Source organism: Pan troglodytes, chromosome 9 (genome assembly GCF_028858775.2).
Source record: "Pan troglodytes isolate AG18354 chromosome 9, NHGRI_mPanTro3-v2.0_pri, whole genome shotgun sequence".
In the NCBI taxonomy this organism is placed as follows: Eukaryota; Metazoa; Chordata; class Mammalia; order Primates; family Hominidae; genus Pan; species Pan troglodytes.
The window spans coordinates 66,905,423-67,146,322 of record NC_072407.2 but is presented as its reverse complement, the minus strand read 5'-3'; the positions used below and the strand labels follow the sequence as shown (position 1 = coordinate 67,146,322).

General features: G+C 54.5%; 7 protein-coding genes and 1 long non-coding RNA gene across 97 annotated transcripts; 6 read left to right on the top strand and 2 right to left on the bottom strand.

Annotated features, from left to right (window-relative positions):
- The first annotated feature begins 16,128 nt into the window (after positions 1–16,128).
- MEN1 (menin 1) lies at positions 16,129–22,949 on the top strand. Of its 8 annotated transcripts, none has more exons than XM_009423433.5 (10): positions 16,129–16,332; positions 16,725–17,192; positions 18,755–18,963; positions 19,173–19,301; positions 19,634–19,674; positions 19,755–19,842; positions 20,483–20,619; positions 21,080–21,215; positions 21,652–21,816; positions 22,034–22,949. In XM_009423433.5, the coding sequence occupies exons 2-10, from the start codon at positions 16,748–16,750 to the stop codon at positions 22,514–22,516; spliced, it is 1,833 nt and encodes a 610-aa protein (XP_009421708.1). In that variant the 5' UTR covers positions 16,129–16,332; positions 16,725–16,747; the 3' UTR covers positions 22,517–22,949. The 8 variants fall into 8 exon arrangements, with proteins under 8 accessions (XP_009421708.1, XP_009421706.1, XP_063640251.1 ...); XM_009423431.5 differs by having other exon boundaries at positions 16,152–16,590; XM_063784181.1 differs by having other exon boundaries at positions 16,171–16,228.
- A 660-nt stretch (positions 22,950–23,609) lies between these two features.
- Positions 23,610–37,681, top strand: MAP4K2 (mitogen-activated protein kinase kinase kinase kinase 2). 8 transcript variants are annotated; one of them, XM_001166072.7, is made up of 32 exons: positions 23,610–23,796; positions 23,906–23,963; positions 24,195–24,285; positions 24,365–24,429; positions 24,727–24,782; positions 25,091–25,138; positions 25,227–25,269; positions 25,665–25,737; positions 25,817–25,948; positions 26,022–26,084; positions 26,455–26,536; positions 26,631–26,738; positions 27,163–27,241; positions 27,367–27,425; positions 28,005–28,048; positions 29,180–29,218; positions 29,310–29,343; positions 29,464–29,569; positions 29,652–29,740; positions 29,821–29,862; positions 29,951–30,035; positions 30,131–30,210; positions 30,291–30,351; positions 30,454–30,571; positions 34,396–34,454; positions 34,543–34,646; positions 34,732–34,909; positions 36,356–36,424; positions 36,544–36,630; positions 36,859–36,929; positions 37,033–37,088; positions 37,194–37,681. In XM_001166072.7, exons 1-32 carry the CDS (start codon positions 23,701–23,703, stop codon positions 37,279–37,281), a joined length of 2,463 nt encoding a protein of 820 aa, XP_001166072.1. In that variant the 5' UTR covers positions 23,610–23,700; the 3' UTR covers positions 37,282–37,681. The 8 variants fall into 8 exon arrangements, with proteins under 8 accessions (XP_001166072.1, XP_001166036.1, XP_063640225.1 ...); XM_001166036.7 differs by having other exon boundaries at positions 23,616–23,796; positions 29,676–29,740; XM_063784155.1 differs by lacking the exon at positions 25,817–25,948 and having other exon boundaries at positions 23,616–23,796; positions 29,676–29,740.
- Positions 37,682–47,693: 10,012 nt separating this feature from the next.
- On the top strand, positions 47,694–62,222 carry SF1 (splicing factor 1). Of its 28 annotated transcripts, none has more exons than XM_063784162.1 (15): positions 48,038–48,454; positions 48,676–48,835; positions 50,189–50,317; positions 53,322–53,397; positions 56,420–56,572; positions 56,775–56,864; positions 57,221–57,404; positions 57,492–57,607; positions 57,701–57,808; positions 58,543–58,723; positions 58,985–59,258; positions 59,578–59,637; positions 59,750–59,929; positions 60,674–60,878; positions 61,311–62,222. In XM_063784162.1, exons 3-15 carry the CDS (start codon positions 50,236–50,238, stop codon positions 61,438–61,440), a joined length of 1,839 nt encoding a protein of 612 aa, XP_063640232.1. In that variant the 5' UTR covers positions 48,038–48,454; positions 48,676–48,835; positions 50,189–50,235; the 3' UTR covers positions 61,441–62,222. The 28 variants fall into 28 exon arrangements, with proteins under 28 accessions (XP_024203014.1, XP_001166699.2, XP_024203015.1 ...); XM_063784161.1 differs by having other exon boundaries at positions 48,061–48,454; positions 48,673–48,835; XM_001166699.7 differs by lacking the exon at positions 48,676–48,835 and having other exon boundaries at positions 47,709–48,454.
- Positions 62,223–66,844: 4,622 nt separating this feature from the next.
- On the top strand, positions 66,845–80,521 carry PYGM (glycogen phosphorylase, muscle associated). The gene is made up of 20 exons (XM_009423415.5): positions 66,845–67,172; positions 68,203–68,304; positions 68,392–68,470; positions 68,558–68,661; positions 68,998–69,129; positions 71,350–71,461; positions 71,553–71,635; positions 72,071–72,214; positions 72,562–72,654; positions 72,882–73,028; positions 73,224–73,387; positions 73,719–73,833; positions 74,402–74,503; positions 74,839–74,986; positions 75,255–75,313; positions 75,444–75,585; positions 76,325–76,532; positions 79,552–79,686; positions 79,923–79,989; positions 80,102–80,521. The coding sequence occupies exons 1-20, from the start codon at positions 66,930–66,932 to the stop codon at positions 80,249–80,251; spliced, it is 2,529 nt and encodes an 842-aa protein (XP_009421690.2). The 5' UTR covers positions 66,845–66,929; the 3' UTR covers positions 80,252–80,521.
- Positions 80,522–81,199: 678 nt separating this feature from the next.
- Positions 81,200–100,542, top strand: RASGRP2 (RAS guanyl releasing protein 2). 9 transcript variants are annotated; one of them, XM_063784185.1, is made up of 18 exons: positions 82,076–82,168; positions 82,429–82,578; positions 83,975–84,118; positions 84,800–84,902; positions 85,411–85,473; positions 85,833–85,964; positions 86,749–86,899; positions 87,103–87,276; positions 87,436–87,552; positions 89,872–90,153; positions 90,926–91,003; positions 91,242–91,364; positions 91,679–91,794; positions 97,258–97,399; positions 97,655–97,691; positions 98,413–98,592; positions 100,093–100,157; positions 100,322–100,542. In XM_063784185.1, the coding sequence occupies exons 3-17, from the start codon at positions 84,046–84,048 to the stop codon at positions 100,149–100,151; spliced, it is 1,830 nt and encodes a 609-aa protein (XP_063640255.1). In that variant the 5' UTR covers positions 82,076–82,168; positions 82,429–82,578; positions 83,975–84,045; the 3' UTR covers positions 100,152–100,157; positions 100,322–100,542. The 9 variants fall into 9 exon arrangements, 8 of the variants coding, with proteins under 8 accessions (XP_016776653.1, XP_003339252.1, XP_063640254.1 ...); XM_016921164.4 differs by lacking the exons at positions 82,076–82,168; positions 82,429–82,578 and adding an exon at positions 81,200–81,446; XM_003339204.3 differs by lacking the exons at positions 82,076–82,168; positions 82,429–82,578 and adding an exon at positions 81,454–81,635.
- Positions 100,543–104,246: 3,704 nt separating this feature from the next.
- On the top strand, positions 104,247–220,296 carry NRXN2 (neurexin 2). 33 transcript variants are annotated; one of them, XM_054662426.2, is made up of 23 exons: positions 104,247–104,473; positions 113,526–114,511; positions 128,660–128,677; positions 133,570–133,599; positions 135,978–136,046; positions 140,504–140,805; positions 149,383–149,406; positions 157,832–157,993; positions 158,746–159,184; positions 165,280–165,666; positions 165,885–166,088; positions 172,705–172,731; positions 174,274–174,393; positions 174,792–175,173; positions 175,797–175,987; positions 177,528–177,701; positions 178,097–178,216; positions 190,976–191,157; positions 195,865–196,036; positions 199,868–199,957; positions 203,335–203,660; positions 206,041–206,119; positions 218,970–220,296. In XM_054662426.2, the coding sequence occupies exons 2-23, from the start codon at positions 113,782–113,784 to the stop codon at positions 219,272–219,274; spliced, it is 4,533 nt and encodes a 1,510-aa protein (XP_054518401.1). In that variant the 5' UTR covers positions 104,247–104,473; positions 113,526–113,781; the 3' UTR covers positions 219,275–220,296. The 33 variants fall into 33 exon arrangements, with proteins under 33 accessions (XP_054518401.1, XP_009421684.1, XP_054518400.1 ...); XM_009423409.4 differs by having other exon boundaries at positions 135,975–136,046; XM_054662425.2 differs by having other exon boundaries at positions 135,975–136,046; positions 149,383–149,427.
- On the bottom strand, positions 178,538–181,970 carry LOC107967113 (uncharacterized). 2 transcript variants are annotated; one of them, XR_008538077.2, is made up of 4 exons: positions 181,847–181,970; positions 180,703–180,789; positions 179,860–180,061; positions 178,538–179,131 (listed from the first exon to the last, which is right to left on the bottom strand). It is a non-coding gene; the product is annotated as an uncharacterized LOC107967113 (long non-coding RNA). The 2 variants fall into 2 exon arrangements; XR_008538078.2 differs by having other exon boundaries at positions 178,538–179,128.
- A 4,498-nt stretch (positions 220,297–224,794) lies between the features above and the next one.
- On the bottom strand, positions 224,795–234,703 carry SLC22A12 (solute carrier family 22 member 12). Of its 8 annotated transcripts, none has more exons than XM_016921170.4 (10): positions 234,215–234,703; positions 233,291–233,394; positions 232,614–232,768; positions 232,370–232,538; positions 227,953–228,076; positions 227,669–227,784; positions 226,703–226,917; positions 226,117–226,225; positions 225,655–225,858; positions 224,956–225,108 (listed from the first exon to the last, which is right to left on the bottom strand). In XM_016921170.4, the coding sequence occupies exons 1-10, from the start codon at positions 234,614–234,616 to the stop codon at positions 225,045–225,047; spliced, it is 1,662 nt and encodes a 553-aa protein (XP_016776659.1). In that variant the 5' UTR covers positions 234,617–234,703; the 3' UTR covers positions 224,956–225,044. The 8 variants fall into 8 exon arrangements, with proteins under 8 accessions (XP_054518412.2, XP_054518413.2, XP_054518409.2 ...); XM_016921171.4 differs by having other exon boundaries at positions 232,716–232,768; XM_054662437.2 differs by lacking the exon at positions 227,669–227,784 and having other exon boundaries at positions 224,795–225,108.
- Positions 234,704–240,900: the final 6,197 nt, after the last annotated feature.

Here is a 240,900-nt window from a genome sequence, read left to right as displayed (position 1 = left end):
AATGGGGTAAATGAAGGGACTTAACTAACGAAGGGCAGTTTACAGAAGCATGCACAGTGCTAAGGGAACACACCAATGAATGGCAGTGCCTCAGGGCCCGGGCAGCAGAGAGGAGCTCTTAGGACCCCCAGGCCACCCAGGCAGGAAGAGGCAGTGGTGCTACCCGACAGGAGCTCTAGCTTTTGGTAAAACTTGACCATGGCTGAGCTGAAAGGCAGCCTAGGAAATAAATTCCTCCGCCTCACTCCCTCCCATTTTCTGCCTCCCTTTGTCCAAATTCAACCAGCAGCCAGAGGCTCCAAGAATTCAGTGAACTGGCTGGGCACGGTGGCTCAAGCCTGTAATCCCAGCACTTTGGAAGGCCAAAGCGGGCGGATTGCGCCACCGCACTCCAGCCTGAGTGACAGAGCAAGACTCTGTCTCAAAAAAAAAGGAAAAAAAAAGTCCTGGCTTGGTGGCTCACACCTGTAATCCCAGTACTTTGGGAGGCCTAGGCAGGTGGATCACCTGAGGTCGGGAGTTTGACATCAGCCTGGCCAACATGGTGAAACCCCATCTCTACTAAAAATACAAAAATTAGCCGGGCATCGTGGCGGACACCTGTAATCCCAGCTACTTGGAAGGCTGAGGCAGGAGAGTCGCTTGAACCCAGGAGGCGGAGGTTGCAGTGAGCCGAGATCGCGCCATTGCACTCCAGCCTGGGCAACAAGAGTGAAACTCTGTCTCAAGAAAAAAAAAGAACTCAGTAACTGTAGGTTGTAGTGGGCAGTCTTGGCACAGAGCAGGGTGGAGAAGGGGGAAGTGGATCCGAAGGGCACACCATGGGTATCCAGTGCCCTGCTGCCCACCCAGGTGAGGCTGATGAAGAGGGAGCAGGGGAAGGTCTGGGAGGGGTTTCACTTATTCTTGGCTGGGGTGTCCAAGACTTAGCAGGACCCAGGCCTCAAGGCTGGGCTGAATGGGGAAGGAGGGGAAGGAGTGTGCCCTAGCGTCAGGGCACACCTGGGGCAGCCGATGGCTATGCTCTGAGGCTTATGGCAGGCCCTAAAGCTAGGGGAAAGTACTGAAAAGAGACGGGGCCACTACGTGGTTGGGAATGGGGATTGGAGGGTGTCTGGAATTCTAGGGCCTGGTTAGGGGCCCAGGCATGAGAGTCAGGCAGCCTGGATTCTGGTCTAGCTATGCAGCCACAGGCAAGTTACCTGGCCTTAGTTTCCGCATCTGTAAATGGGGATCGTAAAACCTATCTCAGGGCTGGCACGGTGGCTCACGCCTATAATCCCAGCACTTTGGGAGGCCGAGGTGGGCGGATGAGTTCAAAACTAGCCTGGCCAACATGGTGAAACCCCGTCTCTACTAAAAATACAGAAATTAGCCGGGTGTGGTGGTGTGCACCTGTAATCCCAGCTACTCAGGAGGCTGAGGCAGGAGAATGGCCTAAACCCAGGAGGCAGAGGTTGTGGTGAGCTGAGATCGCGCCACTGCACTCCAGCCTGGGTGGTAGAGCAAGACTCTGTCTCAAAATAAAATAAAATAAAACTTATCACAGGCTGGCTGAAGTGGCTCACACCTATAATCTTAGCACTTTGGGAGGCTGAGGTGGGAGGATCTCTTGAGACCAGGAGTTTGAGGCTGCAGTGAGCTATGTTTGCACCACTGCACTCCAGCCTGGGCAACAGAGAAAGACCCTGCCTCAAACAAACAAACAACAAAAACAAAACAAAACAAAAAAACTATCTCATGGGAGGTTCTGGTGAGACGAGTAAGATCATGGTGGAAAATATGGACTTCGGCCCACTCAGGAAATATTCTTCGGCCTACTGAGGTGCAGAGACTCAAAGAGAGAGCCCTGTATGGAGATACTCAGGCCTGTGGCAAGCTGAGACCTGGAGCTGTCCCTCACTAAACTGGAGAAACGGCTGCTTCCCAGTGCCCAGCAATAATTCAGCCAAAAGACTTTCAGATGTACAAATTTTTACACTTCTAAAAAATTAATTTTCTCCCAATATTTTATGTTAACTTACTTTCTTTTTTTTTTTTTTTTTTGAGACAGAGTCTCACTCTGTTGCCCAGGCTGGAGTGCAGTGGCGTGATCTCGGCTCACTGCAAGCTCCGCCCCCTGGGTTCATGCCATTCTACTGCCTCAGCCTCCCAAGTAGCTGGGACTACAGGCACCTGCCACCGTGCCCGGCTATTTTTTTGTATTTTTAGTAGAGATGGGGTTTCACCGTGTTAGCCCGAATGGTCTGGATATCCTGACCTCGTGATCCGCCCGCCTCGGCCTCCCAAAGTGCTGGGATTACAGGCGTGAGCCACCGCACCCGGCCTATGTTAAATTTCAAACCTGCAGAAAGATGGAAAGAATATGAACTCCGGCCAGGCACTGGCTCACGCCTGTAATCCCAGCACTTCGGGAGGCTGAGGCAGGCAGATCACCTGAGGCTGGGAGTTCAACATCGGCCTGGCCAACATTGTGAAACCTCATCTCTGCTAAAAATACAAAAACTAGCTGAGCATGGTGGTGCGCACCTGTAATCCCAGCTACTCAGGAAGCTGAGGCAGGATAATCACTTGAACCAGGGAGGTGGAGGCTGCAGTGAGCTGAGATCGTGCCACTGCACTCCAGCCTGGGCGACAGAGCAAGAATCCATCTCTAAATAAATAAATAAATAAAAATTTAAAAAGGCCGGACGTGGTGGCTTACACCTGTAATCCTAGCACTTTGGGAGGCTGAGATGGGTGGATCACCTGAGGTCAGGAGTTCAAGACTAGCCTAGCCAGCATGGTGAAACCCTGTCTCTACTAAAAATATATAAAAAAAAAAAAATTAGCCAGGGCGGGTGGTGGGCGCCTGTAATCCCAGCTACTTGGGAGGCTGAGACAGGGGAATCACTTGAACCTGGGAGGCGGAGGTTGCAGTGAGCTGAAATCCGACTACTGCACTCCAGTCTGGGCAACAGAGTGAGACTCCATCTTAAAAAAAAAAAAAAAAGGCCGGGTGCGGTGGCTCACGCCTGTAATCCCAGCACTTTGGGAGGCCAAGGCGGGTGAATCATGAGGTCAGGAGATGGAGACCATCCTGGCTAACACAGTGAAACCCCGTCTCTACTAAAAATACAAAAAATTAACCGGGCGTGGTGGCGGGCACCTGTAGTCCCAGCTACTCGGGAGGCTGAGGCAGGGGAATGGCGTGAATCTGGGAGGTGGAGCCTGCAGTGAGCCGAGATCGTGCAACTGCACTCCAGCCTGGGCGATAGAGTGAGACTCCATCTCAAAAAAAAAAAAAAAAAAAAAAAAAATCCATATACTCTTCCCCTAGATCCACCAATAAACATTTTGCTGCTTCTGCTTCCTATCTATATAGCATGTATTTTGCTAAACCATTGAAAGTATGTTGCAGACATCTTGAATCTCACATCTAAATATTTCAGCAATTATGTCTTAAGAATAAGAAGCCAGGCCTGGTACAGTGACTCACACCTGTAATCACAACACTTTGAGAGGCTGAGGCAGGAGGATTGCTTGAGCCCAGAGTTCGAGACCAGCCTAGGCAATATAGCGAGACTCTGTCTCTACAAAAAGTAAAAAATTGGCCACGACAATTAATTTATGTTGTTTAAGTCACCTACTTTGTGGTACAGTTGTGTCAAAAATGTTATTTGGCAAGGTACCGTAGCTCATGCCTGTAATCTCAGCGCTTTGGGAGGCCAAGGTGGGAGGATCACTTAAGGCCAGGAATTTGAGATCAGCCTGCACAACATGGCACGACCCTGTTGCCTAACATGGCCCTGTCACCCAGGCTGGAGTGCAGTGGTACAATCATAGTTCATTGTAGTCTTGAATTACTGGGCTCAAGTGATCCTCCTGCCTCAGCCTCCCAACTAGCTGGGATTACAGGCCCATGCCTGGTGGATTTTTTTCTTTTTTTTTTTTTTTGTAGAGACAAGGTCTTATTATGTTGCCCAGGTTGGTCTTGAGCTCCTGACCTCAAGTGACTCTCCAGCCTCGGCCTCCCAAAAGTGCTGGGACTACAGGAGTGGGCCATTGCACCTGATCTAGATTAAACTTTGTTTTTATTTATTTATTTTTCCATTGCCCCCTAGATTAAACTTTTTAAATCAAGAATATTACCTAGCTGGGTGCGGTGGCTCACGCCTGTAATCCCAGCACTTTGGGAGGCTAAGGCGGGCAGATCACAAGGTCAGGAAATTGAGACCATTTTGGCCAACATGGTGAAACCCAATCTCTACTAAAAATACAAAAATTAGCTGGGCATGGTGGCGCGTGCCTGTAGTCCCAGCTACTCGGGAGGCTGAGTCAGGAGAATCGCTTGAACCCAGGAGGCGGAGCTTGCAGTGAGCCGAGATCGTGCCATTTCACTCCAGCCTGGTGAACAGAGTGAGACTCTATCTCAAAAAAAAACAAAAAACAAAACAAAACAAAAAGAATATACCTAGCTGGTGTTATTTTAAATTAATTTTAATTACAACAATACACAAAATTTTTTGGAAAAGAAATTAGGGGCCGAATTCCCCTTTGACTCCCTCCCCTCCACCCATGAGATGACTTTCTCTTAGCTTGTTCAATGCATACCCATATTGGCGATGTCCAGAGGGACCACCCTCCCAGGGCCTCCTTGTCTTTAGCAGCAGAAATCCCACTGGAGCTTCAGACCCTTCCATCCCCTGTCCTCACACTCACAGCTGGGCCCCCCAACCCCCAGCCAACCTCAAGACCCTCAGAAGTGGTCTTGCCCTTTATTGCTGTGTGTCATTTCACCACAGGAGGCTCAGACGTTCCAGGGACAACTCCGGCCATCCCCTTTTCTGACTCCATCTCCACCCCTCCCCAGCTCCTGGCAGATGTCCTCTGTTCCCTCTGGGGGTGATGGTCCATCGTTAGCAAAATCTCCTGGTCTTCACTACCTTCTCCAGACAGTTCCTATCCCTCCTGCTCTAGCAGAAACCTTGGACTCCTGAGGTCACCACCACTCCTGTCTCCCCCGCAACCCCCCTCAGGCTTTCCTGCACCCCTCCTGCGATGGGCCTGGAAGAGTTGGGGTAGGCATCCTCCATAATCCCTCATCACTTATAGACATTCTGCTCCCTCCTCTTTTGCTTTCCTTTTTATTTTTTTTCTGCCCAAGATAGTACTTCACCTCCTCCTTTCAAACACTCAGGTTTGAACTCCAATTATCAGCTGACACCACCCACTTGGTTTCTGACATCTCCCAACCCATGACGGCCCAGTTCTAGATCATTTTAGTTCCTGGCTTGCCATCACTCCAACCTACTTCTGTCTTAATTCTTAGACATGTTGATATCTATGCTGGGCCTCCCAGTTCCTTGAAGCCCTCTTCCCACTGGATCTTGTCATCTATCCTACCTCAGCCACTCACTCCCACAATCATCCTGGAGAGCCGCACTGTCCTATACAGGAGCCCAGCCACACATGGCCACGGAGCACTGCATCTCTCCCGAATTGAGATATGCTGTGAGTGCAAAACACATACTAGATTTCAAACAGTCTGTGTGAAAGAATTGTAAATTATCATTAATAATTTTTATTATTTTATTTATTTATATATTTTGAGATGGGGTCTGGCTCTGTCACCTAGGCTGGAGTGCAGTGGCATGATCTTGGCTCACTGCAACCTCCGCCTCCTGGGTTCAAGCGATTCTCATGCCTCAGCCTCCCGAGTAGCTGGGATTACAGGCGCATGCCACCATACCTGGCTAATTTTTTTGTATTTTTAGTAGAGATGGGGTTTCACCATGTTGGTGAGGCTGGTCTTGAACTCCTGACCTCAGGTGATCCACCAGCCTCACCCTCCCAAAGTGTTGGGATTACAGGCATGAGCCACTGCGCCCGACAATAATTTTTTTTTTTTTAGATGGAGTCTGGCTCTGTAGCCCAGGCTGGAGTGTAGTGGCGTGATCTCGGCTCACTGCAAGCTCCACCTCCCGGGTTTAAGCAATTCTTCTGCCTCAGCCTCCTGAGTAGCTGGGACTACAGGAGCCCACCACCACACCCAGCTAATTTTTTATATTTTTAGTAGAGATGGGGTTTCACCATGCTAGCCAGGATGGTCTCGATCTCCTGACCTCGTGATCCGCCCACCTCGGCCTCCCAAAGTGCTGGGATTACAGGCATGAGCCACTGCGCCTGCCCCAATAATTTTTATATTTATTACAAATTGAAATCGCATTTTTGGATATATTGGGTTAAACAAGATATAGGATTAAAATTAATTCCACCTCTGTCTTCTTTTATTTTTATTTTTATCTTTTTGAAGACAGGGTCTCACTCTGTTGCCCAGGCTTCAGTGCAGTGGCGTGATCATGGCTCACTGCATCACTGCAGCCTCCAGCTCCTGGGCTCAAGTGGTCCTCCAGTCTCAGCCTCCTGACCTGAGTAATTGGGACCACAGGTGTGAGCACTTGGCTAACTTTTGGGGTTGTTAGAGACAGGGTTTCACTATATTGCCCAGCCTGGTCTTGAACTCCAGGACTCAAGCGATCCTCTTGCCTCAGCTTCCCAAAGTGCTGGGATTACAGGCATGAGCCACTGTGCCCGGCTTCTTACTTTTAAAAATGTAGCTACTTAAATTAGCTGGGCATGGTGGCACACACCTATAATCCCAGCTACTCAGGAGGCTGAGGCAGGAGAATTGCTTGAACCCAGGAGGCGGAGGTTGTAGTGAGCCAAGATTGTGCCAATGCACTCCAGCCTGGGCGACAGAGTGAGACTGTGTCTCAAAAAAAAAAAAAAAAAAAGTAGCTGCTAGAAATGCCAAAATCGTATTGTGGCTCATGTTATATTTCTGTTGAAAGCTCTGCCCTAGATCTTTTCTTTGCCAATAATGACAACCCCCTCCCCATAATTTCAATCTCAAGCATCCTACTCTCTCTCTCTCTCTTTTTTTTTTTTTTTTTTTTTTTTTTGAGACAGAGTCTCGTTCTGTCACCCAGGCTGGAGTGCAGTGGAACGATCTCAGCTCACTGCAACCTCCGCCTCCCGGGTTCAAGCGATTCTCCTGCCTCAGCTTCCCGAGTAGCTGGGATTACAGGCGCCCACCACCACCCCCGGCTAATTTTTCAACCGCCTCGGTTAAGTGCTGGGATTACAGGTGTGAGCCACTGCCCCTGGCCAAGCATCCTACTCTCTAACCAACACCACTCTCTTTCCAGCCCACTCTAGCACCCCAACTCGAATTGACGGTTGACCCCACAGAAACCTGCAATCCATTGATATTACTACACATTTGCTGTCTGTCACCCTTCTCTTGTCCTTACATGCCTCCTCACACAGCCTACATTCCAGGTCAATCATTAATCATGACTGCTTTGGCCAGGTGCAATGGCTCATGCCTGTAATCCCAACACTTTGGGAGGCCGAGGCAGATGGATCACCTGAAGTCAGGAGTTTGAGACCACCCTGGCCAACATGGCAAAGCCCTGTCTCTACTAAAAATACAAAAATTAGCCGGGCATGGTGGCGGGCACCTGTAATTCCAGATACTCGGGAGGCTGAGGCAGGAGAATCACATGAATCCGGGAGGTGGAGGTTGCAGTGAGCTGAGATTGTGCCACTGCACTGCAGCCTGGGAGACAGAGGGAGACTCCATCTCAAAAAAAAAATAAAAATAAAAATAAAAAAATAGAAAAATAAAAACAAACAAAAACCCTACTGCTTTGCATGCATGCGTGTATTCTTTAGCAAATATTTGTTGAACACCTATTATGTGCCAGACACTATTCTAGGCCCAGGGGACACATCAGTGAACACGGCAGACACATTTCCTGTCCTGTAGAGCTTATCTTCTGGTGGTAGGGGACAAACAATAAATAAATCAGGCCAGGCATGGTGACTCATTCCTGTAATCCCAGCACTTCAGAGGCTGAAGTGGAAGGACCACCTTGAGCCCAGGAGGTCAAAGCTGCAGTGAGCCATGGTTTCACTACTGCACACCAGCCTGGGCAACAGAGCGAGACCTGTCTCAAAACAGAGAAACAAAGTGGTCATATCATATGTTAGAATAGTGGTTCTCAAGCTGGGGCTATTTTGGCATCCCAGGGGACATTTGGCAACATCTGGAGACATCTTTAGTTGTCCCCACTGCGGGAGCTGAACTGGTGGCATCCAGTGGGTAGAAACCACAGATGCTGCTCGTCATCCTACAATGCACAGGACAGCCCCAGTCACAGAATTACCCGACCTCAAGCGTCAACAGTGCCTCCTTCCAGAGCCCCTGTCTAGAAGGTGTTAATGCTAACAAAACAAACAAACAAACAAACAACAACAACAAAAAACGTAGAGTGGGCTGGCCGCGGTGGCTCATGCCTGTAATCCCAGCACTTAGGGAGGCTGAAGTGGGCGGATCACCTGAGGTCAGGAGTTTGAGACCAGCCTGGCCAACATGGCAAAACCCCATCTCTCCAAAAAAACACAAAAATTAGCCAGGTGTGGTGGCGTGCACCTGAAGTGCACCTGAAGAGGCCGAGGCAGGAGAATTGCTTGAACCTGGGAGGCAGAGGTTGCGGTGAGCCAAGGTCGAGCCACTGCTCTCCAGCCTGTGCGACAGGGTGAGACTCCGTTTCAGAAAAACAAAACAAAAAGAAAAAAAAAAAAATGTAAAGCAGGGTTGAGGGATGGATAGAGGAATTTCGAGTGGAGGGTGTGATTTGAAGTAGAATGGTCAGATCTGTGTCAGCCTTTTTGAGGTGACGTTTGAGCAATATTGTGAAGGTGGGGAACCCAGTAGACATCTGGAGAGAAGATGGTAACCCACTGGGCTTCCTATTTCACTGAGAAAATCTAATTACCCACCACATATGCCCAGGTAGTAGGCCTTCTTTCCAGTCCTTGCGAATAAACTGCCTGTGCTCCTAGCCAAGGCCAAACCTGCCACTCAAGAATGCATTCCCACTCTCTGTCCAAGGCCATCGCTCCCGCAATTCTCTTATTAACCAGCAATAATCTATTTGACCCCCCTCTTCTCTAGCTATTTAATGCGCTCTCATTTTCCTCCTTCCCTTTGCTGCAAAGATCCCAAAAGACTTCTGTATTATCACTGTCTCCAATTTCTTTCCTCCCATTGGTCCTGAGCCCAAGCCTGCAAGACTTTTGCTCCCAAAGTGCCTTTTATTTTTTATTTTTATTTTTTTTATTTGAGACAGAGTCTCGCTCTGTCACCCAGGCTAGAGTGCAGTGGCGCGATCTTGGCTCACTCCAACCTCCACTTCCCGGGTTCAAGTGATTCTCCTGCCTCAGCCTCCTGAATAGCTGGGATTACAGGCACGTGCCACCACACCTGGCTAATTTTTGTATTTTTAGTAGAGACGGGGTTTTGCCATGTTGGTCAGTCTGGTCTCAAACTCCTGACCTCGTGATCCGCCCACCTCAGCCTCCCAAAGTGCTGGGATTACAGGCATGAGCCACCACGCCTGGCCACTTCCTCAGCACTCCTATCCCTTTTCTTTGCTTTTTTTTTTTTTTTTTTTTTTTTTTTTTTTTTTTTTTCCCAAGGCAGAAGAATTTTTCTTAGTACAGAACAAAATGAAAAGTCTCCCATGTCTACCTCTTTCTACACAGACACGGCAACCATCCGATTTCTCAATCTTTTCCCCACCTTTCCCCCCTTTCTATTCCACAAAACCGCCATTGTCTTCATGGCCCGTTCTCAATGAGCTGTTGAGTACACCTCCCAGATGGGGTGGTGGCCGGGCAGAGGAGCTCCTCACTTCCCAGTAGGGGCGGCCGGGCAGAAGCACCCCTCACCTCCCGGACAGGGCAGCTGGCCGGGCGGGGGGCTGATCCCCCCACCTCCCTCCCGGACAGGGCGGCTGGCCGGGCGGGGTGCTGACCCCCCACCTCCCTCCCAGACAGGGCGGCTGGCCGGGCAGAGGGGCTCCTCACTTCCCAGTAGGGGCGGCCGGGCAGAGGCGCCCCTCACTTCCCCGACAGGGCGGCTGGCCCGGCGGGGGGCTGACCCCCCCCACCTCCCTCCCGGACGGGGCGGCTGGCCGGGCAGAGGGGCTCCTCACTTCCCGGTAGGGGCGGCCGGGCAGAGGCACCCCTCACCTCCCGGACAGGGCAGCTGGCCGGGTGGGGGGCTGATCCCCCCACCTCCCTCCCGGACGGGGCGGCTGGCCGGGCGGGGGGCTGACCCCCCCACCTCCCTCCCGGACGGGGCGGCTGGACGGGCGGGGGGCTGACCCCCCCACCTCCCTCCCGGACAGAGCGGCTGGCCGGGCAGAGGGGCTCCTCACTTCCCAGTAGGGGCGGCTGGGCAGAGGCGCCCCTCACATCCTGGACAGGGCGGCTGGCCGGGCGGGGGGCTGATCCCCCCACCTCCCTCCCGGACGGGGCGGCTGGCCGGGCGGGGGGCTGACCCCCCCACCTCCCTCCCGGACGGGGCGGCTGGCCGGGCAGAGGGGCTCCTCACTTCCCAGTAGGGGCGGCCGGGCAGAGGCACCCCTCGCCTCCCGGACGGGGCGGCTGGCCAGGCGGGGGGCTGACCCCCCCACCTCCCTCCCGGAGGAGGCGGCTGGCCGGGCAGAGGGGCTCCTCACTTCCCGGTAGGGGCGGCCGGGCAGAGGCGCCCCTCACCTCCCGGACGGGGCGGCTGGCCGGGCGGGGGGCTGACCCCCCCACCTCCGTCCCGGACGAGGCGGCTGGCCGGGCAGAGGGGCTCCTCACTTCCCGGTAGGGGCGGCCGGGCAGAGGCGCCCCTCACCTCCCGGACGGGGCGGCTGGCCGGGCGGGGGGCTGACCCCCCCCACCTCCGTCCCGGACGAGGCGGCTGGCCGGGCAGAGGGGCTCCTCACTTCCCGGTAGGGGCGGCCGGGCAGAGGCGCCCCTCACCTCCCGGACGGGGCGGCTGGCCGGGCGGGGGGCTGACCCCCCCCACCTCCGTCCCGGACGAGGCGGCTGGCCGGGCAGAGGGGCTCCTCACTTCCCGGTAGGGGCGGCCGGGCAGAGGCGCCCCTCACCTCCCGGACGGGGCGGCTGGCCGGGCGGGGGGCTGACCCCCCCCACCTCCGTCCCGGACGAGGCGGCTGGCCGGGCAGAGGGGCTCCTCACTTCCCGGTAGGGGCGGCCGGGCAGAGGCGCCCCTCACCTCCCGGACGGGGCGGCTGGCCGGGCGGGGGGCTGACCCCCCCCACCTCCGTCCCGGACGAGGCGGCTGGCCGGGCAGAGGGGCTCCTCACTTCCCGGTAGGGGCGGCCGGGCAGAGGCGCCCCTCACCTCCCGGACGGGGCGGCTGGCCGGGCGGGGGGCTGACCCCCCCCACCTCCGTCCCGGACGAGGCGGCTGGCCGGGCAGAGGGGCTCCTCACTTCCCGGTAGGGGCGGCCGGGCAGAGGCGCCCCTCACCTCCCGGACGGGGCGGCTGGCCGGGCGGGGGGCTGACCCCCCCCACCTCCGTCCCGGACGAGGCGGCTGGCCGGGCAGAGGGGCTCCTCACTTCCCGGTAGGGGCGGCCGGGCAGAGGCGCCCCTCACCTCCCGGACGGGGCGGCTGGCCGGGCGGGGGGCTGACCCCCCCCACCTCCGTCCCGGACGAGGCGGCTGGCCGGGCAGAGGGGCTCCTCACTTCCCGGTAGGGGCGGCCGGGCAGAGGCGCCCCTCGCCTCCCGGACGGGGCGGCTGGCCGGGCGGGGGGCTGACCCCCCCACCTCCCTCCCGGACGAGGCGGCTGGCCGGGCAGAGGGGCTCCTCACTTCCCGGTAGGGGCGGCCGGGCAGAGGCGCCCCTCACCTCCCGGACGGGGCGGCTGGCCGGGCGGGGGGCTGACCCCCCCACCTCCCTCCCGGACGAGGAGGGAGGACGCTCCTCACTTCTCAGACGGGGTGGCTGTCGGGCGGAGGGGCTCCTCACTTCTCAGACGGGGCGGTTGCCAGGCAGAGGGTCTCCTCACTTCTCAGACAGGGCGGCCAGGCAGAGACGCTCCTCACATCCCGGACGGGGCGGCAGGGCAGAGGTGCTCCCCACATCTCAGACAATGGGCGGCCGGGCAGAGACGCTCCTCACTTCCCAGATGTGATGGCGGCCGGGAAGAGGCGCTCCTCACTTCCTAGATGGGATGGCGGCCGGGCTGAGACGCTCCTCACTTTCCAGACTGGGCAGCCAGGCAGAGGGGCTCCTCACATCCCAGACGATGGGTGGTCAGGCGGAGACGCTCCTCACTTCCCAGACGGGGTGGCTGCCAGGCAGAGGCTGCAATCTCGGCACTTAGGGAGGCCAAGGCAGGCGGCTGGGAGGTGGTTGTAGCGAGCCGAGATCACGCCACTGCACTCCAGCCTGGGCGCCATTGAGCACTCAGTGAACGAGACTCCGTCTGCAATCCCGGCGCCTCGGGAGGCCGAGGCTGGCGGATCACTCACGGTTAGGAGCTGGAGACCAGCCCGGCCAACACAGCGAAACCCCGTCTCCACCAAAAAAATACGAAAACCAGTCAGGCGTGGCGGCGCGCGCCTGCAATCGCAGGCACTCGGCAGGCTGAGGCAGGAGAATCGGGCAGGGAGGTTGCAGTGAGCTGAGATGGCAGCAGTACCGTCCAGCTTCGGCTCGGCATCAGAGGGAGACCGTGGAAAGAGGGGAGAGGGGAGAGGGGGGAGGGGGGAGGGGAGAGGGGAGAGGGGACAGGGGACAGGGGACCTTTTTTTTCTTATCAATGATTATTTTCACGCTGGGCATGGTGGCTCATGCCTGTAATCCCAACACTTTGGGAGCCTGGGACAGGAGGATCACTTGAGGCCAGGAGCTCCAGACTAGCCTGGGCAATATAGCAAGATAGCCCTCTCTACAAAAATTTAAAAAATAAAACAATAAAACAATGACTATTTCCTAATATATTACACATTACATTTATTTCATGTACATCTTGTCTGTCTGTCTACTCCATTAAATATAACTTTGCTCTCAATTCAGGCAGTGGCCTTTAAAAAAAAACCTTAAATATTATTTATTTTGAGACAGGGTCTTGCTTTGTCACCCAGCCTGGTGTGCAGTGGCATGATGTTGGCTCACTGCAAACTCTGCCTCTCAGGCTCAATCGATCCTCTCACCTCAGCCTCCTGAGTAGCTGGAACTACAGGCACACACCACCACACCCAGCTAAAATACTTTTTTTTTTCTTGCTCTGTCACCTAGGCTGAAGTGCAGTGGCATAATCTCGGTTCACTGCAACCTCCACCTCCCAGGTTCAAGCAATTCTCCTGCCTCAGCCTCCCGAATAACTGGGATTACAGGTGCCTGCCACCACATCCAGCTAATTTTTGTATTTTTTAGTAGACATGGGGTTTCACCATGTTGGCCAGGCTGGTCTCAAACTCCTGACCTCAAGTGATCCGCCCACCTCGGCCTCCCAAAGTGCTGGGATTACAGGCGTGAGCCACCGCGCCCAGTCTGGTTTTTGTTTTTGTTGTTGTTGTTTTTAGGGACAGGATCTCACTGTGTTACTCAGGCTGGAATGCAGTGGTGCGATCACAGCTCACTGCAGCCTCCAACTCCTGCCTGAGCTTCCTGAGTAGCTGGGACTACATGGTGCACGCCACTGTGCCTGGCTAATTTAAAATAATTTTTTTTTTTTTTTTTTTTTTTTTTTTTGTAGAGGCAGGGTCTTGCTTTGTTGCTCAGGCTGGTCTGGAACTTTTGGCCTTAAGCAGTCTTCCTGCCTTGGCATGTCAAAGCCCTGGGATTACAGGTGTGAGCCACTGAGCTTAGCTTTGACTGTTTTTGAAACACAAAGTGGCTAAAGCCTGTAATGCCACCACTTCTGGAAGGCTGAGGTAGGTAGATCACCTAAGGCCAGGTGTTCAAGACCAGCCTGGCCAACATGGTGAAACCCCATCTCTACTAAAAATACAAAAACTAGCCGTGTGTGGTGGCGGGTGCCTGTAATCCCAGCTACTCGGGAGGCTGAGACAAGAGAATCACTTAAACCTGGGAGGCAGAGGTTGCAGTGAGCCAAGATCGTGCCATTGCTCTCCAGCCTGGGCGACAGAGCAACTCTGTCTCAAAAATAAATAAATTAATTAATTAATTAAATTAAATAAAACTCAAAGTCGCATACTCCCGAGTTGCCTCAGTTCTGGGCCAGCTTGGAAGGCTGGTTACCCTGTTTACTAGTTTTTCTACTGATGTCCTTTTTCTGTTCCAGGATTTGATCCAGAACACCACATTGCATTTAGTTGTTCTGTCTCCTTGGTCTCTCATCTGCAATGATTTGTGGGTCTTTCCTTATCTTTCATGACCTTGGCTCTTTTGATTTCTTTTGTTTTTTGTTTCTGAGGCGGGGTCTCACTGTGTTGCCCACGCTGGAGTGCACTGGCGTGACAGCTCACTGCAGTCTTGACCTCCTGGGCTCACATAATCCTCCTGCCTCAGCCTTCTGAGTAGCTGGGACTACAGGTGAGCACCACCACACCTGGTCAATTTTTTGTTTTTGTAGAGTCTGGGTCTCCCTATGTTGCCCGGGCTGGTCTTGAACTCCTGGCCTCAAGCAATCCTCCTGCTTCAGCTTCCCAAAGTGTTGTAATTACAGGCATGAGCCTGGCATGAACTTGACACTATTGAGATATACTGGTCAGGTATTTTGTAGAATGTCCCTCAACTCTGTTTTGCCAGATGTTTTCTCATGATTAGAGGAGGGTTATAAATTTTGAGGAAAATCCAGAGAGGTGAAGAGGTGAAGTAGGGCAGGAATTTAATCTGTTTTATTTACTGCTATATACCCAGTGTCTGGAACTTGGCCCATGGTAAGTACCAAAAATCTGTTTTTTTTGAATGAATAAGCAAATAAATGAGTGACCGTGGAAATTTAGTATTATTTCAAAGTTTCAAATCGTTGTTGATACAGGCCAGGCACAGTGGTTCACACCTGTAATCCCAGCACTTTTGGAGGCCGAGTAGGAGGATCACTTGAGGTCAGGAGTTCGAGACCAGCCTGACCAACATGGTGACACCCCTGTCTCTACTAAGTAAAATACAAAAATTAGCCAAGTGTGGTGGCAGGCACCTGTAATCCCGGCTACTTGGGAAGCTGAGGCAGAAGAATCACTTGAACCTGGGAGGCAGAGGTTGCAGTGAGCCGAGATCACCCCACTGCACTCCAGCCTGAGTGACAGAGCGAGACTCTGTCTCAAAACAAATAAACAAATAACTACTCTTTGGCCGGGTAAGGTGGTTCACGCCTGTAATTTTAGCACTTTTGGGAGGCTGAGGCGGGCAGATCACTTGAGGTTAGGGGTTCGAGACCAGTCTGGCCAACATGGTGAAACCCCATCTCTACTTAAAATACAAAAAATTTTCTGGGTGTGGTGGCGGACGCCTGTAATCCCAGCTACTTGGGACTTTTTTTTAAGACGGAATCTCACTCTGTTGCCCAGGCTGGAGTGCAGGGGCAAGATTCTGGCTCACTGAAGCCTCCGCCTCCCAGGTTCAAGGGATTCCCCGCGCCTCAGCCTCCCAAGTAGCTGGGAATCCCTGTCTCTGCAAAAAAATAAAAAATAAAAATAAAAAAATATATATATGTGTGTGTGTGTGTGTTATATGTATATATATTTATGTATATGCACATACACACAAAATTAGGCGGGAGTGGTGGCGCACGCCTGTGATCCCAGCTACTCGGGAGGCTGAGGCACGAGAATCGCTTGAGCCCGTGAAGTCGAGGCTGCAGTGAGCCCAGATCGAGCCACTGCACTCCAGCCTGGGCGAAAGAGAAAGACCGTGTCTCAAAACAAACAAACAAAAGCTACTCTTAGCACGTGTTAGAGTATCTCGCGGGCGGAAGTGGGAAACGAGTGCTGCACACAGAGTAGGTATCTTTATATGTTAACAGACACTGATACCCAGCTAAAGCGGCTGAACACATTTACTCTCTGGCAGTGTTTAAAAGTATCTGTTTTTCTCATATTGTTTTATTTTAATTTTTTCTGGATCAAGCAACCTGATCTTTTTCCTCATAACTTGCCGACCGACCCGTGACAGCAAAACCGGCAGAAGCTCGGCGACCTCCCACCCCGAGTCTGCAGGTAATGCCCCCGGACTACATTTTCCAGAAGGCACTGCGCACACGCTTCCTGCCTGGTCGGCCTGAAGGGAAGGGCCAATCCCTGAGTACCTCGGGAAGGAGGCGCCCGGAGCCGCGGACCTAGAGATCCCAGAAGCCACAGCGCAGCGGCCCGGCCCGCCACTATTTCCAGGCTCAGCGGGGCAGGGGTGGGCCCAGACTCCACTTCCCGGCGGGTAGTGCGACCCTAGGGGCGGGACTTCATGTCCCAGCAGGCTCCGGGCGGCGTGCGCCGCGGTGCCTAGTGTGGGATGTAAGCGCGGAGGTGGGCGAGGGGGACCGGGGCCAGGACTCTCCTTGGGGTTTGGGGGCTTGACCTGGGTGCGCTTTCTGGACAGACTTTACAGCCCCGGGGGCACAGTCGTAGAGAGGGGGCGGGGCGGCCATTGGGGCTCCTCATTGGGGTCCTTGGGGCGCACCCCATCGGGTACCGGGCGTCCCGGAATTGTGGGGGACAAAAAGGCTCTGCAGTCTCGGCTGAGGGGTCTCACCGACAAAAGAGGGGAAGCCGGTGAGCAGAGGCTGAAGAGGGTGGGGAAGCAGGGGAGCTGTGCGTGTGTCGGGGCGGGTGGAACCTTAGCGGACCCTGGGAGGGGTCTCCCCGGCCGAACCTGCCCGACCCTCCCTCCCCCGGCTTGCCTGCAGGCCGCCGCCCACCGCCCGCCGCCATGGGGCTGAAGGCCGCCCAGAAGACGCTGTTCCCGCTGCGCTCCATCGACGACGTGGTGCGCCTGTTTGCTGCCGAGCTGGGCCGAGAGGAGCCGGACCTGGTGCTCCTTTCCTTGGTGCTGGGCTTCGTGGAGCATTTTCTGGCTGTCAACCGCGTCATCCCTACCAACGTTCCCGAGCTCACCTTCCAGCCCAGCCCCGCCCCCGACCCGCCTGGCGGCCTCACCTACTTTCCCGTGGCCGACCTGTCTATCATCGCCGCCCTCTATGCCCGCTTCACCGCGCAGATCCGAGGCGCCGTCGACCTGTCCCTCTATCCTCGAGAAGGGGGTGTCTCCAGCCGTGAGCTGGTGAAGAAGGTCTCCGATGTCATATGGAACAGCCTCAGCCGCTCCTACTTCAAGGATCGGGCCCACATCCAGTCCCTCTTCAGCTTCATCACAGGTTGGAGCCCAGTAGGTGGGAATCTTATCCATGACCCACTTCTTCAAAACCCTCCATGGTTTACAGAACCCTTTTAAGAACTGTAAGCCTTGTGAGGTTCGGCAGGTGTTATTTTCCTCTTTGCAGTTGGGAAACTGAAGCCCAGAGAGGGGAAATGATATGCCAAAGTCACACACGGCATGGCAGGGCTGGAAGTGAAGCCTGATCATTTGGCTCCAAATCATCAACCTCACCTCTGCCCCCTCAGCACCCCCGCCCTTGCCACTGAACAGCTACAGGAGTTCTAAGCATGAGACACAGAGGGCGGCAGCAGATTTAGGGGGCAAGAAGATGAAATTGGGCTGCATTTGAGGCAGTTAAACAAAATAATGGCTATGAAGATTTTTTTTTTTTTTTTTGAGACAGGGTCTCACTCTGTCCCCCAGGCTGGAGTGCAGTGGTGTGATCATGGCTCACTGCGGCCTCAGTCTCCCTGGGCTCAGAGATCCTCCAACCTCAGCCTCCTGAGTAGCTGAGAGTACAGGCATGCACTGTGGTGCTGGTTAATTTTTTGTATTTTTTTTGTAGAGATGGTGTCTCACTATGTGGCCCAGACTGGTCTTGAACTCTTGGGCTCAAGTGATCTGCCCGCTTCAGCCTCCCAAATGCTGGGATTACAGGTGTGAGCCACCGCAACTGGTGGCCTATGAAATTTTTTTTTTTTTTTTCAGACGGCGTCTCACTCTGTCGCCCAGGCTGGAGTGCAGTGGTGCAATCTCGGCTCACTGCAAGCTCTGCCTCCTGCTTTCACGCCATTCTCCTGCCTCCTGCCTCAGCCTCCTGAGTAGCTGGGACTACAGGAGCCTGCCACCATGCCTGGCTAATTTTTTTTTGGATTTTTAGTAGAGACGAGGTTTCACCATGTTAGCCAGGATGGTCTCGATCTCCTGACCTCGTGATCCGCCCGCCTTGGCCTCCCAAAGTGCTGGGATTACAGGCGTGAGCCACCGCACCTGGTCAAAAATGTTTGAGACAGAGAAGGGGCTTGACCTCAAAAGGCTTAAGAGTCAGGGCTTGCAAAGAGCTTTGCACCAAGCCCGGTTGACTGGCAATCCCATCCTGGTGTGCCATATTGAAAAGGAATCAGAGGCTGCTTCTCAGCTTAGCAGGAAAAGAGTGCAGAGATAAATGAGGGTTATTTGTTGGTGGGTGTATAGCCAGAGAGTGTTGGCCAGCGTCCTGTTTTTGCCATTCCTGTTTTAACCTAGTAAGTGCAGTAAAATGGAATCCTTAAATCCATAGAATATATAATAGAGTTGCAGAGAAAGACGAGGTAGGGCCAAAGGCTGGGTCAGCTACAGGATATCCAGAAAGGTATCTTGTTGGACATAGAGGGTGTAAACAGGGAGAGAGTCTTTGAACACGTGGGAGGGAAGGGATGGAGGGATAGTGGGCAGGAGAATCTGAGGTTGGGTCACAGGCTTGGAAAGGGAGTGGGAGGGAGTGTGGCCCATCACTACCTGGCCCCCTTTCCCCATGTTAAAGCACAGAGGACCCTCTTTCATTACCTCCCCCTTCCACAGGCACCAAATTGGACAGCTCCGGTGTGGCCTTTGCTGTGGTTGGGGCCTGCCAGGCCCTGGGTCTCCGGGATGTCCACCTCGCCCTGTCTGAGGATCATGCCTGGGTAGTGTTTGGGCCCAATGGGGAGCAGACAGCTGAGGTCACCTGGCACGGCAAGGGCAACGAGGACCGCAGGGGCCAGACAGTCAACGCTGGTGTGGCTGAGCGGGTATTGTTCCCTCCCCCCAGCCTTGTCCCCTTCATACTGTAGTAGCCCAAGCCACCCAAGGGACTCCATTTTCTTGGGCCACACCCCTTTCTTCCCATCACCACCCACATAGGAAGGGAAGACAGAAGAGCCCCTTTTCCTGGCTGTCATTCCCTGAAGCAGGCACAGGGTGGGCCATCATGAGACATAATGATCTTATCCCCCCCAAGAGCTGGCTGTACCTGAAAGGATCATACATGCGCTGTGACCGCAAGATGGAGGTGGCGTTCATGGTGTGTGCCATCAACCCTTCCATTGACCTGCACACCGACTCGCTGGAGCTTCTGCAGCTGCAGCAGGTGAGGGCTGAGCCAATGGGGCAGGACTGGGCTAGGCCAGACTTGACTTGCTGTGGGACCCTGGGCAGGGGCACTTTCCCTTCCTGAGCTTCAGCTTCCCCTGCTGGAAAAATGGGTTAGTAATTCCTGGCCTGGCCTTTCCCAGGGCTCTTGGGAGAGTAGAATTGAGATGTGAAATTGCTTTGACTCCATTAAAGGGCTGGTCCCAGAATTTTGGCCCTTCCACATGGTGGGTGGTCCCTGTTGGTTCTGACCCCCACCTCTGCCCGATAGGCTAAGGACCCGTTCTCCTCCCTGTTCCGTGGCTCATAACTCTCTCCTTCGGCTCCTAGAAGCTGCTCTGGCTGCTCTATGACCTGGGACATCTGGAAAGGTCAGTAGAGGGAAGTGGCCAGGCTGGGCCTGGTGAGGCCGGGGGGCTGGGTGGCAGCCTGAATTATGATCCTTTCCTAGGTACCCCATGGCCTTAGGGAACCTGGCAGATCTGGAGGAGCTGGAGCCCACCCCTGGCCGGCCAGACCCACTCACCCTCTACCACAAGGTGGGGGCATCTAAGGAGGGTGCAGAAGGGAGACCCTAACAGTGGCTGAGGCAGGGGCCCTCATCTGGGCAGATGAGAAGAGAACTTTGTGTGTTGGGGGGGTATCGCCCATCCAGTCTCACTTTGTGTCAACTGTGTGCAGAATCAGTTCAGTCAGGGCTGTCTGAGGAGTGTCCAGGGTTTCCCAGCCTGGGAGTGGCAGGGGCTGCATTTGTCCCCTCAGCCCTGCCTTTTCTGCCACTGCTTACTGTCCTTCATGGAGTATAACAGAGGTCAAATGTGGTAGGAGCACTGAAGAGGGGGTGTTCACTTGGTGGGTGTAGGTGGGGAGGAGGGCCATTGGGCTGGGCTTGGAAGTCTTTGGTGATGTGTAGAAGAGTGTCTGAGAAAGAGAAGGGCCCTGAGCTCGGAGGGCAGGCCCCATCCCTGCAGTCTGCCCCAGGCCTCAGCCAGCAGTCCTGTAGACCCAGGGAGGAGACCAGGTAGAAGGGCTGGCAGCGAGTGGAGGCGGGAGTGGAGATGGAGAGGACTCCCTGGGATCTTCCTGTGGCCCCTTCTGGGTGTGCCCTGGTGGGGCATTTGTGCCAGCAGGGCAGCTGGGGCTGCCTCCCTGAGGATCCTCTGCCTCACCTCCATCCAGGGCATTGCCTCAGCCAAGACCTACTATCGGGATGAACACATCTACCCCTACATGTACCTGGCTGGCTACCACTGTCGCAACCGCAATGTGCGGGAAGCCCTGCAGGCCTGGGCGGACACGGCCACTGTCATCCAGGAGTGAGGATCCCCCTACTAGGGCCTGCAGCCTGTCCTTTCTTCCCCTCCATCAGTTTCCAACCACCCTCGTCCAGGACTGAGGCCTGGCTCCCACGCCCCATCCCCTTTCCATCCAGTCCCTAGGCAGCAAGGCCACCATTACCCAGGAGGTAGGGACCCTGATTAAGGTGTCACATCTTTCCCTCCCTCCCCTCTCCTCCTAATTTTTTTTTTCTCAGAACAGTCTCAAATCTCCAATGTTTAACCACCATCATCCAGCAGTGGGACTTCCACCCTCGGCCCCATGCCCCCTCCTCATTCTTGCTTTCTTGCTCTGGGCTGACCCAGACAGCATCATTTTGCAGTGAGGACCCCACCTACTCCCCCAGCCCCTGGGGGCTCCATCCCCCGCCAGGTCCCTGGGGCTACCCCCGATGGTGAGACCCCTTCAGACCCTACAGAGACCCCACTGCTCTCACAGCTACAACTACTGCCGGGAAGACGAGGAGATCTACAAGGAGTTCTTTGAAGTAGCCAATGATGTCATCCCCAACCTGCTGAAGGAGGCAGCCAGCTTGCTGGAGGCGGGCGAGGAGCGGCCGGGGGAGCAAAGCCAGGTGAAAGGCTGGAGCTCCAGCCTGTGTCCAGCCTCCCACCTGGACAGGGCTCCCTTCCACAGGCCACGGGGGCTGCATGTACGGGATTAGGGATGGCAGGAGGAAGGTGGCCCTGAGCAGACAGCTATGTTCCCTTTTGCTATAACTGAGGTCCTGGGCCCACGTTGGACGGGACTGAAGGTATTTTAGAGGTTTCTACCCTGTGCCTTCAGTTTCATGGCCAGACTCCCTCCCTCAGCTGAGGGGTGGAGGTAGGGATGGTACGTCCTGGCTATGGATTGGCTTTATAAAAGGAAAGAGGTTCTAAGAATGTTCCCAACCTATGCTTACCTTTTCTGGAGCCAGGGGTCTTTGCCTAGGTGGGGGGCCTGGCCTGTGCCCTCTGCTAAGGGGTGAGTAAGAGACTGATCTGTGCCCTCCCTTCCCCCTCGTCCAGGGCATCCAGAGCCAAGGTTCCGCCCTCCAGGACCCTGAGTGCTTCGCCCACCTGCTGCGATTCTACGACGGCATCTGCAAATGGGAGGAGGGCAGTCCCACGCCTGTGCTGCACGTGGGCTGGGCCACCTTTCTTGTGCAGTCCCTAGGCCGTTTTGAGGGACAGGTGAGGGACAGCTGCACAGAGGTCTGGGCACTACAGGTGGTGACAGCAGCCACGGGCTTGTCAGACTTTTCTGGCCCAGGGGCAGCATCTGCCCATCCCCTTGGGTGCCGATGGGACTGAGACCCCCTGGGTGGGATGGGATGGCCAGAGCAGGATCCTGGGGTTCCAGCCACTGGCCGGCAACCTTGCTCTCACCTTGCTGTCCCCACTGGCCCAGGTGCGGCAGAAGGTGCGCATAGTGAGCCGAGAGGCCGAGGCGGCCGAGGCCGAGGAGCCGTGGGGCGAGGACGCCCGGGAAGGCCGGCGGCGGGGCCCACGGCGGGAGTCCAAGCCAGAGGAGCCCCCGCCGCCCAAGAAGCCAGCACTGGACAAGGGCCTGGGCACCGGCCAGGGTGCAGTGTCAGGACCCCCCCGGAAGCCTCCTGGGACGGTCGCTGGCACAGCCCGAGGCCCTGAAGGTGGCAGCACGGCTCAGGTGCCAGCGCCCGCAGCATCACCACCACCGGAGGGTCCAGTGCTCACTTTCCAGAGTGAGAAGATGAAGGGCATGAAGGAGCTGCTGGTGGCCACCAAGATCAACTCGAGCGCCATCAAGCTGCAACTCACGGCACAGTCGCAAGTGCAGATGAAGAAGCAGAAAGTGTCCACCCCTAGTGACTACACTCTGTCTTTCCTCAAGCGGCAGCGCAAAGGCCTCTGAACTACTGGGGACTTCGGACCGCTTGTGGGGACCCAGGCTCCGCCCTTAGTCCCCCAACTCTGAGCCCATGTTCTGCCCCCAGCCCAAAGGGGACGGGCCTCACCCCTACCCAAACCCTAGGTTCCCGGTCCCGAGTTGCAGTCTGTATCAAACCCACGATTTTCTCCAGTTCAGAACCCAGGGCTCTGCCCCAGTCGTTAGAATATAGGTCTCTTCTCCCAGAATCCCAGCCGGCAATGGAAACCTCACGCTGGGTCCTAATTACCAGTCTTTAAAGGCCCAGCCCCTAGACACCCAAGCTCCTCCTCGGAACCGCTCACCTAGAGCCAGACCAACGTTACTCAGGGCTCCTCCCAGCTTGTAGGAGCTGAGGTTTCACCCTTAACCCAAGGAGCACAGGTCCCACCTCCAGCCCGGGAGCCTAGGACCACTCAGCCCCTAGGAGTATATTTCCGCACTTCAGAATTCCATATCTTGCGAATCCAAGCTCCCTGCCCCAAATAACTTCAGTCCTGCTCCAGAATTTGGAAATCCTAGTTTCCTCTCCTTCGTATCCCGAGTCTGGGACACAAAACTCCGCCCCCAGCCTATGAGCATCCTGAGCCCCGCCCTCTTCCTGACGAAACTGGCCCCGGATGAGAGCAGGACCTCCCTTCCGACCCTCTGGGAACCTCCCAGAGGTCCAGCCCATCTCGGAGCATCCCGGAGGAAATCTGCAGAGGGTTAGGAGTGGGTGACAGGAGCCTGATCTCTTCCTGTTTTGTACATAGATTTATTTTTCAGTTCCAAGAAAGATGAATACATTTTGTTAAAAAAAATATAAAGCGCAAGTCCATGTTTATCTGGGAAATTGGGGATGGGGCGGGGAGTGGAGCGCCCCCTCTTCCCTCTGTCTTCTGGCTCCCGGGACTTTGCGCTCCCTACCTGTGGAGCGCGAGCGACAGTGGCGGCGGAAGGACGTAGGCTCCGCCCCGGCCTCGGGGCTTCCCCGCGCCGCCGAGGGCCCGTCCCGCGGGCGCCTCCTCCCGGACTGGCGGTGGGGCATCCCCGGCGCGGCCCCGCCCCCGGGCCTCAGCCCCGCCCCCGCGGCCTCAGAGCCACGGGCGCCCGCCCCGCCCCGCGCCGCCCCGCGCCGGCTCCGCAGCTCGCGCCCGCCCGCCTGCCGGCCCGCCCGGCGCCGGGCCATGGCGCTGCTGCGGGATGTGTCGCTGCAGGACCCGCGGGACCGCTTCGAGCTGCTGCAGCGCGTGGGGGCCGGGACCTATGGCGACGTCTACAAGGTGCGACGGGACGGGCGGGAGAGCCGGGAGGAGGGTGCCAGCCCCGCACCCCGCGGCAGGATCTAGCCCCCGGCCCCGCCCCACACCGCTTCACCCTCCGCCCCTGCAGGCCCGCGACACGGTCACGTCCGAACTGGCCGCCGTGAAGATAGTCAAGCTAGACCCAGGTGAGGGCCCGGGTCGGGCCTCTGCGCCAGAGGAAGGGCAGAGCGCCCGCGGGCGCGGGGTGCGGGCGGAGGGTTGACGTTTCCGAGACCCCTGAGAGGCGTGCCCCGGGAGGTGCTGTCACCTGCACCTGCCTGGCCCGGAGGGAGGCACTCTGTGCCCATTTTGCAGATGGGGGCACTGAGTCAGGGCAACCCCAGCGCGCCTTCCCCATGATGCTTTGTGCTTCCCAGGGGACGACATCAGCTCCCTCCAGCAGGAAATCACCATCCTGCGTGAGTGCCGCCACCCCAATGTGGTGGCCTACATTGGCAGCTACCTCAGGTGAGGCTGCCTTATCCTCCTGGCCCCAGGCAGCCCCCATGTGACCTGCTTTGTGCCCACCCCAGCTCTTTGTCCCTAGGAATGACCGCTTGTGGATCTGCATGGAGTTCTGCGGAGGGGGCTCCCTGCAGGAGATTTACCATGGTGAGGCCAGGGCTCCAGGCCCCAGCAGGCCCCAGCGTTCCCCCACCCCCACCCCACTGGGGTACCGGAGGGGACTCTGGGCCCTGGACTTGGGCTCCTCTCCACTCCTGCCTGGCTGTGTGACCTTGAGAGAAATACTGTCCATCTCTGGGTTCAGTATCCTAGACTAAACTGGGAGGGGACGTGGCCAACACCGCTTTCATTTAACAGTGCCTGCTGCTTTTCCCACACACGGTAGCCTGGGAGGGTGGGCATGACCCCCGGGCCCCCAAGCCAGCCTCTCCCTTTTCCTTTCAGCCACTGGGCCCCTGGAGGAGCGGCAGATTGCCTACGTCTGCCGAGAGGCACTGAAGGTAGCTGGGCCTGTGAGGTGCCCACACCTCTGGTCTCCAGAAGCTGTGGGCCAGGAGCCCAGATGACCAGCAGGGAGGCGGGTGGAGTGCCTCGGGTGGGGCTGGCCCGAGGGGCTGTAGGTCCTGGGGAAAAGGGGCCCCAGCCCTGTTGCCGGAAGCAGTCCATTTCCCTCTTGGCTCAGTCACTTCCTGTTTGGGGAGAGGGGAGGAAGAAGCAGCCTGAGTGGGGGGCCCCAGTCCTGAGAGGGGGTTCGGGGAGGTGGGACAGTGCTGGGTGGCTGCTCTCAGGGACTCCTCTTTGTCCCCAGGGGCTCCACCACCTGCATTCTCAGGGGAAGATCCACAGAGACATCAAGGTAGGCACCTAGCTGGGGGCACTCCTGGGGAGGGAGGAGGAGGCCCTCGGGGGCACCAGATGGGATTGTCTCTCCTCCATTCCCACAGGGAGCCAACCTTCTCCTCACTCTCCAGGGAGATGTCAAACTGGGTCAGTACCCTGGGGACACCATCAGGGTGAGGGCTCTGTGGACCCTCCCTGGCTACCCTGGACTCAAGGGTTGGGTGTCACTGGGCAAGTCACTTTGCCACTTGAGTCTCAGTTTCCCTGCTTAGAAGATGGAACGGTACTCCCTCCCTGCTGGAAAATGGAGGAGGTTGGGTCTGCACAGAGTTGACATGGGACCAGGCACTCCGTCAGGGATAGAGGGTGGTTGACTCCTCTCAGGAGAGGGACCTGGCCTTGCCTAGGGCCTGCGGCAGCTGTGACCAAGCGGGGCCACCTGCCCGTCTGAGCCCTGCCAGGTGCAGCCGAGCCAGAGCCCTGGGCGTGGGAGGGTGAGTGGCAGCCAGAGGGCTGGTGAGAGTGGCTGTTTCTCCCCACAGCTGACTTTGGGGTGTCAGGCGAGCTGACAGCGTCTGTGGCCAAGAGGAGGTCTTTCATTGGGACTCCCTACTGGTGAGGCTGCGCCTGGGGCGGAGGGGTAGGGGCCACAGAGCGGGGCACCCGGCCATCCCATCTGTGACTCCACCTCTAGGATGGCTCCCGAGGTGGCTGCTGTGGAGCGCAAAGGTGGCTACAATGAGCTATGTGACGTCTGGGCCCTGGGCATCACTGCCATTGAGCTGGGCGAGCTGCAGCCCCCTCTGTTCCACCTGCACCCCATGAGGTCAGCCCAACACTTGCCCCTCACCTGACCCTTGATCTGCGGCCTGTGGCCCCTGACCTCGCGCCCTCCACAGGGCCCTGATGCTCATGTCGAAGAGCAGCTTCCAGCCGCCCAAACTGAGAGATAAGACTCGCTGGTAAGGGCCACACCCTGCTGCCGGGACCCCCTTTTCTGTCAGCCCCATAGTGGACAAACAGCCTCTGCCAACTCCCGGGGGGAACCCCAAGAGCCCTGTCCTTTCTGGGCTACTACAGACCATCTGAGTCAGGGGCCTGGTCCTTCTGTGGGTTGAAGACCCAGCGTGGTCAGAAAAGAAGGGCAGAGGGTTGGTGGAGGAGCCGCTGTGTCGCAAGGCAGCGTTGCTCGGCCAGTGGCCCTTGGCCTCGGCTGGCTCCTTCTTGGGTGGGCCCAGCAGACGCCTCTGTAGGGGTGGTAGGGCAGCTGGCAGGACACCCTGCACGAGGGCTAACCTGGATCTGGCGCTGGGGGGCTCTTGTGCCTTCTAGGACCCAGAATTTCCACCACTTTCTCAAACTGGCCCTGACCAAGAATCCTAAGAAGAGGCCGACAGCAGAGAAGCTCCTGCAGGTGGGAGGCAGGGGGCCGGGAGAGAGGCCCAGTACTCAAAAGCAGGGCCCTGGATCAGGGGCCAACCTGATCACCCCCCTCCCCCACTTTCCAGCACCCGTTCACGACTCAGCAGCTCCCTCGGGCCCTCCTCACACAGCTGCTGGACAAAGCCAGTGACCCTCATCTGGGGACCCCCTCCCCTGAGGACTGTGAGCTGGAGGTAGGTGAGCGGGGCTGGAAAGTGAGTCTTGGGCTGGTCTGCTTAGAAAGAGCCCAAGGGTGATGTTGGTGGAGGTCCTTTAACTGGCACCATTCCAGCTCAGGGAGCTGGCCTCAGCTGAGCCCTCCCATTAGGAGTCTCTGTCATGCTGACTTTGTTTCCTGTACCACCCCCTTGATAGGTCCCTGCCCTTGAGTCCAAGCTGACCATGACCACGACTGTGCCATTTTCTTGCTTTCTGTGTGATCTTTGGCACCGCTCTGTGTGGGTTCTCTCATCTGTGAAGTGGGGTTCCATTTTATTTTACAGTAGTCCCAGAGGGCTGTCATGAAAGCAAAACGCACTGGTGCGTGTGAAGCTCCTAGAGCAGCCCCGGCATGAGGCGCGTGCCAGGTGTGTCCACACTGTTTCTGTTTTTCCTTAGACCTATGACATGTTTCCAGACACCATTCACTCCCGGGGGCAGCACGGCCCAGCCGAGAGGACCCCCTCGGAGATCCAGTGTGAGTCTGCAGCAGGGGCTGTGTGTGTGCAGATTTTGGGGGGCCTGTGTGCACATGGATTTGGTGTGAGTAGAGGTCCATCCTGAGACTCCAGCTCCTTCACCCTTGTACTCTGGGCCCCCCAGTTCACCAGGTGAAATTTGGCGCCCCACGCAGGAAGGAAACTGACCCACTGAATGAGCCGGTGAGCGGGCAGGCCTTGAGGGGAAGGTGGTGCCCAGAGGTGGGGCAGGGAGGTCGGATGGAGGCCGAGCAGCTCAAATCAAGGGAGATTTGAAGCTGGGTGGCCTCGGGCCTTGGGCCTTGGACTGTCCAAGCAAGCCTGTCCTACCCAGGGACCTGGAGGGTTAGGGGCTCCTTCCTGGGCCAAGTTCTTTTAGGTGGGTGTCTGGAAGGTAGCACAGAGACCGTGCCTTTCCCAAAAGGAGGCCGTCATGTGCCTGAGCCCTCACCCTACCCTGCTCAGCCTCGTTTTCCCACCTGTGTGTCCCCAGTGGTCTGACTCTCTGTCTCTGCCCTCATCGGCTCTGTCACTGGTCTCTCCTCACCCCCCAGCCTGTCTCTTCCTCCCTCGCTGTCTGTTGCCCTTTCTTTCACAGTCTTCAGCTCTGCCTCCCACTGTCTGTCTCTCTCATCTTCTGTGTGTTTCCATCTCACCTTTCCCGTCTGTCTGTCTGTCTTTCCTTTCCTGAATCTCTTGAGCGCCCTCTCACGTTGCATCTGTCTCTGCTTCTTCCCCGGTCTCTACCTTGGTTTCTCCCAGTGGGAGGAAGAGTGGACACTACTGGGAAAGGAAGAGTTGAGTGGGTAAGTGAGGTATGGGGAAGCTGCAGGGGGTGGCAGGGGCGGCAGAAAGGCTGACCTCTGACCGGGCACGGTGGCTCATGCCTGTAATCCCAGCACTTTAGGAGGCTGAGGTGGGTGGATCACCTGAGGTCAGGAGTTCAAGACCAGCTTTGCCAACATGGTGAAACCCCATCTCTACTTAAAATACAAAAATTAGGCTGGGCGGGTGGCTCATGCCTGTAATCCCAGCACTTTGGGAGGCTAAGGTGGGTGGATCACCTGAGGTCAGGAGTTCGAAACCAGCTTTGCCAACATGGTGAAACCCCATCTCTACTTAAAATACAAAAATTAGGCTGGCTGCGGTGGCTTACGCCTATAATCCCAGCACTTTGGGAGGCCGAGGTGGGTGGATCCCAAGGTCAGGAGTTTGAGACCAGCCTGGCCAACATGGTGAAAGCCCGTCTCTAGTAAAAATACAAAAAATTAGCCGGTGTGGTGGCAGGCGCCTGTAATCCCAGCTACTCAGGAGGCTAAGACAAGAGAATTGCTTGAACTCGGGAGGCGGAGGTTGCAGTGAGCTGAGACTGCACCACTGCACTCCAGCCTGGGCAACAGAGCGGGACTCCATCTCAGATAAATAAATAAACAAACAAAAGTTAGCTGGGCATGGTGGCCCACGCCTGTAATCCCAGCTACTCGGGAGGCTGAGGTAGGAGAATCTGGGAGGCAGAGGTTGCAGTGAGCCGAGATCTTGCCATTGCACTCCAGCCTGGGTGACAAGAATGAAACTCTGTCTTAAAAAAAAAAAAAAAAAAGGCCGGGTGTGGCTCACGCCTGTAATCTGAGCACTTTGGGAGGCCGAGGTGGGCGGATCACAAGGGCAGGAGATCGAAACCATCCTGGCTAACACGGTGAAACCCCCTCTGTACTAAAAATACAAAAAATTAGCCGGGTGCGGTGGCGGGCGCCTGTAGTCCCAGCTACTTGGGAGGCTGAGGCAGGAGAATGGCGTGAACTTGGGGGGCGGAGCTTGCAGTGAGCCGCGATTGCGCCACTGCACTCCGGCCTGGGTGACAGAGCGAGACTCCGTCTCAAAAAAAAAAAAAAAAAAAAGGAAAGGCTGACCTCTGACCCCTTTTCCCCACTGCCCAGGAGCCTGCTGCAGTCGGTCCAGGAGGCCCTGGAGGAAAGGTGAGGGATGTGGGCCTGGGGGAGGGGCAAGGGGCAGGTGGCCTTGGTGCCAGTCACACCTCATGCCTCACGCCTCATCTCCCTCCCACAGGAGTCTGACTATTCGGTCAGCCTCAGAATTCCAGGTGCCACACAGAGGGAGGCTGGAGCTGGGATCCAGGCCACTGCAGAGGGTACGATTGGAGTGGGATGTGGTTACAGGGCAACCTGGTAACGGCCGGGCTGGGCCCTGCCCCTCCTACCAGGAGCTGGACTCCCCAGACGATACCATGGGAACCATCAAGCGGGCCCCGTTCCTAGGGCCACTCCCCCCTGACCCTCCAGCAGAGGAGCCTCTGTCCAGTCCCCCAGGTGAGTCTCAGGCTTGGGAGGCCAGGAGGCAGCCCCAGGGTGGGGGCTGCAGCAGGAAATTACAGCACGCCTGTGCCTGCAGGAACCCTGCCCCCACCTCCTTCAGGCCCCGACAGCTCCCCACTGCTGCCCACGGCCTGGGCCACCATGAAGCAGCGGGAGGATCCTGAGGTAAGAGGGTGCTACAGGGGGGTGGGGAGACGGGCGGCTACAGCTGTCATATCAGCCCTGACTCCTTTCCTCCCTCCCAGAGGTCATCCTGCCACGGGCTCCCCCCAACTCCCAAGGTGCATGTAAGTGTTTGCCCCAAGCCCTGCAGTCCCACAGCCCTGCCACCCACCACCCCTGCACTCCCTCGCCAGCCCCTTGCCTCCTCTGCAGATGGGCGCCTGCTTCTCCAAGGTCTTCAATGGCTGCCCCCTGCGGATCCACGCTGCTGTCACCTGGATTCACCCTGTTACTCGGGGTAGGTGGGGGCAGGGAGGAAGCGGGAGCCCAAGGAATCCCTCAGCTTGGGCCAGGGGCCATGTCTGACCTCTGACCCCATGCCCAAACTGGCAGACCAGTTCCTGGTGGTAGGGGCCGAGGAAGGCATCTACACACTCAACCTGCATGAACTGCATGAGGATACGCTGGAGAAGGTGAGGCCCGGCTGGCTGTGGGGGGCAGAGGCCTTGGGGGGGCCTGGGGTGCTGACCATCTGTCCCTCTGTGGCCTCCAGCTGATTTCACATCGCTGCTCCTGGCTCTACTGCGTGAACAACGTGCTGCTGTCACTCTCAGGTACAAGGTGGGATGGGCAGGGAGGCAGGGCCCGCAGGGGCTCCAGCGCCTCAGCATCCTGCCCACCAACACCCCAGGCCTGGCCTCTTCCTGTTTCTGCAGGGAAATCCACGCACATCTGGGCCCATGACCTCCCAGGCCTGTTTGAGCAGCGGAGGCTACAGCAACAGGTTCCCCTCTCCATCCCCACCAACCGCCTCACCCAGCGCATCATCCCCAGGTCAGGGATCTTGGGCTTGCAGGGAGCGGGAGGCAGAGGGGCAGGGAGGGGCTGGAACATGGCCTTGCCAGTTCCTGGGATTGCAGCAATCTTAGACGTGTTACTTTGTCTCTCTGAGCGCCCGTTTCCTCCTCTGTCAATACAATTGATGGCCTTCCCACCCCCTCCCGCCGGCTTGTTGGGAGGCAAGAAGGAGACAGTGGATGTGAAAGTGCTTTCCAAGTTGTAGGAGCTGTGGTTGTTCGGATGTGGGGCTTGACAGTTAAGCAAACGTTTACTGAGCACTTATGCTATATTGGCCCCTATGCTGGGCTTCAGGACATGGAGAATCCCATGAGTCCTCGCTTTCAAGAAATGGGGGAGATGGGCAAGTCCTTGCTTTCAAGGATTCCCATGAGTCCTTGCTTTCAAGAAACAGCGGGGCTGGGTGTGGTGGTTCATGCCTGTAATCCCAATCCTGTAATCCGAGGCAGAAGGATTGTGTGAGGCCATGTGTTTGAAATCAGCCTGAAAACACAGGGAGACCTTGTCTCTACAAAAAATCAAAAAAGTCTGGGCGGGGTGGCTCACGCCTGTAATCCCAGCACTTTGGGAGGCCAAGGCGGATGGATCATGAGGTCAGGAGATGGAGACTATCCTGGCTAACATAGTGAAACCCCGTCTGTACTAAAAATACCAAAAAAATTAGCCGGGCGTGGTGGCACATGCCTGTAGTCCCAGCTACTCGGGAGGCTGAGACAGGAGAATCGCTTGAACCTGAGAGGCAGAGGTTGCAGTGAGCCGGGATCATGCCACTGCACTCCAGCCTGGCCGACAGCAAGAGTCTGTCTCAAAAAAGAAAGAAAAAAACCCCAAAAAATCAAAAAATGGGGCCAGGCGCAGTGGCTCACGCCTATAATCCTAGCACTTTGAGAGGCCGAGGTTGGCGGATCATGAGGTCAGGAGTTTACGACCAGCCTGGCTAATATGGTGAAACCCCGTCTCTACTGAAAATACAAAAATTAGCTGGGCGTAGTGGTGCGCACCTGTAGTCCCAGCTACTCGGGAGGCTGAGGCAGAAGAATCACTTGAACCCTAGAGGCAGAGGTTGCAGTGAGTGGAGATTGCACCACTGCACTCCAGCCAGGGCAACAGAGTGAGACTGCATCTCAAAAAAAAAAAAAAAAATCAAAAACTTAGCTGAGCATGGTGATGTAGGCATGGCGTTGTGTGTTGGTGGTCTCAGCCACTCAGGAGGCTGAGGTGGGAGGATTGCTTGAACCCAGGAGGTTGAGGTTGAAGTGAACTGTGATCGCGATCATACCACTGCATTGAAGCCTGGGCAACAGAGCAAGACCTTGTCTCAAAAAAAAGAAAAAGGGAAATGTGGACAGTTAGCAGCCGGTACTGAGGTCCAGTTAGAGGGAGAGCTGGGAGGTGTGGAGAGGCCTCAGAGACCGGGCAAGCTTGGGAGGTTCGAAAGTGTGTCAGGGTTTCTAGGCAGATGAGGTAGGGAATGGCACTCCAGGCAGGGGGAAGAGCAAGTATATGTTAGTATGTGTTGGGGCGGAGCAGCCTGGTGAGCTGGGGAGCTGTAAGAGTTTGCCTGGGGGCCAGGCACAGTGGCTCACGCCTGTAATCCCGCACTTTGGGAGGCTTTGGCGAGTGGATCAACTGAGTCAGGAGTTCGAGACCAGCCTGGTCAACATGGCGAAACCCCGTCCCTAGTAAAAATACAAAAATTAGCCGGGCATGGTGGCGGGCGCCTGTAATCCCAGCTACTCGGGAGGCTGAGGCAGGAGAATCGCTTGAACCTGGGAGGCGGAGGTTGCAATGAGCCGAGATCGCACCATTGCACTCCAGCCTGGGCAACAGAGCAAGACTCCGTCTCAAAAAAAAAGAAAAACAGAAGAGAAAAACAGTCAGATTCTGATTCTCTTTTGAAAGTTGAGCCAGTAGGATTTCCTGATGAAAGAGAAAGAGGAGTCAAGGATGGCTCCAAGGTTTTTGGCCTGGGTGTCAGGAAGAATGCAGCTGTCATCAGCTGAAGGTGGAGCAGTTTCAGGGGGAGCTGAATTCAATTTTGTTGCATGAACATGCTTATTAGATGTGCAAGTGGGACCTGCGTCAGTCCATGGCTTGGTGGGGCTGGGCTCTGAAGGGAGGGGCCCTGGGCTATGGGCCCCCGACATTGTCATGACCAGGTGGGTGGTGTGGGAAGCAGTGGACTGAGTGCAGAGGGTAGGGGAGGCCAGGCCAGTGGCTGCAACAGCTGGGGAGCTCGGGAGCCCCCTTCCTGCAACGTGCTCACTCCAGGACCACATCTGGAGCCCGGTGGCCTTGGGGCTTCCTGAGCTCAGTCCCCAAGTGAGTCTGCTTTGGCGCAGGACCTACAGGAAACAGGCCCATCAGAGCCCCAACAGGTCACAGGCAGCTTTGAGCTTGTGTTCGGGAAATGGCAGAGGCACAGTGAGCACTTTGAATGCAAAGAACAGAGAACTGGAGTTGTTTGGAGAAAAAACAAATACAAAATATATGCCTTTGTCCCATCCAAAGACCAGATGGGGAGGAGAGTGGGAGGAATGTGGGGAGAGGGAGGGATGAGGACCAGGGACAGTGAGAGACAGACATTGGCTTCCTCCATGTCCTGGCAGAAGGTACAAACAGGACACGGGCCACTGGGTGGAGGTGGCAGGGCTGCTGACAGGAAGCCCCATTCCCCAGAGGAAGAAACAGGCTGAGAGGGTCCCCTGGAGGGTTAGGGGACACTCAGTGGCCAAGGCAACGGCCCCTCTGATAACTGTCCCTCACTACTTCTACCCCGACAGCAAGGCAAGCCACCCCCTGGCCCCACAGGGCTGTTGCCTCTGCTGGAAAAGCAGAGGGCAGGCCATTTGCCTTTTGAAGTTCATTCACTGCCCCGGGCCTGTTTTCCCATCTGTGAAATGGGCTGTGCGCACTCTGTGCAACCTGGTGGGGCTGGAGCCTGCATCCTCCCCAACCCCTCCATGCTCTCATTTCTTCATTCCTTTTTTCTTTTTCTTTTTTTTTGAGACCGAGTTTCACTCTCATTGCCCGGGCTGGAGTCCAATGGCACAATCTCGGCTCACTGCAACCTCCGCCTCCTGGGTTCAAGCAATTCTCCTGCCTCAGCCTCCCAAGTAGCTGGGATTACAGGCATGCGCCACCACGCCTGGCTAATTTTGTATTTTTAGTAGAGACAGGGTTTCTCTATGTTGGTCAGGCTGGTCTCGAACTCCCGACCTCGGGTGATCTGCCTACCTCGACCTCCCAGAGTGCTGGGATTACAGGCGTGAGCCATTGCACCTGGCATCATTTCTTTCTTTATACCCTGCCTTTACCTGACAAGGACTTTCAGTGACTCAAAATAGGTGGAAAGTCCTAATATGGGATGATAGGAGCTGGCCCTCTGTGAGCACACACGATTCCCAGCACTGCCGAGAGCACCTCCCCTGTATTAACTCATGAAGCCTTCACTGTGACTCTCTGGGGTGGGGCCCGCCATTAGCCCCAATCTACAGATGACGAAACTGAGGTATGGAGAGATTAAGTGGCTTGCTTGGAGTCACACAGAGCTAGAAGCAATCCTGAGACCCAAACCCCTGGCCTGGATGGAGACACTCCCTCCTGGCTTCAGGGCTGGGAGACTGGCTTCAGATCCTCCACCTTTCCCAGCTGTTCTTGGGGCAGGTTACTTTGTGTCTCTGAGTCTCAGTCCCTTACTTGTAAAGAGGGAAGCTGATAGTGCCCACCTCATAGGGCTCTGCAGGGGCCTTGCCCATGGATGGCATCCCGGACACAGGCCCTGGTTGTCACCCCTACAGGCGCTTTGCTCTGTCCACCAAGATTCCTGACACCAAAGGCTGCTTGCAGTGTCGTGTGGGTAAGAAATGGGCTGGGCGGGGTGGGGCGGGGCCTGGTGGGGGGCAGCGCAGGCCCAGCCCGGTGCCCACTGCCTGCTCCCCTGCCAGTGCGGAACCCCTACACGGGTGCCACCTTCCTGCTGGCCGCCCTGCCCACCAGCCTGCTCCTGCTGCAGTGGTATGAGCCGCTGCAGAAGTTTCTGCTGCTGAAGGTGAGGGGCGGTGGGGGAAGACCCAGGGCACCCTCAGAGCTCTGGGGGGAGAAATGGAGACCTGAGCATCCCTGCTGCCCCCTAGAACTTCTCCAGCCCTCTGCCCAGCCCAGCTGGGATGCTGGAGCCGCTGGTGCTGGATGGGAAGGAGCTGCCGCAGGTGTGTGTGGGGGCCGAGGGGCCTGAGGGGCCCGGCTGCCGCGTCCTGTTCCATGTCCTGCCCCTGGAGGCTGGCCTGACGCCCGACATCCTCATCCCACCTGGTGAGCAGAAGGGCCAGGCTGCTGGGGGTGTGTATGTGTGCATGAGAGACCGAGGGAGGGAGGCAGGGAGGGCCGAGGCTCCCAAACTAGGCTCCCCACAGCCAGTGGCTCCACAGAGACCTTGAGGGCTGCCATGTGGGGTCTGGGGCCCACAGCCTCCCTTCAACAAGCTTCACCTGGGCTTCCATAAAAGGGTTCATTAGACGGAAGGGCTTGGCAGCTAAGAAAACCCTGGCCAGGCCGGGCACAGTGGCTCACGCCTGTAATCCCAGCATTTTGGGAGGCCAAGGAGAGAGAGGGGCTTGAGCTCATGAGTTTGAGACCAGCCTGGACAACATGGCGAGACCCTGACTCTACAAAAAATTAGCTGGGCATGTTGATGCACGTGTGTAGTCCCAGCTACTTGGGCTGAGGTGGGAGGATCACTTGAGCCTGGGAGACAGAGGCAGTTGTGAGCCATGTTCGTGCCACTGCACTCCAGCCTGGGTGACAGAGTGAGACCCTATCTCAAAACAAAAAACAAAAACAAAAACAAAAACTGGTCAACATTGCTCCGGGCTGCAGGGAAGAGGCAGATCTGGCAAGGCAGGGCCTAGAGGCCCCATTCTCAGCCAGGAAGCAGGACTCCAGGTGTTGTGGCAGCTTGGGGTGATAATGAGCAGTGATGGGTAAGGGAGAAGGGAGGGCGCACGTAGTTAAGGCACCTGGTGCCAGGCCCTGAGCCAGGGGTCTCACACACAAGATTTTATTCTTTATTTATTTTTTTATTTTTTGAGACGGAGTCTTGCTCTGTCGCCCAGGCTGGAGTGCAACGGCACGATCTCGGCTCACTGCAACCTCTGCCTCGTGGGTTCAAGCTATGCTCTTGCCTCAGCCTCCCGCGTAGCTGGGATTACAAGCATGTGCCACCACGTCCGGCTACTTTTTGTATTATTAGTAGAAATGGGGTTTCGCCATGTTGGCCAGGCTGGTCTCCAACACCTGATCTCAGGTGATCCGCCCGCTTCGGCCTCCCACAGTGCTGGGATTACAGGTGTGAGCCACTGCGCCCAGCCCAGGATTTTATTCCTGGTCCTCATGATAGCCTCTCAAGGCAGTGCCATCTTGTCTGTGTTATGAGGAAACAGAGGCTCCGAGAGGTAAAGTGATTTGTACCAGGTCACACAGTGACTGGGTCACGAGGCCTGGTCCCCTTAAACCTGGAGCCCTCCCGTGGCTCCCCGTGACTCCTTCTCCACTCCCCATGAGCCCTAGGACGGGTCACTCATCCTCTCAGAGCCTCAGTTCCCAGCCCTGGAGGGAGATGAGGTTTCCCAGCCCCACAGGGCTGTTGTGAGGCTGACGTGCCCTCATGGCCAAGGGCTGTCTGTAGCCTGGCCCCCGTATCCTCTTGGGGTTGGGGGACTGGTGGCTCAGCCAGGCCATGTCTCTCTTCTCTGCCTGCAGAGGGGATCCCAGGCTCGGCCCAGCAGGTGATCCAGGTGGACAGGGACACAATCCTAGTCAGCTTTGAACGTGAGTGCCCTGGGGGCAGGGCTTAGGGCAGGGGAGTATGGAGGTGAGGCGACCACGTGGGTCTGCCTTCCCAGAAGGGAGCCTCCCCGTCCCCACTCACCAATTCCTTCCCTGTGCAGGCTGTGTGAGGATTGTCAACATGCAGGGCGAGCCCACGGCCACACTGGCACCTGAGCTGACCTTTGATTTCCCCATCGAGACTGTGGGTGAGTGAGCCAGAGGTGGGGTGCAGGCCTTTCCCTGGCCTGGAGCACGTCGTTGCTCAGGGGCCTGGGGCTGGCGGTAGGATGAGGAGGCAGATCCCCCAGCCCCTCTCCTGAGCCATCCTGGTCACCTGAGGTCAGTGAGGACCCCTGTGGCCCAGACCCAGGCTCAGGCGTGGCTGAGGGGGTGCCAAGATGGGTGCAGGGCTGATGGTGGCCTGGCCCCCATAGTGTGCCTGCAGGACAGTGTGCTGGCCTTCTGGAGCCATGGGATGCAAGGCCGAAGCCTGGATACCAATGAGGTGAGTGGGGCCCAGGGACCTTGCTGTCCCCTGCCTTGTGGTCCCTACCTCTTTGGAAAGGACCTACTGGAGTGGCCTCAGTGCTTCCCACCTGTCTTCCCAGGTGACCCAGGAGATCACAGATGAAACAAGGATCTTCCGAGTGCTTGGGGCCCACAGGTAGGCGGTGGTACCCTAGTGTCCCCTTCAGATGCCCCTGAGGCCAGAGAAGGGGCTGATGTACCAAGTGTCTCCCGCCCTGCCCCCTACTCCTCTCTCCTCCAGAGACATCATCCTGGAGAGCATTCCTACTGACAACCCAGAGGCGCATAGCAACCTCTACATCCTCACGGGCCACCAGAGCACCTACTAAGAGCAGCGGGCCTGTCCAGGGGCTCCCCACCCCACCCCATGCCTTAGCTGCAGGCCCTTTTGGGCAAAGGGGCCCATCCTAGACCAGAGGAGCCCAGGCCCTGGCCCTGCTGGGGCTGAAGGTCAGAAGTAATCCTGAGAAATGTTTCAGGCCTGGGGAGGGAGGGGAGCCCCCGACGCCTCTGCAATAACTGGACCAGGGGGAGCTGCTGTCACTCCCCCATCCCCGAGGCAGCCCAGTCCCTAGTGCCCAAGGCAGGGACCCTAGGCCTGGGCCATCCATTCCATTTTGTTCCACATTTCCTTTCTACTCTTTCTGCCAAGAGCCTGCCCCTGCATTTGTCCTGGGAAACACGGTATTTAAGAGAGAACTATATTGGTATTAAAGCTGGTTTGTTTTAGTCCTCTGGTCCCTCTGGGTAGGGGGAGTGAACCCACCTCATCTCCCGCCTCCTTCCCTCCAACACACATTTCTGTGGGCACCACAGAAGGGCAGGGCCCCCAGGGTTTTGGAGAAGCCAGGTAGAGGTGACAGGAGGCCATGGCCCCCAGCAGCCTTCTAGGGGCACTGTGCCTTCCCCTGCATCCTTGCTCAGAACTGACCCTCAGCTTTGCAGTTTGAGGGCTCTGCTGTAGTTTAGCACCCCAAGGACTCATGCAGATGGGGGGACCTCAACAAAGGGACTCTCATCCAGGGCACCCTTGCCCCACGTAGGATCTCACTGGGTGACCCCTGGAAGGGCCCAGGAGGAGCCCCCAGAGGGCTGTTCCCTCCATTCCCATGGAGGCTGCTGCCCATGGAGGTAGCCTGTGTGACCTGTATCCCCTGCCTCCACCTACTGCCTAGGTGTTAGACCAGGAACATCAGATGACAGCACGGTCATCAGATTGGATGGGAAGGCTAGCCTGTGTCCGTCTACCAGACTCCCAAGGGCTGCCTCAGTGCCAGGCCCTGGGGTCACTACCAGAAACAGACCAGCCCCCAGGGAGGGCGTCCTCCTTGCTGGAGCCTGCATCTTGAGGGCATGGCCATTCTCCTGTAGCTTGTGCTTACGCTGTCATTCTCCAAGGGTCTGTCTGCTCAGCTCTGAATGCCAGGGCCCCCAGGGCTGGGCATCCCCTTTTGCCCAAGGCACTGATCAGCCGCTCTTGACTAGAGCCTTTGGGCAGCTGCAGCCCAGGAGGCAGGATGGGAGCTGCCTTGAGGGCCCACAGCTGGGGGGCTGGGAAGGTGGGGGCAGGGTGGGGGGAACAGCTGGAGCAAAGGCCCCATGGTCACCCCTACATTCAAGGCAGGTGTTGGAGGAAGACCTTTGCACCTGGTGGGTGGCAATAAAGACTTGCGGAGTGACGTGGTAGGTGGATGGCAGCCATGCGAGTAGGCTCAGTGGTTCCCACGGTGTCACACTGTCCCCTCAGCCACCCTCCAGCAGAGTTTCAACTGTTGTGACTCTGTCCAGTGACTGGGAGGGTTTCTTGGCTGGAATGGGGAGCCAGCCCAGGGGAGGGAACACATCTCTTCACACCAGGCATTCACACCCATGTTCCCGTGAGCCCCAAGGAGGGTGAGGGGCACCTTCCAAATTGGGGTCGGTGGTAACAGGGATACAAAGTGAATTCCTAACTAACTTCCAATTTTCCAGATTTCTTGGAGGAATGTTGGGACCAGGGTGGGGTAAGTGGGGACAGGGAGGTGAGCTCCTGCTCAGCAAAGGCCCTGACCAAAGGCGCCCTGGGGAGGACTGGCTTTCCGTCCACCAACCGGCCAGCAGCAGACAGTGCCTCCTTGTGGCGGATCTTCCCGGACCTCAGATTCAGTCTGGAAACGGGGTTTGGACTGCAGAGTGTAAACTGCCAAAGTGGGGGCCTCCCATAAAACGCTTGCTGCCAGCAAAGGCAGGCCAAGAGCAAAGAAAGGCCGAGAAACCAGGGAATATGCACTGAGAGACTAACACTTTAAATTTTATTTATGTATTTTTAAATGCGTAACCTTTGCCCATGGTACATATTTTTTTAAATACAGCAGAGATATAATGAAGAGTCTCCCTCTTACCCCGTCCCCAGCCACCCTGGTCTCAGTTACTTATGAACCCTTCTAGAAGTATTTTGCGTATTTAAGCAATTTGGTATATTTTATTCTTGGCGATTTTTTATATACGTATTAACATATTCCACATACTGTACTGACCTTGCCCTTTAAAAATATATCCTGGGGGGCCAGGTGTGGTGGCTCACACCTGTAATCCAAGCACTTTGGGAGGCCGAGGCGGGCGAATCACGAGGTCAGGGGTTCGAGACCAGCCTGGCCAACATGGTGAAACCCCGTCTCTACTAAAAATACAAAAAATTAGCTGGGCATGGTGGCGAGTGCCTGTAATCCCAGCTACTCGGGAGGCTGAGGCAGGAGAATCGCTTGAACCTGGGAGGCGGAGGTTGCAGTGAGCCTAGAACATGCCACTGCACTCCAGCCTGGGCAACAGTGCAAGACTCCGTCTCAAAAAAAAAAAAAAAAAAAAAGAGAAAAAATATATATATATCCTGGAGAATATGAATGTATTAAATTATCACATGCACCCTGAAAAGATATGTATATATCCTGGAGAGTTTTGCGTTAAAGATCTCCCTTTTAAAAAAAAAAAATTTTTTTTTACAGCTAGTGGTATTCCATTGTGTATGTTTCCCATAACAAATGTTAATGACCTGCAGTGAGATCCCTATTGGTGGAAATTTGAGTTGTTTTTACTACTTTTATATTACAAACAATGCTGCAATAAATATTATTAGGCTAGTGCCCCTCTGTACATATTCAAGCACTTCTAGAAGATAAGTTCCTGGAAGCAGCATTAATGAGTTAGCGGTGGCTACATATGTCGTGGTGATAGCTGCTGTCCAGTTGCCCCTCCATGGGCAGAAACCTGTGGGAGGGTCAGACCAGACTCTTTAAGTCATTCTTGAGGACAAGTAGAAGGGACGTGGGCCCCCCCAGGATGTTCAGGTAACTGGCCCATACCCGGAGTCATCCTGGTGAAAGTCAAGGGGAGCACCATGATGTGTGCTTCGGGACGGCGGAGGATCTGCCGTGTTCCCTGTGGCATGTCCAGCACCTGCTCACTACCAGTGCTCAGGAGACCCTCACGAGTAAGGGAATGGACAAGATGTGGTGAAGAGGAGTCCCTGCAATCTGCCCTTGGACTGGGTGAGCCACCCCAGCTCACTGAGCTTTACTTTCCTTAGGTTTACCATATCCAAAGCCAACTGCAGGGCTGTCAGGAGGATCAGAAATACTGTAACAGACATAATGCAATAACATAGATGACTTTTAGAGGTAAATTAAAACAGCACTTTATGCACAGTACGATAGCATATTATAAAGCTCAAAAACAAAATGAAACCATCTATTATTTAGCAATACATGCCCAAGATACAACCCTATTAAAAAATCAAGGGAAGGAAAAGCACAAAATCTGAGATGGTCGTCCCTGAGAGGAGTGTGGGATGGGATAAGGAAGGAGCCCAGGAATTTTTAAAGGTATTGGTAATATCTTAGCTCTCAGGTTTGGTGGTAGGTTCATGGGTATTTAAGTTATAACTCAGTTCCTAACTCACATAAGGTGCCACACATCCTTTTGTATGTATCAAATATTATGTCATAAAATTTTAGTTTGGGCATGGTGGTTCATGTCTGTAATCCCAGCACTTTGGGAAACTGAGGCAGGCAGATCACTTGAGCCCAGGAGTTCTAGACCAGCCTGGTCAACATGACAAAACCCTGTCTCTACAAAAGATACAAAAATTAGCTGGACATGGTGGCACTCGCCTGCAGTCCCAGCTACTCTGGAGGCTAAGGTGGGAGGATTGCTTGAGCCTAGGAGTTCAAGGCTGCAGTGAGCTATGAATTTGCCACTGCACTCCAGCCTGGGTGACAGAGTGAGACCCTGTCTGAAAAAGAAAAAAAAAAAGGAAAAAAATTTTAAAAAAATATTTAAAAGTAATCACCGAAAAAATAGAACTCGCTTGAAAGACAAGACCAAAAACGAAGAGGACGTTTCCCTAGATGGTGAAAACAAGTGGGGCGGAATCACTGCAGTGTCCTGCACAGAACTCTGGAATTGCCACTTTGCAGTTGCTGCCTTCTAGTGTGTATTGTTGAAAGACAGTTTTATTGAGGCATAATTGGCATACAATAAGCTACATATAAAAATGTGTACGTGATGACTTTTGACATACGTGTACACCCGTGAAGCTATTTCCACAATCAAGATAATCACCATCCCCTTCACTCTGGAAAGTTTCCCATGCCCTTGGTAAGCCCACCCTCCTGCTTCTTGCCTCCCATCCCCAAGTAACAACTGTGCTGCTTTCTGTCACTACAGGTTAATCGGCACTTTCTAGAATGTATGTAAATAGAATCACACAGTATGTACTTGTGTTTTGTCTGGCTTCTTGCTTAGCTGAGCATAAGGATTTGCGAGTCATCCCTGTTGCATGCATTAATATTCTATTCCTTTTTATTGCCAAGTAATATTCCATTGTTTGGATGCACCAGTTTGTTTAGCTGTTCACCTGTTGATGGACATTTGGACCATGTTCCGTTGTGAACTATTACAAATAAAGCTGCTATAAACATTCATGTACCTGTCTTTGTTGGATATATTCTATCATTTCTTGTGGGTAAATACTTTGGAGTGGAAGGGCTGAGTCACAGTTAAGTGTCATTTAATTTTTTTTTTTTTTTTTTGAGACGGAGTCTCACTCTGTCACCTAGGCTGGAGTGCAGTGGCCTGATCTTGGCTCACTACAACCTCCGCCTCCTGGGTTCAAGTGATTTTCCTGCCTCAGCCGCCTGAGTAGCTGGGATTACAGGCATGCCCGGCTAATTTTTGTATTTTGAGTAGAGATGGGGTTTTGCCATGTTGGGCAGACTGGTCTTGAACTCCTGACCTCAGGTGATCTGCCTGCCTTGGCCTCCCAAAGTGCTGGGATTACAGGTGTGAGCCACTGCGCCCGGCCGCATCTTTTTCTGTTTTTCTTTTTCTTTTGAGATTGGAGTCTTGCTCTGTTGCCCTGACTGGAGTGCAGTGATGCGATCTCGGCTCACTGCAACCTCTGCCTCACGGGTTCAGGTGATTCTCCTGCCTCAGCCTCCTGAGTAGCTAGGACTTCAGGTGTGCACCAGTACACCCGGCTAATTTTTGTCTTTTTAGTAGAGATGGGGTTTCTCCATGTTGGACAGGCTGGTTTTGAACTCCTGGTCTCAAGTGATCTGCCTGCCTTGGCCTCCAAAAGTGTTGCGATTACAGGTGTGAGCTACTGTGCCCAGCCTTTTTTTGTTTTTTGAGATGGGTTCTCATTCTGTCACCCAGGCTGGAGTGCAGTGGTGTCACCTCCACTCACTGCCACCCCTGCCTCTGGGGCTCAAGCCATCCTCCCACCTCAGTCCTCATGAGAAGCTGAGACTACAGGCTCACACTACCATACCCAACTAATTTTTTATTTTTTGTAGAGACAGAGGTCTACCCATGTTGCCCAGGCTGGTCTTGAATTCCTGGCCTTGAGTGATCCCACTTCAGCCTTCTAAGTAGGTGGGATTACAGATGTGAGCCACCTCAATGTATTTTTTATTTTTTATTTTTTGAGACGGAGTCTCGCTCTGTTGCCCAGGCTGGAGTACAGTGGCGCGATCTCAGCTCACTGCAAGCTCTGCCTCCCGGGTTCACGCCATTCTCCTGCCTCAGCCTCCTGAGTAGCTGGGACTACAGGCACCTGCCACCACACTCAGCTATTTTTTTTTGTATTTTTAGTAGAGATGGGGTTTCACCGTGTTAGCCAGGATGGTCTCAATCTCCTGACCTCATGATCTGCCTGCCTCGGCCTCCCAAAGTGCTGGGATTACAGGCGTGAGCCACCGCACCCAGCCTTTTTTTTTTTTTTTTTTTTTTTTTGAGACAGGGTCTCCCTCTGTCACTCAGGCTTCAGTGCAGTGGTGTGATCACAGCTTATTGCAGCCTCAAACTCTTTGGGGTCAAACAATCCTCCTGCCTCAGCCTCCCAAGTAGCTGGAACTACAGGCACACATCACGCTCAGCTGATTATTATTATTTTTGTTTCTGTAGAGACATTCTCCCTATGTTGCCCAGGCTGGTTTCGAACTCCTGGCCTCAAGCAATCCTCCTGCCTTGCCTTCCCAAAGTGCTGAGATTACAAGTGTGAGCCACTGCACCCAGCCATTGGTGCATTTCTCAATGCCTATAGTTATATAATGTTGCAAAAATGGAATCATGTAATACATTTGTTAAGCATATGAAGCATTTTTTTTTTAACGTTGGATTTTTAGGCTGGGTTTGGTGGCTCACGCCTGTAATCCCAGCACTTTGGGAGGCTGAGGCGGGCGAATCACTTGAGATCAGGAGTTTGAGACCAGCCTGGCCAACATGGTGAAACCCCGTCTCTACTAAAAATACAAAAATTAGCCCAGCATGGTGGCGCATGCCTGTAATCCCAGCTACTCTGGAGGCTGAGTCACGAGAATCGCTTGAACCCAGGAGGAGGAGGTTGCAGTGAGCCAAGATCATGCCACTGCACTCTGGTCTGGGTGACAGAGCAAGACTCCATCTCATAAGAAAAAAAAAAAAAAGTTGGATGTTTAAGATGTGTTGGGCAACTTCCAGCCGCCCATTTCACTCTGCAATAGGGCATGTGCTGTGTATCCTTCTGTAGCCTTTGTTATGCTCAGATAATCATATGCAAACATGCACACATCTGTATGGGGTTTGTGTTGCAAAAACAAAGCCATGTCATATGTATTTCTTTGTTAACACAGAACAGTAGTTACTTTAGGTCGGTTAGTATGAATTAACAGCTTTTCAAAGCTGCCTAATATTCTAGGTTATGGGTTTTCCAATTCAGTCGTTCATATATTGATGGAAATTCACTCTGTTTGCCCATTTTTACCACTACAAAACAATGCTGCAGTAAATGCAGAAGACTTTGAAAACATTATATAATCACATGGCTTGTTTGGGGGCAGATTCCCAGGAGTGGGATATTGGATCGAAAGGGTTTATGTTTTCTTTCTTTTGAGACAGAGTCTCACTCTGTCGCCCAATCACAGCTCACTTCTGCCTCTACCTCCTGGGCTCAAGGGATCCTCCCACCTCAGCTTCACAAGTAACTGTGAGTACAGGTGCATATTTTTTTATTTTTTGAAAGGGGGAACAATTTTAATAGACAACAGAATGCTTTCTAAAAGATTAACGATAGTAGGTGTTAGCACATTTATGTTCTGCTATTTTCATTTATTTTGAGATTCCTCATTATCACCTTAATTTGTATTTCCCTTATAGGCAGTGTCTAAATACTGGTAAATAAATTAGCTAGTCTCAGTCGCACAAACTCAGCACAGTCTAAGGTGGTACTGCTATAACAGAATCCCTGAGACTGGGTAATTTATTTATTTGAGACAGGGTCTTGCTCTGTTGCTCAGGCTGGATTGCAGTGGCGTGATCATAGCTCATTGCAGCCTTGATCTCCTGGGCTCAAGTAATCCTCCTGCTTCAGCCTCTTGTGTAGCTGGGACTATAGACATGGACCACCATGACCAGCATTTTTTTTTATTTTTTATTTTTTTAGTAGATGTTGCCCAGGCTGGTCACAAACTTCTGAGCTCAAGAGATCCTCCCACCTCAGACCCTCAAAGTGCTGGGATTACAGGCATTAGCCACCACACCCAGTCTGGGTAATTTATAAAGAATAGAGATTTCTGGCTGGGCGCAGTGGCTCACGCCTGTAATCCCAGCAGTTTGGGAGGCCAAGGTGGGTGGATCACCTGAGGTTAGGAGTTCGAGACCAGCCTGGCCAACATGGTGAAACCCTGTCTCTATTAAAAATACAAAAAATTAGCCAGGCATAGTGGCGGCACCTGTAATCCCAACTACTTGGGAGGCTGAGGCAGGAGAATCATGTTGGCCAGGCTGGTCTCGAACTCCTGACCTCAGGTGATCCACCCACCTCGGCCTCCCAAAGTGTTGGAGCCACCGTGCCTGGCTGGAGATTAAGTTTCTAACACATGAGCTTTGGGGGACACATTCAAACCTGTCCACCTAAAGTAATCAAAAGGGTCAGAATCTAATTTCAATAGTTTATTCAAGCACAAAACATGAGGGTGGACTACCTGGAAACACCGACTCCAAATGAATGGAGTCAGTGTTTCGAAGTAGAGAAGTTAAGGTTTCATTTACACACACAGAGGCAGAGGAGTTTTAGGATTACATTCTTCATATATGGTCAGTGCGTACTTACAGTAATTTGGTTATAGGCCGAGTGCAGTGGCCCACTCCTGTAATCCCAGCACTTTGGGAGGCCGAGGCGGGCAGATCACCTGAGGTCAGGAGTTCAAGACCAGCCTGGCCAACATGGGTGAAATTCCATCTCTACAAAAATATAACAATTAGCTGGGCATGATGGCAGGTGGCTGTAATCCTGGCTACTCAGGAGGCTGAGCTGGGAGAATCGCTTGAACCTGGGAGGCAGAGGGTGCAGTGAGCCGAGATTGTGCCATTGCACTCCAGCCTGGGCGACAGAGCCAGACTCTGTCTCAAATTGAAATAATAATAATAAATAATTTGGTTGTAAGCAGTGTTTCTTTTTGGGAGGCATACATTTAACATTTTTTACAGAGGGTGTAATAGTCATGGGTTTGCTGTCATCTGGTCTAAGTAAAGCAGGACAACAAAAGGGAAGTTATCTATAAGAAGGGTCATTAAGAAGGCAGCAGGTTTTTGTCCCATGTTTAATTCTCTCCAATAATTGTACAGAACAAGAAAAACAAGCAGGTCTAATTTATTATCTCAGAAAAAATTATAACCATACATGGCTGAGATCACAGTCACCTCTCTCTCCAGGTTTCAAGTGTTGTGGGGGTTCCAACATCTTTTCTATTTATTTTAAAAAACCACAGCAGAGGGGTTGTGCACCCTTTCATATTTCTTGGCTATTTGGATTTGTTCTTCTGAGACATGTCCATTCCTATTTTTTGCTCATTTTCTATTGTTTTTGCCTTTTTTCTAATTAGTTTTTAAGATGTATTTGTATATTACAGGTATTGGCTCTTTATCATGTATGGCAAATATTTTTTCCTCATCTATCATTGTCTCTTGACTTTTATCAGTGTTAATTTTCGGGGTAATCAAGTATATCTTTTTACAGTTTGAGGTTCCTGTCTTTGCAGTTCTCAACCCCTAGAATACCCTTATAGTCTCCTAAATTATATTCTAAATGTTTTGTTGTTTAAATTTAAGATTCTACGCCATTTATCAACGAAATCATCTTTTCCTGATTGAAATAAAATACTACCTTTGTGGTATTTCCGGATTCTGTTGCACTAATGTGTCTTTCCTACCAACAATATCATATTGTTTTATTATTGTGGTTTTTTGTTTTTGAGACGGAGTCTCATGCTGTTGCCCAGGCTGGAGTACAGTGGTGCGATCTCAGCTCACTACACCTCCGCCTCCTGGGTTCAAGCAATTCTCCTGCCTCAGCCTCCTGAGAAGCTGGGATTATAGGCGTCCGCCACCATGCTCGGCTAATTTTTGTACTTTTAGTAGAGACGGGGGTTTCACCGTGTTGGTCAGGTTGGTCTCGAACTCCTGACCTCAGGTGATCCCCCCCGCCTTGGCCTCCCAGTGCCTTGGCACTGGCCTATTGTGTTTTATATACTATGTTTGTCATCTGGAAAGGCAAGCTCCTGCTCCGTCTTGTAAAGTTTTCCCAGTACTGTAGTAGTTATTTTTATTTTTATTTTTGACAATCTCGCTCTGTCACCCAGGCTGAAGTGCAGTGGCCCGATCTCGGCTCACTGCAACCTCCGCCTCCCGGGTTCAAGCGATTCTCCTGCCTCATCCTCCTGGGAAGCTGGGATTGCAGGAGTGCACCACTATGCCCAACTAATTTTTGTATTTTTCGTAGAGACGGGGTTTCGCCATGTTGGTCAGGCTGGTCTCGACCTTCTGACCTTGTGATTCGCCCGCCTCGGCCTGTCAAAGTACTGGGATTACAGGCGTGAGCCACCGCGCCCGGCCGTAGTTATTGTTTTATACGATTTTAAGATCATTTAATTAAATCCTCTGAACTCCGTGGAGATTCCAATATAAGTGTGTATTTGTAATTTTTGAACTGACAACCTTCTGTTACCTTTCATCTAATATGTTGTTGCATCAGTTCAAATACTGTTTTAAATCCTTCGATAAGTCTTCTCTATTCGTAGCTTTTTGGGTCACTTTTTTTTTTTTTCAAAAAAACAGGAAGTCTCTTTTTACCTGCAGCGTCAACTGAGCCGGTTTTCCGGCGCGCGCCAGCCCCTCCCCTGCTCCCGCCCCAAGGTTCTGCGTTACCATGGGAACAAAGGTTGACGTCACTTAGGGCTTCCTTGCTGGACCCAAGGGTCGATGGTGAAGGGAGACGGGTGGCGAGGCAGTTTTGCTCCATCTACGCATGCGCACTTCCTGCTCCAGGACTCCCCCGCCGTAAATCTCGTTCCGGCTGGGCCTTTTCCGCCGCGACTTCTCGCTTAATCCCGGAGAAACTGCCCCCTGGGGGAGGGGAGTAAAAAAAGGCTGGAACCAGCGACAGCCAATCCCGCGACACTACAACGCAGGCGAGATTGATTGAGTCCACCACCGCAGCCAATGAGAGAGCTCGCCGCCGCTCCGTCATAGAGTTCGCCCCACCCCATCCCCTCCTTTCTGGACTCGGAGCTCAGTTCACGCAGTAACAAATGAAGTGCGCGCTGCGACACCTCCCAGCCCACCGAACTCCGCCGCCATTTCCTCGCCTGGCCTAACGGTTCGGCCAATCCCAGCGCGCATCAAGAAGGACTGAGGCTCCGCCAATCGGAGGCCGCCGATTTCGACCCTTCGCCTCGGCCCGGCCCAATCCAGGCCCCGGCCCCGCCGCCCCCGGCCCGCCCCCGCGGCGCCCTCTCTCCTCCCTCTTTGTGCGTCTCGCGCCGCCGCCGCCCGCCGCGTGAGAGGACGGGCTCCGCGCGCTCCGGCAGCGCATTCGGGTCCCCTCCCCCCGGGAGGCTTGCGAAGGAGAAGCCGCCGCAGAGGAAAAGCAGGTGCCGGTGCCTGTCCCCGGTGGCGCCATGGCGACCGGAGCGAACGCCACGCCGTTGGGTAAGCTGGGCCCCCCCGGGCTGCCCCCGCTCCCCGGGCCCAAAGGAGGCTTCGAGCCGGGCCCTCCGCCTGCACCTGGGCCTGGGGCGGGGCTGCTGGCTCCCGGGCCGCCGCCGCCCCCGCCCCCGCCCGTGGGCTCGATGGGGGCCCTGACCGCGGCCTTCCCCTTCGCGGCGCTGCCTCCGCCGCCTCCGCCGCCGCCCCCTCCGCCTCCCCAGCAGCCGCCGCCGCCTCCACCGCCACCGTCCCCCGGCGCCTCGTACCCGCCGCCGCAGCCGCTCCCTCCGCCGCCGCTCTACCAGCGCGTGTCGCCGCCGCAGCCGCTGCCACCCCAGCCGCCGCGTAAGGACCAGCAGCCGGGCCCGGCCGGTGGCGGAGGAGGTGAGTCGGGCCGAGAGAGCGCGAGAGGCGTCGCGCGGACGGGCCCGGCCGCCTGAGGGGCGCGCGGCGGCGGCGACGGCGGCTGCACGCGGCAGGGGCGCGCGTGCGCGCACGGGGAGGCCCGGGCGGAGGCGCCCCAGGGCGCGCGCGGCCTGGTTCTGGGGCCTCGAGTGCGCACGCGCGCTGTGGGGGGAGGGCTGGGCGGGCGGGAGGCGCTCTGTGCGCAGACGCAGTGAGGTGGCCGGGCTGTGCGGCGCAACTGTATAGACTGGGGGTCCCCTATTGCTGTCCAGTCCGCTGGTGTCGGGAACAGGGGTGGCGGGTGTTCAGCGCTGGACGGGGTGCTAGCTGTGAATGCCAGCAGGGCGTGAAAGCCTCACCTGATGACGTGCAGCGACTCCCTTCTGGTCTTGAGGAACCAGAATGGGAACCGTACCAAGGATAGCTCCTCTGCTTCTACAGCAAGGCAGGGTTTTCATCCGGGAGAGGTTGGCATGCTTCAGATGATGGTTGGGTCTGATCTTTCTTGGTCTCTTTTGGGGAGAGAACTTTAGTTTGTTTGTTTTTTTAAATCTCCGTTCAGTATGTTTAGATCTCAGTGTGATCCGCTGCCCTGTCGCTTTGTTTTAAAAAGCTTTTCCCTCTGATCCTGTACCCCTTGGGAAATAGAAGGACTCTTTTGTGGCAAATGTAGGGAGTTTTTGCCTGTGTACGGGGAAAGGAGAACTTGGCTGCTATTGTATAGGTTGTTGAATTTTTGATAGATACTTTTAAGAGTTCAGACCCTCAGTGTCCAACTGGCCAGGAAAACTGAATGCTGATCTTGGCTAAACTTATGAAGACAAAGGTGATCTTGTTGAAGAATTGGGCTTTTCCCACTTGGTAGGGTGTAACTAGGTTTAGTTGTGGTCCGGCCTCTCGTACAAAAGTGACTGGTGAGGGGAGTGGAGGTGGGTGGAGCCCCAGTCCCATCAGGACTGCTTTACAAATCTATGATTCTTCAGTGTATTCTTGTCTCCCCTGGGGATTTCAGAGCACTCATGGTTGATGTAGTATCTATCTAACACCCTCTGCAGCCGTATGCATTAAGATTACCACGTTTATATATTTGACAGTTTCTCTAGACAAAAGAAGGTGAAATGTTAACTTGCCTGACCAAGGACCACATACCCTTGTAGTGGCCATAAGCTTTAGATCTCTGAGGTTTGTTTTCTGTTTTTTTAATGTTTAAGTTTTAGGTTAAGCTCTTAGTTTCACAGTCTGCTGAGTTTCTGTGTAGTACCTTAAATACCCTTAGCTGTCTGTTGATAACTACTTATATTTACATCGGATGGATTTTGTCTCTGCCTTTAGACTTCCCAAGTAAGAAGCGGAAGAGGAGCCGCTGGAACCAAGACACAATGGAACAGAAGACAGTGATTCCGGGAATGCCTACAGTTATTCCCCCTGGACTTACTCGAGAACAAGAAAGAGCTTATATAGGTAAATATACGTTCTGCATCCAAATGCACTTTGAGATTGTTACGATTTATTCTGAGCAAGATCTGCATTTTTTGAAAGTTTGAGATTGTAGTTATCTTTTTTGAGATGAGATACTTTCACGACTTTGGTATCATCTGTCAGTTTTTGCCCAGTGAGTTCTGCATTTGCAGCTCCTTGTTTTGGTCTGTTCGTAACTGCAGTGTTCTCCATGAGTATCAGGAAGGTAGGGTTTCACTTAGGAGTAAGAACAGTCCCCAATCCAGCAGCCACCCTTTTCAGCTGCTGTTCATTGCCAGTTGATGAGGTGAGTGTCATCTGCCTCTCTGGACAGGCCCCAGTGGAGAACACCGCAGGTACTGGAAACCAAGTACTTTTCACAGCATGGCCTTTCACCATAATTTTATATTTCTCCCCCTAAAATGTGGTCTTTTATTTTTTATAGGTACTTTCTGAAAGAAAAAAAAATGACAAAAAGTGGTTCTGAAAGTGTGTTTACAATTTACCCCTTTTTATTTTCTTGAATTTAAGAGTTTAACCTTCCCTTCAACATCTTTTCTGGTTTGGTCTATGGAGAGCTGTCTTAAAATGAAGGCTCTTGTATTTACTCTTAAAGAACTCTGCTGGGAAAGGGATATTGCATGGATATGGAATGAAGTGCTAGGATAAAAAGGTTTTATCTGCTGGGAGGTTTTGAGAATTAAGTATGACTATCCACAGTGGAATTGAAATTAACCTCAAAATTGCTTTTTTGGAAAAAAAAGTTTTTAATGCAAGTTTTATCTTTATATACCTGTGCAGCTGTCTCAAAAAAGTTCACTTTATAAACATTTTCTACTAACCAAATAAACATCCCCTTTGGAGGAAATTCGGGCAAAGACCTAAGCCTACGAGGCTGTGGCCTTCACAACCAAAAAGCTTCAAGGCCAGCATGTTACTACTTTTGAGGGTCTTAATTTCCTGTTTTTTAGACTGCTGAGAATTTTGAGGCGTTGGAATTGTCTGTCTCCTTTCACAGTACTACTAATACTTGTTCTTTCCCCTACTGTTCCTGTCTACTCCCACCCATTCCGTTGTGTCTCATATTAGACTAGTCTGGGTCTTTACATCCTTGTGAAATGCCCCTAGTGGAGTGATATCCCAAGAACACAAGCATACTTAGAAGATGGGAAGAGCACAAATTCTTTATATCTCTCCATTTCTGTTTCTGTGGAGGGCTAGTTAGTTCACTGGGCCCTAAGGGCTATTTATAGCTATAATCAAAATAGAATCAAAGGAGAGGTGTAGTTCTCCACAGAAGAGAATGACCCTTTTTATTTAGATCAGGCCCCACATCTCCATAGTCAGCTAGGAAGACTCACCTTCTCCCCTCAGTGAAGGTGACTTTCACCTCGAGTTGTTGAGCTTAATACTCAACTGCAAAGTCAGAACTTTTTAGGCATAAAGGAGCTTGGGGGGGAACCATGTGTCTTACTACTTTTCTGTCTCCCACGGTACATACTGCTTTGTCCAGGATGCCCTCAATATCTTTTTTTTTTTTTTTTTTTCTTTGAGAGACTGAGTCTTGCTGTGTCGCCAGGCTGGAGTGTAGTGGTGCGATCTCGGCTCACTGCAACCTGCGTCTCCTGGGTTCAAGTGATTCTCCCACCTCAGCCTCCCAAGTAGCTGGGACTACAGGCGCACGCCACCATGCCCAGCTAATTTTTTTTGTATTTTTAGTAGAGACGGGGTTTCACCATGTTGGCCAGGATGGTCTCCATCTCTTGTCCTCATGATCTGCCTGCCTTGGCCTCCCAAAGTACTGGGATTACAGGTGTGAGCCACTGTGCCCGGCCAGTATCTTCTTTCGATAATAATGGGTTTTCATTTCTTCGGGGTTTCAGTGTGTGGGTGTGGTATAGCCCTGTGGATGTATTTAAAGTTAGAAGGAATCTTTGGTTAGACACGCATTAATCCTATCTTGGAGCCAGCTCAGTTTTAACCCAACCTAGTAACATTTGCCCTTATTGGAGATGCCTGCTGAAAATTCTCAGATGCTGCGAAGGTAAGGAACAGGTGGTTATTCTGCATGTTGAAGAAAGCTGCTCTGGCTCTGCAGTTCCCATTATCTTGGAAAATCAGCTGTGTAACATTTCCCTGGCGTCACTGGCAACTTTTGTGAAACCCTCATCTCTCTTTTTCATGCACAGCCTCATTGGTCAAGGCCCGAGGGCCAAGTACATTGTCCTTGAACACACATTCCATTCTTCTACATGCCTGCTCCCCATATGAACAGTGAGCCTGAAAACAAATTCTTAGCACTTTATGGTTACTGGTTTATTAAGATATGTGGTTTGTCATTTAATATTTGAATAAATATTTCATATAATTGAATAAAAGCTGCAGGTATTGGGAGACCCTTACTAGTACAGGTCTGGTTGTACAGAAAGAGTATGTACAAATTTCTATAAGGTGTTGAATTTTGTTATTAAATGTCTTATTTAAGGAATTTTAAATGTATTAATGAAAGTGATCTTTGTTCAATTGGTATTTTTCCTTGTCCCATGTTAATTGGGTCTCATTTTGGGCTATGTTTAACATTTAATGAAGAAAAAACTCAATTCTTGCCCTCAAGTAATTTGATGGGAGTCGGGTATTGGTGACGTAACACGGTTTATGGTTCTGGGTACCAATGGTAAGCAAGCCTTGGTGGGGAGGAAGAGGTGAAACACCTCCTAATAATTGCTTGGATGTTAGCCTTAGTGAACAGTCTTTATTGCTAACCCCTCTTCCAACAAACTGTTTGCTTCCTTAAGTGATAACCATTTTGAAGTGAAAAAAACCTATAGATGTAAAAGGACTCCTGCCGATAGGTGGTTGGGGGTTTTTGCTTCAATGTGTTCACTGATCAGTCGTCCCTTTCAAAGTCTCCGAGTTCTTCATGCTTGTTGTTGAGATTTGAGATGTTTATTGGTAACATTGTCTTTTTTCCATCCTTTTTTTTCTTTCCTAACCTGGTTTCTTCCAGTGCAACTGCAGATAGAAGACCTGACTCGTAAACTGCGCACAGGAGACCTGGGCATCCCCCCTAACCCTGAGGACAGGTTGGGAAACAGTTTTAACCAGCTGACAGTAACGCTTTTACCTTTTTCTCAATACGTTTTACTGGTGGCAACATATTGTGTCAGTTCAATAAAATCCTAGTATGACGACTGTACCCTGACCACTCTGGGGATTAAGGTTTAATTAGAAATATGTATGGTCAGTCAACAGTTAGAAAATTGGAATAAAACTTAAAAATGTTGGGAGAATAAAAAGTTACAGGAAAATGGACAACTGGTTTCCAATTGGTAAGCATGTAGATCTTAACCTGATTTACACACCCTTAGGGGACAGTGAGGTGGCCCGTTAACCTGCCTTTTCAGTACCTGCTTTGGCCAAAAGCCCAGGGCATAGAGTTTTTCTCACAGGTACACGGTGCAGGGACTAAAAATATTTTTGAGCATCACTGAACTTGAGCAAGCCAGGAGCTCTGGTCAGCTCATTGCTGCAGTCTTCCTGCTCATGGTTTTGAGATGGTTTCAAAATCAGATGAGATTTCTAACCAACTTCCTTCACTGCCAGTTAACTTTCAGCCTTGGCCATTGCCTTGGGGGTGTTGGGAGGGGCCAGAATATTCTCACCTATTTTGGGAAGGCATGCAACCAACCCTAAATTACTTTTTTTTTTCCTTAAAGGGAGCGTGGGCCTCAAACAGCTGTGGTCATGTCATTTCAGTTTGCAGTTTCTCTCACCTCAGAAAAATAAATTGTGTGGGGGAGATGAACTTTTTTAAACTGGAATTTTATTAGCTGATTGAACAGCTAAAATTGGTCATTTAATTAGAAGGGCAGTAAGTCTCTCCCTCTCACTGAATTTTCTCTTAGTACATACAGCATAGTTGAAAAGACTTTGCTTTAAAAAGTAGTGTTTTTGGTTTTTGTTACCCAGTTAATAGCTTATTAAATCAGGAAGATGATGTAATGGCTTTAGAAGTCACTCACTCATGCATCTTTCTTCCGCCCTTTGCCAGGAAACATTAACTTCCTCGTTTCTCCATATTGACTCTTTAATTTGACTTACTACATTTGCTATATTTTACCTATAGATAGATTTTGGTTGTAGGGTTGTGTTGTGTTTCGTTTCTTTTTGAAGATTTTTTTTTTTTTTTTTTAATTTACATTGTAGGTCACAGACCACAACTGTTTAGTGCCTTTTTGGCCTTTTTCCCTTTAATAATATGTCTACAGGTCACCAGTCAATTCCTCCAAAGGTTGAATTTTTAACAAACCTTCTTTGCTTCCTGGATAACTGGGATTAGAATTTAGTTGATCTAGCCGATGCCTATTGGAGGTGAAGAAGTCGGGCCAGTCTAACCTCTAGAATACTAGCTTTTGCCTTTCACTTCTGCAATTTGGGAGGAGGTTAAACTGTTGTGAGGCCTTCACATGGCCAATTGGGTGCTGGTAAGACTTGTTTTTGTAACTAGCTAAGAATGCTTAATTCCAGACAGCTGTGGGGTGGGAATTAGAAATGTCAAGCATGTTAGAAATAAAACCAGAGCAGGGTTTCTCCTCCCTTGTATTCAGTTTTGAAAGAGGCCCTAATGCCTGATTGGTTTTGCTTTTGAGCCCAGGTTGGAGGGAAATGCATGGGTTTTCTTAATTAAGATAATTTCTTAAAAAGGTGTTATATCACTTAAGCCACTTTATTGTTATTTTGATACTGCTTAACTTGCACAGTAAAAACATGTTTAAAACTTTTCTTGTAGACTTAAATGTATAAGATGGTAGTCTAATGAGCTGGGGTATGTTTGCTTTTGTTCACTCTTAATGGATTGTGCTAACAGTTTATACAAATGCTAGAAACGGAGGTGTCATTTAGCCGTCATTAGCCATGAACAAACCTGACCTTTTATTCCATCGTGTGTGTAACGTGGTGTGACATGGTTCCCTTTAGGCTGAAGACAGTGGGAGCAGCCGAGTTCAGTCCTTGCTCTCCAACTAGGCAAGGTTCTCTCAACTAAACCAAGGGTATAGGAGTCTTGATTACTTTCAGTATGTTTTTTTAATAACCTGATCCACATGGTCTCTTCCCTTCTTGCAGCTGCTACTAAATTTTCATTCAGAATATCAAGCTATGGTCCTTTTTGTAATCTTAACTCAAAATTCTAGGAGTGTAACCTCTCTTTTTTATTACCGCAAAATCCAGCTGTGGTAAACTGACCATTTTATCATTATATTTTTTTACTTGTAGCAACAGCATTTTACTCCTTAAAAAAATGAGAGAGAGAAAATCTGCTTTCTGGACTTGTAAACTCTGGTGGAGAATCATAGGTTTTCCCCTTGCTGTTTGCAGGTTCAGACCCTAGACAAGTATGACCAAATCTGCATTTGCAGCCTCTCGCAGAAGCTGCTTTAGCACTTTAACGTTTTTCTCTACCCAGACTCCCCAACCTCGAACAGCCAGAAAACAGGTTGTCTCCTGGGCCTTGGACACAGCCAGCCAGGCCATTGAAGGAAAAGCAAAGACGAAGCGAACCATCTCTCTCCATTGTGGGGGCCAAGTAGCTGCAGTAGCCTTCAGTCCCAGTTGCATTGGGTTAAAGAGCTCATACATACTATGTGTTAGGGGTACAGAAGCTTTTCCTCATAGGGCATGAGCTCTCCAAGAGTTAACCTTTTGCCTAAACTTGGGGTTTCTGTGGTTCATAAAGTTGGGATATGTAATTTTTTTTCAAATGGAAGAAAATCCATATTTGGCAAGAAGACTCCAGGGGATGATACTGTCCTTGCCACTTACAGTCCAAAGATTTTCCCCAAAGAATAGACATTTTTTCCTCTCATCACTTCTAGATGCAAAATCTTTTATTTTTTTCCTTTCTCACACACCCCAGACCCCTAACGTTAAGCCAGCTTCCATCTCCCCATTCCACACGATCTTGAGTAGCACACGTTATGGTCGGTTCCTCCGAAGAGTGTTGTATTAGGGTCTGAGAGGCAGAGGGGCTGGGAAAGACTTGTTATAGTCCGTGTGGGAATGAGAGAAGTCGGGGCAGAATAGTAAACGGGAGTCTGTTTCCCACAGGTCCCCTTCCCCTGAGCCCATCTACAATAGCGAGGGGAAGCGGCTTAACACCCGAGAGTTCCGCACCCGCAAAAAGCTGGAAGAGGAGCGGCACAACCTCATCACAGAGATGGTTGCACTCAATCCGGATTTCAAGCCACCTGCAGATTACAAGTAAGCGGAGGGGCTCGGTCATCTGGGATGAAGACACATGCAGATCATGGGTGACCTGCTGGGATGGGACAGTATTGGTACTACTCACCTCTTGCCTCAAGTCACCCATAATTAGCACTTGGTACCAATATTTGGTTTTAGAAAAGCCGCTGGCTGTGTCATTCTCCAGAAATGTGCGGTGACACAGGCTTTTCTTTCTTAGACCTCCAGCAACACGTGTGAGTGATAAAGTCATGATTCCACAAGATGAATACCCAGAAATCAACTTTGTGGGGCTGCTCATCGGGCCCAGGTGAGTAACTGCTGGTCTATAGGATATAGAATTCCTTTAGAGCCTGCGAGATGTGTCCGTTTTGTGCCTACTTGGGTACTGTTGGCTTACTTTTCCCGTTTTTGGTAGGACATTTCATTTTGGCTGAATTAATGCCTTTCTGTGAGAAGGTGTCTTAACTTCCCCACTAGTGCGGAGAAGTCAGATCCTCAGGTTTACTGTGGCTGACCATAATATAGAGTTCATGGAGCTCTTGGTGGGAAAATCCAATTCTCTGCGCTTGTGGTTTCCCACCAATGCCAAATTGGTCCAGCCTCTCTTCCCTCTTGAGTGTGAATTTGTCAGGTATAAACTTAGTCATTTCTGCCTCTCTCTAGAGGGAACACCCTGAAGAACATAGAGAAGGAGTGCAATGCCAAGATTATGATCCGGGGGAAAGGGTCTGTGAAAGAAGGGAAGGTTGGGCGCAAAGATGGCCAGATGTTGCCAGGAGAAGATGAGCCACTTCATGCCCTGGTTACTGCCAATACAATGGAGAACGTCAAAAAGGCAGTGGAACAGGTGAGCGATGAGCCCAGAAAGGAAGCCTCCTGGCAGAAACCTAGGTGGAGGCCCTAAGCACTTAACTGTCCATTGCATTTTCACTAGATAAGAAACATCCTGAAGCAGGGTATCGAGACCCCAGAGGACCAGAATGATCTACGGAAGATGCAGCTTCGGGAGTTGGCTCGCTTAAATGGGACCCTTCGGGAAGACGATAACAGGTATGTGATCAGTTTAAAGGAGAGTGTAGAGACCTGAAGAACCTATGGAAGTAGAGATTGTTCCCTTGCATTGACCTCTTTTTCCTTTAATAGGATCTTAAGACCCTGGCAGAGCTCAGAGACCCGCAGCATTACCAACACCACAGTGTGTACCAAGTGTGGAGGGGCTGGCCACATTGCTTCAGACTGTAAATTCCAAAGGTGAGGGGCTGGCTCTTGCGGTTTCCTGGTAGCCTGCGATGTGCAGGACAACTTTTCTGGCACATTCATTGGTTGCTGTTAATCTTACCAAGAGAAACATCCTTTCTGTTAGTGTGGTCTGTAATGGTGTGATTTAAAGCCCAGGATGATTAGAAATAGGCTGTACAGATACCCCTGTTTGTTTGTCTTGAGCCCAAGAAAACTGGAAGTTTCCATTTTGGGTATGTTTTCACTGGGACTCAATAGGAAATTCACTGCTTTTGCTGTTCAGAATTGGTTCAAGAAGACTAAGCAATCTCTACAGATTTCTGACCAGTTGCAAGTCAGCACTCGATATCAACACTTTCTGACTGGCTGGCGAATATGTAAGGTTTTGTTTAGGAAGTTCGTTCTGGCAGTTGTGCCAGTCTTGCATAGATTTTCCTTTTCTCAAACTGGGAATGAAGTTTGATGAAATTGACTTGAGAGAACCTGTGCTTCATCGGTGCTCAGGGTCTCCTGTGCTCTTCGCCCAGGGCCCCTCTACTCTGGTGATCCCAGATGCAGAACTGGGCACGAAACTGAAGATCTGATGAGACTGTTGAGAGCCATGCCCAGTAAGGGGTTAGAAAGATGTGTGATGATCTGGTGATTGAATTCTTCAAAACTTTCCATATGTTGGTTCCTCAGGATAAAAGCTTCCTTCTTAACAAGTTTTTCCCCTTTCTCTGTTTGTGTCCCCCACCCCACTTCAGGCCTGGTGATCCTCAGTCAGCTCAGGATAAAGCACGGATGGATAAAGAATATTTGTCCCTCATGGCTGAACTGGGTGAAGCACCTGTCCCAGCATCTGTGGGCTCCACCTCTGGGCCTGCCACCACACCCCTGGCCAGCGCACCTCGTCCTGCTGCTCCTGCCAACAACCCACCTCCACCGGTGAGCCTGGGGGCTGGCTCTCTTGGTCTGGCTTCCCCATTCTCTACTGCAGAGACTGGGAGCTATGGCCACGTGGTTTGGGTAGAGCAGACAATGGATGTGGATGGCAACATTGTTCTTCCGGGATCTCAGGCCAGTTTGGGGACTTCTCACTTTGGGAAGACCTTGTTCTTGTGTTCTGGTCCTGTGTCATAACCCGAAGAACAATGTTGCCACTAGGGGGCGCAGGCAGGGACGTTGGCAGGAAATGCTCTCACGTAGTCTCTCATGTCTACCACCCAGAGCCGCCCACCCTGGATGAATTCTGGCCCTTCAGAGAGTCGGCCCTACCATGGCATGCACGGAGGTGGTCCTGGTGGGCCCGGAGGTGGCCCCCACAGCTTCCCACACCCATTACCCAGCCTGACAGGTGGGCATGGTGGACATCCCATGCAGCACAACCCCAATGGACCCCCACCCCCTTGGATGCAGCCACCACCACCACCGATGAACCAGGGCCCCCACCCTCCTGGGCACCATGGCCCTCCTCCAATGGGTAAGTAAGTGTCAGACCAGAAACCTTGGGGGCTTTGGGATAAGCAAGGGGTTACGTCAGGTCGCTGTTGGCTAGAAGCAGCTCTCAAGTGGCTGGGCAATGTGCTGGGTCTGCCTGGCTTGCCAGGGTTATGGCTCTGGAAGGAGCAAGACTCCATTCTGGTTCAGGGAGTGATTCTGTGTTGGGTAAGCACAGACCTGCCTTTTACAGGCATGGTTTTCAGAACTCGCGTAAGGATAGCAACTGAGGTTATCACAGGGGTGGCTTCCCTGGCCAGTTCCAATGTCCTGCTAAGTCCCTGCTCTTTCCTTCCATCAAGATCAGTACCTGGGAAGTACGCCTGTGGGCTCTGGGGTCTATCGCCTGCATCAAGGAAAAGGTAATGGCTGTCTGCTGGCTGTGGGTCTTCACCTAGGCTTGGGTGAGTGGGGGTTCTGGCCCAAGTCCCCCCCTTTCCCTGAGGCCTCATCTTTGCCTCCACCTGTCCACAGGTATGATGCCGCCACCACCTATGGGCATGATGCCGCCGCCGCCGCCGCCTCCCAGTGGGCAGCCCCCACCCCCTCCCTCTGGTCCTCTTCCCCCATGGCAACAACAGCAGCAGCAGCCTCCGCCACCCCCTCCGCCCAGCAGCAGTATGGCTTCCAGTACCCCCTTGCCATGGCAGCAAAGTGAGTAGAATATTTTGGGCTTGTGGGGGTGGGTGGGATGGGGGTGGGGCTGACAGGAACCATAGAGCCTCACACAAGCAGGCAGGTGTCTTGGGATGAGCCCCTGGGCTCTGCTGGGGTTGTAAACAGAAAGGGCCTCCTGGTCCAGGGGGTGGAGGGGCATCTTGAAGAGGAGAGCTGATGTTTGGTGTGGTTGTGTCTGGGGAGAGGTTCGTGGGGGCCTGGAGGGGAGCCTGCTATTGTAGGTAGGGGGCCAGAAGTCCAGACCCTCGCAGGCTGAGTGAGCGGCTGGCTGGACTGAGCCTGGTGCATATGGGTCGAGTGGGATGGTGCATGCTTGCTCTGGCAAGGGCTGCGATTGGGGTGAGAGACTGCAGAGGTGGGACTGGGCAGTGGGGAGACAGCAGCTGTGGCCTTGAGGTTGAATGTGCCGTTCGGTGGTGGCGGCGGCTGGGCGGAGGGACATCAGAGCTGTTCTTGTGTCTGGTACCTTCCCCTCAGCCCTTCCAGGGGCATTGGTGACAAAGGGCTTACTCTGTTAAGCCCAGAGACCTCGAGGCTGACCCCAGGGTAGTCCTGCCCACCCCTCCACTCCCCATCACCAGCCCCGCCCACCCGCCCCCCACCACCGTACCGCATGCCAAGCAAGGAGCAGGCGCCCCTCGCCCCCATCCCAAGGCAGCAGCCGCAGACAGCCGCGGTGTGCCCCCGCGCGTGTGACCTTGGGCTTCTTTACCACCCCAGATACGACGACTACCACCACGAGCGCTGGCACAGGGTCCATCCCGCCATGGCAACAGCAGCAGGCGGCTGCCGCAGCTTCTCCAGGAGCCCCTCAGATGCAAGGCAACCCCACTATGGTGCCCCTGCCCCCCGGGGTCCAGCCGCCTCTGCCGCCTGGGGCCCCTCCCCCTCCGCCGCCTCCACCGCCTGGTTCCGCCGGCATGATGTATGCCCCGCCCCCTCCTCCTCCGCCTCCCATGGACCCTTCTAACTTTGTCACCATGATGGGCATGGGGGTGGCGGGCATGCCGCCCTTCGGGATGCCTCCAGCTCCCCCACCGCCTCCACCACAGAACTAGACTTGTTTTTTAAGAAAATATATATTATATATAGAGAGAATTGGTCTCGTTTAAACACGCCGAACCTCACCATATGGAGCCAGACATTGGGACGCACGCATGTGATTGTGTGTGCACGCATGTGTGTGTGTGCACGCACTGGGCTGGGCCAAGCGACTGAGGATTCGCTTGGGAACGGGCAGGTGGTAGTAGGGGCGCCAGCTTGGGCTCTCCTGGCGCCCCGTAGCATCGAGTGTCTTCTTTGTCTTCTTTCTCTCCTCACCCAACTCCCTTTGCCTCTCCCCAAACCGGGCCGCCAGGATCCCTCCCCGCGGCGGCGATGGCCCGAGCCATGAGAGTGAGGACTTTCCGCGCCCATTGGTGACCCTTCCAGGCAGACAGCCTCAGCAACGCCCCTGGTGGACAGGATGGTTCGGCAAAGCAGCCTGAGTTATTTTTGTGGACGGAATCGGAACACGCTGGCTCCATATCGTGAAATTTTTATTAATTTTTTTCTTTTTCCTTTGTTACTTCTTTATCTTTTCCTTTCTTCAGACTCCGTCCAAGGAGATGCTCTCCCCGGTCTTCTGCTGCAATTAGATTCCTTTCCCTTCTCTCCAGTTCTCCTTCCCTTACCAAGGAGAGGGGAGCAAATGGTTTTGGGCAAGGGCTTTGGCTATTCATGTCAAGCTGGTTGTGGGTTTTTCAAGGTGCCATAGCCACCCCCAAAGATGTTTGTTTAAAGCGTGGGGTTTTTTAATCTCTGCCACCCTTGTCAAGGGAGTCTTGTAAAGTTGCCGAGGGTAGGTTCATCTCCAGGTTCCGGGATTCCCATCCGTCCTGGCGCTCCTGCCAGCAGTGGGTGGGCAGCCTGAGCTCCCTCGGGCTCGCCTGCCAGCCTGGAGTTCTTCCTGTGCTCCTTGATCACCTGAGCTGCCTCAGATTCCATTTGGTCCTCTCCTTCCTGGAAGGCTTCCTTTTATGTTTTATTTTAATCCCAAATGTCTGAATGTTTTGCAGTGTGTAGGGGTTTGAGCCCCTTGTTCATTCTCCTTCCTTTTTCCTCCCGCTTCTCTCTCCATGGAGTGATTCTGTTGACAATAATGTATACTGCGCGTTCTCTTCACTGGTTTATCTGCAGAAATTTCTCTGGGCTTTTTTCGGTGTTAGATTCAACACTGCGCTAAAGCGGGGATGTTCCATTGAATAAAAGAGCAGTGTGGTTTTCTGGGTCTGCTTCTTTATTTTCTTTTTAATGCCTGCCCCGCCCAGTTTTTCTTTTCACATAAACTTCCTCTACCACCAGCAGCAGCAGCAGCACCAAAGGTGCCTTAACTTTCGTTCAGCACCAGGTCCCGGGGGGTGAGACTGGGTGGTTAATTAGGGAAGCCCACCACCTGCCTCCTGTGTGTGGCTTTGGTGGTGGGAGCTCAGTGTGTGGGTGGCTCCACAGTCTCCCCTTTGGTGACTAGTTAACATCGCTGAGAACCAGTTTTGCCCCTCCTTGTTCACTGCTCATCTTTCTAGTCTCTGTCCTTTGAAGGCTTTTTCCTGGGGCTCAGACCTCCACGTTTGATGAGCTCCAGTGGTGATTTGTGCCTGGAAGCTGCCACCTAAGGCCCTGGGCCTGGGGAGGCATCAACACTAAAGGTCAAGCCAACTAATCCTGCCTGTCAGGCACAGAGCAGCTAAAATTAAAACCGCCAAGTGGCTTTTTTCCTTCTCTGCTGGTGACTTGCAGCCTGCCAGCGCTTTAGGCTTTGGCGGGGGTGGGGGGGACAGGATAAAGTGCCCCATCTTGTGCTTTGCAAGCACTTTTCAAAGGGTCTTCTGCTTTTTTTCCATGTCTTGGGCGGTGAGTGGGTAGTTACTGTTAGGGTTCCAGAAAAATCCATGTGGAGTCTCCACCAGGTAGTGAGGTCCTCTCCTGGGCAGAGGTGCCTTAGAGCTGCCCTGGTTCCACCTGCCTCTCCTTCCTTCAGGGCGGCTGAGGGACAGTAGGCTCCCCCAGCGCCTGGCTGCTGGGGCCAGCAACTGGCCTGGGCTGCTTTCCAGCTGTGAGCTAGGGCTGGCTACTGCTGTTTTACTGGGGTGTCTGGTCCCCGACCAGAGAGGCCTGTGCTTTGCTATGGGTCTGCCAGGCTTGAGGAGCCCTCAGAAGCAAGGCAGGCTCAGTGCGTTTCCCCAGCCAAGCCCTAAACTTCGGCTCACCAAAAGGAGGACATCTTTTTTGCCTTTGTCCTTAAGTGACAGAATGGGGGCAGGGCCTGGGGCCTGGCTACCCTCTTTGACCTTGGCTTCACCTCATTGCTTCTCCCACAAGCTTGGTTTCCCTGGTGGGCTCATTGGGTGGTTAATTAGCTCTTTGAAGCTCTGGAAGCAGCAAAGTGGCGCTATGTGGGTTTTAGAAATAAAATCAATAAATGACTTAACCACAGCTTAGCTATCTCCTCCGCTTCTCTCCCCCAGGCCAGCTCCATTCCTGTGCTCCCTCCCTTTCTGCTCCCTGCCGTCAGCTTTTGTTAAGGTTTTGGAGAGGAAGTGGCTGACTAAGGCATCAGTCTCCAAGGTGCTAGAGGCCCTGAAATGGAAGAGACAGCAGGAAGGCTTGGTCCTCTGAACCATGGCAAGCACTTGCCTCTGTGGCAGAATCGGAGAGAGAAAGGCCTGCCCACCTGTCTTAAGACACCTGGGGTGGGAAAGCAAGCCATTTACTCCATCACATTGTGACAGGGCTGTGCTTGCCCCACCCCCTCTCACGTTCATTTCTGCTGCTGTAGCAGCACTGTCCCCGTCCCTCAAGGCCTGGCAAGAGGAATGCCAGTGGGGAAAGGTCAGCCTCAGGGCTCTGTTACTGAGGTTCAGCCAAGGGCTCTGGAGAAACCCAGGATTGGTCCAAGGAAGGAGGCCGGGTTTCTACTTAGAAACTTAGACATAAACAACCTTGAGTGAGTTCAGGTTGTAAAAGTGCTTCAGGGTTCATTAAACCTGCACACACAACACCAAGGAGGGGCGGAGGAAGCAGGGAAACAGATGAGATCGTGCTGCCCAGGTGTGATCATGCTGGGCTGGGGCATGCAGTGTCACCCCGGGACAAAGCCTGGAAACAGTGGGGAGTGATGGCATGACAAAGACGGAAAGAAGCCACAGAAAAGGTAGTTGGAGAAAGTTAAAAATTTCCCAGTAAAAATGTTCCTGAGAGCAAGCGCCCTGGGTGCAAGAGGGGAGAGTAGCTGGGAAAGGATGGAATGAACTTGGCCTGCCCTGCCTGTAAGATGTGGATGGTCTATGGGGATCGGGTCCTCAGTGGCAGGAACGTAAAGTCTTGCAGGAAATAGGGGTCAATGGGTCAATGCAAAGAAGGTGTGTGTGGCCAAAGCAGGCTGCCACGATTGGGCTGTGAGGTGACGGCATGGTTAACAAGCTACTGCCTGCCTGGCAGTGGACTGCCAAGAAGTCTCAGCTCTACTCACAGCAACCCTCCAAGGGACAAGTGCGGGCTGTGAAGAACCTTGGATGCCAGGCCAAGCTGGAGTCCAAGCTGTGCTTAGTGGAGGATGGGGATGAGGCCCAGGAGCTGAGGCTGGGGTGCAAACTGTGAAAGGGGCAGAGACCAGACAGCTGCCAGCATTGTTTTTTTGTTTGTTTTTGAGACAGAGTCTCGCTGTGTCGCCCAGGCTGGTGTGCAGTGGCGTGATCTCGGCTCACTGCAACCTCTGCCTCCCGGGCTCAAGTGATTCTCCTGCCTCAGCCTCCCGAGTAGCTAGGATTACAGGCATGTGCCACCATGCCTGGCTAATATTTGTATTTTTAGTAGAGACGGGGTTTCGCCATGTTGATCAGGCTGGTCTCGAACTCCTGACCTCAGGTGATCCACCCGCCTCGGCCTCAAAGTGCTAGGATTACAGGCGTGAGCCACCGCGCCCGGCCAGCATTGTTTTTTAATGGTTTATGAAACACTTCTTAAGAGAAATTGAAAATTAACAGAAAAATGTAAGGAAAAGTTGTTTGCATCCCCGTGTCTGTGGAGGTGTATTTTGGTGTTTTTTTCCCGATCTTTTTTCTCTACTTGGAAATGTGGCAGGCACCACAGAAGACAGTGTGCCCGTGCCTTTTGGGGGCAGGGGTAGAGCAGGGCTTGGGAGCCTGGAGACCTCTGTAGGACTTGAAGTTTGGCCCACATACTAAGCCGGTGATTCCAGGGCTGGGTCTGCCATGGCTCAGAAAGTGATCGGAGGCCGGGCGCTGTGGCTCACGCCTGTAATCCCAGCACTTTGGGAGGCCAAGGTGGGCGGATCACCTCAGGTCAGGAGTTCCAGACCAGCCTGGTCCAACATGGTGAAACCCCGTCTCTACTAAAAATACAAAACTTAGCTGGGCATGGTGGTGGGTGCCTGTAATCCCAGCTACTCAGGAGGCTGAGGCAGAATTGCTTGAGCCCAGGAGGCGGAGGTTGCAGTGAGCTGAGATCATGCCATTGCACTCTAGCCTGAGCGACAAGAATGAAACTCTATCTCAAAAAAAAAAAAAAAAAAAAAAGTTCTCAGAAACAGCTTGGCCTTCTCCGAACCAGGCTCTCAATAGTATCCTGCAGCTGTCCAGGCTTTTGACCTGCTTCCTTGGCCTTCAGAACAGAACACCCAGCTCTTCCCCTCCACCGGCCCACCACCCGGGAGGCCCAAACAGCCTTTGAACTAGCACAAGGTCCTGGTTCCTTTCTCTTAAAGAACAGCAGGATCCGAAGCCTGCCCTCACAAGATGAGGAGGCAGCAGCTGAGAGGCAGGGATTTTTTTTTTCTCATTGGAGAGTCTAAATTTGGTGAAGGAATCCAAAGCTCAGAAAGGTAAAGCAACCAGCTTGAGGTCACACAGCAAATCAGTGCTGGGGCCAGAACACAGCAGTGAATGGGAGGATAGCCAAAGCCTCCAGGGAAGGGCTCAAAGCTGTGGGGCTATGCACACAAATGGGGTGAGGTCCTCGAGGTACAGATTAGGCACCCATTTTATAGGCCAGGTCACAGAGCTGGTTTACAAAATCCCTGCTCAGAGTGTGGCCCCAGGTGGCAGGAAGAAGTGAGAGAAGGCCTCTAATCACTTCCTAAGCAGTGGAATCACAGGGAGAACTTACTGTCATTAAACCAGTATGATGATGGAGTGGGGAATGCCTCAGTTTCTCCCACTGCCGAGGGCCTATAGGACTACAGTTCCCAGGGCTCCGTGCTGCAGGCTAGCGGCCTCCCGCCAATGCTGGCCAGTAACCTGAGCATCCCTCTCCAAAAGGTCACTTCAGGGCTCCTTGAGGGACAGCAACAGGGGGAGCCTAGAGCTGCTCAGCTTCGGTGGGGGTGGAGTGAGGGCTGTGGCCCTGCCTCACACAACCTCCCTCACACCACCCCTGCAATGCAGGGTCGTGGGCCCCTTTCTCAAAGACATCCAGTGGCCTCTGCTAGTTGCACCTCTTCCGTCAGGGGACACTGACTTGGCTCCTGCACCACAGCCTGCAGGGGGTCCTGGTTCCTTTTGCCACAACACATGGCCTCCCATCCTGGTTCAGCCACCGACAGACAGCTCCCCAGTCCAGCACTCTGCCTGCTCCTTCTTGTATCCAACCCTCCAAAAGGCAGGGACAAGGGACAGAAGACCATGTGCAAGGTCTGGAGGAAGTGGGTCAGCACAGGCCTGTGAACAAGCCAGGCCAGTCTTGGCGGCCCAAGTGGAGCTCACCTCTCCCTCCCCTCTCCTCTCCTCCCCTTGCCCTCAAAATAGCTCCCTGAGCTGCCAGGCCAAGACCCTCCCATTGCAGGGGAGGCGGGGCGTGCTGCCCAGAGCCAGGCTTTAAATCCCCTTGAGGCTGGGGAGCTCCACTCCTTGGCTGGAGGCAGTGCTGAGGCCGCCGTCCCCTCCACCGTCAGTCCAGTCCGGCCCGCCCTCCTGCAGCCATGTCCCGGCCCCTGTCAGACCAAGAGAAAAGAAAGCAAATCAGTGTGCGTGGCCTGGCCGGTGTGGAGAACGTGACTGAGCTGAAAAAGAACTTCAACCGGCACCTGCATTTCACACTCGTAAAGGACCGCAATGTGGCCACCCCACGAGACTACTACTTTGCTCTGGCCCATACCGTGCGCGACCACCTCGTGGGGCGCTGGATCCGCACGCAGCAGCACTACTATGAGAAGGACCCCAAGGTGCTGCTGGGGAGCCTGGGGTGGGGGTATGGGCTGAAGGCGCTGCCGGGGAGCTGGCGATCTTGACTTAAGTGGCTGCCCCTCGTCACTCTAGGTTCTTGGGGGTGGAGAATCCAGGGGTGCCAGGCACAAGGGGTGCTGGGACAATCTGAGGGAGAAACCTGGGGCAGGAGTGGGGGTCAGGGAGCTCAGAGCAGGTGGGCTGGCTGCAAAGGGTCAGTGCCCACTCGGAGAAGGTTGGAGGGGGTGCTGGTGGGCAGGACGGCGCCTGTGGCCTGGCTGGGCCCAGGTGGAAGGACACATCAGTTGCTGCATGTATGCGCGGTGTGCCTGTGCAGCAGGCGGGGCTGGGGCAGCTGGGGCGGCAGAGATCAAGTGTCCGGTGGGGTCACTGGTAAATGTCAGCAACCTGACACGCCTCGGTGGGGAGTGGGGGAGGGGCGGGCAGACAGGGCCCGGGAGGGGACCCAGGAAACCGGGAGACCAGGCACTGGCAGCATCCTAGTTTCTGGTGCCTCTGGGTCTCCTTGGGATTGAGGCTTGAGGGCCAAGGGGAACTGGACAGTGCAAGGATGGGAGGTGACAGTCTCTAGCCCAGTCTCTAGCCACTGTGTGACCTTGAGCAAATGACTTTTTTTTCTCTGGGCCTTGGCCTTGCCCTCCTGGGGAGCTCTTGGAGGCGCTTCCGCATGTCCTGGCATCCTGCTGGGCTGTGCGGGGGCGTGTGTGCAGGGGGAAGGGGTGCCCACTCTCCCGAGTACCTCAGTCCCTGAAGTGGGTATGGCCAGCGCTATTTCCCAGATGAGGAGACTGAGGCCAAAGAGAGTGATTTGTCCAAAGTCAGAGGAATGCTGGGACCAGAACCTTACCCGTTGGGCCCCAAAGCCTGAGACAGGGAGAAACAAATTGGGGACAGGGATGGGACTGCTGAGCAGGGCAGGCGGGCCAGAGGTCCAGGCGTGGCTGGGCCTGGCTGAGTGTTGGTGTGTGGCCCTGACCCCATTCCCTGCCCATCCGTCTCTCTGGGCAGAGGATCTACTACCTGTCTTTAGAGTTCTATATGGGACGGACGCTACAGAACACCATGGTGAACCTGGCCTTAGAGAATGCCTGTGACGAGGCCACCTACCAGGTGTGTGTGGGGTGGGGCAAGCCGTGGGGACTGGGGGATTCCACTGCTGACACTTGACCCTGACCACTGTCACCCTCACCCCTCCAGCTGGGCCTGGACATGGAGGAGCTGGAGGAAATTGAGGAGGATGCGGGGCTGGGCAACGGGGGCCTGGGCCGGCTGGCAGGTAAGAAGACAGGGCCGTGAGGGTGGAGTGGGCCGATGGGGTCCTCCTTGCTGGGTCCCTGACAGCCACCTCCCTGCACACCCCCAGCGTGCTTTCTCGACTCCATGGCAACACTGGGCCTGGCCGCCTACGGCTACGGGATTCGCTATGAGTTTGGGATTTTTAACCAGAAGATCTCCGGGGGCTGGCAGGTGAGCAGCCTTGGCTCTAACCTTGTGGGGTCTAGTCAGGATGGGGAAGACCCCCACTTGTTTATCATCTCTGGAAAGGTCCGAAACAGCCCCGCAAGCTCTGTGGAAAGCATCCTTGCTGCTCCCCACCCCCCGACCCAAAGCCAGCTGGTGCCCCTGAAACAGGTGGTCCATGTCCCACTCGATAGCCCAGCAGACCAGGGGCCCACCTCAGAGCTCCTAACTTATACTTGGTGTAGGGTACACCGGCCCACGGCCCCCGCCCTGCCCCACCGTGCACTGTGAGTGCCTGCACTGATACTGCTGGCCTTTCTCCCTGACCTGCCTTGGGTGCAGATGGAGGAGGCTGATGACTGGCTTCGCTACGGCAACCCCTGGGAGAAGGCCCGGCCCGAGTTCACGCTACCTGTGCACTTCTACGGCCATGTGGAGCACACCAGCCAGGGTGCCAAGTGGGTGGACACACAGGTGAGGATGAAGCTGGGGGTCAGGGGAGCCCAGAGAAGGGGAGGGAAGAGAAGGAAGCCCAGAGAGGAAGCAGGACCCAGTGTATTTTACACCTGAGGATGCTGAGGCTCAGAGAGGATAAGTGACTTACTCAAAGTCACACAGCTGAAGCCAGGAGAGACTGGAGACAGGGACACAGGGGAGCCAGCCTAAGTGCAGAGTCTGGAAGGGGAGAGAGGCTGCCCTGCTCCCCCAGTGTCTCCCCATGACCTGGCTCCACTCCACACCATGAGATTTATCAAAGGACCATCTTGGCGACTTGAGTCTGCCCTGAACATCTCGACAGCAGCAGCCCAGAAAGGGGGACAGGAGAAAACTGGGGCCTTCTGAAAGGAATTCACTCATCACACAGCAAGTTAGAGGGATCCTAAAACCAAACCAAATCTAGACACAGTGGCTCATGCCCATAATCCCAGCACTTTAGAAGGCCGAGGCGACAGTATGGCTTGAGTTCAGGATTTCAAGACCAGCCTGGGCAACAGAGAGAGACCCTGTCTCTACAAAAAATAAAAAAAATAGACTGGGGCAGTGGGTCATACCTGTAATCCCAGCATTTTGGGAGGCCAAGGTGAGCAGATTGCTTGAGCTCAGGAGTTCGAGACCAGCCTGGACAAGAGGGCGAAACCCCGTCTACAAAAAATACAAAAATTAGCCAGGCGTGATGGTGTGCGCCTGTAGTCCCAGCTACTCGGGTGGCCGAAGTGGGAGAATTGCTTGAGCCCAGGAGCCTGGGTGACAGAGCCAGACCTCGTCTCAAAAAAAGAATTAAAAAATTAGCCAGGGTGCTGGTGCATGCCTGTAGTCCCAGCTACTCTGAGGCTTCAGTGGGAGGATCACTTGAGTCCAGGATTTAAAGGCTGCAGTGAGCTATGATTGTACAACTGCACTCCAGCCAGCCTGTGTGACAGAGTGAGACTGTTTCAAAAAGCAAAAAGACCAAAAACTGAAAACCTTAAAACCAAACCAGGTGTACAAATCCCAGTTTAGGCCGGGCGTGGTGGCTTACACCTGTAATCTCAGCACTTTGGGAGGCCAAGGCAGGTGGATCACCTGAGGTCAGGAGTTCAAGACTAGCCTGACCAATATGGTGAAACCCAGTCTCTACTAAAAACACAAAAACATTAGCCGGGCATGGTGGCATGTGCCTGTAATCCCAGCCACTCAGGAGGCTGAAGCCAGAGAATCGCTTGAATCCGGGAGGTGGAGGTTACAGTGAGCCAAGATAGTGCCACTGCACTCCAGCCTGGGTAACAGAGTGAGGCCCCATCTCAAAAACAAACAAACAAAAAACAAATCCCAGTTCAGGCAATCTTCCTGCTGAAGCTTCAGGTCATCAGCCCCCAGATGGGCTGCAGATAAACCACTAGGCTTTCAGAACTGAGCATTTGTTTGTTGTCCTCCAGGTTAAGATGCAGTGGGGGCTGCTGGCAGTCCATGCCAGGTGCACGTGGCAACTGGCACAAGTGGCTGTGGCTGGAAGGCAGGAGACCTGGCTCCCTCTGGTGCTGCCAGCCTGGCTCTGTGCTCAGGGATGGGTCCCTTCCCTCTCTCTGTGTCAACTCCCACCCTGCACCAATCAGGGTGACTGAATGTGGGGAGGGAGGGCGATGCCCCTTAAAAGGGCTCGCTTGGAGGAGTGAATGTACCCCTGGCACCGTGGTAGCAGACAATTATTGATGTTTGCTAGTTATGGAAGGCGGGGCAGAATTAGTCACCGTGAGTTAGCCCTGTGGTCAACCAGAGATGAGACCTTTGGATGGACTTGACCTCTGTGACCCCCTCAGCCTGGCCCTGGGTTCCCCCAGCCCTCTCATGAGTCCACAGTGTCCTCTAGCTTTTGCTCAGGCCAGGCTGGCCAGCCCAGCCCCCATTGCTGCAGAGTGGTCGCCAACAGAGCCCCTCCTGGGTTCCGGGCTTATCACCTGCCTCCTTCCATTTTCCTCACCACCGTCTGCCCAGGCAGGGCTTATGGGTGTCGGGGAGGTGTTGAGGGTGTCTTTGCTCTAGATGCGGTCCAGAGAGACTATGGGGTTTGCTCATGGTTACCCAGCTCATCGATGCTAGACAAGGACAAGAGCCTGGGTCTGCAGAGTGCAGGGATAAAGCCTTGAGTCCCAGCCCTGAGGGGAGGGAGGCAATTGCCAGGGCTGGCCAGCTCCTGACAGGATTGCCCCCCAACAGGTGGTACTGGCCATGCCTTACGATACGCCCGTGCCTGGCTATCGCAACAATGTTGTCAACACCATGCGCCTCTGGTCTGCCAAGGCTCCCAATGACTTCAACCTCAAGGACTGTGAGTTCATCCACTGGTAGCCAGCAACCCCAGCTTGCCCGCCGGCCACGCCCAGCGCAGGCCTTACCCTGTCCCCACTTTCGTCCCTCAGTCAATGTCGGTGGCTACATCCAGGCTGTGTTGGACCGAAACCTGGCGGAGAACATCTCTCGTGTCCTGTACCCCAATGATAATGTGCGTCACCCCCTGGGCTGGGGGCTGGAAGCCTGAGTCCTTGGCAGCAGGGGTCAGGGAGAGCTGGGGAAGGACACTTGCTGGTGCCCTAGTCACACCCAGGGCATATTGCTGGCCTTGTGCATCCTGTGCCCCCACCTCAAGTCTTTTGAGTGCAAGGACACCTGAGTCCTGAGGAAACTGGGTTAGCGAGGGCACTTTGGAGGGGCTGTTCCCTGGCGACACCCACAACACACTCGGTTCTTGTACCCCTCTTCCTGACACTGTCTCTCGCCACTAGTTCTTGGTGGAGGAAAGGCCCCTGGGTCCCAGAGAGGGGGCCGGCTCAGGGCTCAGGGGTCCCGGTATGGGTGGGAGTCCCTCCTGGCCACACCCACCGCAGCTTTAGGCCATGCCCCCACCGCCCTGACTCACGCTGCCTCATGCTGTCCCCAGTTCTTCGAAGGGAAGGAGCTGCGGCTGAAGCAGGAGTATTTCGTGGTGGCTGCCACCCTCCAGGACATCATCCGTCGCTTCAAGTCTTCCAAGTTCGGCTGCCGTGATCCCGTGCGCACGAACTTCGATGCCTTCCCAGATAAGGTACCATGCGTGTGGAGGGCGACTCTGTGACCAGACAGTGTGTGCCAGGCCTCTCCCTCCAGCCTCGGCCTGCCTGACCCATGTAATAGATAAGGGAGTGGAGACTGGGAGTGTGGGAGGGTCAGTTGTTCAGGATCCACAATCCACAGGCTCAGAACCTGGGCTTCCCTCCTCCTCCCGCCCCACTCCCCCCATTCCTCCCACCCCCATGAGCACCGGCCTGCCTCTGCCCACAGCCCAGTCACAGAACCGTGCTGGGCTCTCTGGGGGCCTCCAAATGGCATAGGGCAGTGACCATAGCATGGAATGTGGTTTGGAGCCCAGACTGACCCCTCCCCCTACCCCAGGTGGCCATCCAGCTCAATGACACCCACCCCTCCCTGGCCATCCCCGAGCTGATGAGGATCCTGGTGGACCTGGAACGGATGGACTGGGACAAGGTGGGCTTCAGGGCCCCTCTGCCCCATCTGATGCTCTCTGCCTCAGGGTTCCCTTCCCAGTTTGGGAGCATGGGAGGATATGAATGGAGTGAAGGGATTGGAGCCTGAGGCCAGAGGGACCGTCCTGGAACCTGGCACTGCAGTGGGGGGGCCCACTGGGGTGCGTAGTGTGTGAGGAGACCCACTGGGCTGAGGTCAGCATCCTGACTGCCCACCCCGTGTGCCAGGCGTGGGATGTGACAGTGAAGACCTGTGCCTACACCAACCACACGGTGCTGCCCGAGGCCCTGGAGCGCTGGCCGGTGCACCTCTTGGAGACGCTGCTGCCGCGGCACCTCCAGATCATCTACGAGATCAACCAGCGCTTCCTCAACGTGAGTCCGGAGGCTTGGGGGATGGTGTGGGGGTGAGGGGGGACACCCAGTCTGGGCCTGGGAGTCAGGGCGTCCAGCCAGGGCCCTGAGACTCTGGGGCAGTGGGGGCACTGGGCAGAGCTCTGGGGTGTGGGGCTGGGGACTGGGGATGGGGGTTCCTGGGTCTGGTTCTAGCTCTGGGCTCTCTGGGCACAGCGGGTGGCGGCCGCATTCCCAGGGGACGTAGACCGGCTGCGGCGCATGTCGCTGGTGGAGGAGGGCGCGGTGAAGCGCATCAACATGGCACACCTGTGCATCGCGGGGTCGCACGCCGTCAACGGCGTGGCGCGCATCCACTCCGAGATCCTCAAGAAGACCATGTGAGCCCCGCTTTCCAGATCCCGCCCCTCTCTAGGCCCCACCCACTCCACGCCTCTGTCACACAGAAGCCCCGCCCTTCACCGACCACTCTCTGGTCTCTGGGCCCTGGCGCCTTTCACAGGTGGCGTCATTCTTACAAGCACAGCAGCCCCTTCCAGTGCCACCCTGTCCTGAGATGACCTCCTCTTACACACAGTACCCCCAACCTTCCCCAGGTCTGCATTCCCTGCCCCAGGCCCCTTTCAGCAAGACACCAGGGTAGGGGCCCCAGGGCAGAGGCCTTCATTGTACAGGGGTGAGTGGTGACCCTCGTCCAACTTCATCCTGCAGCTTCAAAGACTTCTATGAGCTGGAGCCTCATAAGTTCCAGAATAAGACCAACGGCATCACCCCTCGGCGCTGGCTGGTTCTGTGTAACCCCGGGCTGGCAGAGGTCATTGCTGAGGTGAGAGGCCACCGTAGGGCCAGTAGAGTCAACATGGGTCCCTGCAGGGATCAGCTGGATATGGTCGTGTAGGTGGTTCACTGCATCGGGGCTCCCAGCCGAAGGCTGAAATCCCTCCTGCACTGTGTTCCCCAAGCCTCGCATCCGCCTGGAGGAGGGACACCATCTTATTTGCATGAGGGTGCTCTGTGTGCTAATGGAGGCCCTGGCTGTGGAGGTGAACACAGCAGAGGGAGTCATCCATGGGTCACATCTGAAGTGAGCCTGGAAGGGGGCAGATATCTGGTAGGGAAGGCGCAAGGTCATGCTGGCGTTAGGAAAAGGCCAGGAAGCCAGGAAGGCCTGCTGGGGTCAGGTGGGGTCAGCCATCAGAGCTCAAGGACGGGAGGGGAGGAAGGTGCATGGATGCCCCGTGCCCCATCTGGGCGGCTGGAGGAGGAGGGGCTGGGAGGGCCCCCAGAGCAGCCTGCTGGGTGAAGGGGGCTTGGCTGACCTGGAAACGGCCCCTTCTGTGTTGGGAGGAGGGAGGACATGGGGATGGGCTTGGCTGAGAGCCGTCTTCCCATAGCGCATCGGGGAGGACTTCATCTCCGACCTGGACCAGCTGCGCAAACTGCTCTCCTTTGTGGATGATGAAGCTTTCATTCGGGATGTGGCCAAAGTGAAGCAGGTGGGGAGAGCTGCAATGTGGGACAGCTGTGCTGTGTGGAGAGCGCTGGAGGGGCCAGATGTCTGGGTCAGGCGTGGCAAATAGAGCTCATCTCTCCTGCCAGCCCAGGCCGTTGGTGGAAGTTGCCTGGAGTCTGTGGTGGGAAGGCATCATCTGACCTCACATGAACAGTGCTGACATTGATTAGCAATGTCTGCCCTGGTACAGGAGTGGACAGAAGTAGCCAGTGAGCCTCCTGGTAGCCATCCTCCTGGGGCTGACTGAATGGAGTGTGGACTGTAGGATTTCCTGAGGCTGTGGCCTGTTGGTGAGCCCTTCCCCATCTCTGCCTCCAGGAAAACAAGTTGAAGTTTGCTGCCTACCTAGAGAGGGAATACAAAGTCCACATCAACCCCAACTCACTCTTCGACATCCAGGTGAAGCGGATTCACGAATATAAACGACAGCTCCTCAACTGCCTCCATGTCATCACCCTGTACAACCGTGAGTGGCAGCCACTCTACCCTGTCTCTCAGTGCTCCCCCGTGTTCCTGCGGCATAGTACATATTGCCCAACCAACATCTCCTTTGGACTTGGGACTACTCTTGGGACATGGAATTATCCCCATTTCACAGATGGGGAAACTGAGGCTAAGAGAGCATAGCAAGTGATTGTTCGAGTCAGGCCTATGGTGTCCCAGCCCAGCCTCTGTCAGGAGCTACTACCCAGAGGGAAAGGTAGGCCCACTGGATCCCTCTCGTTTCTCCACAGGCATCAAGAGGGAGCCCAATAAGTTTTTTGTGCCTCGGACTGTGATGATTGGAGGGAAGGTGAGAAGCCAGGCTCCAGCCCTGGGCTCCCGTCCTTTGATATATCCAGGTTGAGGTCAGCCCAGCTGAGTTGCAGGATAGGGGGTGGGGGGCCAGGCAGTAGAGCTGACCCCAGACTTTGTCCCCTCAGGCTGCACCTGGGTACCACATGGCCAAGATGATCATCAGACTCGTCACAGCCATTGGGGATGTGGTCAACCATGACCCGGCAGTGGGTGACCGCCTCCGTGTCATCTTCCTGGAGAACTACCGAGTCTCACTGGCCGAGAAAGGTGGGTGCTGCCAACAGGGACCCTAGGGAGGCTCTGACTAGTTCAGTCTCAGGAAGAGGTATCAGTCGTCTCTTCCTGGGATACTTGTACTTGAAAGAAGAATCTGGAGAGGGCAATGCTTAAACCATGAGGAGGCCAGGCGCAGTGGCCCATGCCTGTAATCCCAGCACTTTGGGAGGCCAAGGTGGGTGGATCGCCTGAGGTCAGGAGTTCGAGACCAGCCTGGCCAACATGGTGAAACCCCGTCTCTACTAAAAATACAAAAATTAGCTGGGCGTGATGGCAGGTGCCTATAATCCCAGCTACTTGGGAGGCTGAAGCAGGAGAATCACTTGAACCTGGGAGGCGGAGGTTGCAGTGAGCCGAGATCACGCCATTGCACTTCAGCCTGGGCAACAAAAGCAAAACTCCATCTCAAAAAACGAGGAAACAAAACAAAGCAAAAACCCCATGAGGATGCCCTCTAATGGTGGAATTTCAGGCAGTACAGGGTGAAATTACCTTCAAATCTGCAACAGAGGTGGGGAAATCCAGGTTGGACCTAGATGGTCAAGAATCAACAAGAGGTAGAGGGCAGTGGGGGTGCAGTGTGAGAGGGAGGCTTGGCTGGTGAAGACTGGGAGTTTGGGGTGGGGCGACTCTGAGTCCAGCTATGCCTGGGGCCAGCCTAATCTGAGAGTCCCCAGCTGGTGTGAGGGTCTTCCCTGAGTTGACTTGTCCCCCTGCTGCCACCCCACAGTGATCCCAGCTGCAGACCTCTCTGAGCAGATCTCCACTGCGGGCACTGAAGCCTCAGGCACCGGCAACATGAAGTTCATGCTCAACGGGGCTCTGACCATTGGCACCATGGACGGGGCCAATGTGGAGATGGCAGAAGAGGCGGGAGAGGAAAACTTCTTCATCTTTGGCATGCGGGTGGAGGATGTGGATAAGCTTGACCAAAGAGGGTATGGGGGTCAGGGTTCACGGGCAAAAGACACCCAGGTGTGGCTGCTGGAGAGTGGTGCTGGGAGCAAGCGGCACGTCTGGAAAGACTGGTCCAGGCCCAGCAAGGTCTTGGTCATGGCCAGCAGGATTCTGGGAAACTTTAGAGGGCGCTTACAGCAAATAAGGTTAATGAAATTGGAAAAGAAAGAAGTAATATAGAACTGAAGGAAAAGGAAGAGAATATTATATCAACCCTAAGAGATAATATTGTTTGGGAAATGGAAGTAAAAAAATCCTTGCTCTACGCCGGGTGCGGTGGCTCACACCTGTAATCCCAGCACTTTGGGAGGCCAAGGCGGGCGGATCACAAGGTCAAGAGATCGAGACCATCCTGGCTAACACGGTGAAACCCCATCTCTACTAAAAATACAAAAAATTAGCCGGGCGTGTTGGCAGGCGCCTGTAGTCCCAGCTGATCAGGAGGCTGAGGCAGGAGAATGGTGTGAATCCAGGAGGCGGAGCTTGCAGTGAGCTGAGATCGCGCCACTGCGCTCCAGCCTGGGTAATAGAGTGAGACTCTGCCTCAAAAAAAAAAAAAAAAAAATCCTTGCTCCCTGGAAGCCATGGGCAAAAGGGAAATATGGGCACAGTAGTTACAAGGGGCCTATGGTCAGAAACAGTTCTTCAGAGAAGACATTATCCTGGCATTACATTAAAAAATTTTATTTTATTTTATTTTAATGTATTTTTTTTTTTGAGACGGAGTCTCGCTCTGTCACCCAGGCTGGAGTGCAGTGGCGCGATCTTGGCTCACTGCAAGCTCCGCCTCCCGGGTTCACACCATTCTCCTGCCTCTACCTCCTGAGTAGCTGGGACTACAGGCACCTGCTGCCACGCCCGGCTAATTTTTTGCATTTTTAGTAGAGACGGGGTTTCACCATGTTAGCCAGGATGGTCTCGATCTGCTGACCTCGTGATCTGCCTGCCTCGGCCTCCCAAAGTGCTGGGATTACAGGCGTGAGCCACCATGTCCGGCCTATTTATTTTTTTTGAGATGGAGTTTTGCTGTTGTTGCCCAGGCTGGAGTGCAATGGCACGATCTTGGCTCACCGCAACCTCCACCGCCCGGGTACAAGCGATTCTCCTGCCTCAGCCTCCTGAGTAGCTGGGATTACAGGTACCCACCACCACGCCCAGCTAATTTTTGTATTTGTAGTAGAGACGGGGTTTCATCATTTTGGCCAGGATGGTCTCTATCTCCTGACCTCAGGTGATCCACCCTCCTTGGCCTCCCAAGTGCTGGGCTTACAGGGGTGAGCCACTGCGCCTGGCCTATTTATTTTTATTTTTTTGAGACAGAGTCACTCTGTCACCTAGGCTGGAGTGCAATGGCATGATTTTGGCTCACTGCAACCTCCGCCTCCCAGGTTCAAGTGATTCTCTCACCTCAGCCTCCCGAGTAGCTGGGATTACAGGCACCCACCATCACGCCCAGGTAATTTTTGTATTTTTGTAGAGATGGGGTTTCATCATGTTGGCCAGACTGGTCTCGAACCCCTGACCTCGTGATTCGCCCGCCTCGGCCTCCCAAAGTGCTGGGTTTACAGGCGTGAGCCACCGCGCCCTGCTTGAATCCTGATATCTTAGCATTGGAGAGAGATTTTCCATGTTATTAGTCTTCAAAAATATTTTAAATGTTTGTATAACATTCCATCCTATGAGCATGTCACAACTTATTTAATCAATTCCATGTGGCTGGACACTAAGGTTGATTTCCAGTTTGTTAAATATTACTGTGATGAGCAACCTTTTAATGTCTACGTCCACATCTGATGATTTCCTTAAGATAATTATCAGAAGGGTGATATTTCTGAGTTAAAAAGTATGAGTTCTTAAGGCTCTTGATACAGATTGCCAAACTGCTTTCCAGAAAGTTTCTCCCAGTTTACACTCCCACAACAGCTTCCCAGAGTTGGCATTAAACACTGAAAGGAGTGTCTCCTGTGAGGCTTCACTAGAAAGCTGGCTGTCCCATGGGCAGGAGGGAGCTGTGAGATGTTGTGAGCATGGTCCCGCATGCTCAGAACGAGGCCTGGAAGAACCCTCTGGCTGCAGGATGGAGACAGTGCTGGAGGGGGCAGGTGGGGGACCACTGTGGGGGTTGACACCATAATGCAGGGAGAGTCGCCTGAGAGTTGCACGAGGGACTAGAGAGTTGCACAAGGGATTAGAGATTTTGTGGGGAGCGCTGGTTTCTGGTTGGAAGGGTTAGGTTTTGAGACTGGCCTGTGGAGCGCTTTGAGCCGTGGTGGGGGCGCTGAGGGTCAGCTGAAGGGTTATCTTTTTTTTTTTTTTTTGAGATGGAGTCTTGCTCTGTTGCCCAGGCTGGAGTGCAATGGCATGATCTCGGTTCACTGCAACCTCCGCCTCCCGGGTTCAAGTGATTCTTCCACCTCAGCCTCCCGAGGAGCTGGGATTACAGGCACACGACACCATGCGCGGCTACTTTTTGTATTTTTGTAGAGACTGGGTTTCACCATGTTGGCCAGGTTGGTCTTGAACTCCTGACCTCCTCAGATGATCCGCCCACCTCGGCCTCCCAAAGTGCTGGGATTACAGGCGTGAGCCACCATGCCTGGCCCAGTTGAAGGGTTGTACCTGTTAGCTGCTCTTGCTGCCCCAGGGCAAGGCCGGATATGGACTTGGGCTACTGGAGGAGAAAAGCCGTTTTGGAGCAAACAAACTGGTTAAGAGACAGCAGTGGCGTGTGGGAGAAAAGAGCTTGTTCGGGGGCCTTGGCTCTAACACTTAGCTTTCTGTATCCTCCGGGCCTCAGTTTCTTCATTCACAAAGGAGGGATGAAAAGCTGAGCAGAGAAGGGGAGTTGCAGGGAGGCCCTGCAGGGGCGATGTGGCAGCCCTGGGGAGCAGCAGGCTGGGCCTGGGTTTTGACCCTGGGGCATGGGACTTCTCAGCTTTTCTCTGGAAGAGGAGCCAGGAACCCCTTTCCGGGGAGCTGACCACAGCTCTGTCCTGGCAGGTACAATGCCCAGGAGTACTACGATCGCATTCCTGAGCTTCGGCAGGTCATTGAGCAGCTGAGCAGTGGCTTCTTCTCCCCCAAACAGCCCGACCTGTTCAAGGACATTGTCAATATGCTCATGCACCATGACCGGTGAGCTGGTTGGCCCGGGAATCACTCAGGTGGGGCCGCAGGGCGGATCGAGGCTCAGGTGTGTGGTGGGGAAGCCGGACGCGGGTCCTGGTAGTTGGAGCCAGGCGCCTTTGGAAGCAGCATGACCCTCTAGGTCCCCGGCTGTCCACTGGGACAGGGCAGGCTTGGCCCTTGACCTCATAGAACTTATCCTAGCCCCGTAAAGGAACAGCACATGCCTATCCTTTCCCCTCCAGGTTTAAAGTCTTCGCAGATTATGAAGACTACATTAAATGCCAGGAGAAAGTCAGCGCCTTGTACAAGGTGAGGAGTCCTGGGCCAGGGGTTGGCAGGGCTTTGGTGGCCCTGGTTGGGATGAGGCAGAAGGTGGAGATCCTGCCAGCAGAGTGAACCAGAGCTTCCCTTTGACCTGCAGAACCCAAGAGAGTGGACGCGGATGGTGATCCGGAACATAGCCACCTCTGGCAAGTTCTCCAGTGACCGCACCATTGCCCAGTATGCCCGGGAGATCTGGGGTGTGGAGCCTTCCCGCCAGCGCCTGCCAGCCCCGGATGAGGCCATCTGAGCCTCCAGACCAGACCCCAAACCAGCCCTTGAGTCTGTCACACTCTCTTGGGCCAGCCCCAGCACCTCATGCAGAGGGTGGGGTACTGGAGTTAGATCTCTAAGCCCCTCCTGGAACCCTCATTTTCCCCACTCTCAATGTCCCAGTGTCCAGCGTGACTAAGGACACGGGCCCCCTTCTGTCCTCGGGCTCCCGGTCCCCTCCTATTTATGGGGTCTGACCAACTGCACCCACTCCCCAGTAAATTCATTCTCCTTGGGAGCCTCCTTACTCCTCTTTGTTTGGAAGTATTTTTAGCTCTTGGCGGGCTCAACAGCAGCCGCGCAGTCACCCCCTTATCCTCCACCCTCGGCAGGTGCGTCCCACGGCGGGACGGTGGTGGGAGGTGGAGGGGGCGACCCGTGGGGGCGGGGCCTAGGCCTCTCCAGCCCCTTTCCTGGCGTCACCCTCCACGCCTCTCTTCCCAGTGCCGTGTCCATACTAGGTCAGCGGCCAGCCTCGCTGGCCGGGGGCGGGGCGTCTGCCTGGGTGGGGCCCACCGGGACTGGGAGCCGGGACTTGGGCTGAGGCTTCCCGGACCACGGAGAATCCACGCTGTCGAGGGCAGGACCCAGGAGGGGGAGGAAGCAGAGGATGCTCTGCGCCTTCTTGGCTCCGCCCTTAGCCCCGCCCTACTGCGGCGTTTAAGGGTCTCTTAGCAGGTGGCTACACTGGATCCAAAGTCGGGGGAGTGTTACGGCAGGGAACACTCGCAGACCGCCTAGCCTAGGCCCTCATTATGGGGAAACTGAGGAACAGAAAGGTCCTGTTTCTAAGTCTTACATTACCAAGACTGAGGTGCGGGGGCGGTCCGGGATCCCCCGCCCCAAGGCTGGGAGGGGCACGCCTCGGAAGGGAGGTTTGGGGTCGGTGGTTTCACAGTGAGTGTGTCTGAAGCCAAATGGCCGGAAACCGTTACCCGCTCTCCTAGGCCCGGCTAGTGGGGACCCCAACCGCCTGCGGCTGCCCCTCCCAAGTTCCTCCCTGTTGGCCAGGCATCCAGGTCTCCAGTCTCCGAGCTGCGGAGAACCCACCGCCACATGCGGCTGCCCCTTTCCATTAGACCCTGTGGGGAGCCAGGCTTCCGGGGCCCCGTTCCTCCTGTGTGAACTGGGCCCCCCGCCCCCATTCCCAGACATCAAGGCCGCGTCTCCAGGTAGCCACGATTTCATTCCTCGCTCCCCACAGGTCCCTCTCCCCAAAATATTCCCATCTTGTCCTAGCCCATCCCCCAGACTATCTCAAGGACCAGCTGTCCCCACGCCCCCGACCTCCACTAGGCCTGTGCCACCCGCTGCCTGCAAGAAGACGCCCGGTCCCGGGCCGGGTTAGCCCCATGGGAACGGTTTGTCTCGAAAACAGGAACCCGAGCTGGGGGCTGGGCGGGGCGCCCCTTCCCCACCGCAGTCCGCTTCCTGCCCCTCCCGGCTTCCTCCGCCCGACACCCAGGCAGGGCGGGGGGCACTGGGGCGTCCGCGGTTGGGGGAGGGGCTCTTCGTTTCGGTCCCCCCTCCGCGTCCCGGGCGGCGGGGCCTCCGGTCGCCCACCCTCGGGGCAGCTAGTGGCGCAGCCCCCCGCCCGCGGCCCTGGCCTCCCGGGTGGCGCGGCAGGGGAGGGGTTAAGCTGCCGCAGGGACCGCCGCGTGCGGGGCGAGAGGGAGCCCCCGGTGGGGGTGGCGCAGCCGGCGGTGCGGAGCTCCGCGCAGGGGCGGAGGGGGGAGGGGGCGGCCTGGCGCGGGGGCGGGGGCGGGGCGGCGGGGAGCGGGGCCGCGGCGTGGAGAGCGGGCGGGAGCCGCAGCCGCAGCGAGGCCGGCGGGCGGGAGCGCACGGAGGTGGGGTCGGCCAGGCCGGTGCGGGCTCCTTGCGGCAGGTCCCAAGAGTGAGTGGGCGAGCGCGGGCGGGGCGCCAGGCGAAGGAGGGCGCGGCCCCCAGCGACCCCCCCACCCGCCCAGGGCGGCGCGGGCGGGCTGGGGGCGGCGAGCGGGTGGGGAGTCTGCGGCCCGGGTCTGGGAGAGGGGGCAGCGGCCACGAGAGCTAAGGCGCGCTGGATCCCCGGAGGGCGGAGGACCTCCACGGTGCACCCAGCTTTTACCAGCCACCTTCCAGCGGGGCCCTCCCCCGCGTACCCCCATTTGGCAGATGAGAAAATTGAGGCTCCCAGAGGCCAAGTGATTCTCAAGGTCACACGAGGAAGCGGTAGAGCCAGGCGGGGACGGCTCTGGGTGGCTCTTAGGAAAAGTCCGCCTGAGAACTCCGTACAGGAGCTCCCCTGTCCTCCAGCCTGGGGGAGTGAGTATGTGTAGGGCCGGGGTACCTTTCCGTGGGGCAAGGCTCTGCCAAAATCTGGGAGTGAGGGGAGTCAGGGAGCTGGGGCCGCAGGGCGGGCCCTGCACCGCAAATGGGAGGGGGGCGACGGAATGGGCGTGCGCACCCATGGGGGTGTGTGCATGTGTGTGGGAGTGTACATGCGTGGAGAGGCACTGCCTTGCGTGTGTGCACACGTGTGAGGATGTCAGCGCCTGTGTGGCCGCGGGACTCAAGGCTGGCCTGGCTCAAGTGAACAGCACGTCCAGGAGGCGACCTCGTCCGCGGGTTTGCATTCTGGGGTGGACGAGCTGGGTATGTGTGCCTGAGGGTTTCTTCGTGCAGGTGTGCACAGGGTGTGGGTGCCATTGTGTGTGAGAGACGGAGGATGGGAGGCCGGTGCCTGTGGCCCGGTGCGTGTAAGTGCGGACGCCTGCACCTCCACTTAGGTCCCCGGCCTCCGACGAATAACTTGGGTGTGGAGTGTTTGCCCCTGCCAGGGTGCGTATGACCCCGCCAGTGACCGGAGTTGCTAATGGTGTCATGCACCCACCGGCCACCCTTGGCGCGAGCGCCCCCCTCTGGACACCCTGCTACGTGCGCGCTCACAGTTCGCCTGTGCGGGGCCGGGGCCAGGGTCAGGAGCCGGGGATAGGGAGGAAGAGGGCCTGTGGACAAGCTGAGCCGGGACCCCTGGGACCTTTGCGGAGGTGGCCTGGGAGCGCTCAGTTCCCAGGCTCAGGCTTCCCGCTGACGCCTCCTGGCCGCAGCGGGCTCCCCCCGCCCCAGGAATGTTCCTCTCCCATCCAGTCCGCCTCCCCTAGGGCAGGCCCTCTGGGGGCTGCCGCAGCCCCGCCTCGCCTTCCTGGGCTCCCGGGAGGGGGCGAGGCGGGCAGGACGCCTGGGTTCTCTCCTCCCCCCTCCCATACCAGGGAGAAATTCCTCCGAGGTCCCCTCAGGCTCTGGGTTCCCAAAATAACCCTGCGGGGGAAGGGAGGCTGTGGAGGGAGGGAAGCGGGAGGGGCGCAGAGCCGAGCTGCGGGGTGCTGCAGGTGCCTCTGGGGAGAGGGCGCGAGGAGAAGGCGCCCTGCGGGGGGGCTGGGCGCCAGCCAGTCCTGGGATCTTGGTTCGTCCCCATCCTCGTGAAGCCCCTCGGCCTTCCCGCGACTCCGAGGGTGGGCCGGAAGCCTCTCTGCGGGTCCGTTTCCCAACTGGCGGGTTGCACCATCCCGGGCCAGACCGTTTAACCCCGGGAGTGGCCGCGGGGGACAACTCCGCCCCTGCCCAGCAGGGGGCGTGCCCGCCCCGCCCCGTTTCTGCCCGCGGGGCCGCGCCCCCGCCCGCGCCTCCGCAGACTCCCGCTCTGCCTCTCCCGGGACAGGGGTTCGGTCCGAGCCCGGTGGGAGGCTCCCGGAGCGCAGCCTGGGCCCAGCCCACCCCGCGCCGGCGGCCATGGCAGGCACCCTGGACCTGGACAAGGGCTGCACGGTGGAGGAGCTGCTCCGCGGGTGCATCGAAGCCTTCGGTGAGTGGCTCGGGACGGCACACGGAGCCTGAGCCTAGCCCCGAGTCTGAGCCCGGGTCCCTGCCTCCCAGGCACAGTCCAGGGCACAGCCCTGACCCGGACCCACCCTGCTCCGCAGCGTGCAGTCTCTTTAACGAAAGCCTTCTCCGCAACGCAGGGCAGAGAGATGCACGCCCTTCAGACAGATGAGGTTTCCCTTCTCTAGCCTTCCCCAGCGGCGGCGAAGGGAGGGCCGGGTCCCGGACTCTGACACTTGAGGGGCATTATCTGTCTCCCGGGGAATCCGGAGGAACTCGCTATCTCCGGCCTGGGAGCTGTTTCCGGCTAATGGGGGGCGGCTTATCTGGTGAAGGGGTGCCCCTTCCCCCCAAGCGCTCAGGAAATGACCTCTGGATTCTTGACCCCGGGGAACCCAGGCTCCTTCCGCCCCAGCTGGTTCCCCTCCGGACGATGGGCGGCTCGGGCGCTCCCCTCCTCCAGTCCTCAGGGCGTGCCTATCTCTCGCCCACCACACCTTTCCTCTCTAATTTGCCTCCTGCTCTCGGAGTCCTGGGCAAGCAGGAGGTGGGCGGGGTCGAGCGTGCACCCGAAGGACCGATACCTGGCGGGTTGCGGGGTGAGGATGAGGCATGGTAGCTGCGGACCCAGCTCAGCCACCTGTCTTTGACCCTTCGGAGTCAGATGACTCCGGGAAGGTGCGGGACCCGCAGCTGGTTCGCATGTTCCTCATGATGCACCCCTGGTACATCCCCTCCTCTCAGCTGGCGGCCAAGCTGCTCCACATATATCCTTCGCCGGCCTTGCCAAGGCCCCCGCCGTCGGAGCCCATGCGCAGCCCCTCTGCCCAGCCCAGGTGCAGAATGAGCCTCGCTCCTAAGTATAGGCCACTCCTTATCCCAGAGCTCAGGCGTCGTCCCAGCCTCCAACTAGGGCCTAGGCTCTGCCCCCTCCTTGCTCCTAGCGACTCGGTCCTGTCCCCAGGCTCTGTCCCCAGCCGAGGCCTTGCCCTCCTTCTCCCTAGAGTCTAGGGCCTGCCCCTGCTTCAGGCTTGGGTGCGCCCCGTGCATCTCTCTCTCCCAGAGCCCAGGCTTTGCTTTCAGCCTTCCTCAGCACCTAGTCCTCCACCCCCACCTCCAACCCCTCCCAGAGCTCAGGCCTCACCCCCAGCATCTCCGCAGAGCGCAGGCCCCATCCCTAGAACGTGTCTCCTAGAACCAGGCCCCGCCCCCAGCCTCCCTCCACGCAGGTCTCCCTTTCTAGAGTTAAGCGGCCTCCTTAACTCTCTCCTTCACCTACCAACAATCCCGGAAGGACAACTCCAATTCCCTGCAGGTGAAAACGTGCCACCTGGTCAGGTGAGTCTTTCCCCTGGGGCTCTAGCCCCTCCCCTTTCTCCCTTCTCTCTGGCTTCAGGCTGGCCTGGAGGAGGGGGCAGGGCGCTGTTTCTGAGAGTGGGTTTGAACCCTGGCTTGTTCGGGTGGGCAGTGCTGCCACAGGCTCACCCCTTCCTGGGTCTGGGCCTTAATTTTCTTTTCTGCGCAGTGCGGGTGGTTGTCTCAAGGGTCTAATGTACACTTGGAGTGGCGAAGGAAAGAGCTGGAACCATAGTTTGAGGGTCTTTTTGCTTAGGTGACTATAATCTCAAATAGCTCCTTGCAACCTGCTGGGTGATGGTGGGGGAAGGGCTATCTTGGGTGACTCCCCGCTCCTCCAGGTACTGGATCTCCGCCTTCCCAGCGGAGTTTGACTTGAACCCGGAGTTGGCTGAGCAGATCAAGGAGCTGAAGGCTCTGCTAGACCAAGAAGGGAACCGGCGGCACAGCAGCCTAATCGACATAGACAGCGTGTGCGTGGGGGGAGCACAGAGGGCTGGGGGGGCACTCAGTATCCTATACCATCTGTGCTTAATAAATGTCTGTTGAACTGAATGAGTGAGGGTCATGTTGCTCTCTCGCTTAAAAACCTTCCATGGCTCCCTATTGCCTTCAACATGCCTCCTCTGGGCAGCTTGGCGTTCCTGCCTCATCTTCCACTGCCACCACCCATCCCACACACCTCCTCCTGTAGCTGCGCTGGGTCGGCTCCCCGTCGGCTGAGCTCTCGAGTCCTTTCCCATCATGGTGCTCTGCTCATATCATCCCCCTTGCTGCCTCCTCCGTGTTACCAAGACTCAGTTCAGGCATGAAGTCTCCGTGGGCTCTGAGGGTTCGGGGCTCTTCCGGGGTAGAATTTGTCGTTCCCACCTCTGTTCTCCATGGCACTTTGTACAGACTCCTGTACAAAGACCTCTGTACATGTGTCACGCTGTTTTGTGATCATGTGTTTCTGTGTCTGTCTCCCTCAGTAGACTGTGAGCTCCTCGAGGGCAGGAACCGTGTCTTACTCATCTCTGTATTCCCAGCGCCTAGCACAGTGCCTGGCACAGAGTACGTTGTTCATAAATGTGTGTTGAGTGCATGACGGGGTGGGGGGAGATGAGGAGGAGTTGCTGGGACTGGGAACATTCGTGCCTAGGACAGTGCCTCGCATTATGTAGGTTCTCAGTAAGAGTGAATGGTGTGTCTGTGTGAGTGGGGGGCCACGAGGCATGTGCATGTCCAGCAAAGGGCTCATTACCCCTGCCCCCCCAGCCCTACCTACAAGTGGAAGCGGCAGGTGACTCAGCGGAACCCTGTGGGACAGAAAAAGCGCAAGATGTCCCTGTTGTTTGACCACCTGGAGCCCATGGAGCTGGCGGAGCATCTCACCTACTTGGAGTATCGCTCCTTCTGCAAGATCCTGGTGCGGCCCGAGGGCTGGGGGGTCAGGGGTCCAATGTGGGCTGGAAGAGAGTTCTAGGAGGGGCAGGGTCCCTGGCGTAGGCTGGGTCACAGGGTGCATCAGGGGTTTCAGTGTAACCACTGAAGGTCAGCTGGAGGGTGAGGAGTGGCTATCAGTGAGGGGAGAGGCCGGCAAGGTGCTGAGGCCACTCCTCATGCCCCCAGTTTCAGGACTATCACAGTTTCGTGACTCATGGCTGCACTGTGGACAACCCCGTCCTGGAGCGGTTCATCTCCCTCTTCAACAGCGTCTCGCAGTGGGTGCAGCTCATGATCCTCAGCAAACCCACAGCCCCGCAGCGGGCCCTGGTCATCACACACTTTGTCCACGTGGCGGAGGTGCCTGCCCCTCCCTCCCTGTGTCTCCCAACCACCCCACATGCCAGTCAGGCCAACCCTTCCCTTCCCCTAACCCACTGCCTTCTCTCTAGATAAGCTGGGCCAAATTCTGGGCCCACTCAGTGACTCCCTGCCTCTCCGTCCCCATTTGCCTTCCAGAAGCTGCTACAGCTGCAGAACTTCAACACGCTGATGGCAGTGGTCGGGGGCCTGAGCCACAGCTCCATCTCCCGCCTCAAGGAGACCCACAGCCACGTTAGCCCTGAGACCATCAAGGTGCCTGGGACTGGGGAGGGGCCGGTGCTTCCCAGGTCTGTCTTCACTGGGTCCTCCCAGCAGCACTGGGGGCTGGGCACAGCTGTCCTCATTTGATAGATATGGAAATGGAGGCTCAGAGGGGTTAAGTGCTTTTCTCAGTTTGCACAATGGCAACAGCAGAGTGGGGGCTCACAGGTCGTCATGGACCCCAAAGCTAGTACTTTTTTTTTTTTTTTTTTAAGACAGGGTCTCTCTCTGTTGTCCAGACTGGAGTTCAGTGGTGCAATCACAAGCTCACTGCAGCCTTGAACTCCTGAGCTCAATCGATCCTCCCACCTCAGCCTCCTGAGTAGCTGGGACTACAGGTGTACGCCACCATGCCTAATTTTTGTATTGTTATTAATTTTTTTTTTTTTTTTTTTAGAGATGGGGTTTTGCCATGTTGCCCAGACTGGTCTTGAACTCCTGGGCTCAAGTGATCCGCCTGCCTTGGCCTCCCAAAGTGCTGAGATTATGGCTTGAGCCATTGTGCCTTGCCACTTGTAGTTTCTTCTTTTCTTTCTCCTTCATTTTTTATTATTTTTGAAGTATTTTGAAGTATTGAGTAACATACATATAGAAAAGTATATAAAAACATATGAGACTGGGCGTAGTAGCTCACACCTGTAATCCCAGCACTTTGGGAGGCTGAGGTGGGCAGATCACGTGACATCAGGAGTTTGAGACCAGCCTGGCCAACATGGTGGAAACCCATCTCTACTAAAATACAAAAATTAGCCAGGCATGGTGGCACGCACCTGGAATCCAAGCTACTTGGGAGGCTGAGGCAGGAGGAGAATTACTTGAACTCAGGAGGCGGAGGTTGCAGTGAGCCAAGATCGTGCCACCTCACTCCAGCCTGGGCGACAGAGTGAGACTCCATCTAAAAAAAAAGAAAAGTATATAAAAACATATGAATAGTTTAAAGAAAAATTGTAAAGAAAACACTGTGTAACTACTGCCCGGGTTGGGAAATAGAACCCTGCCAGGCCCCCAAGCGCCCAGCACTTTAGAGCATAACTCCCTCCCCACGACTTTTGCAATGATGATCTTGCTTTTCTTTATAGCTTCACCACGTAGGTATGCGGTCCAAAACAATGTGGGGCTTTTTGTTGTCTGTTTTGAACTTTCTATGAATGGAATGTTGTTTGTGTTATTTTATGTCTTGCTTTTTTCATTCCACATGGTTCTGAGAGTCTTTTCATTCTGTCATGTGGAGCAATTGTTTTTTCATTTTCATTGCCATATAATATTTTATTGTACGTCTACCCCAATTCATTTATTTATTTATTTTTTTGAGATGGAGTCTGTCTCTGTCATCCAGGCTGGAGTGCGGTGGCGAGATCTCGTCACTGCAACTTCCGTCTCCTGGGTTTACGTGATTCTCGTGCCTCAGCCTCCTGAGTAGCTGGGATTATGGGCTCGTACCACCACGTCTGGCTAATTTTTTGTAGAGACAGGCTTTCACCATGTTGCCGAGGCTGGTCTTGAACTCCTGAGCTCAGGCAATCCACCCGCTTTAGCCTCCCAAAGTGCTGGGATTACAGGTGTGAGCCACTGCCCCCAGCCTACCCCAATTTATGTATTGATTCTATTGTTGAATGTTGGGGTTTTTCCTTTTCTTTTCTTTCTTTCTTTTTCTTTTCTTTTTTTTTTTTTTTTGAGATGGAGTCTTGCTCTGTCACCAGGCTGGAGTGCAGTGGCGCTAATTTGGCTCACTGCAACCTCTGCCTCCCAGGTTCAAGTGATTCTCCTGCCTCAGCCTCCTGAGTAGCTGGGACTACAGGCATGCACCACCACACCCGGCTAATTTTTGTATTTTTTTAGTAGAGATGAGATTTCCACCATGTTGGCCAAGATGGTCTCCATCTCTTGACCTCATGATCCATCTGCCGTGGCCTCCCAAAGTGCTGAGATTACAAGTGTGAGCCACCGCGCCCAGCTGGTTTTTCCAGTTTTTGCTGTTTGGACGGGGTGGCTGAGTATGTTCTTCCAGGTCATTGTCCTGTGCTGCCTTGCCTCCCTGAGCCTCTGTTTCTCCTGTTAAATGTTGATGATTCCCTGCGTCCAGGCCTGGTTTAGAGGTGTGGTGCTTTTGGCAGTGAGTATTGCCTTGAATTCATGGCAATGAATTCAATCCCCAGGGGCTGAGAGAGCCAGTCGTGGGGGACAGTAAGGGAGGTTTTTACTCTTTCACCTGTCCCTGACCCTGACTCCTCCTCACCCCCTCCTACATTTCCAGGGCTGAGGTAGGGAGGATGGTTGTGGGGGTATGACTCCTCTGTCCTTTGTCCCCAGCTCTGGGAGGGTCTCACGGAACTAGTGACGGCGACAGGCAACTATGGCAACTACCGGCGTCGGCTGGCAGCCTGTGTGGGCTTCCGCTTCCCTATCCTGGGTGTGCACCTCAAGGACCTGGTGGCCCTGCAGCTGGCACTGCCTGACTGGCTGGACCCAGCCCGGACCCGGCTCAACGGGGCCAAGATGAAGCAGCTCTTTAGCATCCTGGAGGAGCTGGCCATGGTGACCAGCCTGCGGCCACCAGTACAGGCCAACCCCGACCTGCTGAGCCTGCTCACGGTGAGGAGCAGGGGGCAGGGAGGTGGGGAGCTGGGCACCAGGGGTTGACAGTTTCCCCAGGTCCTGGCTGTGGGCGTGGCCTGGGGCTCTGGGTTCTGGCCAAGAAACTGAGATCTAGCGTGGGCTCTGGGGTTTGGAGTGGATGCTGAGAAGGGGTCCAGGCTCTGGTTGGGGCTGTGGACTGAGGTCTGATCTCCAGGCTGGTATGTGGACTGTGGGCAGTTTGAACTGGGCCTGGGTCCCGGGTTGAGTTCTGGCAATGGGCTGTGTTCTAGGGCTGGGCCAAGCTCTGCATTCTGTGGGCAGGGGTGGTTTCTAAGCATGGCCCTAGGCTCGGAGTGAAGTTCTGGGCTTGGCTTTACACTTGGTCTTGGGGTCTAGGGTGGGAGTTGGGTTCTGGTTTAGATCCAGACAAGGTTCTAGACATTGGGCTGGGGCTTAAGTGTTAAGGTTTGGAGCGGATTCTTAGCTGCTTCTGGGCTCTGGAGGGGATCAGGGTTGAAATCAGAGCTTCTGGCTGGGTTCCGACCTGGCTTCTTCCCTGACATCTTGGCAATATGTTGTGTTCAAGGTTTGGGGCCATGCTGTGGTTTGATCTGCGCGCTGGGATGACGCGGGGGTTGCTGTGCTGTGTTCTAAGCCAGGCTTTGTCCTGAGTCTAGCTTCTGACCCGAGCTCTGAGCTGAGCTGTGGCCTCTAGGTCGACCTTTGGCCCTGGGCTCTGTGGCCGTGGGCAGGGCACAGTGGGTGTGATCAGATCTGTGTGTCCCAGGTGTCTCTGGATCAGTATCAGACGGAGGATGAGCTGTACCAGCTGTCCCTGCAGCGGGAGCCGCGCTCCAAGTCCTCGGTGAGGGGGTACTCCCTCCTCTCCACTCTGCCCTTCCCTCCTGAGAATCCCAGGATGTGAGGACGGGAAGAGCTCTTAGCAGCCACCTCACCCATCCGTCTTGTAGGACAGAGGCATCCTGGGGGTAGGGCAGTAGTGTTGGGCAGACTTCCCTCTCCCAGGGATTCCCCTCTCTGTTCCCCGGGGCTCTGGGCTCCCCCTGCCTCTGGCCCTAGCTCAGGCCCGACCATTTCCATAGCCAACCAGCCCCACGAGTTGCACCCCACCACCCCGGCCCCCGGTGCTGGAGGAGTGGACCTCGGCTGCCAAACCCAAGCTGGATCAGGCCCTCGTGGTGGAGCACATCGAGAAGATGGTGGAGGTGAGCTCCTGCGGAGCCTGAGCAGTGTGTGGGGAGAGGCCAGTTTGCCGGAGCACTGCCCTGGAAGCCAGCACGAGTGTCCTGTTCAAGACCCAGCACTCAGCCCCCAGGAGTCACAGGGCCTGGCAGGCCAGCTGCACGGGGCTGAGGTGCCCCTGGGTAGGGTGGGGGTGGAGGTATGGAACGGGGGTGGTGTCAGAGACCTCTCTGAGACACACCTCATCAAATGGACTGGGAACGTGGGAAGGGACAGGACCTGATGTCCCCTTTACTCTCCCCTCTTCTGGCTCTGCGTGTCCCTCTGCGTGCCCCAGTCTGTGTTCCGGAACTTTGACGTCGATGGGGATGGCCACATCTCACAGGAAGAATTCCAGATCATCCGTGGGAACTTCCCTTACCTCAGCGCCTTTGGGGACCTCGACCAGAACCAGTGAGGAGGGCTGGGGACCTGGGGGAGAGGGAAGGCAACTCAGCCCACTTCTGCCTGGGCTTCAGTTTCTTGTGTGCAAGATGAGGTCACTGAGCCAGATGATCTTGGCCTGGGAAGCTGCCAGTATGGGAAAGGGCACTTGCTTTTGTGGGGAGGAGAGGCTGCCAGCTGTGGAGGCGCAGTGGTATCTCACAAATTCAGACAGATGGGGGGCTCCACCTGAGTCTTGCAAAGACTGTGACCTGGGGACTGTGGCTACAAAAGTGCTGTTTTATTTGTGGAGCTCACAGCTGTCAAGAAGTGTGGGCAACTTGAGCTCCTGGATAGTCTGTTCTAATGAATAGATAAGAAAGGTTTGTAATTAGCAGTACCCAGTTGTTTATCAACAGTTCATATGCTGACAATTTGGAAAAACAGCTGGTTCTCTGAAGTAGGTTAAACATGCCCCCTGAAGCCAGATTCATGCCCTATTTTTGCTGAGCAGAAAAAACTCCATTCAAAATTTAAAGTCCATCTCAGGTCGATTTATTTTTTAATGTTACCTGTATTTCAAAAATCTGTTGTTTTTTATTTCCACATTACAAAAATCCACGGTAAAATAAAATCTAGGTGGTAAAATAAATTTATAGTGAACAAAATGTTTAAAGTAAGAAGTGAGAGGCCAGGTGCGGTGCCTCACGCCTGTAATCCTAGCACTTTGGGAGACTGAGTTGGCAGGATCAATTCAGGCCAGGAGTTTGAGCCCAGCCTGGGCAACAGAGTAAGACCCTGTCTCTACAAAAATTATTATTATTATTTTTGAGACAGAGTCTCACTCTGTTGCCCAGGCTGGAGTGCAGTGGTACAATCTCGGCTCGCTGCAACCTCCACTTCCTGGGTTCAAGTGATTCTCCTGCTTCAGCTTCCTGAGTAGCTGGGATTACAGGCATGCATCACCGTGCCTGGCTAATTTTTGTATTTTTAGCAGAGATGGGGTTTTACCATGTTGGCCAGGCTGGTCTCAAACTCTTGACCTCAAGTGATCCACCTGCCTTGGCCCCCCAAAGTGCTAGGATTACAGGCATGAGCTACTGCTCCTAGCCTAAAAAAATTTTTTTTGGGCATGGGTGGCACGTGCCTGTAGTCCCAGCTACTCAGGAGGCTGAGGCAGGAGGATCCCTTGAGCCCAGGAGGTTGAGACTGCAGTGAGCTGTGATCACACCACTGCACTTCAGCCTGGGTGACTGAGCGAGATCACCCCCATCAAAAAAAAAAAAAAAGGGAAAAAAAGAGGAAGAAATGAAAGTCCCCTCTTTCCTTTTCCACTGGTAGAAGTTGCCATGATTAAACACTGTTAACAATATTAAGCTTGGCAGTATGTGGATTCTTCCAGTCTTCTTTTCCCAGGCAGGTGCACATTGATAGAGATTTTGTTTGTTTGGTGTCTGTTTCATGGACAAACAGGATTAGAGCATAAATCTAGTTCTGCTTGTGGCTTTTATCATAGCTGCTTTATTTCTTCTCCCAGATTTTAGGCAGAGGTAGTTGAGTTCCATGTTTTCTCCCTGGGTTGGTGGGTGGATTTTTATCTAGACCACCTTTTCAGTGAGAATGACCCTTTGAGACGATGGAGGCCTCAGCTTCATGCAGCGGTCTCAGCCTTAACCCTCTACCTCCTGCAGGCCCCAGGCTGTGTGTGTGTGTGTGTGTGTGTGTGTGTGTTGGTGAGGGGGAAGCCCTGGTTGGGTATCAAAACCTAGCACCTGGTTCGGCAGGAGGGAGACCAGCACCGGCTCCCAGAACCAGGCCCAGCTCACCACTTCATTGTAAAGCTCCCTCTTTGTTTCTGGAACTTGGGTGTTTCCATTTCTTTCTTACAAAATTATCTATGCATTTACAGCAATTATTGATATATCTTTAGGCAGCATCTAGGCACTTGTAGTGGGTTCTCTTTTTTCTTTTTTCTTTTTTTTAATCACCCTCTCTTTTTTTTGAGACAGAGTCTCACTCTGTCGCTCAGGCTGGAGTGCAATAGCGCGATCTTGGCTCACTGCAACCTCTGCCTCCCAGGTTCAAGTAATTCTCATGCCTCAGCCTCCCAAGTAGCTGAGATTACAGGCACTGGCCACCAGACCCGGCTAATTTTTTTTTCTTTTTCTTTTTTTTGAGACGGAGTTTCGCTCTTTGTTGCCCAGGCTGGAGTACAGTGGTGTGATCTCGGCTCACTGCAACCTCCGCCTCCCGGGTTCAAGTGATTCTCCTGTCTCAGCCTCCCGAGTAGCTGGGATTACAGGCGCCTGCCACCATGCCTGGCTAATTTTGTATTTTTTTTTTTTTTGAGACAGAGTCTCACTCTGTCACCCAGACTGGAGTGCGGTGGCGCGATCTCGGCTCACTGCAAGCTCTGCTTCCCGGGTTCATGCCATTCTCCTGCCTCAGCCTCTGGAGTAGCTGGGACTACAAGCACCCGCCACCGTGCCCGGCTAATTTTTTGTATTTTTAGTAGAGACGGGGTTTCACCGTGGTCTCGATCTCCAGACCTCGTGATCCACTAGCCTCCGCCTCCCAAAGTGCTGGGATTACAGGCATGAGCCACCTCACCCAGCCTAATTTTGTATTTTTAGTAGAGATGGGGTTTCACCATGTTGCGCAGGCTGGTCTTGAACTTCTGACCTCAGGTGATCCGCCCGCCTCGGCCTCCCGAAGTTCTGGGATTACAGGCGTGAGCCACCATGCCTGGCCTAATTTTTGTATTTTTAGTAGAGACGGAGTTTTACCTTGTTGGCCAAGTTGGTCTTGAACTCCTGACCTCACCTCAGGTGATCTACCCACCTCAGGTGATCTGCCCACCTCGGCCTCCCAAAGTGCTGGGATTACAGGCATGAGCCACTGTGCACCCGGCCTAAAAATCACCATCTTGACAGAATTTCATGCCTTGCTTTTTGTTTTTTTTCATCTTTGTGCTTGTTTTCCACTTAACCCTTGATCACAGACATCTTTCCATGTGGATTCATGTAGAACTACCTCATTCGTTAGAACAGCTGCAGAGTATTCCACTGTGCGGTTAGTCCATCATTTCCCTAACCATCCTCCTGCTGATGGACAGTTAGACTGTTCCAGTTTTTCAGTATGATTCTATGCCAGGCTGCCATGAACGTCCTTTTACTGATCCACTCAGGCCAGTATTTCTGTAGGAGAAATTCCTAGAAGTGGGATAATTGGATCAAAAGATATGCACATTCTAAATTAGGAGAGAGACTGCCAAACTGACCTCAGACAAGGTTGTACCAGTTTGCACCCCCATCAGCAGCGTACAAGTGCCTGCTTCCCAACTTCCTCGCCAACAGTGGATGCTATAAAAAGCTTCACAATTTTGCCAGTCTCATTGGCAAATGGTATCTTGGTTAAATTTGCATTTCTTTAATACTAATGGGGGTAGGGTATCTTTTCATATGTTTATTGGCCATTTATTTCTTCTGTCAATTGCCTGTTCTGATTCCTTGTCCATTATTCTACTGGGTTTGTTGGTCTTTTTCTCATTGATTTTTAGAATCTCTGTTAATGGATATTAACCCTTTGCTGTTGAATGTGTTTGCAAATATTTTCTCCCTGTCTGTCATTTATGTTGTCTTTTTCCATATAAAATTTAAAAACTTTTGTGTGCTCAATATGTCAGTCTTTTCCTTTCTGGCTTCTTGGATTTGTGTTCTGTGTAGAAAGGCCCTCAGCCCCTCAAGATTATAAAATTATTATCTTATATCTTTTCTTTTTTTTTTTTTTGAGACAGGGTCTCTTGCCATGTGACCCAGGCTGGAGTGCAGTGGCATGATCTTGGCTCGCTGCAACCTCCACCTTCCAGGTTCAAGTAATTCTTGTGCCTCAGCCTCCCGGGTAGCTGGGATTATACGTGCCCGCGACCATGCGTGGCTAATTTTTGTATTTTTAGTAGAGACAGGTTTTTACCATGTTGGCCAGGCTGGTCTCGAACTCCTGACCTCAAGTCATCCGACTGCCTTGGTCTCCCAAAATGCTGGGATTACAGGCATGAGCCACCTTGCCCGCCCTGTCTTATATCTTTTGAGATAATTTTATTTTTTGCATGAGTGTTTACAAAAAATCCAGTGAGAACAGTGATAATTTAGTTTTCATGCACAGTATGAAGAATGTAGGCTTGTATTTTTTGTTTGTTTGTTTGTTTGTTTTTTTGAGACGGAGTCTTGCTCTGTTGCCCAGGCTGGAGTGCAGTGGTGTGATCTCAGCTCACTGCAACCTCCACCTCCCAGGTAGGCTTATATTTTTTTCTTTTCTTTTCTTTTCTTTTTGAGACAGGTCTCTTGCCGTGTCACCCAGGCTGGAGTGCAGTGGCATGATCTTGGCTCGCTGCAACCTCCACCTCCCAGGTTCAAGTGATTCTCATGCCTTAGCCTCCCGAGTAGCTGGGATTATAGGTGCCTGCCACTATGCCTGGCTAATTTTTTGTATTTTTAGTAGAGACGGGGCTTTGCCATGTTGGCCAGGCTGGTCTTGAACTCCTGACCTCGTGATCCACCCGCCTTGGCCTCCCAAAGTGCTGGGATTACAGGCGTAAGCCACTGTGCTCGGCCCTATATTTTTTTCAGATAGCCAGTTATCCTAATGCTCCCTTGATTTGATGGACCACCTGGATCACACATTATGAGCCCCCTCATAAGCAGGTGGGAGTCTCAAGCGAGGGCCAGTCCCGATGGGAATAGCACTTGGTGGCTGAGGACCCTCCTATCTGTGCAGACACTGTTGTAAAACTTCACATGCATCATCTAATTTAATCCTCACCAAAATCCTATGAAATGTAGGAATGATCATTACACCCATTTATAGATAAGGAAACGGAGAGACAGGGAGATTACTCCGCTACAGGTCAAGAGGCAGGGAAGTAGAGCTGCGATTTGAACTGAGGTCTGTGTCTAGAACACGTGCTCATTCTTTCCCTAAAATGTATTCATAGGTGAAAAAGGGCTTCTGCGGAAAGCCCTGGGTTATGTGGGAAACGCTGGATTTACAGGTGTCTTTCCAGCAGGATGATGCAGGAGAGAGAGGGATGCGATTTCTCCCAATCTCTCCTGGTCCCAGAACTCATTAGAGAGTTCTCCCTGCTCAGGGCTCCCGACTGGTGTTGCACACAGTACACTTCGGGAGCCCGAGGCTGATGGTTCCATGGAAAGTACACAGTTATTTTAGTTTGCACACGAAGTGTGAAGTGGGCAGGACAGGCCACTGTTCTGAGAAGGAACCCAGGGAAAGGGACTGGCCCAAGACCACACACTGGTTAGCGGCACTTCCCACATCTGCCTGACCCCTAGTCCAGTGCCGCCTTTTCTTTACTCTGCAACAGGAGTCCAAAATCAGGAGTTCCATGAGGACACTGGGAACAGTGGGATGGGTTAGGCCAGCGGTGGATGGTTCTGGGGAGGGCCCGAGCTGAAGCGCCCCCCCAACTCCCCACAGGGATGGCTGCATCAGCAGGGAGGAGATGGTTTCCTATTTCCTGCGCTCCAGCTCTGTGTTGGGGGGCCGCATGGGCTTCGTACACAACTTCCAGGAGAGCAACTCCTTGCGCCCCGTCGCCTGCCGCCACTGCAAAACCCTGGTGAGAGTCCCTTTCCCGGCTCACGGCCCAAGCCACGCCCCTCCAGCCCCGGCCCCGCCCTCCCTTCTGGCCCCGCCTCTGCCAGAGCCCTTCTCAAGCCAGGAAAACCTGGTTAATTCTATTTGCCTCTCCTCCTGTGGTTCTGCCCGGGGCCCTGAGGCGGGCTCTAAAGCCCTAGTCTCACCCTCAAGAAGGAAGAAGTAGAGTCATCACCTCTAAATCCCTCCTCCCACCACGGCCCCTCCTCTATTGCAGATCCTGGGCATCTACAAGCAGGGCCTCAAATGCCGAGGTGAGATGGAATGACTGGAAGGGCTGCTGGGCAGTGTTTTTTTTTGTTTGTTTGTTTGTTTGGGAGAGTTACTATTTTGGTGGGGCAATTGCCAAGGAGTGAAGTACCTTAAAATCAGAGGCGCATGGCCGGGCATGGTGGCTCAAGCCTGTAATCCCAGCACTTTGGGAGGCCGAGGCGCGCAGATCACCTGAGGTCAGGAGTTCAAGACCAGCCTGACCAACATAGCGCAACCCCGCCTCTACTAAAAATACAAAAAGTAGCTGGGCGTGGTGGCAGCCACCTGTAATCCCAGCTACTTGGGAGGCTGAGGCATGAGAATCGCTTGAACCTAGGAGGCGGGGTTTGCAGTGAGCCGAGATCACGCCACTGCACTCCAGCCTGGGCAACAGAGAGGGCTCTGTCTCAAAAAAAAAAAACAACAAAAAAAACCCCAAAACCAAAACCCCACAAAATCAGAGGCTCAAGATGACTGATGTGAAGGGAGTGGCGTTTAAGAGGCCATTTATTTTGATGACGCAGCTGCCCAGGAACAGAGAACATGGGAGAAGGCATAGACTGACAATTAGGAGGAGGAGAACACTTTGGAAGGAGACTCTTATTTTGGTGGGGCAGCTGCTCAGGAACAAAGGTTCCTGGTAGGGGGGCGCAAGCCTGCGGGATGGGATGGAGGGTATTCTGACCAATGGCCCTGGCTGGCTCTCCATTTGCCCTCCCCCAGCCTGTGGTGTGAACTGCCACAAGCAGTGCAAGGATCGCCTGTCAGTTGAGTGTCGGCGCAGGGCCCAGAGTGTGAGCCTGGAGGGGTCTGCACCCTCACCCTCACCCACGCACAGCCACCATCACCGCGCCTTCAGCTTCTCTCTGCCCCGCCCTGGCAGGCGAGGCTCCAGGCCTCCAGGTAAGAGGGAGTCATTCTGTACTGGCCTGTGGAGGGAAGGATGCAGGGCCACTGGGGCAAAGAACGCAGGATGGAAGCCATTCCAAAGTGCATAATTCTCTTTTTGTGGTGGGATAATAAAGAAGGGACAGGCCGGGTGCGGTGGCTCACGCCTGTAATCCCAGCACTTTGGGAGGCCGAGGTGGGCGGATCACGAGGTCAGGAGATCAAGACCATCCTGGCTAACACGGTGAAACCCCATCTTTACTAAAAATACAAAAAAAAAAAAAAAAAAATTAGCCAGGCGTGGTGGCGGGCGCCTGTAGTCCCAGCTACTTGGGAGGCTGAGGCAGGAGAATGGCATGAACCCGGGAGGCGGGGCTTGCAGTGAGCCGAGATCGCGCCACTGCACTCCAGCCTGGGCGATAGAGCAAGATTCCGTCTCAGAAAAAAAAAAATAAATAAATAAAGAAGGGACAGGTAAGGGTGCCAGAAAGTGGCCAGGAAGCCCTGGACCTTCTGAGGCTGAGGAGAGAGACCCTAATTTATAAAGAGGTATAAAAGTGAAAGAGGCTTCAAGATTCCAGTTACAGTCTTATTTTGTTGGAGGGGTTAACAAAGGATTGGAGAAGGTGTTATATGAGCCATTGGCTTGCCTTTCCCTTTCTGGCTGCTCTGGAGGCTCTTCTGGGGAAAGTCCCTTGCCCTGATAATGTCCTGGCAGCTCTCTTGGGGTATTTGATGGTTTTAGGTCAGTCTGCTGAATGACAACTGGCCAAATGATTATTTTGCTGAGAACAGTCCGAACAACTATGTTAAACTGGGGTCTAAGGTAGTTGATCACAACTGTTTGGATTGGCATAAGTCCTCAAAAAACAGAGGCAGGCACAGGGCATACATCCTCAAAAATAGAAAAGATAAATCCATTTGCATTGAGCCTTCCAGAAGTGCTGGGGTCTAAAATGTGAAATACACACAAAATTGACATTTAAGCAAACTGCGCTGACAAATCTGTGGCTGAAAAAGCTGTGGCAAAACAAAAACATAGAAAAAGAGCCTCAAAAATTGGGCTGAGGCCGGGCATGGTGGCTCACGCCTGTAATCCCAGCACTTTGGGAAGCCAAGGTGGGTGGATCACCCGAGGTCAGGAGTTGGAGACCAGACTGGCCAACGTGGCAAAGCATCATCTCTACAATACAAAAATACAAAAATTAGCTGGGCATGGTGGCAGGCGCCTGTAATCCCAGCTACTTGGGAGGCTGAGGCACGAGAATTGCTTGAACCTGGGAGGTGGAGGTTGCAGAGAGCCGAGATTGCGCCAGCCTGGGCGACAGAGAGAGACTCTGTCTCAAAAAAAAAAAAAAAAAAAAAAAAAATGGGCTGTGAGGTCATGCAGGGAATTGATTTTTGGTGGGTGGGTCTGCTTCTGGGATGATGTGGATGCCTCCCGTGGAGAGGGGAAGGGTTGATGAAGTCCCAGGGACCTGGAAGTGTGTTCTGCAGCAATCCCCCTCCCAGCAGAGATCCGTGAGGAGGAGGTACAGACGGTGGAGGATGGGGTGTTTGACATCCACTTGTAATAGATGGTGAGTCCTCCCACAGCTGGCACCAGAGCTCCCCACTGAGGGCTGGGGGGGAGCTGGGGAGTATCAGGGAAATGGGTGCTTTATCCAAATGGCTCCAAGCCAGGTGGGCTACTACCTTGTTGTTGGGGGGGTGTCTTCCTCACAACCTGTTTTTCTCTTCCCAGCTGTGGTTGGATCAAGGACTCATTCCTGCCTTGGAGAAAATACTTCAACCAGAGCAGGGAGCCTGGGGGTGTCGGGGCAGGAGGCTGGGGATGGGGGTGGGATATGAGGGTGGCATGCAGCTGAGGGCAGGGCCAGGGCTGGTGTCCCTAAGGTTGTACAGACTCTTGTGAATATTTGTATTTTCCAGATGGAATAAAAAGGCCCGTGTAATTAACCTTCACCATCAGCGCCTAGAATCCCGGGGGGTAGGGGGATGGTATACTTTACAGGATGACAATCTTGGGAGCTAGAACTTTGTTGCCAGAGAAACTTGGGAGGTCTGGAATCTCATGTGTCTGGAGTCTTGGGGGAGAGAATCTTAGAAGCAGAAAACCTTGGAACATAAGAATCTTGGGGAGGGTCTAGGATCTTGAGGAGACCAGATCCTTGGACATCTAAAACTTGAAACTAGTAGGTCTGCACCCGAGAATTGCAGGGCCAGTCATGCATACCCAAAGCCTTCAGCCCATGGCCGAAATTCCCTTGCTGGACAGGCGGCCTTTCAGCCCCTGCTTGGACGCTTCCAGTAACAGGGCCCTCACTGCAGGAATCGTGGGAGGGAGAGGGGCAGCGCAGAGTTGCTGGCTGTCAGGGAAGGGAGGGAGGGCCCTGGGCAGTCCGAGGGCCCTGCTGGGCTTGTGCCTCAGGGTGGGGGCTGTACTCCTCGGCCTTGCAGCCTCCTGGCCTGGTGCTGCTGCCAGCCGGAAGGACAGTGACTTCCAGAGGAAATGCATATTGATCCTGCTTTCAGCCTCCGGTGGTGGCTTCTCCCAACCCAGCTCTTCCCTCCTGAGCCTGCAGCACAGAGGTTTTGGGGGTCACTGCTACCTAAAGAAGGCTAAGGCCACTTCTGAGGCTGGTCTGGGAGTTTACTAAAGGTTCTGAAGCTGGGCCGGGCTGGGCCGGGCTGCCCCTGGGATCAGGAGACTCCAGACAGCAGTCCTGACAATGGGAACTACCTCCTCAGTCCGCCAAACTGGGAGGTGTCCCACAGCAGCTGTAGGATTGTCCTAGGGGTGGAGACCTGAGCACCTTCCACTCCAAAGCACAGTATCTGCGGGCCTGGCAGTGGCCTCAGTTCCCCCATGAGTGCCCTGGTCCCCCACCCCAGGGTTTCCCCACATCACATCCATCCCTGCTTTAAGACCCCACTCCCCCTGGCCTGTTCTTTATTTTGGGTCACTCCCTTCTCTTTCCTGGTCATATCTCTCCTGCAGGCCTACCCTGTGTTGGGCCCCCCAGCCCTGTCTCTGCATCGGGTGCCCCCCTGCCCCTCCTTCTGTCCTCAGCCCCCTCCGCCCTTCCCCCTCTTGAGGCTGTAATATCCGTTTCACGATTTGGGGGCTGAGTTGCTATAACAACAGACGGCGATTGTGTTGTGAAGAGCAGCTCGCTCCTGTGCCGCCTGCCTCCTGTGCTGCCTCCATCCCTGCAGCCCAGTCGGTTCCTCTTGGCTCCTCTCCTCACTACCCTCCAGTTCCAGTCTGGCCTCTTCCTGGTGTGTGTGTGTGTGTGTGTGTGCGCACACATGCATATGTGTGTCCAGGTCTGCCTGCCCGGGATGTGACAAGTAGCGGTCTTCATGGTTGCATGTGTCTGAATTTGGTGTCTGAGCTTCACATTGTATGCGCCTGTGTGCATGTGTGTGCATGGACATGCATGCTGTATCTGCTGTGTTTCCCCTCCCCCATGTGTCCCCACTGGCCTTTGCACATGGGAGAAGGGCATGTGCTCAGCACATCACTCAATTGTCCACATTGGGTGGGTACCTGTGTGTGGTGTGTGTGTGTGTGGGGTGTGTCTTGAAGTGGCAGGTCCCAAATGCTTAGGCAATCTGAACCTTGGACCTTGCAGAGAGGAGAGATGTCCCTGTAGGTGGGAGGGACAGGGAGGTGCAGCAGCTGCCCGGTGACCTTTTCTGCTCTTGATGGGCAAAGCTGGGGGTGGGGAAAGAAGACAAGTGCTCATACTTACCTCCCTCCCTGCCCAGGCTCCTCTGTAAGGGTCTGAGTCTGTCTCTGTGAGCCATTGCACCTGTCTGTCTATGCCCTGATGCCTGGATGGACAAGGGGTGTGTGTGTGTGTGTGTGTGAGTGTGAGGAGGCTGCAGGAAGAGGAACAGTGGGGGATGGGCAGGAAAGTGGGCTGTGGGGTCAGGGAGGCAATTTCGCATTCATAGGCCCTGACTCAGCAGTTCCATTCTCTGGCTCCTTCATTGGCTTTGGTGGGGATGCCCTGGGGGTCTCTCCAAGGTCAGAGTGGGCCCTAAGTCTGGGACCTGGCTTAGGGATCACCCTTCTCGACTCCTAGGAAAAACTCCTTGCAGCCTGGGTCCCCCTCTTACCCCTTCACAGGCTGGGGAAGGAGTTTCCCTCCGGGGGGGTTGGTGTCCGCGTTAAGCCACTCAGTAATTGACCACTCTCTTTGAAGTGCCTGGGCAGGGGTCCAGGATGACTGTGGGCAGGTCCCCTGGGTGCACCTGTTCTGGGCATGCATTAATTGCCTGGTGTAGGTACCTGTGTGCACAAGTGTGTGTGTTCTTGGGCAGTATATGCTTCCTGTGGGTGTGTTACCATGGTGGGGCATTTCTGCAGGTGTTCTTATGTGTCTCTGGGAATGCCCAGTGTTCACAGATATGTGTGCATGGCTGTGAGTGCCCCAATGTGCATGCATTGGTGGTTGAATGTAAGTGTTCTTGCATGTTGCCTCTGGCTAAGGAAGTGCCAACTACCACCAGCTGTGCAGATCACAGACCCTGCAACAGAAACCAGGGTCCTGGAGTGAGCTGGCAGAATGGTCTGGTACACATACACACACACACTCTGTCTCTCACTGTCTCATTCAGCAGCCCAGTGACCAACCTCGGGGTATACACACTAGGTGCCAGTGTGTGTACACTTTTATTGGCGGAGTGAGTGAAGGGTGTCCCCCAGTCCCCCACACTCATACACATGCACAGTGACGCATGTACCCTTACAGGAGAGACCTGCGCCCCCCAGCACCACTCTAACTGAAACTCATGGATGGGAGGAGGAGAACAGAGAAGGGGGCTGCTGCCAGGTGCCCTCAGTCACCAGGCATGTGCAGGCGCAACCCTGCCCCCACACCTACTCGTACCTCGGTCCAGGGTTCCAGGCAGAACTGAGAGTTTGGCCTCAAACTCTGGGATTCCCATGAGGCAGGACTGGGAAACCCCCAAGTTCCTAGGTCTACCCCGCCCCCATCTCTGCCTTTCCTTCCCCCACCGCCTCCGCCTTATCCCAGCAAAGCCCCTTCCTCTTCAGTTCTGGGGGCTCCAAGCCAGGGGCCCTCCGGACGGTGGGAGGTGGGGGCCAGGCTACCGACTGGAAAAAGCCCCCAGCAGCCATGGACCCACCGAGTCCCCCTTCTCTAGGCTCCTCGAAGCCCGGGCCCACCCCTGGGCGTAGCCAGCAGAGGGCGCTGCGGCCCAGGCCCCGCATCAGCCCTGCTCCCGCGGCGTCCCAAGTCGGGGTCCACAGCCTCTCCTTCGGCTTGTCCCAGCCCCGCGCTGCGCGAAGACCTGCTGGCCGTGGGGGGAGGGTGCGGGACCCAAGGCCCCGAACTAAGGGCGAGGCGCGAGGGGCGAGGGGCGAGAGTGCTTGGGTTCCCGGAAAAGACACTGAGGCCGGGTTTGGGGCCCGCCTGGTTGGGGGCCCGGGCGCCCGAGAACCTCGAGAGGCTGGGAGGAGCGCGGGTGCCGTGGGGCCGGGACGCCTGGGTCCCGCGTGAGGGAGGGAATGGGCCTGTGGAGCCGCGGGACTGGCGGCTTCTGAGCCCTTGCATTGGCTGCGCTGCTCGCCCGTCAGCGCAGCGTGGTCCAATGCGCGCGTCTCGGGGGCGGGCACTAGTGCTGATGCTGCCGTCAGTCGGTGTTGCAGGGATGCGGCGGCGGGAGCAGCCGCCCTGACTCGCGGAGCATCCTCCTCGGAGAGGCACCGCGGCGGGGCGGGCGGGCGGGCGGGGACGCGGCGGGGAGGGAGAGAGGCGCGAGGCGGCAGACACCGCTAGCCCTGGCTCTGCCACCCGTCGGAGACGGGGCGGCCCTGTAGCTCTGCTACCCACCCTCCAGCTTCTGGCGCCCCGAGAACCAGGTAAAATGGGGGGGGGGGGCGCTGCGGCGGAGACGGGCGGGGGGCGGGAGCCGATGGGGGAGGGGAGCGGATCGGAGGGGGCGAGGGAGGCAGGACGGATGAATTGGGGGGCGGGGGCGCCGCGCTGAGAGGGCTGGCCCGGTGACAGCGAGGAGGCAAAGCCGCTGGGGGCTTGGGGGTCGGAGGCTCCTGTGGAAGGGGCACTGGCCCTGAGAGCTGAGGAGAATGGGGAGGGGTGGGAGGAAGGGTCTTTGGGGGAAGGGATGGAGAGAGGAGGGGCATCCAGAGGACTGAGAGGGTGTTCTTAAAGGGGGGTCCCCAGTCTGTGCTAGCCCCAGAGGCTTGAAGCAGCGCCGGGCCAGAGGAGCTGTTGTGTTCTGGAGGGTCTAATCAGCGAGAAACTGGGCTTCGTGGGAGGAGAGGAGAGGGGGCTGGAGAAGAGAGAGAAGTGGAGAGGGAAGGAAAGGGGCCAGGCCAAGGGCTTCGTCCTGAGGGGACCCACTGAGGACCAGGCTTTCCTGGGGGATGGGAGCCAAGGGGAGAAGAGGTTATTGGGAGAGAGCAGAGGGGAATGTGCCAAGGTGCTCCAGGCAGAGAGGGGAATGTGCCAAGGTGCTCCAGGCCGAGATGGGTCTGTGCTGGTGGAGAGCTGGGAAAGATGGGGTCTGAGGGAGAGGAGCGGAAGCTTGCGGGGGAAGGCTGGGGGTGATGAGACAGGGAGACTGGGAAATCAGTAGGAGGGGGCTTTGCTGGGGTGGGAATGCGCTGGGGGCGGTGACAGGGTTCTGGTCAGAGAGTGCTGCAGGGGGAGAGGAAGCTGCAGGGCCCTTGGCTTGCTCCCCCACCCCTAAAGAGGAAGGGACCATTTCTCATGTCCCAGCCTCCTCCCCCAGCTGAAGCAGCAATCTTCCCTGGGGTCTTTGGGTTGGGGTATGAGCCCTTGAACCCTTGATGGGCTTTTGGGGCACAATTGGCTTTGGGGTGCTGTTGTCTCCTTTACTCTCACCCCCCTCCTGAATCTTGGGAGAGGGCATTCGATGCCTCATTGAGCTAGCAAGGGCTGGGAGGGGCTTTTTCTTGGTGTCTGGAGGTGAAGGAGGAGGCTGTCCACCTGGAATAATGAAATAGATTTTTAGGGAGTGGGTCTTGGGTCCCCAGTCCCTTGGCTGCCCTGGGGGCTTCCAGATAGCCCTGTTTTTTTATGTGTTGGCGGGTGGGCGTCTCTCCTCTTCCATTCATTCTTATCCTTCCCTGTTGTCTACCTTCCCAGTGTCTGGGTGTTCCTTTTGGAGGAGGGTGGACATTAGGGTCTTACTTTCTCTGTCTTCTGCCAGAGAAGGAGAAAGAAAGAAGGGAGAGGGAAGGAGAAGGGGAGGGAGGTCTGCAGTCTGCTAACTGTGAGGCCTTCTGTTTTGTGGGTGCTTCAGCCCCTCAGTCCCTACCTCCTCTTGCTTCCAGGGATGGCTCCAGGGATGCTGGCATCTGAGGTGTGGCTGGATCTTTTGGGAGACGGGAGAAGGGTCTGGCTGGGGGCTCTTCATTCATGCTAGAGGAAGTGTTCTCAGACCCATCCTATCCTCAGATCCACAGGGGTGGGCGGGATGGACCAACCAGCCACGGCTGCCGGGCAGTTCTTTCCAGCCCAGGCCTGGGCTGAATCCATATGACAGTGGAGTTCTGAGAGGAGGGGCTGGGTGCGCGAGTGGCTGGTGGGGACCCCTCTTTCCTTCCAGGCTCAGTCACTACCCAGGTCCAGCTGCTCCCTCCCGCTTACCCTTGCCAGTGACACAGACACTCTGACAATGATACACGCGCTCGGTGGCACCCACCCAGACACACACCTACACAGGCACACACACCTGCATACACAATACACCTCCTGGCAGCATACAGCCCACACTCCCCACCCAGAGAGGCTGCCACCTCATGCCTGCCTCCTTGAGACCTCCCCCAGGCGCCTTGCTGCCATGTACACAACACACACACGGCCACTACGTGCCCCCAGAGCCCCCAGCGCAGCACTGCCAGCCCTCACCCTTGGATGCACACAGCCCCCATCCAACCACTCACCTCCCCAGGCTCACAGCCATCGCAGGCACACCTGTGCTTCTTCCTCATACACCTTCAGTCCTTGCAACACACCCTCTCCTTCCAGACACCCCATCCCTCCCAGGTCTACACAGCATGTGTGCACACCCTCCCAGACACACCAGTCCCTGCCCCCCAGCAAGCTTATCCTGAAGTACCATGTGCATGTCTGTCTGGGTGCTGAACACCTTGCCCCAGGCCTTTGTGTGTGTGCACGTGTGTGTGCACACCAGCACATGTTTGCTAACACACTTAATGCTGTGGCTCACCCCCTAAACCTCTCTTCTACTTTCTCTCTCTCTCACTCACTTATCTTTGTACCTTCGGCGCAAGGCCTCCTACCCCTCCTGGCCACAACCACGACCCTTCCCAGTGGAGTCCAGCCCCCACCTACACCTGGTTTCCCTGGGAGCCTTCCTATTTCTAAGTGGCCCCACCCCCCGCATTAATCCTCAGGCACAAGGGCCCCTACACCTGCCTGTGCACTGGAGACACTGTCCTTTCATTCGCAGCTCCCAAGCCCAGCCCCCACGGGGATGCCCCGATTGTGTGTCCTCACACGCCACCCACCTTGCTGCTCCATCTGTTGGTGCAGCTCCCTCGCCCCTGCCCCTTCCACACTGATGGGCCTGTGGGCTCTCGGAGACTCATTCAACAAATAGTCTGGTGCACACTTTCAAGGATGTGTGTGGCACCTTGTTATTTACGAAGCTGCTTCCCCACTGCCACCACCACTGTTTGGCATGGTGGGGTGAGGGTGAAGGTGGGACTCCGCTGTGCTCCTCAGTGAGCCTCAGTTTCCTCACCTGTGAAATGGGATCCTCATCCCTACCTAGTGGGATGTTATGAGGACTCACTGAGAGGACAATGATGGCAATGATAGTAGTAACAAGCATGTTTATTGTGTACCTACTGTGTGCCTGGCCCTGTGCGAAGCACTCTGTAAACCTTACTTTGATGTATTTGTAAGACACATAGAAGGTCCCCGTAAATGGTAGCTATTTTTATTGTCATTATCATAACCTTCCCTGCACGCACACACACGCACACACACCTGTCATAGATACCTTTAGGAACATTCCCAGGCACCTCATGCTTACTCACAAGGCCGCCCCTGGAAGCCATCTGTCCCCCTCTGCATCACTGGGGTGCACCCGCCCAGGCTGCTGTGCCCCAGCTGTGCACAGCATAGGTAAGCTTGGTGCTCATCCCTCCCACCACCTACCTCCATGCTCCCATGCACCTGTCCTCCGGCCCCCACTCCACCAAGTCATTCCATTGCACCTCTGTCCCCAGCCCACCCGCTTCCCCAGCTCCATGAGGCGGCAGCAGCCTCATCCTGTGCACCCCGAGCTACCAGCTCCTGGGCCCAAGCCCGCTCCATGCTTCTCTCCATGACACAGAGAGCTGCTTGGCGACCTGCGGACATGGCCACTCATGCCCAGCCCACCCTGGCATGGGACTCCGACTTATCTTTAGACCTGTTTGTTCCTTCTACTGCCCTCTGAGTCAGGACAATTGACCAGCAAAGTTGAGGAGGACACGAGGGATAGGGATTAGACAGAACCAAATCTGAATCCCAGCTCTGCCATTTATGATTTGTGGGACCTTGGGTGGGTCCCTTCTCCCCTTTGAGTATCTATTTCCTCATCTGTAAAAGGGGCAGTGATAATACTTGTCTTGCTTACTTTTCTCACCAAGCCCTGGTTTGGATCAGAGGAAACACTAGGCACTCAGTACTGCAAACTGTAAAAGGCCGAGATGAGAAGTTTTAAAAAAATCATTAATACGACACACTTTTTTTTCACACGTTAGTCTATGCCAGGCAGTGTCCTAGGAGCTTTATGTATGTTAATTCTAATTTTGACAACACTATTATTATCTCTATTTTATACATAAAGAAAGTGAAGCACAGAGAGGCTGAGTAACTTACCAAAGGTCACACAGCTGGATAGGGGTAGAGCTGGCATTTGAACCCAGGCTTCGGAGCCAGTGCCTCTAACCACTGTGCTGTCTTGTTTTTGCTGCTGCTGAGGTTGTGGCTGGGTGTGGAAAGGCATGGGGTCTTCCCTTTTTTCTGCCAGATCATCACGGCTGGAAGGAAGGGGAGGTAGGAACTGTTCACCGTCTGCCAATCTTGCCTGGAATTTCAGGGGGCAAAGGGGACCCTCCAAAAAACATTCTGCACCTGAAAAGGACCTCAGGGGTCAAGCAGTCTGCTGTCCTCTTCCATATGATTCAAGAGCCTCCCCCACACCGAGCCTCTCTGAGCAGCAGTCATCCGGTCTCACCTCGAACACCCCCACAGATGGGGAACTCACCACCCCCCGAGGCAGCCTACTCCACTGTTGGATGCTTTAGATTGCCAGCCAGCAAGTTTCTCTTTAGCCTGAGCCAGAATCTCCCCCCATAGCACGCACTTCTCCCACCTGTCCACAGGCTGCCTTCTGGGGCCACCAGAATGTGTGTAAACCCAGCTCTTCCTCCCTGGCGCCTGGAGGAGGCCCCTGCTGTCTCACTCCCAGCTGGCATGAGAGGATGCTGGCGTGAGGAGAGGAGAGCCAGAGGGAGGCCGGCATCCCCATGGCTGGAGGTGTGTGTATGGGCGTGTGTTTGTGTGTGTGGGCATTGACAGAGAGGGGGCTGTGTGGATGCGGGGAGAGGGCCCCTGGCCAGGGGCTCTGCTTGTGTGGGCATGGATCACCATTTGCATACTTGCCCCTGATGGTGTAGGGCTGAGGCCTTTGGTCAGGTTGGAGGGCCCAGGTCTAGGTCAGCAAGTGCAAGGGAAATGTCTGGAAGGGAAGGCCAGCGACTTTGGTTCTAGTCTTGCTTTTCTGTGTGATCCCAGGCCAGCTCACTGCCCCTCCCTGGGACTCAGTTTCCACATCAGGAAAAAAAGAAAAGATGAACCCCATGAGCTCTGAGGTCTCTGTCTCCCAGTCCCAGGAGTGGGCTTTAGAGTGGGGCACCTGAGAGAGCCATGTCCCCTGTGAAGGCCAGATCAGAGGAGGGTGGGCTCTGAGCCCCAGACACAGGGGCAAAAGAAATGCCTTGGAGCCCTCACACCCTTTACCTGGACTGTGGCCTTGGGCAAGTGAATTCATCGTTCTAAGCTCGGCTTCCTGGTCTGTAAGCCTGAGTGACAAAATGACCTCCTAGAAGCCGAAGGATTGACTAAGACAGCGCACATGGGGTCCAGCCTGGTGTCTGATGCAGATGGAGCCCAAAGCTTGCAGCCCAGAGGCTTCAGTGGCACTGGCCTCGCCGTGGGAAGATGAGGAGGAGGCTTTGGCCTAGGAGGACCCAGGAAGAGTTATCGGGAGAGGGTAATGTTGAGTTATCGGGAGAGGGTAATGTTGGGGAGAGTCAGCAGAAGTCCTGAGGGCAGCCTAGCCACGCCCTGCCCCACCCACTCCAGCTCTGGGCACCACTGGCCCAAGGCTGCTGAGTCTATCTGTGGGTAGGGGCAGGGTGGGAGGCACTAGGGAGCTGACTGGGTACAGAACCCCAGGATTACTCAGGAGGTCAGCTCCCCAGAGGTGTGGCGGCTCTGGGCCAGCAGTGGGTGGCAGTGTGCACTGCACTGACGTCAGTGAGCAGACAGGTACCCCAGGGTCACCCTGGCAGTGTCCCTGCACTGGCAGTGGGCAATGGAAGAAGAAAAGTGGGCCTTGCGGGGGCAGTACTTGGACGCTGTGGGTGCAAGGCGGCTTCCTCTGCACTGCATAAACCTGGGGAGGAGCTGTTGCCTTGTACAACTCCAGGGGACACCGTTTACTTGATGTGGTCGTGTGAGGCAATTACCCTGGCCTGTGGGGAGACCTCTGGAGAAAGGGTTGCTGCTAAGTTCCAGGAGCTCAGGAAGGATGGAGCATCCCAGGGTAGCAGGAGCCCCCTGTGTTCTGGGAGAAGGGTGGGTTGGAGGCTGGGTCGGCAGCAGCCTAGGCCTGGGTGGGAGAGGCGCAGGGAGGGGAAAGGCGAGGGGAAGAGCAGCAAGTTTCCTAGACACTGACTGGGTGGGGGAATGGAAAGGACCCAGGTGTCCGCTGGCTCACTCCTCCTGGGACCATCTCTACCTGGCAAGCGTGAAGCTGCCCCAAGGGTCTGTGGATCCCGGGGGAGAGAGGACTCAGGGAGTGCTGGGGCTTCCTCCTGGTTAGCTCCGCAGTCCCTGTGCCCCCAGCGGCCTGGCTGGCCTCTGCTGCAGAGCTGTGGGCTGCGGGAAGAATGAGTAATGAGCCTTGAGGGGCCGCAGGCCCAGACCCTGCTTCCGACCCTCCCTGGAGGCACCACATAAGCCCAGCCTCTGCCCCTGAACCGGCTCACAGAAGCCTGCCTGCACGGCACCCCTCCCACTCTCTCTCCACACGGACCAGTAGAACCTCCACCTCCTGGACTCTCAGCCGCTTCGCCCCCCTGCCCCTCCACCCAGATAACATTCCCTTTGGCTCTCAGGACCCAGGCGTCTGCCTTCCAGCCTCTGGCAGCCTCCCTACCATCTTTCACTCTATCTGTCCTCCCCCAACTTCCTGCCCCTCGCCTTTCCCACAGAACCCGTCTGCCATCTCCCTAAAGGGTGGTGGATGTGGCCATGGCAGGGGGACTGGGATGGGGGTGGGGCGGGGGAAACAGTCCCTCCTGTTCTGAGCTTGGGGATGACTGGACAGCAGCACGAAATCCTTTTCCCTCCGCCAGCGGAAATCGATAGCTAATTAATTCCCTCCCCAAAATAGTGTCCGGAGGTGGGGGTGGGTGCTGGGAGAGCAGCAGACAGAGGCTAGGCCAGGCCAGACTGAGATGGAGACCCTAGCAGGGAAGGAGGAAGGGACGCTGGTCACTCTTCTGGCCACAGGGTTGTCCCTTTGCTGAGGGTCTTTGGCTACCGCTTCTGGAAAAGAGGGAAAGCTTAGACCTTTCCCTCCCCCCATGCCTGAGGAGCCCCCTTCCCTGCCCTGGGCTGGGGATGCTTGTGTGTGGGGGGGTGAGGGTGTCAATCAGGCTGGGAGCAGGTGCTGCATTTAATTTGATTGGCTAATTAGCCCGCACATGTTAATTATCTCCATTACCCAATGAGGAGAGGCAGTGGCAAGGCTATATATAACCCGACAGTGTTTGTAAGGAGTGGGGGTTGCTTGCCTGGATCTCCTCCCCACTGCCCGGGCAAAGGCAGTCCTTGGAGGGGTGTTGGGGCAGGACATTCATGTCCCCATTGGAGCCTTGTAGGATTGGGAGGGCAGCAGTCAGGAGCTGGATGGCAGGACCCGAGGGCTGAGCTTTACCGGCCTCTTGGAGATGGCTCCCCCAACGCTCCCGACTACCTTCTGAGGCCTTTTCTGCCCCATCTTCCTCTGCACACGTGTCACTCTCCAGACGCCCCCTCACTATGGTTTTTTAGGGGGTCCCTCGTTTCCTCCCACATAGCTCTTCAGCTCACTGCACCTCTGCAGCCTTCCCCTCCCGAAGTCAGCCCTCTCCTTATCTTCTGGTTCTCACCTCACTGAGCTACACCTGTGGCTATCCTGTGCTTGTCTATTTCCTGGGGATGCTGCAGTCGAGCAGACTTGGATCTGAGTCTCAGTTCCCCGCTGACTGGCCGTGTGACCTTGGGCAAGTCCCCAGATCCCTTTACCTGGGTTTCCCCAGTGGTTAATGAGAATAATGGGACTTCTCAGAGTGATTAAGTAAAATGACATTTGTAAAAATGCCCAGCACCCAGGGCTCTGACAAATGCTGTTTGGATTTGGAATTTAATTTTCTCTGTCTTTTCTTTCATTTCTCCCCACTAGGCCACCTTTCTCCTCCATTACTCTTCCATCTCTGTTACTTTCCAGGCGCTTCCTCTCCTTCCTCTTTCTCTCCCCTCTTGCTTCAGTCTTTCCCTGTCTCTTCCTAAACTCTAGCCCCTCCCTGCTTCTCTCCCAGGCTTCTCCCCACCTCCTTCTCTCCCTCCCTCCCCAAAATAAAATCAATGCAATATTCAGGAGGGTTGTTGGATATAAATAATTACGACTTGGAGTTTAACGAGATGCAAATTCCCCTCCCCGGCGTGGGGTATAAATTGCTCTCTGACAGCCCGTTACAAGGGTAATCATTTCAGAAAGGCAATTTTATGCAAATGAGCCTGCCTGCCTCCTGGTGGCTCCCCCAATCTTAGGTGGGGGGTGGGCAGAGGGAACTGAGGGGTGAAGAGAGCCCAGGTAGTGGGGCCAGTCCTGAGGCTGAGCACTGAGAGCTGGAAGTTGAGGATGACAGACATTTAGCTTCGGAAAGGACCTGGGTTGGTAAGCAGTGAGGCTGGGGCCTGGGAAGGGGTGAGCGTGGTTTCGGGGGAACTGGAGACACAGAATTGGATGCCTGAGTCCCTGCTTGGATGGAGAGGGCTTGGGGCCTGGATATCTGAGTCCTGGCTGGCTTCTCTCCCTTGCCCCCTTCCCAGTCTGGTTACCCTGTGATACCATTGACGAATTGGCATTTAATTAATCCCAATGAATTATTTAGCAACTTCATTATCCAGTATCAAGAGCTGATGAGAGGAACAGTGGCTGGAGGTGGGAGCCAGGCAGAGGCTGGGCGGTTCAGAGAAGGGGCTGGGGTCACCAGGCGGAGGAGAGTTCCCAGGCCTCGCTCAAGGAGCTGGCCTTGGTCCTTCCTGACACTGGGGTCCTTTGAGAGGGTGAGGGAGCGGGCTGATGGGTTGGGCTCCTACCGGGCTCGAACGTGTCACCTCTCCCTGTCCACATCTCAAACCAATGCTGCCCTTAGTGCGTGCCATCTCTCCTAAGTGCTGGCCCCCGGAATCCGTGTCTCTTGCCTCGGGACCCTCTGCAGGTCAGGGCCTAAGTTCTGCAGGGAAACAGTCTGGTGCCTGCTGATATGCGTGGGGAGCCCGGCACCGACGGCCCCTCTCGTTGGACCTTTCCTCTCTCTTCTCATTAACCCTTTCCTCTCTGTTCTCCCGCAGGCATCCCTCCCTGCTCTTCTGTCGGAGCCCGCGGCGGGGGAGGGGCGCCGCCGCCGCCGCCTGAGGGAAGCCGGCATCTGGGCTTCTGCGCGCCTCGCCCCGCGGCCGGGCCCATGGCACTGTGAGCCTGCAAGGGAGCCCCGCTCGGCGCGGGGAGCGCCCGGCCCCCTCCCGCCCCATGCGCCCGCGGCTCTGAAGCCTGAGCGGGGGCCGGGGGCCGGGCGGGGCCGGGGCCGGGGCCGAGGCCGCCGGAGGCATGGCGTCCGGGAGCCGGTGGCGGCCGACACCGCCGCCGCTGCTGTTGCTGCTGCTGCTGGCGCTGGCGGCGCGCGCGGACGGCCTGGAGTTCGGCGGCGGCCCGGGGCAGTGGGCTCGCTACGCGCGCTGGGCGGGCGCGGCGAGCAGCGGCGAGCTCAGCTTCAGCCTGCGCACCAACGCCACGCGCGCGCTGCTGCTCTACCTGGACGACGGCGGCGACTGCGACTTCCTGGAGCTGCTGCTGGTGGACGGCCGCCTGCGGCTGCGCTTCACGCTTTCGTGCGCCGAGCCGGCCACGCTGCAGCTGGACACGCCGGTGGCCGACGACCGCTGGCACATGGTGCTGCTGACCCGCGACGCGCGCCGCACGGCGCTGGCGGTGGACGGCGAGGCCCGCGCCGCCGAGGTGCGCTCCAAGCGGCGCGAGATGCAGGTGGCCAGCGACCTGTTCGTGGGCGGCATCCCGCCCGACGTGCGCCTCTCGGCGCTTACGCTGAGCACCGTCAAGTACGAGCCGCCCTTCCGCGGCCTCTTGGCCAACCTGAAGCTGGGCGAGCGGCCCCCCGCGCTGCTGGGCAGCCAGGGCCTGCGCGGCGCCACCGCCGACCCGCTGTGCGCGCCCGCGCGCAACCCCTGCGCCAACGGCGGCCTCTGCACCGTGCTGGCCCCCGGCGAGGTGGGCTGCGACTGCAGCCACACGGGCTTCGGCGGCAAGTTCTGCAGCGAAGGTGAGCCCCGGGGAGCGGCCGCCCGGTGCCTGGGCGCGGGGGTGAGGGCCTGGGGCGCTTCGTGGGGGTCGGAGTCTGTGTGGGCTCCTGAGGCACGGGGGCTGGCTGGGCGCGAGGGCTTGTGAGTGGGTGCGAGCGCTCCAGGGCTGCGGGGACGCGTGTCCGGGCGAGGGCGCGTGGGGTTGGCGGTGGGCGGGGCCGGCTTGGGCGCGGTCAGCGTGAGTCCTGCGGCGACCTGTGGGCAGCCTGTGTGGTCAGGTTCTGAAGGGGCTGCTGAGGGTGGGGTGCATGAAGCCCCGTGGGCTTGGTGGGTGAGGGTCTGTGAGGCGTTCGTGAAGGCTTGTGGGTGGGGGTCTGCGTGGACAGGGTCCATTAAAGGCAGTGGGCGGGGACCATGGGGCCCCTGAAGGACAGTGGGTGGGGCTTGTGCATAGGGCGGGGCCTCGTATGAGGCCGTGAGGGGTGGTGAGTGGGGCTGGCGTGGAAAGGCCAGTGTGGGTGGGGCTTATGAGACAGGGGGCGGGACCTCGTGTGAGGCCGTGAGGGGCTGTGAGTGGGGCCTGTGTGGAAGGCCAGTGTGGGCGGGGCCTATGAGACAGGGGGCGGGGCCCCATGTGAAACGGTGAGGGGCTGAGTGGGGCCTGTGTGGAAAGGCCAGTGTGGGCAGGGCCTACGAGACAGGGGGCGAGGCCGTGTGGCGGGGCTTTCGGGCAGGGAGCGTAGTCGACAGTGGGTCGCAGTCTTTGAAGGTCCGCGAGCCAAGGGCGGGAAGTGCGGCCTGTGCGGCCTGGACAAGCACTAAGGGATGAGGGCCTAGGCGTGAGGACGCTGAGTGTGAGAAGGGCACGATGGCGATTCCAGCGCAGGCGAGGGAGAATGGGGATTGCGAGGCTGTGGCCAGGAAGCGAGTGCTTCTTTTTCACCACAAAATCCTCAGAGCGCCTCCGAAGAGTAAAGGGAAAACGAGGGAGAGGGTGGCTGAGGCTTCTCAGGCTCTTGACGAGGAGTGGACAGTCTGGGTGAGGGTCAGAGATGGCCAATAGTCTCTCTTGATGACAGACGGGGCGTGGAACCCCTGAGAGCGTGGGGTTTGATGGGAGATTGCTGGGCTGGACAGGGCGAGGTGGGACCCTGGGCCGTGGGGCTGACTATGCAATGGCGCTTGGGAGAGAGGCTCACCGGAGGGAGGGGTCCGGCCAGCACCCGCGCTGCCCGAGGCCGAGAGTCTGGCCAAGACCGTGAAGTGGTGAAGTGCGGGCGGGTCCTGGGCTGAGCGGCCCGGGGCGGGGCTGTGGTGTCGGGGGGCAGGGGGCGCTGAGGGGAGGAGGCACTGGGAGGAGCCTCTTCCATTAGGGTCTGGCTGGGCGTGGGGAGGGGCTCCCCCATCGGTCTGGGGGCGGCGCATGCGCGTCTCTCCCCGCCCCTCGTCCCTGTTCTTCCAGCTCGTGTGTGCCTCAGGCCTGACGTTCTCTCCCCTGGTCCCTCTAGAAGCTGTGGGCCACTCAGCGGTTGTGTGTGTGTGTCCGTCCCCCCAGAGGCAGAGGCTTTTGAGGGAGCGTGTGCATGTGCACGTGTGCGCTAGCAACATGAATGTGGCCCGGCACTGCTTTGGGGATAGGTGTCCTGTGGCTGTGTGCCTGTGGACAGCCATGGGAGGGTCCAGCCTGCAGATGTGGCCCTGGGTGTGGGAAGTCTGCACTTGGGAGAGTCGTTTGCCTGTGTATCTGTAGTTGTGGTCGATGAATACATCCAAAAGTTCTGGGGATTGTTTTCTTGGGGTTATTGGTACAAGGTTGTGGGATACGTCATCAGGAACTGTGTATTAAGTTAAGCTGACACCTTCTCACCCTTTCTCCAAGGAGTTCAGGTGTTTCCTAAACTGTGAAATTCTGTGTCGGTGTGTGTTTGCCTGCGTGTAGAGGCCCGCGAGTCTGGCAGTGTGTATTTGACGTGTGAATGGGTCTGTTTGAATACCAGTGTTTGCAGATAGGAGTCTAGTGCCTAGTAGAGTGAGTAGGTCCCAAGTGTGAGGGTGTCTGCTCATGTGCTTGTGTTTTAACGTGAGGCCTCAGTAAGACAGCCGGATTGCATGAGGACTCTTTCTTTCCAGAACCTTAATTTGATCCTCTGGTTCCTCTACCCTTCCCCCAAAGCCTGCCTAAGAAAACAGGATGAATCATCCTCTGATTTGATGGAGGGAAAGCTCGAGCTACGGGAGGTTAGGGTAACCGGTCCCTGGCCTCACTGTGGCTGAATTGGGCTTGGGTGTATGAAAAATGCAGCCAGAGGCACCTTGGTCAACCAGAGCCTTTGTATCCATTCCCTGAGAGGATTCATTGGCCAGAGGCTTCCAGTGAGGCAAACAAGTGCATGCTTCTGAATACGGGTTGTGTGGTTGTGTGTCAAAGATGTGTTTGAGTAACTGTGTGAGAGGGATGGCTGTGTGTATAATATGGCTTGGTATCAGATGAATGTTTGTGTCAGCTGTGGTGAAGCTGTGAGTGTGTGTGTGTGTCTGTGTGTGTGAGAGAGAGAGTCATGTAAGAAAAAGAAACGTGAGCCAGGTGCAGTGGCTCACGCCTGTAATCCCAGCACTTTGGGAGGCCGAAGCGGGCAGATTACTTGAGGTCGGGAGTTCGAGACCAGCCTGGCCAACATGGTAAAACCCCGTCTCTACTAAAAATACAAAAATCAGCCAGGCATGGTGGCGGGCACTTGTAATCCCCACTGCTCGGGAAGCTGAGGCAGGAGAATTGCTTGAACCTGGGAGGTGTAGGTTGCAGTGAGCTGAGATGGCACCACTGCACTCCAGCCTGGGTGACAGAGTGAGACTCCATCTCAAAAAAAATAAAAAAAAAAAGGAAGAAGAAAAGGGAAAGTGAGATATAAGGTGGGCGCCAGCTGGTAGGGGCAGGGTTGCTTGTATATATGTGGAGTGTGTGTGATGTGTGTGTGGTATCTGTTGAGAGAGCAGTGCTTTGTGGTAAAGGGGGAGGGTTGTGTCTTTATTCATTTCTGTATTCCCAGCACCTAATCTGGTACCAGGAACTTAGTGGGTGTTTGATAAAGATTTGTGGAATGAATGGAGAGATATTAATAAGTAATTGAGAGAATAAAGGCTTGAGGCAAAGCTGTATGTACATATGAAAACATGTATATATATATTTTCAGATATATGTTGTGGGTGGGCATGGGGGTTGTAGGCACTGATTGCATCTGGAGATGACAGGCACAGCAATAACCCTACTGATTCCCTTCTTTTCTCTCCCCACTCTGCAACCTCATTTCTTCTTCTATTTGTTCCTTATTTCCTAGGTAGCTTTTATAATATCTTATGCTCATTATACTTCGAGTACTTTCTCATCCAGTCAAGGAGGAAAGGCATGGGCTCCCATGGTTGGGTATTGGGGTGAGGAAGGAAGACTTTAAGGGGAGCAGGCCTGGCTCCTGCTCTCTGACACAACTCTAGGGGTCAGAATCCCCAGGCTTCCTTGGAGTTATAATCACTTTATCATCTGTTGTGAATGGTTCCCAACTCTTTCTGAGACTGAGGACTTTTTTTTTTTTTTTTTTTTGAGATGGAGTCTCGCTCTGTGCCTAGGCTGGAGTGCGATGGCACGATCTCAGCTCACTGCAATCTCCACCTCCCGGGCTCAAGCGATTCTCCTGCCTCAGCCTCCTGAGTAGCTGGGATTACAGGCGCCCACCACTACGTCCAGCTAATTTTTGTATTTTTAGTAGAGACGGGTTTTCACCATGTTGGTCAGGCTGGTCTCGAACTCCCGACCTCAAGTGATCCGCCCGCATTGGCCTCTCAAAGTGCTGGGATTACAGGTGTGAGCCACTGCACCTGGCCAACTGAGGACATTTTTAAAAGTCAGTAATTCACAGTACCCCTTCCAGTTATTATTTTTATATCTGTTTAGTGTGAGTATAAATGACTCAAAGCCACTGTGAATTTGGAAAAGCTTTTAGATGACTTTGATGTTATATTTGCCATTGTGGTTAATAAAATATACATTAGAAAAATGGTTTTAGCTTTATATGCAAGATGTTTCAATCTGCCTTCAGATGTTTGGTGTGCATACGGATTTGTGTATCCTTTGGAATCCCTCCTGCTCTCCCAGGGTCTGGGCTTACTCATTGACGGAGAACCTCCATGCTAGGAAATTTGCATTTTCTCTCTCTCTCTCAGGGATCTGGCCACACGTAATTGAAGACAGAGCTCAGTGGGAGTGGCTGAGTCTGTCTACCGTTGCTGATTATCTGCCAAAGCTGGGATAGAGTAGACTGGGATCTTGCAATGGTTTGCATGACAGTGCTTCCTCATGTCACCTGTGTGTGTGGAGAAGGGGCTAAAAAGGGATTAAAGAAGAAGGGATGTGCAGGCATGTGTGTGAGACCTCAGGTGGAGTGATGATGCAGGTGTTTAGGACAGAGTGTCAGGTGTATACTATTTGCTCAGGAGAAAAATAGGAAACTAGTCGTAATGTGTGTGCTTGCAGGGAGGTAGACACACGTGTCTCATGTGTTTTGTGATAGTGATTTAATTCAACAGGTAGTTACCAAGGCCTCTTTTGTGCTAGGCTGTGTGTTGGGGGCTACAGTGTGGTCAGAGATGAATAAGATGACTCTGTGCTCTGGGAGTTGACTTTTTTTTTTTTTTGAGACGGAGTTTCGCTCTTGTTGCCCAGGCTGGAGTGCAATGGCACAATCTTGGCTCACCACAACCTCTGCCTTCCGGGTTCAAGCAAAGTGATTCTCCTGCCTCAGCCTCTCGAGTAGCTGGGATTATAGGCATGCACCACCACGCCTGGCTAATTTTGTATTTTTAGTAGAGATGGGGTTTCTCCATGTTGGTCAGGCTGGTCTTGAACTCCTGACCTCAGGTGATCCGCCTGCCTTGGCCTCCCAAAGTGTTGGGATTACAGATGTAAGCCACCACACCCAGTCTGGGAGTTGACTATTAAATTGAGGAAGCAGATAAAAAAGCTGTCCAGTGTGTTGTTAAGAGATTCTGCCTCCAGACTGCCCAGGCAGTGACTTTATACTTAAACTCTCTTTGCCCCCATTTCCTTATCTATAAATGAAGATAATAATGGTACCTACTTTATAGAGTTGTTGTGAAAATTAAATTAGCTAGTTCATGTAAAGTGCTTAGAACAGTGCCTGGTACATAGAAAATGCTCAATACATAGTAGCAAAAAAACAGCACAATAGTGTGTGGCCCAGAGATGCAGTAAAGCAGTGTGGCTTAGTGATTAAACCACAGACTTCTGTGGCTCTGGTCTGGGTTTAAATCTGTCTTCTCTACTCCCTAGGCCCATGACATTAGGTGAGTACCTAACCTTTAGACTCATTTTTCTTTCTTTCTTTTTTTTTTTTTGAGACGGAGTCTCGCTGTCTCCAAGGCTGGAGTGCAGTGGCGCGATCTTGCCTCACTGCAAGCTCTGCCTCCCGGGTTCACGCCATTCTCCTGCCTCGTCCTCCCGAGTAGCTGGGACTACAGGCGCCCGCCACCACTGGCTAATGTATTTTTAGTAGAGACGGGGTTTCACCATGTTAGCCAGGATGGTCTCGATTTCCTGACCTCGTGATCCACCCACCTCGTGATCCACCCACCTTGGCCTCCCAAAGTGCTGGGATTACAGGTGTGAGCCACCGCACCCGACCCATTTTTCTTTATGTATAAAATGGTGATACATGGCTGGGCACTTGAACCCAGGAGGTGGAGGTCGCAGTGAGCCGAGATTGCGCCACTGCACTCCAACCTGGCTGACACAGCAAGACTCTGTCTCAAAAAAAAAAAAAAATGGGGATACACATGCTTATCTCATAGGTTTGTTGTAAGAATTAAATTAGCATCTGCTGTATAAAATTAGTGATGAGTAAATGGTAGTTACTCTTACAAGCAAAGTGTAGGGGAGAGTTTACAAGTTGAGGGGATCAGTAATAGGTTTATGAAAGGCATGCTGTTTACAATTGGCCTCGAACATTGATTAATAAACTTGGTTGGGGGAAGTCGTTTGAAGCAAAGGAGCTGATATGAGCAGAGGCATGGACACAGGGAAATGTACATCATATCTGTAGAGGGCACCAAGGGGTATAGGGAGAATAGTAGAACCTAAAGCAGGAGAAGCAGGTTAAGGCCAGGTCTTGATGATCTGGCTTAAATTATTTAACTCACATTGAATGCTAACTGGGTACAGTGTATTGGCAAATGGAGCCACAAAAGAATTTTGAGGAGGGAAATGGATAAGATGAGTTCATGTCCTTTGTAGGGACATGGATGAAGCTGGAAACCATCATTCTCAGCAAACTATCGCAAGGACAAAAAACCAAACACCGCATGTTCTCACTTATAGGTGGGAATTGAACAATGAGAACACTTGGACACAAGAAGGGGAACATTACACACCGGGGCCTGTTGTGGGGTGGGGGGAGTGGGGAGGGATAGCATTAGGAGATATACCTAATGTAAGTGATGAGTTATTTGGGTGCAGCACACCAACATGGCACATGTATACATATGTAACTAACCTGCACATTGTGCACATGTACCCTAAAACTTAAAGTATAATTTTATATATATATAATACATAATATATATATTATATATTTTATATATAATATATAAAATACATAATATATATTATATATTTTATATATAATATATAATACATAATATATATATTATATATTTTATATATAATACATAATACATAATATATATTTTATATATAATACATAATACATATTATATATTTTATATATAATACATAATACATATTATATATTTTATATAATATATAATATATATTATATATTTTATATAATATATAATATATAATATATATTATATATATTATATATATAATATATAATATATATTATATATATTATATATATAATATATAATATATATTATATATATTATATATATAATATATATTATATATATATATAAAAGTGCTGTACTTAGGGAGCTGGGAGTGAAGTGCAGAGGGATTATAGAGTTATGTAGTGAAGAAATCAATTGGGAGATAGGTCACACAAGAGATATTGAGGCCCTGAGCCTTGGTTGTCTTGGGGAGTGGCAAGGAAGGGTAGTGGCAGTTGTGGTGGCAGTGATTGAAGGCCATTGCTGAGCCTGAAACTGTAGGATTCTTCCTCTTGGATGTGGAGTGGGAGGAGAGGGGTCAGAGATGATGAAGTTTCAGGTCTGCACGGTTGGAAGTTTGGTGGAGGGGTGAGAGGAGAGGGGAATGCCAGGAAGGGGAGCAGGCTTGGCACAATAGATCATGCTTGTGTTAAGTGGTGGTGCCTCTTGACATTCCAGGTGATTGGGAATGTGAGACCAGAGCTTTGAGTTGAAGCTGGGGCTGCAGATGGAGCTGTGTGTGTGTAGAGATAGTATTTGAAGCTCTGAGATCAGATGAAGTGGCCAAGGAGAAGGTGAGGAAAATTGAGCACAAGACTTCAGAGGGGCAGACAGCTGGGAGGAGGAGGAAGAGCAGTAGTGGCCGCAGACCCAGCAAAGGAGCAATTGGAACACAGAGAATTGGATCGCAAGGTCAGGGGAGGAGAGAGGGGGGACTCGCAGCTATTGAGCATTTGCTGGGTGTCTTCGATGTTTTATCCCATTTAGTCCTCATGATCACCACATGAGAATAACTTTCTCCATTTTACAGAGGGTCAAAGAGAGGCTCAGAGATGTAAGAGCTGGGATCTGAGTCCTGAGCTGACTCAAGAGCCTGTTGCTCCCTACCTGTCTCCATGCTGCCTCCTGAAAGGAGAGCTGGTCAGTTGGTCTATTGATTACCTGCATTTGGTTTATTGGGGCTATTTAGGGACAAGGTTTTATCAGAAACCAGTAACTACCCTAAATTCCTTGGGCCACACCTTCTCCCTTAAGCTAGTGTGTGCTGAGGGTGTTCCTATGTTTGTGGGTCAGCTGTCCCAGCACAGAGAAAGGTCGATGGAGATAGATCAGGAAAATCTCAGTTTTCCAAGTCCTTGGAGAGGAACCCATCCCAGAGAGCAGGGCATTATCCTATTAAAACACACAACTAACCCACATTTAACACATTTTAGATGGAAATCTCTTCACAATGTGTTACACACCTCTCTGCCTCCCTAAGCATAATAGCTGGAACTTGATTTAACTTTTTTCAGATGACTCAGGGTGGTCGTGATTCCCCTCAGGTATTATGCCAAACTGTCATGCAGTGGTTCTTTCACTGAGGTTTGTCCCTGCCTGAGATGATGCCTGACTGCTGTACTTCTGAATTCTTATATTAGCTTTTTCTAGTTTTTCTGTCTCCACCCGTAGGAGGAGCTGTCAGGTAGCAACTGACCTCTCTCTCTCTCTCTCTCTCTCTCTCTCTCTCTCTCTGTGTGTGTGTGTGTGTGTGTGTGTGTGTGTGTGAACCTGGAAATCAGCATTCCTAAGTTAGGAATTGCTGTTAGAATTGTGTGTCACTAACAGTAGGTGGACTCTGGCTAGGGCCTGAGAGGTCCTATGAGAAAATGACAGTTCTTTTTTTTTCGTTTTTGTAGAAGTAGCTTTATTAAGGATGCAGTTTTACAGCTCCATGACTCCTTCTATAGAGCAAGGCTACCTTCTAGGCAGTGTGTGTAGAGTAGCCAGAAAATAACAATTCTTAATTGCCCGGGTGTTAGATGCATGTTTTGGCTGTTTAGAGTCTTTTCTTTTCCCTTTTGTTCTGGTCTTCATCACTGTCCTTGATCATCAATCTGCTGGAATCCTGACATGTTAGGCAAGACATACCATCTATGACACCATCTCTGTCTTCTGCCGGGGGAGTGAAGTCTTGTGTCTGAAAGTTAAGCAAATGAAATCACCTATGTTGGGTTATTCTGTCAGCTCTAACATTCAGTACCTGTGGTCCTGACAGTTTCTGTGAGTAGAAGTGGCTCCAGGTAGAATGGGACAGGCTTCTCTAGAGGGTGGTATAGACAGCAGTTGCTCTCAGACCCAGAGACAAGCTAGATGCCCCTACGTAAAAATGGCAAAATGGGTAAGAGCATAGGCTGCCATGGTTTGAACCTAGCTTTGCTACTTGTTAGCCATGTGAACTTGGGCAGTTAACTTATCCACATTGTTCTTCAACGTCCTACTCTGTAAGATGGAAGTAATATCGTTGTAAGAACTAAGTGAATTAATATACGAAAATCCTTTACAATCCAGGCACTATTCTGAGTGATCAATAAATGGTACTATGGTTATTAGCTCTAGTGGTCAGGGAAGGCTTCAAGGAGGAGGTGGGACTTGGCCAGACCTTGAAGAAGGATGACCAAGTGTGAGTTATAGAGGTGGAAAGGAAAGGGCAGGGCTTTCCCACCAGGAGAGTAGCCTACATGAGGAATATAGGGGATGTGAATTGAGTGGGTCAGGGCATGATGAAGAGACAAAGTTGGTTGTGTTTTATGGTAGATAAGATCAGAACCTTAGATTAGAATCAGTTTCTAGAAGTCTTGACTTCCAGGCTAAGCACGTAGCCCACTGGAAGTTTTCACCAGACAGATTTGGGTTCAAATTTTGACTGTCACTAACTAGCAGTGTGACCTTGGCCAAGTTACTCCTACTTTCTGAGTCTTGGTTTCTTCAGTTCTAAAAGGGAGTGATAGTAATATCCATTCACAATGTAGCAGTGGCGGGTAAAGGAACAATGGGCGTAAAAAGCCAGGCACACCCTAAGTGCTCAGTATATGCAAAGTGTTATTTTTATTATTCACTCAACAAACAGGAGAATGCCTTTTTTTCTGAGCCAGGAGCCATGTAAGCAGCTGGATATAGAGAGATGAATGAGGCATTGTCCTCACTTTTGGATATTTCACAGTCAAGTCAGGAAACAGACATGTTAACACAGATGCAATAGAGATTCAATAAGATAATTAATAATAGAATGTACATTTCTAGAGTTGGCACAAAAGAGGAAGGCTAGCTCTCCTTTGTTTAGAACACAGACAAATGTGTATTGACCTGGATCTTTTTTTTTTAATTCTTTCTTTCTTTCTTTTTTTTTTTTTTTTAGAGACCTGGGCTGAAGTGCAGTGGTGTGATCATAGCTCACTGTAACCTCAAACTCCTGGGCTCAAATGATCCTCTATTTCAACCTCCTGAGTAGCTGGGACTACAGGCGCACACCACCATGTCTGGCTAATTTATTTATTTCTTTTTTTGAGGCAAAGTCTTCTCCGTCATCCAGGCTGGAGTGCAGTGGTGTCATCATGGCTCACTGCAGCCTTGACCACCCAGGCTCAAGTGATTCTCCCACCTCAGTCTCCCAAGTAGCTGGGAGTACTGACACGAGCCATTACATCTGGCTAATTTTTGCGTTTGTTTGTAGAGACGGGTCTCCCTATGTTGCCCAGGCTGGTCTCAAACTCCTGGGCTCAAGTGATCCTCCCACCGTGGCTTCCCAAAGTGCTGGGATTATAGGTGCGAACCACTGTAGCTAGCCCTTGACTTGGGTCTTAAAGAAAGAGTAGATTTTCTTAGCCAGCTGTAGGTGAAGAGTATTTCAAGCACAAGAAATATTATGTGCAGAAACATAGCATATTATAGAAACAGGAAGAAGTTGGGGTGGCTGCAGCCTGGATTGTCGCAGGAAAAGAGGTTAGAGGAAGAAACAGTCAAATTTCGGATGGGATTTTCTGAGAAGATTCGACTTTAACCTACAGGCACTGAAAAGCTTTGAAGAGTTTTCAGCAGGGTCGTAACATGGTTGGAGTGGACCACTTTGTTGTGCTGCGGTGTATGAATTTCAGGGTGAAAAGAGAGGCGGTAGAGGGCATCATCTCCTAGGCTTATTAATGTTCCAAGGAGAGGGACTGATCAGGGCCTGGCCTCACCAGGGCCTGGCCTGGGCGGTGCCGGTGGAAATGGAGGGATGATAAGGATTTCTAGGAGTTTAGTTTTGTTTTTAGGGTTTTAGAAGGTGGAACCAATAGGACCCGGTGATTGGCCTGACAAAAGGAGCAGGTGCTTTCTGGGTGCCTAACTTGATCAGGGAATTTGGTGGGGTGAGGAGAGGGTTATGAGGCCCACCCTAGACATATTGAATGTGAGAAGCCCATGAGACACTCAGAGACAGCGGCTCTAAAGACAGATGGGTACATAGGTCAAGAGCACAGGAGAGAGGTTTGTATCAGAAACACTGAAAGGTTCTCATCACAGCGGTATTTAGTAAGGCGTATCTGTTACCTCTGCCAAGAGGGTCAGGCTGGGGATGGGTAGGGAGACTGACCAAGAGGAAGCTATTGCAGGAAACCAGGCACAAGGAGTGAGGCCAGAGGCTATGATGACCTAGGATTGCAGTGGAGAAGGGCAAAAGTGATTCTGTGCTCCTGGGTGTGTTTTCTTCTCTGTACAGAGGCGATAGATAACACCGAGCTCTGTGTTGCAGTGAGGCTGACGTGTGATATTGCATGTGAGGGTCAGTATGGTGCCCAGCACATGGCTAACTAATGGAATCTCTGGAACCTATGAGGGCAGTGTGGGGCACGTAGTGGGAGCTCAGGCAGCACTGGTTGAAAGCAGGGGCTTTGCTAAGCACAGGGGAATAAGCACTTGGTTGTAGGAGTGGAGGTGTCGAGAATGGCTTCAGTGGTGGAGTTTAGATGTCAGAGAGTTGGACGAGCAATTGCACTGCTGGGTGGACACATGGTGATACAGGACTGGTACTCAGGGAGGAGGCCAGGACTACCCATGGTTTGGGAGTCTCTGAGCACGAAAATGAGCCATCACTGAGGAGAGCGAGGAGAAGTAAGAGGAATGTGGAGGGCAGGGGCCAACCCTGAAGGGGACTGAGGTGGCAGGTGAGGGGCATAGGTGAATCAGCAGAAAGCAAAGAGCAGCAGAGGAAGAGAGATATGTGAGTTTCTAGGTGCTGTCTCTCAAAAGCCAGAAACAAACCAAGCCTGGTTGTTTCACCTTCCTGAGCATAGCATGACGTACATTTCTGGCAGGTGGAAATACTTTTTGAAATACCTACCATGTTGGATTATCTAGAAATCACCATGCCTCCTTATTTGCACAGGTGCTGGTGAGACAATTGTGCTGACTGACCAGGGTCTTAGCATACTGGGACCAAAGAAATCCTGGCACAGCAGTCTTCACGAGAGCCAAAGGGTTTCCTGAGGGCCCCTTTATTAGCCAGCTCCCCCCATAAATGAAATGTGATTCAGTTTACTTAAGAAAACTATTGCTGGGCACTGTGGCTCATGCCTGTAATCCCAGCACTTTGGGAGGCCGAGGCGGGCGGATCACCTGAGGTTGGGAGTTCGAGACTAGCCTGACTAACATGGAGAAACCCCATCTCTACTGAAAATACAAAAAGTAGCCGGGTGTGGTAGCGCATGCCGGAGGCTGAAGCAGGAGAATCACTTGAACCCGGGAGGTGGAGGTTGCGGTGAGCTGAGATAGCACCATTTCACTCCAGCCTGGGCAACAAGAGCAAGACTCCATCTCAAAAAAAAAAAAAAAAAAAGAAAACTATTAGACATGTATCTTTTAGGTGATGCAGCTGTCAGGTAGAAGCAGCTCTGTGTTGTAGAGGAGTGTGTTTGTAACACATGTTGACATGGAAAGACTGTGTATGTAGGTTTAGGAAATGGGAGATAAAGAGCTGTGTTCATCGCTGGCTGTATGGCTTTAGCCACTGGAGTCACTGTGGGGTGGTGGTGTGTGTGTCTAGTGTTATGTAGTAGATTACTGTGCAGGTATTGGTGCTTGCATTCAGCCTGTGTATGTGCGTGGATTATGGGAGTGGTATAAGATATGACAAATGACTATGTTTGTTTTCAGAGTATAGCTACCTCTCTATGAGCGAATGAACAGATATCACCAAATGGGGTTGGAGGTAGGAGGAGATAATGTGTGCATGCGTGAGTGTGAACTGGATAGCTGTGTGTACATAAGTGTGTATCCTGGGGCCTGCACATGCAAGTATGTGTTTCCCCACTGGGTTTGTGTGTTTGTAGATTGTGCTGTTTTCCCCCTCCTGCCTATTGCTTCATCTAAAGGCTCCCAGGAGGTGGGCACATGGCAAATGTTTGGAGCTGGGGGCACCTCCATCCTCTTACAAAGAAGATCAGAGCCCAACCTGCTTGAGGAGTTGTAGCTTAGTTGAAGGAATTGTCTCCACCTTCTCGTTGTTCCATCTTCTCCCTTGACCCATTTGGTGAGCTCCAAGGCCAGATCCAGGCAGGGCCCTAATAGGTGAGGTCTGCCTATCCAAAGGATGTGGCATGGTCTAGGTCTGGGCCCAGTGTGGCCCACTGAATTTGGACTCTCTTCCCCCACTGGCATGGCCATCCAGCCTGGGGGCCCTTGGCCTCATCCAGATGTTAAGAAGACATTTGTCCTAGAATCAGAATCAGAGTCAGAAGAGGCCTCAGAAACTATCCAGTCCACACCTCTCATTTTGCAGAAGAGGCAGTAGGGACTCAGAGAGGTTAAGTGAATAGGATGAAAGTCACACAGTGCTGTGTGGCAGAATCATGTTTGTTCTCTCTGTGTCTTGATGTCTTTTCACCCCTGGGAGGGTCAGGGGCCGTAGGTGGTTGGGTCCTGTGTGCAGGGGCTTTATATGTGAATTGTGTGAGACAGTGTGTGTCACTGGATTGCTAAGTGCCTATGTGTGTCAGTGTGTCACTGAGCATGAGTGTGTCTCTAGTGAACCCTGTGAGACAATTAGTGGTGTGAGTGTGTCCCCATCTGTCTGTGAGATGCAATGGAATGCAGGGTAGGAGCCTCTCTGGGGAAGTTGAGAAGCCTGACTGCCACTCCTAGCCCTGCCTCAGATTCTCTGTGTGACCTTGAGTGGTTACTTCCCTGTCCTGGGCCTCGGTTTCCTGAAATGTTACTTGAGGGTTGGGTGTGATGGGTACTGGCTGACTGTGTGTGAGGTTCTGACTCAGGGAGCAGCTCTGTGTCTGCCTCATCCCCAACATAGCTGTTTCTTGAGATTTGGGCCTTCCACGTTGGGTGACTCATGTCAGGGCCTGGGTGGGCTTGGACTCCTCTCTCCCCTTGGAGCCCCTGTCCGTGGTACCTTTGCTAACAGCCCTCCTTTTTCTTCTCTCTCTGCCTCCGTCTTCTCCGAACCTCGCTGGCTGCAGAGGAGCACCCCATGGAAGGTGAGTGAAGCCTCTCTGTCACTGGGGTAGTGGATCTGTTGCCATGGGGATCCTACATGAGGGACTGTCGTTGGCTACCCAAGGACTCCCCTTTCCTGCCATGTTTAGGGCCTCTCCGGAGAAGGATGTCTGGGGTCCTCCCTTGGCTGCCTTGCCCCACTCTCTTGCGTCCCCTCTTCATGAGTTTCAGGGGAGCTGCTGACTGGCCCTTCTTCTTCCTTTCCCTCTCCACGCTGGAGAGGGAAAGGGAAACTTAGGGAAGAGATGAGCGGTGGGTGTGGAGGGATGGGGCTGACAGGATTCCGAAGTGCCCAGAAGTGAGTGGGTAGACAACGTTTAGCCCAGCCTAAGTTAGGAAGCTTAGAAAGGCAATTTTCCAGATGCTGGGGCAGGCTGGGGTGGGCTGTTGCCCCAGAAACCTGTGCTTGGGGAAAATCTGCCCTGGAGTCTGGTGCCACTGTGCAGGGCTCAGGGGACTGGAGGGTGGTGGAGTGCACTGGCAGAGTAGGGGGTTGGAGGTGTATAGTGGGAGCAGCTTCTCTGCCCCACTATGACCAGCACTTGCCACTTGCGGCAGGCCCCTAGCTGCTGCCCCACAGGTTGCTAGGTAGGGGTGGTCTGCTTCTTCCTTCATCCAGGTCGGAGGGCAAGGGTGGGGTGTGTGCCTCTTTCTTAGGTCTCTCTGTATGTTCTTTCTTTATCTCCTGTTTTGTTGGCCTCTTCTCCCTCTCCGGTTTCTGTCTTTACCTCCTTTTCTCCAAGACTCTGTCCCTGGACCATGTGTCTCTCCTTCCCCAGGCTCTCTCTGGGTTTCTGTCATTCTCTGAATCTTTCTCTTGCAATTTGGCTTTCCCTGTTTCTTCTCCTCCTCTGGGATGGACTGAGAGCAGGAAGAAGGTAGTCCTGGCTTGAAGGCTGTGTTGAAGATGAGCTCACATAGCTACCATGAAGAAAGCAGCAGAGCAGGCATGAGGTGGCATCCCAGTCCCTTCTCCTGGGAAGGTGGAGTGGGAGGGCAAGGGCGTCCCTGGGGAGGAGGAGAGGAAAGTGCCAGGGATGCAGTAGTCCTGGGAAAGAAAGGCAGCAAGAGGCTCTTGGCCTGAGTGTGGGGCTGGAACCCATTTTTCCTTGTGATGTCCATGGTCTGACTTGTCTCTCTTGGATGTCTCTTTTCCCTGGGGGTCCTCAGGTCCCCAGGGCCCAGCAGGCAGGTGTGTGTGTGTGTGTGCATGTGTATGTATGTATGTGTGGGTATGTATGTCTGCATACACATACATTTATACAACTCTGCTGGTCTGTGTGTCTGTGTGCATGCCTGAGGATATATGCTGTGTACATGTAACATGGTTTTGTGTCTGAGTGCATGGGTGTGCTGTGCGCCTCCATCGATGCATATGTGGTGTGGCCCACATTTCTGTATGCCTGTGTAGAGCATCAGCATCTTTGTGTGTCTGCATCTGTGTTTGCATCTCCGTGTGTCAGTGTTTACCTCTGCGTGTGTGTCACAGAGAGAGTCTGCGTGTCTGGGTGGACGCAGCCTTCTGAGGGCTGGAGATAAGATTTAGTGTTGATGTGACTTTTACTTGCTCTTGATGTCATGTCTCCTCCGGAACAAAGGGTGAGATGGAGGGAGGAAGAGAGAAAGGGAAAAAAGGGTGGAGGAGAGAAAAAAGGAGGGAGCAGAGAGATGGAGGAAGGAGAGGGGGTAAGTGAAGGGTGGGAAGAGAAAGACTCAAGCCTCAAGCTGTAGGGGGTGGGGCAGGAACGGGGAACAGCTTGGCCAAAAGAAGAAAGGCAGGGGGGCACTTGGGAAGAAGGAGTCTGGCGGGAGTAGGGAAGAGGAAAGGGGCTGATAGACAGGAACAAGAAGGGAAGCTGGGCTTTGGGGACCCATGGGGAAGGAGGCCTGTGGACGCCACCTCGCCATTTCTTTGGGTGGCATGGTGGTCTGCTGGTTTAGATGTGGCACTGTGGATGCCTGCATGTCAGTGGCTGTGCAGGGCTGTGTATTGGAGGCTGTGTGTGTGTGTGTGTGTGTGTGTGTGTATATACACACCTAGGAGTCTGATGCATCTCTGTGTCACTCTGAGACATGTCTGTGTGCCTGCTTGTGTGTCTCTTAATCTGGTCACCTATCACCATCTTTATTTCGATGGTGGTTCTCTCTGGGGTTTCAGTAGGAGAGTTAGGGGATGAGACTGAAGGTGGGGAGGTGGGTTTAGCAGGTGGTGGTTCCACGTGGCTGGGCTGGGGGCCTCCTCTGTGGCACTGTGCTCTGGACCCTGCAGCCCTCCTTATATCTCTAAGGAGTCCTCTGTACCTTCGCCTTCTTCCCACTTGACACTGTGCCTGAGGCCTAGCTTTCTCCAGGAACCCCAAGATCCTGCTCTGCAGCCCCTGCCGAACACCTCCTTTTTCCTCCCAGCCTCTAGTGGCAGGGCAAAGAGACCCAGAAGTAGCCAGATAAAGTGCCCTAGGAAGGGACCCATGGCAATGCCATCCATCATTGCCAGTCTCTTTTCCAGCAGTGGGAGGAGGGGCTGATGCCACAGGTGGATGTGGGGAAGTGAATACCCCAGTGGGGCTGGGGGCCAGGAGGAGGGAGCAGAGATTTCAGATTAGTGGGGAGACAGACTTTAGGGAGAAAACCCTGGGGCCAGCTGGGGCTGAGCCAGGGGTAGACAGGAAGGGAACCAGCCTCCCCTTCACCAAGATGGCTGGTGCTGTCACGCCTGAGGGAGCTGAGCAGCTGGTTGCCGTGGTGACAGAGGGAGACTGCCGAATGCTAACGAGGCTGGCGAGGAGCTGGGCAGTGGAAGGGTCTGGGAGAGGGAGATGTGGCTTCCTCCAGCAGCAGTCAGGCCTGTGGGAGACAGAGGGTGGGTTCACAGGTCACCTGGCTCCTGGGCTGGGGGTGGGCAGAGACCTGGATTCTCAAGGGTGGGATCCTGAGAGCAAGGCTGCTTCTGACAGGGAGAGTCGGATGTGGGTTGAGGGCTCTGGGTCTGGGTCCTGGGTTTAGGGGGTTTGGAAGGAGATGCTGGTAGTTCTTGGGGAAAGGGTTGGTGGCAGAGTAGGAGGGTATTCAGAGTAAGGAATGAGGAGACTCGGTTCAAATGCTTGGGTCCTTACCTGTGTGATGGATAAAAACCTACATCCTCCCAAGAGCTGTTCAGTCCTGAGGCTGCCCTCAGCGGCTGTGGCCTCCTCCTCCAAGTGGCCTCAGACTCAGAGGTGGGGAGAAACCAGTGCCACCCTAGAGACATGGGGCAAAGAGGGCAATGTGAACCATCTGCCACGGGGTCCAGGCCTTCGGCCCCTGGCCATGTCCTTCCTGTCCTCCTCACTGCCTTTCCTCTTAGAATCCAGGCATCCTGGCCCCCAGCTTCGTCTCAGAAATACTTGTAACTCTTTAACCTTGCTACTTCCATCCTGGCCCCAGCTTTCTATCCCTAGGGTTCACATCTCATTGCCACAGCAGTGGGGCTGGTTTCCAAGGGTGACAGTGGCACTGCAGGGCTGTTCCCCTTCCTACCCTCTTGGCCAGACACCACAGGGGAGTGAGTGGGGCTGGGGGGGCTCTGAGGTTTGGTGGAGCTGGCTGGCCATCTCAGGGAGCCCTGGGGTCTCAGCCCAGCTGTGGGGCCTGGTGCTGCCAGCCTCTCTAGGAGAGAGCTTTCCTTGGCTGGTGCCTGTTGGGGACAAGGGTACTGATCCAGTGGGCCAGATTCCTTCCCACTAAGGCTGGGGAGGGGTACTTTGGGTTAGGGCTGACAAGGCTGTCTCAAGGGGCCAGTGTAATCCTGGATGGAAATCCTAGCTGGTCTTCCTATCAGTCCATTTTCTATTTTCAAAATCTAGCTTTTGGGTCATTTGAGAGAGGTCCTGGTCAGAGAAAGGGGGTCTGTAATTTATGAATGATGTACTTGGACCTTTCAGGGAGCTGGGCCTCCTCCCATAGGGCTCGGCTGTCCTCTTTGGACCTTGCTGTCTGAGAGCTCTGACCCCAGTCTCTCAGTGTCTCTGTAGATTCTACCTTCTCCTACCTGCTTCCTCTCTAATTTTGTCCTCTTGAACCCCAGTTTCCTGTTAGAACCCAGGTGTGCAGGGTCCCTACTACCCCTACAGAGGTTATTGGGAAGGGTAGCTGGGAGGATTAGAACCCAACAGGTGTCCTTCCAAACCCCGCTTTAGTGGGGGATGCTTTTAGGCCCAGGTTCTTTATATCCCCCCATCTTTCCCCCTTTTCTGCCAGCATCCTAGGGGTAACTGGGATTAGGGGTGTTGGGGGGTTGGAGGCCCCCTTGCCCGCTTAATCCCATGCTAACAGGACACTCTCTCTCTCTCCAGGTGGCTTTGATTTTTGTGTCGTGTTTTATTTTCTCCTCCATCTGAATCGTTTTTCTCGTTGACTGTTTTTTTTTCTCTCCGCCTCCCGGAAGAAAAAAAAAAAGAAAAAAAGAAAAAGGAAAAAGCAACCCTCCCAGCCTAATGCTTCTCCTCCTTTTCCTTTTTTTTTTTCCGGCAAGAAGAAAAAAAGAAACCAAAATCTCCTCTCCCCCCTGCAGCGCCCCCCGCCCCCTCCTTCCTCCAGTTCTGCCTGTACCCCTCTCACCCTCTCTGACGCCCCTAATCTCTCTTTCTCTCTTCCCCTGTTGTGCCCTCCACCCGCTGTTTCGGCATCGGGCCCCTCTCCTCAGCTCCTGGGCTGGGGCTCCCCCCGATGTCTGTCACAAGTTAAAAAAGGTTTTTAAATTGTGGCAGCAAAAGCTTTTTTCTCCCTTCTCTCTGGCTGATTTTGATGACTCGTGTTTTCTTTGTTTCTTTCCCCTTTTCTTTCTTTTTTCTTCTTCTTTTTTTCTTTCTTTCTTTCTCTCCTTCCCCTTTCCAAGGTCCGGCTCACCTGACGTTAAACAGCGAAGGTATGGTTTGAAGTTTTGGTTTGGTTTGGATTGGATTGGATTGCCCCCAACCTGCGCCTGGATTTTCTGTTCTTCTCCCTGTCCTTCCCCTGTCCCCTTCCCCTCCTCCACCTGTCCTGACACCTTCCTTCCTTTCCTACCCGCTTCCTTTGCCATTTCTTAATTTTATTTGGGGGGTGCTGGGGTGGGGGTGGGGGCTTGCCCTTGTCTGTGTGCTCCCCTCTCCCTCACCCACCCTGAAGCACTCCATCCACCCACATCTCACCTTGGTTTCTGACATCAAGAGATGTTTGAACTCCTGCCGTTGTCTCCAGTCACCCTTTTTTTGCGTTTTTCTGGTAGTGTATCTTGCTTTTTTTTCTTTCTCATGGTGGTGTTTGATTTCCTTCCACTCATTCTGATCATTCTTTCTTTTCTATGGACCTAAGTAACAAGAGAAAAGCATGGGCTGGAGAAAGAGGGTCTTAGGCAGTCTCATCACCCTCACCTTGCTACTGTGGGAGGCCTCCATCCATGACGAGAAGGGAAATGGGAGTAGAGGTGTAGGGTCTCTCCGTTTCCACAGTGTGCGCTCCCAACCCCCTGCCCACCCGCACGCCTTCACCCTTGTATCTTTTGAATGTCTCTTAACCCTGTTTGACAGATGACGACGTTGAGGACCAGAGAGATGAAATGACTTGTTAGTGATTCCACAACCCTTATTGGTGGTATGGTTGGGACTAGCCATTTAATTTTAGCACTCCTTTGACTAAGTGCCTACCATCTTTGAGAGCCCTGGTGTTAAGCAAACCTGGAGATAGAACTCAGGAGTCCTGTCTGAGCTCCTCCAGCTCTGGCCTCCTCCAGCCCTCTGCTGTCACTGATTCTCTCTGAGCTCAGGGTTTTGGCCTTTCAGACCCTTTGGCACTGTTGGACCTGCCCAATTCAGCCCTCTGTGGGGGGGTCATCTTACAGAGGAACAGAGTGGGGTCCTTAGCCGGTAGGCAGGACCAAGATTGGGCTGCAGGGAGAAACTCATATAGATATGAAATTTGGGATGGATTTAGGTCTGGGGAGGTAGAGGCCTTGGAGTCTCGCAGGGATGTGAAATTATGGCAAGAAGTGTGGGGAAAGAGGAAGTCCCAAATGGAGAGCTGGGTGTAGGAACCCTGGTTGGTTCACTCACATCCTTCTTGCCTCTCAGTGCCTGGTTCTATGGGTGCTGGCTGTGGCTCCCCTTTGTCATAAGTGAAGGCCCTCCCAAAGGATCTCAGAAAGCCCCCCCTGGAAAGTTCCACAGCTCAAGTATTATTCTAGTTCAAGTTTGGGGATTTGCAACTGGGGTTGAAGTAAGAGCCCATTTAGGGACTTTTCCCCTTCATCACTGAGTTTTCTCATCCTGAAGCCATCCTGTGGATCTGGCAGTAGGGCTGGGTACCTGGAAGCCAGATGCTGAGTATATAGGTTCACTGGAGCGGGGAGAGGTGGGGTGAAGATTCAAGCTGGCCTGGAACCCAGACATGGTAACATGTGCCCACCGGGGCATTTGGACTGAGGCCTAAGTGCTGCTGATGAGTGGGGTGGTAGGGAGTGAGAAATAACTCCTGAGAAAGGGCTTGCCCACATCCAGGCTGAGCTCCAGGGAGGATCTCCTTTGACTTGCACAGCCCTTTTGTAGGCACAATGGTGGGATGAAGAACAGACAGGAATTACAGGAAGCCCCTGGAAATCTCTGGGAAGCTCCAGGGTCTAACTGGCAAAGAAGTGGGCAAGGGTGAGCTTCCGAGCACTCACTGTGGTGAATGAAGCAGGTGTGGATGGCCTCAAGGTGTAGTGAGAGCCTCAAGGACAGGAAAGAACAGAAGAGGAGCTTGGGGTATAAATCTGGAGAAGTTTCTGGAGGAGGGGGTGTCTGTGTCAGGCTTTTGAACAAGTTGGGAAGTGTGAACTTAACCCAGCATAAAGGGTGTGAGCAAAGGTGCAGAGTGGTGGGGAGAATGTGCCTCATGGAGGAGGCAAGGAGAATGAGCGAGCAGTTGAAAGGGGGAACTGGGGGCCTCCAGTGCTGAGGGCTGGCCTGTTTGCCTGCTGTGGGGAAGGAGGGATCCTGCACTCATGGTGAGGCCTCTGTTCCTCTGCCCAGTCTCCCCACCCCAGGCAAAGAGTGGAAGTCGGTGATCATGAATCTGATGGGGTCTGTGGGGCTGATCGCCCTCGGTTTGTCAAGCGGCTCCTTCCTTAGAGGTCTTGAAGGCAAGGGAGTCCCCAGAAAAGCCTCTCCTCCCCGTCCCTGCAAGCAGCACCTCCACCCTGGAGAGGGCCCTTCATCCCCTCAAGGCTGGGGAGGGACTGGCTCGGTACCCCCTGTGCCTGACTCCCCAATTCTGCTTCTCCAGTAGGGTCCTTACTGTTCTCCGAGGGGGGGGCCGGGAGAGGAGGAGCCGGCGATGTGCACCAGCCAACAAAAGGTCAGTGACCCCCATGGTCCCCAGAGAGCCCAGACCTCATCCTGCTGCAGGCTAACTGTGCTTCCTGGGGGGAAGCCAAGTCAACGCAGGCACATCCCCTTGTCCTCTCTGAGGCCTGTGGGAAGTGATGGGTCTGCTCCCCGAGTGCCATTCCAAAGGCCCCATTAGCTGCCCTGATGTGAAGGGCCACAAACCTCCATTTCTTTCGCAAAGCCCAGTTGTTCTGATGACCTCTTTCTAGAACACAGGTATCTTTTTATGTGGCAGTTGTTCAGGCTGATCCCTAGGAAGTATCTGTTTCTTTGTTAAGGCAACCAGGCAGCAGGGCAACCCCAATTTAACCATCAAATTCTAGAAGCCTGCTAGGTGCCCAGTCCAGGGAGATTCTGGTTGGGAGCTGTGGCCAGCACAGGGCCTTTAAGCCTGCTTGGGGACTCTAGCTCCTTTTTCTGTACTGAGGCTGCCTTTCTTAAGACAATCTCTTTCCTAAGAAGTTTACAAGCCACTATAACAAGTCCTCAAGGAACTCCAGTGGGTGCCAAGCACTGGGGCTATGGAGTCCCATTTCCATTCTTTAGTCTGCTCTTCTGTTTGCCTGGATTTCCGCCATCCTTGTCCTCTCCCCAATGACTTGGTGTGTCTCTTTCGTCTGACTCTTGAAAAAGCAGCCAGGCCATGCACACTGGAAGTCTCCTTGAACACCCCAGGTGAACCTGGTCACTTCCACACTTTGTCCACACTTCCACTAGAAGGCTCATCACACTGTATCATAACTGTCACTTTACCTGTTTGCTTCCCCAACTAGACCAAGCTCCTTGAGGCCAGGGATTGGATATTTTTGTTCCTATGCCCCCGGTGCTTCACACAGCTCTTGGCACATAAGTAGCTGTGTGCTCAGCAAATTTATTTTATATGAGCCAATGGGCTCTGTTACTAAGGGGCTGATTGATGTTCTAACACCTACAATAAAGTGTGGTCCATGCAAAGTACATGAAAAGTGCAGACTCTTTTCAGAGGAGTTAATTTATTCATTGAGGCCAGGCACGGTGGCTCATGCCTGTAATCCCAGCACTATGAGAGGCCGAGGTGGGAGGATCACTTGAGGCCAGGAATTCAAAACCAGTCTGGCAACATGGTGAGACTCCATTAAAAAAAAAAAAATCATTGAGAAAGAGAGGGAGACACAGAGAGAGGCAGCACACTAGCAGAAAGTTACCAACTGGCATGAGTCGTTTATTTGTGGGATGCTTTACGGTTGAGGAAGCTGGACCCCGCCCTTTCTCTTTCTGAGGTGCCCACAGCAGCCTGTGCAGTTCCTGATGATCAGCTCCATTTTCCAGACGGGGAAGCTGGGACTTAGAGCCCAGCTTTGTGACCAGCCAAGGTCACAAAGCTGGTGGTGGAGCCAGCACTAGCGCCCAGGTCTTCTTTCTCACATCACATTTCCTCTCCAGGGAGCAGTACAAGATGTTATTAGGCAGTAAGTGCCAAGTGAGCAGAACAGACAGCTGTAGAGCTCGAGAGTAGGGAGGGCGGAGGGGGGCGCTGGAGTCCTTCCCAGAGGAGGTCTGGGAGCTGGGCCTGGAAAGAAGGCAGCTGCTTTGTCCCTCATGCATGGTTCTCAGAAATGCAGGACCACAACAATTAGTCTCTAGCCACATTCACTGGGGACACTTGTAGGGCTACAGACTCCCCAACTGTGGGAGATAAACGAGCATCAGCTATTATCTTCCTTTCTGGGTCCGGAGCAATTAGGGGCGGTAATTGTGCAAGCGCTGCTGGGAGTTGTAGTTCCCAGTCGCGCCAGACCGGCGAGATAGGGGAGAGCGCCCCCTGGTGCTTCAGGGCTTGCTCAGCCCAGATCTTGTTTGTGCTCTGCTGAGCCCCTCGGCCGCCCCTACAGGCTCACCCCAGTAGAATCCCTCCACCAGTCCCTTGAAGTCATGCTCCGACCTCCCCTACTCAGGTTCTCTCTCTCTCTCCTCACCATCTTCGGGTTTTCTTTCCACACTTGCTCATCTCTTTTTCTGTCCCTCTTCTCGAAGGCTTTCAGGTTCTCTTTGGCTGCTCCTCAGGCCTCTTGGCGTCTCTGGGCTGACCCAGGTCTCCGGTGGTAAAGGGACTGGAGCCCGTGGAGGCGCAGGCTCCAGAGTAGCTAGCTTTGCCACCCACCCCAGGAGACTGGAGGCAGGGCTGAGGAGTCGAGAAATGGCCTCGTTTCTCCACTTGGCCTTGGCAGCCACTGTCCAGCCCCAGACCCGCCTCTTTCCTTTTTGCTGGCCTCTTTTGTTCTGTCCCAATCACTTACTCACATGGTTGCCTTATTCTTTCTTTCTTTCTGTTTGACTCTCTTTAATGATATTTTCTTTGACTGCAGTGAAGGTGAGGGAGTGGGAGGAATGGCTTCTGGGTGGGACTAGTACATGTGGCAAAACCAAGGCCAAACATTCCTTTTTCTGGTCCTTGAGCCCCCTGGTTCTCTTAGTGCCTGGGCAGCAGGCTTCGTTGCTATGGAAACAGCAAGGCCCCAGAAAGCCTTGGCTTCTGTTCCCTAGAGGTCCCTGTCCACTTTCGTTGCTGGCTCTCTTCCCATCTCCTGTACCTGTCCCCGCAGGGCTTGCTCCTTTTCTTTATCCAGATAGCTGCGCTCATCCCTTCTTGCTCCCTCACAGCCCTGAGCCGTCTTCATTTCTTGTCTGTCTCTGCGATGGTTCTCCTTTTCCTGGCTCTGCCCCACCTCCCTCCTTCCCTCCTCCTTGCCACTCTTCCCCGCCTTACCCTCTTGTCTCTGCTGGGGTCCTCACTTTTGCTTTCTGGCCCTCCCCGCTGGTACCATAAGTAGACAGAGGAAGGGATTCAGACTGTCCCGATGTTGCCCAGGCCCCCACCAGCCTTGCTGCCCTGTGGCCTCAGGAAACCGGGCCTTGCCAGCTGCAGTGAGTGCTGTGCCAGGCTCTGGGGCAGCAGCTGGTGCCTTGGCATCCGGAGGCAGTGAGGACAGAGGCTGTGGGCAGCCTGCCTAGAGAGAGAGAAGCAGGCTGTGTGTGGAGGGGAGGGGATCTGCAGAATCTGCACTCCGAAACTCCCCCCCGCCACCAGCCCACTGCCTTAACACATAGCACTGCTGCTGAGCCCTGCCTCCACCAGGGGAAGGCAAGTGCTTCCTGGTGGCCCTGGATGCACCCTGGCATTGTGCCTGTTCTTGCTTGGGCATTGGGAGCATCTATTGAGAATTCCTGCATTTGATTAGCTCGGCCTCTTCATAAAGACCCTCACGGCCAGTGTTGTTTGCCCTGCACCTGTCCAGTGAGGTAGGCAGGGCCAGCTGTGTGCCACTGCTTAATGGCCAGAAGTGAGCCACTGGTAGAGCCCAGGTCCTCTGGTTTGTCCTGACTTCATATCCGGTTCTCTTCTCTCTGCTTGCACTCTGGCTTGTGCTGGTGTTGGACAGAAACCTCAACTTCTTGGTACTACTGAGTCATTGTCTTCTCACTTGTTACCAACTTACAGAATGCTGACAATCCCTCAGCCTCTCCCAGCAGTTTTTGCTTCTGCTTAAAAAGTGCCAGTGGAAGGGCCCTGTGCCGGGTGCCTATGGACATACATGCACACACACAGACATGCACACACACAAGGCCCAGGCCTGCTCTTGCCCTGTTACTCTCTGGGTACACACAGGTCACATCCAGGCACTCTTTGCCCTCCATCTTGGGCCTGTCTGCGCCGTCCTTGGCTTGGAGTAGGGAGCTGGGGGTGGAGATGATAGCTGGGGCTGTGGCCACCCATGTGAGCTCTGCCTGGTGGCCTGTTGCTATCCGGTGCATATCCCTGTCACCTGCATCGCCTTCGTGTGTGTCTTCCTGGCCCTTCCCCCATTCCCCCACCTCCCATTCTCCTCATCTGCTCCTTGCTGCACAACAGGCCTCTTGGTCCCATCCCATATGGTGAGGCTGAAACTGTCTCCAGGCACTGAGATTGGCCATCGCTGGAGGAGGGGCAGGAAGGGAGGTGGGCTGTGCGTAGGAGACCCTTGAGGACCCTGCCATACGGGAGGAGCACCCAGGGAGAAGTAAGGCAGAGCCTCTTATTTCCCTTCTATGTCCCTTTGTTAAGGGGAGTGGCCGATGGGAAGGTTGGTGGGGAGGAGACAGTGAGCACCCTCCGCTCTGCTGGGTCCTGTGGCAGAGTAATTGTCAGCTGTCAGTGTGGGAGCCACTTAGCAGCCTCCTGGTTTGGAAATGGACACAGGGGACATTGACTTTTGACAGCAGAGACGGCAGGGTCCTGAGAGGATGGTTGACAGGCCGAGGGAGGGAAAGGGGTCTAAAGCTACAGGTTGGGACCTCTGGGCTCCTGGTGCCCAGGACCAGTGCCTGCGTTGCTGGAGGGGAGAGGGAAGCACTGGTGTACCCTGCCCCATTCAGCCTTCTCCCGTTTCCCCACACCACGGCATCCAGGCAAGGAGGAGTTTGTGGCGACCTTCAAAGGCAATGAGTTCTTCTGCTACGACCTGTCACACAACCCCATCCAGAGCAGCACTGATGAGATCACACTGGCCTTCCGCACCCTGCAACGCAACGGCCTGATGCTGCATACAGGCAAGTCGGCCGATTACGTCAACCTGTCCCTCAAGTCTGGGGCTGTCTGGCTGGTCATCAACCTAGGCTCAGGTGCCTTCGAGGCCCTTGTGGAACCCGTCAATGGCAAGTTCAACGACAACGCCTGGCACGACGTCCGGGTCACCCGAAACCTGCGCCAGGTAGGGGGAGTGAGAAGAAGGCCAGGGATTAGCTATACCTGGGGCAGAATGGGGGTTGGGAGAGGGGGCTGCCGGGAGCTTGTGGTGGAGGGATCAGGGCTGGGCAGTGAGGTGTGGTTCTGGAGAAGAACAGGAGTTGGGGCTGTGAGGGTCCCGACATAAGGCTGCAGTGGCTGGCAGGCTTCAGAGACCAGGGAGCTGAGCTGAGGAGGCTCCAGAACTGTCCCTGGGCAGGAACCTGAGGGCAGGGGAAGGACTGGGCTCAGATTGTTGGGAGCAGCTGGGCTCTCGAGGGATGGGGCTAAGAAATCAGGTGATTTAGCAGGAGGGCAATTCAGGAGATGGGAGGAGTGAGCCAGTGCCTGAATGGGTGCTCCTGGGTGCCAGGGGGTGGGGAGGGGTTCCTGTGGAGTGGGCAGGCTTTGGCCTGGTGGAGCAGATGAGGGTGTCCCAACACTAGGGCAGCAAGGCACGAAGGCAAGGCTGAGTTAATGTGTGCGGGCAGGATGTGTTCTGCCCCCAGCCGAGGCTTTTTTAGGGCAGAGGCAGAGATGGAGCCAGTGAGGTGGTGGCATAGTAGGTAGGTGACAGAGAGCAGGAGCAGAGAGGGGGCTTGGCCCTTCATCTCCTCTGGGCAGGACATGCCCTTCTTTTCCTTCTCTTTCTTTCAAAGGAGCCAGGCCCTCCCAGCATCCATGGCTTGCTTTCTGCCTCCCCTTGGCTCCTGGGCAAGCCCACGCAGGTGCTCAGAGTCCTTCCTGCATTGGCTCCTGCAGACAGGAGCTCCTGTTCCCAGATGCTCCCACTGGACAGGTCCTCTTAGAAGTGGTCCTCTTCACCTTTCCCAAGGCCCAGGATGGCTAGTGCAGGTGAAGCTGTCTCTGGCCAGTCTCTTCCTAGTTATCTTCTCTGAACTTCCTGGTTCTAGCGGTGTGGTGGCTAACTTTCCTTGTCTCTCCTCTTGTCATCCTCCTTCTCCTCCCCTTCCTCCCACTGAAAGCCTCGTCAGCAGGCTCAGGATCTTGGCTGGCCTCCCACTCTTCCTACCTGTTCTCATTTCACACCATCGATGATGATCTAGTGGGGATACCTCTCATTAATGCCACTCCTCCTTGCCAGGAGAACACAGTGACTAATCCTGCTGCTTTTCCTCAGGCCTGCCACTACCTGTTGCAGCCGGGCTCCTACTAATGTGCCTATTCTTAGGGACCCCTGCGTTTCACAGAGTGACATGCTTGGTGGAGTCACTCCTTAATGCGGGGCTCCTCTTCTTATCAAATCATCCCTTTACCCAATCAGAGGGCTGTCCCGCGTTGTCATTACCGAGCGCATCTGAGTGTGTCATGTGCATTTGTGACAGTTTCAGATGCCACACACATTTTATTGGGGGGTATAGAGGAGTTGCCTCTAGTGCTTCCTGCTCACTTTGCTCTCTCTAGGACCAGCGCTGTCACCTGGTACCGACTTCGGCAAGATGCTCCAAGTTCAGAGTTCCTATCCGTGCATCATATGACCAAAAAATACATGGCACATCCATACTGGGAACAGAGGGGGAAAAAAAGACATGGTCCCTGCACTTCCAGGACTTCAGCTCTTGAGGAGACAGGATGAGTCTGTTAAAAGTGAATAGAGCAAAGCCATGCCAGTGCCAAGTGAGCAGCAGAAACCTTAAACACCCTAGGACTCAAGTGATACCCAAGACGAGGGAGAGGTCTGTGGCTAGGGGAGGTGGGAAAGCCACACAGAGGAGGAGACACTCGGCCTCAGCAGTGCTGAGTGTAGACAGTGACCCTCGGCTGCTTCTTCCTGGGGTTCCCGGAGTCGAGAGTCCAAGCTGGTAACTGATGGAAACTTCTTCCCCTGGATTGTTCTACCAGAAGGGTCAGAGCAGAGAGGCAGGTCATATTGACCCTAAAGCAGGTCCTGAGGTCCACAGAGGGTGTCTGCTTAAAGACTTTGGTTTAGTGCTCTCTTTAAAAAGGGATTCTGGGGGAATTTCTTTTCTTTTTTTTTTTTGAGACGGAGTCTCGCTCTGTTGCCCAGGCTGGAGTGCAGTGGCGTGATCTCGGCTCACTCCAACCTCTGTCTCCCAGGTTATAGTGATTCTCCTACCTCAGCCTCCCGAGTAGCTGGGATTACAGGTGCCCGCTACCACACCCAGCTAATTTCTGTATTTTTAGTAGAGATGGGGTTTCACCATATTGGCCAGGCTGGTCTTGAACTCCTGACCTCAAATGATCCTCCTGCCTTGGCCTCCCAAAATGCTGGGATTACAGGTGTTAGCCACCACACCTGGCCTCAATCAAGTTTCTATAGTGTCTGGGTGACATCCTGGGATTGGAACAACACTTACATGATAAAAAGGGTGATGATGGGTGGAGTGGTTTGAATCAATATTCTGTCTTCCCCAGGTTTTGTGGGCCAGGAGCAAGGACAGGGAGAAATGACATCTGTCTTCAGCCTTACAGGATAGAGTGCCAGGATCTGAGAACACTGTGGCTTCCAGGTTATTTTTCTCATTTGATTAGAATGGCCAGGGAGATGGCCTTCTGGGGAGGACCTACCTGAGAACCAGCACTGAGGGGTCTCCATTCCCTTTGCTTCTGCAGCCATGCGAGTGGGTCAAAGGCCAGCTCCAAAGACTGGAAGGAGGCAGAATTTCCCTTTTTCCCTTGGACTTGGTAATTATCCCTGGAATCATCTAGAGGCTCTCAGAACATAGCAGTTAGGACCAGGGGCACCTGATGAGACAGTGTCTCCTTCTCTCCTCTCTCTCCTTTCAAATCCAGCCCTCGAGGTCACTGTGACCGGAGGTGTCTCTTGGAGGATCTTGGCAGGAATTATTACCTCTGAGGATTCCCCGAGGTCTATTTTAAATCCTGGGCCCACTCTCCTCCCATACCCAGTATGCTTCCCAACTGCCTCCCACCACCATGCAAGCAGTGTGCAAACCCATTTCCTCATTAGCCAGCACCAAATTTGGAAGACAAGCTGGCTATCGAAATATCACATGGTGCTTTCTCCTGCCCAGCTTGGATAACTGCTCTCCTTGGTGCAGAGGCTTTCAGGAGCTCCTCCAGGTCCCAAAAATGGAGTCCCCAAGGATGCAGTCCCTCAAAGATGCGGTCTGCAAGGATGGAGTCCCTCAAAGATGTGGTCCCCGAGGATGGAGTCCCCAAGGATGGAGTCTCCTAAGGATGCATTCTCCTAGGGATGGAGTCCCCAAGGATGGAATCCCCTAAAGATGCAGTCCCCAAGAATAGAGTCTGCCAAGGATGGAGTCCCCTAAAGATGCAGTCCCCAAGAATAGAGTCTGCCAAGGATGGAGTCCCCAAGAATGGAGTCCCCCAATGATGGAGTCCCCAGAGATGGAGTCCCCAATAATGGGGGACTGCCCCAGGGGCAGAGTCCTCTAAAGATGCAGTCCTCAAGGATGGAATCTGCCAAGGATGGAGTCCCCAAGGATGGAATCCCCAAGAATGGAGTCCCCAAGGTTGGAGTCCACCAAGGATGCAGTCCTCAAGGATGGAGTCCAGCAAGAGTGTAGCCCCCCAAAGATGGAGTTCCCAAGCATGCAGTCCCCAAGGATGGAGTCATTAAGGATGGGGAGACCCCTGGGAGTCTTGGGATGCATTCCTTAGGAACGCATTCCCCTAAGGATGGAGTCCCCAGGGGTGGAGTCCATCAGGCAATTAGATTCCTTTCCTCTCCTTCCTGCCCAGGCCTCTCTCCCTCTCTGGCATGGTGTACACCCTGTCTCAGGGTCTGCTGTGCTGTTCTCCATACTCATCCGTGCCAATTTTCTTAGTTTTTCCCTTTGTTTTCACAGTTCTCCTACAGACACCACTTAGTTGCCCTCCTTTCTTTCTGGTGATATCCTAGATCTGAGGTTTGAGTCAGAAAGACCAGGTTCAAATCCCAGCTCTGCCAATAGTTTGAGTGCTTTTAGGCAAGTTATACAACCTCTGTGAGCTTCAGCTCCTCATCAGCAAAGTGAGAATGAGTCTTTTGATGACTAACTGGGGTATTGCCTTAAAACACTCAACACAGTGCCTGGCACGAATTAGTTGTATTTTTTTCAATCCTTCAGGCCCAGCTTAAATGCCACCATCTTCAAAAAGCCTTCCTTGATCCCTTCCTCCAGCCAGCCTTCCTTCTTTGCTATGTTCTTTGAGCCCTTGGAAACGTGTATTTGAGCCGTCTCATCACATTCTGCCTGTGTTGTCAATATTTGTATTCATTCCTTATCTGTACTTCTAGGTGGTAAGCAAATTGGTTGCTTAATACCTGCAACTATTGAGTGTTTGTAGTTGTTTTCCTAGTAGTTTTTTTCTGATCCATTTGGTCTCTTTCCTGAAGGCAGCTGGTAAGGTTTTGGACACGAGGACCCATGTCCAAAAGTAGCAGATCTAAGTACTTCATGTGAGCACTGAACTACTTCTTGTCCTCTTGGAAAAAAACCCTCCAATTCACAATTCACTTTTTTTTTTAACTTTTTTTTTTTTTTTTTTGGAGATAGAGTCTCACTTTGTATCTCAGGTTGGAGTGCAGTGGCGCAGTCTCAGCTCACTGCAATCTCTACCTCCCAGGTTCAAGTGATTCTCCTGCCTCAGCCTCCTGAGTAGCTGGGATTACTGGTTCCTGCCACCATGCCCGGCTAATTTTTGTATTTTTAGTAGAGACAGGGTTTCACCATGTTGGCCAGGCTGGTCTTGAACTGTTGACCTCAAGTGATCCACCTACCTCAGCCTCCCAAAGTGCTGGGATTACAGGCGTGAGCCACTGTGCCTGAGCCTAATTCACTTTACAAGACCAGAAGAACACCTCTCCTGGTCCTTCCTCTAAATTTCCTCAGGACTTTATCTTTCTGTCACAGCGTTTCTCAGATTGCACTGTAATGTCTCTCCCCACTAGCCCCTGGCCTCAAGGATCTCATTTCTCTTTACTATCTCACCTAATTTTTATGACAACTCTGTGAGGTGGAGATATTATTCCCATTTTACTGATGAGAAAAACAAGATGCAGAAGGTTAAAGAACTTGCTCAAGGTTATCCAGTTAGGAAGTGGTAGAGTTGAAAGTCTGATTTTGAAACCACTCTGTTCCTCTGCCTCCAAGTGAGGGCCTGGTTGTTGTCATTGGTGCAAAATGCAAAGGAGGCTGGGGTTTGTCCTGTGCTTCTGTCATTCTTGGATGTTCTCAAATTTTGAAGCCATTTCAATGTTCTGCTTGTATGTCTGAAAAATGGGTCCCTCTTATGTGCAAGTGGAGTGAGTTCCTCTTCTCTTTGTCCTGAGCTTCTCTTACTCAAGGTCCACAGATTGTCTTCACCCCAGATTTTTATGATTTGTGTAAATATTCCCTCTCTTGGCTTTCTTGAGCAGGGCTGGAGCTACACTCATATTTCAAGGTGGAGATGGGGTATAGTTTTGTCCCGAGGCTCTCCTTTCTGCCTGGTGAATTCCTACAGTTGGTGTTTGAGTCAGAAAGACTTGGTAAAAATGACCACATGATATGATGTGTGACTTCTCCCGTCTGTGACTCTGATGCCCTTCTCATTCATCATGTGTTGTCATGCTTGTGCTCCCAGGCTCCAGGAGCTCTCTAGCTCTTTCTATGAGTGGGATAAAGCCTTTGTTGCTCATCTGTTAGTCTGAAGCCTCAGTTCTCCAGATCCTGGCCATAGGGAAGGCCTGGGCTGCTGGGTACCCCTTCCCTGTGCTGTGTCCCAGGCCACCAGGAATGGGTTCCAGTGGAAGCTGCATTCTAGTATGTCACAACAATTGCCCCCATAAACATGATCTCCATTGGACTGGGTCTGGATCCTTAATCCCTAGGTCTAGAGGGGCCCCATCTCATCTACTCCAACCCTGCTATTTTTAAGAGGAAGCCTGGATCTCTTGTCAAATTAGTGGAAGGCCCAAGGGTTAGAACTCACATCTGTTTCTTCTCAATCCTGATTCTTTTTTTTTTTTTTTTTTTGAGACAGAGTCTCGCTCTGTCACCCAGGCTGGAGTGCAGTGGTGTGATCTTGGCTCACTGCAAGCTCCGCCTCCTGGGTTCACGCCATTCTCCTGCCTCAGCCTCCCAAGTAGCTGGGACTACGGGCGCCCGCCACCACGCCTGGCTAATTTTTTGTATTTTTAGTAAAGATGGGGTTTCACCGTGTTAGCCAGGATGGTCTCAATCTCCTGACCTCATGATCCGCCTGCCTCGGCCTCCCAAAGTGCTGGGATTACAGGTGTGACCCACCACGCCTGGCCCTCAATCCTGATTCTTAATTTGCTGTTCTACTTCTTAAAAATGGAATCTTGTTCATAAAGTTGAAAACTTTTGAATCTTATTTTATTCTCCATAACCAGTTCTAACTCAAAGAGTAGTAATTGGATTTTTACCTCCAATGCCTTTTTCTTCCTGCCTTGTTCGACTAGTGCAGTGATACCAGACAACACTTACCTTTCTGGGCCTGGTTGTTTAGCTGGCCTGAAGCTAATTGTTCCTTGTTCTGACTAGTTGGCCTCTTCATTTCATGACAGTCCTACCAGCCACCAGTACTAATCCTCTTACCACACGCTATCCCCTGACTCCCATCACTGCACCTGCAATTAGACTCTTCTCTTGCTATGTAAACTGCTTCTGCATCACTAATAATTAATATTGGTTATTCAGCACTTCTTCCGGCTGCTAAATATTGAATTCTGTTATTTTTAATTATATGAGGCCCTTATTCAACATCTTACTGAATTAGTCCTGTGCCCACTGGTTATAACAGCTCTCTAACTAATGGATCTGTCCCTAGAATACCTCTCCCTCTCACAATCACACTCTCGGGGGTGCAGTTTAGTATTTAACAGGCATCAAGCAATAATGTCCCTCCATCTCTAATACTCTTAATTAAAGCTGCCTCAGTGCCTCTGACATGTCCTCCCCAAAGACAGGGGTAATTTGGAAGGTGGTTGTTGCTGCTGTCTGTGGCAATGAGAAGAGAAAATGAACTTAGAACCACATGAGAGTGGGGACACTAGAGATTGGAGTAGAAAGATTGGGCTTATAGCTTAGGGAAAAGTCAGGGATTTTAGAGGTTCCTTTTTATGGGTGTAGGGGAGTGAATTTCTGGTGCTGGCTGTGGGAAGTGGAGACTCAGGGGTTTATGGGTGTACATGAAAGGAGGCTGTGCTGCTGGGATGGCCTTACCAATTCTAGAGACTGGTAGGGGTGGTGGTGGTGGGCACTTGATTCTGGGAGGGACAGCAGCCCAGAGAGTAAGAGAATGGGGTTGGGGTGATTGAAGAGCCTGGAGAACTTTTGGGGAAAGTTCTGAAAATTCAAGGTGGACACGTGGGAGGAGTCAGCTATGGGTGGGAGATGGGGAGGAGAGGGAAGAGGGTCTGGAATAATTTGATATAATGTGTGAGCCATCTGCCAGTCCGTGGAGGGCAACATTTCCTTTTCCCTGTTCTGGTGGCGACTCACTCTCTCTTCCTTTCTTAAGGATGAGAAGAAAAAAAAACAAACAAAAACAGAGGAGCTACCCCTCTCCTCAGTGACTCCCTGGATCGATTTGCATATTCTCCATCCCTAGGAAAAGCAGGCATCCATGACCCCTCCTATGCTCCTTGGGAACCCCTTCCTTTTGCCTCCAAATGAAATTGGCTCTCATTCTTGCCAGTCCTTTGATTCTCCAGGGGTTATGCCCACTCTTCTCCCAGCCTGATAGCCAGCTGGCCCATCACCAACTGGTTAATCCATTAACCCGGCATGGCCACTGGTCAGCCAGTTGGCCAGCACCAACTTGCTCTTTAGCCAGTTCTCTGGAAAGCCATCTGGTTGATCAGTTAGCCAACAAACCCATAAGTCCATGGCTCCAACCAATAGCCCATCCCTCCTCACAGCCCTTGTTCCCTCCCTTCCTTCCCCTCCACTCTCTAACATTTCAGCTGATAGGACTTACTAATACTGCATAATTGAGTCTGCTTCTTAATCCCCTGCCTTCCCTCTCTCACCCTCTGTTGGAAAACCCCGTTGCCGACTCTGTGTGTACTACTAACACGCTTATAACCCAGGGGACCAAGGGATGGGCAGGGACAGGTGGGGCAAGGTATGAGTGAAAAACCGAACTAACCTTTCTGTCTCATCTGCGGAATGTCAGCCATCTTTAAGTCTTTGGTTTCTTGGTCCAGTTCTTTTGTTGTTTTCTTCTCTACTAACCAAGGTCTCTTAACTGTTCCCCTTCTCTGCAGACGGCTCTTCTTCGGGGAGGGGATGGTGGGGAAGAGGAATCCAGAGGAGGGGCGGGGTAGGGATGGGGAGAAGAAAGGACTTAATTTTTGTGTGTGTTTTATTTCTCCTCCCCCCATTATAATTTAATTTTCTTTAAACAAATACTTTTGCTGAACCTAAGGTGGGAGGGTTGGAACAAACAACCAAATATATATGGATATATATTTTTTCCTCCTTCCTTGAGTTTCACAGTTGGTCATTTTATTTTTCTTTTCTTTTCATTCTGTTCTTTTGTTGTTGTGTTTGTTGTTGTTTTTTGACACCCCCCTCCTCCCCATCCCCCCATATCTCCGGTGAAGCACGCAGGGATTGGACACGCTATGGTAAACAAACTGCATTATCTGGTAGATATCACTCTAATTGTCTTACCGTTTGGTTTGCCGTGGGTTTTTTTAACTGTTCGATTCTCCCTCTTTTGTTTCCTCTCCCTGTTTGGTTTTTTGGTTGTTTTGCTCTTCCAATTGTTTTTTGCGTCCTGGACAATCTTTAGATTTTGCTTCTCTTTTAGTTTCCCTCTTTCCCTTTTCTTTCTTTTTTGGTCCAAACTGAAATACAAAAGACAAATGGAAATCGAGGAATTTGGCTTGTCCCTGCTGTAATCCCTAACTCCTGAATTCAGATTCCTGGCCAGAGAGACCTGGGGGCAGGCCCCATGTTCATCGGCTCTGGTTAGACCAGCCCCGATGCCAGGCTGCTTATTTCTATTGCTTTATTTTGTTCTTTTCCCTCCCCTCCCTTGTTTTTTCTCTTTGATTTAGTTTCTTGGTCTCCTGAAAATCCATGGAAAACACCATCCCATGACATGCTATGCTCTGCTCACTGTCAGCTCCCTGGACAGGGCCGCTCAAGTTTGAGGAGGGGTCTGGGGGTGAGACCTCCAGTGGCAGCCAGTGGGGTGGGTTCCCAGGGGTGGAGGGCATGGCCTTGGGAGATGCGGAGCTGCCTGAGATCAGTCCAGACCTCATGCAAATCATCAGTTCATAGCAGTTTGGGGGCTGCCCCATGCTGGCTGCTCTGGGAAAGGTGCCATCCCCTCCCTCACTTCTCAGCCTTGAGGGTTCCTGGTTCCATGTCCCCCACATTTTGCATGGCATGAATGGTCTTTTCCCCTGACCAGGGATAGCGTCCAGTTCCCCCAACTGCTCCGCTGCTCTGACTAACACTGTGTTTCACACTGTCTTCCTTCCCGTCACCCCCTGCCCTCTCTGCCCGCTGCCTGCCCCGCATGGCCTCTGACAGGGGCTGGTTTCCTTCCCTGTTGAGGGGAGCCAGAGGAGGAGGCCTGCAGGGGTGGGAAGGGGCAGCATTGGTTGTCCTTGTCACCAAGCTCCTCTGTTTGGGTTGGGCTCAGTCCTGGTGAGTGTTGGTGTGGGTGTCTGTGTAAATGCAGCTGGTGTGTGTTGGTGTGTGGGTGTGACTGTGTGTAAATGTTGGCGTGACATTTCGGGGTGTTAGTGGGAAGCTGTACTGTGTGTGCGAGGCTCTGCTGGTGACTCTCCACGTGTGAGCTGGTGTGAGCTGGGGGCTGCGTGACTATGTGGGTTTTTGAGCCTGGTGAGGACTCTGTGTGGAGGTGGACTGTGGAGACTGGCCCTTCAGTCGCAGTGCCATGGCAGTCAGGAACAGGGAAGGAGCTGGGGCTAGCCCTTTGCTCCTTGCCTTGCCTCAGAGTGTGTGTGCGCAGGCCCTGCTGCGTGTGATCCCCTGGGATTCCCTCGTGCCTGCCCAGTCCTGGCTCTGCAGCAGCAGCCGGTTAGTCATCGCCTATTAATAATGCAGAGTGATTGAACACCAGGCTGGGGACCCTGCAGATGGACGTGTCTGCTCCCTTGGGGCCGGCGCTGCTTGGGGCAGCTGCCTGGCCTGCCCAGCCTCCCAGGTTTGTATGGCTGGCTGGTGAGGAGGGAAGCGTGACAGTTGGGGCTCCCAATCTGAGTGTCTCTCCCACTTCCCTAGGAGGCTCTACCTCTGAGGCTACATCTGGCTTTTCCTGATACTTTTTACAGATCCATGTTTTCCTGCACCCATATAGACTAGTGCCCATGGCCAAAGCCATTCCAGCCCTCCCCAATTTAAGACCTCAGGTGGCCACTCCCAGTGGTCTTGGTGTTCCAATGGGGCATACAGTGCCAGGTTTCTTGTTCCTCCAGCTGCTGCTTCTAGGAGTTAGCTGCTACCTGCCCGGCTCAGGCCAAGCCATTGAGTACCTGTCAGGAGCTGGCCAATTGGAACTTTCTTTACGGTGCTTCACTAGATAACCAACCTGTGACTTTAGGGACAGAAGGGAGGCAAGATCAAGCCATGTGGTACACCCCAAGCCTCTGGGGAATACCATCCTAGAATTAGGACCCAGCAGACTTTCCATCTAGCCTCAATTTGGTTAAAAATTGACCACATGGGCTGAGTCTACTAAAGCTCAGTTCCCTTATCTACCAAATGGGCTAATAGTGGTAATATACCTGCATTGCCTACTACATGGGGTCAGTGTGAAGATCAGGTAGAGTAATAGAAGTGAAAACATTTGTACTCTGTAAAGGAAATTGTAATGTTACTAAGCTTTATAAAATGTTAACTGGTTATCTCAGTGTTTCCAGGGCAGGGATGTTTTGTAAAGAAATGATTCTCTTCCATAGCAAACCCTGGAGAACACAGCATCTCTGGCCCGCTGGAGATCCTATTACCATCTCTTCTTAAGAATCAGTCCCAAAATAACTGTATGAAACCCTAGAATGCTTCAGGAATTGGGCTGGAGAAGAGGAAGAAAGATGAATGACTTGATTAAATTGGTTAAGAAGCAACAACCAGCTAGGCACCTGTAATCCCAGCTACTTGAGGCTGAGGTGGTTAAGCTGGTTAAGAAGCAAACAACCTGCTGGGCTCATGCCTGTAATCCCAGCACTTTGGGAGGCTGAAGTGGGTGGATCACCTGAGTCCAGGAGTTCAAGGCCAGCCTGGCCAACATGGTGAAACCCTGTCTCTACTAAAAATACAAAAAAATAGCTGGGTGTGGTGGTGGCCATCTGTAATCCCAGCTACTCGGGAGGCTAAGGCAGGAGGATTGCTTGAACCTGGGAAGCGGAGGTTGCAGTGAGCTGAGATTACGCCTCTGCACTCCAGCCTGGGCAACAAGAGTGAAACTCCATCTCCAAACAAAACAAAACAAACAAACAAAAAAAGGAAGAAGCCAACAACCAGCTATGCACCAGTAATTTCAGCTACTCAAGGCTGAGATGGGAAGAGTGCATGAGCCCAGGAGTTCAAGACTAGCCTGGGTGACATAGCAAGACCTCCCCACCGCCTGCTTTTTTTTTTTTTTTTGGAGACAGAGTCTTGCTCTGTTGCCTAGGCTGGAGTGAAGTGGCGCGATCTCGGCTCACTGCAACCTCTGCCTCCAGGGTTAAAGCAATTCTTATGCCTCAGCCTCCTGAGTAGCTTAGACTACAGGTGCATGCCACCACTCCTGGCTAATTTTTTGTATTTTAGTAGAGACAGGGTTTCACTGTGTTGCCAGGCTGGTCTCGAACTGCTGAGCTCAGGCATTCCACCCACCTTGGCTTCCCAAAGTGTTAGGATTACAGGCATGAGCCATCGTGCCCCAGCAAGGCACCATCTCTAAAACAAACAAACAAACACCCTATCTCTAAAACAAACACACACACGCACAAACAAAACAAAAAGAAGTAAACAATACTGTCTTGTTTCAGTCCTGGAAAGGAAAGTATCTGCTAAATTCTGAGTCTCTAAAGTCTGCACTTTCCTGCATGAGCAATACTGACTGATAAACAGATCTGGTTGCCTTTTGGTGGCCTCATAGACCTTCATAAATCTGTACTAGGAATCAGCTCTTTCAGCCAAGACCAGAGTCAGAGGCCTTGTAACAGGGTTCAATGTGTTCTGATTCCCAAGGCATCCCCCAGACAGGTTTTGGTTAGTTTCCAATTTATTTTTACTAACTCATTTATATGGACTATTTTCATGTTGTTTGAGCACTTCTTCTTGGGGGAGAGGGTGGATATAAAGCAAAAAGGCCAACCTTGAGAAGGTTGAGAAGTTCAGATTAGGTGTGATCAGGCTGATGGAGTTTGCTTGTACAAATAATGATAGTTCTTTGTACACACACTGGGACTCTTTGAATAGCTTTCCCCTTTTGAATATCATTTAAACTTGAATGCCTGGACTGCAAGTAGCAGGCAGAGATTGTTTCCAGTTAACAGATGGGGAAAGCTGAAGCCCAGAGAAAGCACCTTGCCTAGGGTCAGATAGCCAGATATCGAGGAGTTTCACTTCAGTTTTCTCATTTGGTGCTCAGAGTAAGCCTGGAAGAAATGGGAGCGACAGTTGTTAAACTCCTGTCACAGATGAGAGTCAGAGGTAAAATGGGATTGTTCTGGAAAAGGATAAAGGCTGAATGAGAGCCCAGGATTTCTGACCTCTTTCCTCTCTATTCCCAAACTATCAAATCCAGACCTCAGGATTCATGACAGGGCTGTGCCTGCTGGTTCAGTCCATCTTCATAGTGTGTCTTTCCAACCCGAGTCTCTGGTTAGCTTCTGCCCTCTCATTGAACAGGTAGCTAACCCAAACCCTTAGCAGGACTTGCAGTACCTTACTCAGCCTGGAGACCCTTTCTTCCTCTTTGTCTTTGTCCCTTATTTCCACCCACTCAATCCTAAGGGGATGCCAGGACCTTTCCCCTAGACTAGTTGCTCTTAACCACCTTTGGCTCATGGATACCTTTGAGAATTTGATGACAGCAATGGACTCTCACAGGAAAAAAACCCACGGAGGCAGTTTTGCACACAATATCAAGGGGCTTGGAATCTCCCAAGCTCAGCCAGCTTGCCCACAAGTTAAAAATACCCACCCTCCGTCTTGTTCTCCCCAGATTAAGTCCCCCTCCCAAGGAGGTTAGTGACCCTGTGATCATCACAGGCAACTGAGAAAGGCTCCAGAAGATGGCAGAAGGATACTTCCCCTCTTCCTCAGCCTTTCTTCCTAAGGCATGTGGGCATGGAGTGCCCACCAATGTGGAGTTATTTATGGCCAGGACTTAGTTTCATATCCTGCACAGCCTGCCACAGGGGAGGTGCATGGAGCAGAAAGAGAGGTGGGGTCAGCAGGGAGGGCTGAGAGCCCACCCAAGTCACAGGCTGCCCCTTGTGTCCACCTCCAGCCAGCCTCTCTGCTCCTGGGGAGCACAGTGGGGGCTGGGCAGTGGGCTCCTGCTGCCTCTGCACCCTCTCCCTTCTCTGGCTGGACACAACTCTCCCAGGGCAGAAGCTCTGGCTCATTCCCCTTGGCCAGCTCAGTACCCACTCGGCCTGCTTGTCTGTGTTGAGTGGGTTGGCATGGGTTGGGTGCAGACACTCTGCTGTGTCTCAGTGATGCTGTTTGGAAGGAGAGAGCTGGAAGGTCCCACTGCCCTGGGTAGGATGTGGTATGTACGCAGGTGTGTCTCGGGGTTGGTGATCGGTGGCGAATGGGTGGTGGAATGAGTGTTGGGTCGCCTGCTGTTGAGGAAGGTAGAGTCAAATGTCTTTTCTCTTTATTTTTCAACCCATAAGTGTCTCTGTCCTAGTGGTCACTCCTCTCTCTTTCCCCCCATCATCGGAAGGAAGCTCTCCCTACCTGCACCCCACAGCTCTGTTGCCTCCATCTCTGCTCCTCCCAATGCCCCTGCCCCGCACGCCTTCTTACCTGGCTGCCTTTCTCTGGCCTGTCCTGCTGGGTCTAGCCCTCACTCTGCTCCTCTAACCTGCATGTGTCCAGCTGCAGTGGCTGTTCTGTGTCGCACGGCCCCCTCCCTTCCCTCCTCCCCCACCGGCCCCACCCCTTCCAGAAGATGCGTGGGGGGGGGGTTGGGGGGCAGGGGCATCATGAACCCCTGGGGTGGAGGGGGACCGGGGGAATTATTCCCCTGTTTCCTGCTTTTACTAACGAACCTGCCATTTTTGTGTCTGGACTTTGATTCGTCTGAGGGAACAGTCGGGTTTTACTAATCTAAGTCATCTCCCTCCTTGCCTTCCCCAGAGACCTTCCTCCATTCCCTCTACCCTTGGCTTCCTTTCCACCCAGAACCCGTCCCCACTTTCTCCCTCTACTCCCCACCTCTGGCTGATCCCTTTCCTCAGGGCACTTCCTTATGTTGTCCTTCCTCCTGCTACTCCACCCCTGGGTCATAAGAGGGTGATTAAGGCAGCCCTTTCCGGGTAGGGAGCACATGGGAGTGATCTGCAAAAAGCCCAAGGGGGTAAGGTGAGATTGTGCCCAGTCAGGAGGGAAACTGAGGAGGGTGTTTCCTCTTCTCTACCCCACACTGTCACCTCTTCTAAGTCTGAGAGTGCAAAGGGAGGGTGACTTTGGCAAAGGGAGTGGGATAGAGAGAGCCCATAGGGTGAGGGAGATGGCCAGTGGCTGGTGCCCTGGCTTCTGAGGCCAGTGAGGGAGGACACAGCAGAGGGGCTCAGGTGGGCTGAAGGCCAAAAGAGGAGATTCTCTTCCTGGGGAGCTTTGGGACCAGAAGAGCCCTTTCCCTGCGCTGAAGCAGGAGTGCACTTGAGTTTCTATCACCAAAGTCACAGGCTCCTTAGGTATTAGGTTCATAGATGGGGATGCAGGCAGTGTGGCCCTGGGTCATAAGGCGATCTTTAATGACTGTGTGCTGTATCCCCTGGATTATGTTCAGATTAGTGGGGTTACAGGGACATGTCAGGCTGGTGCCTGCCCCACAGGAGCTGACCAGTTGGGGTGACCAGACTTAGGCACAGGAAGTAATCAGCAGCCCAGTTCCTGGTCCCTCAGTGCAGCATCAGGCAGAGTGGAGGTGGAGGGCTGGATGGAGCTGAATTTGCCCCAGGGAGGCTCATTCAGCCTATTACCCACTCCCTGTCTTATCCCTGACCTTTCATCCCGGTTCCTTCTTCCCTTTCTCCAGCCCTTCTCTGCCAGGTCTAATCTCGTTTGCATGTTTTTGTGACTAATACTTTGACCCTTCCCTCTTCTACCCAGACCCCTACTTCCCAGCCTTAGGGTGGGGTAGAGGGAAGAAGAAATAAACGATAATGACCAGCCCTCCCCTCAAATAAGACTCAAAAGCTTTCAGACTGCCCCTTTCCACAAAGACACCCCCTTACCTTCTGCTCTTGAACCTAGTTACCCCAGCACAAGGTTTGATGGTTCCCAGGAGGTGGAGAGTGGGGCTTAGCTCTACCCTATTCACTGCGAGGCTCCAGCCAAGCACAAGGGGGACTTGGGGTCCTGGGAGGGCAGGAAGCTCCCTTACCCCAGTTCTGCTCATGTCCCTTTGGAGTTCCTCCACCTCACCCACCGAGACCATGGACCCCTGGAGGCCAGTCGCTGGAAGATGGCTGGTGGCATGTGCATATAGACTGGTGTGGGTGAGGAGGGCATAGGATGTGACTGGAAGGCCCCAATCTCTAGACTGTTCCCGAAAGAGAAATGGGGTGAGCTGTGGCCTGCGGAAGCACAGTGTTGGGCTAACCCTGAGCCAGCTTCCTGTTGACCCTGCAGAGCTCTGCCTTCTTTCCCAGCTGACCCTTCCAAACCACTGCCTTCCTAGAATAGGGGCTCGTGGTCTCATAGCCCTTGGCCCTTCTCCCACAACCTTTCTGGGTGTCTTGAACCTTGTGGGCTGCTTGTAGAGTTAGATTTTTTGGAGAAGGTGGGCATTTGCCTGGGGAGACCGGGAGAGTCGGAGAGTTTCCTGTCCTTGTCATGCCCCGCCCCACCTAAGATTACTTCTGCATTCTCCAGGCCACCGCTGAGCCCCGCTGCCTCCTGGAACACCAAGTACTCCCCCATTCCTGCTCATCCTGCTTTCTTACTGAACTTTCAGCCCAGGGGCAAGGTATTCATTAAGTTAGCCCTGTCCCCGTCTGTTCCCTAAGCTGGCCCTGACTCCCTGGAGTAACTCTGGTGGTGTCAGTAGACAAGGCAATTAGACAGGAAGAAGGAAGAGTGGGTTGATGTAGCTAAAGGGCTCCCCTCTCCTTTGGAGGCAAGAGAGTGACCTGAATATAAGGAGACCTGAGGAGTGAAGAGACAGACTCAGGAAAGGGCTAGAAGTGCAAACCTGGAGATTGGGCTGCAGGGGTGGAAATCAACCCCGATAGGCAACCCCAGAAAGTTTCAAGACTTCCCAGGAATATTTGAGTTCCTGGTCCTCACACTGCTATCTTCCATCTCCCTACTGGGTCCAGACTGAAAGACTTTCCAGCACCCAGCAGAGAGGGCTGCAGGTGAGTCTAAGCCACCAAGGTCTGGGGAACACCATTCTCTGGCACACTTTTGAAAGAAGTTCTGGAGTTACGTGTGTGTCCAGAGAGTACCTTCAGGAGAAGAAAAGTGAGGATGCCAATTGCACCCATCCTGTGCCCCAGAATGGGGGATCTGTCCTGGAGCCCCCATTCCTGTTCAGAGTGCCTTCCAGGAACTACTTCTTGGGGGACCTCATGGGGAGCTCTCCAAGTACCCTTCAGGCTCCTGCCTGCTGAGTTGGGGGCCAGAGGGCAGGTCTTAGCCCACCCTGAAACCATCAAATCTTGTGCTGCCTCCTTTTCCTCATTTCCTCTCTTCCCCCACTGTTCCTCCTCCAAGACAAGCAGACATAAAAATGGGGGTCCCCCTCCCCTGCTGCCCTCTGGCCCCTCCTTTGCCTAGCCGTAGCTCTTCCTAGGGATTTGATGTTGGTTGTCTCCTGTCTTTCTCCCTCCCTCCTGGGCTGGACAGGTGACCATCTCGGTGGACGGGATCCTGACCACCACAGGCTACACGCAGGAGGATTACACCATGCTGGGCTCTGATGACTTCTTCTACATTGGGGGCAGCCCCAACACAGCTGACCTGCCGGGCTCGCCCGTCAGCAACAACTTCATGGGCTGCCTCAAGGACGTGAGTAGGGCTAGGGAGGGGCTGCAGGCTGTTCAGGAGCCCTTTGTCTCCTGTCTTCAGCGTGACTTAGTCTGACCTGGCTAGTTGTCTGGGTCATCTGTTCCTTCCAAGTCCATGGTGGGAGACACCCCCCTTTAAAACCTAAGGCCCACTGACTCCATCAAGAGGCTTCTCCCCTTTGATTTCCTTGAGCCTTGGAAACCCCTATCCTCATAGAGGACCCTCAAAGGCAGCTGTGGTACAGAGGAAAGAATGCTGGGTATGAAGACTAAAGACCTTGCTTGAGTCCCAGCTCTTCCACTCATTGGTTCTGTGACTGTGGTCAAGTCACTTGACTGTCTGATGCTGAGTTTCCTCCTCTGTGGATGGGTAGTCAGTGCCTACTTCATAAGGTTGTGAGGGGCACATGAGAGTGTAAGTGAACATACTTCATTGAGTGGAAAACAGCTACCACACGTCAGTGGCCTTGTCATTATTATGAACTGCAATTTAGTGGGCACTGAGAACCCACAGGCAAGCCACCATGCTCCTGCTGGGCCAGAAGACAGGACAGAGGACGGGCAAGGGAGGTGCTTGTTCACAGCCTCTGTGTCTGAAGCTCTAGAACAGAGGCCTAAGCGGGTGGTCTGGTGGAACTGAGCAGGGGCTACAGGGGTGGGTGGCTGGGTCCCTTGGTGCTCGCTGCTGGGTGGGAGTGGCCAGGCCCTAAGCGCTTTCGGATTCTTTATCCCTGACCCCACCCCTCCCTGCAGGTGGTCTATAAGAACAATGACTTCAAATTGGAACTATCCCGCCTGGCAAAGGAAGGGGACCCCAAGATGAAGCTGCAGGGGGACTTGTCATTCCGCTGTGAGGATGTGGCTGCCCTGGACCCTGTGACCTTTGAGAGTCCGGAGGCCTTTGTGGCGCTGCCCCGCTGGAGCGCTAAGCGCACTGGCTCCATCTCCCTAGACTTCCGCACCACCGAGCCCAATGGGCTGCTGCTCTTCAGCCAGGGCCGGCGGTCTGGGGGTGGAGCTGGCAGCCACAGCTCTGCTCAGCGGGCCGACTACTTTGCCATGGAGCTATTGGACGGCCACCTCTATCTTCTGCTGGACATGGGATCTGGGGGCATCAAGCTGCGGGCATCCAGCCGCAAGGTCAATGATGGCGAGTGGTGTCACGTGGACTTCCAGAGGGATGGGCGAAAAGGTCAGGAGGCCTCTGGACCCTTCCCCTTCCATGGGCCACCCCTTTCCATCTGCCCTGACATCCTCTCCGTCTCTCTTCAGCGGGTCTCTTCTACACCATTTCCTATATTCTTCCCTGCCACTTCTCCTCCACCCCCCTCACGTCTTCCCAATTGTCCTTTCTGTCATCGGACATTGGCAGAAAGAGCACAGCATTTGGCATCAGTCAGACCTGGATTACACCTCAGCTCCCCTACTTGCTGCATGTGAGACTCTGTTTCCTTATCTGTAGAAGGAATAATCCCACAAGGGCCATCGAGAGGAGAAAATAAGAGCACATCTGTGGAAGCATTAGCACAGTGACCAACATAGAGTAGATACCCCATTCACCTTTAAGAATATATCTTCCGGCCAGGTGCGATGCCTCATGCCTGTAATCCCAACACTTTGGGAGGCGGAGGTGGGCAGATCAGGAGGTCAGGAGATCGAGACCATCCTGGCTAACACGGCGAAACCCCATCTCTACTAAAAATACAAAAAATTAGCTGGGTGTGGTGGCGGGCACCTGTAGTCCCAGCTACTTGGAAGGCTGAGGCAGGAGAATGGCGTGAACCTGGGAGGCGGAGCTTGCAGTGAGCCTAGATCGTGCCACTTCACTCCAGCTTGAGCGACAGAGCGAGACTCTGTCTCAAAGAAAAAAGAATATATCTTCCCAGCCATGCCTCCCTTCTGTCTAGAGCCATTCAACTTAAAAAAAAAATTAACTCACTAGGCTGGGCGCTGTGGCTCACGCCTGAAATTCCAGCACTTTGGGAGGCCGAGGTGGGTGGATCATTTGAGTTCAGGAGTTTGAGACCAGCCTGGCCAACATGGTGAAACCCAGTCTCTACTAAAAATACAAAAATTAGCTGGGCATGGTGGTGCACTCCTGTAGTCCCAGCTAATTGGGAGGCTGAGGTAGGAGAATCGCTTGAACCCGGGAGGCGGAGGTTGCAGTGAGCTGAGATCCTGCCATTGCGCTCTAGCCTGGGCGACAGAGGAAGACTGTCAAAAAAAAAAAAAAAAATACTCAGCAGTTACTGAGCACCCACTGTGTGCCAGATGGTGTCCAAGGTTCTGTAGATATGGACAGCAGGGAAACTAAAGAGACGATCTTGGCTGTCACAGAACCCCTGTTCTGGTGTGGGGTGGGAGACCATGGAGTGAAAAAGACAGTAAACAGCCCCACAGCCCCACCTAGCAGTGAGGGCTCTAGAACAGTAAAGTGTCAGGGCAGAGGGTCCTGGGGTCAGGCAGATGCCTGTTCTTGAATCTTATGTTGCTTCTAGCCACTCTCTTCTTTACCCTTCATTTCAGTCTTTTGCATTCTCTTCTTGTTTTCTGTCTGCTAATTCTCTCTCCTTTACTCTTCTCCATCTTGTTGAACATGAGAGAATTATCCAAGAAAGGGAAATTGATATAAATGAGAACTGACACATTATCCAATTTAAGCACTTATCAACGTCAGTTAAATTTTTGTGCTCCTCCGCCTGTCACTGAGCTGGGCCTGTGAGTTTGGGTGGAGTGACCGCTCCTCCCCATGCAGGAAGGAGGGGCCCCTGTGGCTCTGGGAGAGTGACAGTTTCTAATGGGCTTGCTATTTCTTTAGCTTCCATCCTCGAAGTGTTGCCTCCCCCGGGCTTTACATTAAATGGTTTCATCCCCGGGGTGTGTCTCAGGACAGCACCAGGAATTCTTCCCAGAGCCCTCTGCCCCACAGGGTTTCTACCAGGTGGTCAGTAACACTCTAGGTTGGACGTCTGCCCAAGCCTTGCAGGGCACTGCAGGGCTTCCACTTCTCTGTGCTTTCAGGAAGTGCTCCTGTTAGCTCACACCGATCTCTGGAGCCAGAGTCTGGACCAGGTGTGGCCAGTCTTTGGATTCCTGTCTTGACCAATTCTGGACATTTCTGACGGCCCATTTCTTTCTTTTTTTTTTTTTTTTTGAGATGGAGTCTCGCTCTGTTGCCAGGCTGGAGTGCAGTGGCGCGATCTTGGCTCACTGCAACCTTTGCCTCCCGGGTTCAAGCAATTCTCCTGCCTCAGCCTCCCGAGTAGCTGGGACTACAGGCGAGCGCCACCACGCCCATCTAAGTTTTGTACTTTTAGTAGAGACGGGGGTTTACCATGTTGGCCAGAATGGTCTCGAACTCTTGACCTCGTGATCCGCCCGCCTTGGCCTCCCAAAGTGTTGGGATTACAGGCGTGAGCCACCGCGCCCGGCCTTTTTTTTTTGAGACGAAGTCTCGCTCTGTCGCCCAGGCTGGAGTGCAGTGGCGTGATCTCAGCTCACTGCAACCTCCGCCTCCTGGGTTCAAGCGATTCTCCTGCCTCAGCCTCCCGAGTAGCTGGGATTATAGGGGCATGCCACCACGCCTGGCTAATTTTTGTATTTTTAGTGGAGACGGGGTTTCACTGTGTTGACCAGGCTGGTCTCGAACTCCTGACCTTGTGATTCACCCGCCTCGGCCTCCCAAAGTGCTGGGATTACAGGCGTGAGCCACCGTGCCTGGCCTCTGATGACCCATTTCATAGGTGCACACAAACACAGACTTGGGGCAGCTATTCCGAGAAAACTCTCTTAGATCTTTTCCATTTTTTTTTCTATTTTTGTTTTTGCAATTGTGGTACTTGATACATAATAAAATTTACTACCCTTTCCTGCAGATCACATGGGACAGAGAAAGAAATGAAAAACAAAACAGCAAAAAAAATTTACCATAGTAACCTTTTTTTTTTTTTTTTGAGACGGAGTTTCGCTCTCGTTGCCTAGCCTGGAGCGCAGTGGCGCAATTTTGGCTCACTGCAACCTCTGCCTCCTGGGTTCAAGTGATTTTCCTGCCTCAGCCTTCCAAGTTCTGGGATTATAGGCATGTGCCACCATGCCCAGCTAATTTTTTTTTTTTTTTTTTTAACTAGAGACGGGGTTTCACCATGTTGATCAGGCTGGTCTTGAACTCCTGACCTCAAGTGATCCATTTACCTTGGCCTCCCAAAGTGCTGGGATTACAGGCGTGAGCCACCATGCCCAGCCCATCATAACCATTTTTAAGTATGCAGTTCAGTGATGTTAAGTACACTTATATTGTTGTGTAAATATCACTGGTAACTATTGTTTATCTCCAGAACTTTTCTCATCTTCCCAAAATGAAACTCTGGCCCATTAAACACTAACTCCCTATTCCCTCTCCTCTTAGCCCTTGGCACTCACCATTCTACTTTCTGTGTAAGAATCTGGCTACTCTCGGTACCTCCGTTAAGTGGAATCATATAATATTTGTCCCTTTGTATCTGGCTTTATTTCATTTTGCATAATGTCTTCTAGGTTCGTTCATGTTGTAGCATGTGTCAGGATGTCCTTCCTTTTTAGGGCTGAATAATATTCCATTGCCTGGATATACACGTTGCATTTATCCATCTATCTGTTGGTGGATGCTTGGGTTGTTCTTTTCCATGTGTTGAGTGATCTTGGTGTAGAGGCCTGTACTCACTATGGTTTCCTCTTGTTGACCCTCCATTATACACCCCTTCCCCATCTCTTTCCTTCTCTCTCTCTTCCTTCTCCAACATTTGGTTCATTTGTAGAGAGTCTGGTTGAGTCGTGTAGAGCCCGGGAGGTCCTGCAGTGGGTGGGCAGAGCAGGCATGGGGGAATCTGGCTATAAATAGAGGTGTGGGTGATCAGGCAGGCCATGTTTGGTGGCCTGTTAGGGGAGTGGGCCCCCAGCCCTGGGAAGTGGGTTTAGAGTCAGGACCCTGGGTCATCTGACACCTTGTATGGAGAGAAAAGCTAGGGACCATGTTACTAAAAGGGGGCACAGCTCTGGTTCAGGTGAGGTTTTTTTTGAGTCAGAGTTTTGCTCTTGTCGCCCAGGCTGCCAGGCTGGAGTGTAGTGGCATGATCTCAGCTCACTGCAACCTCTGCCTCCCAGGTTTAAGCGATTCTTTTGCCTCAGCCTCTTGAGTAGCTGGGATTGCAGATGCCCACCATGCCCGGCTAATTTTTGTATTTTTAGTAGAGATGGGGTTTCACCATGTTGGCCAGGCTGGTCTCAAACTCCTGACCTCAGGCGATCCTCCTGCCTCAGCCTCCCAAAGTGCTGGGATTACACGTGTGAGCCATTGCGCCCGGCCTCAGGTGAGGTTTTGAGCAGAGAGGAACACGCCCTGAATGAGGGGATGTGTCTGTAGAGGAGGTCCCAGTTCTTCCCTCTTGGATTCCCACCCTGTGCTCACATTGATTCTCCTCCCAAAGCTCCCTGCCAAATTCAGGCCTCATGCAGACCCAAACCCTCCTTAACCTCTCTTTAACCCCATGAAGTTAGGCAGAGTCTTTTTTTTTCTAACTAGGATGTCTGCAATGGGGTCTTGCGTGAGGAGAGAGATTGAACTCAACTCCCACCCTGACCCCTTTTATTTATTTATTTATTTTTTTTTTTGAGACAGAGTCTCGCTCTGTCGCCCAGAGTGGAGTGCAGTGGCACGATCTTGGCTCACTGCAAGCTCTGCCTCCCGGGTTCACACCATTCTCCTGCCTTAGCCTCCTGAGTATCTGGGACTACAGGCGACCGCCACCACACCCGGCTAATTTTTTGTCTTTGTTAGTAGAGACAGGGTTTCACCGTGTTAGCCAGGATGGTCTCGATCTCCTGACCTCGTGATCCACCCACCTCGGCCTCCCAAAGTGCTGGGATTACAGGCGTGGGCCACTGCGCCCGGCCCCGACCCCTTTTAAACAGTTCTTCCAAACTTGAAAAAGGACAGAGGAAGGAATTTAAAAATACAAGTAGAATAGAATTTCTAAGGTATAGGTTTCTGCAGCTTAAGGTCTCAGTAAAGGCTATGGAACTCCTACCAGATCCCAAGTCTTTTTTCTAAGATAATCACCTCCTCCTCCTTCCTCCTCCTCCTCCTCTTCCTTTTCTTCTTCTTCTCCTTCTTCTCCCTTCTTCTCTTCTTCTTTTTTGAGATGGAGTCTCGCTGTGTCTCCCAGGCTGGAGTGCAGTGGCATGATCTTGGCTCACTGCAGCCTCTGCCTCCCGGGTTCAAGTGATTCTCCTGCCTTAGTCTCCCGAGTAGCTGGGACTACAGGTTTGTGCCAACACACCAGGCTAATTTTTTTTTTTTTTTTTTTTAGTAGAGATGGAGTTTCACCATGTTGGCCAGGCTGGTCTTGAACTCCTGACCTCAAGTGATCCATCCGCCTCGGCCTCCCAAAGTGCTGGGATTACAGGCGTGAACCACCATGCCCGGCCAAGCACCCTCTACTTCTGAAGAACTCTTCTACCTAAAAATTCTGTGCCTACCTCCTTTCTCTTCACTGCTGTCCTGCCCCGCAGGCCCTGGAGCCAATCTGCTTGTGCACCTTGCTGGCCGCAGAGTGGGCTCTTGGCTGAGGGGTGGAGAGTGCAGGCTCTGAGTTCTTGCTGCTGGGACCATACTTTGGCTGTGTTCCTTCCCCACTGTGGCGCTTTGGCACTGTTTCCCAGTCTCTGCAAGCCTCGTCTACCATTTCAAAATGGGATCATAAAGGACTAATTTCGTAGAGTTATTATGAGACTTAAGTGATATATTTAAAGTGCTAGGTGCCTGGCATCTAGTCATAAAAGCTCAATAAATGTTTGTGGGGGGAAAAAACTCCTTTGGATTAAAGATCTTTCAGCCCCTTCTGTTCCTTGAGGTTCTCTGCTTCCGGTTCCCAGTCTAAGGAACTGGCTGGCAGGAATGACCCAGTGAATGATCCAACCCTTTCCGAGCTCAAGATTTCGGCATGCCCACTTCCTGCCTATCCTCTGAGGACTTGCTGAGGCGGGGAGGAGGGGTATGGACAGAGGCCCACAGCATTCTGCAGCTGGGCTGGGGCTGCGTCACAGAAGCCTCTGAGCCTGGGGGCCTTTGTCAAGCAGTTTTTGCAGTGAGTGAGGCCGAGCTTCCAGCGCAGGACTGCTGCTCGTCCTCCTGAGCCTGCTGCAGGGCACAAGGTGGAGGGGCCCACACAAGGTGGGGGCCTCCTTGGCAGAGTCAGGATGTCCCTTTCTGGCCTGTGGCTTTTCTCCATCCTGCCTTCCCTTGATTCCCAGGCTCCATCTCAGTGAATAGTCGCAGCACGCCGTTCTTGGCCACTGGGGACAGCGAGATTCTGGACCTGGAGAGTGAGCTGTACCTGGGCGGTCTCCCTGAGGGGGGCCGGGTGGACCTGCCCCTGCCCCCAGAGGTGTGGACAGCAGCACTCCGGGCAGGCTACGTGGGCTGTGTGCGGGACCTCTTCATAGATGGGCGTAGCCGAGACCTCCGGGGCCTGGCTGAGGCTCAGGGGGCTGTGGGCGTTGCCCCCTTTTGCTCCCGGGAGACGCTGAAGCAGTGTGCATCTGCCCCCTGTCGCAATGGGGGCGTCTGTCGAGAAGGCTGGAACCGCTTCGTCTGTGACTGCATCGGGACCGGCTTTCTTGGGCGGGTCTGTGAGAGAGGTGAGGCTGGTCTTCATCCTAGGTGTCCCTGCTCCCTATCCCTGTGCTCCTCCTTCTCAGGGTGACTCCTACTTTCCATCCCTGTGCCACCTCCTCCTAGGGGAACCCCTCATAGACCTGCCCTAGGCTTCTCGCCCTTGTAATGATTCTCTGGTCTTCTCCCTCCCCTGGCCTCTGCCTGTCTTCTCCTTCCCTCTTCCCCAACTCCTGTGGGGCAGAGGCCACGGTCCTGAGCTACGATGGCTCCATGTACATGAAGATCATGCTGCCTAACGCCATGCACACGGAGGCAGAGGATGTGTCCCTGCGTTTCATGTCCCAGCGGGCCTACGGACTCATGATGGCCACCACTTCCAGGGAGTCTGCCGACACCCTACGCCTGGAGCTGGATGGGGGGCAGATGAAGCTCACTGTCAACCTCGGTAACCACCCTGCCCTGTGCTTCCTGACCCCTCACCTGGCCTTGTCTCTGACCCACACCTGCCTCTGTCTGGAGAAGCTGGTGGTGGCACCAGCAAGAGGTGCCCTCAGCAGAGTTTGGAGGTGGGGAGGTGCCAGCCTGGGTCAGAGACCCTGAGAGCTCTGTCCCTGGTGAGGACGCACAGTGTAGGGCGACATTCCATGCTCGACGACACTGTGAGGGGCAAGACCCAGAGTATCTGGGGTATGCTAACTGTCCTCCCTGGTGACTCATGTGGATCTTGGTAGCATCTGTCCTGCACACACACAGATGACACAGCTCATTTTTGGTCAATGGCTCATCCACTTGCTCATTCATTGATTCATTCATTTGAGAAGCACTTGCTGACGCCTAGTGGGTGCTAAGCCTGAGCTCAGTGTGGTGGCAGATACAGAGATGAGGAAGGCCTGGTCCCTGCACGCAGCTGCCCCCCACTGCTCTGCTCAGTCTAAACAGCAGTCTGTGTGTTGGTGTGTGGAGGTGCATGTGTGTACACTGGACACACAGACGTGCCATCTTCCCGTTTCTAGTGCCATGGGCTTTCACATTTGAGCCTCATGGCTGTCCTGTGAAGACACTAGATCACCAAACAAGCATTACTGTCCCTGTTTTATAGATTATGAAATTCATGTATTGACTTGTTCAACATTACAAAACTAGTGAAGGCAGAGGGAGGAGCCAGGACTCAACCTGGGCCATTTGCTTTAAAATTCAGTGCTTTTCCCATTGCCTCGGACAGGGCTGCTGACCCTCCCCCTCAGGCCACTCATGCTGACTCATGTCTCCACCCATGCCCAGGGTTGAGAGCAGGCCTTGACTCCACTTCACCTGGCGGTCCCCGGGGTGTCCATGAGGGCCAGACCATGAGCCTGTTAGGTTCTTCTCACGGGCTTCAGCTCTCCTAGTCAGGGCAAAAAGAAAACAGCAGGTTCACTCATTCAGCTATTTATGGGACACCATATAAATGCTAGGTATGTTCAAGCCAGGGGCTACAGCAGTGAATAAGCAGTCCCCACCCCTTTGGAGCTTTCAGAGCAGGGGAACCCTGGGAATGAGAGGTCCTAAGCTGTTCAGGCTGAGGTCAAATCTGTCCATTTCAGACTGGCCTCTAGAAGCTTATAAAGGTGTAGCACCAGCTGTATAGGAAGCTTGCAGGTCATCAGGGTCACTTGTTGTATCCTGGACCTAGAGGGGAAGGGAAGCAGGGCTCTTCTGAGCAGGTTAGAATCCTCGACTGGAGAGAATACAGAGCTTTGACCATTTTTTTTTTTTTTTTGAGATGGAGTCTCGCCCTTTCACCCAGGTTGGAGTGCAGTGGCGTGATCTGGGCTCACTGCAACCTCTGCCTCCCGGGTTCATGTGATTCTCTGCCTCAGCCTCCCGAGTAGCTGGGATTACAGGCACCCGCCACCACGCCCGGCTAATTTTTGTATTTTTAGTAGAGATGGGGTTTCACCATCTTGGCCACGCTGGTCTTGATCTCCTGGCCTCGTGATCCACCCGCCTCGGCCTCCCAAAGTGCTGGGATTACAGGCATGAGCCACTGTGCCTGGCTGAACTTTGAACTTTTAAATACTCATCTGGAGTCTCATCCTAACATTGGTCTCCAGGGCATTTGTGGGACAGACTGTGGCCTTTGGGGGACCCATTGCCTTGTAAATGTATTTATACTATGTTCTTTCCTTTTCCCCTTTTGGCCACCTGGCCTTTGTATTCCTAGGACAAAGATTTGCTGAGAGAGGTGGGGACTGGAGGTGGGGAGATATGCAGGTGGCCAGGGCCTCAGAGTTGTTTGAAGGGTTCCCCTCAGCTCTGTTTCTAACCACGATCACAGCCTGTAGAGCGGGTGGTGTGCAGCAGCTCTGCAGGGGAAAGCAGGCTGGGAGACACTCTAGTCAATGCTCCACAAGTCTGCACAATGCTCCCTTGCATCCCTGAAACTGTCACAAGAGGATAGCCCCAGCCAAGGACCCCATAAGTGGCTCTGTACTTCCAAGTCTGCCCAGATTTGTGTATCCAGTGTGAGTTCCCCCCTACTTTGCCTGGGCATATGTGTGTTGTCTGCATCTAAACACATGTCTCTGTGCTTGCTGGGGACACAGCAGGAAAAATCTGGGGCCTTGGATTTGCAGGGAAGGCAGATGCATTTTGCTTATTTGGACTGTCCTAGGCCCCTGGGAAGAAGATTGTGTCTCTTAAGATTAGACAGGAAACAATGTCCTTGGTCAGGAAAACCTATCCTGTGGGCCCTTGGGACCCACCCTCTCCTCTCCATGGGCACACTTTTCTGTCTGTGCCACATAAGTGCTCAGAAGTCAGAGAACAAGGTGGCCTCTTGGAAGACACATCGTGTTAAGAATAGGCTTCCCAGACTGACAGATAACAGGACTCTCCTCCCACCCATTTCTTACTCCTGGCTGTGCCCCTGCCCCCCATCTGTAGACATGTGTGTGCTGAGATGCCATCTCTAGCATGGCTACTGACAATCTGTGACCAAAGGCTTGGTGCAAATGCATCCGTCTACAGATTCCTCCTCTGTAGGCACTGTGGACACGCAGGTGGCCCCTACCCAGCCACCAAGCCTTGGGTTGGGATGGGAAGAGTTCTGGGCTCCGGGCCAGAAGACCTGGGGCCTAACTTTGGTATCTTTTACTGTTGGGTAAGTCATTTCCCATCTCTGAGTCTCTCTCTCTTTTTTTTAATCTTTAAAATGGAGATAAGAATCTTCACTCTGCCTACGTCTGTGGTGGTTTTGAGGCTCAGATGGAAGAATGGGAATGAAACCATTGAAACCATTGTGTAGATGCAAGACCCATAGTAGAGACCCACCCAGCCTTCTTGAAGGAAAACAAAACCATATTGGAATAGAGACTTGAGTTTGGAGCCAGGCCTGGGGGCCACTTCCACATAGCATGGACAGACTGGAGTTGTCCTCTACTAGGTGTGCCCATGGGGTCCCAGCTGTCAGTGCAGCTGATGGTAAAAGTGCAGTGTAAAGAATCTCTGAACCACAAGGCGTCACCTCCTTCAGCCTCCTGGCCCACGTGAATCACTTCAAGAGCCCCATTCCTGTCCCCCATTGCTTGCTCCCCAGGACTTGCAGGGCCTCACAGACCGGCAGCAACATCAAGGCCCCAGGCCTGGGCTGGACTTACTACTGGAGAAGAGAGAGAAGCCTGGTGAGGCTTGGTCTCTGGCCTCATGATCTTATCCTGTAGAGGGAAGCTATTGCTCCAGGAGGCAGCTCTGCAGCTCCACAGGCACTCAGTGGATTGAAACAGACCCCGGGCTGGGCCTGAAGAGGGAGCGGAGGCTGCGGGTGACCAGTAGGTGGGATCGCTTAGTGCTAGCCTCAAGAGATGGGATATTTGCTAGATAAGAGAGGGACAAAAAGGCACTGCTGCCTCTTTCCAGGCAGAGGATCCTAAGGAACTTATCGTGCCTCCTGCTGCAGCTTCCCAGCCCCCACTATGTTTGCAAACACTGAGCAAGTTCCTTGAGCTCTGCTGTCTGCAGCCCCTGAGTTGGGGAGTTGATCTCTGTCCCTAGAGGATGGTAGAGTCCCCTGGATTCTTTGCCCTATCCCAGCATGGCCTGGGCCCCTCCCTGGAGGGGAGGAGAGGACAGGCCAGGCTGGGCACTGTCCTCTACTAGGTGTGCCCCTGGGGTCCCAGCTGTCAGTGCAGCTGACATGAAGGGTGTGGTGTAATTAAAGAATCTCTGAGCTGCAAGGGGGTTACCTCCTTCAGCATCCCTCCCCACCCCATGAATCACCCATACACTCCCTACCAGTGGGAGGCCTTCTACCTCCCACCTCCAAGATCCATTCTGATCATTGAGTGGTTCTTTCTTAGTGTCACCCTGCCCTTCTGAAATTCCCACTTATTGTGAAATTCCCACTTATTGTGAAATTCCCATTAGTTCTGCCCCCTGGAATCAAACGGAGAAATCTAACTCTCGTTCGAGTTTTAAATCAGGCTAAATACACATTGTATCCCAAAGCCCTTTAATCCCTGGGGCCATGGGAGGGTACGTTGCCTTTCCACCTGAGGCTGATCAGTAATTATCAGGGGGGCTGCTGGGAGCCAGCTCTGAAGGAGGGCTATGACAGAGTGCATGCTGCCACTCTGTGATGTCACTTCTGAGACAGATGCCTGGGAGCCTTGGGCCCACTGTCTCCAACCCACAGGGCCTGGGCGGGGAAGGAACCCAGGTGAGGCAGGGCTGGGAAGCCGGTGTTCTTTCCCCTGAGTTCCTTTCCATGCAGACTGCTTTGTCTCACCTCCCCAACACGTGTTCATACTACGACCCTGCTCTCTGTGTCCAGCCAGGGCCTTCGTGGGTCTGTGCCACGAAGATCACTCACTTCTGCCTATTCCCTGCACTTGAGGCACAGGTCACTAGTTAACAGGTTACTAGTTAGTGCCCCCTGAACTTTGGTGAATGTGTATGTTGAAGAGGCTGGGTTTCTCCTGCTCACTCTCAGTCTCTGGCTTTCTTCTGGATGGGGCTGGCTTCCCTCTGGGTGCCCATCTTCAAGTCGTTTGCTCTTGCAAACCCTACTGGAGCCTGTGTTTCTGAGGGTGGAGTCTCTGCAGGGGCGGGCCTGGAGCTGACACCTCTTCTCTGGACAGATGGACCCCCCATTCCTGGTGCTCCCTTGCTGGGGAAGGAGAAGAATCAAGCTCCTTCTTTGGGTCTTTTCCCCAGTAGGGGACCTGCTTGCCCATCCAGCCTCCCCTTTTTTCTTTTTTTGGACCCTTCATTGGTGAAGACTCTGCTGGCCCCGAGAGAGCCCCCGTGACCTGACTCCAGGGCCTGGCACCCTTCTACCCTCACCCTAACAGTCCTCCCCTTCCTCTTCTGTCCAGCCTCCCCTGTCCCCTCTGTGCAGCCGCTCCTTCCTCTGCTCCGTTTTCTTCCTCTTTTCTCTCTGCACTCTCTCTACCTCATTCCTCTCACTGAGACTTCTCACTTCCCTCTGTGTCTGCCCTTTGACCTTTTTCTGCTCCTCTGCTCCTCCCTTGGTGCCAGGCTGTGGCCCAGGGTCCTGGCTGCTCGCCTCCACTCTTCTGCTGCGGTTGACAACGCGTGTGGAGCTCAGCTGTACTGCCGAAGGGCTGTGGCCCTCAAAGCCACAGGGGCATCAGTTTACCTCCACTGCAGGAACCTTCAGGGGCCCAGGGGATGCAGCTGCCCACCCCCTTTGCTTCCTGGGCTGTGGGGTAGGCAGAGCCTATTTGGGGTGGAGCGACAGGAGGCCAGGGTATTGGGCCTGTCAATCAAGGGCCGGGAGACTGCCCCTCTCTGAAATGCAAAGCCAACCCAGTGTCTACCTGCTGCCTACTTCCTGCTCAGGATCCTACTGTTATCCATTCCCTCAGCTCACATGGAGGGAAGCTGAGGCATGGAGAGAAGTGCTTTGCCCAGGGTCCCACAGTGAGTTAGTGAGTGTTAGGGTGGAGATGAGGACCCAGCTCCCTTGCTTCCCAGTAAAGGATTTCTGCAGCTCCAGCCAGTCCCCTCCCTTGGGCTGCGTCAGGCTTGGCGTTTGATGGAGTGGTGCAGACATCCTAAAGGCCTTAAATCTGGACTTCATAGGACCCTGGTCCACTGTTCCCTCTGCAAGACCTGACTGGCTCCCACCTTTGGGTGATGTGTCTAACCAGAGGGATGGCCAGAGGCTTCAGGGCCCTGGGCTGCTGGCTCTATGTAGCCACACGGGGCCTTCCCAGTCCTGAAATCAGAGGATAGCAATGCCAGGACCAGACTGGGGCAGGGGCAGGAAACTTTGCTTATGGTGGCTGCTTGTCCCCAACTGCTTTGTGTTCTCAGAGAAATCATATTTTGGGGGCTGCACTGTCTCTATCTGTGAGGCCTTGGCTCCTCTGACTAGGAAAGCAGGTTAATACTAGGTCCTCTTCAGGGTGAAGGACTCACATGATCTATCCCCAGTAGCAGCCTGGCATTTCCCAGGATTGGAAAGGGTGGAAGGAAGGTTCCTGTAGGGGTGGTACTAGCCACTGGGGCTTTGGGAGGTGTATGGCCTCGGGAAGGGGGCCCTGGGGCAGACCCCTCCATTTAGCTCAGAGCCCAGAGGGGAACAGGGAGTGACAAGTCACACCTGGGCTCTGAGGAGGGAGTCGTCCCAGAGCAGGGGATGCAGGGATTCTGGCTCTCCCCACCCATCTCCCTCCCAGAGACAGGGGAGATGTGGGGTTGGTCAAGCCCTCGGCCCCCATTGATCCCCTGTACGACTGGGATTCCCAAGGTGCCCGTCTCCCTCAGACACTAGAGGCCTGGTACCCTCTAAGAAGGGGGCCACAAGCCCTCTTCCCATCATCTGACTGCCCTGCCTTCCAGCTCTGGGGAGGGTTGGAGCCCTCTTGGGGGCAGGAGGGACAGGGGTCCAACTGAGGAAGGGAAGAGGGCACCTGGGCACGCGTGGTCCCCGGAAAGTGGCCCTGGGGGGAACCCCGCCCGCAGACACCCCTCCCTGTGAAGGATGTAAAAAAAAAAAAAACTTGTTTTACCTTTTTGTCTCCCCTTCCCCTCTGCCCGCCCCATGGCCCCCCCAGACTGCCTGCGCGTCGGCTGCGCACCCAGTAAGTGGCTTCCCTCTTCTTCTGCAGAGACCCAAGGGGACTGGGATGCTGGACGCTGGGATTTAGGGAGGGAGGCTGGGAGGAAGAGAAGCCGTGATTGCTGGCTCCAATGGGGGTTGGGCCTTGAGTGTGGGGAGGGGTGCAGGCAGGAGGGTGAGGTTGGGTGGTTGTGGAAGGCAGGAGGGACCAAATGAAGCAGAGCCAAGGAGAGCTGGGGGAGGGCCTGCAGTCAGGATGTTCACTGGGTCTAGGAAGGGAGAGACAAGGACACCCTTTACCCAAGTCAGCAGGAGGGTGGGGAGGAGGTAGAAATCAAGGGCTGGGGCAGAGTCTTGGGTAGCACCTGTGGTCCTATGGACTGGCAGGGAGGAGCCTGAGAGGGGCTGGAATACGCTGCTGCATCTCCAGAATTGGCCACAAGGGGGAAGGCGAGGGATGCGGGAAAGAGGATGAGGGTGGGAAGGGAGCCCTCTTCAGCTCCTGTGTTAGCTGGGGTGAGTTTCTGCCAAATGGGGGCTCCTTCTGTGGTGACAGTGAGGGCTCTCAGTAGGCGTGAGATGGAGAGTGAGCAGGTGGACATCTCCAGACATCCCAGTGCGCCTGGGCTCAATGCTCTGTCTCAGGGTGTTTCTGCATGGTGTGGCTTGGGGTCACATGGGGGAGCACATGCACGTGGTAGGCCCAGGCAGAGAGACTGTGTGTGCTGGGCGCCCTGCTCTTCATGTGTGTGTGGCATGCTGTGTGCGTGCTGGAGTGAGCCCTCGGGGTGGGGGGACAGGGATGACCAGGGAGTGCTGCAAAGTCCAGCAGCATTTGAAAGATAAGTATGTTTTGTTTTAGACTCTGGAAGCTGATAATCCTGGTCTTGAGTAAATGGCCATAGTTGCTAAGAAACAGAACCTTCCCCTCTCTGGCCATCCTGCATATTTATGGGCAGTACGTGTGGTGGCGTGACTTGGTGTGTGATGTTAACCAGGCATGTGTATGTAGAAAGGTCCCATCGGGTCCCATTGTAGATGGAGGAGCTGGTGTCTGTGTAGAGGCCGAAGCTGTGGGCTCGCATTTACATTTGGGTACTGTGTGAAGTTTTGAAAGTTTTAGGTCTGTGTTTACACCCTGGGAATATAGCTTCTGGCCACACTCACTGAAGGCCCTTAGGAATCTGGGGGAAGAGTATGTTGGTCATAGGTGTGGGTATCTGTGTGCAGGGCCTCAGGGTACAACTCCAGAGGCACCATTCACTTAATATTCTATGTGCATGGCACCTCCTAAAGTCACACAAAGGGCAGTCCTGAGAGTGGATGTATGACTGGGGTATAAAAGCTCTGCGTGTGCATGGACTCCAGGTGTGATGGGAGGCTATAAGTGTGTGTACTTGTATTCATGGGTGTGTTGCGTGGCCAAATATGAGCCACTGGTCATGTATGTGTTCATGTGTGGCATGTGCAGGGATGGGGAGGCTGTCTGTGTATCCAAGGTGATATAGGAAGTCACCTATGAGCATGTATAGGTGCCCTACTCACTCCCCCCTTGGTGCCGCAGGTAAAGGCCCCGAAACGCTGTTTGCGGGGCACAAGCTCAATGACAATGAGTGGCACACGGTGAGGGTGGTCCGGCGTGGCAAGAGCCTGCAGCTGTCTGTGGACAACGTGACTGTGGAGGGTAGGTGGTCTGGGCCCAGGGAGGTGGACACATCTCCAGTGACCTATGCTTGGCCCTGTTCTACTTGGTGACTACTGCCTGGGCTGCCATTCCTAGGGCAGTGTTCTGGCAAGCTGCCTCTGCCATTTCTCCTTCAGGGGTGGAATGTTATGGGCATCTGGACCCCAGGAACGATTTCAACTCCTTGTAGGCAGCATTCCCCTGGCAGCCTGTTGGCTCTTGATTGGCAAGTCCTGCCACTCCTCTTGGAGCTGTGCTGGCTGCTAGTGCCTAGCCGAGGACATCTCTGCAGATGTCACTCATGGGTGGCCCTCCTGTGGAGGGGAGGCTCCTGGGAACCCAAGCCCCAGCCCTGCCCCAAAGCCATCCCCCTCATCTTGGTCTCCTGTCCTGAGCAGGACAGATGGCAGGAGCCCATACGCGGCTGGAGTTCCACAACATTGAGACGGGCATCATGACGGAGCGGCGGTTTATCTCCGTGGTGCCCTCCAACTTCATCGGGCATCTGAGTGGGCTCGTGTTCAACGGTCAGCCCTACATGGACCAGTGCAAGGATGGTGACATCACCTACTGCGAGCTCAATGCTCGCTTTGGCCTGCGTGCCATCGTGGCCGATCCCGTCACCTTCAAGAGTCGCAGCAGCTACCTGGCACTCGCCACGCTCCAAGCCTATGCTTCCATGCACCTCTTCTTCCAGTTCAAGACCACGGCCCCTGATGGGCTTCTTCTGTTCAACTCGGGCAACGGCAATGACTTCATTGTCATCGAGCTGGTCAAGGGGTGAGGGGCTGGGGATTGCACTGCTGTCAAGGAGGTGGCCCCCTCCCCCTGCTGAACCACATACAGCTCTCCCGGCTACTGGCCGAGGTGTCCAATCACCCCAGATCACAAGTCAAGATTCAGGTCCCCGACCGTAAGTCGAGAGGCTCCCTCTTCAGCCAAGATGGAGAAGCACACCCTCTTCCACTGCTGACTCCCCAGCTGCTTCCTTGCCAGAGTTCCCTGTTATATCTGTTCTCTGTTCTCTGTCCACTGTCACCTTCTCTACAGGCAGAAGTCAGTCTTGCCCCTCCGTTGCCTTAGGGGACCCCACTCCAGAGCAGCCCAGTCCCTGCCTCCAGAGGACCCTGCTGACCCACAAACCTCTCCCCTCTAGCTCCTCTTCTGAGGTTGTGTCACAAGAGCCGGCTCCTTGGTGGCCCTCCTTCCTTACATTCTCCCCATGACAGGACCTCACACCATAGCCCTCTTGCCATTGGTTTTGGTCGCTCTCCTCTGGGGTCTCCCTTTCAATCCCTCTTCCCATGGCACCTAGGACCCCTGCCAGCCATAGCTCCTCCTCACCCCACCTTCCCAGCATCACCCCCGCCCTGACCCAGTGTCTCCTCCCTACTGTGGGGCAGGTACATCCACTACGTGTTTGACCTGGGGAATGGCCCGTCCTTGATGAAGGGGAACTCAGACAAACCAGTCAATGACAACCAGTGGCACAACGTGGTGGTGTCCAGGGACCCAGGCAACGTGCACACGCTCAAGATTGACTCCCGCACTGTCACGCAGCACTCCAATGGCGCCCGAAACCTCGATCTCAAAGGTGGGGCTGGGGCCTCTGGAGAAGGCCTGGCCCTAGCCCAGATACCCCTCACCCCAGCGAGATCACCCCATTCCTGCGACGCTGCTTCCCTCGGTTCCCTGCCCCCAGTTTCCACCTCTCTTTCCCTGTCTCCACTATGTCCAGCCTGACATTTTCCTGTCCAAGTTCTGCTTGGCTCTCTTGTGAGTCTGCATGTCACCACTGAAAGCCTGGTTGCAGGATGCGTCTCACAGGGTGCTTGGTGGCCTCATTCCAGAGCTAGGAGTAGGTAGCCCAGGCCCTCCAAGGACCTCCTGGGCCTCCAAGGTTGAGAAGCCTATGTTGGTTGAGGGCTGGAGTGAGAATAGGGAGCTTAGCATCCTCCTGGGTGAGGTAGATGCTATGGGGCAGAGGACGTAGCAGGAGCTAGAGTCCCCGAGTCACCTGTCTTGGGCATCGGCTGGGCTAGCTTGGGGACATTTTGGACCTAGGCTTCCCTGGTGTGCTCAGGGTCACATCAGGGTGCCACATTCCCCAGGGCCTCTTCAGTGGTCATTGAAGCAGTCATTGCCTGCCCCCAGAATGGGTGACTGAGAGATCAGGGAAGAGGAGGGTGAGCTAAGGCCTGAGCATTGGGACAGGAAAGATGCAGCTTCTCCAGAGCCTACTGAGGGCAATGTGATCTACTTTCTTGCACATGCCCAAAGCAGCCCTCAGCCCCATAGGAACATGGGGCATCAGCCTGCCTCAAACTGTCAGAGCTTGGGGAGGGTCCTCAGAGACCATGGAATTAACTGCCCCACTCCCTCAGATCTGAGATCTGTCAGATCTCTTGACATAGTGCTGTGAATTCCCCTTACTCTCAGAAGGGGGCGATGTGTCACAGAGAATCCAAAGTGGCCCCAAACCCCAGGGGTTATCTTGGCGGGTCTTGTGTTGTACTGAGCCCGTGGCCAGGGCAGCAGACTGACCAGTGTCTTGACTGAAGCTCGGCTGTGGGCTGGCTAGGGCTTCCAGGGATTCCAGGGAGTTAGGCTCTGTGGCAGGGGATCAGGTGTTGCGGAGGAGAACTTCCCAGAGTCCCAAGGCCAAGCCCTAGTTGTTGGGGGAAGGGAGCTGGGCTTTGAACTCCCTAGGAGAGAGCCCAAGAGTTGGGAAAGGCTTGAAGGAGTTCTGGGAATGGGAAACTTTGGGAGGGAGGGAATGGGGGTGGACGGGATTGGGCTGCGCATCTATGAAAGGCCCTGATTACGGGCCGGAACTGGAATCAAATGTGTGGGAGAGAGCACAGAGCAGGTTCCTCCAGCTGTCCCCCAGCCCCCACTCTCCCAGGCATCTGGGCTTCTCTGGGAGGGGAGCAGGCAGATGGCAAAGTGGAGAAGGAAGAAGTGTGTTGGGGGGGTGTGGGTTGTGCAGGTCTCTGGATCTCTGTTAGGGACCTGGAATCTGGGATGGAACGCAGAGAACCTGAGAGGGCTGGGAGGACCTGACAGCCAGATGCCATTGTCTTGGGATGGGAATGGGGGACCTGGATGCCTTGGTTGACCCACTCCCTTTGCAGGGGAGTTGTACATTGGCGGTCTGAGCAAGAATATGTTCAGCAACCTGCCCAAGCTGGTGGCCTCCCGGGATGGCTTTCAGGGCTGCCTGGCCTCAGTGGACCTCAACGGACGTCTCCCAGACCTCATCGCCGACGCCCTGCACCGCATTGGGCAGGTGGAGAGGGGCTGTGATGGTGAGTGGAGGGTGGAGGAGTGAGGTGTGGCCCTACTGGCTACAGGATGGCCAGCTGCAGAGGCAGACCAGGGCAGGTAGCCTTTGCTCTGCCAAGGGGCCTTCCTTCTCAGGCCTTATGGGAGCTTGCCCCCACAGTTCTGGGGCAGGGATACAGGTGTGTGAAGGGTCACTTGCCCTCCCTGTTGTCTCACACCCTGGCCCCTTGTCACAGTCCAAGGCCAAGCCTAGCAGACCTGACCCCCCTGCCCCAATCCCTGTCATCAGTACTTGGCCCTTTCAGCCAGGCAGAGCTCAGAGTAGGACCTCTCTGCCTGGCTCTGAAGCTTTCACACCTCCTGGGGAAAGAGGGGGCTTGGCTGAGCCAGGGGTGTTCCTTTCTCCTGCCCCTTCCAGGCCCCAGCACCACCTGCACTGAAGAGTCCTGTGCCAACCAGGGCGTCTGCTTGCAGCAGTGGGATGGCTTCACCTGCGACTGCACCATGACTTCCTATGGAGGCCCTGTCTGCAATGATCGTGAGTGCCTGGGAGGGCTGGGGGCAGTTTGGGGAGACCAGGGTCCATTCCCAGCCATAGGGGCTTCCAGGGAGGAAACAGGGCCTCTGAGCATTCAGGAGCTGTGCTGCTGCTTCCTTCTCATCCCTTGTCTGCAGAGTCCCAGGGGAGCTGTGGCCTGCTGTCCCCTCATAGGGTCTTTCTCCTGGGGCTGTGCAGGATTGCTGCTGCCTGAAGCTCTGGGGGGACCCACTGATAGATGGCCTCTCCTCCTTGTTCTCAGCTGGTGGGACCCTGCTCCCTTCACCCAAAACCAAAGGTGTTGGCCTTAGTGGGGTGAACTTGCTGCTGTCCTGTGTAGTTTTGGTGATGGCCTTACATGTACTTGTACCTCACACAGACACACTATTGCACAGGGAGGGGGGCTGTTAACAATCTGCAGCCCCTTTGGTGCCCTCAGGGCATGAAGTGGGAATCTGTTATTTCCTGCTGAGAGCAGGACCACACCCCAGAGGACAGGCTCTGGAGGCTTCCAGGAGGCCAGGCTGCTGGACAGCTGGTTTCCCTGGAATGGGCTCCTCTTTCTTCCCCAATAATCCCAGCTGCAGTTTGTCCCCTTGAGCCACAAGGTCACTCCCTACTGTCTTCGCTTGGTTCTTTTCCTCCTAGGCTGGACATCTGATTGCCAACTTGCATTCTGTTTGAGGCCCCTCCCCAGAGAGGGCAGGGTCAGCAGCAGCTCCCAGTCCCTAGTGGTTGGTGGCCTGCAGCTGGTTAGAGCCCTGCAGAGGGAGGGCAGCTGAGGCAGGAATGGCGGGGAGGCAACCTTCTACTCTGTGGGGTAGCTTTGGCATTTCCCTTGGATGATTGGGCTGGAGTGGGTGGGCAGAGTGCAGCCTCCTCAGCATTGCTTGAATCATCTTCCCTGGGGTCCTGCTGAGAGACCAAGCAGAAAAGTCAACTGCCTGGGAAGAAACACACACATGCACGCACACACACATGCACACACACACATGCACACACACACACACACAACGAAGCGTCTCCATTTTACAGACATGGAATACGGCTGGAGAGGGACAGTCGATTTCTGGAGGTAGTTCATAGCAGATTTGGGGTGAGATTCCAGTCAGTGCCTTTGCCTCCATACCACACTGCGGGACCTTCATCACCTGGGCATGAGTCCTGAGTTTCTTACAGGAGAAACCTACTGGGTCCAGGAGCTCTTGGGTGGTGTTAGTTTTTCTTTCCCCTTTGAAAAAAATGTCTACCCCATCTCCCTCAGTGCTTTCCTCGTGTTCTTAGGCATGTCCAGCCCTTGGGTACCACCACATCTCCACTCTGTCTCCCAAGATTTTCCTTACTTGACCTGCTGCTGTCTGTGCCTTCCAAAACCTCCAGACAATGGCCAGCTGAGGGTGTTCCAGCCCTGACTGCCAAGGCATGGAGACCTGGCTGTGGCTGGACCTCTTCCCCTCCAGCTAACTCAGTTTTGCACAGATCTGGAGATGATGGTAACTTCGTTGCTTAATAGTAACACTCCCCACTAATAGTTTCATGTTTTGCTGCTACAAGGCCCTTTTAATTTAATCCTCAGAGAAGGCAGTGGCCTTTGTGTTTAACTGATAAGGAAACCCAGGCCTCAGTAAGAGGCAGTTACTCACCCCAAGTCATAGAGTGTCGATGGTAGAGCTTGGCTGGAACTTAGGTGCACCTGACTGTTTGTCACTCCCTGCTGCTCATTTAGTCCTCGGGGGGGTGGTGGTGGTACCCATGGTGGGCACTTCTTGCCTGGGGTGGAAGAAATCAGGATCACGAAGCGCTGCTGCCCGTCGCCACTGCTTCACTCCCACACAGTGGAGCCTTCTGGAAAGGGGGCATGAGATGGATGGGAAGTGAGGGTTGTGCCACCTTTCAGCAGGGATAGGAAGAGCAACTTCTTTGGGTACCAGGCTGGTGGGAGGGAGGGAGAGTTGGGGCTGGGGAGAAGGGTGCATCTTGGGAGGCGTCACCATCCCCAAGCACTGGTCTCTGCAAAGCTGTGGAGCTAAGCCAAGGTGGGTGCAACCTGGGGGCCACACAGGGCTCAGTGTGCTGCTGCTCTGAGCTCTGGCTCTGGGGTAATGCTGAGATCTCCGCCCCTGGAGGGCAGGGCAGGAATCTTGGGAGTGGGACCCAATCCTCTCTTCTCCCAGGGCTACTCCTCCTTCCTAGCTTGTCTCTGGTTTTTCATGCTCTCTTTCTATGGCACGTCTTCTTGGGGCCCTGTGATGTACAAGGTCAGGCAGGAACCCAGCAGAGAGACCCGTTCAGCAGAGAGACCCGTGAGAGGCCCTGGGGGCGCAGGCAGGCCCTGGTTTCAAGAGAAGAAGGAGGGTAGAAATGGCAAAGGTGGAAGGAGCAGGGCCTGTCCTCTGAAGGGTGGGGCTGGGGGGTGGAGCTGTCTGGTGGGGGAGAGACTAGGGTGAGGAGAGGTCACACCTTCAGAACAACTTTTCCCCACTTACCACCTCAATTTCTCCATCTGTGACATGGGGACTACTCCTGGGGGTGGAGGGGACTTTGTGTTCCTTTAAGGCTTATGAGTGTCTGCTCTGGGAAGACAGGAGAGAAAAGATGAGATGGAGGAAAGTGGACAGCAAATGAAAAAGAGAATATGAAATGAGAAAGGGTAGCTAAAAAGAGACACTTCCCAGGGCTGAGATTTGGGACCGAGGTGTTCCCATCAGGCCTGCTTACTCCTCTGTCTTTCAGAGCCTGTCTCCTGCCTCTCCCAGGCGGTCAATTCCTTACCATCTCTGCCTCCCTGTCTCCGTTCATCTCTGCAGCCTCTATTGATCTCTTACATACCTCTGTCTTTCCCTTCTTTTTTACCCTCTATATCTCCCCCTCCCTTCTCAGCCTTGGCCCCCCCATCTCTCTCCAGTTCCCACTCACTGGTATTGATTGGCCTCTAGGCGGTTTCCCTTCCTTTCCTCTCACCACCGGCTCCTCCCTCCCTCCCTGTGGGACCATAAATTTTCTGCCTGCTCAGAGCTGTGTCAGTCTATATTCCAGATCCAGGGGCCCAAGAACGTGATAGAGAGGGCAGGAGGACGTGGCCTCTGGGGGCCCCAGCCCTGTTCCTGGCATGCAGTCTCTCCTCCAGCACTGCATGGCTCGGGGCCCTGCACCACCGGAAGCCTCCTCTGGGTGCCTCTGAGGACGGCTTTCTTCACTTCTAAAGACCTGGGGGCCAAATCCAGCTCTGGCATGTAGTAGGGATGGAGGACTGGCAGCAGCATTGGGGAGATGTCCTGGGTCCTGACTGCATCCTGGAGCTGGGGGTGGCACATGGGGCTCGTGGTGACAGTTTTTGCTCCCAAATGGAGTTTAGAATCAATAAATAGGAGCCAGCTCTCTCCAGCCCCTCCCAGCCTCCTCTCTCCCAGCCCTCCCCTTTCTCACTTCACCCGCCCCTGCCTCCTGTCCTTTCCTTACCCAGCCCTCCTCCCCACTCCGCTGCACTGTTTCTTCAGCTCCCCCAGGTGCCCTCTCCACCTCTCTCCTCCTTTCCCTCCTCCTCTACCCTCTGCCTTCCCACCCTGTCCCCTGTCCGAGCAGGTTGGTGCATACGACCGGGTGACGGGAAAGGAGTCTCTCTGTGCTTACCTCTGGGGCCACAGGTGCTTTCCAGAGCGTCCAAAAGTTTGGGGGACAGAACCCAATTGGAGGGCATCCTGAAGGAGAAGTGGTTTCCTCAGCTTGACATACGTGGCCCAGGAAGGGTTTTGTCCTAAATGGGACACTCAGTGGGCAGGTGTCCTCTAGACGCCCCCATGGAGGGAGAGGTTGGGGCTGGGGGAGGGGCAGTGGTAGTGGAGAGGAAGGATTGGAGGAGTCCAGGAGAGGCTTGTGCAGGGGGCTGGGGGAGCAGCTTTTTGGGGAGGTGGTGGGGAGTTGTATGTGTGTGGCATGTCTTATTCCTGAGTACCTCGAAGGCTCTGGGTGCACTGTATACTGTGGACCCTATTTTGGAGGGTGAGTTTGGGGAGCAGGGGTGTCTGTGTGTATGTTGGCCATTCATGTCCTGTGATCAAACGTGTGTGTGCACGCATGTATGCCCTGTGAGCATGTGTATATGCTCCCCTGAGAGTGAGTTGGTGTGCCAGTGTCTGTGAGCACATGCATGCATGTATGTGTCTGAGCCTGTGTGCCTACCCGCACACTGTGCCCGTATGGGCACGTGGATGTCTCCATACCCAAGCCGATACACATCTCAGTGTGCACGTGCGTTGCGAGGGGTGGTGCAGAGGTGGCCGCCGCGGCATCTCAGCAGGCTGTGCCAGAGAGCATTATTGGGGTTCATCCGGGTGGGGTGGGCGGGGAGGAAGAAAGTGGCCTCTCTTGCTAGCCTCAATCCCGTTCCATTATTCAGCAGGGTCCCTTCTCCAGGAGGGGGGTGCAGGAGGAGCGCGCGCGTCCAGGCGCGGGGGAGGGGCGGGCGCGCGCAGAGGAGAGGAGAGCGCCGAGCGGGCTAGCCAGGTGCCGCCCGGCTGAGCTGCCCAGCGCCGCCCGCAGATCGGGAGCCGCTCTGGTCCCTCCGCCCTGCCCCCTCCTCCTCCCGCGCTTCCCCTCCCCTCTCCGCTCTCCTCCTTCCCTCCCTCCCTCCCTCTCTCCCTCTCTCCCTCTCTCCCTCCCTCCCTCCCTCTCCCTTCCAGCCCTCTCAGCCTCTGCAGCAACACTTCGCTGCCTCCATCTCTCCGCCGGAATCTCGCAGGCTCGCGCCTTTCCTCGGCTCAGCCCCGCTCCCCTCCTCTCCTATCCCCTCCTCTCCTATCCCTTCATTCCCCCCTCACCCGGATTTGCTTCCCTTCCCCCTTCTCCCGCCCCCCCTCCCCCGGCCGCTCCCTCCTTTCCCCCGGCCTCCGTCGGGCGGCAGCGGCAGCAGCGGCGCGGCCGGCCCCAGTCGCCGTCGGTCTCCCGCTTTCGGGGGAACCAGGTCTCCGTCCCTCTTCTCTCCTCCAGCCCGCACCGCCCCGCTCCCCAGCTCGGTTTTTCCGCAGGATTTCCCTCGCTCTCCCCTCCCTGCTTGGCCCCCGCGCTCCCCTCCCTCTCCACTCGGCACCATGCCCCCTCCCCCGGGCGCTCCCCCGGGTTTCTGACGGCCCTCTGCGCCGCTCCGACCCCGCCGGGATGCAGAGAGACCCCTAGCTCCTCGCGATGGACCCAGGCATCCTGGACCTTGGCGTTGCCGCTCCGCGGACCCCCGATTTCCCGGCGGGATCCAGTTGATTTTGTTGGCTCCGGACCGAGGCTTGGGCCCTGGTTTACCTCCGCTTCATCCCTACCCCGCTCCCGGAGCTCGGAGCCGGAGGGGGGCTTCGCGGGGCTGCGCAGCCCCGCGTCCCCGCCCCCGGCCATGGGGCTGTGAGGCGGTCGCCCCCGGGCCGAAATGCCCCCCGGGGGGAGCGGGCCGGGGGGGTGCCCGCGCCGCCCCCCGGCCCTGGCTGGGCCCCTGCCGCCGCCTCCACCGCCGCCGCCGCCACCTCTGCTGCCGCTGTTGCCGCTGTTGCTGCTGCTGCTGCTGGGGGCGGCCGAGGGGGCCCGGGTCTCCTCCAGCCTCAGCACCACCCACCACGTCCACCACTTCCACAGCAAGCACGGCACCGTGCCCATCGCCATCAACCGCATGCCCTTCCTCACCCGCGGCGGCCACGGTAAGTGGCACTGTAGATGCCGGCCACCCGGTTGGCCCGGGGGCGGGGGGCGCTTCCCGTGTGCGCAGCTGGGCCCCCGCGGGCCCCACCCCAGCTGTGCACGCCGAGCCCGGCCCCTCTGCTTTGCGTCCCGGAGCCCCTTCACCTCCAATCTCCAGCTCCCATCATCTCAGCCCCACCCTTGCCTCCATCTCTCCTCTCCCCCATCACCCTCATCTCTGTCTTCAGCACTTTGCTTCCTGGCCTCACCTAAACCTGCTTACCCCTAGGTCTGGTTCATTATCTCCTTCTACTTCCTTACCCTCCCCACCCTGTCTGTCCTTTCATCCTCTCCGTGCAGCTCTGCCTTCCATTTCTCTTGCGCATCACCTCCTCCATCTCGGCCCCTTATCATCTCTCCATCTGTCTTGCCTCCACCTCTGCCTCACCCTCACCCTTCCATCGCTGGTCTGTCATCTCTCCCCCTTCACCTCTCTCCCACCTCTGTCACATCTGTCATCTCTGCCTCTGACATGTCTCTTCCTCCTTGACCTCTTCATGTATGTCTCTGTTTTACCTCCATCCCTCCAGCAACCTTCCTTTCTTTTCCCATGACTGGCCTTCCATCACCTCCCAACTCACTCCACTGTCCCGCCATTCTCCCATCCTTGTTCCCCTAATCTCTAGTGTCTCCCTTCCATGTCCCCTCATCTCTGCTCTGTCTCTACCTCTGACCCCCAGCATCTCACCTCTGTAGGCCCAGCACTTCCCGTTTCCAGGCTTCCCCTCCTGTGTCAGTCCTCTATCGCTGTCCACTTACAATCACCTCCTATCTCTGCCCCTCATAACCATCTATCGAAAAACTTAACCTTCCTTCTCAGACCCCATCACCTTCTCATTTCTGTCCTTCCTCAGCCCCATCTCAGGCCCCCCATCACTTCATATCTTAGACCCCTAAGATTCTCTGCATGCCATCTCTTCTCACCCCTGTACCTGTCACCTTCCATCTCTGTCCTCCATACTCTGTGCCCCCATCACTCCCAAGCTCTGTCCTCGCCATTACCTTCTACATCTGGCCCTCTTCACATTTTATTTCATCTCATGTCAGCCCCATCACTTTCCACCTGAGTCCCTCCACATTCCATCTCAGGACTTCTGTCACTTGCATCCCAGGGACCTCCTCACCTCCCATTTTAGTCTACTCATCACTTCCCATCTCTGCACCTTGTCATTACCTTTCAGAGGGTAGCCCCATTACCTCTATCTCTGTACCTCTCTCACCTCCCATTTCTGTGCCTCCATCCCATCCCATCCTGTCCCATCTCATCCCATCCCTGTGCTCTCAACACCTCACATACCTGTCCTCCTATTCATGTCCTCTCCTCTCTGTGCCCCTCTCTCCTCACCTTCCATGTCCGTCGCCTCCCATCGGGGTTCTCTGACACCTCCATGCTCCCATTCCCTCTCATCGCTGTGCCTTCATCAGTTCTCGCTTTGTACCCAGGTGGCCTCCCATGTCTGCACTTCTCTCCCTTCCTATCCTTGTACCCTCATCACTTCCTGTTTCTGTCTCTCCATCCCCTCTTATTCTTTACTCCATTTTTGCTCCTCCATCATCTTCCATTCCTGTATTTTCACCCTTCCCATCTGTGCCCCTGGGTGCCTCCCCATTCTTGCTCCATGCCAGTCCCTCTTTGCTTCCCAATCCTGCCCCTGTATCACCTCCAATCTTTCTGCTCATTTGCTGGTCTTCTTCCTTTTCTCCTACTTTATCTTTATCTCCCTTTTCACGCTTCCGTTTTCTCTTCATCCAGTTTCCCTGGAGCACTTCCTTCAAACTCTTTCCTCCATTCTTTTATTCTCTCATCCCCAATACAGTTTGCCTCATCTTATCTCTGTCCCACCTGGCTCCTCTCAGGCAACACTCTTCAGTTTCCTTCTCTTCTTCCATGACCCCACCCAACCCCTTGCTCCTGGACCTTAACTCCCTCCCCCTCCCCAGGAACTCTCTGGCTCTTTGTTACCTTCCTCCCCCTTTCATTGTCTCCTTCTGGCTCCCTTGAGGCCCAGTGTTGCCCCCAGAGGGGCCCAGATAGGCCATGGTCTTTCTGGGCAGTGAGGCAAAGCATGAAGGAGTCAGATAGATAAAGGAAGTCAGGGATACTGGGGAGCTTTGCAGGATGAAGAGAGTGTGGAAGAGGAAGGTGTAGGAGAGAGGAACTGGCTGAGGGACCCTGAGCAGGTAGGAAGGAGGGCCTGGGAGCCAGAGTGCCCAAGGAAGATTCCGTGAAGGAGCAAAAGCTGGACAGAGGGATTGAAAGTGGCCAGAAGAGTATGGAGGACAGGGTATGGAATGTTGGCCTTAGGATCACCTCAGAGATGGCCACCCCTTTGCTGTGCAGAGGAGAAAGAGGACCAGTGCCTGGTGGAAACAGGAAGAGCCATCTGGAGGGTGCTCCAGGATGGCGATAGAAGGGGGTGGGAGGTGTGGGGGAGGAGCCTGTGAAGGGTGGGGCAGCTGAGAGGAAGGACGAGGGCCCAAGGAAAGGAGGAGAAGGGATGAGGCCACCTGTTCTGGCTGAACCCCACCTTTGCTCCCGTTAACCATTAACCATGGTGGGAGAGGTGAAAAGACAGGCTCTTCTTGGGACCCTACACTTGGCTAGAGGACCAGGCCAGCTCAGGAGGCCTTTCCAGGCCAGGCTTCCTCTCTGCCCAGTGTCTCCCTAGCATCCCCAGTGGGAGGCAGCCTCTCTCCTTTCTGCACCAGCTTCTCCACTTGCCTTCTTTTGGGGTCTCACTGTGTTTCTACTTGCCTTCTCTCCTCTCTTCTCTTCACATCATCCCCCATTTACCCTGCCATCCCCCCCAACTTTTCCTGTTACATAATGTCCTTACCTGCCAGACACCCATTGCCACTCCTGTACCTGATGTCTGTCTGGGACATGGGAGGACTGGCACACCTGGGTCCTAAAAATGAGCTGAGCCCAGGGGTGACACTCTCCTGGTCCTGGATCCCCAGTTCTGGTTTCAGAGTCCTTGAGGTTCCTCCCACCCCACCGTGTTCATTTCTGGTACTGTCGGGCCAGGAATGGAGTGGTCAATCCCTGCTAAGTTCTGAGTCAGTAGCTTCCATGGGTTCCAGGTTTATCACTCCAGCTTATAAAGGGGGCTAGCATTTATTTTGTTTCTGAACAGGGTGTGTTAACTTGGATTTCTGACTGGATGGTTTATGGCCAAGCAGGGGGTTAGGAGTTGAAAGGCTGTGTTCTGGGATCCTAGATAAAGAGACAGCTGAGCACAGGGATCTAGACCATTAGAGATCTCTCTATCTGGGATGTAAAGGTTCATGTACAAAGCGCTGGTGTGGGCTGTGAGCACTAGGGCCATGGCTTTTCTGGGTTGTGCAGGATGTTTTATCCTCTCACAAGTCTAGATATTCCAGAAGGTTTTCTTTCATGGCTTCAGATGCTGCAGGCACACAGGCAGGCAGAGAGGTTCTGCACATGTAGTTTTAACCACAGGGGCATCACTGCATGGGTGGTTTTCTACATGGATGATTATGTTGTTTGGGTCTGGGTTAGCTAACCATTATTAATGGTTGGTTGGTTTTTTTCTAGAATGCAGGTGTGTGTGGGACTGCATGGAATATTCTTGAACATTTAGAGTATTTCACTGGATGAGTGAATTTCTGGGTCTAGGAGGTATTGAGGAGACTATATTGGACATGGGCAGAAGGTGCCGAACCTGGGCCTATGGCATCTTGTGTTTGGCCAGAGGCTTTCTTGCCTTAGGCTTCAGGTGTGTAGTTCTCTCTGAAATGTTATGCACAATTCAGCTCACTGGTGGTTTCCTAGAGAGGTCAAAAACAATTGGTCTACACCACCCTTGGGCAACATTTTTGGGCCTTGGCTTAGGCCCCTCTTGCCTTTCAGACCCTTTCTGGAGCCTGTCAGGTTCTAGATGTGGTGCACTATTTTGCGCTCCGTGTCTCCTAGAAGACAGCTGTGCCTTCCCTGGGGGAGTCCGTGGGCAGGGCCGAGGACAGCTTGCCGGGATAAGAGGCTGAAGGCGCCTCCGGAGCGCGGCTGGGGAGGGGCCTGGCGGAAGCCACGCCTCCCAGCCCCGCGGTCTCCCGAACCCCAGCCTTCTGCGCTCCGGAGGCAGCCGCGGTGCTGGGGAGAGAAATGTCTCCCCAGGGTAATTACTGCCGCCCCAGTCCAATAAACCATTCATCCTTCACCTCTTCTGCCCAAGAAGTGTCTCTCCGCCCAGTCCCGCCACAGTATAATAAACGCTCTTAGGCTTTAACAGACCCGCCCAGCGTAATAAACTGGCAGCAGTGTGAGAACAGCTGGGTGATAAATCCCAGGGGAGGTCTGGGCTTGGGCAGCCTGTGTGCCGCGGGCCTCGGGGGCGGGGACGCGTGCGCCCTGTCCCACGCTTGGCCAGTCCCTGTCCTGGGGCCGCCTTCCCTGGTCTGTCTTTGTGCCTTCACCGCCATGTTTCCTGGCTGCTTCGCCTCCTGTCGGGGGTCTGCCTCTCTACGCTGGGTCTTTGTGTGCAGCTGGGTGCGTCGCCGCCTGTGTGTGGGTGTGGGGCCTGGGGCTTGGGCGCTGGGCACCGCCTCTGATCCCTCCTGCCTCACTGCCTGCCCAGTGGGGCATTTGGCCGGCTTTTTCCTCCCGCCCTCTCTGGGCACAGACAGGGCTCTGTCCATGGTGATGTGCTTGCTGTCTGGGATCTGGGGTGGGAAGTGAAGAGAAAGGGCCTCTTTTCTCCTAGACCTGGGGAATTTGGAGGCAGCCTGCAGGTAGACTTGGTTTCCTTCCCTGGTCTGAGGGATCAAGAAACCCAATAAAGCCTTCTCTGAATGGGAGGCCCTGGAGCCCAGGGGTGAAGAGGCTGCAGCCTCTGATCAGGAAGGTGAGGGTAGGAATGTGTGTGGAGGAAGGTCAGCATCTCTGCTCCCCTGGCCCGCCCCACCCCCCAAATTCAGATGTGCATCTTGTGTGGAGTGGGGAGGAGGACCCTGGGTATTACAGTTGTCATGGAAACAGCCGATTTTCCGGAGTGCTGCAGTGCTGGGAGTGGAGAGACCGTTACCGGCTGAGGCCTACTGGGCTCCCCACCTCCAGGCGCTGCCCTTCCAGGCAGGTGACCACATGGGGTGGGGGTGGGGCTCACTGCATACCCCACTGTCAGCCAACTCTCCACCCTCGACTTGGGGCCCCATCCTGAGGGTTCAGTGCTCACCACTGTGCTCCAGGGCCCTCAGGTAGAAAGGACACCTGGGTCTGGGGAGGGCAGAGCCAAGCCCCCTCTGTCTGCTGGGGGTGGTTTCTTGGCCACAGGCAGAGGTGAGATGTCAGTTATTAGCCATCCAGGTGGTTCTTTCCCTCCTGCCCTTCCTCCCAGGGTCACCTCTCACTCTGGGGAGATGGAAGGTGTTGATGGTGGGTGCTCTGGGGAACAGCAAGGGTACCCATGGCTCCTGCTTCCCCCAACCCCCTGCTGGCCTCACTACCTCTTTGGGAACCAGGCAATAATCTTCCCTTCTCTCCTCAGCACCTCCCTGGGCCTGCAGATCGTGGCTCCCCCCAAAGCACTCAGGCAGCCCCTCCCCTTTGGGGTCCTAGGAGCTCCCTGGGATGGAGCCTCCTCACCCCTGATTGCCCCAACTACAAGGGGGTTCAAGTCCCTGAGGCGAGAGACCCCGAGGTGCCTGAGGGAACCTGGCCTAGTGTTACCAACTGGGCCACCTCCTTGGCTGCTGGCAAGGCCTGCTCCTTAGAAGTGCTGCAGGCCCTCCTGCCCCCCACTGCAGGCTCCTAGTTCCTGACTCCAGAGTTCTCCCACCCCCAGACTGACATTTTCTCCCTGTCTAGGCTTTTGCCCTTAGGCCTCATCTGTTTCTCTCCTTCTTTAAGTCCTCCCTTGAACCCCTCTCCTCACAAGAAGTGCTTTGTGAGGAGTCATTAGTGGCTAATTATTTAATTAAGCATTTTATGAATCTCATCTGCTCCATTTATGTTCTAAAGAATGCAAGATTGTTCTCTTCCCTTCCCTTCTCTGCAGGCCATGGAGTACTAGTCCTCCAGGCCTCCCAGACAAGGCTCCTTTCCGGGAAACTGGGTGACCAGCCCCCACCCCCACCCCCAGAGAGCTCAGTCAGCCGCAGGAGGGAACATGGCGACTAATGGGGTTTATTTTGGGGCTGAGATCGTTAGGGACCTCACACCCGCCCCCAGCAGCCGGCTGGCGAAGAAGAGAAGGAGAAGGGGAGAGAGGGTGGGGTAGGGGAGGGCTGGGAGAGGGAGCCTTCATCTCCGGCTCCCACTCTCCCGTTTCTCTCACTTACACCCCTCTCTGTCCTTCTCTGTCCATCTGTCTCTCTGCCTCCTTCCTCCTCTGGCTGTCAATCTCCCCTCTCCCCCTTCCCCCACCCCCACCTCATGGCTGTCTCTTCCTTTCTGGGCAGGGCTCCAGGACCTTCCTGCTTTGGGACCCAGGCAGCCCCCTGGGTGAGGGCGGAAGCAGGGAGTCCTGGGCAAGCCAGGAGAGGGGTTGGGATGGGAGATGTTGGAGGGCACCAGCTCTGGCCGTGAGTCAGAGCTGCACACAGCTCTGCTCATCTTCCTGCCATCACCTGGGGTTCCTTGGTGCCTGCTTAGCTCTGGCCCCAAAGAAGCACACACCTTGGATCTGTCACCTCTGCCAGGCCTGGGAGAAGTGGAGCTAGTCAGGACTGGGCCCCCTGGGTCTTTCCTGCCCACAGCACTCTTGTCTTCTCAGTCTCCTTACAGCTTCTCTCTGGGCTCTCTCTCTGTGTCACTCTATTACCTCTCTATTTTGCTGTAATTAAAGCTAGCATTCTTGATGAGGCAGCTACATCTGTCTGTGCGCGTGCACAGGCTCTCACCCAGGCACCCGCCTGCCAACTTCTCCCTGGGGTGGCAGGGCTGGTGGCTGCTGTGGGTATCACAGCTGAAGTCCCACATCTAGACCTGGGGTTCCATCCCTCTGGTCACAACCCTGAGGACCTGCTGACCTCGTCCTCCTGATGTCATTTCTTCTTGTCTCCCTTTCCTTCTCTCTGCAGCCGGGACCACATACATCTTTGGGAAGGGGGGAGCGCTCATCACCTACACGTGGCCCCCCAATGACAGGCCCAGCACGAGGATGGATCGCCTGGCCGTGGGCTTCAGCACCCACCAGCGGAGCGCTGTGCTGGTGCGGGTGGACAGCGCCTCCGGCCTTGGAGACTACCTGCAGCTGCACATCGTAAGGACCCTGGGCCCCAACCCTTCAACCTCAAGCTTCCTGCTCCCAAATCAGTTCAGCCCCTCATTGCCATGGGATCAGCACCTCAAGTCTTCCCTCATGGGGAACCCTCAGAACCTCTGTTCCCTCATTGCTGGAGCTTCCTGCTAAGAAGTTCTGCTTCTGAGACCCTTCCCTCTCTCAGTTATTCACCAAGACTCCCAGATCCACCCTCCCATCTGATTCAAATTTCTCCAGCTCCCCACTCCCTGAGACCACCTGTGTTTTCTGACCTTCCTAAAAGTAGTCAAGGGCCTCTTTGGGACTTCCAGGCCATTCTCCTGTAGCCTTCGGAGGTGTCCCACATTTGTGACTTCCCCTGGGCTGCTGCCTGCTCACTCCTAGACCAGCTAGGCCAGCCTACTGTGTCCTGCACCTATTCCTGCCCCTCCTTCATACCTACCTGCCCCAGGGCAGCCCACCCTTGCAGCTTCATCTTGCCTCTGGATTCTGCCCCTGCCTCTATGCTGCCCTTGACTTCTGCTTCCGTGACCTTTGCCCTCCCAGCAGCCCCCTTACCCTGTCTCCTTTACTGCCTCTCTAGCCAGGTTCACTCCTCACTGACCTCTTGGCCCAGCCCCACATCCTCACCCTGACCTCAGCTCCCACCTGGCTCTGCCTTTCTCTGCTCAGCTCCACAGGGAGAAGCCCTAGCCCCTCCCTGTGCCTGCTCCCCGCCTTGACCTTGGTTCCTTCCCAGGGTCTCCCTCTGGGCCTCCTACCATATCTGCAGCTCCTTGACTCACCGTTTTGAGTCCTGTTGAACTCTAGTCTGCAAGTGGCCCCTTTTCTTTCCCTGCCCTTTCCCCCATCTCTGGCTCTGCCCTACACCCTTCCCTACGACCTCTGGTATTGCTCCATTTCATTTCTGGTCTCAACCTCTCCCCTGACCCCTCCCCACAGTCCTCAATCCCGAGCCTTTGCCCTCAGTCTTCATCTGTACATTTCTGGCCCCTAACAGCCACCTTGTTTCCCTGCCTGTATTTCACATGCTCACCCTGGCCAGGACCCCTGTGCTGTGGGGATCAGGCAGGCTGGCCAGGCTCTGTGGGCTGGAAAGCTCTGGGTGAGGGGCCCCTGGCTTTCAGGAGGGCATAGTTAGTTGGAAGGGGAGAGAGGAAGCCAGGGGAGAGGCTTGTTTGGGCTCTGATCTCTCCCCATCTGCTTGGGAACGCAGCCACTGGCCTTCATTACACAATAGCTTTTAAGCATCCCAGGTCTGCACCCCACCCCACCCCACCCCAACACCAGGGTGTGAAGGAAGGAGCATGAGGGGAGACTTCCTGTGGGCAGAGCAGAGCTGGGGTGGAAGTGGCAGCGGATGAGGAAGGGGTGCAGAAGGAGGACTAGCAAGCAGGACAGTAGTCAGGCCCAAGAAGAAGCCTGGAAGTTCTGTACCTGTGTCAGCGGGACAGGCAGTTATCTAGAATGGTGAGAGGCAGCTGGCAAGCGAAAGACAGTGTGGCTGTAGACGACAGTGTGGGACTGGATGCATGGTGATGTGTGTCAGGAGTGACAGCTGTGACAGTGGGGGATGAAGACAGAGACTGGATCTCATGATTTCTGATGGAGTGTATCTATAGATGTGTATTTCCCCATGTAGTGGTGTTTGCAGTTGTTTCAATTGCCTTTCTGGGTGGCGGGGTGTGACTGGGTTTCCCTGTGTCCTCTGTGAGTGAGGGCTGCTCCTTCTCTCTCTTCTCCCTCATGTGAAGCTCTGCATGGCTTGCAGTAGATGGTCTGGGTTTGAATCCCAACTTTGCCACTTCCTTGCTGTCTTTGTGCAAGTCACCGCAGCTGTCTGAGCCTCAGTTCGCCCATCTATGGAGTGGCATAGGAAGAGGACAGAGGGATGTTTGGAGGTTGAAGGAGATCACTTATGTGAAGCACGTAGGGAGCATGCTGTGTTAGCTAGTATCCCGACCATCTCTGATCAGCTACCTAGGCAGGACTGTGGGCCTCTGTGCCTGTTAGATTAGGGCGTAGGGCTCCCCCAGTACTGAGGAGAAAGGGTAGGGGGATCAGGATGCGAGGAGAAGGGATTTCCTCCTTTTCTCTCCCAACAGTTGTGAACAGGCCTTAAAGGTGCAAGGCTATGGAGGAACAAGTACTGGTGCTGGGTACGGCAGAGGGCAGGGAAGACGGGGGTCTGCCTGAGGGTGGAGAGGCCTGGCAAGGGTGGGGGTCCATGAGAGGAGCCAGCCATGAGGTGGGAGGTGGGCACCAGATGGGCTGAGGCCCCTTGGGGGCAGCCCCCAAACCCCTTCCTCCCCTGGTGACACATCAGCTCCCACCACAGCGTCAGTAGCAGCTCTCAGAGAGTGGGGAGGCGGCAGCAAAATAAGAGAAAAGCAATTTGACGTTTCTAATAAAGCGTCGCTCCACTTTGCCAAATTAATTTTGACTCCCATAATTATTTGCTGTAGGAGCGGCTTCGTTCTCCCCACCGCCGCCTAATGAGGTAATTGGGGAATTAGGAATTAATGACTTTAACAGAAGTGACAACTGACTTCACACTGGGAGACGCTCTGGGGAGCTGCCTCTCCCCCGGAGTGCAGGGCCCTGAGCTTGACTGCCTCCTAGGAAACCCAGGTGTCCTGCCTCCCAGCTCCCTGGCCGGCACTCTGCCAGCCTGGCTCTCAGACTGCATGTGCTCCTTGACCACCATCACTGCCTGGGCTGAGCCTGTGGGGAGAAATCCTCAGAGGAATCCAGGGAGCTGATACTATTCTGGGTGGTATTATTACTAACAATAGTACCGAGGAGGATCGACTGTTCCTTCCCGTGTGTGGGGAGCAGATGATCAGCCCGTCTCCCTGGGGATGTTGTCAGTCTGTGGGTGGTGAATGGGTGGGGCTTGCTAATACTCTTTGTTAGGCAAGCCCAGCCTCAGTTTCCCTGCTTTACTGCATCTGAGGAGAGAGGCTGCACGCATGTATGACTGTGTGCATGCATCTGTGTGTTAGCGTGCATGCATGCATATATGTATGTGGTTTTCCCAGGTTCTGAGAAGGAGACAACTGGACCCCACAAGTGGGAAGGGATAGGACATGGGTCTCCTGAGCCACAGCTGCAAACCTTGTCCCCCAACTCTCTCTGCCAAACCCCAACCCTTGCCCCATCTGTGAGCCACCCCTGCCAACACCCCCAGTGCCACCAAGCCTCTCGGCTCTGCTAGATGCAGGAAGGAGGTGGCAGCTGAATGTTCCACATGTCCAGGCCAGACTGGGGCAGTCTTTCAAGAAGACCCCAGGAGTGTAGTGTGTTTCTATGATGGGTTGGGTGCCTGGGAGTGTGTGAGCCAGGGGGTTTGAGTGAACCTGTGTGAGTGTCTGTTCCGTGTGGGAGGAGGGCTGAGACCGCGTTCAGGAGTGCTGCTGGGAGGTGCAGGGAAGTGAAACAGGGGCTCAGGCTTAGTGCCTAATGGGCCTTCGTTGGCTTGGTTAGATGCCTTTGGTGTTGAAGGTAGGCCTCAGCAGCCTCTTGGATCATCCCACACCCCCACCTCCTTGAGTCAGGGTCTTCCTAGACTGGTGGGCAAAGGGAGAGAACACTGGCTTTGAAGTCAGACTAGCTGGGGTTCAAATCTGGGGCTTCCTTCTCATGAGCTGCAAGATTTTGAGATGTTATTTAACTATGCTGAGCCTCAGTCTCTTTCTTGATGAAATGGGGAGCTATGAGCTTCTTCAGTGGGTTGGTGTAGGGAAGAGAGCATGCGTGTACAGTACCCACTCAGGGCCTGGCATGATTTAGGGTTTGGTGAAGCCCTCCCTCCCACTCTAGCACCACAGGCAGAACTCTTCCTGGGCTGATCCTGGGTTGCCTCTGCAGAGTGTCCCGTGGGCCTGGGTCCCAGAGATTGCTTAGGCTCTTTGCTCCCCTTCTCCAGGCCTCCGTCCCTGTCTGTCCTCTGCCTGTCCTTCCCCAGCCCCTAGCTCCACCCCCTACCCCGAAACCCCCACGATCCCCTTTCTTGGTCAGTCTAGCATAGTTTGACCCTCAGCTCTTCTGGTGTCCATCCCACCATACACACAGTCCACACCCCCCACCTCCAGCCCCATGGCTGCAGAGGGTCCACCCCCACACTCAGAGCCTGACCTACTTTGGGCCTGAGAGGCTGCCAGGAGAGGCATGCTAATGCCCTGGTGTGGGTGGAAGCCCCCTGGGGGCGTGCTTGGTACAGAGCATACCAGGGAGGAGAGGCTGGAGGCTGGGGACTGGGGAGGGGCTGGGGGTCAGACCTTCCTCTGGCAGAGGCCGGCTTCTGTGGACTTCTCTGCTGATCTTGCCTTAGAGAGGCCTCTGCCCTCCATGCCCCGAGCTGGTCCCCAGCTTGGCCCCATCACCCCTGTCTGGGCCCAGTGGCCCTTGCACAGAGTAGGTGCTCTGTGAATACTTGTGAATATCCAGGACAAACCAAAAGGCAAGAGACAGGTGTGGTTAGTGGAAGGCGCTCTGGGCCCAGGCTCTGCACGCACCTCCGGCCTCAAGTTACTCCCTTGCATGTGGGGAAGGGGAGCGAGCCTGCCCACCTCCTCCAGCGGTTGAGACCTGGGAAAGGTGCCTTAAGTGCTGCGGAGCTGGGCTAGTGGTGGTCACAGGAGTAGCCACTAGAAGGGATGAATGGTTGCTCCCTCTGGTCGCTGACCTCCACCTCCCTGTCCCCAGGACCAGGGCACCGTGGGGGTGATCTTTAACGTGGGCACGGACGACATTACCATCGACGAGCCCAACGCCATAGTAAGCGACGGCAAATACCACGTGGTGCGCTTCACTCGAAGCGGCGGCAACGCCACCCTGCAGGTGGACAGCTGGCCGGTCAACGAGCGGTACCCGGCAGGTAGGCGGTGCGGGCCCGCGGAGGAGGTGCGGTGGCGGGGCGGGTGGCGGCCTCTGATAGGAGTGCGGCCGCACCGGGGCGGGGCTAAGCGGCTCTGGGGCGGGGCTACTGGAGAGACGAAGCTTGCGAGGCGGGACTAGGGCAGGGGCGTGGCTAGGAAAAGTCGGGATTTGTGGCGGCGGGGCGAGACCGTGGTGGTGCGAATGCGCCCCCTATGGGGGAGGGTGCAGGGCTGAGCTGGGAAGGTTGCAAGGCCAGGGTCCAGTTTGGGGGTGGGGGGAGAAGTGGAGGGAGGGTAGAGGTGAGGAGAATCTGATGCGATTGCGGAAAGGTTGAGTTCAGAAATGAGGGAGACAGATGCAGAAACAGGAGAGAAAATCCAGAAGTAATATAAAACGTGTCTTGGCAAGGAGACAGGGCTGTTACCACGGGCAGAGCCAAGGAAAGAACCGAGGTCCTTATAAAGAGCAAGTCAGAGATCCATATTAGGAGATCTAACGAAGGAAGAGGAGTAGCCACGGAGACTCAGAGAAAAGGACCCCCAGTGTCCAAGGCGGTGAGGGACATGGTGAAAGGGAGGAAGAGACAAGTGACAACAAAAATGAAACACAGGGTCATGTGCGTTCAATAACCTTTGTTGACAACCTACTTAGACATCAGGGCTTGTGCTATGTCCTGGGCACTCAGTCCCTGCTTGCAGGGAGCCTTGAGAATGCAGACAGACCAAGTTCAACAGGGTGACAGCTGTGGCGGCCAAGGACAAACCAAGGTCTGAGGAGCACAGGAGAGGGATGGAGATGAGGACATGGAAGAAATGAGGAGGCAGAGACTCTGAAAGATATTGAGGGAGGCAGAGACAGAGCCTTAGAATGAGAGGAAACCAGAGGGGAAGCAATGGAAAGATATGGAAATAGCACTGAACTATATGCAAAGATGAGGAGAGATGTGGAGAGGTAGATGGAGATGCTGACATGCAGGCCCAGGGAGAGAAGAGGTGGACAGAGCCTTGGGAGGGAACGGAGGAGAGCCCCAGCATGGGAGATAAAGAGGGAGGGGAAACAGAAACGCTGCAGGGAGAACTGCAGAAACACAGAGATGGTGAGATACAGTCTGAGCGACATTGCAGTCACACACAGGGCCTGACTGAGAAGCAGAGTGAGCATCTGCTACCTCCATCACTCTCCCAGGTGGAGAGATAGCCAGGCTGAGGCAGAGAAGCTGCCCCATGCTGACTGCGAGGGGCAGGGGCAAAAGGCCAATGTGTAAACCTTCATGGGCTCACCTATGCTGGAGTAAAGATGCCAGTACAGGCTTATGACACCAATTATGCAGGCTTGTACCCAGACATTTCTGGAAAGTCCCTGGAGATAAAGAGGCCTGCGTGGCCCCCTAATACATACAGAGGTTCATGTACACACAGGTCAACCTTAGACATATGGACAAATGCAGACATTTGTATGGTCAGACAGACACATGAAAAAACAGCTCTGCAGAGGGATGCCAGCCTACATCAAGTCCCTGGGTACATGTAGGGACACTCAACACACACCAACCCTCCTACACTAAATTCCACCTATCCCCCACGCCCCCCAACAAGCCAACACTGACAGCTCTGGCTGTGTAGGCATGATTCCTGTGGGCAGCAGACTTCTCTCATTCTCCGATGCACACATACTAGGGCAACCTTTGTAGCAGTGATGACATTGGCCTGTGCTGGACAGGGCTGGGCTTGGAAGCATGAAGGCCTCACCATGTCAAGCCAGGACTTGGATCTAGAGCTTCTCCCCTTGGGGCCCAGGAGGCCAGCAGTCAGGGTGGAAGAATTATTCCTGCTCTCCTCTCCTCAGGGACCCCTGACTAGGGGTGAGGAAAGGCTGCTGGGTGCCCCCTGCCTGTAAAGGGGAGTAACATGAGGGTCTGGTGGTTGCCTGTATATACTGAGGGCAGATCCTGAGCAATACCAGCAGGTCAGACCATCAGTATGCATGGGCCCAGAGTTGGGGGGGGACCCTCTGACTCTTTGGGAGCACAGAGACACAGCCCATGGATTCTGAGTCAGAAGAACCTGGGTTTTAATCCTGGATCTCCCACTGACAAGCGTGTAACCTTGGACAAGTCATCTAGCCTCTCTGAATCTCAGTTTCCACTTCTGAAAGGTGATGATACCTACCTCATAGCAATACTGTGAGAATGTCATTAAACACTAGAATGGCATGGCATAGCAAAGGTGCTCAATAAATAGGACTTTTATTAGAATTTTTGTATACTCAGCCTCCCTCCAGGCAGATGTACATTTTTCTCTTCCTCTTGGAGACACACACACAGGATTGAATGATCTGTTTTTAATTTAAACACAAATATCCTGAATCTATAGGGAAAGCAGAATCTCCTTGCCTCATAAGCACCCAAGGAGGCACCATCCATACCCACATGAACACATCGTGTGTACCTTCATGGGAGGTGTACATAGGCAGGCCCAGGCCCGGGTCTCTGGGCAGGTGAGCACAGCTGTGCAGTGAGAGATGAGAGGAAAAGCCTCCTGGCCCCACCAGCGTGCACTGAATAGTATGTCAGTGGCTTAAATGGGAGGAGTGGCCAGATTCTCAAAGGAAATCAGTTCTCTTTCCACTGCTGCAGACCAGGATCACCCACAGCTCACAGAGGTGTACAGATCCTCTCAGGTGCACTGACAAACCTCTTTCCACATAGGCGTGTGTGCGCACACACACATTCACACACATTCCCTTTCCCAGTCTCCAGGGGCTGGAGATTGGTGAGCGCAGAGAGGAACAGGTGGGTATCCAGATGGGCAGCCAAGCTTGCAGAAGAGATGGGGGCTGGAACTGGGGGGAGGAGCCTGGAGAAGAAAGGCTGAGGGCCTGGCAGGGTGAGCAAGATGAGGTCCTGAGACAGCAAGGAGAAGAAACTGGGCTCTGAGTAGAAAATGGTCAAGGTGCATTCGGGGCAGAGGAGGGTGCAGAGGAAGGCAGGGGGTGTCTGCAGGGGAGGAGAAAGGGGCCGAAGAGGAGGTGAGAAGGGGAAGGGGGCTGCTGGATGATGATCCAGCTCCCACACCAGGCGCCACACCTGTAGTGGCTGCCCAGTAGAAAGAGAGCCCTGACCAGGGTGAGGAGGCCTTGCAAAGGGAGTGCAGTGGTGGGGTTGGGAACAGGAGGGGCTTAAGGGGGGTCATGGGTGTGGTATGAGGTGGCGGGGTCATGGGTGTGGTATGAGGTGGAAATTGAGGGGAAGCTGGGAGTGGAGCACGAAGGCAAAGGGAGTTGAGGTGGCCTGGAGAAGTGGTTTAAATCTCACTGTTCAATGTGCGTGCTGGGTGGCCCCCTAAATGCCGCATAAACCCCGCTTAACCCATCCTTCCCACTTCTAAACCGCCCTCTAAACGCAGAAACCAGCTGGGCCACTGATGCCTCCCGCCCCCAACTTAAACCTGCTAAATGCCCCTCCCCTGCCTGCCCCCCCACTTTGGGATGGGGAAGGAAGGGGGCCACAGCAGCTTAACCACAGATAAACCTGTTTAACCTCTGACCTTTGACCTTCCAGCTCCCTTTCTTTTGTGTCCCTTTTCTTTTCTTCTTTTCTCATCTCTTTTGCTTTGGGTTGCTCCTGCCCCCAGGGTGGGGCTGGCTCTGAACCAGAGCCTAGGGAGGGGGTTAAGGGAAAAGAGGGGCCCAGCGTTTCTTTTCCTCCCTTCCCCTCTTTCCGTGGATGTTGCTGCTTACTCTGAGTCTCCTGAGGATTGCATAATTACTTTTCTAACTCCTTTGGACTTCGCCGCCTGAGAAACCTACTGTCTTTCTAAACTTTTCCAAGGAAACTTTGATAACGAGCGCCTGGCGATTGCTAGACAGAGAATCCCCTACCGGCTTGGTCGAGTAGTAGATGAGTGGCTGCTCGACAAAGGTAATTAACCAGAATTAATTAATTAATTAATTAACTTTAAAAACACTATCTTAAAGGTGCAGAGCTCTCTCTTTCCCCCTCCGTGCCTTCACCAATGCCCACCCCCAAGTGAAGGGACAATTGGCCAGCCAGAATGCTCCCTTCCCCTTTGGAGTCAAGGGTCTGTCTGTGCATTTCAGAGTGGTGGTTTTTGGGGTAGGAGTGCGGTTTTTTCTTAGAAGTAGGGGGAGTCTTGTTCTCTTTTTAAACCTGGGATCAACTAGGGTAATCCACAAGATCCCTACCATGGGAGCTCCCCACTGTGAGCCCGGCAGTAAATCACAAGCAGGCTGGGAATGCAGGTTGGAGATAGGTTCCCTCTGCCCAGAATCATCTCGGAGGCTTGGTAGAGGGCTAGCTGAGGGCCACAGAGCATGCAGAGGCAGGAAGCCTTTGGGAAGCAGGAAGGCTGACCTGAGGAGGTTTAGGAAGGCTTCACCAGAGCCATGTGAGGAGAAGAGAGAAGAGTGGGGGCCTCAGATCTTACTGGAAAGACCCCCAAAGAGAGTGCTGTGGGGCTGCTATCTCTGGAACAAGCCCCACAGAAGGCCTCTGAGAAGTTGAGGAGAGACTAAGGGAAGTGGGGCAGGAGGTGGTGGGCCCATAGGGATTTCTGCTCCTGCTTGGCTGATGAGGAAGACCAAGCAAGCCCCTTGTGAGGCCCCAGTGTGGTGAGGTGTTGCTGGGTGTGAGAGAGAAGGCTTCTTGTCACCAAGGGAAGCTGGGGACTAAGGACATATCCATCCCATTCCCTTTGGGGAGGGGGGGCGAGCTCTGTACCTCTAAGGCTAAACTCTAGGGGGGAAGTAGAACTGTTAAATCTCCACTTAACCAGCTGATAACTGTGCTTTTAAATGTCCACTGGGGCCTTCCCCAACTAAAACCCCCAAATGTAACTTCTAGCCCCCCATGCCTGTGGGGCCTAAACCTGCTGATAACCAGATGTGATAAACCCATAACAGGACAAAAAGTTAAAGGGACTGTAACAGACATCGCCAAAACCTACAGCCCCCAGCCACACTGGGCTGCTCTCTCCAGCGGGGTGAACTTTAACCCTTTGAGGAGTTCATGGCGGATGGGGCCAGGGGCCACAGGGACCAAGTTTGCTAACACTGTGGCTTCCTCTTCATTACCCACCTCCCTCTTCCAGAATCAGAGAGGCCAAGGGAGCAGCCTGGGCTGAGGCTGGGACAACTTGTGACCCCAAGAGCAGGGAGAGCTGGACAGGCCCTGTTGGGGGGTGGGGGAGGAATTGTGGTTTAGATGAAGGAGAGCCAGGGCCCTCCTTCCCTTTTGCCTTAGATCTGGCTTTCCTCTTCTAGAAAATAACCGATTGGATTAGAGAGGTAGTGCCCGAAGTGTGAAAGAAGGAACTCACTTTTCTGTGGCCTTAGCCAAGTACTTCCCCTTTCTGAGGCTCAGCTCTCTCCTGATGGGGCAGTGATGGTTACTCAGCGCACCTCACAGGCATGTTGTGAGGGTGAGAGGAAAGAAACAGCAGGAAAGTATCCCAGAACAAGTTCTGGGGATGCTTGGAGGGAATATTTTATTGTTAGCGCCTGACTATGGTAGGTGCTCAATAAATATTTATTGGATGAATCCATTTTCCAGTTCCAAAGCATGTCCTGTGAAACAGTCCCATGAGATGCTTCACAATAGAGAGATTTGTGGTAGAACGAGTTTGGGAAGTGCTGAATCCTGTTTCTTCCTCTTGGAGATGCATATGTGCATTAGTTTAATAAAGGCTCCGAGAAGCCCTTGGAGAAAGAAACCTGTTCGATTGTGAAATGTTTCCTTCCCCAACTCATTTGACCACTGTGATCCTTCTCTCCTTTGTTTTCCTCATGATTCTTATGTCTGGGAAAAAACTTTGATGCAGAGGTCTTCCTGGGCCTCTCTGGGTCTGGTATTCCAGGACTTGTACCAGAGCTGCTACCACTGGCCCTCTGCCTCTTGGCCTCTTGGCCATTAGTAATGGGCGTTGCTGGTCCAGGGGCTATCCTTGCCTGAGTGGGCAGTGGGAGGGTGCTGGAGGAGGAAGGAAGGCTGAGTGGGGGGCTGGGGAGACACCCCAGTGGCCATCATTGGCTAGAGGCTGGATGGATGTTTGGATGTCCCAGAGGCCTGGGTGTCCCAGAGAACCTGTTTCCAAAGAGGTTGTGGGCTTCACAAGTTGGACTGTCCTCAGCCCAGGTTTTGGGGGCAAGGCTTACAGGCACCTAACTCTAAACCAGATCTTTAACGAGGCACTAACCAGAGGCTAACAAGGGCTAAGCCAGGTCTAAAACCCCCAGTGCCAGCAGCTGAAGGTTCCGGGGGAGATGGGGCAATGTGGTAGGCCCTCTGCCCACCCCCTCCCTCCCACAAAATAAGCAGCACCAAAACCAAAGTTAAATCTAAACTTAAACATAATAAACATCTTTTCTAAAAACCAAACCAAAACAACAAACTCAGAGGGTTAAACCGACCCCCAGATCCACTAAAAACAAACAGAACAGCCCAACCCCACCCAGCTGGGAATTCTGAGGTGTCATACTGGAGTGTGGGGTGAGATTGGAGCTGGAGCGGGTTTTATTGGCTGTCAGTGAGCGAAGCAAGGTCCCTTTAACATTTTCCACTTCTGTGCTTGCATGTCCAGGTGGGGAGGAAGGGCTCGGCTTAACAGGGCCTGGTCCCAGGCAGTGCTGGGCCTTGGCAGTCCGGGAGAAGAGAGGGGATCCTGGCCAGGGGTCAGAAGGCCTGGTTGTAGGTGGGAGGTCAGCCTGGGCAGGTTGCTGCTTCCACACACCATCACTCTGTCTCACCTCCTTCTCTGCTCTCACACGCACCGACTCCACCTTGGCCTGGCAGCTACCTCCTCTGTCTCTGCCTCTTTGTCTCCTCTATCTGCCTCTTCCAGGGGCTCCATGGCTTCAGGGCTCAGGGCTGGACACTGGGGCAGGATGTTTGGGGAAGCAGAGGGAGAAGATGGGGATGGACTGAGGGAAGAGGATGAAGAGGGGAGATGACCTTGGAGCTGGAGAGGAGAGGGAATGGGGAAGGTGGGAAGGCTTGCACATGGTGGGGAGGAGGGGCTGGGCTCCCCTTCCCCAGCCCGTGTGTACCCTGGGTGCCCTCCCCTTCTGGGGTCCCCACCTGGCTGGGCTAGGGGCTGTGGCTGACAAGGACTTTCCCTTTGGCTTTCTGCCCCTTCCTCATTTCTCCCCGTCCCCTCCTCCCTTACTGGCTTTCTCCTCCATTCCTCTTTCCTCTCCTTGGCTTCCTTCTTTTCTTCCTTCCCTTCCTGGTCTCCCCTCACTGCCTGCCCCTTCTCTGTCACCCCCTTCCACTCCTGCAAGGCCGCCAGCTGACCATCTTCAACAGCCAGGCTGCCATCAAGATCGGGGGCCGGGATCAGGGCCGCCCCTTCCAGGGCCAGGTGTCCGGCCTCTACTACAATGGGCTCAAGGTGCTGGCGCTGGCCGCCGAGAGCGACCCCAATGTGCGGACTGAGGGTCACCTGCGCCTGGTGGGGGAGGGGCCGTCCGTGCTGCTCAGTGCGGAGACCACGGCCACCACCCTGCTGGCTGACATGGCCACCACCATCATGGAGACTACCACCACCATGGCCACTACCACCACGCGCCGGGGCCGCTCCCCCACACTGAGGGACAGCACCACCCAGGTGAGGCCCCACTCTGGCTGGTGGATTAGGGCAGGGATAGGTGGGGATGGGGTTGATATCTGCATAGCCACAGTAGTGGTGCCTAGAGTGAGGGTCCAAGGGGTCTGTTGGGATCCTGAAGGCTGCTGTCGCTGACTTTGTTGCCATGGCGATGGGCAAGGTCACCTTTCAGGAAGTGGCCTTCACCCTAATGACCAGGGATCTTGTGATGTGGGGGTGACCACTATTTCTAGAGGGACCATTCCCAGAATTGGGGAGGAGTTTGATGGCCCAGTTATATGAGAGAAGACCACCCTACCTAAGAGAGATGAAGTCTGGACTTTGGGTGAGAGTAGGATGGCTCCTTCTGCTTCCCCAGTGAAGGCCATGCCTAGTGTTCTGTGTGGGCAGAGAGTGGGAGATGGATGGTACCAGGCTGGCCCTGCTGTGGGCAGGGGTGACAGCATGGGAGGGCTGGATGCAGTCACCTGGCATGGGCAGCCCCTCTCCAGAGGCTGGTGGAAGCTAGGAGGAGCCTCTCCTTGTTTGCTGGGGTCCCTGCAGTGGGAAAGCCCTGGCTGCAAGTCCATTGCCTTCACAAGCCCTCTCCATGTGACTATGAGCAGGCACCACAACTCAGGCAGCTTCAGTGTCCTCTCCGTCTGTGCGTCTGAGGGGGTCTCAGTGCAGACAGTTCCCTGGTGCTCACCCCACCTGCTGATCTGGATGGCCCCAGCTAGCCTAGTCCCAGGCTTCCTGCAGCACAGACTGGTAGGGAGGAGGGGCCTTGAAGCACATGGAGCCCACCCCACCTGCTCAGGTGTTTCCTGGGTCAGGTCAAGCCCTAGCGATAGGGGAGGACTGGAGGGGCCTGCACCTGGGGAATGGGGCTCTGCTGGAGCAGGACAGGCCTGTGTGACTTCCTGAGGCAGCCCAGGCTGGGCTGTTTTCTAGTTGTTGCCTCCAGTGCTTGCTCTGACCGTTAGCACAGGGAGGGCTCACACCTGCCATGAAGGCCTTTTTTGGCCACCCCTTCTCTTCCCATCGCCCTATCTGGCAGCCTATGGCTGTTAGGCACCCTCTGTCCTTCTAGGGTGAGGGCAGGATCTGGGGGTGGCCATGAGGATGTGCTCCTCCCTCTGTCACCTGTCTGTCTTCAGCTTCTCCCTCTGAGGGGTGGGCTCCATGTGCTTTAAGACCCCTCCTCCCTGCCAGTCTGTGCTGCAGGAAGCCTGGGACTAGGCTAGCTGGGGCCATCCAGATCAGAGAGACAAGCCTGTACCCACTTCCTCTCTGCAAAGAAAGCTGAGGAGACCTGAAGACTTTGCCCCGAGGGAGCAGGGAGCCCTTGGGGAAAAAGTCTGGGCTCTACCCAAGGCTGGGTACCCACCATGCCCAATACCCTCCAAATCATAGGGGACGAGGGGCTGTCTGGTCTCAGTGGGAGGGTGATGGGCAGATCATCCTGGTGGAAGAGAGAGGTGGGAGTCCCAGGAGTCACTGCTGTGGTGGGGAAGCCCAAGATGGAGGCTGGTGCCGAGGGGGCAAGAATGCAGAAGGGAGCTGGGTCCTCCAGGCACTGCCTTGCCCTTGGGTGAGTGAGGGCTGTTGAGTCTGAAGATCATGGGCTGGGAAGAGGCAGGTTATGACCCTTTCAACCCTGCTCGTCCTTGTCCTTCAGCCTAGCTCTCTCCTCACCTTCCCGCAGTTTCTCGCGCTCCCTTCTTGCCTGGACTTTTGATTTCCCTCCTTGGGTCTCCTCCTTCATGGCCCTGTGCACCCTCCTCCTCCTTACACTCACTCATCTTGGGGATTCTCTTTCTTTGCAATAAGTAAGAGAGAAAATGCTGACAAAGTCTACTCTTGTCGTCATGGCAACCACAGCCCTAATTACTGTGTGCAGCCCGGCTCTCTCAGGCTCCAGGAAAGGGGGTTGGGAGAGAGATGAGGGGTGATGGGTGGTGAAGCTGGAGCCAGGAAGCCCTCCAGGGCCTGGCCCTATTCTGCCTGCGCTGGCCTCTGCAGGCTCCGCCCCGTAGGGCCTTGCCTCCCTGGCACCTTCCCTGAGGCATCCTAGATCCTCTTGCCCTGGCGCTGCAGGTCAAAGTCTGGCGTCCACCCTCCTCACTTCCGAGAAATAAAAAGCACCATGTGTGCTGTTTCACTGACCTTCGGAAGCCATGAAAACCTGCAGGGCTGTTGCTGGGGAGTTCCCTGTGCATAGCAGGAAATGGAGGCCCGAGGTCAGCCAGCAAGAGATGGGAGGGCTGGGACTCAGACCAGTCTGGTCCGTCTCAGCCCAGGGGCATCCCCCGTGCCACCGTGCACCTCAAGTGGCAGCTGTGGGATCTGCTGACCTGCCTGGAACCTCTCTTTCCCCACCCCTTCTCTCGCCCCACAGAACACAGATGACCTGCTGGTGGCCTCTGCTGAGTGTCCAAGCGATGATGAGGACCTGGAGGAGTGTGAGCCCAGTACTGGTGAGTGCCTTTCCCCCCTCCCCTGCCCCGGGGCCCTCTGCGACGCTGCTGGGAGGGGGGCGACTGTCCCTGCCACCTGGCCCAAGCCCCAGGGCCTGCTGCCAGGCCTTAGCTTTCCCTGATAGTTCCCCCTTGCCTAACATCCTCCCAGTCCCTCAGATGCTCTCTGGCAAGATGCCTTTTGGTTCCCAGCCCCTCAGAGGTAGTGAGGTCCTTAGCCTGGGGTCCTGGGGTTGAGAGCCAAGAGGTGCTGGGAGAGAAGGAGGGAGGCTTTTCCCTAGGAGGATGAGTAACTGCAGCTCCCATGAGTCCCTGGGGTGGGGGAGGGTGAACATGGTTTAGGAACTACAACTCCCATCAGTTCTTGGGTCCAGAACCACAACTCCCACCTGCCCCTGAGGCCTGGTGCTCTCTAGGCCACTAGTAGAGGAGATCTCTGCTGGATCCTGGGCCCTCCTCTTCTCCTGGGTGTTGGGAGGTGTCCTGTGCTCTGTCTGAAGTGTTCCCAGAGTGGACACTGCCAGGACTGCCAGGCCAAGGTGAGGCAGTTACAACACAGTGACTGCTCTGAATCCGATAGTGTGCTGGATGGGAGGTTCCCCCTAGACCAGACTTGTGGTCTCCTGGGGAAGATTAGGGCCTGAGGTCTGGCCCAGATTCTAGTGGGGGAGCTGCTGTAGGAGGAGAGCAGGGCTGGGAGGGAAGGCTCTCCAGGGCCTGGGGCAATGGGGCCAGGGAGTGCTTTCTAGGCCTCTGCTTGATACTTCTTGCTGGAGCCAAGGGTGCAGCCACAGAGAGAGACCAGGCTGGCAAAGCGGGGGTGGCCTTGAGTGCTGCTTGAGAAGTGTGGGATGTGGAGTGGTGCAGTGAGTGCCAAGGCTGCTCATTTGAGCAGGTTGGGGGTGGCCAAGAGCAGCTGGGGGAGGGTGGGATACTTGAGGCTGGCAGAGGGAGCAGAGAAAGGACTGGATGTGGCCAGATTTCCCAGTGGAGGAGTGTGGGCCTCGGTGGCTGCCAGATGAGTCTGTGGGAGTGGAGGGCCACCCACGTTTCTCGCTTGGGCTGCTGGAGACTTCTCCCCATTACCTTGCAATGGGTGGCACCTGGGTTGTTGGTACCAGAAGGCTGGAGGTTGGGGCAGGTGCTTGCGGGGTTGGGGGAGATTATGTGGTCAGGAGGTGGGCAGTGAGCCCTGGATACATCCTGTGAATCTGGCCTGGGGGCCTCCCAGCTCCAGAAAAGACATTCAGGCTGAGGGTGGGCCACGACCTTGGAAGGGGTGTGGATAGAGCAGGACCATAGCATGGCCTGTGGAGCCTTGGGGCAGAGGCTCAGCTTCAAAAACCAAGGGCAGAGGGGTTTCTGGGGCACAGGCGCCCAGACCCAGAGGCTAAAGCCCAGTTGCCCTCCATGTCCCCCAAGTAGGCTAGAGCTGAGAGGGGTCATTCCCATGGGCCTGGGCCCAGGGACCTTCAGGGGAGCTGCCAGCTGCTGGGCCAGAAAGGCCTTCCTTTCCATAGCCCAGGGCCTGTGCTTTCTGGGTCAGATGCCTTCCTCTCTAGGAGGCCCCTCTGCTGAGTGCTGTTACTTCTTCCCCTGGGGCGATCTTGGCTCAAGGATGTACACTCCAATGCCTCCATTGCTTTGGGGGGCTCTGGGCATCTGGTGACTTCAACACACAGTACCCCCTGCCCTGCTTTACTGCTCTGAGCTCTAGGCGTTTATTGGTGGCTCCTGTGGCCAACACAGCACTGCTAGCCCAGGCCTGCTGGAAGTGGCTGTGATGAGCGGCCCCATAAAAGCTCTGGGACGGGGCTCTGGGGACAACGGTCTTTGAGGGTCCTGAAGAAAGGGCACTGAGTGGCACCACATGTGTTTACACACAGGTGCCCATGTTCACACACTCTGGGACAGGAATTCCTGGGTAACAGGAGGAGTCTCTGCTTTCCCTGCACCCTGCAGAGGGGTATCTGGGGCCAGATGGTCACCACGTAGGGACATGCAGTGCACACTGGATCCCACCTGGGCCATACTCTGCCCACCGAAGTTCTAGCCTCCCAGCCCTGTCTTGGAGTCTAGTCAGGGGCCTGGGTCTGATGCTGAATGGGTGCATTGGTGGTCTGAGCTCTTTTAGGCTGCATTAGGGCAGAGGGTGAGGAGGAGCTGAAGCAGGCGGGTCAGCTGGTTCCCAGTCAGGGATCTGTGAGGTCACTGACCACTGAGCCACCCTCTTGGGAAAAGGGCCAAGTAGAGGATGAAGGGTGGAGGAGGTCTAGAAGCCTGGGATAGAGAGGGGCTGGTAGCCATTCCAGCACCCAGCTTTAAAAGTAAGGCCAGGAGGGAGGGCAGAGTACACTCTGGAACCCCCAGAGGAAACTGCCAGAAGCCACAGCCTCTCCCCCAAGCCTGCATCGCACATGCTTACACGTCCACATTTGCACCAGTATGAAAGGTTTAACGATGGATCCTCATCATCCCAATGGGAGGCCAGGCAAGGACCAAAATGACTCCAGGGTCTCCCAGTCTCGTGTAGACCATGCCATGCCGCCCAGAGCCTCTCCCAGGCCCAAATGCAAGGAGGCTTTTCTCCAGCAGACGGCCAGGACTCCCTTGGCTCCAGTGTCAGAGGTGGGGGCAGCCTGGCTGGACACCCCATGGGGTTTTACCTCTCCCACCTTGCAGATCCTCATCCCTGGGTCTGGGATCATTTCTGCTCACCTTTTCACCCTTTTCCCTAACCTGGGCTCCTCCACAGACCCTGGCCCATACTTTCTCCCTTGTTTAGTGAGACCATCATCTACACGGTTATTTTAGCTGAGGTTGGCTTTTGAATGGGAGTGCCTTTAGCAGGGCATGCACCATCGGTAATGTACCCACTCATAGTTGTCTCAGCTGGCCCAACCCACATATTGTGTCCTGGGCCTGGCCCCTGAGGGGATCTGACTTTGCACAACCCGAGACGTGCAGGAAGAGAAGAGCACACACAGGCTCAGACCCACAGAGGCAGGGTCTGTATGCACATGTATAACCAGAGGCATGCACATATACAGCCCTACACATACATACATTTACATACCCACCAGCAAGCTCACATGGGCCCACTTCCACACACACACACATACACACACACACACGTTCAAACCTAGAGGAGCACACACTATTTGTACCTAGACCAACAGAGGCACACACATGCTTAGACTCCAAGAGACATGTGTGTGCTTATACCCCCCTGAAGTCCATAAACACAGATACACACCTGTTGAGACTCACAGAAGCATAAACTCATGCACACATGCACAGCCTAATGAAAGCACACGCATGCACTCAGAGCTACCAACTCTTGCATGTGTGTGCTTAGAGCTCCAGAAATAGCCGCAGAGGCACTCAGATGCACACGTGTGCACCTACTCAGCTCCCAGAGGTTCACACTTGTGTGTGTGTTCAGTTGCACCAAGGCACACATATTGTGTGTCTCACACCAAGGCACTTGGCTGTGTTCTGAGCTATGTGTGCATGCATGTTCAGACCCACTGAGGCACACCCACACACTCATATCTACTGACACCCATGCTGAATGTTCAGAATCACACACACATGCTCAGACCCAGAGACAGACTTGCATATTGCAGACACTCAGGACAGGACACACACATCTGTGTTCAGACCTGAGTGTGTGTGAATATGTGCTTAGGCTCAGTAAGTCATATACCTTGTGACACGCCCTCGGACTCACAGATTATACATCTGTGCTCAGCTCAGAGGCACACATATGTGCACAGATCCACCTGTGTAACACACACAGGTGCTCAGACCACAGAGTCCTACATGCATGTTCAGACATGCAGATGCTCACATGTGTTTCAGAACCGCAGAGACCTGTATGCATGTTCATATCAGGCAAGTAAGCAGTGTGCTTAGACCCACCACAGTGCACATGTGTGCCCACATGTACTCACAGAAATGCACATCTATGACCAGGCTCACAGAGGTACATGTGTGTATAAGTATACTCACCACAATGCACACATACATATCTGCAGAGGGGTGTACTCATGCACCAACATGTGTGTCCAACCCCCAGAGGCATGCCCACATGTACACAAAGGTGCACCTGGGTAAGACTCACAGGGGTTCAGATGTGCACATTCTCAGAGGCAGGCTGTGTGCTCAACCCCAGGGGTCTACATACACACACAATTTGTTCAGCTTCACAGACCTGCACCTCTCCCACCAAGCCCGCCCCTATAGAAGCTCATACTTCCATGCACAGTCAATGTGCTGAGTGCCACAGCAGTGTACACACACACACACACGCTCACCTGCTGAAACATGCATACTGGTTCACACTCACAGAAGAATACATATGTACACACATATGCATAGACATGCAAGTTCATGTGCTTAGACCTGTACAGAGGTATACACATACACACACACATGCACACACACACACACACACGCTTGGGCCTACATTAGCCCACACAGGTGCAGGTGCACTTCTGCGCTCCAAGGTACCCATGCAGTGGCACACAGAAGGGCACACACATATCCTCAGACTTGTAGGGCATGCACACATGTTCAGACACAGTACAAGGCATGCCTGTATGCCTGTGTGCTCCCACTCAGGTAAGTACACACAGTTGTTTAGACCCACAGGAGCACACACATACACACATGTGTATTCAGATTCACCCAGCCCCATGTATGCTCAGACCCACAGAAGCAGCCTCCTGCACTTACTCCATGCAAGCATCCCTCCTGAAGCATTGCCCTCATGCACACATGAATGAGACCCTCAGAGGCACATGCAGGCTTAACTCCACAGAGTCACAGACACATTTGCCGAGACCCGTAGAACCACAGTGTGTTCAGATTCCAAGAGGGTCTCAAGGTAGCACTAGTTGCTATAATAGACAACATCTATTGGTTTAACACATAGAAATGTATTTCTCATTCACGTAAGTTATAAACAAGTGTTCCTGATTGGTGGGCCACTCTTCTCCAAGTGATGACTCAAGGCTTGGACCCTCTCCATCTTGTGGCTGCACCGTCTTCAACAGGTGACTTCCTGAGTTGTGGTGGAAGGGGACCCGGCATGGAGTTGTGAAGTGGAAGATTTTTTGGGCCAGCCGTGGGAGAGGCGTGCAGGCTCCTGCCCACATTCTGTTGCCTGGAGCTCAGTCATGGGGCCCAGCCTAGCTTTAAGGAAGGCTGTGAGGTATGGCCTTGCTGTGCCCTGAGGAGGAAGCAGAAACAGGTCTGGGGCCCAACTAGTGAATTATTTGTCACCGGCTTGCCTGTGGTCATCAAGGATCCGTTTCACTCTTTCTCACCTCCAGGACACACCCACCCCTCCCCAAGGGAGACCACCCAAAGTCCCAACCAGTTAGGGCATTCATCTCAAAGCTCACGATGTCTGGGAGATGGTGGCCCACCGCATCCAGTCAAGACCTGGCTCCTCTGGAATGGGGACCCATATGTGATCTGGATACCCAGGAACTAAATGGATCATTTACCTCACTGCTCCCACAGCCCGATACACACCCAGCATACTGTGGTGTGGGGCAGAGATGACAACCGTAATACAACCTCCCATGCAAAAAAGGGAAAAATGGAAGACACACAGCAGCCTAGATTCACACAGGCCAATGTGTGCTGCTAGTGCTGAGGAAATCCAGCAGGCAGGCAGGCCAGGCTCTCTGCCCCTGCAGTGGGGGAAATTTCTTTATTAAACCCTGGGAGAGATTCTGCTCTCTGGGGGAGACTCCCCTCTCCTTTGTCTGGGGTCCCTGGCTGTCCCCTCTGGGAAGTTCCTCCCAGTCCTCCTTCTCCATGGCCATGTCTGAAGTGGGTGTTGGGAACAATGTCCTCCTTGGGGGTGCTGTAGCATGATAGCCCACCCCTGCTCATGCAGATTTGGGGCCCACGGGTGGTTTAAGGTTCAAAGTAACCCCACCTAGACACAGTTCTCAAGCCTCATTTATTTCCTTGTTGCTCTGCCCCCATGCCTCTTTCTCTTAATACAGTGGTGATTGTCTTGAGGACATTTGAAACAATAGGTGGGAGGTTGTGGGGGTGGGGGGCAACCCCTAAATCTGATCCTTGAGCAAGGCTGAGTGCTCTTATTCAGGTGAGAAGTTTTACTGCGCCATTGTCCTCAAAGCCTTTTTCACTTTTCTCTCTTACTGTTTGGAAGCAGTGGCCTCTTCTGACTCTTGTGGGATGCAGATTTCTGGGCTCTCTGTATTCTTTTCACTTCCGCTTGCAAACCAGCCAGTTCTTGCCTCCTCGTACTCCTTGCCTCCTTGGTCTCTTCCTTGTACTATGTTACTAAAAGTAGAAAGTAGAAGCCTCATGGTCAGTGGCCTTTCCCAGCCCTTTCCCTCAGTGCCCAGACTCCACAGGCAGTGCCTACCCTCCAGGTTCTCATGAGCAACGGTGTGCACCACATGCTTTGCCACTGCATTATGTGGGTTTTATCTTCCCAGCCTCCACGCCTTGGATTGTCACGAGTGCCTTCTCAGGTTTGTGTTATCGTGACATCCATTTCTGGTGCCAGTGTCTATATTAGTTAAAGTAACATTTGTTTCTGTAACAGATAAGCCCCGGATCTCCGTAGTTAATTCAAGAGAAGTTTCTCACTCAGGTGCACCCTACCTGGGTGTGCCTGATCAGCAGGTGGCTCTGCTGCCAAGGGTGCTTTAGGAATCCACACTCCTTCCATCTGTGGTGCCTCCATTTTCAACTTGTGGTTTCCAAGGTCACTGCAGGAGAAGGAGCATGGAAAGTGGCACCAGGAGGCTGCTGGGGCACTGGTACGGGCAGTGCCCACTACTCAGTCATACACCAGGCCTACTCACAGGGGATGTCAGGAAATGTAGTCTTGCTTCCCAGGAGAAGGGGAAAATGAGTTTGGTGAAGGACGCATTCCCTGGGGTGCACCGCTGGTGCTCAGATGCCTGTGGTGCACTCACATGTTCTGGGGCATGTTCACATATGGCCATGTGCACACGGAACTCAGACCCAGGCTCAGTGGCCGGCAGGCACATGCCAGAGCCAGAGGTCCACTCACTGACATGCACACGCTCATGCTCAGATCCATCTAGGTTCACATACATGCATGCACACATGTGCTTGGGGCACAGAAACACAGATCCTCAGTGTGTGTGTGTGCATGTGCATATGCCACAATGTACCGTTTTTTTCTTACCTTGAAATACCCTGGCCTCTGCCCTTGCAGTACTGGTGCTTGTGGGTGGCGAGGGGCACTGTCCTTCAGGGCACCATACACAGTGGCACAGGTTGCTCTCTGCTCACACAGGTGAGTAGGGGCTGATATCTGCCCAGGGCTCTGCTTGCCCAGCCATGTGTCTTGAGCACCAGAACAGGACCGTGTCCACTGAGAGGAGAGAATGGTTTTTCTAATATTGCATGAAGGTACTGTTTGTGAAATCATGCACCACAGGGTCATGTCCGCATAGAACTGTGTTTTCTAACCCCCATGAAATGCCCTGTAGGCTGGTGGCTTTCTTGCCCCTCACAGCCTGGGCAGGGCCTCCAGCTCACTGCTTAGTCTTGAATATGCTCAACCTCAATTCTAGACTCCCCTTTGGGGGTGGGCACACCTTGCTTGGGTGAGAATGGGGTTCTTGGGTAGTTCCAGTCAGGGGCCTTCTGTGCCCTAAGGGCAGAAGGGGGCTAACTTTGTTGGGCCAGCAGTCCCCAGAGGAAGGAGAGTTGGGGAGGAAGGGGAGATCAGGAATGGCTGGTGGTCCCCCTGGTCAGGGATGGCATTCTCTAGTAAGTGGGGCCCACATGCACTGAAATTCAGTTTTTCTTAGGATGCAGAGGAGTGTTGGGTGGGCGGGTGGCGTCTGTGCTAAGTGTGCACCTGTGAGTATTTTCCAAATGCTGCAGCTGCCTGAAGTTGGGGAGAGGCGGGAGGCTGCCTGGGGTCCTATCAGACTCCTCTGGCTCCTAGGAGCACCCCATTCCAGGATGCATCCTTAGTGTAGAGCTGGACCGTGAGTCATTGTGAGTCTGCACCCACAAAACCCAGCAGCACGGGCAGCGGTTGGGCTTTTGGCAGGGAGGAGTCTTTGAGGAGCCCGGTCCTCCCCTCCTCCAGGTCCTGCCAACTCCTCACCAGGACAGCCTCTTCTGATCCTTCCTGAACTGGTGTGTGATCCGGGAAAGCCCAGCACCCTAGGTTAGGTGACTTGATTGCCCCAGAGCCTAGGCCGGGTTGAGTGAGCCCAGGGAAGGAAGTCCTCATGTGTTCTCATGGGTTCTCCAGAGCCTTTTATCTTGTGGAGAGGAAGTGGGGTGTGGGACACTGGGAGGAAACGGAGAGGAAGCCATGTGGGAGACAGAGGCTACCATGAGAAGGGGGCACCGAGGGGGAGTCATGGCAGTGTGGGGGGGTGTGGGTGAGGGGAGGACACCTCAGGAGATCGTACAGTCAAAGCCTTGGGCAGAGAAGGGCCCAGGGAAGCCCCAGAGGAGCTGCAGATGCAGGGGACAGGGCTGGGACCCAGATATGGAGACCAGGAAGCAGCTGGGGTTGGAGGGGCAAGAGGTCAATGTGAGCAGGCCTGGGAGGAGTCTGGGGGCAGAGGAAGGCTGCAGAAGGGTGACCCGAGGAGCCTGTGTGTCCCAAGGGCTTAGCTAGGGAAAATGGTTGTAGGGGGCTTAGGCTGGGTAAGACTTGTTTGTGGTCCAAGGCCTGAAGCCCCCATGCCCTAGCCTGGCTGGGGGACAGCAGGTTGGTAGAGAGCCAAGCTCTGTGCCCTGATCAGCCTGTCAGCCCCTCTAGGGCAGGATGTGGCCTCAGCGAGGGCCTCCTGGTCTGGTCCTGTGCCCTGGGCCTGGCACTTTGCTGGGGCCCCAGCTATGACCAGCCAGCTTAGGCCAAGCCTTGACGCTGGGGTTTCCAGCAGCAGCTGGTGGCCCAGTCTAAGATGGAAGGTGGTGAGCTGGGGTGGGAGCTGGTTTGTAGAGAAAGGCTGCTGCCAAGGTAAGCTCTTCATAGTGCCTGCTGCCTAAGAGGGTGGAGGGGGTGGGGTGTTTAGAACTCAGCTGCTCTGGCCTGTGAGAGAGACGCCCACTCCCTTCCCTAGATACCTAGCCTGGCCTCGCTCAGAGGAAATGCCTGAGGAATATTACTCCCCTTCCCCTGGAAAAGCATAACGAGCCCCCATTCTGTGCCAGGCCCACTGCTGGAGGTTAGGGAGACAGATAGGACCCGGGCCGTTGGCCCTTCCCTGGCAGTGAGTACAAAGCCATGCCTCCAGGACAGAATTGGGATATGGTGTCAGAGGCACTCAAGGCAGGGAGCATCCTCTGCCTGGAAGAGGAGGTGTTTGGCCAGACTCTGAGATGTCAGCAGGGAAGGGTGTTCTGAATAGAAGGCAAAGGTCAGGTAGAGGGCTGGTGGTATGGACCAGCAGGAAGGACCCCAGAGGCACTCAGGGTTCATGCAGGGAGGGGAACCCTGCCATGATTGGGCCCAGGTTACGACCGCTCGAGAGGCTGCCAACCCTCCTGAGAGCTGACAGCTGAGTTCGCCCCTTACCTGGAGACCAGGGTGCTGGCTTTCCTTGTCTGGATCCCAGGTGGGTACAGGAAGACATATTTGTTCATCCAAAGGCTAGAGGTCCCACAAGAGCCAAGCCTTGGCCTCATCCTGGGCCTGGAGCCTAATACCCCAGTTTTATAGATGAGGAAACTGAGGCCCAGAGACTGGAAGAAACTTGCCCACAGTCACACAGGAACTCAGTGACAGAACAGGTGTTCTGTCATCCAAGTTAGCATCCAAGCCAAGAGTCAAGCAGCCCCAACAGATTCCTGGAGGCATTGGGAGGATGACTTAGGTTTTCTTGGGCTCCTCATGAGATCTAGCCCTTCCCCGGCCTCACTCACCTTGCCGGGCACCTACACCTGGTGATCTTGGGAAGTCCTGCCCACCCAGGCCTCAGCATTCTTATCCATAACGAGCTGGGATCAGATAGTCCCAGCTCCACAAAACATGCTACTTTGCTCTTAGCTCAAAGTTTTTCACTTGACTGAGCCTTCGGAGGGCCAGGAGCCCTGGGGTTTCAAAATCTAGGGTGTAGGTGAGCCCCTGGCCAGGGGAGATTGGAGTCGGGTGGGAAGAGCAGCCTGGGGAGCTCAGCAAGCCTTCAAGTTCAATGGAAAGGTCTTGGCCACAGGCTGGCTGGCGTGGCCAAGGACAGCTCTGCAACATTGCTGGAGCTTGTGATCTGAAGGTTGGCAACAGTGTTTGAACTCAGGGCAGAGGCAGGGGGCTGTGGGTGGGTGGGGAGCAGGAGAAGAGCGCCAAGATGTGAAGGTGGAATGTGGCTGGCCTGGCTGCAGTGGGGCTGCAGTGGGGCAGGCGGGACCTGGCAGTGGAGGCCCTGGGGTGCTTTACCACCAAGAGGCTGAGGGGCTTCTGGGCATGATCTATGAAGACCACACCCTGCAGAGACCAGCGAGAGGCACTCAGATGTGGGCAGGGCTTAGGCTGTGCTGAAGAGAGAGCCAGAGAGGAAACCTCCAACCCTCGTCAGGCCCAGAGGTGCCCCTGCAAGAGGAGCAAGTCCTCCCACCAGCCACCTAGAGCTGAGCCCCAGCTCCCTTCTACCCCAAACCAGGAGGTTGCACAATTTTGGTTTGAGAGGAGGCCCAGGAGGCTGATGGGAGTCACAGTTGTTGACCCAGTGGCTGATGGGAATTGTGGTCTACACTCCTCCAAGGACTGATGGGAGTTATAGTTCTCACCTTTTGGGGGCTGATGGGAATTGCAGTTTCTGCCCAAGGGACTCCAGTTATCAGACCTAGAGATGGGGAGACCCATTCTCCCCTCACAAAGCCCTCCTCACTCATTCCCATGGGCCCTATTTAGCAGGTGCTTCCCTCCCAGATGGCTGTGTATGTATTTTCTTTTCTTTTTTTGCTTTCTTCTTCTTTCCGTTGTTTTGTTATTGTTTTAACTATAGTAAGAGGGCCAGAGGCAGTCAAGCCCTGGCCAGGTCCTGGCGGCCCATGGGGGTTCCGGGGAGGGGGAGGGGGGAAGTCAGTGGGGGTCAGAGGTGGAGGGTGAAGAATGAGAAAGTTGGGGAGTTAGGCTTAGCTCAGGAACCATGTGTCCCTGCCCACTCCCCTCACTCCTTCCTTGCCCCTCCCTACCTCCCTGCCTCTACATGGCTTCTCCCCACCCCTCCCAGAGTCCTACGGGACAGGACCCTGCTCCAATGGTATCCAACTCCTCCCTGCCCACTCTTCCTCATGGGCCACCTCACCTCCCACTTGCGATGTCTTGCCTCCCGTGGCCACCCTGCAATTAGCTTTCCAAGCCCCCTCCCATGGCCGTCCCCTCCCAAGACCTCTCACCCATGTAGCAATCCCTACATGGCTGCCTGTCATGTCCCTACTCTCTAAGCCCTCCTGCCCACTGTTCGTCCCTCCCCGACATGCTGACACCAAGTGGTGGAAACCACCCCTCAGCCCCAGCCTGCCCTGTGCAGAGTTCAGCTTTGTGTTGAATGAGGGGGAGAGGGACAAGTGAGGGCGGAGAGAGAGTTCAGGAGGAGGCAGGATGCGCAGGGAGCAGAGAGTGAGGGAGGGAGATACCGAACAGATAGACAGAAAACGTTGTACGGAAAAGTTGTTTTTTCTTATTTTTTTCCGGGAGAACCCGCTTACACAGCTCTGTTTGTAATTTTTTTCTTCATGCTAAAATCACACGGCCTATTTGTTGATGTAAGTTGCCTGAATTCCGTGGTATGCTATCTTCTTTTTTAAAAACAAAAGCAAAAAAAAAAAAAAAAAAAAAAAAAAAAAAAAAAAAAAAAAGCAAAAAAAGAGAAAAATCTAGAAAAAAAACCCTAAAAGATATTGTTGTTAGGTTTGTTTAAATGCTGCTGTTGTATCTGTTTTTAAAGCCTTAAACCAGTAGAGTTTTTTTTTCTGTTTCTTTTCAATTTCCTTTCCTTTCTGTTCCTTTTGATTTCTTAAGACAAACAAAAGACCAAAACCCAGAGAGTCACAGAGCCCGTGCGTGGGGTGCCCAGGGCATCTGAGCCGCTGCCCGCTTAAAGCGCAGTGCTCGGCCGGCTGGCGGGCGGGCCCAGCCCGCTCTAGTCTCCGCCAAAGCCAATTGGAACCGATTTGGGTGTGTGAGGCTGTTGTTTCTCTCTCTGTGCCGGCCGCCTGCGCCCTGGCCCTCGCTGACGCCCTCTCTTTTCTCTTCTCTCTCTTGTTCTAGGAGGAGAGTTAATATTGCCCATTATCACGGAGGACTCCTTAGACCCCCCTCCCGTGGCCACCCGATCCCCCTTCGTGCCCCCGCCCCCTACCTTCTATCCCTTCCTCACGGGAGTGGGCGCCACCCAAGACACGCTGCCCCCGCCCGCCGCGCGCCGCCCGCCCTCTGGGGGCCCGTGCCAGGCCGAGCGGGACGACAGCGACTGCGAGGAGCCCATCGAGGCCTCGGGCTTCGCCTCCGGGGAGGTCTTTGACTCCAGCCTCCCCCCCACGGACGACGAGGACTTTTACACCACCTTTCCCCTGGTCACGGACCGCACCACCCTCCTGTCACCCCGCAAACCCGCTCCCCGGCCCAACCTCAGGACAGATGGGGCCACGGGCGCCCCTGGGGTGCTGTTTGCCCCCTCCGCCCCGGCCCCCAACCTGCCGGCGGGCAAAATGAACCACCGAGACCCGCTTCAGCCCTTGCTGGAGAACCCGCCCTTGGGGCCCGGGGCCCCCACGTCCTTTGAGCCGCGGAGGCCCCCTCCCCTGCGCCCCGGCGTGACCTCAGCCCCCGGCTTCCCCCATCTGCCCACAGCCAACCCCACAGGGCCTGGGGAGCGGGGCCCGCCGGGCGCAGTGGAGGTGATCCGGGAGTCCAGCAGCACCACGGGCATGGTGGTGGGCATTGTGGCGGCGGCGGCGCTCTGCATCCTCATCCTCCTCTACGCCATGTATAAGTACCGCAATCGTGATGAGGGCTCCTACCAGGTGGACCAGAGCCGGAACTACATCAGTAACTCGGCCCAGAGCAATGGGGCGGTGGTGAAAGAGAAGGCCCCGGCTGCCCCCAAGACGCCCAGCAAGGCCAAGAAGAACAAAGACAAGGAGTATTACGTCTGAGCCCCCGGCACTGCGCCCCACTGCCAGCTGCCCCTCCTGGGAGGGCCCGGGAGGAGGGTGCCACCCTCTCCCTGCCAGGGGCCTGGGGACCCTCTCCCTGGCTGCCTCAGGCTTCTCTTACGAAGAGGAAACGCAAAAAAAGAAAAGGAAAAACCCCGTGCTCGCCCCCTTCCTCCTGCCGTCCACTGCGCGGCCTCGTCAGTCCCGGGGCTGACTGTCCCTCTCAGCTCTGCGCCTGCCAGGCAGGGCACGTGCTCACAGCCCTGGGTTGATTTATTTTTTTAAGGGGGTAGTTTTATTTTGGTGGGGTTGGGTGGGAAGGAAGGCTGGGGGTTTTGTAAAGTGTCCACTGCTCGTCCTGTTAATTTTCCTCAATTTTTCTTCTTCTTCCTTCTGTCCCTCCTGCCTTCCTTCTCTTCCCAAGCCCTCCAATCCCCATCCCAGGCTTGCTGTGTCTCACTGTCCCCACCCTCCTTCCCTACTTCTTTTTTTGTGTGTCTGGTTTCTCCCTTCCTTTCCTCCCTTTGGGTTTCCAGAGTCGGTGGGAGAAGGGCGGGAGGGTGGGCCCGAGTGGCCCAGTGGGTGGGTGGGGTGGGGTGGGGCAAGTGCCCCAACTCCCCTCACCAGGAGAGGCACCTGCGTGGTGCCGCCCAGGGAAGGGGCTCAGGCCTGACTGAAGGCCTGTTCTGTGTGTGCCGCCGGGCGATGTGCATTGATGGGGAAGCTGATGGAGGAGCAGGGGTGGGGGGTGGGAGGGAGGGGAAAGGCAAATGCAGATATATATTACAGACAAATACTCTAGATTCCACGAGCAGCAGCCTGTGGCACCCGCTGGGCGCGGGCAGCAGGGAAGAGGGAGCAAGGCATTGTCCACAGACTGCTGGGGTCACTTCTTTGCCCACGGGCTCCCTGCTCCCCCAGTTTTTTTTCTCTCTTTGTTAACAAATGTGTCTGAGTCTTGGAAAACACCCCAACCCCGGAAATGTGTGGGAAAAAGAAAACAAAAACTTTCCAAATTCCAACGGTCCTGTGCAGTTTTTTTTGGGGTGGGTGCTGTTAGATCCTGGCTTTTGGCTGGGGTCTGGGCCCACATGGGGGCCCACAAGAGCTGGTAAGTTGCTCCCGAACTTTTGGGTTGAGTGTGGCTTTGGGTTCCTGGGATAATTTGTCTTTGTCTCACAGTGTCCTGTATCCCTGCTGGGCTGAGGAACGGGCGGGAAACATGGCTGGTCTCTGGCCGGTTCACAGACCTTAGCTTCTCAGAAAGGCAGACAGATCCCTGGAGACCTTGTGTTGCCCCCTGATGGCTACTGGATCCACACCTCGGGGCATGTGTGCCCGGGCACAGACCTGGGTGCGGGACAGATGCTGCCTCATCCTTCAGCAGCCCTTGGAGGGAGGAGGTCATTCCTGGGCTTGGAGACCTTCAGTGGCTGCTCCCAGGTCTCGAGGTGAATGAGTGACTGAGTCCCAGTGGTCTCCTGCTCTGCCTGACTCTAGAGTCTGTGCTCCTTCCCCTTCCTCTCTAGGGATTTGGACCCTGGTACCCTACCTTCCCCCAAGTCCACTCTGGTTGACTGGGCAGCTGCTGGGACTGAAGGTGGAACCAGGGCCGGCCACCTCGTCCACCGTTGTTTACTCCTCTGTGGAGACCCTAACAGGTCCATGGTCCAGACATGCTAAGAGATGGATCTGTATTTGTTAAGCCTCTCAGTCGCAAGGGACAGATAACCACGTGTACAGCATTGTCAGGAGAGGAGAGCGAGGAGGGTTGCTGACCTCAAGGATGGCAGTGGTGGGGCGTTGCACCACCTGGCTCATGAGACATGACTCAGCCATGCTGTGTCACTCAGGGTCCCCCCCCTCAATCGGCTTCTCAGCCCTCCCCTCTGCCAGGCTTCCTCACACCCTTGGCTTGCCATCCCCTCCACTGCCCGATTCTGCATCTTGATTTTCTGTCTGCAGGGGGCTCTGGCTGTTGGCCAGCTCATCCTCGAGGCATTTTGCAGTTCAAAAGCCTGGTCCATCTTTAGGCCTGGCTGCCTCCATGCCTGCAGGAGCCCCACCCTTCAGCTGGGGAACATCCCTTAGTGGGAGTGGCAGGTCCTGACCTGAGCAGCCTCCAGCTATCTCCAGAGGCCAAGGTCAGCCTCATCTCCTTCTCTTCCTTCTCTCCATCCCTGAAGGAGGCTTTTGTCTTGGGACCCTCCCCACCATGGTGCCTCTCAGAACCTCTTGAGATTCCTTCTGCAAAATCCTAACAAGGGTGAGAGAGCAGAGCCCCAGGTGTGGATTTCTATGGACTCAGCCTCTCCTTGCCCTTCTGATCCAGCTCCTGAGGGGTGAGGCTCCGGCCCTGCTTGTCCCCCAACTGCTCAGTCTTGGAGCCACGGTCAGCATCGAGGTCAGCTCTAAGCACCTGTGGAAGTCTGGGAGAGGCCCTGGTTTGGGGCATTCTTGCTAGGATGTCCTCCTGTTCCTGGGCTGGTGATTGGAACCCTGCCGCTACTCTCTCTGACCAAGGGACGGAGACAGCTTGGATTCCCCTCCTCCCATCACAACTAGCCAAAGAAACAAAGACAGGCAGGCAGGGGCTCCTTGGTGTTAGGAAGGGAAGGAATATCCTTACTCCAGAAATTTCTAGAATGACCCTAAACAGGATAGGGGACAGTATATCGGGGTAGGGAGGCAGGAAGCGGGGCAGTCCAGGAGTTGGAAGGATGGACCCCAGTCCTGCTGGTTGCCATATGACTGTGGGACTTGGTCTTTCTCTCAGCATAAGGCAGCTCAGGGTTCCCGTCATTCAAGGGCTTGGTTATAAGAGGACAGATCCTACCCTCAGCCATTGACTCAGTTTACCCATCTGTAAGAGATGGTCACCTGATTCTCAGTTTATCATCTTGTGCCTCTGATGTTGGACTTAGCATCTGGGACTGAGCTGAGCTCCTCAGGGTCTGGCTGGCCTGGCAGTGACCCCAGCAGTGTCCCAGGCAGGCCCAGTGTCCAGGGCCTGACGGTGGCTGAGGTTCCAGGCATCCTGGCTCCTTGGCGGGTGGTCCTCACAGGGATTTGTGAGGAGATTTCACCTCAGGGTTCTCAAGGACAGGGATTTGGGGAAGAAGTTCACAGACTTGCCCTCATCAAGCAAGCCCCCTGGAGAGGGAACACCAGCCCAGCCAGTGCCCAGCTCTTCCGGATAGAACCCCCCTCTTGAAGGCAGATTTGGAGCCCATGGGGCTTGGTGCTACCTCTTCCCACACATCCTCCTGGGTGAGCTATGGGCTTGGCTGGAGGCGGGAGAATGGATAAAGTGAGTCCTGAGCCACTTTCCTCATCCCTGCTGCCTGAGGCCTCCACCGCCATGGGGATGACACTGATGGGGTAGTGATGGGTTCTTCTTTCCCTTGGCTCCTCCATAGCGGGGTGCCCCCACAGGCTCTGAGGTTGAAGCCTCCGTGGTGGGCATCAGAACAGAGTGTGTCCCAAGCATAGGCTTGCCATTCGGGTGGGCTCGAGGCTGCTGCTGAGGGGGTCCCTTCTCCCTTTGCCAACACCCACTTGGCCACAGCAAGGCTGCTCACTCGCCAGAGGGACAGGGTCCTGGGCCCTCCCAGCTTCCAGGGCCTCTTGAGTTAATCCAGGAGTGACTTATGTTGGAAGCAAACAGGGCTTGGGTCCTGGAAGGTCGTGACTATCTGGAAGGACCAGGAGCAAGGCCACTCAGGATGTGGGCAGAGGGGTAGTCCAGACCCCCTTGGTGAGCTGGAGGGATATCCCAGAAGACAGGAGGGCCCATCTCCCACCAGCCCTGGGTTCTGCCTTCTAGAAACTTCTGGATACCCTCAGGTCCCAAGAATGCTGTTCAAGGGTTAGAAAGGCCGCTGGGCCTCAGCTGGGCAGTAGATAGACAAAAGACAAAAAGTCCAGGGCAGCCTGAGATGACCTTGTATTCAGGCATTTTCACAAACAGGATCCCTGCCCAGGGTTCTTTACTGAGGGGTGGCCCTAGGTAGATGGCCAGAGGACATGGCCCCCCAGAGGCCCAGGGGCTGCAGCTGACAAGACCAGGCCAAGCAGTGACCCCCTTCCTGTGGGGGCAAAGAGCTGCTTTCTGTTTTCCCATCCCATATGTGTGCATGTGCATGTGGGCACACGTGTGCACACACGGCTAATGTGTGTGTAGGGGTGGTAGGGCACTGCCCTCGGCCAAGGTGCCTGGAAGCAGCAAGGCAGGCACAGGTGGACCCAGAGACCATCTGAGCATGGCCCCAGGGTGGCTCAGGTGACTGGGCTGGCTGGCTGGGACCCGGCTGGGCAGCAAATGGCTTCTACCTGCACCCAGACCTCTGTGTGCGCTGCACTGCGTTTTCCCGCGAGCCATGCCTGTGGACACTGTGGGCCCCTGGCCTTGCCGCTGCCAGGAGAGTTACTGGACACCCAGATGGTGAGGCTGGGTTGGGAGAGGCTGGGGCTGTTGTGGCCAGAGTGGGGCTCTGGAGGCCTACTGATGGGTTTGAATCCTGATACTGCCCCCACCTAGCTGAGTGTCATGGGCAATCAGGTTCTTCAAGCCTCAGTTTTTTCATCTGTAAAATGGGGCAATGTTTGCCCTACAGGATTCAGGAAAAAGTGAAGTGAGATGATGCTTTGAGGTGTCCAGCACAGCACCGGGCCCACAACAGGCGCTGGAAACAGCAGCCACTCTGGCCTGGCACCTGGGGCAGGAAAGCTGGCCTGGGAAAGGCCCACCCCAGCAAGGAGCCCCCAGCACTTTCCTCCTTCCCCCGACCCAGGAGGACCCTGGGGGCTCATCACTTGAGTCAGTGAGGGGCAGCCATTCATTTGTTTCTTTATTCAATCCCTCGCACCAATGCCTCTCTGGCCCAGCGCTGTGTGGGGAGCTGGGACATGGGGTCATGGGACTGCCCCAACCCTCTGGGAACTCATAGGCTGGCAGGGTGGGAGGAGGCAGGCTTGTGGCTGTAACTGTGGGTAGGAGTTTCACGGGCATCTCAGGCTGGCCCTGGACCCCTGGAAGGGGAGCTGGGTCATGGGGTCATGGGACTGCCCCAACCCTCTGGGAACTCATAGGCTGGCAGGGTGGGAGGAGGCAGGCTTGTGGCTGTAACTGTGGGTAGGAGTTTCACGGGCATCTCAGGCTGGCCCTGGACCCCTGGAAGGGGGGCTGGGTTTGGGGTTTTAAGTGGAGTCGGTCAGGGATGAGGGTGGGAAGGGGACAGCAGGCAGAGGATGTGGCGGGCAGGTGGCTGAGGCCTGGAGGGACATGGGGAGGGGCCAGGGGCCAGGCTTACAGGGCTTCTGGGTAAAGCTGTGGAGCTGAGACTCTACTGCTTGTGCGGAGCTAGGAGAGGTCTTGACCATGGATGGTGGTTAGCTCTGAGCTCTGGGCAGGTGGACGGGTGTGGGGGGACAAGTGGCAGTGCGGAGGCAAGCAGAGGGTTGGCAAGGCCAGCTCGTTCCCCTGGGCCTGACCCCTCTGCTCTCCGAAGCCACGAGGGCAGGGCAGGGTGATGGTGCACTGGGTCGCCTCCTGCCAATCAAACTGTCCTTTTCCCCTTCAGTATTGAAGGGGGCCCCTTGGACTGTGAGAGAGGCAGGGCTCACCTGGAGGGGCAGCCCTGGGGGAGAGTGGGGACCTCAGAGGGCAGCCTCTGGGCCTCTGGAAATGGAGGTCTTTGCTTTCCTCCTGCCTTCTCCAGAGAACAGAAGTCTCTTCCTCTGACCATCCCATCGCAGGTTCCCCAGGAGGCTAAAACTGTGTGGATTTTAGGACAGAGTTCCCCAGCGTGCCATGTGTCGCCTTCTTTACTGCCCTGTTCAGGAAGCACACGGGGGTGTGTCTTGGGGTGTGGAGTGGCCCCTGACCCTTGACCTGTGTCCATCCCAAGGACTCCAGGGAATGCCACCACCCTGCTCTCGGGGGCCCAGAACTGAGCTCCCGAGCATGTGATGGGTTGGGGGTATGTGTGAAGTGACTGCCCTGCCAGCCATCAGGGCTTTAGAGGTAGAATCTGGGGCCTGTGAGGGCCCCCAATGGCTGGATCTCCCTCTCACAAAGGACTATCCATTCTTCTCCCTTTGGCCTCTCTCGGGGTGAACCTGGGGGAGCTTGGCCATTTGTGCCTTGAATGGTGGAGTGAAAGGCAGAGGACAAAGCCCTAGGTCAAAGCACTGCCAGCCGGAGACTGAGCCCTGGGTTGCCACTCTCCCAGAGATGTACTGTGTGACTCTGGGCCAATCCTATCTGTCTGGGCCTCTGCTTCCGCCTCTGTCAAGTGATGGGGATGGGTGAGCAGGCTGCCCTGTGCTAGGGTTCTCTGGTGGGAGGGAGGGGTGGTCCCGAGGCTGGGTCCACTCACTGGTTCTGCACATCTTGGATGGTGTCGGGCAGCGGCAAGCTCTGGGTCTCGGGCAGAAGCAGTGCGGCCAGGCCACTCAGCACTGGCACCGTCCCATACACCAGCAAGGGCAGCCAGGGGCCATGGACACCCAGCAGCCGGACCAGAGGCCCCAGGATGGCTCCTCCACGGGCTGCCATCTGGCCCAAGCCCACTGCCGTCATCCTGCCAATGCAGATGCACCTATAAGCGCCTGGTCTGTGTGCCCACAGCCTTGATCCTGCATGCCAGGCCAGGCCCGCTTGGCCCAGGGAGACCCAAGGGGTCAGGCTGGGCTTGGGACGCACCTGAGCAGCCCCAGGACCACACAAGAGGGAGATGCATGACATGAACATCTAGGTCTGGGAGAAGCCAGTCCTGCCTGGGGGTGCCCCGCAGCTCAGCCCAGGGCTCCCCTCTCCTGGAGCCCAGGCCCAGCCTCACCTGAGCACAGTGGGGAAGAGCTCGCTGCTGTAGATGGTGATGCAGGTGAAGGCAGCCCCCACCCCGCCCAGCCCCAGCACGGCCAGGGCTGAGCGCAGAGCCCCCATTTCTGTGGGTAGAGATGGGATTAGTGAGCTTGGTGGGGGGCCCAAGATCAGATGAGGGCTCCCTTCAGCCCAGGGGGCTTGTCCCTGACTTGCAGGCCTCTTTGCAAATGTTTGGGAGTCATCTCCATCTGGGTATCCTGTCCTGAGTGGCCTCATGGCCACACCCACAATCTGCTCCACGCTCAGACACCCAGAGCCAGCCCCGAGGAGTCCTCCTCGACCCCCGTTTCCCTCCCCCTGCAATCCATCACTCAGTTCTCATTTTAACTCCACACTTTTCCCTGGTGCCACCCGTGCCACTCCTTCACCGCTCTTGCTGGCTCAGCGCAGACACTGCCGTCTGTCCCTAGACGGCTCCGGCAGCCTCCTTCCTACCAGGGTACCTGCTCTAGTCCAGCACCTCCAAGGAGGGGTGCTGTTCCCAGCCCGAGACCCCCCCAAGGTAGGGAAGTCTCTGGTGTACAGCTTTGCCCCCTCACCGTGGGGCACCAGCGTGTTGGCCAGAATGCAGAGCCCCGCCAGCAACAGGGATGCGGCCAGCGTGGGGCGGCGGCCCAGGCGGCTCAGCAGCAGCAGGGCGCCCATCTTGGCTGGGATGTCCACGACACCAATGAACATTTGGAGCAGGAAGATGTTGCTGCCCAGGGCCTGCAGGTCCAGGGCCAGGCCGAAGAAGGTGAAGCCAAAGGCGAACCTGGGGCAGGGGTCAGGGAAGTCAGGGTGGGGGTGGTGGGTGGGGGGGGTGGTGGGCAGGGTGGGAACAATGGGCGGTGGGGGCTCAGGGTGGGGGCGTGCTGCTCTTAGCTCAGTGTTCTGGCCCTTCAGCTGCCAGCTCTGTGGGGCGGGGCCAGTCTCTAGACTATGTTTATCAGGTCCCCTTGCCAGCATGGCTTCCCTTTGGGTTTGGCTGATGGGAGGTGCTGGCAAGAGGTTGGAGGAGGGGAGAAGCAGGGGATTTCTGCCTCCCTCTCTGCTTGGGGGCTTTGTCTGGGAGTGACTATGTCCCTTCCGTGGCTCCAGCTGCCACTGAACAGTCCTTCCCTCCTTGGCCTTGGCGGTTTTGGTCTTTGCTGGTTGGCCATGGGTCCTGGGCTCTGATAAGCCCTCTCCGCCCTCCCTGGCCCCACACCAGGCAGGGGTGCTTGCGGCCCATGCTGTTGCCTGGATCACCCCTTCGTCATACCTGGCTCCCAGCCCTCCCAGGAGCTTTGTTAGGGATCCTACCTACTGCATCTCTTCTATCTGCCTTGCCCCTTATTAAGGCCCCCTCAGTGAGCCCACCCGGCCTGGGTTGTCTCCTGTCGGGAGTGACTGACAGAGGGGAAGGTGTCGGTGTTGCAGGCCAGTGGGACCAAGCGGAGCCAGCAGAGGCCGGGGCCGTGTGCCAGCGAGAGCCCCGATTCCAGGTTCCCCTGTGGAGGTGGGGTTGGGGGAAGGGCATCTACCAGCACAACGTGGAGATACAGGTCCGGAAGCGCAGTCCGGGCATGCGGAGCAGGGTGCCCAGGCTGGCAGGAGGCTGGCCCATGCTCAGCTCCTCCCGCATGGCTGAAAGCAAGACCTGTGGAGGCGGGGGTGGGTGCTGTTGGCACTGGGGGTGCCAGGCACCTCCTCCTCTCTGAGACCTTCTTCCCAGGGAGCTGAGGTCCTTGGTGGGTCTCCCAGGGTGCCCTATGCAGGGGCAGGGAGAGGGTCTGAGGGTCCGGGTTTGAGGAGGACCCAGCCTTACCTCAGGGGTCAGGGTGTCCTGCACCGCCCCCTTTCCGTTGATGGCAGCCACCCTCCACAGCTCCCGCAGGCCCCAATCCAGCCTGCCCGTGGTGAGGAGCCATCGTGCCGACTCTGCCAGCCACCTTAAGTGGAGGGGGTGTGGGAGGGGTCATTGCCTGTGGCCCCCAGTGCCTGGCCTGTGCCAGCCTCAGACTGCTACCCTGTACCCACTGCTCCAGGCCCAAGGCTTAGGGCGGCTGAGGACCCCGAAGGGCGTTGTGGCAGCCAAGCCCTCTTGGGCACCCTCCTTCCCCAGCAGGAGACCCCTTCTGCTTCCTTTCTCCCTCCTAGGGATTGTGGTTGGGATGCTGTTCTCATCCTGGGGCTGGCTGCTGGGATGGAGGGAGGGATGACTCTGTGGAACCCTTCCTGCCTCCCTCCAGACCCCACAGCCCTTCCCCTGCCTCACTAGGAACCTGGCCTGGTTGCAGTCAGGGCCCCTAGGGCTACAGGACCACTGGATCCTGGCCACTGCCAGGACCTTGGCCATCTCCAAGGCGACTGGGGTCCACCCCTGTCCTGGCACCTCCCATACCACATGGCCTTCCTGTCCACCCCATGGCTGCATCTTCCTCCTGCAAACAGCTTCACAGCCACCCCGGGGCTCAGGCTGGGAGCAGGGTCCCCAACAGCACCAGCGCCCTCTGGCCACACCCTGTCAGCTGATTCCCACACCTCCAGGACCCCTCGCACCTGAGTCTCTGCTATCTCGGCCTCATGAGCCCAGCATCTCCCCTCCTTGTGGCAGGACCCAGCCCCTCACACTGACCTGTCTCCCACTACCCTCAGTGTCAAACCGAGCTTATGCCACACCGTCCCGCCCCGCCTGCTGAGCGCCTGCCATGCCCACCACGCTACACGGGGCCTGCCTCTAGGCCTTGGCTCCTGCAAGTCCTTCAGCCAGACGTGTTGTCCCCTATGAGCAGCCAGGGTGGGGCCACCTGCCCTAGACCCACCGGGGCCCTGAGCTCCTTAGGGATTTGCAGAACAGAGGGGAGAAGTGGAGATTCCAGGTGCATATTAGAGGTAGAGCTGATGAAGCCTGGTGACCCAGTGGACTTGGTGGGGGGATGGTGAGGGAGAGAGAGGAGTCATGGCCACTGTGACTCTGGTGAGTTCAGGGGCTGATCCCCACGCTGGGGAAGACTTGGGGAGGAGAGGTCTAAGGAGATGTGTGTGGGGATGAGACACCTATAATGGAACCGTCACGCGGGCAGTTGGAGGTGCAAGGCTGGAGGTCAGTGGGGGAGGCAGGACCAAGTGGAGATTTGGGGTCTGCAGTATTTGGAGGGAGCTGGGGCTGCAGGCAGGGGTGAGGCTGCCTGAGGGAGAGAGTGTGGACTGTGCCCGCCACATAGCAGGTACCACAAGTGATGGTGGCCAGATCATTGTGGGTGACCCTGGGAAGGGCAGTTTGGGCGGAGAAGAGGGAGAAAGCTGACTGGAATGTGTTGTAAGTGACTGGGAGGGAGAAAGCGGGGTCCCATTCTCAGATGTCCATACCCCAGGTTGTTCGTCAAGCCCTAAGCACAGTTTGTGAGGCCACGATGTGTGGGATTCCCTATGAGCTCCACGTGGGCAGAGACCACATATCTGCTCATAGCTGGTGTCAGCCAGCGCCTGGCACATGGTAGGTGCTCAGTAGTTATTTGTTGAATGAATGAAGTAATGAATGAATGAATGGGCACTTCTTCAGCCCTGTGGGAGCACATCTACCAAGGAAAGGGGGGTGCAGCTCTGTGGCCCTGCATCAGCATGAGAACCAGGAGGGGTACCTTGGAATTTTTATCACTGACTTTTACCTTCCACTCTCTACCCTCTTGGTGTTGGGAGTCAAGCTGCCATCCCAGAAGGCTCTTGTCGGACACGATTGCCTCCTTGTGGAGCCACTGTATGAGATGTAATTTTCTCCTGCTCTGAGGAGTGGCTGCAAATTGTTACTCCACTCCAAGCTGTTGGGTGGGAGAGATTTGTGGACTCAGCCTTCTTCCTAGTGTGGGTGCAGGCACCTGCTCACCACTGGGCCTCTGCTGTGCTCCTTTCTACAGTGGTCCCAATGACCAAACAACTACTAAGTGCAGGGCCTGTGTATGAATGATCCAGGCTCAGCCCTGCCCTCAAATGGCCTCCGTCCATCCATCTATCCATTCATCCATCCAGTTCATCCAATTAATCCACCTATCCGTCCATTCAACCATCCATCCAACCATCCATCCATCCATTTCATCCATCCATCCATCCATCCATCCATCCATCCATCCACCCATCCATCCATCCATTCAACCATCCATTCAACCATCCATTCAGCCATCCATCCATCCATCCATCCATCCATTCCATCCATCCATCCATTCCATCCATCCATCCATTCCATCCATCCATCCATCCATGCATCCATCCATTCAACTATCCATTCGACCATCCATCCATCCATCCATTCCATCTATTCCAACTATCCATCAATCCATCCATCCATCCCATCCATCCATCAATTCCATTCATCCATCCATTCCTTCCATCCATCCATTCAACCATCAAACCATCCATCCATCCATCCATCCATTCCATCTATTCCAACCATCCATCCATTCCATCCATCCATCCATCCATCCATCCATCCATCCATCTTTTCCAACCATCCATCCATTCATCTATTCCAACCATCCATCCATCCATTCCATCCATTCAACTATCCATCCATCCATCCATCCATCCATTCAACCATCCATCCATCCATCTATTCCAATCATCTATCCATCCATCCATCCATCCATCTATTCCAACCATCCATCCATCCATCTATTCCAACCATCCCTCCATCCATCCATCTATTCCAACCATCCATCCATCCATCTATTACAACCATCCATCCATCCATCCATCCATCTATTACAACCATCCATCCATCCATCTATTCCAACCATCCATCCTTTCATTCCATCCATTCAACCATCCATCCATCCATCCATCCGTCCATTCCATCTATCCATCCATCCATCCAACCATCCATTTAACCATCCATCCTTCCATTCCATCCATCCATCCATTCCAACCATCCATCCGTCCATCCATTCCATCCATCCATCCATCCATCCATTCATTCCAACCATCCATCCATCCATTCCATCCATCCATCCATCCATCCATCCATCCATCTATTCCAAACATCCATCCATTCCATCCATCCATCCATCCATCCACCCATCCATCCATCCATCTATTCCAACCATCCATCCATCCATCCATTCAACCATCCATTCAACAATCCATCCATCCATTCCATCCATCCATCCATTCCATCCATCCATCCATTCCAACCATCCATCCATCCATTCCATCTGTCCATCCATCCGTCCGTCCATCCACCCATCCATTCATCCATCCATCCATTTATTCCAACTATCCATCCATCCATCCGTCCATCCATCCATCCATCCATCCAACCGTCCGTCCGTCCGTCCGTCCGTCCATCCATCCATCCATCCATCCATCCATCCATCCATCCGTCCGTCCATCCATCCATTCCAACCATCCATCCATCTATCCATCCATTCAACCATCCATTCAATTCATCTATACAATCCAATCCATCTATCCACCAACTCACCCATCCACTCATCCAATCCACACATCTGTCAACCCATTTATTTATCTGTCTCTATCTATCTACCTACCTACCTACCTACCTACCTATCTATCTATTTCTACTTACCTAACAATTCATCCATTCAACAAATATTTATTTAGCACCTACTATGTGCCAGGTGTTCGGCAAGGGCCAAGCCTGATTTGTTTCAGGGCAGTGCTGACATTTCCTAACCTCCCACACATGCCGGCCCTCTGTGGGGACTGTGGACTCCCCTCTGATGAGTGGATCCTGGTCCCTGTCTTCCAGCAGACAGACACAAGCATTGATTCTGTCAGCCCATGAAGCAGACTGCGGCTGTGCGCTGTGTGTGCGGGCATGTGTTGTATCTTTCCACTCGCTCCCCTAGCCTAGCTCAGTGCTGCCATGCCTGGCACACACAGAGGAGGGGCTCAGAAGATGGGCCTGGCAGCATAGATGCCAAGGCAGGCAGGGACTGGAGAGGGGAATAGGCCAAGAGATGAGGAGGAGGGAGGAAAAGAGAAGAATAAGTAGGAGAAGGAGAACTTGAGAGGAGCAGGGGAGGCGCCCTGGGGACCCAAGCCCTGGTTGAAGTGGGTGTCTTGGGTTTGTGGGTGGTACACTCTGCCACGCTCCTGGCTTTCCTCCAGCCCATGCACCCCTGGCCTCTAGCACTCCCCAGCCCCCAGGGAAAGGAGAGTCTCCCATTCCCCCGGGTGGAGAGTGGGCAGGATCTCCTCTGAGGAGGGGAGTGGGGCACAGCACCCACCAGGAGTACAAAAAGCAGAGGAAGAAGGGGACCGAGACCACCAGCTGCAGCAGTGTCCAGTCCCGCACACCGTAGGCCACTGCGGCCGTCAGGCCATGGCCGAAGCTGAAGCCCAGAGAGTTCAAGGTCATCACCAAGGGTCGGGCCCGTGCCGCCGTCCACTCCATCACTGCAAGGAGACCGAGTGGTTCAGCCCTGGAGCCTGCATGGAGCCCCCCTGCATGGCGCCAGGTCAGAGACCTACGGAGAGTGCCCGTGTTCATCATGACGCCTGCCACGGCAAAGGCCAACAGGAAGCGGAACAGGCAGTACACGGGGAAGGCAGGGGCGAAGGCAGCTGCCGTACCCATCACAGCCATCTGAAGGTAGCTCCAGGTTAGCACCAGCCTGCGCCCAAACCTGCGGCACAAACCAGGAAGAGGCAGGGTCTGTGGCTTGCCACGGCACAGGCCACGGGGCTCTGGAACACCGAGAGCCCACCCTATGCTTGCCCGCTGAGCTGAGGCGGACACTGAAGCGGCACCTGGGTGAAACCTACATTCTCCACCTACGGAACACTCCGGAGCACAAGGAGAGTCCCGAGGCCAGAGCCAAAGGGAATGGGCTCCAGTCACCGGGAGCACTCAGGTTGCTGCTGAAGGAAGGCGCATGGCCAAGCCAGTTTTAGCAGTGAATGTTTGCTGGGGAGCAGAAATCCTCTACAACCCCCAGAGTAAAGTTGGTGAACTCGAGGTTCAGAGAAGGTTCCAGACCTCCCTACCTGGCACGGCTGCAGGGTGGCTGGTCCGAGACCCACACCGAGCAAATAGGGCACTTTCTAGACTTGGTTTTGTGAGGCTGGTTTGGGGCCAGTCGGCCAGGGTCCTAGGAGAGCAGGGGTCGTGAGGGGAACTGGGACCTGCCTGGACTGGGGGTACTCACCTGTCTGAGGCAGGGCCGCACGCAGCAGCTCCCACCAGAATCCCAGCCAGGTAGATGGACTGGGCCATGGGCTTCAGAGCATGAGAGTCACACACGAGGTTCCACTGATGGGAGAGGAGGAGGCTGAGCTCAGGAGGTTGGGAGAGCCCCAGCAGAGAGGCAGAGGAACCGCATGGGAGGGCCCCCAGGGAGCTGGGTGCGGTGGGTGGTCTGGTGACCTCTAGGGTTTTAGAGCAAGACCCTGTGGAACAGTGAGGGCACCCACAGGCATAGTTTGGCCTTTTGAGGAGTATATCCTGCCACCCTCTGCCTGAACTCTTCCATGGCTCCCTATTGCCCAATGGGTCTCTAGCCACATCTGCCCCTCTCTCCTGTCTCTCCACTTGGAAGCAGCCACCCAAGCTGACGCCCTCACCCCTCTCCCAGAGGTTGCTTCCCTCCTGTTCTTTATAAAGAGGTTCTTCCCACTTGTTGGGACGAGCCGCCCCTCTCTGCTTGCCTGGCTTTGCCTGGCACCCCATCTGGGAGGCAGCCTGGGGTAATCCCTTACTCTGTGTGCTTTGGTCTCGGGGAATCCAGTGAATTGTCACTGAGTCCCCCTGCTGCTGAGTTGCCTGGAGTCACGGCTGACAGGTCAGCAGGGCCAGGACAGGGTGAGGCCGGTGAGTGTCCAGGTGCCAGCATTTAGAGGTGCCCGCCCAGGTGCCCCCCGCACCTCCAAGAGCCTGGGCTGGCCCCATTTGTAGACTGATCCCTGCCGCCCACTTCCCTGTGTGTGGCTGATGAGGGGCTGAGAGGCTCGAGAGTGAGCGGGGCCTGGGGAGGTGGGTCCCTCCCAGGACTGGACCTTTGAGTCTGACCCACCGTGATCCATGACTGACCTCCAAGGTGGCGGGACTCGAGTGGCTCTGGGGGAGGCCCTACCTTGGCCACGATTGTGGAGGTGAAGATGCTGCGGTCATAGACCCAGCCATCCACACACGGCTCCGTGTCAGCCTCGCTCCAGCTGGTGGCCGTGGCATTGGGGTCCAAGAGCTGCCACTGTGGCTGGCGGAAGCGGCGGCACTGGTGGGGCCTCTGGTTGGGGCCCGGCGGGATGGAAATAGCCAGAAGGGACTCAGGACTCAAGCTCCCTAGGATGCCGGCCTGAGCCGTGCTGTTGTCCAGGAGGGGTGCCCAGCAGCGGTGGCTAGGCACGGCGGCCGAGAAGTTCTCCAGCATGCTCTGGGTACACAGCCACGTGATGGAGACCATCAGAGCCATCGTCTGGAGAACCTGGAACCTGCCCAGGCCACCCACGAGGTCCAGGAGTTCAGAAAATGCCATGGAACCTACTCAAGGGGCCCAGAAGAGGGGCCCACTTCACAAAGGCTGGCCTAGGGCAAAGAGGCCAGGGCAACGGGCCTGTTTCCCCCACGGTGGTGCCCACAGTGGCTTCTCCAGCCCAGCGGCTAGGAGCATGTCAGTGGCTGCTGGCTTCACAGACTCGGGGCCGGAGGCTCAGGCTCTCTGGTCATCTGCCTGCTGGTGTCACTTGGGGTGGCTCCAACTGGGCCCTGAGGCCGCGTGAGGTGATTCCGAGACCTCCAGCTTCTCCCCAGAGAGGCAGCTGCTCCAGACCTCCCGGGAAAGCTGAATTTGGAAAGTAGGGAATGTGGAGACTGAAGACTTTAATTTTAGACTGGAATTAAAGTGTGACCGGTGACACTTATGGAATCGAGTTTAGCAATCATTTCCTTGGTCAAAGTTTAACCCGCGTTGAGGCAGGCGCAGACGCGAGGGAGGTGCAGCCTCCTCCGCTTGGGTGCCGGGGCCGGCCTGCTCTGTGCCAGGTCTTGGGGAGGCCTAAGTTTTTCTCCTGGCGGCTGTGGGATGCCAGGGCTGCCTGCTCCCTTCGGTGCCCCTGTGTGCCCACCTCCCAGAGTGGCTGAGCCAAGAGAAGGCGGGCCAGGGGATCCCCCTAACTTGGGGCTGGGGCAGCTGTGCAAGTCTCTGTGTGGGCTTGGGTCACTGGCAGCTGCCCAGCCCCTGCGCCTCCCAGGCTGTGTGGCCTGGCCCCACCCGTGGCTCCTGCCTCCACTCACCTGCTATGGTTGGCGTCCTGTGCTCCCTTTGCTGTTACCCTGTCCTGAGTCCTCAGTGGAGCTTCCCAGCATCAACAGACACCCCACAGACTCCCCAGGTTCGGTGTGCCCAATGCCACCCTGAGATCTCTGTCCCCTCCCCAGATCTATGCCTCCTGCAGAGCCCCACCTCAGCTATGGCCTCTCATGTCACGGTGTCTGTCCTGGAACCCAGCGTCTTGGTTCACGCCTCCTGCTCCCTGCCTCCCAAATCCACCAGGGGCCAAGCCTGGCTAGTTTTGCCTCCTAAGGATTTCTCTCTCCCACCTCCCCCACTCCACAGCTGTCCCTGCCCTTGTCTTTCTGCCTCAACTCCTGCCCCTGGACCCACCACGCACTGCGAGCCCTTGGGTCAAATCCTGCTTAAAAGCCAAGGGGCTCCCAGTCAACAACAGCTAGTGGTGACTTACCAGGGCAGGCGAGTGGACAGCAGTGTGTGCTGATGCAGGGTGTGGGGTTCAGGAAAGGCTGGACCGAGGCCAAGAGAACCCCCTTGGTCTCGATAGCTAATTCTGTAGGCGAAAGGGCCAGAGAACACAAAGCAGTTAAAAAGTGTGTGTGCATGGCCGGGCGCGGTGGCTCACGCCTGTAATCCCAGCACTTTGGGAGGCCGAGGTGGGCGGATCACTTGAGGTCAAGAGTTCAAGACCAGCTTGGCCAACATGGCAAAAACCCATCTCTACTAAAAATACAAAAGTTAGCTGAGCATGGTCGTGGTGCACAGCTGTAATTCCAGCTACTTGGGAGGCTGAGGCAGGAGAATCTCTTGAACCCAGGAGGCAGATGTTGCAGCAAGCTGAGATTGCACCACTGCCCTCCAGCCTGGGTGACAGAGAAAGACTCTTATCTCAAAAAAAAAAAAAAAAAGAAAAAGAAAAGAAAAGAAAAAAAAGAAGTGTATGTGTATGTGGGTGCGTGCACATGCCTGTGTATGTGTGCACATGTGTTTGCACAAGTGCATGTGTGTACATGTGTGCATGTGTATATGTGCAGTGCAGCAGTGATGGTAACCCAGGTGTTTGCTCTTATGAGCTTTGGGCATAAAACTCTCCATTTGAGGCATAAATGCCCCTCCCATCTGCTTCTTTTTGCTTCACCCACTCTTCCCGCTGCCCCTCCACATGGCTTACCAAGCCAACTTCTTTGCCTCCCTGGACTCTGCACCTTGAGTCATCCACTGCTTCCACCACGTGTCCTGTACATGCTTTCTCAGTTCCCACCCTTGCTTATGTTGGACCTCCAGCCTGGAATGCTGTCTCCAGGCTCACCCTTAGGCCACATACTGTGTGGAATGGGCACAGTCCAAATACTCCTCCCCCAGCGGGCTCTCTTTGCTTATTCCTGCCTACACCCAGGGCTCAGAGTTGTCAGTGGAATCTCATCTTTACACTGTCCTGCATTCTTCTCAAACTCCTGACCTCAGGTGATCTGCCTGCCTTGGCCTCCCAAAGTGGTGTGTGTTGCGGCACCCAGCCATGACCTGCATTCTTCTGTTATGGTCCAGTTGGTCTTATTTCCAGTGAGCTCCTGGTAGTCTGGAACCCTTCTTTAGAGGCTCTTTGGAACTGATTTGGACAACAAATAAAGGCTACATGGAGACTTGCTGAAGTGCATGGATGATTTTTTAAAAAATTTCCTTTATTTTCTAATTATGAAATAATTTACACACTTCCTCAAAAATTCAGAACATATTGAAATGAAAATAAAGATCCCTCATACACTCATCAACCAGTGAGTTACACTACTGTTTACAGTTTGGTGTAAATATGTGCAGACTTTGTTTTAGTAACTGATATGTTTAGCTTCATCAGCTTGAGCTGCCAAATAAGCTTTACATTTCCTTTTGTAAAATCCAAAAGAAATACCTCTGCCTTTTAATTAGCGATTTTAACCTGTTCACATTTATTGTAATTATTGATATGTTTGGACTTACTGTATGTTTTCTTGTTTACCACATTTTCCCTTTAAATCTTGGTTTCCTTGTTCCTAATTTCTACTGAATCCTTTAAGTTTTCTTGTTATATTCTTCTACTGTCTTGGTCTGTCAGTTGTATGTTTTATTTCTGTTACCCTTATATTTGAACACACAAACCAGGGGTTATTTGATACCATCTTCTCTCTTCAAACCTACCACCTTCTCTTCTATCCTCTCTCTCAATAGATGACCTTTTTTCTTATTTCACTAAAACAATAGAAGCCATCAGAAGCCAACAGTCTAATTCTCTCACCAGCTCACCTGCCTTGGTGCCCCCACATTCTGCCTTCCTTCCACCCAGTTTGGTTTCTCTCTCATCCATGCCAACCCCTCACTGTGTGCCTAGAGCCCACCCCCCTTTGCCTGCTCACATCTCTCTTTGGCATTTGTCTTTCCCTCGCTACTGGATAATTTCCACCAATGTACAAATATGCCATTTTTTTCGTAGCCTTCCAAAAACTCCCCCTCCATTTGAGCCCCTCTTTCTTCTTAAGCTACTGCCCCACCTTTGCTTCTATTTACAACAAAATTCTATGAAAGTATTATTGACACTCATTTCCAGTTTCTGTCTTCCCATTTTTTTGTTTGTTTTTGGATTCATTCCCATCAAGGTTTTGCCCCTATCACTCTGCTGTCACCAATGACCTCCATGCTGCTAGATTCAATGACATTTTCAGTCCTCATCTTACTTGAGCCATCTGTCTCTGATCTCCATCTGAGAATACTTTCTTCCCTGGGCCTCCAGGACTCACTAGTTCTCAATCTTCTTGGTTGGGTTTTCCTCTTCTCCACACACTGTTAACATTGGAGGCCACTGAGCTCACTCCTTGGTCTTCTCTATCTTCTCTATCATCTGGTCCATTCACATCTTTAGCCTGTACCTCTTCTTGGAATGCTAGATTTTGATCCAACTGCCTAATCTTAGGTGCTTAATAAACATCTCACACTTAGTGTGGCCAAAGCTGAGCTCTCCCAAAAAAATGCTTCTCATGCAGCTTTCTCCACTTTTTTTTTTTTTTAAGTTGAGTCAGAGTCTTGCTCTGTTGCCCAGGCTGGAGTGCAGTGGCGCCATCTTGGCCCATTGCAGTCTCCACCGCCCAGGTTCAAGCAATTCTCATGCCTCAGCCTCCTAAGTAGCTGGGTCTATAGGCATGTGCCACCATGCCCAGCTAATTTTTGTATTTTTAATATCGATGGGGTTTCACCATGTTGGCCAGGCTGGTCTCGAACTCCTGGCCTCAACTGATCTGCCCACCTCGGCCTCCCAAAGTACTGGGATTATAGGCATGAGCCACTGCACCCAGCCCCAAATCACCAGCATTTTAATTTCAGAATGTGTAATTTCCATTTCAGAATCTGTGTTTGATTCTTCCTATAACTGCTTCTTCTTGTTTCCTAGTTTCCACTTCTTGTTTCATAGGTGGAATAATTTCCTTGATCTCTTAGTGGATATTACGAGTGTTTCTCTTGGGCCAGGCGTGGTGGCTCACGGCTGGAATCCCAGCACTTTGGGAGGCCGAGGCGGGTGGATCACTTGAGGTCAGGAGTTTGAGACCAGCCTGGCCAACATGGGGAAACCCTGCCTCTAGTAAAAATACAAAAATTAGCCAGACGTGGTGGCACACACCTGTAATCCCAGCTACCAGGGTTGCTGAGGCAGGAGAATTGCTTGAATCCATGAGGCGGAGGTTGCAGTGGAGCCAAGATCACGCCACTGCACTCCAGCCTGGGTGACAGAGCAAGATTCTGTCTCAAAAAAAAAAAAAAAAAAAAGAAGAGTGTCTTTCTTCTTAATATCAATATTCATTTGTTGAGCTGAGTGTTGATAATGCACCAGCCACTGCTCTAGGCATAGGGATGCAGCGGTGAACAAACAAGATAATTCCCTGTTCTCATTGATATGTAGAAAGACATGCCAATGAGAGAGGAGAAACACATCAAGAAATAAATGAATATAGTGACAAGTAGTAATCATGCTGTGGAGAGAACAAGACAGCATAAGGGGCAGACAGTAAGGATCATGTTGCCACTTTGGGTGGGGCAGTCAGGGAAGACTTCTCTGTGGAGGTGGCATTGAAAGAGACCCAAGTAGATGAGGGGACAAGACACACAGTTGACTGGGGAAAGAATATTGCAGGCAGAGGGAAGAGTATTATGCAAAGACCCTGGGGTGGGCATGAGATTTTATGCTCAAGAAGTAGGAAGGAGGCCAGTATGGTTGGGGAGAAGTGAGTGGGAAAAGTAGAGCGGTTTTGGGGCCAAAACATACACTTCCTTATAGGGTTTTGAGGAGAGAAGTGGCATGATCTGACTAATGTTTTTACAAATCTCCCTGGCTGCTGTGTGGAGAACAGACGGAAAATGGGACAAATATAGAAGAAGGGGTTCCCCCAGGAGGCTGTTGGGTTGGATCATGTGAGCAATGAGGGTCAGGGCTAGGGGATTAGGGCAGGTGGAGAGAAATGCTTGGGTTTGGGGCATATTGCTTTTCTTTGACTAAATACAGGGCCGAGGGTGAAGAAAAAGGATAAACTGATGATCAGGTGGGTGGTGGGTGGATGGTGGGCCATTTACAGAGAAGCAGAACACTCGGGGAGAAGCAAGTTTGATGGGAAAATAAATCTTTTTTTGTGTGATGAGATTGACATGTCTATTAGCCATCCAGGTGGTGGCATCATGGAGCGACTTGGGAATAATTAGGGGATAAAAGGCATTTTAAGTCACAGGACTGGATAAGCTCACGTAGGGTGCAAGCTTTCATAGCAAAGAGATGACGTTTGTGATGGAGCCTTTGGTCTCTGATGTTGAGAGGTCAGTAAGAGGATGACCCAGCAAAAGAGCTGTGAAGGCAAAACCAGTGAGGCCTGGAAACCAGGACAGCAGGATGCCCCGGAAGCCAAAGTGAAAAGTATCTGACAGAGTCAATCAGCAATGTCACATCCTTGGCCGGGCGCGGTGGCTCACGCCTGTAATCCCAGCACTTTGGGAGGCTGAGGCAGGTGAATTGCCTGAGGTCAGAAGTTCGAGACCAGCCTGGCCAACATGGTGAAACCCTGTCTCTACTAAAAATACAAAAAATTAGCCAGGCATGGTGGCACATGCCTGTAATCCCAGCTACTCAGGAGGCTGAGGCAGGAGAATTTCTTGGACCTGGGAGGCAGACGTTGTGGTGAGCCGAGATCACGTCATTGCACTCCAGCCTGGGCAACAAGAGTGAAACTCCATCTCAAAAACAAGGAAACAAAAAAGTCTCATCCTGCTGAGAGGTGGAGTGGGATAAGGTCTAGAATTAGCCCCTGGATTTGGCAGCGTGGACTTCTCTGAGGGCCCTGGCTCGAGGGTTTACCGTGGAGGGGTGAGGTGAAGTGCACAGAGGCACGGGGCTGTGAGAGTGCTGGAGGCAGGGAAGTGAAGTCGGTGAAGACAGGCAGCTCACCTACGGAGTTTCACTCTAAGGAGAAGCAGGAAAATGGGGATGTGGTTCGCATTAATTAGAGTAACGCTGGCTGCTG

What these genes read in the sequence shown, in the direction of transcription:
- MEN1 (XM_063784180.1), top strand. Translation starts at nt 16,748, where the DNA reads ATGGGGCTGAAGGCCGCCCAGAAGACGCTGTTCCCGCTGCGCTCCATC. An exon ending in CACTCACCCTCTACCACAAG is followed by an intron (nt 19,843 to 20,482) that starts GTGGGGGCATCT and finishes ACCTCCATCCAG; the next exon opens with GGCATTGCCTCAGCCAAGAC. An exon ending in TAGGCCGTTTTGAGGGACAG is followed by an intron (nt 21,817 to 22,033) that starts GTGAGGGACAGC and finishes CCACTGGCCCAG; the next exon opens with GTGCGGCAGAAGGTGCGCAT.
- MAP4K2 (XM_001166072.7), top strand. Translation starts at nt 23,701, where the DNA reads ATGGCGCTGCTGCGGGATGTGTCGCTGCAGGACCCGCGGGACCGCTTC. An exon ending in CCTGCAGGAGATTTACCATG is followed by an intron (nt 24,430 to 24,726) that starts GTGAGGCCAGGG and finishes TTTTCCTTTCAG; the next exon opens with CCACTGGGCCCCTGGAGGAG. An exon ending in GACCCCCTCGGAGATCCAGT is followed by an intron (nt 27,242 to 27,366) that starts GTGAGTCTGCAG and finishes TGGGCCCCCCAG; the next exon opens with TTCACCAGGTGAAATTTGGC.
- SF1 (XM_009423416.3), top strand. Translation starts at nt 48,424, where the DNA reads ATGGCGACCGGAGCGAACGCCACGCCGTTGGGTAAGCTGGGCCCCCCC. An exon ending in CTTCGGGAAGACGATAACAG is followed by an intron (nt 57,608 to 57,700) that starts GTATGTGATCAG and finishes TTCCTTTAATAG; the next exon opens with GATCTTAAGACCCTGGCAGA. An exon ending in TCAGACTGTAAATTCCAAAG is followed by an intron (nt 57,809 to 58,542) that starts GTGAGGGGCTGG and finishes ACCCCACTTCAG; the next exon opens with GCCTGGTGATCCTCAGTCAG.
- PYGM (XM_009423415.5), top strand. Translation starts at nt 66,930, where the DNA reads ATGTCCCGGCCCCTGTCAGACCAAGAGAAAAGAAAGCAAATCAGTGTG. An exon ending in CTGTGATGATTGGAGGGAAG is followed by an intron (nt 75,314 to 75,443) that starts GTGAGAAGCCAG and finishes TTGTCCCCTCAG; the next exon opens with GCTGCACCTGGGTACCACAT. An exon ending in AGTCTCACTGGCCGAGAAAG is followed by an intron (nt 75,586 to 76,324) that starts GTGGGTGCTGCC and finishes GCCACCCCACAG; the next exon opens with TGATCCCAGCTGCAGACCTC.
- RASGRP2 (XM_016921164.4), top strand. Translation starts at nt 84,046, where the DNA reads ATGGCAGGCACCCTGGACCTGGACAAGGGCTGCACGGTGGAGGAGCTG. An exon ending in ACCTGCTGAGCCTGCTCACG is followed by an intron (nt 90,154 to 90,925) that starts GTGAGGAGCAGG and finishes TGTGTGTCCCAG; the next exon opens with GTGTCTCTGGATCAGTATCA. An exon ending in GCCGCCACTGCAAAACCCTG is followed by an intron (nt 97,400 to 97,654) that starts GTGAGAGTCCCT and finishes CCTCTATTGCAG; the next exon opens with ATCCTGGGCATCTACAAGCA.
- NRXN2 (XM_054662412.2), top strand. Translation starts at nt 113,782, where the DNA reads ATGGCGTCCGGGAGCCGGTGGCGGCCGACACCGCCGCCGCTGCTGTTG. An exon ending in TGTGCACCAGCCAACAAAAG is followed by an intron (nt 136,047 to 140,503) that starts GTCAGTGACCCC and finishes CACGGCATCCAG; the next exon opens with GCAAGGAGGAGTTTGTGGCG. An exon ending in TCATGGGCTGCCTCAAGGAC is followed by an intron (nt 157,994 to 158,745) that starts GTGAGTAGGGCT and finishes CCCTCCCTGCAG; the next exon opens with GTGGTCTATAAGAACAATGA.
- SLC22A12 (XM_054662434.2), bottom strand. Translation starts at nt 234,616, where the DNA reads ATGGCATTTTCTGAACTCCTGGACCTCGTGGGTGGCCTGGGCAGGTTC. An exon ending in AGGACACCCTGACCCCTGAG is followed by an intron (nt 226,918 to 227,952) that starts GTAAGGCTGGGT and finishes CCCCTGCCCCAG; the next exon opens with GTTCGCCTTTGGCTTCACCT. An exon ending in CTCTTCCCCACTGTGCTCAG is followed by an intron (nt 225,859 to 226,116) that starts GTGAGGCTGGGC and finishes CTGCATTGGCAG; the next exon opens with GATGACGGCAGTGGGCTTGG.